At 41.9% G+C, this 288,358-nt stretch overlaps 7 protein-coding genes and 1 long non-coding RNA gene across 40 annotated transcripts in view; 3 read left to right on the top strand and 5 right to left on the bottom strand.

The window, feature by feature from the left end:
* The window catches only part of RCBTB1 (RCC1 and BTB domain containing protein 1), a 26,368-nt gene extending 22,854 nt beyond the window's left edge, over window positions 1–3,514 (top strand). For 10 of the 11 annotated variants that reach the window (XM_087757638.1, XM_087757635.1, XM_087757630.1 and 7 more), the window contains one exon: window positions 2,546–3,514. In XM_087757638.1, the coding sequence (XP_087613764.1) occupies window positions 2,546–2,686 (141 nt within the window). In that variant the 3' untranslated portion in view covers window positions 2,687–3,514. The remainder of the gene's footprint in view (window positions 1–2,545) is intronic. The other variant, XM_087757631.1, reaches the window with a different exon arrangement.
* Window positions 3,515–4,649: 1,135 nt separating this feature from the next.
* PHF11 (PHD finger protein 11) lies at window positions 4,650–26,287 on the bottom strand. 2 transcript variants are annotated; one of them, XM_087756612.1, is made up of 11 exons: window positions 26,194–26,287; window positions 22,390–22,508; window positions 21,383–21,518; window positions 19,659–19,766; window positions 18,779–18,912; window positions 16,784–16,830; window positions 13,550–13,608; window positions 11,983–12,046; window positions 10,837–10,959; window positions 9,402–9,473; window positions 4,650–5,685 (listed from the first exon to the last, which is right to left on the bottom strand). In XM_087756612.1, exons 3-11 carry the CDS (start codon window positions 21,488–21,490, stop codon window positions 5,546–5,548), a joined length of 855 nt encoding a protein of 284 aa, XP_087612738.1. In that variant the 5' UTR covers window positions 21,491–21,518; window positions 22,390–22,508; window positions 26,194–26,287; the 3' UTR covers window positions 4,650–5,545. The 2 variants fall into 2 exon arrangements, with proteins under 2 accessions (XP_087612738.1, XP_087612736.1); XM_087756610.1 differs by lacking the exon at window positions 26,194–26,287 and adding an exon at window positions 23,083–23,221.
* SETDB2 (SET domain bifurcated histone lysine methyltransferase 2) lies at window positions 23,101–53,625 on the bottom strand. Of its 5 annotated transcripts, none has more exons than XR_015704604.1 (15): window positions 52,782–53,033; window positions 49,213–49,272; window positions 47,207–47,329; window positions 45,705–45,770; window positions 44,421–44,523; window positions 43,167–43,733; window positions 41,481–41,600; window positions 40,113–40,282; window positions 39,460–39,685; window positions 37,405–37,489; window positions 36,346–36,454; window positions 35,222–35,553; window positions 33,945–34,033; window positions 31,475–31,697; window positions 23,101–23,226 (listed from the first exon to the last, which is right to left on the bottom strand). XR_015704604.1 is itself a non-coding variant. In XM_087756605.1 (15 exons), the coding sequence occupies exons 2-15, from the start codon at window positions 52,813–52,815 to the stop codon at window positions 31,580–31,582; spliced, it is 2,202 nt and encodes a 733-aa protein (XP_087612731.1). In that variant the 5' UTR covers window positions 52,816–52,929; window positions 53,523–53,625; the 3' UTR covers window positions 31,462–31,579. The 5 variants fall into 5 exon arrangements, 4 of the variants coding, with proteins under 4 accessions (XP_087612731.1, XP_087612730.1, XP_087612732.1 ...); XM_087756605.1 differs by lacking the exon at window positions 23,101–23,226 and adding an exon at window positions 53,523–53,625 and having other exon boundaries at window positions 31,462–31,697; window positions 52,782–52,929; XM_087756604.1 differs by lacking the exon at window positions 23,101–23,226 and adding an exon at window positions 53,060–53,509 and having other exon boundaries at window positions 31,462–31,697; window positions 52,782–52,929.
* Window positions 53,626–53,766: 141 nt separating this feature from the next.
* CAB39L (calcium binding protein 39 like) lies at window positions 53,767–120,921 on the top strand. 3 transcript variants are annotated; one of them, XM_087756608.1, is made up of 10 exons: window positions 71,835–71,979; window positions 72,197–72,422; window positions 81,285–81,433; window positions 94,053–94,217; window positions 98,878–98,996; window positions 104,463–104,631; window positions 108,134–108,193; window positions 110,130–110,195; window positions 110,878–111,021; window positions 119,018–120,921. In XM_087756608.1, exons 3-10 carry the CDS (start codon window positions 81,332–81,334, stop codon window positions 119,195–119,197), a joined length of 1,005 nt encoding a protein of 334 aa, XP_087612734.1. In that variant the 5' UTR covers window positions 71,835–71,979; window positions 72,197–72,422; window positions 81,285–81,331; the 3' UTR covers window positions 119,198–120,921. The 3 variants fall into 3 exon arrangements, with proteins under 3 accessions (XP_087612735.1, XP_087612734.1, XP_009461357.1); XM_087756609.1 differs by lacking the exons at window positions 71,835–71,979; window positions 72,197–72,422 and adding an exon at window positions 53,767–53,785; XM_009463082.2 differs by lacking the exon at window positions 71,835–71,979 and having other exon boundaries at window positions 72,001–72,422.
* A 7,259-nt stretch (window positions 120,922–128,180) lies between these two features.
* On the bottom strand, window positions 128,181–144,169 carry CDADC1 (cytidine and dCMP deaminase domain containing 1). Its single transcript, XM_087758950.1, has 9 exons — window positions 143,973–144,169; window positions 140,696–140,790; window positions 138,956–139,133; window positions 137,546–138,124; window positions 135,415–135,464; window positions 134,165–134,334; window positions 133,441–133,630; window positions 132,726–132,786; window positions 128,181–131,419 (listed from the first exon to the last, which is right to left on the bottom strand). The coding sequence occupies exons 1-9, from the start codon at window positions 144,049–144,051 to the stop codon at window positions 131,346–131,348; spliced, it is 1,476 nt and encodes a 491-aa protein (XP_087615076.1). The 5' UTR covers window positions 144,052–144,169; the 3' UTR covers window positions 128,181–131,345.
* A 454-nt stretch (window positions 144,170–144,623) lies between these two features.
* LOC148055892 (uncharacterized) lies at window positions 144,624–150,790 on the top strand. The gene is made up of 3 exons (XR_015704841.1): window positions 144,624–144,775; window positions 150,087–150,262; window positions 150,719–150,790. It is a non-coding gene; the product is annotated as an uncharacterized LOC148055892 (long non-coding RNA).
* A 5,741-nt stretch (window positions 150,791–156,531) lies between these two features.
* Window positions 156,532–160,286, bottom strand: MLNR (motilin receptor). The gene is given in 7 exon segments (XM_087758757.1): window positions 156,532–156,761; window positions 156,764–156,844; window positions 158,975–159,049; window positions 159,052–159,162; window positions 159,165–159,438; window positions 159,440–159,841; window positions 160,275–160,286. Coding segments are annotated over 7 exon segments (1,185 nt in total).
* FNDC3A (fibronectin type III domain containing 3A) lies at window positions 159,903–285,541 on the bottom strand. Of its 16 annotated transcripts, none has more exons than XM_087756758.1 (28): window positions 285,373–285,532; window positions 284,525–284,632; window positions 283,802–283,865; window positions 266,960–267,088; window positions 244,325–244,400; window positions 217,690–217,766; window positions 212,755–212,992; window positions 209,977–210,249; window positions 207,818–207,876; window positions 195,540–195,697; window positions 194,286–194,345; window positions 191,825–191,963; window positions 191,122–191,175; window positions 190,395–190,519; window positions 186,077–186,251; window positions 185,347–185,433; window positions 179,452–179,590; window positions 177,660–177,728; window positions 176,189–176,307; window positions 174,081–174,186; window positions 173,814–173,989; window positions 172,721–172,834; window positions 170,403–170,552; window positions 170,035–170,318; window positions 167,802–168,011; window positions 166,265–166,431; window positions 165,536–165,663; window positions 159,903–162,413 (listed from the first exon to the last, which is right to left on the bottom strand). In XM_087756758.1, the coding sequence occupies exons 4-28, from the start codon at window positions 267,059–267,061 to the stop codon at window positions 162,099–162,101; spliced, it is 3,600 nt and encodes a 1,199-aa protein (XP_087612884.1). In that variant the 5' UTR covers window positions 267,062–267,088; window positions 283,802–283,865; window positions 284,525–284,632; window positions 285,373–285,532; the 3' UTR covers window positions 159,903–162,098. The 16 variants fall into 16 exon arrangements, with proteins under 16 accessions (XP_087612884.1, XP_087612888.1, XP_087612881.1 ...); XM_087756762.1 differs by having other exon boundaries at window positions 285,423–285,451; XM_087756755.1 differs by lacking the exon at window positions 283,802–283,865 and having other exon boundaries at window positions 284,525–284,692.
* Between the last annotated feature and the right edge of the window lie 2,817 nt (window positions 285,542–288,358).

Here is a 288,358-nt window from a genome sequence, read left to right as displayed (position 1 = left end):
GCTAATGAAATGGCAGGATAAGAACTGCTTTAGGGGCCTAATCAATTTTGAAGACAGAGAAACAGTGTGTAGAAAGGGGGGAGGCTAGCAAACTTCCCTGCTGCATTATGTCTGATTTCTCTACTAGATCATTAACATGCTGCTTCATGAACTAACCAGGAAGTATTCCTGGGCTTGCGTCGGCTAGTAGTGTTCAGCATAGTATCTGTGCATCGATCATGTTTGCAGCTTCGCGATCAGTTAGTTTTTAACTTGCTGCTTATGCTTATAAAGCAGTTTTGGTACTCAGTAAATCAACTCATTGCTTTTACCTGTACTTAATATCCAGCAATTGGCATGCAGATGCCCTCTTATTTCAGAGCTTTGCAGCGTGTTGCTTGTTTGATACACCTTACCCAAAGGGCTGGTTGAGTGTCTGAATTGTGGCTTCAGATCTGTTGTGAATGACGACTTCTTTGGTGGGAGTTCATGGAAAATAGGAAGATTTCCACATTTTAGCCTTAAAAGATTTTTTTGGAGGATGGGCCTTCAGTATATGATTGATTCCGCTTGTAAGGGCTAAAAGAAATCCAGTTACTTTGCCTTGGCTGTACCTCACTAGCTAAATGAGGTTAGAAATGAAGTTAGAAACGTAGGCTTAAGTGCTACATCAGGGAGAGAATGGGTGACACTGAGGGGTTGGTTTTCAGTAAAAAGTGGTTTTTACCACTTTTTTTGCGGTAATACTAGATGGGGGCTTGGAATTGCTTGGGTGACGTAGTTTATTCAAGGGACCGTGCGTCTGGAAGACAACAGTTAAAAGAAGCTGCTTCAGTAATTTAAAATACCTCCATGACATGAAACTCTCCTATACTGTCTTTTTTTTGGCGATTGACTGAATTGAAGTGGCTAGAATTAGGTCAGGTCTGGCTTCTTATTGTAGCTTTTAAAGTAATCATTGGATGTACCTTGTGCCTTTATTCACTTAAGTCTCTCTTAACTACGGTTTGCTGGGAGTGCATCCATCTGTAAATGAAATTCAGCCTTTTTTTATACAGAACTTTAAATTTTCCAAAGTTACTTACTAATACTACAGTATTTCCGTTTATTGTATGCTTCTGTTGCATTGACTTGGAATATGAATTTTTTTAATAAAGTAGTGCAAAATATTGTAATGTGTATGATGTAATTTTGTTTAAAATGTTAGTTCATTCTGTTATTTAAAAAAAAAAAAAAAAAAGAAAACCCTCAGTGTTCAGTTCTAATAAGCTTGTCTTTTTTTGTTGCACAGATGCCACACAAGTCAAGATCTGCAGCTTCAGAATGCTTGGTTTTAGGCCAGGATATATTTTTGTATTATTGTTGTGTCAAGAACTCTCACTGGCACACAGTTGCTCTAGCTTTCAATATTGACTTTAAGTGAAAACATGAATATTAATCAGTCTTTCATACCTCATGTGGCTTAAAGAGCTCTGCGAATATGTTATGCCTTACTGCAGCACGCAGTCCGCTGAGCAGCTAAGGAAGGGTGTGTTCTCACGTACAAAGTAGTAGTTCTCCAAACTTGTAACGTAATAAAGAAAAGAGAACAGGGCGGGGAGTTGCTGTTTTGCAAGGGCTGCAGCATCCTCCTTACAGCAGCTTAGATCTGCGCCACAGAGCTGATTTCCTCCTCCAAAGAGGAGTTGGAAACAAATAATCTGAGTGGGAAGCATTCTGTGGTCAACCTTATATTGACGACTGTCTCTTGGGTTTTTTTTTTAGACATCTTTTCTCTCTGACATCACGTGGGTGCAATGATGGTTGTCTGTGAGGTTTTTCTAATCCTTAAATGGAAGGCACTTCCAAGTAGACTCAACTATCCAGAGCCCACTTTCTGCAAGAATTGCTATGCTGTATTGCTATGCCACAGTGCTTCTTTTGAATCATTTTTGGGACATCTGTGAAATGCTTTGTAACATGAGTCTGTTTCTAACGCCCAGGAGGGCCGCCTGCCTAAACTGTGCCTTAAAACTACTCAGTTAGTATACACTTGCGTTGAGCCTGGTGACATGCACCTTCAAGGCTTTAGTTAAGCCCTTAACTAAGCAGGACGTCAACCAACCTTACGTATAGATTTGAGTTTATGTTAATGGAACAAAAGAGCTGAGTTTTCTTAATCCATGGTTTTGGTTATATCTCATTACCCCAAGATCTCCTGTTTGTATCGGGTTTTAATAGCTGCCAGCGAATGCAGATGAAACTCTTCAAGTGGGGAAACCTTTGAATTATGTATTGCTCAGAATAGCTGATTTTTGTGACTGCAGCTATATAGTGAGAACCAAATTATAGTTACTTTTCCCCTTGTAACCATGTTACATGGGTAGAATTACTATTTTCTGTTGCATTTACGTAGTGGCTGTGTGGGGGAAAAAGATTGAGAGCCACGGGGTTAATGTGTTTGTCTAATTCTCTGCAAAACATAAAGCATATACAGGCATTTGTGCCTGAATGTAATTTTCTGCGATGGAAGCAAAGATAATAACATTTTTTTCTTTTTTTTTTTTTTTTTTTTTTTCCTGTTTAGGACTTAGAGGAATTCTGCTTTAAGTTTTGTGTCAATCATTTGACGGAAGTGACACAAACTACAGCATTTTGGCAAATGGATGGTCCCCTGCTAAAGGAATTCATTGCTAAAGCCAGTAAATGTGGAGCCTTTAAGAACTGAAACGAGGCTGTAAGTTACGGGTGTTTGGAGGGTTTTTTTGCAGTTATAAGAGGATGTCATAACCGTACGGGTAAAAGCGAGTGCTACCTGTTCTCTGGTACCAGAAGATGTGAAAGGGCACAGTGAAAACAAATGTTTTCTGTGCTCAGGAGTGAACTGTTGTAAAAACGTCAAGCAAAATATTCACTTGCATTTAGCAAACCTGGATGGTGGAACCAGCTGGAGATTTCGGACGGAGAGAGCAGACACCGCAGCGTGCAAAGGATACCGGCTGGTGTTGAGGACTTACCGTTTTAGCCTAGGAAACCGCAGTTCTAGCAGCACCTGTTCCTATTTCCAATTTACTTTTTGGGGTTGGAGAACAGTCTGACCTGAGCCACTGAATAGTGCCACTTAAATCATTAATGCCCCGGGATTATGGAGAAGCAAATGGCATGGGTATCTCTTACTGCATCTGCGTGATTGTGAATGAATTTGCCATTTGCTGTGTGTCATTAACCAAGTGTATTCGGCGCTTAGAAAAGCGTGCGAAAATAATATATCCTCAAAGCCTACGCAAGTGACTTGGGAGAAAAGGGTCGCTAGCAAATCTGATTGGAAGTAAATCTCTGTATTTGGGTATACCTTACTATGAGTTGTAACGTGTACTTTGTGTAATCTGTTTAAGCAATATTTATAATGGTTAATGGAAAAAATTCCCTCTGTGATGACTTCAGATTACACTGGTTCCCTTGGAGGGGAAGGGATACGCTGTTCTGAAAGTGGGGGTTTTGCATTTAAGTGCTGTACAAATTTAAACTACGTGTAATAAAACTCACTTTTTTTGTACCTGTTTGCTTGCAGACTTCTTTGGACTTTGAAGAAAATTGCAAGCTTTTTGTGTTACATACAGCATAAAGTTGCTTTATCAAAAAAAAAAAACCAAACCCAACAAAAAACCAGAAAAACCAAACCAACCCAACCCCACAGCCGATGTGTTACTGAATCTTACTGACTTGACTGTGCTTGACAAATACTGGTCATCTCCATTTCAGAAAACAGCAAATTTATCTGTAGGCACTACCGTAGACCCCAGATCTAGCGATCTGATTTTTTTTCACTCATAAGCCCATCTGGGACTGTAACCTTCCAGCAGGTGTGTACGGACACACACACCTACTGCTTTTGTTGTGCGCTTTTCAGGTGTTACATCCCCACCAAATACAGGTAGAGCAGAGAACCTGGAACTCCAGACGTGAAGTTTAGGTGAACTACAGGTCTAATTTGGGGGTTATGACTTTGCTAAGTTTTGCAAAGCCTAGAATTTTGTATTGTTGATAGAGGCAGGGAGCTTCTATAGCACAATGTTGGGAGTTCAGTCTAGGATAGTCTGACACAATGCTTCCAAATGTGTCATAACTGTTCCCGATAACCAACTTGTTTTGGGTGGCAAACGTAGACTAAAGGTTCCGGGGCGGAACAGCAGAGTGTAAGACTCCTCCGCTAAGCTGCTCTGGAGCTTGTCAGGAATTCAGATTGCTGCTGTAAGGAAAAAGAGCTCACATGATCTTTTACGTCTTTCCCATGACGGTGGATTTGCAGCATTCTTTGTCCCCGAGTAACAGCTCAATCCATGCTCCATGTTGATACCCTTTTGGTTTAGGTGGGAGTTTTCTAGGCAGAATAGCGGTGAGTGGAGCTGGAGTCCGTGGCTGAGGCAGCAAAGGGGCTGCGTTTCTAGTCCTGCACAGCCAGCAGGCCGCAACTGTATCAGCCAGTAAAAATAGCGGTATTCTGTTCTATCAGGCACAGGTAATAGCTCTACCCCAGGAGCTTACGTTTTGAAAGCTGGTATTCTGCGCTTACTGCTCTCCACCTTCTACAGAACAAGCTATGAATTCTTACTAGTCATGGAGTGAGGACAGCTGTTTTCACAGGATGGTGCTGTAGCCCACCATGACGTGGGGCGTTTGACGTGATCGTTAGGGCGATGGATCACTCTGGGCCAGAGGCGAGGTGTAGTTAAACGATGGTATGACAGCATAGCGCCTCCTCGGCCGTGTCCTGTGCAACGTGACTAAATACACAGCTTTCTTAAAAACATTTTATTTCGTTAACTCGCCCTTTTGTAGCTAAACAATGCTTTTCTGTATTCAAATATTTTTTTTTAAGACAAAACACATGGAAGTCATATCCTTTCTTAATGGAGAAAGGAAGGTACAGTCCATTGTTTGACCCATTTTACATTGTACATATTATTATTTAGAGGATGATGCATACCTGGTTCTGGTCTGGCTGCAAACACTGTTTCACCACTGCCATTACAGCAGAACTAGTTACACGTTAAGCAGTCAATCAATCAAGAATCCTTTAATTTAAAAACCCAAACGCCCGTTTATAGTTCGGAAGGCTTCTTTGAGTGCAAGTTCTGCTAATTTATCTTCTTTGGAAAGCCAAAGCACCGATGTGATCCTTAAAACATCACCCTCTAGATGCAGACAGTGAAGCAGCTACCACACAGAGTCAGGAGAGGGCTCCCACAGTTAAAGTGACCTTAAAGAGTGCTCTGTGGCAGCTGAGGCTCCTCCCTTGTCTTTGAGAAAAAAAAAAAAAGTCTTCATTGGAGGGTTTGGTTGAGCTTTATCAAAAGCTAAATTTGGTGTATAATGCTCATTGATCCACGGTAAAATTTAAAGAAAGGGACAACTTAAAAATATTGCAACAGTGAGGTATAAAAATGAGTAAAACACCCAGTTCTTGCTCGCGTCCTTATCTTGGGAGGGGAAGGGGGGAATTACGTAGACACTGACCACACGTGCTCTATGGTTTCTATCATTAGAAGATCCTAAGTATTGACACCATTACAGACAGCCTTGGGGGTTATTCGGACACGGTACTAGACGTACTAGCCGTGTTCTCTCGGGTAGGAAGGACGACTTCTTTTAAGTCCTGCAGTAGCTCAATCTTGTCATCCAGTCTTTTCCTGCTTTCCAGAAGTTCCCGGATTTTTTCCTCCGTTCCTATTATGAAAAGGATAAAAGTTTTTATTCATATGTAACTATTATTAATTTAAAATACATGTTATGTACGCATTAACGCTGCAGAGGCTACCAATGCTTAGGTTAGTCTACACTAAAACCTCTGCCTTTCCGAAGCAAAGTCTTTAGCCTAACACCCCGTACACTTGGTCTCTTCCTCGAGAGATGGAGCGTGTGTGGTACGAAAGAGACGAGCTGAAGCGTTCAAGTGCCAAAAGAAAACACAAAGCGGTAGAGTTCCATACTTCGCCATCCATATACTGTCATCTCAAAACTAGCTACATTATAGATTTAATTTAAACCATTGCAGCAAACGTAAAAATTCTTAGTTTAGTTACTAACCCAACATTATTTTGCATATGAGCTTTAACAGTTCCATTTTCAGAATGGGGACTCCTCCAATAAAGATGCATTTTAGATCTTTAAAGATAACATCTCTGAATTACACACTTTTACTTACTTAAGCAAATTTACAAGCCTAATGGATCGTAGCCAACACCACCACAATTAAACCTAAAAAGAGATGGTTTGGACAACTGCATTCAACGGCGAGATTCTCAAAAAGCATGACTCGAGCATTTAGTGTTCCTGCTCCTGGCAAAATAGTTACTGCCGGTATGCTGTGGGATTAACCAAGGTAACAAGCCTGGCTAGCATTCAGAAGCGTTACCGTTACCTTGTACGGTAACTAAGTTTGAAATGAAGCACCCGCTTTGTTCAGTCACAGAACAGACGGAGGGGTCGGTCGCCTCTGAGCAGCAAAGTCAGTCAGGGGACAGCCACCAAGTTTTCCTCGCAGTGTGTGAAGATACCAGAGTTAAGATTTTTGTGAGAAGCAAAATGTATTTTTCTCTTTTTTTGGGGGGAGACATTAAAGGAGGTCTCCGAAGTTGTAACGGGTAGAGTGGGGAAAGCAGCTCCAGACGTTTACCCCTGTTCGGTCTGAATTACAGAGCCTGAACCATCCTTAACTGTGATTTTAAAAAAAAAAAAAAAAAAGAAAAAAGAAAAAGAAAAAGCCTTTGGCCTGCTGCTGTTTGTACGTGCACACGGATGATTATGTACGCACACACACTTTCATAACGCATTTTTAAATACACTACCCCCTGAGGTGGAACGTGGATGTTGGAAACGGGCAGCCAGAACGACGGTGGTGTCCACTGCCTCTTGCAAATTTTGGGTGGCAGCTCATTGCAGAGGGACTTGAGGCTTCACTCGAGGCCAGTTCCGACTGAAAAAAGCCAGGTGACCCCTCTTCTCTCCGCTTTCCCCTGCGGCCAGGTGTCCGGTCCCACCAGTGCCCCACCACAGCCCGTGCCCACTGCTTCACGGCGGCAGCTCAGCAGCTGACGAGGCTGCGATGGCAATCGTCACCCTCGTTGCTTGCCACAGGCAGCCTTTAGGGCCTCGCCTTTCCCTATCAAGTCTCCGTGGCGAAAAGAACGAGTGGGCACGCATTTGAAGAGAAAGCTGGACAAGTGGGAGCTGGAGAAAAAAAACTCTTTGAGAATATTTGGATACGAATTAATAAATTAGCAGAAAAGAACAGAACAGAGCAAACGTGACGATTGTGTCACCGTGTTCAGCATGCGGGTGACCTGCAGATGGAAGACGTACGGCTCCACTGCTCTTCCAAAAGGATGTGGCAGAAATAGAAAGAGCCCAGAGACAGATGTCAGTGATGGGAAGGACTGGCCTATGGGAAGGCAGGTAACAGCTTGGGAACCTTCCCCCTCACGCAGGAGGTGACCTAAAGGGAAGGAGTCTGTATTTCTGTAAAACCGGGAACGGCCTGAGGAATACGGACCTGGAACGACTGCACTCGCTCTTCTCTAAGTGCTAAGGGTGGTGAAGGCACTGCACAACAGTTTTACAACCAAGCGTGGCCGCCTTTGCCGGCACAGCTAAATTGCAGAATTCACTGCTACAGCTCCCCTGAAAACAAACGCTTCCGAGGAGCTCAAAAGCTCCTGGGCAGACCGCTGGCCAGCAAAGAGAGGCTGTTACAGCTGGCGGAGGTATCGCCCCAAGCAGGACACGCGGCAACGGAACAGAAAGCAAAAGGAAGTCACTTTTCCTTGGAGGAGACAAGAAGAATCTCCAACCTAGAATTCTGAAATTAGCAGGTCCCATATGGAAGGTTTTAAACGCAGTCAAGTTTGCAGTAAAGCTGCACGCTGCAAAAGAACCGTTCATCCCTGCATACAAAAGGGACTCGCAAAAGCAGTATCAGCAAGTCCAGTTCAGAGTAACCTTGCTGTGCTGATGTGTAAGGCTTTAGAACAGGTTTTGCACGATGATCCAAGAGGTGAAAAAAAGAGAAAATGTAAAAATGGACTGAAGATAAAGCATGTCAGATGACCCCAAATCATCAGTTCCACGAAACAGATCAAAGAAAACAGTATTTACACCAGTCCTTCATACACGATCAGAGAGACTCAGTAGCTGGAGCTTGGAGGGCAGATCAGGACCAAAAAAAGAAAAAAACGGAAGCCATTTCCTTCCCTCCCTACAGATCCTCTTGTAATTAACACGCTTATCGTTCCTTTCTGACTGATTCATTTTAAGAGCTCCTCTTGGATCAGTTTTGGAACCAACCTTGATGTGTGTTTTCGTTATTGACCTTGAACTTAAAATTAGGCTGATGGTATCGGGAAAGGAGATTGTGTGGTACAGGAAGAACTGAGCTGCTCAAGTCGTGGGGAACTAGAGAGAGGAGAACTTTTACACACGAGAATCACATGGTTGTGTGTACGTAGGTGCCAATATCAAGAATTTCTCCTGTAAGCGGAGAAGAGGATGCAATAATTGATGCAGCTGTGAAAAGAAACGAGTGTGATCCAAGGCTGTGTCACATGAGGAGTTATGAGTGATGTATGAATGCCCTCAGATGAGGCACTGGCGGAACCTCGTGTCGGATAATTCTGCGACACCAGTCACTCCCATTTCCCAAAGAAGAATTTAAGGAGACTAAAGAGAGGGTCTGGCTTTTTCAGTCGAGTGAAGGTGGAACAGGGGAAACAGCAAACATCACCTTCACGCACTGAACCTCAGCGTTAGCTAATTAAAACCCATTTCCCTTTTCACACGGATAAATTAAAGCCGAAGTTCGAACAAGGCTGCTAACTGGTAGCGAGGGAAATGGGAGCAAGAGACTTGCCTAGCTGAAAAACAGCTTTAACATTGTTGCCGAGACTGGAATCCAAGCCCCAGTTTCCTTCCACAGGGGTGGTCCCAAGCGACCGCTCCTGCCCTTGTTTTCATTTCACACTGAGCACTCTCAGCTTGTTTTTCAAAGCATGTTACAACTGCCGTCAGCTCCAGGTAAGTTCTGCTCATGGCATTTAATGCTCTTAACTGAAACACAACGGCCAGTCCGAACAGCGTTCGTCAGACAGGGGACAACCTGCAGAAACAGGACAGGAGTGCGCCCTGCCGGAGAGGGAAGTTCCTCTGGGGCGGAGACCCTTTGGCCTTTTAAAGCCTCCCCCTTCAGGTCAGCCAGCCACATTTGACACACTGTTATTTCTAACGATTCAGACAGCAATGGCTTTTATTCAATTATTTATGTAATGTTGAGGAAAAAGTTCCTTGGAATGTTCATTTTAAATGGTCATTTTATCAAAACGCTCAGAAGAATAACCTCAATGCCAAAAACCATACCGACTGCTACGGCTCTGACAGCTTTTTTCACGTACCTGAATGAATATTTGTCAGTATATTTTCAAACAGTCCACAGTCAAAGAGTGACATCACTGTCTCTTCGTACTCTGGGGGAAAGAGATAATTTGATTTAATATGACAGGGTAAAGCTTTACGAAACCCTCGTGTTAATGCAGAGCCCTACAATAGAAGTACCACAAAACGATAATTACTTATTTTATATCATACTGATTGCTTGAGGTTTTAAGATGTCTTCCTTCTCATATAGTCTATATTGAGAAAGAAGGATCAATTTGTCAATTCTACTTTTTTTTTTTTTTCCTGTTGTTTCATACAGAAAATAGTAAAGGGGACCTACCTGTAATTCCCTTTTTGGGTCTGCACGTGAACAGTCCGTTTAAAAACGAGCAATATACTTAAGTCATATTTCATTCCATCGCGTCAGGACTGTACGTGCAACGGCAGGGCTGACCACACCAATTCCTCTTGACAGCCCGTGTGACAGGCGGGACACTGCTATCACTGTTCGATGTTAAAAACCAGCCCAGAATTACGCCTCAGTTTCATAACTGAGGCTTCTCATGAAACAAAATACAGAACACCTACAGAGTTTGCATGGCCATTAAGAGGTTTGCTCAACGATGAAAACTTTTGAACCCCTAATGTGTCCCGGACTTCATTACTGCTTCTAGCAGCTGCTGTCACGTTACACGCAAGCTGCTCGTGAGGAGGATTTAGCCAGGTGGGACATTTCACTTCCCATGCGTGTGCTTCAGTTACTTTGCATAAATTAGCATTCTTTATCTAAAGATATTATTCATAACTTTGTAAAGCTGGGAGGACAACAGGAGAGGAAGATTTGAAATTTTCTTTTTTAACTCTGTTGCAGACAAAGCAACGGTAGAGCGGAATCCTCCAAGAACAAAGTGCTTCATACAAGCTGACACTTAAACCCATAAAACCCCCAAATACACACTAACAGCTGACATTAAAGTTCTAAGTAATCTTCCAAAGACTTCAAATGTACATAGTCAGGGATGTTTCCCTCAAGAGAGAGTGCTGATATTAACAGATAGCTGGTCCCTCTGTGAAGCTGTAAGAGCAACACAGACTTATGATCCAAATAAAACCTTCCGGTTCTCTTCAGGACCTCTGTCTTCTTCTGTGCCTGGGAGAAGAGGTCGGGCTGAACCTACCTATGCTTATGGCAACGGGTAAAAGGTGGCTTCAAAAATTCAATGTTAGAAGGCCTTACTAGAGCGTGCTGAGTTGGCAGCTCTTCCCCTCTGCTGACACAGGTATACCAAAAACATACTCACTCTCCACCTGCTGTGCAGCCGCAGAAATAAGACAGCACCCAGTTATTTGGCACTGAAGAAGCATCCTCGGGAAGGTGACCCAGGGCCGAGCGCCTGGTATTCGGATCAGCATTTCTGCTGCGAGAGCAGAGTCCCCCGTGGGCCTCCATACCTGTTTCTGAAGTGTTGTCATCCATCAGCTTTTCCTGCGCCAGGTGAAGCGTGTCCAGCATTTCTTCAAATATGTCATCCAGAAGCCCAGCTTGCTTGCATTTCCTAAGAAAGTCTATTCGGACTGTTAAAACACAAAAACATACACTCTTATACAGAAGTGATCCTGACCACAGCTGCATGGGCTTCACTCGCTTGCTTCACAAACAAAAGCTTTGGCTAAGTCCCCCTCCCAGTAACAAATATGTATGTAAATCCCTGGCTCTTCCAGCCACCCACTCGTGGCCAGGCAAATGTAAGCATTGCGCTGGGTATAAAATTACCTAAGCTCTAGATTTGGCTTCATTCATCAAAAGCAAATATCTCCACCATTCCAAAAGCCTCCCGATACCTGCAGGACAGGAAAGCAGGTGATTTGTCTTGCTTTTTTTACCCTTCCAGTCCCCGTGACCACACTGTGGACTGAACAGGCTAAAGGATAGAACACAGTGCGAGAAGCGAAGCGGTATTGGATTTGGTACGAGAATTAAGGCTACTTTTACTCCAAGTGATCCAGGCATTAAACTCATTCATTACAGCCCATGAATATACGCCTACTTTGTCAGATTTGGATTGCTAGGGAAATAACTCCCTATTTCTATTTCCTCCCAGAGCAGCAGGTCAGCGACAGGTTTCAGTAAGATCAATTCAATGGGCTGTTCAAAAGGAAAGGGCTATCAGGCAGCTCGCAGAAGTCTCCCAGTCTCCATTAAGAACAATGTTACTTTTTTCTGGAGACGTTTGTGAGAAAAGAAATGCCATTTCACTTGCACTAGATGTCCTACAAGTATTCCAGGATTCTTTACAGGTTCCCTGTTCTTTATAGTGGTAGTAAAAATTCAGAAAAAACATTAGGGAGCCACTTGCTGATACAATGCCGTGCCCATGTACGAAGCACAGAGATTCATTTGCTGCACAATTATGAAAACCTGCACAGTCGGTCAGCAAATCAGACTCCTGCTCCCTTGCCAGAGCTTGGAGAGTCACTCATCTCGGGAGAATAATAAAGATACAGTTGCAGCATTGCTGCTATCAACCATCTCCAAGCTCTGAACTTCAACATAACAGATCACAGTATCTCCTAGTTGTTCCATAAAGTGAGTCGCACCTTTATGCCTGTTTTTTCTTTCTAGTATTTGTAAACTGTTTTCTTCTGCTGTCTCTTCTGTGCTCTGTAAGAAAATCAAAACATCATACTGACATTTACTGCTTTGTTTTCATTATCTTATCTCTATATTAGCAGAAAGATTAAAAGCAGCCCATATTTCTGTGAATACAGTCAGCTTCTCTGCACAGCTAATGATAGTCCTCTTCCAGACATTCCATTTTTAAAAAGGGAAGCAAAAATTGTTTCAAAGCAAAACCTCTTTTCAATAAAAAGCCAACACCCGGGACACCACCCTCCTTCATTATTGCATTTGCAAATAGCACAGATGTTAACAAATGCCTACTGCTAACTCCCAGTGCAGACGACGTTTAGTCCCCTAGGCCTGATATAATACCAGAAGGGATGTGAGAGGAGAGAGGGAATATTTTCCTTTTCCTTTGGACAGGACACTGTCATTCTCTGCTGTTCCATGTCATACCACAGTACTACAAATAATTCTTAAGCTCTGTCACAAAACTCCACCAGCTTAAAAATGCATTGCTTACACAATGGTAAACAATTTATCTCGCAGTGATAAATCCTGGAGCCCCTTAGCTCCTTATTTGCAGTATTTGTATTGATTTCTGAGGTCACTAGCACTGGAGAGCAGTAGAAACAGCACATTACCATGGGTAACAGGTCAAATGAATCTCAGTTATAACATCAGGAACGTAAGTGGATTTACAGCTGAGAAATTCTTGGAGACAACCAGCCTACCCTTATGAGGGTACTACATAAAAGCGGCAAAGATGGTCCACGTCCCCTCACATGACCTGCCTTTAATAAGACCTGGGAACGGCAGAAGTTTTCCCCAAGGAAAGCTGGATGCTAATTCCTCTACAAAGAAGAAATCCTGATCCCCCCAAGAGTCAATGGGAGTTCCCATGCATACTTCCGTGGAGCCAACAGAATTACCTCAAAATTTAAAATAAGCTGTATTTACAGGTTTTCTAACAGCAGCCTCTAAAACAACTGCCCCTGCAACCAGAGGGATGCTCTGCTTGACAGCTCCTGAACCCTTGGGCAGGCCATCTTCACCGGCAGAGCCCAGAACTGCCTGATCTGCAAGGAAAATCTGCCACATTTACCACGAGCACAGGCTCACAAACGAGTAAGTGCCAGTTTAAAAGGCCAAGTGACTCATCAAAAGCAGTTTTTCATTGAAACTGTGTGAAGCCCTAAGCAAATCTGAGGGACGTAGTACTTCTAAAGAAAAGCAGCCCCCAAAGGGAAGCTCTTCCTGGTCACGTCAAGATCACAGCCACCGAGTCAGCCTGGTTCGGAGGTTCCTATCGCATTCGTGCCGCGTTACCCAAGGGCAGCATTGGCTCTGCCTGAAGCAGCTCCACATGCAAACATTTTTCTTTTGACAGAATGACAAGATCAACACAAGGCAGCTGTAAAGGCAGAATTACTGCTTCTGCAAGGAAATCTCTTTCTGAATACACTGTCAAAATACTTCACTAAAGAAGTCCTTTGCTGTAGCAGATGTGGGTTCCTGTTTTAGAACTACTTAGTTCAGAATTACCATTTGTTCCGTGATGGTTGAAGATTTCAATGCATGTCTTCTCCTCTTATTAGCTGCATCTAGGAATCAAGAAACAACAAAGTAACAAATGCGTCAACCTCAGACTGATGATTTCACATCATTCAAATTCTCTCTTTTCCCAAAAAGCTACAACAGTGAGGCACTTTGGGTGGCAAGGCAAGAATATGTTTCAGCTTCCCCAAATACCTGACGTTTCAGTGGAACTGACATTATTTCCATGCTAGAAAAATTACAAGCCTGACCCATTAGGAAGAAGTGCAAATCACTGTAGTGTTAGGACATCACTTGGTCTTTTACACTCAGTATAAAGCAAACCCCAGTTTTTAACATAAGATTTTTGATTGTGGTAGAGTGAACTCATTCTCCCCGGCAGCAGCACTGCCTCTAGGTGGTAAAAACTTCAGGCAAATTTATGAAAGTTGACTGTTTTTTTTTTTCCAGTCAATTCTTGTTTATGCCTAATACACCATCAAAACTAAGACTACGTAAAGAATTATTTTAGGTGTCCCAAAGATATACAAATGGCATTAGGTTTTTCATCCATATAATGACCCTCCTAGAAAGCCTCCAGAAGCAATTTGACTTGTAAGTTTAACATCATTTACGGTACAAAGCGTTTTTAGTGACGTGGTAGGAGATCTCCGCAAAACCATCTGCTTTCACCCTGTCCTTCCTATCGGCATGCCCCAGCCTCTCCCCAACGTCATAACTGGCAGCTGCTGAAAACAGCTACAGCATCACAAGCGAAGAAGGATAACTCTGGCAAGGAAGACAGGGCAGGAGCAGAGAAAGCTAGAGAAGATTTCAACTACCCACCAAACCTTGAGGGTTTTAAATGCAGTGGGGTTATATACCCCCTTCCTGTTTCACTCTACAGCCTTTGGGCAGCACTTAGTAAGGTTATTCCTGTTAGGAATCATCCTATTAAGAGGAATGAGGAGTTACTGTTGGTTCAGGAAGGCTGCTGAAACAAGTTTGGGTTTTGGGTACTGGTGCTGTACATTTGCATTTTTCATGGCCTGAAAGGAAATCACAGCCTCTTACTTCATCCAAAATAATGCTGGGTGGCCTAATCTGGAGCCATCCAGGAGACGCTGGTGTAGGCACAATGTGTTCCTTGCTGTCTAGCACAACACCTTTGACCTGTGGTAGGATCTTCTCAGCTCTTCCTGATGTTTGCTTTAGGGATGACTTATAAAACCAGAGGAACACAGTCCGAAGAGCAGCCCAGCTCTTCCTGCTCCCCACGCTGTTCTCCACTCTTCTACGCTTGTCAGCCTTTACTCTGGGCACATCCAACATTTCCAGTTAAGCAGAGGTTGGAGCCTGTTTCCAAGTCCAAGCTGCCCTCCGACCCCTGCTGCACAGAGCTGCGAGGAGACCTCCTGGCCCCTAAGGCACCCTATCCCCTTCCAATCACACAGCAGAACCCTGACAATTCCGCACAGGAATGTTGTCTGGACCAATAACAAGGGGATGTTCCTTGACCCCGTTTTCTGCAAGCTACAAGGGAAAAGAAGCCTGGAGAGGCAGCCCTTTTGTACCAGCTCCTGCTCCCACGCAGCCCAGCGCTGGCTCAGCCTGCCCCAGGGGAACGGCTGAGCTACTGCACCCGAGTTGGATCCTGAAAATCAAAACTCTACCGTGGAGCCGTAGCGCTTCTATCCCAGCCTGTCTCACTCCCCGCCCCGTGCAGACCTGCAAGCACACTCAGCACAGGTGTCCCCTGCAAGTGTCATTTACCCAGCTCTCACAGCTGCTCCCCACCTCCTGGGGTACAGCTCCTCTCTCAGACAGAGGTGGGAGAAGCTCATGCAGGAGGCAGGGCAGACACTGCCAGCAGAATCCATTTACCCCTCACAAACAGAGGGTCTCCAAATTAAGCGATCTTAATTTGCAAGATCTCCCTGCAAGATCTCCCCTAGGAGAAAGCTCTCTTCTCAGGGAACAGGCCATACGTTGTATATGCAGCACTTGAAGACACTAAGACCTTCAACCTCATAAGATTTAAGCCTTCTTTATGAAGGAGGTGGTCTACGGGGCTGGACCTAATGCCTTAATCTCATCTCATACTGGAAACGAAGCAATCCTGGCCCTGTCTCGTACTGGGGCAGGAGACTACCTGGGACTCTGGACAGACCCAACAGACCGACAACTATTAGACCACAGAAACCAAATTAATTTTAAAAAGGGAGGGAACGTCAGGCCTCAGAACTATGGACAAGTAAAAAGCAAAACTACTAAGCGAAAGAAGAAGCTGCGTTTGGTTAGTGAACCACAGCAATATCAGGCGTCAAACGGACTGTATGTCTGGCTAACAAGCCCTAGACCCTATGACTAAAAGTTTAAATGATAACCACCTAGCCCACCCCTTGAGTGGCATCAGGGTGGAGCCAGACCTTGTCAAGAAGATTAGCCAAAGTTGACTAGAGTTCAGCGGGAGCACACCGCTCTTAGCATCAGTGCTCACAGTTCAGTTGAGCTTAACTTCAAAGTGAAGGCCAGGCTAGGACCCATTCCATTTTAAGCAGGACTGTACGCATTAGGTTAACAAAGTCACAGCTTTGCTTGGTTAATCCAGAGAGATTCCTGACTACCTCTGAATCAGCAAGGACCAGGACTGCCAAATGAAGCTACATTTCTGTAGCAAAGGAAGCAATCCTTAAACGGGGGTTGTATAACCCTTTTGTTACGCTTAAAAAGCTCTTTGGGATCCTTCAGAATGAAAGGCCTTATTTAAAAAAAACACTGCAGTGAATATGGAAGATGCAAATGTGAACATTTTAATGTATCTACACATAAAAATCCCAAGGTGACCACTCCTGTAACAGCCCTCTCTTTGCTAATCAAGTGCAAGCTTGTGCATCGCTCATTAGCGTGGCTCTCATGTCTCACATGAATTTTACAAGCTGCTTGGGCCTACCTGCCCACCCACAGTCAGAATTAATTCCGTGAAGGATCAGGTCCACAGTGTTTTAAGTCAGTTTTGAGGGAGATTCAGGGAAGATCAAATATAAACATTTCCTATTTCAAAAAACCTTCTCGATTTTTCTGCATACGAATGGATCTCAACCAAACCACTCCTGCAAGATTAGAAATCCACCGCTCAATTATAAAGGTGGAGTAACATTTATTTTGTTCAAATGAGTTATTGACTGTAGGATGCAAACTTTTAAAACAAATTATATCAATGAAGCCATTAAAGAAACTCACCATAGTGATTGGTCCTATTGCCTGGGTCATGTTTTGGGCAGAACACTCTAAAATTTAAGTTCGATTTTAAGAAAAAGAGAAAAAGTATTAATAAATATATAAACAGAGTTATGCTGACTGATTTTAACAGATATTTTCCCCTCTTTTCATTGAACGTAAACTGAGAGACGCTTAAAAAAATTATCAGGATTTTTGTTCAGCATTACCCGCCTAGGAAAGCACCTGCTGTAAAGTCACATACATGCACAAGCTTGTATTTTTACTTTTAAGAGCCTCGGTGGACTCTGAACACTGAAGCTTTGAATTATCAGTTCCATTACCCCACTCTCTTTGGACTTGCTCACTGTTCAAATCCTGAGTCAGACACATTTCATCTGGTGTGGTGATGAAACACTGTGGCAGAGGTACCCTTACCGAAACACCTTATGAAAACGAGATTCACGCTGGCAAGATGAAATACCACAGTACTAATGTCGCTTGATTGTAGCTACTGCTGCTCTGCCCCCTTGCCCTGTACCACTCGGGCCAGGTCCAGAATCCCTTTAGATGTATCCGCTTACCAGTCAGCTTGAACTTACAAGCCCTGCCTGAGATGCCGGCACATGCTTGGACGCCCCTTGGTGCCCCTCCCTCTCCACTGCCCGGTGGATGATGAGGCAGCCCCCAAATCCTGAGGAAGCAGGGCACCCCGTTTGAGTTCCAGTAGCTTAAAGCTGTTCAATCCATTCATGCCTTAAAGACTTTAGTAATATGTGAGATGGGAATATTTTCTCTGGTTCTAGGAGAACAATGTGAATTCCTTGGAAGAGGCAAAATGCAGCAAATACACGTGGAAATATTCCTTATCTTCTGGATACAATAATGTGTAGAGAATGTGAACCAGCTTCTATACTATGCCTTTCTTACAGAAGGATCCCAAATCACTTTTTAAGCAAAATTGCCTCATCAAGCGTGTGGTTTAGCTGATCTCTTCATTACAAATACATTTGCCAAGACTAATGCTGAAGTGTTTGGAAGCAATTTTTAAAGGGAACTGCATTTGCTAGGACATTTTCTAATTATTGTCTTTCTTTTATTTTAACAAAAAAGAAGCACTGACTTTAGAAACACAGTCTGTTTCCTTGATGAGCCAGCTTTTTTGCATTAAATTCATTTTGATGCACAAAAACACAGATTTATGCATGCCTAACAACTCAATCAGAAAGCTAAGTACTGGTGGAACCTTATTAACATCTCTGAATTTCTAATATTGCCCTTCGGAGGTTGTTTTTTTTCCTCCCCTCCCTTTAATTCTATTCTTTCCTAGTTAAAAAAACCCCTTCCTAAGTACAAGAATATCTTATAAAGAACAAACAATACCTTTTACTACTCAGGTCGCTTTATTTGGAAGCACTTCCCTACTATAATTTTTGCAAGATCGCAGTACAAACTACGCTTATTTCCCCACCTCTACTCTTACTAGCCACTTCCATAGCACTGTATGCCTTCTCTCTTTTGTTCTGCTCTATTTGTTTTGATAATCACTGCTCATCATCACAACGATGGCAACTCAGAATTTAAAAACATCAGCACTCTCTCTCTTGAAGGAATTCTCTCTTTTGATCTGCTTTTCGGTATGTTATATTTCACCATGAAAAAGTGCAGGGGGCTGTCAATCCACGTTCACTGTTTTTCAAGGCTTGCTTGTTTTGGTCCTTAAAAGACTAGCTTGATAGCCAGTAAGGACTGATCTCCTCAGTTTTGGCCTAGCGATCTTTCAGGTGTGTTGCAGGCTCAAACACTGAATAGATTCCTTCCCATTGCTGCGATGTTTTCCTGTGAAAGGAAAACATTTCCCCTATTGCTTGTGAACAGAGAATCAAGCATCACTTTAAGAGAGGAGAACATGTTTCCTTTTTAAAAAACTTTAAAAACCACACAATTTTTAAGTCTCTCTTCCCGACACCACCACCAAAACCCTGACAATAATTAGTTAGAAAATACTTGGTTAAGTACCGGTAGACTCCATTTACTTCATCCGTTTCTATTGCTGCATCATCACAGAGTGCACAGAAGTAGTGATAACTTCTGCGACAGGCTCTTTCCTCGCATCCCACAGTGGCTCCTTTCTTGCGACAGAAGTTGCACACCTAGAACAGGACGAGGTTTAGCAGGTAAGCGTTCCAGATGGCTACCGAAGATCTTGTCATACGAAGCAAATCCTATCCTCCGTGGGAAAATCAAATCTTTTGTTGCAAGTCGCCCCTGTATAAATCATCAGCCAAGTTCACTCCTGCAAACTCCAACCCTGGTCATTACTTCAGCCACCTTTTTGCTACCTATTTCATACTGATGAATTTGTAAAATGATGCAAAGAGCCATGTGAGGGCACTGGGCAACTTCCCCCCTTCCCCTAAATCTCACCCAAGTTATTTCAATACCTATTGGTATTAGTGCTTGTATTTATGTTTTCCAGGCTAACTTCGTAACAAAAAGAGTTCCGCCCAGGATGTAAGGGAGGAGGGCAGCTGAGGATAAAGCCAATTAAAAACCCCTCATATAAATAACCTTCCTTCTGCTAAAAGCAGAAGGTGTTTTCCTTTACACTTATGGATTGCATAATTTTGTTTCAGGCACTGGCTTAGTCCTTTACCAAAGTCTCTTAGGGAACTTATCGACTAAGGACTGAAAGGCCAGAAAAAACCAACACATTTTAATACAAAATGAACTGAATATCACCAAATACAATGTCAAATCAATGTTTCTAACTCTAAATCTCTAATTTCCCTAATTTTAGGAGAAAGAGTGCATTTTTTCTTTCAGGCATAAAACAGGCCAGACAGCCTTCAGTACTATGAGACAGGACTAAGTACAGATTCAGAAAGAAACTCCTTACCAGCCGCTTTCCTCTCTTGAGTTCTTTCAACACTGAAGCCACATCGAACCTTATATCCAGATTATCTGGGTTATACTCTTCAGATTCCACAAATCCTGAGGAAAATAACTAAAGACAAAAGAGATGATATTAAGAACTAATAGAGGGACTCAGTCACCAGTGCATTCCAGAGAAAAGAAGGGAAAGGTACATCTTTTCTTCTTGCACTTGCCCTACCTAAAAAAGGCTGATTTTTCTCTGTGTTTTTAAGAGGTTTCACCTACACTGAACAAAGAGCTGTGCTTAAACCTTTTCCCAGTCAAAAGAAGTTCCTCTGTCTATATAGGAGGTTTCACAAGACCTGAAGGTGAACTAAGAGAAGACAGCAAGGTGAGAAAGTGAACTTAGTAAGAAATGTGAATGAAGAAAGTCTGGAAGTCCAGGCTGCCCAGAGTAAGGAGGAGAAGCTCTTCGGCTGACAGACCTCCACACCTTGAACATCTTGTTATCTGCCCAGTTGTTCAGGCTTACAGCTGGATGCAACATTTCTCTAATAAAATTTCCATGCAGTCCAATACTGACAACTGTTGGCTGCAGGAGAAACACAGAAACATTGTACAAAGCCTGGGAGAAACCCGCATAAATTGCATGCATGCACATCCGGGCCACTTTAATTCCCACAGAAGTGCTGAGCCATGGCAATAGGTGAGGAAGGGGAAGTTCTTAGCTATATATAATGATTAGAAAAAGTTGCTAATTCCAAACAAAAGTGAGCTACCCTTACATCAACTGGCAGGCACAGTCTGTCTGCTCAGAAGGTGACAGCTAACTGCAAAAAAGCCAAACAACGCAGAGAAGACTAAGGCAGAGAAATTAGTAAAGGGGGTGGGGAGAGAAAAAGCTTCAAGACTGAAGCAACATTATAGCCCTAACAAACCTTTTCAAACAAAACATCCAAGTAATGCCGTAAAACAGGTATCGGATTTTTCTGACACATTCTGCTAAAAAAAAAAAAAGGTAGTAGAAAAATAAAGATGTAAACATAAAAACCGCAAGAATAAGAAGGCTCCAACAGCGAAAGCCAGAAAGCTGTTCCAGCAGCAGACATCTCCTGCACTAAGAAACCCTCACTGAAGGGAGAATATGGCATCTGTAATTGATTCTGCATACCAAGAACCAGCTCTACTACGATGCCAGAATAAAGGGGAGGCATTTTGACAGCAAGAAGAGTAAATACATTCTAGGATCACAGCACACTTAGGGCTTCCCAGATGTTTTTATATCATCAACTTCTGATATTTTCATTCCTTATTTTATATAAGGCACAGACTGGGAAGTTTTTTACCTCGATATATCAAGTTATGTGAATATTTTCCTGCAAAGGTTTAATTAAATACACAACTTTCTGTGGTCTGAGAGGCCTCCTTCAATTTAGTGTCTCAAGAAGACCCATTCCTACTGAAAGACCGTATGTGTGTCTAGAACTGTTGATCAGGAACAGACACACATGAAAACACCACAAATCCACGTGTCCAGCTGTGCAGCCGTGTCCTCCGACTCTCCAAAATTCTGGCCAAGGCCTGTTGCTTTTCATAGCTTTTCAATCTAATATAAGCTTGCTGGTTTGGGTAACCAGCCTTTTAATTCAGACACCATTGTAGAGTCAAAAATAGACAAGCAGTGGAAACTTCCCCTTTAGCCCTTCTCCATTCCTCTTAGGTACTGACCAACTCAAAGCCACTCACCAGACAATCCTGATGAGCTGCAATATTTCGCTCTTTGGCAATATACATTACAGAACCAGCCTCCCCTTCTGAACAAAATGCACACGTTCTTCTCACCATCTTCGCCATTATCCAGAAAGCACCTAGAGCAGGAAAACTGGGACAAAACACAAAGCAATTGATGCAACAATCATATGCCAAGCAGGACGAACAGAGGAAAGCAGAGTTTGCTAGCACTTGCCCTCTAACTGCTCCTTCACCTACATCTCTTGAACCTTGGGGGCTTTGCTCCTCCAGCAACAACTACTAATGGAATAGACAAAGCCTGCTCTTGGGACAGCAGTGGAATGGAAACCAGCTCCCAGGAGCTCTAGCAGTTAGAGCAGGAGAAAAACTGGTTTATTTCCTCTTGGAAAGTCACTAACCAGTCACAAGAGGTAATACAAGTTTTCAAGCTTGCTCAGCAATATCTGCTCCAACAACAGGCTCAAGAGCGGGCCAGCAAATCATGGCCTAGATGGGAAACCCCTTTTATTTGGAGGGGGTCAATCATTCGTAGCAGTCCTTTCCTTAAGCTAGTTCTGCCACATGTGAGTCTGCAAGTCAACCGAGGAGAGAAAATTAGCTGTCCCCAAACTTCTCCAGTGCCTTCCAGGAGTTCACAGAAAACAGGGAAGAAACGCTAATTCCTTAGTGTAAAAAGGATGTAGCAAAGAAGCATGGAGAGGCTTGCAAGTAAAAGGGGGCAGAAGACAGAGTCAGAAACGAGAGATTTGAACATTTTCTCATAATTTTCTCTGTACCCTGGGATTTGCCCCATGGACATCTGTTCTCTTTTTCTGGCCATATCCACTCAAGTCTTAACTGTTCTTCTTCACACAGTCTCTCTTTTCCCCTAGCAGCCGCAAAATTTTAAGGCCAGCCACTTATTTCGCAAAACAGTCTAAATGCTTCTGGATAAGCCTTTACCCACATACCCCACCAGTAGTTTAGAACATCACACCACACATTAGTAGCAGAAGTTTTACTTTGTCTGTAGTTTCTGTGCAAGTCCACCGCCGAAATCTTCAACAATTTCCCAGTCCTACTAGGTGTGATACTCCAAACTGCCCTTTGCTGGAGATGTCACCTCTGACAGCACAAAATCCTGTAGGATAACGTAAGAAAAGTCGGCTTTTACTTCCAAGGAATAAGAAGATTTGACGTTAAATTATTCTAGTGAGAGAGAGGCAATAAGGTCTAAGTACAAAACAGGCAGGAAATCTCACAGCCCAGCAAATTTCGCAACGTTTCTGTGGCTTTCAACAGCCAACCTCTGTTTTCATTAGTTCCCATCTCCCTTCCATGAAACAGAGGGGGTAGTCTCAAGTGAGAAGAACACCAGAGTAGAAGGAGATTTTTTTTTCCCCTCCAGCTCTGCCGCTGAGAATTTACTTAATCACAGCAAGTCACTTTGCCTCCACACACATCTGGGCTTTTCCCCCCCCGTCCTTCTATTTCTTGTAAGCAAGGCAGGGTAAAGACTGATTTCCAATATCCGTCTATACAGTGACCATCACATCAGTCTCAGAACTTAAGCATTAAATAAATACGACAGAAACAAATAGAAACATATAGAAATAGAATAGAAAACAAAGATGGAAAAAAAAATTAAAAAGCAGAACAAACTAGAGTTTGAGTGGTCTAGAACTGAGGAAAAGTTCTCTGCAGCAAGCTAATACCTGGAATCGATGCAGATACATAGGCCCTGCTCAGGCCCAGTCACAGGATCCAGCTTCAGGGGCTCTGGGAATTTTGTGAGGAAGAGGCTAAAGGTGGAGTCTACAGTCCCTGGTGTTCTTGCAGGCTCAGGAGAAATCCTAGTGCTGCAGGAGAACAGAAGACACTCCGTCAAAGTCAGCCTTTGGGTTACTCCAGCGCCTTTGCAGGAACCCTGAAGCGGCAGAAGGACAGCTCTTGGCCATTCCTCCCTGCAGAAGCGGCCAGCCTGCACCCGCTGCCCCGTTTAGCTCAGTATCCTGTCCCCCACAGGAACACTGCTTCGGCCCCGTGTTCTTCCCTAGCTTTCTGCTACAGATTACCGCCAGGGAGAGGATACTGAGCTCACTGGGGCAATGGATCCGGCTGGCTGCTCTCAAGGGAGAAGGGAGAGGCTAAGGGCACGGTTCCAGTTCCATAGTTTAATTGCACTTTGCCTAAACAACCCCTTCCTTTCGCAGGTCTTAATCCTGCCACTCACAGATTCCATTTGACACCCCAAGGACAGGATCTGCCTGGAAAGGCAAGAAATCCTTGTTCCTTACTCAGCTCCTCCAGTAACACTTGTGACAGCATAGATCTGTTATTATTTCTCCTACTGTCTCTTTTTCAAGTTGAAGAATCTGAAACTATTTAGTTGTTCCTTGTAGAGAAGCTGCTCCACATCTTCGATCATCCCTGTCACTTCTCAGTCTCTTCTCCACTCCTTCTATGTTCCAAGAGGAGAAAATGACCTTCAAAAGGGCGGGCTACCATTTACAATACAAAGTCACAATGGCGCTCTGTATTTTTCTCATCTTTTCTTAGGAATTCTTAATATTTCAATCACATTTTAGACTGCTTCTGAGCATGGAGCCGACACTTTCATAGAACTATGTATTATAGTCCCCCAGATCTCTTTCCTAAGTGGTATCCGATAGTACGGAGGGCATCAGCGTTAAGACTGCTGCTCTGACACGTGCATCATTTTCCACTTATCAATGCTGGATTTTTACCTCCTATTTTATAGTCAAATCACTCACTTCACAAAGTCCTTCTGCAACTCTTCACAGCCAGCTTTCACCTTCACTGCCACAGCAGTGGACTGTGGAAACCTAAGGCGACTAATTCATCCATAAGAGCTGGAGGCCCTTCCACTGCCCTCCGCTAATGACAGAGCAAATGAAGTTGCAAAACAGAGGACAGAAGAGAAGCAGCTGAGGGAAAGCAACAGTCACATGCCTCTGGCGGCTTCTCCGGTATCTCTGTCATTTCCTACAAGCACTTTCTTTTTCTGCAACAGTGACAAAATGGAAGAAAACTGGAAACGAAACAGAAAGTAAAAAGGGACAAGAACATTGTTAGCAAGTGCACAGGGATTGTGCCGCTTCCAAAAATACCTTGCTGAAACATGATCAGTTTGTCTAAGTATTTCCTCTCCAGAACCAATTCTCAAAGCATCCTTGCACATAAATACACACATTTTACACAGGAAGAAACTAAGGCACCAAATGTCACTCAGCACATCTGCAGGGGAGTAAGGAAAAGAACCCAAGTCACCTGACTTCCAGCATGCTACTGAAACCCACTGCCCTAGCTCCTACTCTGCTCTCCTTTTCATCCCAATATAGTGAAGGATTTGATCTACTGAAGTAGGGAGAAAGAAGGAAATTACACATGTGTTACCCCACAATCACCACGTCCTCCATTTGCACGTTGTGGGAGAAGATGCACTGCTGGTCATATAGTAGCTGGGCATGACTTGCGCAAGCCCCCTCCCCATTCTCCCCCAAGTCATTAGCAGCATAAACACACTCAGCCTTTGCAAGGCTTTCAGAACAAAGCCAAAGAAATCTATCTTTCTGATCACCTTTCACTTGCTACAGGGGAAATATTTTTAAGAATATAAAAAAATATTTTATTTAGAAAGGTATATGTTAACATATCTGATCCAAGTGATTGGGGTGACTGGAGGGTTCCTCATTAGATCTAAACTCTCACCTATTCACAAGATTGCGGAATCACAGAATGGTTGGGGTTGGAGAAGATCATCCAGTCCGAGCCCCCTGCCACGGGCAGGGACATCTTCAACTGGATCAGGTTGCTCAAAGCCCCGTCCAACCTGACCTTGAACACTTCCAGGGGTGGGGCATCCACACCTTCTCTGGTCAATCTGTGCCAGGGTCTCATCACCCTCAACGTAAAAAATGTCTTCCTCATGTCCAATCTAAACCTACCCTCTTTCAGTTTAAAGCCGTTGCCCCTTGTCCTGTCACAACAGGGCCCAAGAAAAAGTTTCAGTCTTTCTTATAAGCCCCCTTCATATATTGAAAGGCCACTGTAAGGTCTCCCTGGAGCTTTCTCTTCTCCAGGCTGAACAACCCCAACTCTCTCAGCCTGTCTTCGTAGGAGGTGTTCCAGCCCTCTGACCATTTTCATGGCCCTTCTCTGGACTCGATCCAACAGATCCATGCCTGCCTTGTGCTGAGGACCCCAGAGCTGGACACAGCACTCCAGGTAGGAGATGTTTGGACTTGTATTGTTAGAGGTTCTCAATCGCTGATGCACTTCATAGAGGAACACTTTACCCTCTACTGACAGGCCACTTCCAGCATTGTAAACACAGCAGTGCCATTTTTAAGAGATTAGCAGTTCGTGCCTTGCTACGTCCACTAAGCACCACACTGCAGAACTTGAGGAAGAAGGATGCGGATCGACTCTCCACCCAGCTGGACACCTGGGTGCTGAGGCGGGGCTGGGATGGGGCATGCTGAGGTGATGTCTTCCCTCATACCCCAGTGCTTCGAGGCCTAGCGGGGCGAAGTTGGGCCTGCCTCGGCCCTGAGCCTCCCGGGGCCCCAGGAGGCTCAGGGCCGAGGCAGGCTCGGTCGCGGGGGTCCTCCAGGGCAACGGCCACCGCCGCTGAGGGAAACCCTCTGTCCCCCCCCCAGCCCCTCTCCCTCAGCCTCCAGCCGGGTCCATTCATTGAGACTTCGGGAGGGGGACCAGGCACCGAGGGGGAGGCGCCGAACACCGGCTGGCCCCAGTTCCCGCCGCCCCCCCCCCCCCCCCCAGGTTTCCGCAGGGAGACTTACCGCGGGGCGGCGGGAACCATCCACCCCCGTCCTCACAGCCCGACGCGCACCGGCCGCCACTTCTCCGCTCGCTCGTCTTCCCCCCCACCCCCCGCCTCACAACTCTCCCGCCCGGAAGTGGGCGTGCCCAGCCGCCGCACGGAGCATGCTCAGTGGGCGCTCGCCGATGCCCGTGCGCCTTCCCCGGCGCTGATTGGCTGCGGCTCCGGCGTGGAAGGGAGCGGGGTGGAGGCGCGCCGACGCTCTGCCGGTTACGTCGTGAGGGAGCGGCGCTCGGCCCATCCCCCGCGTCTTTGGGCGCGCCGGGCCGGAGGCTGAGGGTTCGATACCCGCCCCCGCCACTCCCGGTAGCCGCCGTCCGGGAGCTATTTCCCAAGGGATTTCCCCGCGAGGAAGGAGACATCTTGTATCCTCCCATCGCCCCCCGATTCAAGAGACGGGCAGGAAAGGCCGGCACAAGGCGGAGTGCCTCCCACAGCCGTCAGGCCCTTCCTTCAGTCGGTCCCTCCACCGTGGAGGAGGAGGCAGCTGCGGCAAGCTGGCCTCGTACCCGTCCGTCGTGGCGCTCAGCCAGCACACGAAGGACGGGACCGTCCCAGCGCCACTGGTCAGCACTTTCCTTGGTCAGGAGGTCAAGGACAGGCTTATCCTCAGGCGACCAGGGATATGAGGCTTCCTACGGCCCCGGCTCCTCGCTGCGGGGCTTTGCTGGTCCCTCCTCACTCGTACGCCTGAGGGTTCATGCTGATCCCCTCCAGCTGCCCGTGTGAAGAGATGGCGAGCGCGCACCAGCTCACCACAAAGCGTAAGCGGCACCGGGAGAAGCTGGTCGCTCTGCAGGTCTCAACACGACAGCCACCACCGGGAGATCTCCTCGTCCTGCTTCACACGGGTGCGATGTTTCTGCAAGCGCTTTGAACATCAGCGACTCACGGCTTAAGGCAAAACCATGCCGGTGCGGCCAAGGTTTAGGCCTATGTGAAGTTCCTCTGCATTGCGTGGGATAATTAAACAAAACCTACACCTCCACTCCCATACAGCTCACCAGCCACAGCCTAACAACAGGCACATTCTGGCCTGTTGGGAGGCCACGCCAAACACAACCTGGAGCTTTTTAAGATCATTTCCCTTCACCGGCTAGAACAGAGCTTTTCAGCACTGCTGGCGTTACTCCAACTGGTTTCCCAAATCCCTTTGCGCCTGCCCGGATGCAGCATTTCAGAGCTAAGGTCAGCCCCTGTGCCCAGGCTTGCAATTGGATTACATCTATTAGCCAGATGCTGCTACGCAACACCCATTCCCGAATCTACTATCTAGACGGTACTTGAATGAGTCAGCTGGATTCAAGCGCCCTCACACATGCATAAATCATAAACTAGGAAAATTTTCCTAACACAAATCTGTTCTTCAACACAGAAAAAATAATTCTCCGTGGAGGAAAACCAATTGCAAGTCCCTTGTGATCTCTTCTTCCAAACCTCTGCTCTGCAGAGCCGTATAGTTCTGCTGAAATAGGTGAAGCTGGAAATTAGTGCTCAGTAATCTTTTGGAGAAAAAAAAAAAAATCAGTTTAATGTGCTCCAGACCAGTTTCTTTTATACCTATGCCATAGGTGATCTCGAACTGTCTTTGCATTTGTATGCTCACTTTCGGCGCTAATATTTATTTCCCTGTAGGTCACGGAGCCCTTATATGTCCTTACATCCCTACTGTCCCTCCGTTGGGACAGTCCTGCTTACCATCCTGCTTGCCATAAGAGTCAGCAACATCCACACTGCATGGCTGGACCACACCGTTTCACAGGAACAAGGTACCACCCTGAAAAAGCCTGAATTTGTTTCAGAATTCCCCTCTGCTGGTCCTCCATCAGCATTGTAAAACCTATGGTCCCCTGCAGGTCAACAGAAACTGTGATTTCAGGGCATCTCCAAAGCTCTACTTCACGTCTCCATGCGACTAATTCCCGTCAGGCACTCTTCTTCTGTTTTGATACCCCTAACAGGCTGACAAGAAGTCCCAAATGTGTCATTCCACAGGCACTTTTGAGTGTTTCACTTCGAACATTTCCACCTATTCTTCCGTCGGTGCTTGTGCTCGGTGCTTTTGCATGATACTCTGCTAAAGCACGGGTGGCACGAGCGGCTACGTTCAGAAATCCGCCCATCTCTGAGCTGTGTAAGGGCAAGCGGAGGAACTGATAGCTGAGCAGAGAGCAAGCTCAGATGAGCGCTCTCGCAACGCCTATTGAACTGGCACAGCCATTATCTGCAGAGGATACTTGCCAGCCACCTTCAGCAGAACCCATTCTAATAAAATCACAAAAACAGGTGGAAAACATACCTTGTGAGGTAAGTTTTCAAGAGGATAGGTTATGATCTCTGGTCTGGTATGTTGGATTCACAAGCAGTAAAAGCATCAGACTGCGAGGGGACTAGAAGCTGGGTTGCAACCGCTATATCTAGTGTATCCTCACGTAGAGGAGGAGAATGAAGAAGCACCAGCCTGAAGACAGACCTGATAAACACAACTAGCCAAAGAGCCCCATCTCATACACATACCTACTGTAAAATCCATGCTGACAGCAGGCTCTTGGATAGTTGCAGACCACACAGAGCAAGCAAGCGCTTTATCTTTTGAAACATCAGGTCTGTTTTCTGCAGCAAGAAACAGAGCTTTTCCTCACCAGCTCAGTACCGTTACTCCTACCACTAATCTGGGAAATACAATCAACAGCAGTAAAATGTACTTTTTTCCCCCTTGATGCTTTAAGGACATTCTCATCTGCTTTTCCACATTCAAGTTGAGCTTGGAGACAGATATTTTCTGCATCCTCACTTGTTTAAAAGGCTTACCAGTTGGCCTGCCGTGCAGTTTGGCATGTGTCTGCAGGTTTTTACATTGCATGATGTTATCCTAAGGCACGTGCCCTCCGAGTAGAGGCGGATCTTCAATGAAGCAAGAAGCAACTGAGCTGAATGCTGACTTCTGCTAACATGGTGGTGCCCCTCAGTGACAGAGGGGTGAAAGGGGACTGATCAGGACAAGAGTGGGTGGTTCTGACCCTCTGAAGGGGTACGGCACCAACATTGGGGGTAACCCCACTCTTCTGCATTTAGCCCTGAAGATGCATGATGAAACCACACACAAACCTGTACTGCGACGACTGGGACAAAAGCTGAGGAGGGGTTTGCTTGATGGGTATGCCAAGCTGTCAAACAGGGCCATGGGAGAGAAGAGCTGAGGTTTCATTGTAAGCAGAACAGTTCACAGGTCTGATATCTCTGTTAAAGGTCCATTTTTAACAGGCTTAAACTCCTCATGCATGCTGAGACTGCTGAGAAATGTGAGAGCACTGTCTGTTGCAGCACAACCCCATGTTTTTTAAGCTTGAAGCATCCAAAACAAACTCAGCTTAGGGCCACAGGTACCATGTTTGTCCACAGTTACAGAGCTGAGATGCAACCCAATTAAAAGATGACTAACCCTAAGCCATGTGGACGTAAGCCATCTGTTGCCTCTTGGCCTCAGGGCCGAGAACTGGTTCCTGCTTCTCTTTCATTTTGCAGTATAGCTGTAGGCTTGAAATCCCTATTCCATGGCTGTGGCAGTCTCTCACAGGCATATTTCATTCCCATATACAATTGCCTAAGTCATCACTAACTCTTGCCTTCTCTCTGCTCTGCAAAACAGGGAATCCAATGACAAAATGTGCTAATGGCCGAGCAAATACCAACAGACAATTCTGCGTGATCTGCCATGCACGGCCTCCCACAAATTCAGGAAGTGCAGGTAAGGTGAACGGCAGGACCAGCTTTAAATCCACGTGTGACAGATGCACTCAACTCCTTGACCAAACTAGCAGTAGTTGGGTTCAGTCTCCCAAGGAAGCAAAGGCCTAGGCTATAACTGGGCCAAAAACTTCTCTAGTTCCAACCTGTTCTCTGAAAACCCACACAGGAACAGGGCGACACGGTGAGCATTGATGCATATGGGCTTAGAAACTGGAACACCAATCATGCGATTAGCACATGAATAGCCGGTGGTTCTTCCAAGACTCATTTATCAAGGAACAAAGAAAGTCGTGGGTACAAGGAGTCTCACGCTTATCTTTTCCATCGCAGGTAATTTGACTATGAGCCAACCACTTTATTCCATATATATGAAAGCCTGAGTGAGCCTTCTTTGAGCTCTCCCTGCTAAGCAGCTGGCTGCACAGCGGTGACCTCCCCTTGAACTGGGACACCTCTCAAGGTTACTCCTTGAGGCTGAGAGACCCCTTACCAACTGCAGACCTTTGGTGAGTGACCGATATTGCACATGACCTTGAATTATAGTGCACTAAGATTTTGTATTGGTAAGTTTGAATCATTATTATATCCTCTGCAGTAAGTAACAGAGTGAACCTTGCCGTCGAACTTTGTTAAGTCTCACTTTTACAACACCTTACTTCAATAAAACCACTTTTGCTGATACCTTCGGCAGTGGTTCTTCAAGCGGTCTAAATGGCCCGTCCACAACACCACCTTCTTTGCACAAGGCTCCAACACATTCAAAAGCCACACACCTGCACACCCATCCCTTGCTCCATTTCAGAGCCGCCTCCTGCATCTGCATTCAGTGTCACCTAATGTAGCTTGTTTCTCTCCTGCCAACAAACCACATGGCAAGGACTTCTGTGGCCCACTTGTCCCCCACTACACAATACGGCACTGAAATGAGGCACACTGGATTTCTCAAGGATTTCTCTGTGTGTCACAAACATGGGGAGGGATGCAATCCAACAAAACCCAGTCATTCCTCTCCTGCAGCAGCAGGACTTGGCCCTGCTCACTTTGTAGCATGAACACAGCTCTCCACACTGTTCTGATTAATCTCATCACTGTTGAAGACTATCTGTCCCCCTGGATCCACCAGGCTTCGGTGCATTTTAATAATTCTTAGCCCCTAAACAGGCAGACTTGCATTCATACGAGTTTCAGAAAACCGAGTTTTGCTAACTCAGCATTGTGAAAGGGCACAGAAAGCATCAACTAACTGTCGCTCTGCATCAGTCATGTCTCTGCTGCAGATGGCAGAGAAGCATGAGTTCTTCTAGTGCACTGTGAACTTTGCTTGCAAATGAAAAGAGAGGGGGGAAAAAAAAAAAGACTAGGAGCAGAGAAATTAGCTAGGAAAAGTCTGATGCCTGTTCTTATGACAAACAGTTCCAGTCCTGTAAACTACAAAAGTAACATTTAAATGTAAATTTAAAAAATGATCAGGTAAAAGGCATTTTAGTTACATGTAATTAGCACCACAGACTGAAGTATACTATTCGCCGTGCAGTAGTCCCTTCCAGCATATAAATCTCCAGGTACATGATGCATTGACAGTAGGAAAGCTTTGCCTATAAGGTTTTTTTCCTGCACTTCTGAACTCCACACTGGCAGGAAATCTCTGTCTCTGGCATGCTTCCAGCTTCATAACCATAATCCCACGTGAGTTCAGTTCCAGCTTTCACATGCCTAAGAAAGTAAAACACTCAGTCAATTTGTTTGAACTAAGTGAAACAGTACTGTGCTTACAATTTGTCACCAACGACTCACATGCAAACCCCAAAATTGTAGGGGGCAGGCAGCATCACACAGGCAGCTTGCTGGGAGAGAACCAAGAGATATAAGGAGTCTCTGGCACACGCATGCTGCTTTGCCTACCAGAGATAGGGAGAGTGCAAATACCCACACCTAGGAGAAAAGACTTTATCAAGCAGTGCGATAGAGTCACAGTCTAAACAACCTGCTCTAACTTCGAGGCAAATTCTGGGAAACAAAAAAATCAAACAAAAAAAAGGAAAAAACATGTAAGTGAATACATCTAAATGAAAACGCAGACAGTTTTGTTATTTTTACTATGTACAGTGCATCATTGAGGTTTGAACAGATCTCTAGATACACTGGTGATGAAGACTATCATCTTTGGTCTGACAAGCTACGTTTTAATGCAATTGCACTCTCTATATGCAGAAAGCCTAAGACTTAGAATTAAATACATGCTCCTCATGAACCAGCCCCTCTGACAGTACACGAAAGAGAAGACGTTTCTAAGGTAGGAAATTCATTGCCCAAAATGAATGCCAAATTAAATACTTGAGACTAAGATGCTGAGGGACAACTGAGGGAAAATACAATAAAATATAAGTATTACAAAGAGGAGAGTAATTGCCTGATATTTCTCACTGGATATGATGTAAGGAACATCCAGTGAATTACCAGGCAGCAGGCTGAGAATAAACGAGGACTTTTCAAACAGCACGTAATTGCAACCTGGGACTTTCTGCCTTAGGATGTTCTGGAGGCCAGAACTGTAAAACAAATAAAAAGGTGACTGGGCAAGTTCATGGAAGATACACAATTAAGCTCAATGATCCGGATGCAGTCCTTAATGTAGAAAAGTTGTAAAAGGGTGATTGCCAGAAAGCAGGAGGGCCAGCCAGGTGAACATTCCTTCCACAATCTTCTTCCCTAAGTGTCTTCTGCTGACTGCTATTACCTCTCTCCACTGGCCTCAGTCCCCACTAATCACTTCTTTACCTAGTACCTAAGCAAGAAAGACCCTAGCTAAAACAAAATCTTTTTTTCTGACATATTTCAAAACATTGTCTTCACAGTTCTTGGAAGCCCTCCTCACAGGGCAATCCACAGCATCCCTGTCAGTATGGACCAGGGTTGCAAGGCTCCACAGAGGATCAGTGTTCCCTGGGGTCGGTTTGTCTGAAATGAATCCTCTCCTCTCTATTTTAAGTTCTCACCTCGTACTCCCGCTGTCACGTGCACCAGCTAGCTTCATCCATACAATTAATCTTTCCCCTCCTGGGTTTATCTGCCGCTTTCTTGTGTCTCACTGGCACCAGCTCTCTGTACCTCCCTTTCTGTCATCCATTAAGGGAAGACCCACATCTTTTGCTTTCAGAGGAAGTTTTTACCTCTGAGTATCCTAGTGCCACCTCCCCAGGACATGGTGGGCTACACAAAGTACTGCTTCTCTTGGTAGCTGCGAGGAGAAGGCCTGGAGCCAGCTTGTTTGGCCCACAAAGTGTCTCAGCCTTAAGACCCTGCAAGGTCCAATCCTGCCCTGTGGGACCCAGATCTGCTGGCCCTTCCTTGAGACACAACACTGGGATCACTGAATCTTGGCTTTCAAAATGAACAGGCCAAGTTAAACCTATTTTTTCACTGAAGAAGATTATCACTGAAATAGATGCATCAAAATTAAGCTTCCTCACTTTACATTTCCGTGCAAATCTGAAAAAATCCTCATTAGTGATAATCAACAGCTGTATTTCTTCAGTCTTTAGTGCACAATAAGAAGTCACCAATAAGAAGGGAGTTTTATGGTTTCAGTAACAAGTGATAGGACAAGAGGAAATGGCCTCAAGCTGCGCCAGGGGAGGTTTAGGTTGGATATCAGGAAAAACTTCTTCACTGGAAGAGTAGTCAGGGACTGGAACAGGCTGCCCAGAGAAGTGGTTGAGTCTCCATCCCTGGAGGTATTTAAAAGATGTGTAGATGTGGTGCTTAGGGACATGGTTTAGTGGTGGACTTGGCAGTGTTAGGTTAATGGTTGGACTTGATGATCTTAAGGGTCTTTTCCAACCTTAACGATTCTATGATTTAAGCATCTGCCCCTCCTTAGCATAATTATTTCCTAATAACTAAGCACTGCTTTTTCCCCTAGTGCCTTGAATGAACAACATTAAACTTCCAAAAATTCACCTGTTTGTGAAGAAAGCCACCCATGGGAAACTTCTGTTGTGAGTCTCTACAAACACGCTCTGTGCAAAGAGATTTGGGCAGCAGCTGTGCTGTAAAACAGAATATTTGAATTAGAAACAGTGAAACACCTTGTCGTTGGCTGAAAAACCTATTTTGTGTCAGATATCTGTCACTAGTAAAGGTAATTTCTTCCTTCCCTTCTCCAGCCCACACAGAATCTCTACTACTCAATGCCATTGCCACTTATTTTTGCAGTAACTATGTCTCTCTAAAGTATTATTTCCATTATATTATGAAAGTACTTTTGCCTAGGAAAACCCAGTTCTTTTATCAAGCTGTTCTCCAGAAATTTATGGTGAGAATTCATCTTTGATTCAGGATGCACCACAAATAATCAGTATGCGACAGATGTATCTCGCTGTCAGCTAGGGGAGCAGTGCTAGGGAGTAAGCAATAGATTAAATGATTGTGTATGTTGGCAAAGAGATATGAGATGTGAAAGGTTGTTCAGGTGCAGGTATGGACACGTGTATGGTCATGGATGCAGAAGAAAGGTTTCAGCAAGACGCACTACTAATCTTAACACCGTATTACCTCTGCAATGAAGAACAGCTTAAACGTATACATGGATTTTGCTGTAAGAGACATATTCATGCCAATGAAGAGAAGTAAGTTACTCGCAGACTACATGCAGACATGTCTATGAAACATTCATCTTAGTTGGGGGTACTTTGTAATTCATTACTATTTCTTGGCAAGTCAAAATTGAGAGACTTATTTAGCAGATATGTACACAGTAGGTTAGACTTTCTGAACCTATGACTGAATGGTAGAGAAATTTCCTACAATATCACAACACTTATCCTAAATCAGCACAGGCTAGAATTTACAGTGGTTGGGGGACAAAAAACGAGGATGGGAGAAGGCTTGTGGTTCAACAAAATGTGCCATTTGCTCCCTGGACCCCCAAAAAGGCTGTTCAAAAATTCAGGAGAAAGATGTCACTCGTTACTGGGGAATATTTCACTCAGGAACCTAGTGGTGCCAAAAACTACAGCTAGTATGCAGCATGCATCATCTTATGGAGGCACTAGCAGCCGGTGTGACCCAACCTGCTGTTCTGTCACTTCAGAGCGCAGGGAGCACCATGCAGACTGCCTTGTCATGCACCTACCACATATGTGGTTCATGTGCAAAAGCCTTCTAGTTTATGCAAATACGCAATTTATTTATTTAAGCTAAGACAACTAAGAGAACACATGCAACTTTTTACTTACGTTAAGAAAACGACCCACATTTCCTTCTTTTGTGGCATCCAGTACATAAATATTTTCTTCATTAGCATTCTTCAGAAGCATCGTCTCACCATCAGCATCCTCACAAAATGCAGCTTGTTTTGACTGCCTGTGATTTCCTTCTTTGCAGTCAGCTTTTAGCGGTACGTTTTTGGATGGCCTCACAACACACGTGTCATCCAGCACACCTGACTTGCCACAATCAATGCCCTGCAGAGACAGACTCTTTCTTTTGCATTCTGCACTGTCCACGTCAGCAGACTCGGTCTGTCCAATTTCCATCGGATGTTCTTCCTTCTGCTGCTGAGTGGATTCTGTCAACGGACACGTAAGTTATTGTTCAACGCCAGTTTAAAGCCAAAGCCTTTCCTTTGTTTGGCCCTGAACTCTTATCCACCCACCCTTCTTTGTTCTGCAAAATGTATGCAGCTTCCTTGCTATTTACAAGTCCGTAACACAACTACTCTTTTCCATGCCTCTCATCAATCCTCCTGCAAATGACTGTATCCTGCTGCAGTGCCTAAAGCACTTGCTCAAGTCTCCTGCGAGTGACCTAGTCTCTCCCTTCTTCTCAAATCCCACTCCAAATTGATTTCTTCCACATAGCATTTTATCATCATTCTCCACCTTAATTCCCGAGAGAATCACAAACTGTAATTAAGACAGAAACAAGATGACGTGCAAATAGCATCAGTTTCACACTGCCTCTTCAGCTTGAGGCCGCCCCACCCCTGCATTACATCCTGTTCCATTTTTGTTGACCAGAACATGTATTGGGTGTGACACAAGAAGATTTGCAAGACTGACTTTCCCACAATTGCACTGTATTTGAGAAGCTGCTGTCAGGACTGTTCAACATGTCCCAAGATCAACTTTGCAGGCAAAAGATTGCCCGGTACCAGTTAATGCACTGTAATATGCAAGGCAGCAATAATTTCTGTACCGCTCAGCTCTCTTAAGACAGCCTAAGTGTTACGCGGACAACATCATTCTACTCCGAGAACAGGCCGGCCCGCATCTGAAGACCACTTTCTACATTTTAAGTCTATCACCTGATGGGGCACAAGTGTGCTAAGAGCGCAGTATTTATAGCTCTGTAAACCTACTTTCGTTTCGTTTCTTTGTTCCACTGGTTAGTTTTCTTTTGCTTGACTGATGAATCTGAGAACTATTATCTTCATCTGAGCTGGCACTGTGCACCAGTGCATCAATTTCCTTTAAACAGAATAAAAGATAATGAAAAGGCTGTGATATATTGTTGCTGTATGGAACTCTGGGTCAACACAGGATAGCAAGTGGGTTTTAGGACTCTAGGGTTGAAGTTTCAAATCTACTGTAATGCATGGCTATGGCTGAGTTTCAAAAGTCCATACATTTACTGCAATGCAACATTTATCTTAATTTCAAATTATCCTTCAGAATAACCTGGAAGGAGCTCCCCACTCAACAAAACATTTAAGTACGTGCTTAAGTCCCAACAATTTCACCAGAATTTAAACGTTTGTGTAAGTTGTAAAAAACACAGTTTCAATAAAATGAACAGAAGTGGCAAGATTTCTCCTCTCCCACCACAAAAAGACTCCAGAATGGACAGCACTGCCGAATGTCAGCATGAAAATCCCACATGCATTTCTTAAATGCAATGAAGAACCCACAGAGTAAGTTTACCCCAGTTTCCCTCCTTTGCACGTATTTGCAAGCAACACTTCACTCCCAGGTCAGATCAAGTTCTCCCAACTGTGCCACTGCATGAGAGAACTGCGTCCAACTCCTGAGATTTTTTTCTCTCCCTGCTATGTCATTCTTTGGGGACACATCACAAAAATATTATCACTCTAACGCCCCAACTCTGCAGTTAGTTACAACAGAGGGTGGAGGGGAAGAATGATTTCTTAAGACTCTCAAGGCTGGAGTGTAAGTGGAGGGTGGAGAAGGGAAGGCTGTGAGAGCAGTGTGTGCTGGTCTCAGGGAACATGTTGAAGGACTGATAATGGAGAAGGGATGGGGTATAGCTTCCAGCACGCCAGCTTAGTTCACAGTGTGACACAATCTCATGAAGAAAGATCATTAGAACTATTTAAATGTATAAGATGAAAAGGTCAAAATTAACATACATATTCAGCACAGTGAAAAATGAATCTAATAAAGCCACTTATTATTATTACCATTTTTAGCTGGTGATTATGAAAAACAACTGCTCTAGTTCCAGGCCTTCTCGCAGTTGCAATACTTAAATTCCTTGGATGAACCCTGTACGGAAAGGTCAAAAGGAAATTATAAAAGACAAAAAGACCCATAAGTAACTCTCACAACACACATTTCTCTAAGAGTCTCTAGTTCATAAAGAACAGACTACATGAGAGCCTACAGTCTGGCCTCGCCCCAAGTTCTGTGACTATTTTGCCTTTAAGAATGGAGGACCTAGGTTAGGTTCTCAATAGTATTTGTAAAAAAACAGTTGCTCATACTTTTTTGAGAGATCAGCAGCTGCTTTTGCATCCTTTCCCAGTTCTCCTGCCGAGAACCAAATTCTCTGTTGTTTTACTATTATTATATCAGATCATCTCAAAATAGAATGCCTACAGAGTTTTGCCTTTTTCCTGCTACCACTTTCAACAGTTTTGACAGTGCAGCTTTCAAATAGGAAAGCAAAGATGTTGCAGGGACAAAGGATAGAGAGGGAGACAGAGAGAGAGACAGTCACAAAAGAACCTCCTTCACATCAGGAGAAGGTTGAGGAAGGATGGGAAGCAGTATCTGGCATATACATTTAAAACATCTAAAAATCACATTCATTTGGATTATGTTCAGAGTGCAGTAGAAAACACCACTTTCAAAACTAATATTAATATCTGTACAATGTCTAGCAACAAGTAACAGCTCTTATTCAAGAAAACTTTCAACCTAAAACATTTATATATGTGTTTTCTTGCCACAAAAACCATCAAGGTACTTCTTTGGGCTACTAACAACAGCAAAAAATGTTACTCTTTAAGGCTTTCTTAAGATTTAAACCCTTTTGTAAATTCAAAAGGTGCAGTAGCCACAAGAACTCGTGACATTATTATGTAATTACATTTTTTGTCCTTTTAATGGCAATCTGTTCGGGTGAATGACATGTCAAGCTTAGCACACTGATGTCTTCTCGAAGGTTTCTCGGATCAGCTGGATTGTCATTTCTTGAGAGGCAGAATAACACAGTCTTTTTGTCTGTCATATTTTTTACACAGCCTATATGCGAAATATTTTCATTCTCAGGAAAGGAAATTTATGAGATTTGAGGTAGCAGTGCAGTAAACGCAACTTTAAAACTGTGCTTCCCTGCAATTTTTAGTAACACCACTTAGTAGAAGTAAACTCTAGCTGATTGCTGACAATTATGTAATTTACAAAGTTAATAATTCATTAGGTTTCCAAGATACTGAAATGCAAGTGAGAATATACTGGCATGTATTTTAAAAAGTTTCCATTTGCAATTTCATGGTGCTTCTCAAAGATCCACAATAATCTTCTAGTATGAAATGAGCAAGAATTTGCAATCATTTCTGAGTAGTACAAAGAAAGTGTTTACAAAGTAGTGTGGCAGAGCAAGGAATAAAGTTTAAGAAAACAAGCTCCCGACTTCCTTCTGAAAAGACTACAGCATGGTTATTTTGAAGTAATTTTATTTTAGGAATCCTGATAGGCAATGAGACCCTGAGTGCGAAATGAAAACAGGACCAGAACTTTTGCATAATTCACTGCAAAAGCAAGGTGTTGTCAGACTCCTGACGGGAAAGGTTAAGACTCCTAGCAGGAAAGGTTATGTTACAAAGAACAAGAGGTTTAGAGACTGGGAGCAAAGGACAGGACGGTTAGTGGCTAATTTGTTATCAAACCCTTCGGTGTCATCAAGTATCTTTAAATCATTTATCTCAAGCACCTTTTATTAATTCTTTCCAATTAGCATAATGATTAATGCCCTGAACAGATCAAGTACACCCAGGAGATGAACTGGATTTCTAGGAAATGCCAAGTGGTACACACGGTAAGTAAAATTAATATAGAGGAAAAATGGTGTCCCACTAAAAGAAATAATCAGGAATTAACAAAAAAGTTGAGAAAAAAACCCCACCACCCTCAGCTGAGGACAGTCAGTTCTACTCTAAGATTTACAAGGGACTTTCTAGAATAGCAGAATATTAGTTTTGTTGTGCTTAAGTTTGCTTTGGTAAACTTACAGGGTTGATTTATTTTCATTATCCACAGTCTGACACAAAGATTCCTGCTTCTTAAGAAGGTCATTTTTGCCAGTCTGCACTAGTTCAATCACAGAGTCTGAATCAGTGTCAAGTTTTCTTTTTTTGAAAAAAAAGCCAAGGCCTCTGTCATTTACAGCACTCTTCTCTTTCAGCTTTTGACCAGCATCTCCCAATATTTGAACTTCAGCTCTGCTCATTAATCTGCCTGGAAAAAAAAGGAAAGATTTTTTTTTTTTTTTAATTGTTTGCTAAGATGGGTCACACTTACTATCGCAGCTCAAATTTACATTAAAAAAATACAAGGACATTATTTGGGAAAGCAAAATATGAATGCATTTATACTGAAGGAAAACTAGCTCTGGCACAGGATGCACAGACCTGCGAAGGAAAAACCAACAGTCTGAGACAGGCTTTGCTCCAGAATGTTTTGATTGTTTGTCTGGCACCACTGCATTCCAGCGTTCTTCAAGGTTCTTCAGCCCGTTTGATCATCTTACAAATTAAGGTTATATTGACTCACTTCTCTTCCAACCCCTATATTTCCCTGTTTGGTTCTCAAAAAAATTCCAGGGCAAAGGCCACAGGAGAGGGAGAATTATGCTATACATCTTCCACAGGTCACTTTCTGTTACCTGAGTAAGTACACACAAATGTCCCCTTGTCGATATCATCTAGGCAGCGGACGCCCCAGCCTTTCTTCTCTGTGTTGAACACTTGCAACCTGACCTGAATGCCATGCTGTACAACTCTGTTCTGACACATCATCTTGTCACACCTGCACAACACACTACACTCATAAATTCTGTCAAGAGGAAGCAAAACAAAACACAATATAAAATAATGCATTACCAAAACAAAGTTGCTATTAATTTCCCTTCTGAGCATTAATAAGGCAGCTGACTGAAAAGATAAAGACTCTGGCTAAAACTGGTTGTGCATCAGTGCTCTGAAGCTCACGACTTTCTTGATTGCTGATTCATCAATTTTAAAAGTCTGTCAGCCACATTATGGTATAAGTAGACAAGAAAAATAAACGCTACCTTTTTATTTTATAGGAGTAAATCACACAGAAGCAGAAATCCCTATGAAGCACCTCATTTGATGCTGGAACAGATTTTAGCAAAGACAACCTGTCTGCCTGGACCTCACTGTAGCTGTCATGAGTTTTAGGATTTAAGTAAATATTTCTAAAAGAATTCACAATTGTGCTATTTTTGGATTTGTTTCTGGGTTCACTGGCAGCTTTAATTCTGCATGCCAACCATAAACTAACATCACACAGCAACAAAGGACTGAAAGGGGCTCCTTAAGCCTCTGGGTTCAGCCCTTGGCTATTGCAGAAAGCTACCTTGCACAATTCCTCTCCTAAACAACTGACGTTACTGACACCTTCCCCAGGCCACATATTGATCCACGGGACCTGAATAAGAGAAAGAGCGAACACTTGCAGCACTGGGACGGCTTTGGAGACTCTTGGAAGAGTCACACATAACCAAGTCTGGCAACAGCAGCTGGCTGATACTTCTTTAGGACTCTGGTCCTACAGAGCAAATGGATGGAGAAGATGTGGCTACTGCTTCCCACTTCTTTGGCTGATATACGCTGTAATGGTCTTGCGACAGACCTCCTTCCCTTGTGGCAGGTTTCCTTTTCCTCTCCCTTCTCCCCGTGGCATGCCTGAACGTACCAGCACATGGGCCAGATATGGCCTGAGCTCCTGGACCAGCTAATACTATGTTACTCTTCACACTCTTCTTGGACCTGGAACTAAGCTGTGAAAATTGTAATATCCGCAGTACAGAAGTGTTTTTCCCTCTCCTACTACTCAAGTCACATTAATTATTTGTTATCATCCTGATCTGTCACTAAAATTGTGACAAAAATGGAAGGTTTCAGTAATCCAGAAACTGTAATTATTTTAGTCCTGTAGCACTTACACTACAGGAGTCAAATAAGAGCATACAAATAAAATAACAGTTAATAAGTTCTGTCTTTCTTACCCACTAGGAACAGGTCCCTCCAGTCTTTTGTAACTGTATCCACGGGATGTTTTACTACTTGAAGACAGAGAAATTTTACTACAGCCTCTTGCAGTTAGCTGTAGGCATGCACATTTTGACCTAGAAGATAACAGTAAAACATCTCAGAATGTATTTGGGGCAGCGTAAATCAAACATAAACCTAGATAATTTAAAATGTACTTGACTATACACACACATACACACTTTTATGTATACCTATTTCCGCCCCCCCCAACACTTTTACTCCACAAGGCCATTTCAGGTACCCTACCCTTCTCTTTGTCTCTTGCCTGGTTATTTGTGCTTTACAATAATCATGTTCTCTCCACCCCAACCCCATTCTTTTGCCAAGCTCTGTAAAAGGCACATGTCAACAGCTGAAGTACAACAGAAATGTATTATAAACAAGACACTGTCAAATGGATTGAATGAAGGAATAAAAATCACCTATTCTGGCAGAGCATCCCAGCCTGTTAGCCACTACGTCGTTACCTTCCTCCCACCCTAGCCCCCGGGAACTGAAGAGTTTGACACTGCAGATTGGAGACCTCAAGCAATAATGCTGGTCTTCACCATCTTCTGTCATGACAACTCCAAAGACCCACAGCGGCTGTGCAAACTGCAATGGACCAAATCCTGAACCCCAAAACCGCACATCAAAAGCATCTCAACTCTTGGGGAAGTTCACTGCAAAGAGGCAGCATGCTATGTGCTTGCTGTTCCCCACCGCTCAACTGAAACTAAATAACTTTAATTACTGAAGCTTCACTATACCAGGATGTGATTTCAAGCTTTTGTTGGGTCACGGGCAATTACACTGCACACCAGCACATGCAACTGCCCTAGCTATCAATAATACAAAATGGATTCAAAACCAAGTAACACCTACAGGTAGAGATCAGGTCAAAGGCAAACACCCTTCAAGAAAGCAAGACAAAATCATCACCAAACTTGCATACGTTAACAGTGGCAGGTTCCCACAGAGTAATATGTAGCCCAGAGTTACCGGTCTTTAGAAAAAGACAGTGGTGAGCAACACCATTGGAACTGCTCAGAACATAAATGTGTTCTGTGACCACAGAGTTTCATAGTTTCTGTTTAGACAAGGGGAAGGATGGGATGTAGAGGTTGTGAACAGGGAGGTTTCTTCCTCTGCCCTCAGTAACCTCCCAAGTCCCAAATGATCTGATCTCTTCAGGCTGTCCCATCCCATCTCCAGGATACCATCCCACAGCAGGAGCTGCAGCAGAAGTTGTCATGCAGGATCCTTCCCTGCCTGCCAGGAAAATGAGCCTTCCTCTGCTGGCACAAGAGTCTCCCTTCCCCACTCAAAATTTCCCAAAGCTGAGAGATCTGCTTGCCAGCTCCACTTGGAGAAGAAGCACTGCCAGTTTGGGAAGAAAGGGAAAGGAACACAATAATCCACCTGTTGATCGCTTCCTTCCCTACAACAGAGGCTGGATGGGTAGGAACACCCAAGTTCTGGAGAAGACAAAGACACAGTGGTGTCAGAGGAGGACACAAGACAACGACCACAGATATTCCAGCAGTGCTGGTCCTTCGTTATTTGGCACTGTTTGGTGCTGCGCACCTTCACAGTTACACCACCACCCTACTATTGAGGCATTGCGCGTCACTTGTCTGGAATTAGATTTTTCTACCTACCTATCAATGCAGCCATCTGTGCAGTCACATGAATCAACAAATATGCTGGAGAAATTGTTGAGATAATATCCACGCGGCCACGATGCCCTCCGATACTTGAAATAAGGTAATCTTGCGCGGTCAAGATCATTACAGAAGGAGACGGGCACAGACTCGGCTCCATTGCTAATATCAAAATCAAACACGAGGGGTTCGGGATTTACAGTGTTCCTGCCCAACAGTACGTATGTGTTGAAGGAGAAGTGATCAACAAATAAGAAATTGCACTCAGTTTCAAATAGGTAATTTTGCACATCTTGGAAGCTTCTCAGACTTCGGCCACAAGGAGCTTTATAATTCACATCCAGTGTTTTTGAAAGGCAGTCTGCTTTTGCATGGCGTCTTTGAAAGTGAAACAGGATTGGTATCTTAAGAGGATTTTCACCCTTGTAGGAGCCCGCTGCTCTGTTGGCAAGACATGCACTAGAGCACTTGTGGTTCTGATACTGCAGGTTTAAAGGTAAATCTTGAATTTTACTAGATGCTTCTTTACTCCCTGAACCTGTTTTCTCCATCTCCTCCTGTTTGCTATTTGGAATAAAAAAGAAAAAAAAAGAAAAAAGAGCAGCAGCTTAGACAACCAGTAAAACGCTCAGGTTTTTAGTGGTTCAATGTTATTAACATGGGGAAGAAACAGCCCATTGCTAGAAGTTCAAGGGTTTCACTGAATCACTGTTTGCATTGTGTTACTGTCCTAACGTCATATGAAGACATGTTCAGTGGCATTCAAAAAACAAACAAACAAAAAAGGCAACAGCTTCTTCCTAGAAAGAACTTACATACTAAAACACAGAAAGGACATTAAAAAAAAAAAAAAAAGGAAAGAAAGGAATGATATCTTTACCCCCATCTTCCAAATCAGTATCTGAGGGTAAATACAGAGAGACTAAGTCATGTGCCTGACAATCTGCACAGTCTGTGAAAGCCTGAGAACTAACCCTGATAATCCTGGCAATACTTATGGATCTTTATTCACAACCAAATGCCCTGTTTTATTCTGCAATGTTCTCACGTGGTAAATTAGACAAGTCTACTCAAAACCTCAGGTTTTGCATGTAGGGCAAGGTAAAAATATTTTCACTTTGAAAATTGTCAGGATTCAAAACTGGGTTTAAAACTTTGAATTTAGAAATAGAAGAGAGGGTTTAAAATCTCTCAAATGCACTAATGAATATGCCAAATAAGGAACTGGAATAAGCTATTACATGCACTGACCTGTGAGAACCTTCTACAGAGTTTGCAGTGTTCCCATTTGTAAGAAGACGCTGCAGTTTGGGTTTGGTTTCCTGTATGCCATCTCCGTCAAACACATCACTTACTGAAAAAATTTGAACGCAAGCAAAAACTTCAGCAATCCACATTTCAATTTATAATCAAACTTACTTTAGTTACTAAAGAGATAATTGCCAAAATACATTAAAAACAACGCATTGCTATGAACTACAGCTAACAAAGAGTATGCTAGCAAGTGCCCTACTAAAAAACCAAGCTGCTTTTTATAACTGTTAAAAAAGTCATGTGTTTGTGTGTAGGTGTGCAAGTGACTGACTAGCTGACACACAACACACACTGTCACGCTTTCTCTCCTGCTCCTCCTCTCCCTCCCTCTCTCTCTCTCTTTCCCTTTCCCCAAAGGGGAAAAACTTAGGTGTGCATTGACGAACTTGAGGCAGAAATGCCCCTTTTCACAGACCATCAGGTGATTTGCACATTACAATCTTCCATGTAGCTTTCAAAGTGCATTGAGACACGACACATATGAAACACACATACAGATTTCTCTTCGTTATTTGAGGTAAAAGGATGCCAGGGTATGACAGCGAGTGGAGCCATGCTGCGGAGGGTTGACCCTGGCTGGACGCCAGGCGCCCACCAGAGCCGCTCTATCACTCCCCCTCCTCAGCTGGACAGGGGAGAGGAAATATAACGAAAGGCTCGTGAGTCGAGATAAGGACAGTTTCATCAAAGCAGAAGCAAAGGTCATGCGCAGGAAAGCAAAAGGAAAACAAAAAGATTTTATTCTCTACTTCCCATCAGCAGCAATGTTCAGCCACCCCCCAGAAAGGAGGGCCCCAGCATGCCTAGCAGTTGCTCCGGAGGACAAACGCCGTAAAACCATGAATGCCCCCACTCCTCCTGCTTTCTCCCAGCTTTTATTACTGAGCGGACGTCATATGGTATGGAATATCCCTTTGGTCAATCTGGCACAAGATGACTCTGCTTGCAGCCAGCTCGGGTTCATCAGGGCTTACTAGCTCAAACTCTCTTCGCTTGGTACAAGCCATATACACATACACACAAACCACAAAAGTACAGATCCAGGTGAGAGTCCACAGTCCAGTACCTGAGGACACTAATAATTATGTTTTTTCCCTTGTAATGCTAACAGGTTTCTCAGATCCATTTTATTGATTTCAACAAAGGGAAATAAGGTCCTGGTGAGTAAAACAAGACAAATTAAATACATATACCAAATAAATACAATTGACATGCACGTACCATTTGTCAAGGTTAAGAGATCACCTAGATTAGCTTCATTCACCAGTGCCCAAGCCTGCCAGCATTCTATGGCAAAACCCAAAACAAAACAGATATGAAGTGTCATTTAAGTAATGATAATAGGGACAATGATAATAGGGACTACTAAAAGGGGAAACAAAGTGTAAGGCCTCCAGAGACACTTGTTTCCTCAGTATGCTAATCTAGAGCATTGCAAGATTCATACTATTAGAAACCTTTTTCACCAGTCCTTAATAGACACATCTACAAATTACAATAAAATTACAGCTCATGCTAGTAGTTGTGAATCAGCACGAAACATCCTCCAGCTTTTGGAAAGCTGCTGGAATGTTTCCAAACACACACAAACCAGTAACCTCCAGTAGCAGTAATATACACAAACACAATTTAGTGTAAGTTGCTCTCTTTACTTTGTCATCAGACTAGTCATCTTCCAGCTAAGAAGGGCTGGATCTTGGCAGACCAAATTAATGCTACTCCTAAAATGGTGGAAATGGCCTTCAGATAGTAAGAACACAAAGGAGAGACCAGTTCTGTCTCAACCTCTTACCACATGCAATAAATACTACAAGGTGTCAGACAAATGTCAGAAAAATCCATGCTAATACTTTAGTTTGAAATCTTTACAGAACAAAGCACAGAAAAATTCAAATTTAACTACGTCACAGATTCATTGTGTCATCTGGGGATTCAAATTCAACTTTTACCTATGCACTGCTGTAATATTTTGTCATAAAAATCAAGATGTGGGAGCTCAAGTACACAAAAAATTGTGCTACCAATTTAGAGCAAGCAGTACAATGCAGAGTGTGTGGCTATACCAGTTTAAAAGCATCTTACACTGCTGTACATTTTCTTGCACAAAAAAAGCAATAAGATCCATAGACTTCATTTACATGGGTGACTTAATAAAAAAAAGTAATCTTTCTGAATTAAATAAACCAGTAAAAAGAAACCTGTGTACTGCTCCAGGCTTATCAGACTTCTGATTTTGATGTAGATAAAGGGAACTTATTTCCATGAAAATCAGGAACAATCTTAAATGCATTGCTGTCACATTTTTCTACTAATGTTTCAAGTTATAACGGTGTCTCTGACATGAAATAATACTTATATGATTATAATCGCACCCCAAAACCATTCAGTTCTCTGAGATCAGCTTGAAAGGCTAAAACTTCTGACGATGAACAAAACACAAGGCACTGCAGATATTTCATTACTTCTCAAGAATAAACATTTCAGTTCCATGTGCTTAAGAGCCACACAGTGTTTGAAAAAGTATGCAGGCAAAACGAGAAAATGGCAAAATGCACCTTTTTTTTTAAAAAAAGCAGATATATTTTAAAAGTGCTTAAAAATGCCAACTACTAAAGTAATTTAAATTCAGAGGTATCTGAATTGTGGCAGATATCACACAGCCCTACACAAAGCAGGCCACAGCTCCCCTGCAGTCCAGCTTAACCATTACAAGGATTTCAAACCTTGGTTTGTGGCAGTTCCATTCTTGATCTTTTGCTTTAGCAACAGCAGCACATTTTGCACCTGCTCAAATATGACGTCCACTCTTCTACCTCCCAGTTGTGTCCAAAATGTCTTCAAATCACCTGAAATGCAAATTTCCATTTATAAGTCTGTACAGCTCCCAAGAAGTCTAAAAATACAAGTAGCTCCTAGTGGACTTTTCAGAGACTCCCTCTCATTTCATTGGGAGGCACTTCTGAAAAACCAGCAAGGCCAGCTGTCTTCTTTTGCAGGCTTTAACCTTCAGAAGTCTATTCCTAAGTCTAATCATGAAAGTGAAACAGAAGTCAAGTGACGAACTGGAGTGGCTTCTGATGGTCCCTGATGCTCCCTTCAAGTAACTTTTCTAGCATGTCTACAAAGGGTGCTGTGGAAGCCTTCCTCCGAACACTAGCAAATTAGTCCCATTATAAATTTATCACCACTGAAACTCATAGAAGTGACACAGGAGAATATTTTCAACTGAATGAACTGAACATATTGTTAAACAAAAGACATTTGGAAATTTTTTTATAGCTGTAACCTCCCTTAGCTACACAAGCTGACTACCCTGTCCCATCAATATTTTTGGTATGTTTTCTAGGGAAAAAAATGTTCAAAATATTTTCAGATAAAAGCAGTTTGATAAATTTTGTTCACCATGTGGTATCATTTGCAATAATTAATACATCCCTTATATCATGCCTCTTTCCTCCACTAGAAATATTTATAAAGAACATTTTGTTTAAAGAAATGTTTTTTAAGCTACTCTTCTCTTCCAAGTGTATGTACCTTTGAGGTACTAAGCCCATTCATGAAAGCTCTTGTTAAAACATTAGCAGTGCATCTTTGGCAAGGACTCTGGTGAGGGAATATGGTTCAGTGTTGTCAACAGACGATGCCAGAAAAGAGAACAGGCTCTCTCTCATGGTTAATGCTTCTCTTCTTCAATGATCAAGCACAAAAGAATAAGTAAATCTGTTTTCCTAACTCTATTTCTAGAAGCAGAGTCCACTGTCACCATACTAGGTTTACATTCCACTTTCAGACAGTCAATCTTGCTTGGCAAATGTATAATAAGAAATAAGTATATTTAATATCTGTGTTTAAAAATACACATTCAGAAATTCTAGTAAGAAGCTCCACCGCTACAGATTAAAACTGCTGTCGTTATTTCTTATCTGTTCTCAGATATTTCAAGACATTTACTAAGTCTGGATATCACTGGTGGATAAATTACTTCAGAGGATGGGTGACAGAACACAGTTTTTTAATTTCTGGGTCATCAGTTATCATCTTGTGTAGGCCAAAAGGAAATAAAACATATACTACTATGTGTAGTGCTCAAACCACTCACTCATCTTGGAAATGCTTCCCCAGTTCTCATGCTGGAGTGCCCCAAAACTCCAGCAGCAAAAACTTGGTTTTGCACAGAGAAGCAAAGATTGCCTATGAAGTTCATAGTATAATTTTTGTTTCAAAAAAGACAGATGTCCACATCACTAATCTCCTCTCCGATGTTAATGCTGCTATTATCAACCCCAGCCATGAGGACAGGGAATGAACAGACACAGGATGCATCTACCTTGTCAGCATTCAAAATGATCTCACCAGCTGGTGACTCAGGGTGTGGACTGGCATCTAGTGGCAATAGTTCTAAACCTGGCTGAGGCCATGACCTCTGGAGGTATTTTCTTTTCCCTTTATAGGATCCTTGTGGCCATATACCTCTTTTTTCAGCATTGTGCAGGGGAATGATGCTAGAGCAAGAAACAAGCAGCCAAGGCCAGGGCTACTTATACCAGCTACCGGAAAAAATACTTTGGTGCATGTTTCCTATAAAGGACCTGTAGTGCTGCTGACTAACATCTTACACACACACCATAAAAGGCAAAACGATTGTCTTCCAGTTATCATTTTCACACCAGAAGTGGTGCCAAATATATACTACTTTCCCCTTTCCCTCCATAAATCCAAATTATACTACCTTCAATCCTCTCCTCCCTGGAACTGGTAAGGTTCTCCACTTCAAAGCAGTCACACAGCACTGCAAGAGATACAGAATGGACAAGTAAGAAAGAGATCAGGTGAGAAATTAAAATGGTTGTAGCTACTTAGTTTTACAAAATTTATACAAGTAAATACTATAGCAGTTATCAGGTGGAGCACTGTGTGAGAACGTATTGTGGTGAAAGTCATTCCACTTTCGAACAGTCATCCCATGTCTTGTCATGACCTAGCTGAAGAACATTCAAATGAAATAAGCTGTATGAGGAAATTTTTTTTACATGGGTCATTTCTTATCCCTCAAGCATGAGGCTGTTATGAGATGACCCATACTTTCCAGCATATTCAGCTGAGCCTACGTAATTCCTACTTCCTATTAGAATCATAGAATCGTTTAGTTTGGAAAAGACCTTTAAGATCATCGAGTCCAACCGTTAACCTAGCACTGCCAAGTCCACCGCTAAACCATGTCCCTAAGCGCCACACCCACCCATCTTTTAAATACCTCCAGGGATGGGGACTCAGCCACCTCCCTGGGCAGCCTGGTCCAGGGCTTGACAACCCTTTCGGTGAAGAAATTTTTCCTAATATCCAATCTAAACCTCCCCTGGCACAGCTTGAAGCCATTTCCTCTTGTCCTGTCACTTGTTACTTGGGAGAAGAGACTGACCCCCACCTGGCTACAACCTCCTTTCAGGTAGTTGCAGAGAGCAATAAGGTCTCCCCTCAGCCTCCTCTTCTCCAGACTAAACAACCCCAGTTCCTTCAGCCGCTCCTCGTAAGACTTGTGCTCTAGACCCTTCACCAACTTCGCTGCCCTCCTTTGGACACGCTCCAGCACCTCGATGTCCTTCTTGGAGTGAGGGGCCCAAAACTGAACACAGTACTCGAGGTGCGGCCTCACCAATGCTGAGTACAGGGGGATGACCACTTCCCTGGTCCTGCTGGCCACACTAGTTCTGATACAAGCCAGGATGCTATTGGCGCTCTTGGCCACCTGGGCACACTGCTGGCTCATATTCAGCTGGCTGTTGACCAACACCCCCAGGTCCTTTTCTGCCAGGCAGCTCTCCAGCCGCTCCTCCCCCAGCCTGTGGCGTTGCATGGGGTTGTTGTGACCCAAGTGCAGGACCCGGCACTTGGCCTTGTTGAATCTCATACAGTTGGCCCCAGTTCAATGATCCAGCCTGTCCAGGTCCCTCTGCAGGGCCTTCCTACCCTCCAGCAGATCGACACTCCCACCCAACTTGGTGTCGTCTGCAAACTTACTGAGGGTGCACTCAATCCCCTCACCCAGATCATCACTAAAGATATGAAACAGAACTGGCCACAGTACTGTGCCCTGGGGAACACCACTTGTGACCAGCCACCAACTGGATTTAACTCCATTCACCACAACTCTTTGGGCCTGGCCATCCAACCTTTTTTTTCACTCAGCAAAGAGTACACCCATCCAAGCCACGAGCAGCCAGTTTTTACAGAAGAATGCTGTGGGAAATGGTTTCAAAGGCCTTACTAAATTCTAGGTAGACAATATCCACAACCTTTCCCTCATGCACTAAGTGGGCCACCTTGTCACAGAAGGAGATCAGCTTAGTCAAGCAGGACCCGCCTTTCATGAACCCATGCTGACTGGGCCTGATCCCCTGGTTGTCCCGTATGTGCCACACGATGGCACTCGGGATGATCTGCTCCAGGACCCTCCCCAGCACCGAGGTCAGGCTGACAGGCCTGTAGTTCCCCAGATCCTCCATCTGACCCTTCTTGTAGATGGGCGTCACATTTGCTAACCTCCAGTCAACTGGGACCTCCCCGGTTAGCCAGGACTAGGTGAGGGGAGGTACTCACCAGACAGGTGAGCACTTCCACCAGCTCCCTCAGAACCCTTGGGTGGATCCCATCCGGCCCCATAGACTTGTGTGTGTCTACGTGGTGTAGCAGGTCGCTGGCCATTCCCCCTTGGATTATGAGGGCTTCATTCTGTTCCCCATCCCTGTCTTCCAGCTCAGGGGCTGGGTACCCCGAGAACAACTGGTCTGACTGCTAAAGACTGAGGCACAGAAGTCATTAAGTACCTCAGCCTGTTCCTCATCCTTTGTCATTATGTTTCCCCCCACATCCAATAAAGGATGGAGATTCTCCTTAGCCCTCCTTTTGTTGCTAATGTATTTATAGAAACATTTTTTATTGTCTTTTACAGCAGTAGCCAGATTAAGTCCTAGTTGGGCTTTGGCCCTTCTAATTTTCTCCCTACAAAACCTCATGACATTCTTGTAGTCCTCCTGAGTTGCTTGCCCCTTCTTCCAAACTTCATAAACTCTCCTTTTTTTCCTGAGTTCCAGCCAAAGCTCTCCGTTCAGCCAGGGTGGTCTTCTCCCCTGCCACCTTGTCTTTTGGCACATGGCTACAGCCTGCTCCTGTGCCTGTAAGATTCCCTTCTTGGAGAATGTCCAGCCTTCCAGGACTCCTTTGCCCTTCAGGACTACCTCCCAAGGGACTCTGTCAACCATGCTCCTAACCAGGCCAAAGTCTGCTCTCCAAAAATCCAAGGTAGCAGTTCTGCTGACCGCCCTCCTCACTTCTCCAAGAATCAAAAACTCTACCATTTCATGATCGCTATGCCCAAGACGGCCTCCAAGCGTCACATCACCCACCAGGCCTTCTCTGTTTGCAAACAAAAGGTCCAGCAGGGCGCCTTCCCTAGTTGGCTCCCTCACCAGCTCTGTCAGGAAGTTATCTTCCACACACTCCAGGAACCTCCTAGACTGTTTCCTCTCCGCTGTATTGTATTTCCAGTAGATATCTTGTAAGTTGAAGTCCCCCAGGAGAACAGGGGCTAGTCATTGTGAGACTTCTCCCAGCTGCTTATAGAATATTCTGTCAGCCTCTTCATGCTGGTTGGGTGGTCTACAGCAGACTCCCACCATGATAGCTGCCTTGTTGGCCTTCCCCCTGATTCTTACCTGTAAACACTCAACCCTATCGTCACCATCCTCAAGCTCTAGACAGTCAAAACACTCCCTAACATACAGGGCTACCCCACCGCCTCTCCTTCCTTGCCTATTCCTTCTAAAGAGTTTATAGCCGTCCGTTGCAGCACTCATTATATCAGCTCACATTTCTCTCTTTTTTTTTTTAAATTAATGCTGTCAGTACCGCAGTACTGCAACTAAGCTAATTTATTTAGGAAAAATGAAGGCTTTATTAGGTAAAAAATTTACTGAATCTGTTTCTCAACAGATGCAAGGTAACACAAGATATCTCCACTGGAATAACACTAAGGAAAAGTAAGGCAGCATTTTTCAACCGCATTGAAGATACCAAATTTCTGACTATCACCACTAATGACACAGAGAGCATAAAATGTACCTTACTTATAAGTTAGCTACTCAATCGTTTCTATGCTATAACTGATAAAACACTTCCATTCATTCTGGCACAGAAATTTCATTCGGCTGACTGGGAAAAGAGGTTAGGACTGTTGATTCCTGTAAGAGTTTTTCACAAGATCTGCCTAGTGACTGTTCAAAACATTTTTTTAAGGCTTACTTCTTTTCTCATCCATCTTCTGGGGCAGCTGCATGGAGGGCTGTTACTCTCGTTGGGATATCGCCAGCGCCGAGCCCAGCTCAAGGTAGGAGAGGGGTGCGTTGATCTCGCTGTCCTCCGATAGCGCTGCAGGGCCAGGGCCAGGGGCCTGCGGGCAGGAGCCCGGCTGCCTGTCAGGCTGGGAGCGCTGGGCCAGCTCTCGCCAAAGGCTAGCATGGGGTGAAACTGGGGGGGGGGGGGGGGGAGCGGGCCTGGCGCTGGGGGGGCGAGGGGCGAACCTCGGGTGGGGGGAGACTCTGGTCAGGGGCGGCGCTGGGACACGGGCGCACCAGTCGGGGCCTGGCCCCAGCACCTTCCCCCCGCCTGCGGCCAGCGTCCCTCAGCGCATCTGGGGCTGGAGGAGAGAAAGGGATGAGAGCCGTGCGGCGCCGGCAGGACACGCTGAGGGGCGGGGGTTACCCGCACCCCCCGGACTCCTTCAGGCAGGCGTTCCCTGCGGCGTAGGGAGCAACGGGCTGCGGCCCGGGGGAGGCCGGGCCGATCCCCCGCGCCAAGTGACAGGCCCCACGCGGCTCCGCCTGCAGCACCCGGCGTTAGTTACCGCCTCCCCGGGGGCTTTGCCGAGCGACGGGCGCGGCCCCACGGACCGGGCCCCGGCCGCTGCCCTCCTCCTCCTCCTTCTCTTCCTCCTCCTCCTCCTCGCTCGCCCCCGCCCCCAAGCCCGCCCCCGCTTAACGGTACCTGCGGGCAGCGCACGGCCGGGCCGGGCCGGGCCGGGCCGCGCTCCCCCCCCCGCCCCGCCGGGAGCGCGCGGTGCAGCGGCGCCGCCGTCCGCCAGGGGGCGCCACCCCGCCAAGGAGGCTCCGCCGCCCCCGCCCCGCCAGCCAGTCCTTGATGATTGGACGCCGAGACTTCCGGGTGTGGGCGTCGCGCCAGCCTCTCCTCGCTAACTGCGCGTGCGCAAGGCGGGGCCGGGTGGCAGGAGCGAATGGCGGTGCGAGGGGGTGAGCAGGGGGCGGGGCGAGCAGGGGGCGGGGCGGGGCGAGGCCGTAACCCCTCGGCGGCGAAGCGGGCGAGGTTGTGTGGAGGCGCCGCCATCTTAGCAGGGCCCCGCCCAGCTGGGGAGGGCGAGGGGGAAAGGGCGCGGTCCGACAGCTGATGCTCCTGGGTGAGCATTAGGCTGCGGGGATGGCCCCGGCCGCGGTTTTGGGCCTGGGGGTGCCCGCCCGGCCTGAGGTGGTGGGAGGTGTGATGCCTCTCTTAGCGCGTGGGGTGAGGCGGCCTGGGGGGCTTCCCACAGCTGGTGTGGAGTCTGGGCAGTCGCTAGGCCCCTGTGTGGGAAGTCGTCTTGGCCAAAGGGTTGCTGGCAGCTGGCGGAGCTCAGTGGGGCTGCAGGCACACGGGGGGGGAGCAGAGGAGAGTAAAAGCAAGTTACTGAAGGTTCTGTGGGCCTTTGATTCTAGTCCACCAAATTAAAATATTTGGTAAGTGGAGTTACTTAACTCCACTGCTGGCCGCTGCCATTTGCTGTTGCTGGTTGTAGCTGTACCCTGCGAAGTGCTAAACTGCTGCCTTTTTGATTCAAAGTATGAAAATAAAAAAAGTTTACATTGCCCTGAAAATTTTCAGCATCATTATTTTTACAAGTGTTTGTGTTGTGGCTGTGTAAAGGGATTTTTCAGAGAGGCAAAAATTAACCCCCTTTTAAAAGGTAAGGAGGGTGGTTTGTCATCACTTTTTTGTCACTTATTTTTTTACCACCGCTTTAAACTGTAGAGGTAAACATAATATGCTCAAGTAACTGTCCAGGCATTTCCAATCTTGTGGATATTATTAAAAGTATTTTAGTTGAGGGGGGATAGAAATTTAATTTCTCTGTAGGGGAATGCTATGTTTACATGACTTGGAGCTCTGGTCAGATCCAGGATCCTCCAGAAGATTTTGATGTCCAGCATCTGCTTTGTATGTCTATAAAACCTTTTAAATGTTTACATAGGCACGCCTACAGCTGTGCCTGTGTTTGAAGTTCACTGATTAGCCGGTGAGTACTGCTTAACGACAGAGAGAAATGAGACAACTAACGATAACATTGTTGGGCACAGGGTGGCTCAGCATTATGTAAAACCAGTAGTTTATGTTTTAAAAAGAGGGATTTTGCTCCTGTGGAAGTTAAATTAAGTGCAAGCTTTTCGTGCTCTTGGAATACACAGCATTATAAGATGGTGATTGCAGATTAAGTAATTTCATTTTACTGAATTATATATAGGCATGAGCAAGTGAATACTGAGTGTTACGAAACACTTGTGGTGTTCCAAATTGTATGTGAGGAATATGCCACATACAGAGATGGAGCCCAGCATCGTAATGATTGTATTAATTAGAAGTTATTTTAAAAGGTGGTTTCCTCATGAAGTTTTCCTCCTTGAAATAAGTGTCTCCTAAATGGCCTCCTGTGTTTGCCTGCATGCTTTGAAACTACGTGATAAGCATTAATCAGCAATAAGGCGATGGTGTAGTAATCTCATAAACAATGAGTGTTGTTAAATAATCATATTTACGGCTGGATAACAGGATTGTATATGTCTGCTTGCCTGATACGGTTAGGAAATGATTGGGGTTTTGTGATGATAAAGTTGCCGTATGCCAGCAGCTTCTGCAGTCTGGACGTGGACTGACTAACTGTACCTCGAGGTGAGGACAGCCCGTTCCACATTTGCAAGCACCTTGGTTGGGGTGACAATGAAAGGGCTGACTGTCCTGGTGAATGGTGCCGTTCACTGAGCTGCTGAATTACGCTTTTGTGTTACATAGTTCTGGTCGTATTTAGAGACTTCGGATGAACGATTGCATAGGCAGGCAGACCGCAATTGGCTCCTTTGAGTGGGAGGAGATGAAGCTTGTCCAGAAGGAACTATCTCATCCAGTTCTCTTCTCCAGGGTTGTTTTTATCGTCTTGAATGCGATGGGGATTTGGGTGTTTCCTCATACGGCCAGATAGGCTTGGGAGAGGTACAGAGACATCGGCCAGACTCCAGAAAATAGCAAAGCAGTCAAAGCTGTAGACTTTTGGAAAGCCATGGGCATTCAGAAAATGTTTTTCTAATTCTCATTTAGCTTTTTGTCCTTTTCTGATGGGATTGGCTCTTTGTTTTATTGACTCTTTTCTTCTTAAAGTATCTTCATATCAGTGGAGTACTTTTACCAGCTCCTCCTCTGTCACATCCTCCCTATTACCTTTCTTGGTGATTTAACTTGCTGCCTTATAGATAAGTGTCCCCACCTCATTCTTTCAAAATGCAACTTTAACATAATATTCTCTTTTATTACATTGATTAGTTTAAGTATGGTTTATATGTAGTCTCTTGGTTTTCCACACATCTAATCTACCTTGAGTAAGGTAACAGATCAGAGAACAGGCAATTTTATACAGATCATAGATCTTCTTTACAAAGGTGTTCAGTGGGGCATCCTTTGGTTTATCTTAGAGCTTTTGCTGTAACACATCATTATTTATGAAGACAAAGACTAATATTCCCTGTAGGTGTGTTGCATACTAATCGGACTTACCATAGACTATTTACAGGCCGTCAGTACGTTTTGTTACTATGTTTTGTAATTCTGTTGCTATTGTAGATATGTTAGGTTTTAATTAGGTTATTTGGATATTAATTTTTCCAGCTATTAAATCAAAGAAAGGGGAGATATGGGATCTCTGAGAAGCCTGTAAAATGATTTTTTTCTACCTGTGATGTAAGCATGGTTGCATTCCTGGCAACTAAAAGTCAAACAAATTGTCTATTTGAGAAGTGGAGCTTCTAAAATCATAGACTGTTATGGTCCTAAGGGAATCTTAAAACACAGGCCGAGACCAGCTATGAAAAGGAAAGGAAAAATTTGTGTCACTGTTTAAACAATAGGCTTCTTTCATGTGGAGGACCTAGATGTCTGTTAATTACCAACTGGCTTGAGGGGTTTGGAGTCTGGCCCAATATGCTGAAATTCTTAACCATCCCCTAGCTGGCATATCCTTCAAGGTCTGCATTTGGAGACTGGTAATGTAATGGATTGCATCTTTATAGACTGTTTATGTAGTAGAAATGTTTTCACTTTTAGCTGTATTTCTGTCTTGCAGTCTCAGTATTCATTGCCGACGTAGATTCCAGACAGTTGCATGAACACAGAAAGAAAAGACTGGTTTAAATGTTAGATAATGCTGGACTAGGTCCAGCATGCGTTGTCCTTGCTGTGCCACAGCCCCACCACGATACATTGATTAAGACCTAAAAGTGTGTCCTCTAATTTTGGGTGACTCGGATGAATTAACAAGATCTGAAAGCCTGTGATTACAGTTGTACTTGAAAGGGCCTGAGATCTCTGCAAACCAGGCAGTAGATGTGTGTGATGAAAGGAACCCAAAATAAATGGATGCCTAAAACCCTTTTAATCTTCATTTCTCCATGTGAACGTAACTATATATTTATCCGAAATAAATTCTCGCTGGTATTTTCTGAAGTAAAGCTAGTGGTTGTAAAGTATTCTGACCCTTTTGATGGGCTCTGTTTGTGGCTTTGCGTGCAGATTAAAGTATGCGCAAAAGTATTTTCATTAAATGAAGCTGTAGCAGACAAAAATTTCGAAGCGACCTTCAAGATTTAGTGAACTTGCAGTGTTCCCGCTCTTGAGAGATGTTCTGTGGCGTGCTCCACAACTTCTTTTTGATTTGCCTTTTATTTTTTGAATCAAAGCGTAGAGGAAGCTGTCGTCGTGATGCCAGCTGATGTAAGGCTGATCGGGTGGCGCTCTTCTTGGGAGCAGCTGTACAAAGGCAACGGAGTGAGTGCCTGGCACAGAATTGGACCTGACCTAATGAAAGCCATCAAAGGGATGCATATGGCAAAAAGTTGAAGTCGTCGTTGTGTGTAGATAGAAGAACCGCTTTCAAATAAAACTGAAACCTGTAAGGTTTGACGTATACTAAAAGGAATTTGACTACATCCATAGGAAACAGGGTAAATACGTGTCGTGGTATAGAGGCTCAACAATGGGGCTCTTAAAAAGAATATTCTGGACTAAATAGCCCTTAGTCACAGCCTCCTGTGGGAAAACTAATTTAGCTGAAGAAAACCCTGGTTTTTTAGTGGATCGTTTTTCCTGATCCAGTTCACTGTGCTACATCAGCAGTTGGTTTGGCCTGACCTTGTAGAGGTGTGGAAACCTGGAATGCCCCATCCCTGGAAACATTCAAGGTCAGGTTGGACGGGGCTCTGAGCAACCTGATCCAGTTGAAGATGTCCCTGCTCACTGCAGGAGGGTTGGACGAGATGACCTTTAAAGGTCCCTTCCAACCCAAACCACTCTATGATTCTATGAAACTGGCAGTAAGGTGTGGAGAACAGGAGGAGCCAGGACGGGAAGTAGTATTGTCCTATTAATCTTTATTGCATTTGGTTTTGTTAATAAGCATTATGAAGGGTCAGGGAAGCCACAATCCTCTGAACTTTTTAAATTGGCACTGGCAAAGAAAGACTTCTGTTCTCCCCGTGCTTTTCAGCCCTCCCTTGTTCATTTGTGTCATTGCTCAGGGAACTGGTTGGGGTTTTAAAAAAAGAAGTTTCTTATTTGGCTCAGCTAATATTATCTGAATAACTTTCCCCATCTAATTTCCTGTGCATCCACGTGGTATTTCTACTTCTCTCAGGGAATTGGGGGTGGCCTAGGGGCAAAATAAGCATCTGGAGATAGATGGATTGCTTCCTAATTTTATTGTTGGTGTCATTTATCCCAGTTTAAAGTGTTTGTACAACTGCTTCTTTAGTATGAGCAAAGTGCTGGTATGGGCAGAACACTTAGTGTATCTGGGCTATTGTGGACTGTCTTCATGGCACAGCAGAGCTGTCCTAAGCCTGGACCTCTCTGTGTTCTCAGTTGTGCTAGACCAAAAATCCCTCCTGCTTTTTACAGGCAGTGGAGATGAATGGGTTTCTTTTGGGGGCAACTGAATTTAACTTTGTTATTATTTTTTTCTGTAAAATTCTTGAATGACTGGAACCAAAGAAGCTATATTGAAAACGCATGAGACATCCTTTCAGCAGCACTGAATAAGCAAAGTAAAGGGCCCAAACCTTTGCAACCCTTTTTCATAAGAAATGTCCCTTAAGTGACTCTAATGTGTGAATTTGGCACTTCTTTCACAGAAGTGGATACATACACAAGTTAGATTGCATGCAGATTGAGTGCTGCTAGACAAATAGATTTCATGTGTATCTGCCCCCCAAAAAAAAAATGTCCACCAAATACTGCTGGTTAGCTTAGTTTAGTGTGCAGATATGGTTTCTGTCAAGTCTGTGATGAACCAGTTAAGTGAGTTGTAGTTTGGTAGCATAAGTTTTAAGTGAAGGATCATTTTTAAGATGAATTGCTTTTGTTAATGAACTCATAGCAAAGTGTTACAAGCCTCGCAATAGCAGATCAAGACGTGTGGTTGCAGCCTGGGTATAGGAATGAGGAAGAATGGACAAGATTTTTTTTTTTCTTTTTTTTAAACTGTTTTTGCCACCACCTATTGTAGAAATATTTTAAAATTGCATCCCTTCTCCTCCAAAAAAAGTGTTCATGGGTGGATGGATTTTTTCCTTTCCTTTTGTTCTTTTAGTATTGTAGCCTGGATTGTCCATTTTAGAAATGACTGATAAAGGCAGTTCCAAAAATTTTACACAAGTTACATTTAGTAAGCCCCTCCACAGTTCCTCTCGCTTCTCCAAAAGCTGCATTTTTAAGGGAAGTAAGAGGAGTTTGGTTTTTTCCAGCTGTTAAATTTTCAGGGTGTCTGCCACGCTGATCTGTCTCCCTCTTCAGTCATGCCATTCCTAGAACTGGTGCAAGGGAAGTGATGGCAGGCAGGGCACGACTTCCCTTTTTAGCAGCAAAGTAATCTTAGAGCAACTTAATCAATTGTGAAACAATATCTTTAAATTATTTTACCGCATGAGTTTAAAAAAACCTTCTGATATCTCAGCAATGTTTGTGCCTTGTGTTTCCTGTTGCAAGAGACAATAGTTAAAATGGAAGAAAGTGCTGCTGCGTAACTGGACTTTGAAATGTGGGGATCGTTGAGTGACGACTACTGGATTGTTTGATTTTTGTTAAAGACCTCATGCCAATCTAGCACAAAGGCACTCGTACAAATTTATGCGTACAAATTTATCGCAGCAAAGAGTGCAGTTCACTTGCTCTTAAGTGTTGGAAGGAAATTGTGTGGGGCTTTTTAAGTAAGGGCACTGGAGATTACTGGATACGGAGAGATTAAAATAATGTGGAAGGAGAGTTGACTTCCAGCATCTGTGGTGATCCTAGCAACACGTAACATTCAGCTCTTTGTTACGCCTTTTATTCACATGTCAGCAGGGAGGCATGACCGTATCAACTTTCCCTCCTCAGGTGTAACTTTTAATTATATACTCTCTCTTTCTGCAGTTCATTGGCAGTCAAGCAGCTGTCTTTCACGTCTGCAAATAAGCAAAAGACTACCTGTTCATGGTGGTCGTTCACTACCTGTTGGTTTTGGATACAGGAGAAGCTGTCTGCAATATACAATTTATTTGTTGTTATAAATAAGGCACCAAATTGAAATTTATAGGGTGAGGGCAGGGTTGCAGGGTGGTTGTAGTCATCTGTTAAGGTAAATATCATGTATAGCATGTAATCAGTCTCTGGGAAAAGTGTGGGTTTGCTTTTTGTTGTTGATTTTTCATTGAGGGTTTTGTTGTTGGGTTTTTTGACAAATTGGTTAACGTATCTTAGCAAATAAGCTAAGTAAGGCTGAACCTTCTGAACACAAGCTTACTACATAGAAATTGTGTTGACCTTTGGTTCTGCTCCTCCTCATCTGCAGGCCATTAATAGGTCTTGTCTTTTACATTACAATCCGTGTTTAGGTCTGTACCTGCCTGCGACATCTGTGCTCCTCTATTGCAAGCCTCGCACACAGCCTTGGGCAAAATACGAAAGTAAAAGACAAAGTGCTTTTGGTCAAAGGCAGTTTGAATGAAGGCAGGTTTAAATGAACTCTGAGGTCAGATTGGCTTGGTAGTCTTTAGGACGTGCGCTGTTTGGAAAACAAACCCTTCAAAAAAACCAACATTAATGTGAGGACATACATGGTTCTACATTTCATCTGTGTTCCACCCTCTTTTGTCAGGGAAAGGAGGATGTTGCCAGAGGATTACCCGAGATATCCTCATGGTATTCGGGTTTCTTGGGCAGCAGTTAAACGCTAAGAAAACACGCACAGAGATGCTGCCCATTGTTTTTCCTCTCTCTCACTGAACTCTCTCTACCCTGTAAACCGAGAATCTCCTCATCGCAGTTCATAAGGTCATGGGAGAAGATGGCTTGAAAAGTATGTGACATTCCTGTCTTTGAGGATGGAAAACATGGGGGACTAAGCAAATCTTCAGTTCTGCATGATGTGATGTGCTGTTACATCACTAATGTATTTCTAACATCATTTACAAGAGTCTCTCTCAAAGTTGGGGGGGGCGGGAAGTGTGGCTATCTGCAATGTGCAGAGCCAAATACTAAAAGATAGTTTAAGCAAAGGAAGAGTCCCATCTTCATTTAGAAGTGGTTCAAAGGCAGCAGCCAATATACAGGAATAAGTATAAGTCATTTTTTAAAAAGATGATTGAAGAAAACTCTTCAGATTTTCTTTAGGATCTGGGGCTAATGAGAGGTTCTAAAAATACCAGGAACAAAAAGAACAGTGGCATATGTCTGATGGCTGCACTAAAGCTGTCAACAACAATGCCGAAAAGACAGAACTGTTATGTACATCTGTAGTGAGAACGAAGCTGAATATTATGAATAATCATATAACGGTAAACAAATCTATCACATTACAGCAATAAATAAAGACTGAAAGAACACTTCTGAAAATTTGTGTTACAAATTTATGGAGACTGAGGAATATTTTTTTTAAATGGCTAATGTAAAACTGTCCAAAATCTTAAGGATTGACATGTAACAAGTCCTATTCAATATGATTAATAGAAAACAGGTATTATAAAATGTCTAGTATATCAGTTAGATTAAGGGTTTGATCTCGTCTGTCTAAGAAACTAACTCCTGAAAATGTTACACTCGATGAAGAATCATAGAGTTAAGATAAAATTTTCTGATGTTCAGTTGTTGGATGTTTGTAAAAAAAAAAAAAACAAAACCAAAAAAACCCAACAACCCCAAATGAACACATAGTTGCAAAATCCTTCCTGACAGTTTTATCTAGGCCATGTAGAGTAGAAAAATGACAAATGATGGCATGGCCTCATGTATTTGATTGAATTAAAGAGCACATTAACTGCCTCTTTTGAAAGCTGGACTCAGACCTTTGGGAAGCTGATCACCATGAAAGAAGGCTGGATGCACCTTAAGGATGAGGAACACTATCCTAAAGAACAGAACTGCAAGGGAGCCAGGGTCACAGGCAAGTCAGTGGACAGACACTCCCTGTGGATAAGTGGCAGCCAAGAGCTGAAAGTAGTTGAATACACTGAACGCAGAATGGGAGATTTCCTTTCCAATATTATTGACCTCCCTTCTGGAATATAATCAAGTTTGATGGATTCACATCAAGACATATTTTCAAATTGAAGCCAGTACTGGTTGTAGGTGTTGGAAAAATGTATCTATACACTTACTGTAGATAGTGACGAAGAAGTAAATTCTGAGTTTGTTGAAATTATTTGATCATGTAGCATGAGCATCCATGAACAAAATGGAGAGCCTTCAAAGAGCATAAATTTGCAAATACAGGAGTCACAGCAGCAAGAAGCAGTAAGTAAAAAAGAATATGAACTTGCATAAAATGAAAAAATCTTTTAAGCGATAACTAGTTAACTATTGCACTAGCTTATTGATGGACTTCATAGATTCTCCAACACTTGAAATTAATGTCAAGATCCAAGATCTTTTAAAAAACTGCTGTTATTCAAGAAGCTGTTGAGCTATGTCAGACGATAATTCATGCTTGTGAGAACCAGAGTAGATATTTGCAATTTTTAAATTCCTTTGTTGGTCATAACAACATTCATTTCTTGTTTTGAGAAGAGAAAAAAATCTGTTTCAAACTTTTTTTCCAAATAAGGTCTTATTTCGTAAGCCTATAGGAAGCACTGGACCTCTCTGCAATTTAAGTTCTGTGTAAATTGTCACAGATCCTCATTATGTGTTAATTTTAAACTTCCTGAGCATGTCATCTATATTCTTTTTAAATAGAAAAATGTAAAAATAGGTAGTGTGGTTGCTGGGTTAAATGACAAGGTATTAAATAGCTTAGGTTTATGTCTTTAGTTACTTGGCTAACACGCGGCTGGTTGTTTGGATACAGGTCTTTGTGTGCTGAAATCTTTCAATGGAAGTTCTTATGCTTGTGAAAGTCATTTCATCCTGTGATGACAGCTAGTAGAGACTGGCTTGCTGTGGTCATGGAAAGTTAAACTGGTATGATTCTTACTAGGTGACCTCACAGGCTTCTGCCTGCTCTCAGAAAACAAGCCATTTATTTTCCCTGGTACTTGAATGGAAACTCCAAAGTCGGCAATAATGCCAGACATAATTTTATATCCTTATGAGCACTGCTGTTTTGAAAGAAATGTTTTCGTGAGTTTTCTCTCTCAATTCTGCTATCAGGCCTATAGCTCCGACTCCTTGGGTTTGGGAATCTCTGCTCGATTTAGTAGATATGAAATTTTGTCTCCTTGTAATGTTAGGCTTGGACATGACATTGAGGAATGTCATATGAGAGAGAGAATTGAGGTCTTGAATGCATATTTGATACTAGAAAATGTGTTCTGCTGGTGTTCAGACTCAGATAGCTTCTGACTATGATACAAACATTTTTTTTGCAAAGATACTGGATAACTTCTCATGTCTGGGCTGATACAGCTTGAGACTGCTTTTTAATTTGTGAGGGGGTACACCTTACTTTCTGTGCTAATCACGACTTTTTTTTTGTATTGGACAGTAGCAGTCTTTTACCCTTCAGAAGTGTAGATTTTGATGGCAGATAAAGTTGTTTTGTAAATGCACACTGCAAATACACATGCAGAGGAGAAAAATTATCAGTTGCTGCTGTAGGAAGAGAGCAGATATGTAAACTACCATTAGCATGAGAAAACTGTCACTTCTTAAAACTATTTCCAGAGGGTGTGACAATGCTTGTAAGTATAGATCTGTGTGCTGTGTAATAAAGGAGCTGTCAGATTTCATTGAGAGATGTGTAAAGGAGTGATGTTTACCAAGATTTCTGTCAGTATATTTGACCTGATATAACCTATATATCTCGAGCTTGTCACTTATGTCATGTAGTGAGTTATTTTTTTTCAGGTATCCAGAGCCTGTCAGGGATCTTCACTGTTGAGGCTACCCAGGAGCAGAGTTGAATCAAAGCACATCCAGGTGCCTCAGCTGTGCTCCCTCCAAAACAGAGATCATCCTGAAGACGAGCACACTGCTGGGCGTTGGTCCTTGTTCAGGACAGGCTTCCTGTGCTAAAAAATGCCAGCCTGCAGCTGTGCCTGCTGCCATTTAAGGAATTCAAGGAATGACCCTGGTTTATTAATTAAAACAAAAGGAACTCAGCCCTTAATTGGACACTTTGTGGTTGTGTGTGTCTGATGTAATAATTAATTGGTAGCGTCAGTCATTGGGCAACATAGATGGCGAGAACAGCAGATGGCTTTTTAGTAAGGTGGAAAAGTGCATGGTTAGGTTTTCCCCAGTGGGGAGTAACAGTATTTGACTTCATAGAATACCAGACAAGTTAATTGACTCAGTATAGTCAACTTTTGGCCAGGATGGACTACATAGCTCCTTAGAGAAGCACTGGAGTGTCCATCTTGGGACCAGAAGAATATGTGACTAAAATCTGGGATTCGTGACAACGGGGACCATTCATCACGTAACAGGAAGGGTGATCCTATTATAGTCATGTTGTGATCCTTACCATGGGACAGACAACGCAAGCATCCAGTGTTGCATGATGGACCATGTATCTGTCATATAAAGGCAAATACGTTTGCAATCTGACAAGTGATGAATATACTTAACTGTTTGTCAGGGAGAAGAACTTTGGCCTACTTGTGGAGACAACGTCTCCACTTGCAACTTGAGCTCGATGATTTCTCAACGTTCCCTATCCTGATCCAATATTTTAAACTAACGTTGTTGCAGGACAAAAACTGGTAAAGAGCAAAAATGTGAGAAGATCTGGGTTCTCTTTCTCCAGGGGAACAGTGTTGACCGCCGGAGATTTTCTTGTGTGACTTTGGGCAAGTCAGTTTAGAGCAACACTTGCTTAAAAATAACAGCAGTTTTTCATGAATTGTAATAATGCTTAGGTTTCATTATTTGACACTGGAAAAGCCTGTAGTTCTTCATCTAAAAGCAGCAGTTTAGACTCTTTTAGCCTAATACTATTCTATTTTTTGTTCAACCCTTCTGCTTTAGCAGGATTCTTAACTTGCATGAGGAGAGACTCAGAAGTTTGTTCTGTCTATGGGTATGATTTCTGGGGACGTACATCACGCAAGCTGCAAGACTGTTATCCTGATCTGCAAGAAAAGGACACAGCAAGCTGGGTACTACCTAGTAGGTTTGTTTGGGTTCCATCACTATAGTGTCAAAGCACCTTATGGTCTTGAATGCATTTGTTTTCCCATGGGGAGACTAAGTGGCTTTCCCAAGATCCCATAGAAATGTGTGACAGAAATAGGAGCTGACTCTTGGTTTCCTTGGTCTGAACTCATTTCTTCATCTGTACAACAACCTACCTCCATATGGGACTTTCTGGCAGCAGTTGTTCTCTTGTCTGCAGCAATCACTTGAGAAGTACAATGGTTCTGTGGGTAACTCCTGGCCTTTGCTGTCCTGAAAAAGTAACTAACTGGGATGCAGTAAATCATCGACGGTGCTGATTTCTTGTTTGAACTCTCATCTAGAGACAACAGCAGTCTCTGAGCTCTCTTGACTGCTTAGTCTTGAGAATCAGAAGCCATCCAAAGCAATCTATCTGTTGTATCTAAGTACTGCAGATATGATTTCAAAGTCTCCTAAGAAAAGGAATAGTTGCTCTTTTAGGATCTTTCAAGTGAACAAGTGTGGAGCCATTTGTAGCTGTTTAGCGTGGTGATTTTGGATGACACTTCAGCAAACCTCTAAGATGCTAGTTGCCAAAAGCTGGAAGAGTAGAGTGGTCCTTCTTCTGATACATGGTTCTTTTCTACTTTGCACTTGCCGTCAGCTGTGCTTGCAGATGGGATTTGATGGAGCTTTGTCTGATTCGGAATGACGGTTCTTATCTACTGACATTCTTTAATCATACATTTTAGAGTGCACATCTTTGCGTGTTTGCTTGGTGCCACCTCAATTGCCTCATACTAAAGTGGATATTGTGGTGTGTGCCTCACAAGAGTGTTTAACTTGCATTTCAAATTAAGCTTAATTTTGTTTGTTTGCAAGTCATCTTGAGAACATCTCATGAAAAATGCCTTAGACTTCTATAGGAGTGGTCAGTAGAGGAAAAGTCATAGTCCATTGTTTTTTTATTTTCCCAAACTGCCTTCTCCCTTCTCAAAACCAGAGCTACATGTTACGTATAAAGAATTATTGTCATCAAAAGCCAGTTGATCTGCCTAGTATTTTTATTGCACATCACCATTAGTGAGATGAATATGCATTAAAACAGCTTTCAGCTTCAAGCACTATTAGGAAGTTTAGAGTTCTGGTTAGGGATGCTCTGTTGTCTTTCACCACCAGAGAAGTCGTAGGGAACATCATAGATAGGTTTTTTTGCACATGTGAGCATGTTGGAAGGGGATGTCTTAACTTGCAGTACCCCATGCTGTCTTACTAACTCATGCCTAACATTAGGAAAATTGCTTGCCGAACTTATGTGGAAACCAGCAACTAAATTCAATATTTGCAAGAAGACTAAACAGTGTTAATATTGTTTGGATATTTCAGAAATGGGAGATGGCAGATAAATGCTCTTATACATATGAAAGAATTTTGCAATCTAATGAAGAAAAGTGCTATAAGTGATGCAAGGACTATCTTCCACCATACTAGACAGCGAGGGCTTATTTGGCTGTGTATAACTTTTGTTTGTTGCTGCCGTAAATAACTTTTTTTTTTTTTTTTTTTTTTTTTTTACTGTGCTGCAATACAAACTTTAAGATTCGGCCTCTCATGATACACGTGTGATGAGAGGTTAAATTTTAGATCTTTAGCAAAGCTCTTTTGGTTGTTCCTTCTGAAATGAGCTTTCCTTTCCACATTTTTCATGCCGTGAATGGACCTTAAAAAAACATGGCCCCTGAAGTGGTTGACTATACATATAGAGCTGGGGTAGAAGCAGTTTGGAGAGGTGAAGGCTTTAATTATATTAAAAATACCTGCTCAGCTCTTCAAGGAGTTACTGATTTTGGAGGACTACTTTCTGTTTGCATACATCCACAGGTAAAATGCATGATGTTGTCATGAGTTCACTGTTCCTCCACTCATAAAAGTGGGAGTGCAGGTATGGTTCTTACTTGTGCTTTATGTTGGGACACAGTAGATAAGGGTTGTGATTAATATTTTATATGTGACCCTTTAGAGCAGGCATAAAATTTCAATATCTGTTTTATTTTTCAGCTGTTGGGCTGTAGTAACCTCGTGTTTACATGTAATTCCTGTTTGGGGTGGGAACATGCAGGGAAAGGGATTCATTTTAGCTGACTTTCTCTAAGGATGGAGCTGATAGATGCCTTTGAAATGAAGAAAATTTTAAATATGCTGGCCCATACGTCAAGTATTTAATACGTAAAGGTTTCTGGTAGAAAGACTGGTGTCAGCATGTGATTGCTGGAGTGACATACATGTGAATAATATGTTCAGTAAAAACTCCTGAACAGTTCATAAGAGTTAGTGCAGGTCTTAAGAAAAAAAATAATCTTAGCAATTGTTTATATTTGCATTAAATAAAACAGGAAGAAAAAGGCAGTATGTGCTTAAAAGCACTAGAGGGAGCCAGGAGGAAGAAGAGGGGAAAACCATTGAAGACATGTTTGCATTTTTAGGAATAGCTTATACAAAGCATCCATTTAAATCCTCCCGCTTACTTCAGCTAAAATGCAGCTACAGGTTGGCCGCTGCTTCTGGCTGCTCTCTGTTCCCTCACACTTCACTAAAGAATTTTCAATTTCCTAGTCCTGAGAGAGGCCAGGAGCTTTTTAAATGGCTGTAGGGAAAACCAGCTGCCCCTCTGTAGACCGTACTCCTTTTTTTTGCCTTGTTTCATATTTGGATGAGCAGCCAAAGGTTAATTTGCCTTTCAGTGCTGGTGGCTTTTTAGGGAGGATCCAGGTATAGGCTCAGTTCTGAGTTTGTCTCCCTCCGAGATTATATGGGGAGAAAGTAAGTGGGGACGTTTGTATTGGGGATCAGTTAGATTAAGAAGAGTTTTAATGGTATTGATTTGGAGTGGCCACATTGCTCTTGCAGAGGACCTAGGAAAATGAGTATCTGCGAGCTTGTAGAATAACATACAAGCATGACATTACTGTAAAGTCTCTCCTCTTATTTTATAATGATTTAGAAGTGGCGTTGGGCACGCTTTTTATATTGCTTTGTCATAAAGCTAAATGCCTTGAGTTAAAGTGTAACAGCTTTATGATGTAGATAATATAAGTAATTTGGTTTTAGTTTCCCTCCACCCTGATAAACAGCCGTAATGTTGGTATCTTGAGATCTGTAAAAGTAGGATGAAATCCTGTCTGTGTGTGCGGGTTCTTTAGTTTTCAGGTTTTGGAGGGTGGGGGAATCTTCTTAGTATTCTAAAGTTTCTCCTCTTGATATCCAGTATTACACAACTAAACCTGTCGCTGTGGAGAACTGAATTTTGATGGCCTGGGGCCTTGGCACTGAGCAATTTTTTGGGGGGGGAAGGAAGGATGTGTTGTTGTTGTTGTTATTATTATTATTATCTGAGGCTGCTTAGGGCTTTGGAATGCTGGAAGTCATCTCGGAGGAGGCAGACAGACTGGAAGTGGGTGATGAAATGAGCAGAATTAATATATATGTACTGTGTGTTTATCATCTGCTGCTGTAATTTATTGCTACCCTGCTCATTGTTAAAGTTCCCTAATTTCTCTTTTCCACTTTAGAAAATAAATGGAAAGGGCAGGAATAATGCATTGGGGTTTTCTTCCTTTGGTCTTTATTAGATTGAATGATATTAAGTTACAAAAGCAAAGACAAACATTTCTCAAAAGTACTCTAACCATGCTTTAGCCTGAGGACTCTGCTCACTTTAAAGGAAAAAATATAATGGAATTTAAATATGTGGAGGCTGGAGTCCTTTAGCAGTGCGCAGAGATTTTTTTTCAGTGTACTTTGAGACTATAAAGAATTGTTGGCTATTTATGATTACATCATTCCAGATTTGAGATGGCTACAAATTAAGAATTGAAGAAAACATTTCCTTTGAAATATTTAATAACCTCTCGTCAACAAAAAAAAACAAACAGGTAAAAGTACTAAGTAATTATGGCATAATTCCTGTTGGATGGATGGTTCAGGGCCTTTTCCTGTCATCTGAGAATTAATTGCACTGAAGATGTACTCAAACAGAGTATTGGAATAGCAGAGAAATTTTTTTCTCCCTGCCCCTTTAGCTACTCTGCTTTGCACTGTTTCTCCCGCTGCAATGCAGGGATGGCGGCAGACGTGCTTCTTGCTCTCCTGGTGTGTAGAGGGCTCCTATTAAAGCCCAAAAGTGTTTCCTCAGGTAGAAGATGGGCAGAGTTGAACTGTAAATTGAGTGCATATTCAATTTATTCATCAGAACCAGGAAAACAGGCATATTTAGTCCGAAACAGAGGATATCAATTTTCTAGATAAATTTCATATGCTTCCAAAGGGCTCCTTACCCAGAATGGTCTGTGAATACTTGGGAACTCAGTGATACACAGATTTTCCAGTGGGGCCCCGTAGTGTGCAGCTAAAACAGCTTTTTTGTGATTATTCAGTCTTTTTTGTGATTATTCAACTGCAGGGTAGCACCCACCGATGTTGAACTCCATGGGGCAACAGAGGGGTGTCTTTTTACCTGTTGAAGCTGCGGTGGATGCACTATGGAAAGGATATAATTTCCCTCGGGAGAGTTAGAGGGGAAAAAAGTTATTCTTTTAAAAACACACAGTGGAAATCAATGACATGGCGTACTTAGATTTTTGTGTTGCCTTAGGAAAAGCCGGTACCTTCAGTAGCAGCCCAAGGGCAGAGTTTTTATCGTTTGACTTTCGCTGTGACGTTTACCCAAAGGCTGCGGTATCCGATAAAAAAGAAAGGGCCAACCCCAGAGTGGGTGTAAGGTGCCACAGTGCCCCTTCCCTCTCCCCGCCGAGCTGGGGCAGAGCAAGGCGCCCATGAAATGATGCCCGGCGCCAGTTTTCCCCCCCCGAGTCCTTCATGTTGTGAAACGTCAGCCTGTGCTGGTTGTCCATGTGCCCGCTAAGCTTCGTGGAGAAAGATGCCACTTTGGAAGGCGGTTCGTCCTGCTCCAAGCTTGGCATCCACAGTGTCCCTCGCTGAGCTTTCTCTGGAGGTGGCCTGGAGAGGAAACCTGGCTGGGGGTGTCGAACGTGAAGCTTTTAATTATGTGCTGGAGGAATATTTCACTATGGGTTTGGAGCAGAAACTGCTACTTGGTGTCACTTGTTGCAGCACTTTTGGGTGCAGCGGGAGCAGCACTGGTGCCTGTTCCCAGTACTGTTCAGGGCAGCCCAAAAACATGGGGCTGAGGTATCTTGATGATCTGTTAGGTAAAGTGTAAGCACAAATGGTGGCATGCTTTACAGATAAGTCGAGAGCACAAATCTGTTGATCTGAGGTCGGCTTGGCACCTCCTGTGCAAATGCAGGGAGGTTAAGGTAGCAGGGACAACTTCTGCCTCTCCGGGCCTGGGAAGGATGAGCAAGGTGCTGATCCTTGGCTCTTCAAAGTGAGGATTTGGGATACTCCTGTTTGCCCCCGTTAGGAGCTGGGATAGCTAGCAAAGGATGATAGCCCTTTAAAAGGTGGCTGTTTCATCTGTATTCCTCAGAAATGAGGTTTCTCATATTTTTTTGGTTGCCTTTAATGTAGGGCTGTGAACAGCTACTGCAGGTGAGCCCTAAATCAAGATCTGATGCAACTGTAGTGCTGGTATGCGGCGGGGGCTGAGATTAGCTCCCAAGCAAATGTAGCATGCAGAATTATTTTTAATAATGTAGGACTTTGGCTGAGCGTTGCCCTGAGGAAGAGGGGACGGGAGGTGAAATCTCCCCCCGAGCTGGTGAGTCCAGCAGAAATACATGCTGGGCTCTCATCCCTGCTGGGGCTCAGCCAAGATTTAAATCCCATCCTGCTGTGCCCGCGGTGGCTGGTAAAGCATCCTCCTTTCCCCGCTCTCAACGCCTGTTAGACAGCTGGAGGGGGGGAAGGCACTTGCCATTCCCTTTGGGAATGTGTGGCGCTTGCTGAGCAATAGCTGCTGAGAGAGAAAAGTGAAGCATTAACAATTCCTTTAATTGCATTTTGCTGTATTTGTGTGCTTGATAATAGCTGGTAGTACTTGTTTCAGAATACTTTAATTGTATGATTTTTTTCCCCATCACATTAGCCTTTGAAAAAATACTTCAGGCTAATGTTTTTCTTCAGTGGGATTTAAATTTTGCTTAGAGTATATTGCAGGTTTTTTTTTTCTTCCCCTCCAGTATTATTGTGCAAAAGTATTTGGATCTTTATGTTATATATAGTCAGGCAGGAAGCAGCTTAACTTTGGCTTCTCTGGGCAGGACTCCGCTGAAAGATGTGGTGCGTGAGGATGTTGATTTTGTTATTATCTTGTAACAACAACCCGCTGTTGGGCTCCCTTATTTGCATTCTCAGCAGGACAGCAAGGTGAATAATTTAATTCCAGCAGCCTCTGCCACGTGATGGTGCGAGGACCCGTCAGCGATGCCTCCCCTACGCTGACAGACTTCGGAGGGGAATGGAAACTTACAGAAGTGATGCAAAATCGTTGCATCTCCTCCCTTAACCCTGGAGAAATCTCTCGGCGGAGCGATCGCTTCTTCCTCTGCTTTTCCACGCGTTCCTCTGACGTGGTGACTGGGAGGTGTGTGAGCCTGCGAGCAAGACAAGCGAGGGAGTGGGAAGCGGGGAGGGCAGTGAGGAAAAATGCACACCCAGCCACGGAGCTAGTCGGAGCAGGAACTGCGAGGAGCCGGAGCGAGGCCGGGAGTCCGGCCGCAGGCAGCGGGGAGTGGAAATTTACAGCTGCTTGTGAGCGCCTGTGCATGTTCAAGTGATCCTTTCTGCTAACGCTCTTCCAGAGGCTGACGGTCGCTCGGCAGAAGACGAGCAGGAGGCCGACTCGCGGGATCCCTCGTCTCTGCCACGTGTCGATAATCGGCGGGGGGGGAAAAAGCTGAATTAAATGGAAGATAACTGAAGGTGGCTGCTAGCGGCGTGGGTTGCGGGGAGGCGGCAGAGCTGTCTTCAGCACCTGGCCATGGGGCTGCGCCGGGCTGTCTAGGAGCCCCCACCTTTCCACACGCAGTAAGTGTCAGCCGAGATGATGTCCTCCGAGTGACAGAAAGTTAAGTGATTTAATAAAACTTTTCTTTTTCCAGTTAGCACCAGCCTTTTCGTAATAAACTGCTTGCCTGCTTGTTCTCGATGGTTACGCTGTTAGCTTTTTATAGCTTTGTAAACTGTGTTACCAGGAGTGGCTTTTCAAAGCAGGCAACCCTAAACAATACTCCTCCTGTTACATAAGGCGCTGGCTCCGCGACCAAGCGCTCCATGTCCATGGAATATCTCTGGAAATGGCTTTATTTACAGTGCGGTTTCCAAAAATAAAATATCTGCAATATATCATTTCTCTTGCTCTTCTCCGCTGACTGCCTGCAGCTGCGGACTGGCTCTTGAGATGCAGAGGAATGAGAGCGTGGCCACTTGCATAAGACACTGGGAAACTGTTAGAGATGAAGGGAAGATGAGCACGCGTGTGAACTGTCACAAGAAACGGCATATGTAAATTAACCGTCTCGTTATTTACAGTCAAGAGGTCTCACCAACCTGAAATGCTAATTCTGTGGAATGGGCTATTCGTGTAGTCGTTATCAGGCAGAACTTTCATTGAGCTAAAGGGAAGGTTTTTTTCTGAGCAAAGACTCTTTCTTGGACTAATGTTAGTAGTAAAGTGAAATTACTGCTATAGCATATTATTTTAATGTGTTATGAAGCTATTGGAAGTAACACAGCAGGCTTGCTAATGACATGGTCAAGTGAATACTGTGTAGCAAGGTAACTTTCAGTAATATTGAACAAAAAGCAAAAATAGTATTCATGTTCCTCGCTAATGGGCTTAGAGGAAGTCCTGTTCTCGCCTGGTTGCTGCCTATATTATTTAAATTATATTACCGGTTTGCATTATTTCTACAGTTATTATTACTACTAGAAATGGAAATTTAACTTGGTTTCCCTTTTACTTCAGTAAATAAAAAGCTGTTAAGGGCTATTCTGTTAGAATTGTGTGTGCTTCAGAGACATTAGTTGAGACCTCTTTCTGCATAACAGCTTGTGGGAGTTTCACTATGGACTACAGTTAGGAATGGAATTGAATTCTTAATTTTGTAGGTTTGAAAGACCTCCATGGTGACAAATGGAAATAGGGATCCCAAATATTCTTGAGTCATCAATCCTGCAAATTTGGTGGCTGTAAAACCGCTGGTTTCTTCTCTTTCTGGTTTTATTCAACATAAAGTAATAACCTACTACTTCTAGCTAGTTTGTTAGCATGAGTGGGAGAGCCTGTGTAATCCTGTGATATAGAGATGATTGATGTAGGTGTGAGTATGGTGCCACAAGACGCTGCTTCTGCATGGCTTTAGAACCTGAATGTTACCTGGCATTGCAGCGTGCAAATGCTGTTTTGTAATAAATATTTTATGATAATAACAGATGTGGTAGCACAGGACTTGCTGCAATAAAAGGACGCTAGGCAGCAAAGTCAAACACTCAGAAGGTTCCTAACTTGAACTCTGGCATTTATCTGTGCCAATGTAGTCTGTTCTCTGTACCCTACTCAGGATACTTTCATTAAGTTTGTATCATCACACATTTACACCCCCTTTCCCATCATCACTGTCTCATTCTGGGTTTGGCTGGTGAACACCTGAGCTGTCGCATCTGCTCCAGCAGCCCTGTCTCTACCCTCCTTTGATCCCCTTCTTCCCCTCTTGTGCTGGTACAGCTCTTTGTAAGACTGTGGGGAGAACTGGGCTGGGAACCAGTGTGACCTTTTTTTCCCCACAGGCTATTTTTTGTTAACCTGGGTGGGTTCCCAGACCTGGCCCACTTCGTGGCCCTGCAGACAGCTGTACTGCCCCAGCGGAGGCTGTAGGGGTGTGAATAGATGTGGAGCAGGGTGGCACTGTCACGGAACAAAGCGTTTATCAAACTGTGGCCTCGGTGACCAGATAGCTAGCTGTTCAGTGTTTCATTTTATCCCCCATGTTTGCTGAGAGACTATGTAGGCTTTTTGGTTTTAATTGAATGGGCATTCAAGCACTCAATTAAAAATAGAATTATTAATTTCTTTGAGTGCTTCCACAGAGCTACACCTCAGCACTTGAGTGGAGCATCACCATGAATGCCTTCAGTTCCATAACAGTATTGAACAACTATGTGATATTATTCTCATTCTGTAGAGGTGATCAGATTAAGGGCAGAGCTGCCTACTTATTTTCCATGTCTGATCTTCAGGATGCTTGCCATCTGCTAAAAAAAGATGTTTGTGGTGATGGTAGGCGTTACTGCAATGTTTTGTGTGTTCAGGTGAAGTTTCAGCCAATATCCACCTTCATTCCAGGTAATGCAACAAGTAGCCAACAGCAAGGCTTATGATGAGTAAATTCTTGAGTTTTTGGAATAATTTTGTTGCCAAGCAGAGGTGGCATTCATTCACACTAACCATAAAACTGTCCTCTCTTCTGTTAATCTTTTGTCTCATTTTCAATGTACTGCAAGATCTGCAACTCGTTGAGGATTTGCAGAGAAGTTACTTGTTGTGTAGCCCTGATTCCTTCTGCGTATCGAATGAAATGTGGGTCGTGTGAGGGGACTGCATGGGGGAGGATGGATTGGACTTCTCCAGGTGATCATCACACATGGGGACTTCCATCCCCTGGTTTGAGTACGTGACTCTCTAATTGCAACAGCTTTCCCAAATATGGCAGGAGGGAGAAATGACGAGGGAATAAAGTGTCTCTTCCATTATGTAGAGACTGAATTAGGCAAAATTATGAAGAAAGTGCGCTAATGCAGGCCTCAGATATGTGGGTCTTAGGCACACTGGGGTGAATGGAAAAGGAAGGTCTTTTTTCCATTCAAGAAGCTCTCACCCAATATGAGTTACTGAAATGTTTTGAGTCTGATCAGTAAGTTGATGAAGGTTAGCAACTAAGACAAGACGGATGCCTGCTACTTAAAGGGAAGGAAATTGTTGCGCTTGTTCATTTTGGAAGACTGAATGGCTTGTCCAGAGGAACGTCTGGAAAGAGTGCGTGGATGGGCTCACGTGCTCTCTCCCATTCTTGCCTTCGTGGGCAGGAGGAAGCATTTGTTACTGAGCTGCTTAACTGAGTCACTTCATAGTGGGATGGGCCGGTGAGTAGAGTGATGTTGCCATCTGCATTTTGCCTTCATTGTACTTACAAGCTCAGCTGTGCTATAATCTTTCTCAAAAGTATATGATTAAGAGCAAAGAAATTGGGGAGGGTGCCTATAAACAGAGCTAGATCTCTTACTGTACTTTATAGTTGTATTAAAGAGCTTGAGTTGCTCTGATTTTTTTTTACTGCATTCCCTTTATGAGCAGATAAACTGGCAGAAGACATATTTTGAAGACTGATAAAGCATAAACTTTGGTGTCAAATGATCTATGTTTCATTCCTGACATAGCCACTGATTTTTTTTTTTATGTGGCCTTGGGTAAGTCTTCTAATCTCCTGTGCTTCAGCTTCTCCCTTTGCAGAGGGGGCAGAGTAACAGCAGCTATATAGGTTTTTTTGGAAGTGTGTTTTCCATCTTGGTTAAATGTTTGCAGAGTTGGAGGCCTCTGAGGGAAGGCACGCCCTGAGTATGAAGGGATGTTATGTTACCTTTGACAGGCTACTGAATACCCTAATACTCATGGCTTATAAACCTCGTCCACCTCTGGATTCAACTCACTGCTTTAGTCTGTGTGATATATTTTTTTTCTTTTTTTCTGACTTGAAAAGAAACAGACAAACATTTAGAAAACGGTGCTTTAAAATTGCCTTTTGGTGTTTCTGTCACTTACCTAAAATAAAATCAGTGCCATTTTTTTCTTCCAAACAAACATGGAATTATATTCCCTGAAAGTACTTCTGTAAAAGTAGGGCTTGTAAAATGCACTGGAGACTCTAGCTCTGGTGGCTGAAATGTCCTGTTCATACCGATGGCAACAGCAGGCTTTGGAAACCACCGCTGCTGCTACAGCGCTGCTACAGCGTTCCCTGTGCGACCAGGAGAGACAACCTCTGAGGCCAGGAGTCGGTCCAGTGAGATACAGCTGTTTCTTTCCTTGGTCTCATAAGCTCTTCACAAGAGCACCAGTGAAATAACATCATCACAACTAAATGTTTCAGAAGTTGGCTGGTCCCCCGTTACGAATTCAGGAGTGTCCACAATGCATTTCTGATGTTATAAAAACATATGTTGAATAACCATTAGATGGAAAAAGTTTTCCTAGAAAGCAGGAAAGAAAGGGGCTCATTGAGCCCTGTCCCTCGCTGCCAGACAGCAGTGTCAAAAATTTATGAACAGATGCTCTGTAGTGTGCCTGGTAGAGCAGGTCATTTCAAAATTTCAAAGCTCCAATGGTTGGAAACCTTTACTTTTTCGGCTTAAGTTTATCCATCGGCAGTTTATAGCCATTTGCTTCTGCATAAATAAAGTGGTGTTGTTACTTGAGCTGAAATAATTTCTTCATCTTCCCTGTATTTTTATTCTAAGCTTACCAAGGCGAGCCTCCTAGACATGCTGGTCTTCCCATTTTTCTGGTCAGCCTAGCGTCCTTCTCTGCACCCGCTCTAACCTCTGTTGATTTTACTTGGCTGCGCATGTTCAGGATTGTGTACAATGTTCCATATGAAGTTCCATCAAGACTTTGTACAAAGACATGAATACCTTTGTATTTCTACTGGCAATTACTTTCTCAGTTCATCAGAGATTTGTGTCTGTCTTTCTCCTGTCCATAGAATATGGGTGTAGTCACCGGGTGTCTGTCTTTGTAATTTCTCAGGGTAAGTCCTCAGCTTGAAGCAGATATTCCTAGAAAGGTTTGGGTTGGAAGGAACCTTTAAAAGGTCATGTAGTACAACCCCCCTGCAATGAGCAGGGACATCTTCAACTGGATCAGGTTGCTCAGAGCCCTGTCCAACCTGACCTTGAATGTTTCCAGGGATGGGGCATCTACCACCTGTCTGTCTCTTCTGCCGTTCAGCATTATCTGATACTTTCTACTCCTAATTTTTATCCCATTTTCATTATCTCAGTCCTTGAGGCAAGCAAGTTTCTTAGGTAATGGTATTCCAGTTCTCTTATGTGTTGATAATACCTTCCGATTTTGAGTGACCACAATTTTTGGGTAGGCTCTTAATTCCTATGCCTCTCTAAATACGATCCCGTCCCCAAATTGCTCTTACCTTCTCAGACAATCTGTCTCCCTTTACATGATAATTTTCCTTCAACTAGTTTATTTTCTACTCTATTCAATTTAGTGTATTTCCATGTTAGATGCATGGGTTCTACTGTGTTTTCTCTGTCTAAAAATATATTCATAAGGGATTGTAGTATGAGCTACCTTTGGTAAGCCTGTGTTGCATTCTTTTCAGTTGTCATTCATCTTTGTATTTCAGTTATTTTTAGGCTGGTTTCTTGAGAAAATGAAGCTTATGTGGTCACACTGTCCATCTCTCATCCAACTTCTCTTCCCATGGTAACTTTTTAAATTACTGGCCAATTTCAAGCAACCTTGACAGAGGGCTAGATGCCTGGAAAATACGGAGTTCCAAAAAATGGATTTAAAATAAGTGATGAAAGGAATAGGGAATTTAAACCAAATTAGTGCCTCTACCAAAGAGAAGACCTTCCAATTAAAGTTGAAAGAGCAGAGAGCTGATAGAAGGAGGAGGACAAGGCAGAAATGCCCAGCTGTGTCAAGAGCTTTAGCAAGAGCTTTTGCTTTCTTTGGTGCTGGAGAATCCAGTCATGAGCAAAGCTGGAGGGGAGGAGTCCTTGTTTCGCCATGTGCCTTATGGAATAGCCAGCCATAAGACTAAGGAGTGCAACTCCCAAATCTCAGCAAAGTGACTTTACCCCTGTTTGCTTCTACCTGTAATTGTGAATAGCACGTGCTCCCTAGGAGATTCCTGCGTGGAGAAGCAAAAGGGACCATAACCTGCAGATGCCACTATGTATTTTCTGAAGCAATGGATCATCTTTTGCCAGATGCTGATGGGTTAAAAACTGTGTCCTGAAAGGGGGTAAATCCAAAAATGTTTTTTGATGCATGTCTGGGGCTCTTCCCCTTTTTCTCTCTGTCTCCCTCCACTTGCATACGGCAGATGCTTTGCTTTGTATGTAGGACTAATAAATTAAGTGAAGCAGAGACTTGGCTCTGTTCAGTGGAGGGATGAACTAAACAGTCTCTTGAGTGCCTTCCTGCCCTATTATCAGTGATTTTGCTGTTGTGATTAGGACACTGGTAGGGTATGATTGAAGAGAAACGGTATTTTATCACTGAGCAGTGCTGTGGTGACTTGGTGGTGAGACTGGAACTATATACAGTGGAAAAGTGGTAGCCTGACTGTTGGAGTTTTAGGGCAAAATTAGTGATTACTTAAATACAGACACCATACTCTTGACAGCTATATAAGCTATTTTTTGGGAGGAAAATGTGTTTATAATTTATAGTCAACATTTCAGTTAGAAATGTGGACTTCTTTTTTTTTTTTTTTTTTAAATCTCAGAACCTCTAGCTCATGAGTACTTCAATTTAAAAATCAAATTATCTCCCCCTTTGCTTTTCCTTGTGCGGAGACTTCTAAAAGGGGAAGATGAAGGGATGGCTTCAGTAATCTGAGTAAACCTACCCCACCTTGGATGAAAATACTTCTTTTCTGAAATGCAACGTGCCTGTTAAGCTCCTGCTCTCAGACTCTCTCTCTTGCATCCTCACATGCTCATGCCATGTCTTCACGGATAATAAAAACACATGCAGAATCAGGTCCTTCTTGAAGTGAGTTGTGAATTATTAATCTTCTAATTGCAGCAAATGCAGGATTACGGGGTGCTTGGTGCTTGCTAGGAACGTTTAAACAAATTTATTGTATATTACTGGCATCCCAGTCTTTTCCAGTGCTTGTATGTAGCTGAATGTGCTCAAATGAGTTAGTCGTTAGTATACCCAGTCTTCAGTCTTGCACATTGTCAGGTTGAGGTGTGACCTGCTCGGTTGCTAGTTGGATGGTGCTGCCAAAGCTTGCAGTTGTGAGCTCCATGGGAGCAAGGCTCCGCAGTTGAGAGCTCAGCCACGGAGTGAAGGTTATGTAGCCAAAACTGCAGAAATAAAAATGAGTTTAAACTGAACCGTGAAGAGCTTGAAAATGGAAATCTGAAAGTGGTTAGCTTTCAGACGCTGAACATGAAAATACTGCTGTAAAACTGACCTAGCAACAAATGAGAAGCTATATACAAATTCACCTACTCTGGACACTATAAAGGAACTTTTGGTTTAAATAAGACATCTAAAAATATTTCCTGCATGTCATAGAAACTGTTCTTGTAAAGATAATCTGCAAAAATATTTTGAAATGTTTTTAATAAGATGTTAGGACAGAGTCTGTATAGTTTTGTTTGTTTTTTTTAAATTTTTTTAAAGTACTTCTCTGTGGTTTGAATTTTGTACTTGGCTATTTTATATGGCTGCTATTTATAGTTGTAATAGAATGTATATCTAATCCGGGTATTCATTCCATAGGATATTTGGGGATTAGTAACACATGGATGTATGGCACAAATGGGGTCATACTTACTGATGGACTCTGTAGTGTGTCAGTAGTAACAACGAAGCATGAGAGGAGTGGGTTCTTTGGGACCACTGGGTTTTCTTCTTTATACTGTGTGTATTGTGCTTGTTTAATTCTCTCCTTTGAAACCTCTTGTATAATGCTTTTTTTAAATTGTAAAAGTTGAAGAAGAATAAGGAGATTGAAGTGGTTTGTATATATAGTTATGTTTTCACGACTAATCTTGCAAATGTGTGTGGGGAGGTATGGTAATGGTTGTCTTTTATTGTGGAAAGAGATGAACATTTGAGATTATTTTTTGCTTTTGGGTTTGTTTTTTTTTTTTACCTCTTCTTTGTTATTGTACAAACTGGAATGCAGTCCAGAATGGTGCTGTACTCTCCCTGGAAAGTGGTACGGCCTTAACCAGAGCATATTCCCATCTCTAGTCTGTCCATTGACTTCAGTAGATCTTTGTATTGGACCCTCAGCAAAACCCATGGGAATTCACAACTTAATGCTATGTAGGATCAGAAACTAAGCTGCTTGGTTTCTTTCATGTATGAATGCCGTGATGTGGTATTTGCCTTTCTAACCACACAGAGGAAGAATGTTTTAAATTAAACAAACAAAGCCATTTTCATTAAAATGCTCGGTGTTTCATTTAAATGTCATGAAAACATTTGTGTCTGTATTTGGGCCTGATCCTCTGTTCCTTATTTAATTCAGGCGATGTTTTACACAAGTGAGATCTGACCCACAGATCCTTGAAGTCTGTCAGACTTAGGGGGTAGTTTCAACTGCTTCTTCTCAAGAAGCTTTAGGCTGAAAAAGGAAAGCAGCTGCAGAAGAAGGAGCAATGGTGGAGAAGCTGGGACCTTACCTTGTGATGCTCTAAACAAAGAATGCTTTTGGTACGCTGGCATCTACAGTTAGCTATCTGCATCGCGATGAACCCAGTGAAGTTCGGCAGAAACGTCTATCAGCAATCTAGCGGAGCCTGCCAGATATGCAGTGTCCAAAAAATGCTGGACATAGGGATAGAGTCGCTGGAGCGCTGACCTGTAAGTCAGGGACTTTAGGAAGCACCCAGCTCCTGCGGAGGTGCTGAGTAGTTGCTTTCCACGTGCTAATGGTGCCTTGTGATTCCTGGATGAACTTGCAATAACTGTACGTGAGAACTTTTACTGCTTTACTGAGTAGCTGAAGCAAAATATAGTGCCTGAGGCATAACCTTTTATTGTTCATAATGTCTTTGTGTGGTTTGATTGCATTTTTGTATGAGCTTTAAAAGCTATTTTTGTTTCTCATTTGATTTAAGGCAGTCCTCTTCTATCCTGAAGGAAGAAATCCAGGTGAAGAAAAATCATGCCTTTGTTTAGTAAATCGCACAAAAACCCTGCTGAGATTGTGAAAATTCTGAAAGAAAACATGGCCATATTGGAAAAACAAGAAAAAAAGACAGACAAGGTATGAGGTAATGTTGTAGAAGACCAATATGGGTTTTATGCTGGGGAAACAGTAGAATAAAGGGAATAAAATTGTGTCCGCTGACTGCCCTGGCTTTGCAAGCGCTTGCAAATGTAAGTATCTTTGTGTTTGAACAGTCGTGCTGAAATCAGGGGGCTTTTGCATAAGTAAAGTAGAAGAAATCTGGGGGTCAAAAAGAAAATGTTGAGATCCAGGAGCCTCAGCCAAAATGAAGGATGATCTCCTACTACTTCAAATAGTAATGCATCTAACAAAACAGCTTGGAATGCTGTTTGAAAACTATTACACCATTAACTGTTTTAGCAGGATAACAAATGGGACTGCCAATTAATGTGTAGGTACCCACAGAGCAAAACTTACTTCTGATGAACACTGTTCGCATAAACCAGCAAACCTGTATGTATTCAGATGTATATAAAAGAGATCTCACTCTATCAATCCTTTCCAATCTTCTGTGTGCTAGTGTTTCCTAAATGAGCTGCGCTACTCCTAATTATAGAGCTAGGTTTTTGCTAATGCTATTGCTCTCCTCTAACTCTGCGACACAGACCTGAGTTACTTTTGCCACTCTTCCAGTGGCCAGTTGAGAAGATGCACCCCAGCATACAAAATGCTCCCAATTAGGAATTTGTGCTTACATAAAATCAAATAATTTAACTTTTTTTTTTTTGCATCTGAGACTCTGGCCCTCTATATTATTACCATAGTAGAAGTATATGATTTTAATTAACAACAAACTAATTTTAGGTTAAAACTGAATGTCAGTGGAAACAGAAATAGCTGTAAGTGACATTAACACAGTTTTTGTGCAGCTGATGTTTGTGTGTGCATCTTGTGCTTCCCCTACCTTGTGCAGGAGCCCGTATTAGAATGAACCCAGCCCAAAAGGTAAGCACAGAGCCCTTCGTGCCCTTAGCGAAATCCTCTTGAAACTTTTCGGTTCAAAGCAAGTAGCTCAGAGTGTTAATTATGTAAGATCTGTCACACAGATTTCAGGGAGGCCTCTGGTATTTGATGTCTCATGCTGAAATACCTTCGGTTAACTGAAAAGCACTGAAAGAATTTGACTCTGAACTAAAACTTAAAATAAGTAACTAAATAAACCAACAGAGTCTGCCTTCCCCTGCTGAATTAATCCTTCGGAGCCTGATTAAAGAAGACGTTCAAAGCAGAAGCTCTAGACTTGGGTTTCTTTTTGATTTGCTTTGCAGTATGACTCCTCTGGGTTGTGGTTTTGAGGATTTTTGGCTTTGAGCTGGTTTGTTTATTTGGGTGTCAGTGACAAAGGAGGAGAAATTCAGACTTCTTAGAAAATTGAGAACTCGATGTAAATTTTTCATAAAAGTCAGAACAGCTGGTGTGTGTTTTCCTCACAAAGCAGAAGATACGGGAGCATTCCCCTGGTGTATTAGGATAAAAACAGCTAATTTAATGATGACGCTTATTTTATAGGAGGAGGTTGGGTTTCAGTATTTTCTGCTGTACTTTATTGCAATGGGATGGCGGCTGTTCCTAGGGTGAATGTGGGTGATTGGGGAGAGGAGGGAGGGGGGAGAAGGCAGTCGCTTCAGCAGCCAGGCAGAAAGTGAAGAAAGCAGCCTTTTTTTGGACGGTATTTACACATATGCTTTATGTGGCTCGTTGACTTAGGACTTTGTGCTGCGATGTAGACGAAGCACATAGGGCCTTTCTCCCTTCAGAAGGGAAGATGTGAGACTCCTCAGTAACGCAGACTTTCATCTGAAGTGTTGCACTGAGCTGTCCTGAAATAAACACTTATTAAAGAAAATAGCCGAATTAATTCTCCTGAGTTCAGGGAAGTAAATCATAAGGAATATCTTTAGTACTGCGACAACGATAAACTTTAAAAAATGGCAGAAAAAATGACTCTTGCAAAAACAATCACCCCATCACATCTCTTACTATCCATGCAGGTTTGTGGGCTTAGTAAAACCATTTTTAAGTGGTGTTTGCATTTTGAATTGGAGAAGAAAAGATGATGGGGAGACCTTCAATGGCACACAGGTTTTCAAAACTTACTCACCTAGTAATACTAATGAATAACATCTTGTCTTTTCATGAGTATGATCAGAGAAATTTAACTGAAAATGAAAGCAAAGAAAAACAAAGCACAGTGCTGCACTCTGTGCTCTTCAAAATCTGGCAAGGTTTTTAAATTTACCTCCAATTTGATTTCCAAAGGGGGATGAAATGTGTCAAACGTTCATAAAAGGACCCAGAGGTCTGGCTCCTGCAAGAGCCACAGGTATTGGATATCCCAGAGCTGGTTTTGGACCCTGTGGGCCTATGAACGCAGAAGTTTGGGAATCAGGGCTCTCCAGTTTTTCAGATTTCTGGCTCCTTGTCGTCTTCCATGTGAACTGAAGAGGTGCTGTTTTGCCTCACCATAAACCTGAGGTTCCCGGGATTTCTGGGGTATGACTCCACAGCATCCCTGATTTTGCTCGCATGCAGAATAGCTTCCAACTAGGACTTGCCTCAGATGCTTAAACAAGAAGATTTATCCTGTGACAATTGAGCTGTTATTGTAGCACAGCCAGTGTGGTATGTGGGCTGAGACAGCTAAAAGCTGCTAATACAGCCGGAATTGGCAGAGAAGTGTGGCAAAGCCTAAATTAACTGCAGGGCTAGCGGAGAACCTCCTCATTTCTTTTCCCAGCTGAGAAATCGTAAGTACGAGGTGAAGACGCCCTGGGAAGCTGGGGGGGGCGCGAGGTCGGACAGGGAAAGGCTTGACGCTTCTAATACAACTTTGTGCAACTTTCTGCAGGAACCATCTGTGCCTTGGAGGGGCTGTTTTTAGATAATGCAGAAATGATCATTCCTACCAAGCTATGCAGTAGGCACGTAGAGGGAGCTTTACAGCAGATCAGTTAAGACTTTCTGAGTAATGGAAAGAGGCGGGAGGATACAACTTGATAGATAGGATGCAGAGAAGCCACTTGTAAGTATAAAGACAATTATACATCTTTTCTGAGACACGTTTCCATGTACATACATAATATACAGAAGTTTTCACTCTTAATGATGCTTTTTGTTAGTCATAGAATAGGACGTAGTCAGACTCTGACTGTACTCTATTGACTGTGCTAGCATCTGTCGTCTTAGATAAGGATTGAATTTGACCCAGTTCCTTCATTTTTTTTTTTTTAAACACTCTCAACTTAAAAAGAGGCTAAGTTTGAATGTTTGGTTCTTACTTTTATTTTACGGGTGGGTTTGCTTGCTTGCTTGCTTGCATGGATGTATGTGTGCTTAAAGCTTTGGCATTTTCTCAGCTACGTTCTGATGGTTGATAGACGACAGGTTGAGAAGTGCCACCACATGTGGCTCCTTTTACTCTGAAGTGCTCTTTCTAATACTTTCTTTTTAAAAACTTTTAAAAACAACATCTATTTTAAAGAAGGTATTGCAGCACTGGCAAATGAAGTGTAACAATTGGACGATTAAGTAGGGTAAGACAGAGCTGGAAAAGTAGACTAAAGCCTTCTTTATCAAGCATCCTCCTCTCTTCCAACATCTGAAATAAATAACGTGTTCTTGTGGCATGTACAGTTGCTGACATCCTATTCAGGCTTTGATGCAGTGAAGAACAGTTAATTACATTTTATTACAGAATTCTATAAGTGCCATAAAAAGTTAATCTCGGTCATGTAAAGCCAAACTGTGCTTGGATTTAATGAGAAATACCCATTCTGGAATCAACTAGAAAAGCGAGGAATACCTAGGAAATGAAGCCTTCAGAGCTTAGACTCTCTTCCTTCTTTCTGGCATGAACTCCTGTAGAGATTTGTTGAACCTGAGGAACAATGGACAGTATGTGACATGCTGGTCCTACTGCTTCATTTATTACTGATATGCTGCCACGTTTTTTGTTGATGGATGTTGTAGAAGAACATTAATAGATAGGATGCCTGACCCATCTCACAAAAAAAGGGGGGTGACATCCTGACTTCTCAAAGTCTTGTGTTCAGCCGCTGAGTCCAGTCAGCACAAAGCAGTGCAGGTGGCATCCAGTATGTCACTGAAGGATGTCCTTGAACACATCACCCTCTCACTGCTTACCAAACACCTCTGGGTGCGGCACCCATGAGTCAGTGCCATCTGCAGTGCCTACAGGTTTGGTAACATTTTCTGAACCCGCTCTGTGACAAAAGCCTTCGAAGTGTCACAGGCTTTTAATTTAGAATAGCAAATGGATCTGGGGTTGGTTGAAACTTGGGCCTAATCTCTGTGCTTGGCCTAGATGGGCTGAAAGATTTGCATTTTCTGGCATAGCTGGTTCAAGACTTGGGTTTGTCGTGGAAGCTGAACCCAAGTGAGTTAGAGCTGGTTCAGGGCACCATGCTGAATGTTGTCGTGGCAAGCAGAACCGCAGGCTGCAACGCCCTCAGTCAGTGTTCAGAAACATAGTGAAGCTAGTTGTACAATAACCTGAAGTGTCTCGCTTCTTCCCCTTTCATTTAAATATATCTAACGAGACTGCTTGTTTGGGTAGGTCACTGTAATCTGCCCTCTGTTTCGTCTCTGTGTACTGTAACAAATTTGGTACTGTTTAGAAGGGTCAGGAGAGCAGCCTTTAAATAAAGCTACACTTAAAAGACTTAAGATTTCCAGAACAAATATTTATGTCAATAAATCCTGCTTTTTTACATAGCAACAATGAAACCATTATCAGCTCCTGTTCACCTTGCTCAGTCCCGTGCTGATAAAGCAGCTGGGGACGGGTGTGTGAGATGAGGTGTGTGCGGAGGATGTGATGTGCATTTGCATGGAAGAACGGTTGTGTGACTACTGTGAACGCGAATACCCACGGATGCGATTCTGCAGCTGCCAAAGTCAGTTGCAAAATTGCCTTCAACTTCATTGCTGCATTCTGAAACTGAGGGAGTGAGATAAGAAGGGCTTGGCACCCCTTCCTTCTAGCTCTGCATGTCCTGGGGTTTTGTGGAGCGTTTCATGTTTCAGCTTCCCCATTCTGCGAAGGCCTGTTACTGCTCTACAGATGGGAGAAACTCCAGATACTATCAGGTGCTGGTGCCAAGAGTTTAAAACCTGTCTCTTCTGTTTGCCTTTTTTTTTTTATTTTTAAGGGCCTTACAACCTTTAGTTCTGTCTTAAGTGCAGGATTAACAGTGGGAAAGGAATTTATGTCCAGGTGGGGCAAACCTGTCTCTTCCATTTAATCATACATCCTTTTAGAAGGCGTTTCCCTGTTGTGCCTGCTTGGCCAAATTTTCTTTGCCAGCTTCCTTGAGTACTAGGCCATAATATTTTGCTAAATGACAGAGTTCATGCCTCCTAATCCAAAATGTCCACAATTTGTTCCTATATATCCATTTAGCATGAAATTGTACCAAGAATAAATCAGTTGGGATGATCCTGAAGCTACATAGATGTTGGATTCAGATTCTGCTAATGGCTCTTCTTGGGAGTCCTTACAGTTGCATGCAGAGAAAGTTGTGTTGGCACTTTTCTTTTAGGAGGAAAATCGGTTTGAATCACACAGTGCAAATATTTTTAAGCAAGACTGTGAGCTAAAACAAGACAAAGACAAAGCCAAACCAAGGAGCCTTATGGCTTTGGTTGTAATGTATAGCATGGAGTACTGGCAGTTCACTGAGTCACATTGGAGTATTTAACATCATGCTGGCAGGCATCTGTGTGTGATACTGTCTGCTGCTGTGTAAGATAGCAACAGTTTAGAAAGATATTTTTGCCCTGGAAATATGCTAGGTACACAAACAGAAGCTGTACAATCCTCTTCACCATATTCTTATGAATAATTGAGGATTTCTTGATCACTATGCAGATGCCAGATGTCAGGCATCCTGTATTTTTCTTATGTATATTTGGTATCTGAGTTTGGAAAGGTGGAAAAAGTTCATGCAATCTGTTTTTTCTTATATTAAGTTCCCGGATGAATAAAAGTAAGAATAAGCCCTTCTGACCTGTAACATCTGTGTGAAACCTCTAACCTGTTGGTGAAACAGAGGTAAAATAGAGACAACCCACTGAGAGCTTTGAAAAGTTGGAGTTCAGGTGTAGGAGCTCGGACTGTTGATTATTCAAGGCCTGATACTTTTCCCCTTATGGTTTTTGTAATCTTCCTTGGAGAGGAGTAGAAAAGTGCAATGAATCTACATTGCGTAACAGGAGATCCATCTCTCTGTCTCTCTGGCAAGCACCACAGGTCTGGATCATGAGCACTTAATATCGGCGCTTTTAAGATAAATGTGAAATTGCCGTAAGTAGCTAAGGAGAGGGGAAGGGCAAGGATTGTCAGTAGAGGTAACTTTTATTAAGCCAGTTGGAATAGGTAGAAATTTAAGTTGCTGAAGTTGGGGACTCTTTGTGGTGTGCTAATAGGGTTTTTCAAGAACTGCCTTTATGAAATTTTGATTTCTGAAGCAGAAGATCTTTGTTTATTTTGCTATATCATGCACAAGCAGTGTTGGAGATAAAACAGCTTAGCTTTTGAGTACGGTAAGTCCCAACTCATATAATTATGGAAATAAAATTTCAGCTTTCTGCATGAACAACAGATAAGACCTCTGTTGTAGCCTTCCATGCTACTCTTTAAAATCTCTCTGGAAGATTTTAAAAGAAAAGAAAAATTTTTAGACTTGGAGGATTTACTTGTACTCCCTTAATGAAAAAAACAAGAAAATCCTTATGGAACTGTCTTGTATAATTGTGGAATATAGAGAAAAATTTAACTGTTTTGCAGCATTCCTTAATAATGCTAAATTACTGCCTTAAGAACATTGTCATGCTCTTTGGCCCTCCTGTAGAGATCAGACCAAAAAAAAAAAGATAAAAAATTAGATAAAATCAGAAATTGTCTTCTAGACCTGGCAAAGCAAGTTAAACTGAAGAACCCAATATTAGCATTGTCGGCAAGGAAGATCAACACTGGAGTACGGAAATATTTCATATAGGCATAGTAATGTTACTCATTCTTTAATAAAGACTGGACCTTTGCAACAAAATCAGCTGGTCTTCACATGTGCGTTACGCTGTGGAGAGGAGAGTTGTGAGGTCTTTCAGGGAAGATTTCTTTCCATCATTTATCAGCAGTCCTGGTCAGCCGGGGAGGTCCCAGCTGACTGGAAATTAGCTAATGTGACACCCATCTACAAGAAGGGTCGGAAGGAGGATCCGGGGAACTACAGGCCTGTCAGCCTGACCTTGGTGCCAGGGAAGGTCATGGAGCAGATCATCCCGAGTGCCATCATGAGGGGTCAGGCCCAGCCAGCATGGGTTTATGAAAGGGAGATCCTGTTTCACTAACCTGGTCTCCTTCTATGACAAGGTGACCCGCTTGGTGGATGAGGGGAAGGCTGTGGATGTTGTCTGCTTGGACTTCAGTAAGGCCTTTGACACTGTCTCCCACAGCACTCTCCTGGAGAAGCTGGCTGCTCACGGCTTGGATGGGTGCACTCTGTGCCAGGTTAAAAACTGGCTGGATGGCCGAGCCCAGAGAGTGGTGGTGAATGGAGCCAAATCCAGTTGGCAGCCAGTCATGAGTGGTGTTCCCCAGGGCTCAGTACTGGGGCCGGTCCTGTTCAATATCTTCATTGATGATCTGGATGAGGGGAGTGAGTGCACCCTCAGTAAGTTTGCAGACGACACCAAGTTGGGTGGGAGTGTCGATCTGCTGGAGGGTAGGAAGGCCCTGCAGAGGGACCTGGACAGGCTGGATCATTGAACTGGGGCCAACTGCATGAGATTCAACAAGGCTAAGTGCCGGGTCCTGCACTTGGGTCACAACAACCCCATGCAACGCTACAGGCTGGGGGAGGAGTGGCTGGAGAGCTGCCTGGCAGAAAAGGACCTGGGGGTGTTGGTCAACAGCCAGCTGAATATGAGCCAGCAGTGTGCCCAGGTGGCCAAGAGCGCCAATGGCATCCTGGCTTGTATCAAGAATAGTGTGGCCAGCAGGACCAGGGAGGTGATAGTGCCCCTGTACTCAGCATTGGTGAGGCCGCACCTCGAGTACTGTGTTCAGTTTTGGGCCCCTCACTCCAAGAAGGACATCGAGGTGCTGGAGCGTGTCCAGAGGAGGGCAGCGAAGTTGGTGAAGGGTCTAGAGCACAAGTCTTAGGAGGAGCAGCTGAGGGAACTGGGGTTGTTTAGCCTGGAGAAGAGGAGGCTGAGGGGAGACCTTATGGCTCTCTGCAACTACCTGAAAGGAGGTTGTAGCCAGGTGGGGGTCAGTCTCTTCTCCCTAGTAACGAGTGATAGAATGAGAGGAAACGGCCTCAAGCTGCGCCAAGGGAGGTTTAGGTTAGACATTAGGAAAAACTTCTTTGCCGAGAGGGTGGTCAAGCATTGGAACAGGCTGCCCAGGGAAGTGGTACAATCACAGTTCCTGGAAGTACTCAAAAAATGTGTGGATGTGGTGCTTAGGGACATGGTTTAGAAGTGGACCAGGCAGTTAACTTAACAAGTTGGACTCAATGATCTCAGAGGTCCTTTCCAACCTTAACGATTCTATGATTCTATGATTTTTTTTTTTTCCATATAGAATTTCAGGGAATAATGTCTTCATAAGCTCCTTTCTTTGTGTTATGATCCCATTAAGTCAGCGATGACGACTTCGATCTATGAGGAAAACAAGCTTGAGACCAAGTATCTTCAACTCATAAAGTTTCCAGCTCTTGTTGTTGAAGCCGTTGGTAGGTTTGGAGAGACACATTAATGCTGACGAACTCCCAACTTTCTAAGCAGGGGTGACTGAGCGTGTTTATAAGTTAACTTAGAGAAGTTATATAAGCTTATCTATACTGCCACTTCTCAAGCTCCAAGGCTATTGTACATCATCTAGTCCAGTAAGGTTAGCAAAGTAATCCAAGAATTGTTAGATTTCAACGTTTACACAAAATGTTATATTTCAAAATGGACCCAGAAACCTCTTGTGGGTTGCCAGCCACTATAAATTATGTTCTGCGGGTAAAGAGTTATTTCTTGTTGGAAATAACTTGTTAGTCCTGTGTTGGGCCAAAGTAGAGAAGAAATGGTCAGTACAGGTTGTGGTCTCCTTCACTCCCCTTACCCAGCTATTACAAATCAACCTTGTAACTCATTTGTGACTTACGCACGTACCCACCCTGAATTTTAGTGTTCTGCGGTGGAATTGAATCCTCCCAAGTCTGGACGTTGTGAACTGAGATGCCTGTAGACTAGAAACCTGTGAGTTGCTCCAGGAGGTCAACATCCTGACATCTGGGCAGTGACAGCAACGCTAACGTTAAATTGATGTGTGTGCTGGGAATCAGCTTGTATTTCATCTTGTGCTTTGTTGTCCTTGTCTACAACTTTAATTCATATGTAATACATACAAGCCGTTCTGTTTAGGATTCTGTGTTCAGTTATCTCCTCTCCTTCTTTTTTTCCCTCTGCTCACACCGGCTTCTCTAAATATAATGGCATAAATTCAGTCATGATACAGAGGACTCACAGCTAGAGGACAGAAAGACAATCTTCTGGAAAGAAGATTGTGCTTAATTGCAAGAATGAGACAAATGGCTTAAAGTGCTTAGATATTTCATGAAACGTTTTCTTTTGCTCTATAACTTGTGCTGAAGTGAGAATTGCAGCACTTCGCTATTGTTGCTGTTGCCACTGATGGAAAATAAATAGCAGTATGGAAATCATAACAGACTTTGGAGTTTCTTTCAAATCTCTCTTTTTTTGTCACTGAAATTCTGTTTGTGGCATCGTTGGGGGGAAGGGTGTCTTGCTGAGGTTTTTGTTGTTCTTTGCAAATTTTCCTAAAGGGGGTCAGGACCAGTCTGGCTTCTTACGACAAGCTGTTCTGCAGCTACGTTTCTGTCATCTCGTATTTTCCATGTATTCGAGTGAATTTATTTGCTTTGTTGTTTGTTTTGGACGGATCTTGGGTCTTTGGATCTTGGAATGTCTTTTTTTTTTTTTTTTTTTCTCCTGAGTAAGTTTCCATCCCAGAAACAGTGCTTATGTACTTAGGGTATTATTCTAAAACTGCTGTAAGATTAAGTGGAAATGTCAAAGTGGAGGCTAGAAGTGGCTGTTAATTTAAGAATCTGTGTTCGGGATTATGTTTTTCCTCCAGATAGATTATGAGGGATAGGCACAGAAGAGCGGTCCTTAGATTTGACCAGGAATAGCTTTTGGTGGCAGGCTGAATGTCAAGCCACAGACTATCCAGAGGATGTGAAGGGGGAGGAAGTCAAACAAGAAATGTAAATTGCATGTAGAAAAGCTGGGAAGATGAGCGGCTGGGATGGCAGATGATGAGAGAAATACAGCTGTGGTGCCCAGTTCTGCCCATCAACACCGCAGTGTTCTGTAGTTTCTTTTTCTCCTGCAGCGCTTTACTTTTTGGCCTCCTTTTTGAGAATTAAACCTAAAGCTGAGTCTTGAAGACATTTTTCTACATATCAGAAAGGACTACTTATACTTGAAAGGAAAGGTATTAATTATTTTTTTTTAACCACAGAATGCCAGAGATATTCACACCCTGCCCAGCAGAATGGGTGAAAAGCCAAAAATGTATGGGTTTTTCCTTTGATATGAAAATATTTGCACAGTTCTGATAAAGATTTAGAGCCTTAGTTTCCAAGATAGCACCCCTGTTGTTAATCCCATCTGTACTCTGTGGGATATCTCTAGTGACATACCACTAACATTGGAGGTAAAAATAGGCTCTTTTGCTGAGCGATGGTAAGAAACAACAAGCCTTCTGCTGTGGTTAAAGTTATCACATAGTCATATTCATTTACATGCTGCTCATGCTGACCTATCTCAACTCACAGAAAACTGAGAGTAGGTACAAACAGCTTCGGGGAGAACATTTCTTTATGTTGTGCAAAATCAATGCTTGAATCTTCCAGGTAGATGCAATGTGAAAGTGGCTTTTTATTCTTTTTTTTTTTTTTTTTTTTTTTTTTTAGGATTTCTAGGCGTTTTCAAAGATTTTTATTCACTAATGTGAATAAAATTTGTGATTTAAATTAGTATTAAAGTGTTGGGAGATCAGCAGCAGTTGAGAGATGCCTCTCCGGAGCACTGTGGGGTTATTTGATGCAGATTGATGGGGTGGTATTTGAAAGCACGACATTTTTCCTTTCAGTTTATGAGAGATGTATTGAAATTATTGATCTGGCTTTGAACATCCGTTAATGTCCAGTTAGCTTTTGCAAATGACTCTTGGGTTTTCTGTGTGTGTCTTGATTTCAGCCCCACCCCCGCTAAGCTAACGAAACGCTAATTTCAAATAAATGTTTTGCAATATAGATGTGAAATGCTGTCCTACCTTCAGCATCTTTAACCATCTTGCCTGGCACTTTGCTGTCATTCTGAGCTTTGCTTTCAAACCTGTCCTTTCCTTCCTTCCCACTCCCTGCCAAAAAATCCAACCAGCCTTGCTGCAGGTTACACGTGTATTAAATATACCCTGACCCAGAAAGAGCCATTGCTGCCATAGCCCCATGGCTAGAGCAGGTGCGATTTAAAACACACACACACACACACACACACATATGAAAAAATAACTGCTTTGCTTCACGGAGTCTTTATTTATACAAAGCGGAGCAAACCTGGGAGAAGAGCATCAGCTAGAGCTGCTGCACTGTGGCCAGCAGTCGTTTCCCTTGGGAAGTGGGATGTTATCGTTCACATCTGATTTAAACCTGTTGACTGCCACAAACGCTAAGCTGTTACCTGTTTATATGTGTTTGTCTTTCATTTTCCTGTTGTAAGCTCTCTGGTCAAGCTATTCTGCAAGGTAATTCCTGATCTGTTCTCTACATTGGGTACCTGAAACATTGCACAGAATTAGTATACGCTAGGTGGGAGCAAAAGATGAAAGACTTAGTTCACTTGTTGGCAGCTGTGGAGCTTTACTAAAGCAAATTCTTTAATTTAATTAATTTCCCAACCTGAGACTGAAGTGTCTGTGTGCTCAGTAGGCAAATCCCTTGTGGAAGATGCTGGCTCAAACCACACACGATGAGGAGAAAAAGGCGGTGGCAATGCAAAGCTGGCAGGGGTATAAGGATTTATTTGGGTTAACAGTAGAGGAGCGGGGATGGTCCATCAGCAAGCAGGTGATGGGGAAGCAGCACAGCGGCCACCCTGCCGACTGGAGGAGCCGGCCGGTTCGGTACCTCCGTCTGGCGCCTCTCACCCCGTGGGTGTTAATGGAACCACTGGGGAGGACGGGGGGAGCGATGCTGAAAGTCCTGCCACTTCTGCAGGGCAGCGCCTGTCTCCAAACCTGTAAAGGATCTTGCTGATGCTGGTTGGTAATTGCACTCCTGCCCCTATTTCATGCCCGTGGTCTGTAAGTAATGGCATGCTGTGTTTAAATTGAATATATTTGTGTGCTTGTGTAGAACCTGCAGGATCTGGTGTGGATGTTCCAGCCTCAGTGATTACATAAAGTTATTAAAACCATTTTACAACACATAATGATCATCATAGGTACAGTTAGAAGCTTTTGTTTTGAACTGCTTGTCTTTTAAAATAAAACTTTTTTTTTTTCTTTTCTGTTTTCTTTTTTTAAACAAAACCCTTATCTGCTGGTGAACAGGCATCGGAGGAAGTGTCAAAATCTCTGCAAGCAATGAAGGAAATTCTGTGTGGGACCACAGACAAGGAGCCACCTACAGAAATCGTGGCTCAGCTGGCGCAAGAGCTATATAACAGTGGCCTTCTAGTGACGCTTATTGCCAACCTGCAGCTGATAGATTTTGAGGTAGGTCAGCGTCCATAAACCTTTTCATCTCCTTGGTCTCAGCGTTGTCAGTGAGTAGAGCTGTATTTTTCGGAAGTCTAGATAATTCTATTGCATTTGAAACTGTTTTTCACATGCTGAAGAAAGTAGCTGCTGTAGATTGGTCAGAGTCCTGGTAGAAGTGCTTATACGCTGGAAGTAATGATTTGGGTTTTTTTATCAAAACGAAAAACAATAAAGAAATATTGCCACGTGTATCCAAGCAAGATAGGAAATGATGCTGAGAATACTGTCTGTGACCGACCTTATAAGCTACAGTGATGAACCTCTTTGGGACAGTGCAACTAGAGCCAACTGCCATCTCTGAAGTGTGTCCGATTTAGAAGGGGTCCAGGGACATGGAATAAAAATAATTGGAAGCATGGGAAAAATCTCATGTGAAAAAGACTGCAAAACTTTAGGATGGTTTAGTTGAGAGGAAAGGAGTTGAAAAAGGTGTTAAGAACTGACAGCAGGTGGCAAGGTAGATTGGGTTGCCCCCACTTAATTCTTTGGATTAAAAGAAGAAAGGAATAGAATTTTTTTTCCAGCAGAAAGATTAATATGAATATATATGTATATATAAATTATTTAATTTTATATATTTTTATAAAATTATTTTTATTTTTATATATTTATATATTATATTTTCGATGTTATTATATAAAATATTTATATATTTTCTATTATTTATAATATTTATATATTTTATATATTTATATATAAAATTATATATTCTATGGAACTCCTTGCCAGTTTTGTTGTTAAGGCCAAAAGCTTAGTAGACAACTACTAAGACAACTGAACTTGCTTATAAATAATAAGAAGAGTTATGGTAGAAAAGACTGCAGTAGTTCAGGATAAATATAAACCCTTTTAACTGACCTTTGATTAGTATGGACTGGGAAGAAACTTCGTCACTGGCAGGTCATTATAGTATTCCTGTGGTCTACAGTCAGCCGGGATAGCGGTCCCCAGGGACTGCTGTTATGAGTCCTGTGATTTCTATGGCTGCCGGACGCTGGTGAATCATCACAAGTGTCCGAGCATCTCCGAGCAGTGAGAAGTCTCAGCTCCCAGGAACCTCCACCGCTGAGGTCTGTAGCAGGAGCAGTGCCCAATGTATAGGGCAGGGCGGCCACTGAATTTAAAAATCAGCTCCCTGGAGAGATCGTCTGATGCTCTCAGAGCCACCTTTTGTGGGAGTTACTTTCTTGTGGAAGTTTTCTCCCCTTATTGAAGTTATTTGTTGTTACTTTACTTTTCTTTCTATTTTGTAAATGAATGAAAGGGAGGAACGGTGGGAAACTTTTATGTTTTCTTTTTCCCCCTCTTCCCCCCACCCCCAGTAAAGCCAGGATTCAAGGGACTAATTTATTTATTTTGTATTAATTTTTGAAAATGTTGTTAGTGGAGTTCTGTCACTCTTCCTCAGGTCTTAAGTTCAGGAGATTTTTTTTTTTTTTTATGCTAGAATTTATTGAGATCCTTTCATTGTGTCCCTGCCACCCCTGGTTACTGTTAAATGTCTTAATTACAAAAAAAAAAAAAAAATCCCAACAACCCAAAACCCTAAAAATCCAGTAATGTTTGTTTGTTTTTAAGAAAAAAGGAGAGGGGGGAGGAGAAGATACTGTTAGCAAATGCACCACAGAAGGGAAACTACTGCATTTTTTTTAGTTACCTGACAGTCTGTATTGCTTTTGTCAGACAAAAAATTCTGTATGGACAAAATGAACCCACAGGCTTCAAATGCAGGCACTGAATGAAATACCCAATCTGTTGCTGAATTACCGTTGTTGCAAACAATTCTAATAACTCTTATTGCAAAATAGATTTTTCCATGATAAAACCTTTTCAATCACTTAGCAAAGCTGTTATACATACTCTTTTGGCAAAACAGTAGAAACGAAATGTCATTGAACAAGAGGATAGTAAGAGCCTGTGCTGCTTTGTCTTCATATTCCCATTGACTTTTTCAGTTTATCAACTTTTCTGCTTCCATTTTGTTATATTGGTGGCCACAGCTGGCATTTAGGTTTCTTTGTTAAACAAGCAATTTGATCACTTCATAACACGTGAATTAATTTTTTGATCTGTATGGAATAGTAGAAAGCAAAATCATAAATTACTTGAAAATGTGATTTCTGAAGGGAATAGTGTTTATGTAGGTTACTTTGTTTTGTCCTGACTCCCTGTCTCCTCCTCACCAACTCACTGCCCACTTTGATCCCAGTTTTGCACAGCTGCGCTTCTCTTTGAAGATATGTTTTCAAAGACTTCATGAAACTTGATGGCTGTTTAGAGGAGCGAGACCAGAGTTAATGCCCCCACCAAGAAAAAGGCCGAAGCACAGACTCAAGTCCTGTCCCATTTGTGTTTCATCTGCCAGTACACTACCAGCACGTGTGGCTGGGGGCGGGCGGGCGTGCGTGTAGGGGAGACTTGCATATATCCATCACACGTCTGTAGAAAACACAGGTTTATTGCTTCTGCCACTCAAGAAACAAGATATAATTTTGGTGATGGTATTGTTATGAAGCACTAAAGTTAGGTTTGGGCAGGAGCCCAGAATCAAGATCAGACTGGATTGTTTGAAATTTAAAATATGAAGTTTATTGTTGAACTTTAAGAACTGAAGAAAGTGTTCATACAGAAAAAGTCAACTGAAAAAATAGACGTTACTAACTGCGTGTAAGCCTAAAGGTTCACAAGCTGTAAAGCCACTAAAAGAGGCAGTAAATAGCCAGAAGCCCAGGACTGGTGACATTAGCAGCTCTCCCTTACTTTGTCTTGAAATGAGCTAAATTATAGTATAGGTATCATGCAATTTGTTATTTATATAATGGCATCCTTTGCAGTTTTTTTTGTTGTTGTCTAGCCACTTTCTCTTCATGCTGCCTTATCTTGTGCTTCAGTGGCCATATGTATTTCATTATAAGGCAAAACTGAATCACAGATCCAAGTAAGAAGCATTGCAAAAGTATTCCTACAATTTTTATAGATGTCTGGTGGTGAGGGAAGTCTGCCTTGGTTCCCTCCTATCTGCCTCCATTCCCTCCAGGAAAACCCAGAGAGACCAACTTCTCTGGCTTTCACCATCGCTGATCTCTAGAAAATTGGATATAATTGGATATATATATATATATATATATATATATATGTATATCTCCTCTCTGCTATTGGATATAATGCTGCAGTGCACCTAATATTAAGTAACTAATATAAAATCTGGCATAGCAGAGAGGATCACTTAATTTTTGGCCATTTTCACCTGGCCCTTTCAACAGCTCTTCTCTGTCTGGATCGTTTTCGTCTTGGAGTAACTGCTGAAGCCACTGGGGATCACAGGATTCCAGGCATACGTTACGGGTGTTGTAAAGATAGGGAAGAATGGGATGACTTTATAAAGAATTAGCCTAATTAAAAGAATGTCCAAGGGTCAAAAGTGTTGCAGACAAAGGCAGATGGACTGGCCTGCTCTGATTTGATTCTCCTATTTAATTCCCTGAGTCCCCGAGTCTCCAAGCCAGCTGGGTTGGAACGAGTAGGAAAGGAGAATATTTTGTGTTTCTCAGCAGTGATTTATTTGTAGAGGTGAAACCAGGGAATTTCCCTCTGTGTGAAACTGTCTGCTCCTTGGCTTCAAATGTTCAATAAGTTCTCCGCCAAGGAATGTTTGTCCTCTCGAGACAGATCAATGTGCATGTACAGATTATAAGTAACCTTTTGCTTTAGCTTGCCCTGTGCATAGTGACCCGCTGTTGACTCAGTGCCTTGGTTACTGGTCATTAGTGCAGCAGTCTCCCCCCTTCCATTAATTTCACAAATCAATTTGTCTCCTGTGGCCAGGGGAGAAAGCGGTGGGGGAGGAAGAGGACTTCTAATGCAAGATGTATTGGCAAACCCTGTGGCTGAATAGAACATAATTTGGAAGGGCCTTCTGAAAAGCTGTTTGCACGGGGAGGCGTTCGAAGACAAAACGTGATTGTGCAGATGTGTGTATATAGGAGAAAATTAGGATAAAGCGAAGGATCTTAGTTGTGACTGGTGCAGAGACATGTACGTGATGCAGCCTTTCTATCAGTAGTAATTATTTCATTCTTCATGATGAAATAATGGGCGCAGTTTTAAATTTAACCCTGATTTTCAAAAGTGCAATCACACATGGCGTTGATTGCATATGACTAATGAAAAGCTTTAGCTTTGTAAGTCTAGGCTGTGGGGCTATGTACTTGGTACTAGCTTGACAGCTTAAATTTGGAGGCTGTGGGAGCAATAGTACAAACATTGCAAAAACACATTTAGCTCAGGATAGTGGCTTGCTTTTTTGGTACTTAAATGTTGCTATTTAAGATAGCCAGGGACTTGCTTGACAGAATAAGGGGGATGCACATCTTCATTTAGAAAGCGAGAGGTGTAAATGGGAGTGGGGGGATCGGTAGTCTTCAGAGCCACCCAACAGAAGAAGCCTTCGTGTGATGTTGAAGAAACAGCAAGTGTGAGGTGGTGGGACTGTGGAGAGCCCAAAAAGAGACCGACCTTTTCTTGTTTTCAATTTCATTTCTACTTTAGAGATTATAGTAAATGGTCATTTGTTCATGTTTTTTCCAGCTGAAGATATATTTTGCTTCTTTAACAGGGCAAAAAGGACGTTTCCCAGATATTTAACAACATCTTGAGAAGACAAATCGGCACACGCAGCCCTACTGTGGAATACATTAGTGCCCATCCACATATCCTATTCATGCTTCTAAAAGGGTGGGTGCTTTAAGCTGATTTTCATTAAAGAGCATTGCCTGGACCATGCTGGCATTGCAGTTGATCTACTTTCTTACTTTTAGTTTAAAAAAAAAAGGATTTTCAGATTTTGTTCCAGATTCCTTATTTTGTTTCTTTCATATTGACTTTCTTTCTACTTAACTGTATGTTTTTTAATGACTGGATTATTTTATTTGGCTGTTATTTCTTCAGCAAACTTCATGTTGGAATAATTATGTGCTGATTGTTTTTGACTTCTCCCCACGTGACCTGTACTTCGGTTCTTGCCCTAACTCTTGTGTGTCTTTGTTGATGACTGCTGACTTTCATTTAGACTTTTTTGCATTGCAGGAGTGACTTACAGTGGTGTCTATAAATAACTGGAGTCAAATGCTGGACCACCATGTGGTAGAACAGAGAGAAGCAAAAATGCATAAAAAGAATAGTTGTGTCTGTGGGGCAGACTTCTTCAATGCTTGTAGCCACATGTGAACTTCACCTTTAAATTAATTCAGTAATGAACTCCATGACTTTCAGCATTAAATCTTTTTTTTTTTTTTTTGTCTTTTAATCTTTGAGGGAGTCAGTGCTCAACTGTAACCCGGTGGTTCCCAAGGTAAGTTGGCCAAGGAGGGGGAGTAGACTGCTGTGTGGAGAGGACATCAGCTGTAGTTGCATTCAGGGGTGCACAAGTGTTGGCCTAAAACTCTTGAGGTTTCTGTCCCCTTTACTTTTGGCCAAAAGCACCTTCCATTCGGTGAGAAGCTTTGCTTTTCCAGCCCTTGAAGTCTACTGTTTTCTGCTCAGTTTTCTGTGGTTTGCTAAACCACAGATGCCAAAGAAGCCAAAACGTCAGGATTTTTTTTTATTTTTTCCCTAAGGAAAGGAGAATATATGTGATTGGGATTAAAGAACTGATGTAGAAATAAGTGCATTTATTAGCTGATCAGTATGAAGCAACGTGGACTCTCATAGTAGTTATATGGTCACACTAGCAACAGCCATTCAAAAACATGACGTAAAGCCTTTTAAACTAATGGTTCTTAAGAGAATGATTTTTTTTTAAATGTCTTTCTTCCCCTTGAGGCTTAAGATTTGCGTTTTTACCATTTGCTCCACAGCCAGAGTTAGGAAAATACTTAAGTACCATCTAAGGTTTGTGCATGACAAGGCTGCAGCCCCAAGGGTAAAATCCTCTTCAGCCTCCCCCTGCTCCCAGGGGCAGACCAGAGCTAGAAGAGAGACAGGCGCGGGAGTCCTCTAAAATAGTTATTTCCTTCAAAATTGGCCACATTCCAGCACAGCTGAGCAGGGAAAAAAATAACCGAGAGAACTAGTCAGTACCAGGGATTTCAAGAAGAAGCTTGTGGTTGACCGTGGTGGCAAAGCTCTTGGTTGCTGCAGTAGGAAGAGGTGTGGACTCGCTGCCTTCCTCGCAGGCAGGGTGGTGGGGAGCCCGGGCAGGTGGCTGGGCTGCGCTAGGTCTTGCTCTTACAAGTATAGTGATTTGTCGTGATTTAGCTTTAATTTTGAAACTCTTGACTTGTTTTGTGTTACTGAACGCCAGCTTCCTCACAAAGTAAACCAATAAGCTGGTTAAATAGATTTTGGTTTCATTTGTTCATTAAAATTCACTATTTATATGAACCTCAAACTAGTTGTTTCAGGACAGTGATGATGATAATTGTCTCAGTCGTCGTTAAGTTGTACAACTGTTTGCAATTTCATGTATAGATACAATCGTTTTCCTCCCTCTTCTCTGTCTTTGCTTTTGCAATCTCCTCCTCACTTTTTCACTCATTTTGTTTTGCACATTGCGCATGTATCGCTACCATATGTCTGGGCTTTATTTAAAGCTGAAAAATATTTTTGGATCACGGCCCAGATATTCTTTGGCATCTGTAACAACCAAGAATATTAAGATGATAGTAAAGATTTTATGTTATGCATATGTACTGCTGACAGACATTTTACTGTAGGTGACCTGAGCCAGTGGATGTATTTAAATGGCATCACTTAGGTCCTTTTTTGGAGATTGCCGCTGTGTGCAGCAGCGTGTCCATGTTCGTCTGGTCCTCAGGCTCCTTGTTCTTGATTTCTTGGCTATCTCTTTGGAGCACTGCACTGTATCAGAATTGCCATTTCTGGAGTTTCTTGTTAGAAAGTGCTCTTAAATTCAGCAGCAGCAGTCCAGAAGACAGTCCTATCCAAGCCCTGACGGTATCTGAGCAGCTGCTGCAGAACAGCGTAATGGTGTCAAACGCAGTGCTGCCTTACCTGCCTGTGTCCTGCTGCCAGGACTGTCTAAAAATGATACTTAAAATACGCGCCTAAAGCAAGGGTAGGGCCCCAAACACGCAGCTTGCCGTGCGCAGGCAGAGTGCGGGGCTTGTGTGCAATCAGCTGTGAGACTGGGAAACACGCCCTTCATGTTAGACACCACCACTTCAAAACGTGAGTTGCGGATGAAGTTAATTGAAATATATGATACCAAAATCTGATTAAAGGAAAGGAAAGTGGATTTTGCTGGCTTGTACCATTCAGTGTTTTTTATATGGCATTATTTGGAGGGAAAAAAAAAATTCAACCATGACTATAAAAGAAACAGCCTGGGTCTATTGTGAAGGCTTGTCATTGTTTTACTTGTATTGGATGCAAAATTTCCCAACCACATCAACAAAAGGTTGCTTTTTCATTGCATAATGTGAGCTCTGTTGAGTGGGAAGGATCCTGAATCAGAGCTCCCGCCCGGTGTTTCCTGCCTAATACTCCAGCGGCACTGCCAGCTTGAGATAACTGTTCTTACCTTTTAGGCTTCATTTTACTTGTTGGCTACTTCCTTCCAGCTTGTCAGCTTCAGAAAAACATACAGCACATAGTTCACTACTTTTTTTGTTCTTTTTTTTTTTGTAGGTTAATTGACCTTCCTGCTGCATGAGGACTTGCTTTAATAGTGTCTTATTTTCTGTGTGTGCAGGCTTTATGTATGAATACAATTTCAGATGAATACAATGTCTGGTGTACATAGAATACTGGATATATTCGGGCCAAATTTTTCTCCGGTGTCAGCATATTGCATTAGCCCAGAAATAACTTTTGTCCTTTGTAATTTAAAATATTTTTGCTCTAGTACCGTGACTGTAGAGGACTTGAAGTTTGTGGCATTTGCATTGTTTCTCACAAGTGACAAATTTATAAGCTCCTTTGTGAATATATATGATGCCACATGCTATCTAATGTACTCAGTAACTGCCCCAATCTGTTTTGTGATGATCTCTTCATATCACAGTGCAGTTAAAGCTTTAATGTTATATTGGCTAAAGTTGCAGAATTCCCCTTGAGTTTATCCAAGGATAAACTCAAGCTATAGAAGTTAGTGTAAAATCAGATCAGGATATAGCTGTTTGTCAAGACCTCGTGCCTCTCAGGCTCGATGCCTTCCTCATCTGCCTGTGCTCCCTACCTTGTACCATCTTCTGCCCTAGCCGCACAAGTATGATTCCCTTTGCGCTGAGATGTGTCTCTGTTCTCAGTCTTGCCTCTTTCAGCCTCCACACTAAATATTTTGAAATATTTCAAGTCCATTATTTCCTTTTCTGGTTGCCCCTGGTAGTCAGTATGTGGGCGTTTCTTTAGGTTGTAAGCTCATCTGAACACAGGAGAACTCTGTATTTTTTTTCTGCTGCAGGAGTATGTCAGCACAGAGCACTAATTGCTCATTAGAAGTGATTTTGAAGCACATCTCTCTCATTCCTGCCTGGTGGCTTTGCATGTAAGTGTGGGTGCAGAGAACATGCCAGTTATGACCAGGCAGCCCGTAAACTTCTTCCAGGCATATTCCAGGAGCCAAACCCAACTTCCCTCGCCTATGTGAACAGCCAAAGGTCCATAACCCGCTTCCAGATAATGGAGCATTTGACTAAGAATGATTCTGTTGATACTTGTGTTTTAAAAAGTTATTGTGCTGGAAACAATGTAATTTGCTTTTATTCCAACCAAAATATTCCGTAGCCAACTATGAAATATTTTCCTGGCTGCACTCCTAGGAGCAACTCCGCCTCTTTTTTGCTTGAAAATTAGTATTCCTGTTGATGGAGTCGAGGAGAGGTACGCCTCAACAGAAAACATCAGCGAATCTCTGTTGTCTAAAGAGTTATAAATTCACGTTTGCAAATGTTTCCCAAAAGGAAACAAACAGGGGCTTGAGTGCCTGCATTTCCTTGAGGGTGGGAAGTTTCATTTGCCTGTTTGGAATAGCAATTCATTTTTCATTAAACCAACTATTGTCGACATCAGGTTGAAGTATGCAGCTCTGGTATGCTCGCAAAACACTACCGTTCTTTTAAATTGCAAGCTGGTGGTAAATTTGAGGGCCCACTCACTTACAGCACAGATGGCATTTTGTGCTTTTCTTCTTTTTTCTCCTCTTTTGGCCTAGTGATAGGAATTAATTGTGCAAAGGAAAAACGATGCTGATAAGCTCCGGGTGATAATACACAGTTCTGATATAGTATAGCCAGCTCATTGAAACAGAGCGTGCTTTCTGTCCCCTTGGACTTCACCGCTTTCACATGACTGAAGATTGCTGGAAGAAGTTACTTTTAAGTCCTTCCTGACTGTTGGATTTCATCCTTTCTTTTTTTTGTTTTAAATTGTGTTTCTAACAGTTTTGTTTCAGATTAATTTCAGCTTTAAAGAAATCAAGACTTTATAGAAATAGAAAATGATCTGAATTGCCTCCCCCCTCCCTCCTTCTCCAAGATTGAGCAGTGTGCTGACTCCTGCCTATGGCAATGTGTGTGCCACAATCGGATTGTAACTTGAGGAACACATACTTGTCTCCTGAACAAAGTCGTAGCCTCTGCAGAGGAGGAATGGAGCAGAATTCCTCCTAAACTGCAAAAAAGATCTTCAGAGCTACAGAAAGCTTGTGCAGACTGCCTGGACAGGCTCTTCCTACCATCCTCGTTAGACATTAATATTCTAGAGCAATGTTCTCTAGAAGAGGAGTGGGAGGTGGTGGATGGTCATGAGGTGTTCTGTTTTTCTTGGATAAACTGAGGAGCTCAGAAGTAAATCTGAAAAGGGACATTGTTATATTGTATGGGCTTTGCTTTCTCATAAATCTAAAAGGGTGAAGGAGCTCTGTTGAAACGTTATGCACTCCCCACGGTCTTTCCGCAGAGAGGAGGCGTAATGCACATTTACACCGAAATGTGTTTTGCCTTGCGAAGGCAGAGGTTTGCGATGGGAAACACTGGCAGCCTTATCTGTGTGTCTGCTCCTTAGCTTGGGCTGAGGTCCTGAAGCTGGGTACAGTGCTCTGGCTGGGAGCTGCCATCTGTGTGTTGTGTTCCCTCTGGCACACGCGTTTCTTATGCTACAAAGTTCCCCATTGCTAGAAAAGTGCCTGTTTAGCTTTGTTCTTCTGCGTTTTGATCTCTTCTGTTTCTTTCCATTCTTCAGATATGAATCCCCAAATATTGCCTTACGCTGTGGAATTATGCTGAGAGAGTGTATCCGGCATGAACCCTTGGCCAAAATCGTACTTTTTTCAGAACAGTTCAGAGACTTTTTTAAATACGTGGAAATGTCAACATTTGATATAGCTTCTGATGCTTTTGCTACATTCAAGGTAAATTATTCAATACCTGCATCATAGCGTTGCGTCAAGAATGGCACTCCATCAGTAGTCATCACTGAATGTTGTGTTGCCTTTAAACTGGGTGGCTTTTTTATTGTTCTGTAAAGGATATAATTAATCCTCGGTCTGTTTGTAACAGGATTCACAACAGTGATCGAGTCTGCAAAGAATCTTTAATTCAATACAGATTTACATTTCACTAATGTTCTTCATCTTGATAACCCAAGGCCTTTTATGCAACCATTTAAAGCTCAAATTAATCATGTATTATGTACAGTTCTTGTAAAATGCATAACCTTTTTCTCTCCCTACCTTCCCCCGGAGATGAAACCACTACCTATCGTGACCACAACCAGTAAATAGAAGGAATCATTTAAAATTCAGTTTTAAAATCCTCTAGTTTTTGCTGCCCCTTCTGAGTTCGGCAGTCAAGTTTAGACTAATGCCGTGCCTGATGATTATTTTACAACTTATTTGTATGCTTGCTTTTGTGACCCATGGTTCAGTGTAAGGACCGTACTGCTACAAGCTAAGTAGGTGAAAGCACCGTGTAGACTCTGTGTAGAGTCTCTGCGTTGTATTAAAAATGAAGTTGGGTGAAGCTTGCCAAATTTCTTGGAGTTTGTATGTGATCATCACCTTGCCTGCCAGGTGCTAGTATAGTCTTTGAGCAAAAAGGGAAGATTAGTCTATTTCTGAAAAATAATTTAAGAAAGCTGGGGAAAATTCTTTTCAGGTAAAGACTCTTCTAAATATAGACATAACTCCTTCTTTCTTCTATCACTGGGTTCCTTGCTGTCATAGAAACACGTTCATTCTTTCCTCTCAGAGCTAATTAGAAACATGATTAGATAGACCTTAGGAATAACTGTAAGGAATGAGTTCAGCTCAGCGATTCAACGCATCCTGAAACCTGGCCTCAGTTTTTACTAACCTACTGAATGCGGTAAAGATTTGCATAATGGAGATAACCTTGCATTCGTCAGTAATGAGTTGAGCAGGATTACCAATTCAAACACTCGTTAACAAATAGCAGCATCTTTCAAGTATTTTAAGTTGCACTGTCATTGTGTGTGTTAGCTAAATGTTATGAAAGTGGAAGTAGCACAGAAATACAGACAAGCAAAAATATATGTGCAGGACTGTATAAAAATGCAGCTGAGGTCTTTAAATCCTCTGTCTCTGGCATTTTACCCTGTGCTCGGAAGAGTATTGGTTTCTCGTCAGAAAAAGTGCTCCTGGACTCTGTTCCCAGCTTGGCAGAAGAGATCTGCATCTTTTGTCCAGGTCCTGCTTTGAGGACGACAGCAGAGTGTGTGGTTGGTGATGGACAGTCTTCACCCCAGGCAGGATGGGGACAAGGGTCAGTTAAGCTGCGGCAAGGACCACAGACTGCTGCGACCCTCCCCAAAAAAGAGGGATTGATGTCGTTCACAGATCTACAGCTGTGGTACTTACTTCTGTCCCCTGTGATCCGAGTGTATTTTTAGCAGGATTTAAAAATAGGATTCTACGTCCTCACGTGCACTGGAAAGAGAGGAGTATGAGGGCAGATCATCCTCAGACATAGGTCAGAAATCACCTTTTAAAATGCTTGGGGAAAACCTATAAACTGCATTTTTTTTAAATTGCCTCTTATTTTAAATTGCCTGACTTGATACATGGTCAGTTCTGGAAATAAACCGGCTGTTCATCTCATCTCCTATTTGTCTGTTACTCTGAATAGCTGGAACAGCAAGAAGTGATGTGGAAGCAACTGAACCATGAAATGTGGAGCTACCTCATTTCTAATACTGTAAAAATAAGTGCTACGATTGCTCGCTGGCTGGATTACTGAACTCATGTTTTCAGTTCTCTTTCCCCCATGTTGGGTTTGTAGTGTTGCCACCAGGGTGTCTGGTTCAGAGCTGAAAGCCTTGGATAGTCTATGCACCAGAGGAGGGCTTAATTAAATGTGCATTTAAGTCTGAGGATATTTATAGTAGGGAAGTATTGGAATTTTTGATGATCTGGAGATGTACTTCTTAATTAAATTCAGCCAGGTGCACTGCAGAGAGGAAACAGAGCTGCTAAAAATGCAGAGGAAAGCAGCTTGTATTTAGAGATACATTTGGCTGTGGAGGGTACCCGCAGCAGTTGGGAAGAGTGCTGATTGAATACTGCTGCTCCAGGCTCTCTTGTGATTTTGTATGAAAAACTCATTTTGGATTATATTCCATTTGTGCCCCCTATTGAAAAATGTTGTACTTGCCTCTTAAGTGCCCTGCATAAAAGCTTGTGAATCACATTTGTTGCACTCAGCCTTTTAAACTGCTATTATTGCAGTCCTGCTAAATAAAGGAATGTATTAAAAACATGTACTGGATTTTATAGCACTCTGCTTTCCTCTTATAATGGATGGTAAAAATAAATTAAAGGATTAGTATGTAAAGGATTTCTTTCATTTGTGGTGCTGTAGAGGATGTCTCTCTGCATCTGCTTCAGCTACTCATCAGCTTCAGTCTCTGACTGTGGGTAAGGAGACCAGGGAAAAGGTGATTAAAAAGATAGCAACTGATTCACCGAAAAAATTCCGACTTGAATGGACTTCATCAGGCATTTACTGTGATCAGCGTTATGTTTTAAAGGAGGCAATAAGATAACAATTAAACTTAAATGCCTCAAACTGGCCACTTTATTTCATAGCTATTCATCCAATAAACAAACCTGATTTCTGCTGGAGCTGAACATTTGCATCTCCGTTGCTGAGCACCAGCATTCTTGATCTGTGGGAGAGGTTGCTTTAATTTAAATTCGAATTAGTTGGCCTTTTAGGATGGGATGCCTCCCATGAAGCTTTAGCTGTCTTAAAGGTCTGCTCCTGCTTGTGTCAGTAAGCCCACCCTGGGCAGAAAACCACCCACAGAAGAAATTCATCCCACCTACCTGAGACCCCTTTCTGGGGATGGAGTGGCTGTGGAGGGAGCCTGGGTGGCTAGGTTAGATCGGTGCCTAACTTTTAGGTTTGAAATAAATGAATAAATATATCCAGTAGTTGAACTGAGTCTGCATGGTATTCATTGGAGATGAGCAATAGCAACTGATCAAACTTAGCATAATTTTCCAGCTGCGGGGTAGCATGTAGATCACTTGGCTTTGGGACCATAGCTGATCCCTCCATAAAGGGTTAATTTACTGTCTTCCTTTCTGCCACCCCAGTTTATTGTGAGTACTGTGCACGATGACCTTAGGAAAAGGTGGGAGTCAAAAGGAATATAAAGAGTGAGTGTTAGAATAGTTTTATATTGATTCTGTGAGCATTCACTGAATTCTCCTTAAAATCCTAATAAACACACAATGCAGTATTGTTTTTAAATGCTTTCTGTCTATAGAAATCATGTTGTAAATACCTTCTAAACGATGACCTGGTAAAAAATGTTAAAATACATTTGAGAATCAAGGGACAATCAAATGAGCATGCTCTCTCAGGTAACCTTTCTCTGTTCTTCCCCAGGACCTGTTAACGCGACACAAACTGTTGGTAGCAGAATTTCTGGAACAAAATTACGATGCGGTAAGTGTAAATGAAAGAACAATTTTTTTTTTTAAATCTGTTTGTGCTTAGCTGGAAAAAGTTCCATGCTTCACGTAAAGTAGTCACATAGGACTGCAAAACTAAACATTGCTCTTACTAAAGCAGAATCCTCCTGTGGCGTTTGAAATACAGGTACCCCCTCTGCACACACACGGGGGCACGTGCCAAGGTTTCAGTAGCACTCATAGTTTAAAAGCAAGTTTTGCTCCTCTCTGCATGCATCATATCTCCTCATATGTGAATGGAACTGTCAATTTTGTATTTAAATAGATCATGGGGAAAAAAGCATGCACATTTTTAGTTCTGTGATACTCCAGCACCGACAGGACCATACCTATACATCATATATAATACTTTGGCACAGAGGAGAAGAGTTACTGGATGAAGTTTTAGCATTTCTGGAAATTACACGTACCTAACTGGGGGACTGAGGTGTGAGTATTCCTCTTACCATCCTAAGGCAATTAGTCCCTTGGTTTCATGCCATTTTTCACTTTGATTTTTTGGCTCGGTTTTGAACCAAACGTCGGGCAGAAAAATTCCACTGGAATCAACTAAAATTGGACTGATACAGATAATGGAATTATACTATGGGTTATGTTCTCATGTTACCTGAGGTATTCTTTTATTTCATTGCCAAACTGAAAAGGCCAAAGTCTATTTCTTCCATTCTAGAGTTACCAAGAAGGTTAAATAAAGATCAGGCTTATTATTGCTGAGTCAAATGCAGCTTAACTGGAGCAAAATTAGTGTCTCTGCTAATCTTTTCTCTTAGTACTGAAGCACTCCATTGGAACAGTCCCCATTCTACCTTTATTTAACATTTAAAATTTTAAGTATAAATTGTGGAAGTGAGCATTTTTTGATGATTCTTGGACAGCAGTGTTGGGGTTTTTTGCTTGTTTGGTAGATGGTTTGAACGTATTGTAGCATTCTCTCTCAGTCTTCTTGACCACGAGATTCCCTTGGCCCAACCCTGCAAAAGCCAGCACATGCTTGGCTCCTAGCGACCCTCGTTGTGGAAACAGCTTTAATGAACTGCTCAACTAGGAGCGGCTGAGGGAACTGGGGTTGTTCAGCCTGGAGAAGAGGAGGCTGAAGAAAGACCTTATCGCTCTCTACAACTACCTGAAAGGAGGTTGTAGCCAGGTGGGGGTCAGTCTCTTCTCCCTAGTAACAAGTGATAGGACGAGAGGAAATGGCCTCAAGTTGTGCCAGGGGAGCTTTAGACTAGATATTAGGAAAAATTTCTTCATGGAGAGAGTGGTTAGGCATTGGAACAGCCTGCCCAGGGAAGTGGTCCAATCACAGTCCCTGGAAGTATTCAAAAAACGTGTGGATGTGGTGCTTAGGGACATGGTTTAGAGGTAGACCAGGCAGTTAGGTTCATGGTTGGACTCGATGATCTCAGAGGTCTTTTCCAACCTTAATGATTCTATGATTCAAGGCAGGTGGCACCTCACAAGAGGAGTTTTTGGCATACGCCAGTATGGGATGCACCATCACCCGTTTGGGGTATTGCGTTGAATCACAAAGCAAGTCATGACCACGATGTGAGTGAGTGGACATTACACGCTGGACCCATGTGTCCTGGCAGCAGATTCACCGTCTTGTAAGAGAAGGCTGTACAGGCACTGGCTTACTTCTGTCCTAGTTGGCTCGCACTAGCTCCTGTTACACCAGTCCATATGTGGTATCCCTCTCTGCAGTATTTGGAAGAGGAGAGTTCCTGGGCATTAATTCACTGCATGATAACCAGCCAAGAAAAAAGGCCGCGAGAGCTGGGCCTGGCATTGCAGTGAAGCGTTAGAGGGTGGCATTGCTGCAGCCTCTGCTGTTGCTCTGGGGCGGGAAGGACCGGGAAGAGGAAGGATGAATATGAATCAGATGCATTTGTGTTTTCTTGTTACTCTAGATCTTTGAGGATTATGAAAAACTCCTTCATTCTGAGAATTACGTAACAAAGAGACAATCTTTGAAGGTAAAGTAAAGTTTCTCAGCACTTTCCTTCTAAATTTGAACTCCACATTATGCAGAATATCAAGATGCATGTATGGCAATGGAGCAGCCATGTACTTTCTGACAAAACAAAATAAGTGTTTGGGGATGCTGCTCCTACAGTGCACAAGAGCTCGCTGTGACTTTTATGTCCTGGATCTCTTGTGAAGCACTGGGCCGTTTCTATGAACAAGCACTATCATTTTTCTTCTGACCTCAAATCTGTACTTTGGTTGAGAATGTAGCTTAAAATGAACTTGAGAGTAATGTGATAGTCTCTGTTTGTCTGGTGCTGCTTGCTGCTACAGCACCAAGTCTGACATGACCTGCAGATGGGACCAGATAGGCGTGTTAATGTAACATCCGAATGAAATGAAGGTGTCTTTGTGGGACAGCTGCACTGCACTTGCTTCTGCCCTAGCTGGCTCACACCAGCTCCTATTACACCCAGCCCATATGTGGCATTCCTGCCTGTAGTATTTAGAAGATGAGCATTAGTGTGCATTAAGTAACTCACTGCATGATAACAAATCTAGTTACTTTCTTTTAAAGGTAGTGACATTGAAACCTCTTAGGCAAGCATTAAAATAAGTTGCTGCTTTCTTTACATTCAAAAATAGTGTGGTGGACTGAAAAACCTGTGTTTTTCTTAATTGTCTCTATAGCTGCTGGGTGAATTGATTCTGGATCGACACAATTTTGCCATCATGACAAAATACATCAGCAAACCAGAAAATCTGAAGCTGATGATGAACCTGCTGCGAGATAAAAGCCCCAACATTCAGTTTGAAGCATTCCACGTGTTCAAGGTGAGTTAGTATGAGCTGTAGAGGTGGAAGGCTTCCTCTTTTCCCCACAGAAGTGTCTTTTGAGGTGGGCAAGAGAAAGCCCAGAAAATTAAGGCAAAGGTTGGGGTTTACAGTCACTTCCAGTATTTGTGAATGCCTTAATTGAAAACCTTTCTACCACTCAGCCTCTGATTTCTGTTTGCCTTCCTTCAGGTGAGATCTAAAGCAGCATCATTTTGGTTTGGGCTGAGGGTAGTCACTCAAGTAGCGATGAGGTGGATGCTACAGGTAACAAAATGCACAGCTTCTAGGTCGTATCCAGGGTACCTTCCTCCAACTCTTAGGTCATTTTACCATGTGATTCTGGGTAAAGATTAAAAAAAAAAAAGTCTTAAACCTCTACATTAAGACCAAAAGTAGATGGTGCCAGTAGGAACACAATTTGCTTTTAAAAGTATTAAAAATATGTGGTAAATCTGAGCTTGAAATGAGTTTAATCCTTCCGTCCTTTTGCAGTGACCATTAATGCAGTCTTAAACAATTACCAGACCCAACCAGTGTCCCTTTTCTCATTATGATTTATGTTAATAAGTGAAAAGTTTACCGTTTTCCTATCAAAAAAGTTCTCTGCTCTGCGACAGAGGGTGAGTTGGATTGTTATTATGCAAAGCTACCTTTAATTTGGAATGAACACTTAATTTCAAGCTATGTAAATACAGTTGTTAATGATTTTCAGAAGAGGAATATTGAGCCTGTAAGGATATTCTTCCCCAAGATGGTTAAGAAAGATACCGGATCACACCAAAAGGCATGCTATTGCGAAAAGGTTACATCACCCTCCACAAATTCATGGTGACTTGTTGAGTTTTGTACTTCTGCCATTTCTGATTTGGAAAAAAGCTTTCAGATCTCCAGTGTGGAGGCTTAGAGGATGTGTGGCTTCTCGAAAAAGCTTTTTGATTAAAAAAAAAAAAAAAAAGCTTCAAGGAGGATTAAAAAGAAAAATTCCCTCCCTGAAATAAGCAGCTTGGTAAGCTGTTCCCTTGCTGACTTCCTCTATAGTCAGCTGAACCACTGTGAGTAACTTCTCCTCCTTATCAGGAGGTATGTGGCTCCAAGATAAGAGAGCAGTCAGGCTCCAAACACTTCCAGCCTTTGAGATGCTTATGGAGGGAAGAGATGAGAGGATTGGGCTCTCTCAGCCACTCTGTGAATAAATGCCAGATTTTTATGTAGGAAACACATGAGTTGCTGTTCCTGAATTAATGATAGGCATGGCCTAGGCCTTGGGAACAGCTGATTTTGCTTATTTTAAGAGGCATTTGAAAGGATTTGGAATCACTTGAAAGGATTCCAGTGTGCAACCATGTCACGCAGTGCTGTTTCTCCCATTCTGCCTTCCCATTCCTCCCTTCCTTTCCTTTTCCAGTATGTTGCATCCCATTTCCAGTTAGAGTGGATATTATAGGCTCAGCCTTGCTTGACCGCTTGCGATTGCTACCACGTGGAAATAATGCTGAGGCCTTTGGATGCCCAGCAAAACAAACAGTGCACGGTGGTAATGTTGTGACTCTTCAGCTCAAAGGACCAAACTCTGTCCTCAGACAGTAACCTCATGGGATGTTGTTGGTTTTTTCCAGCAGTACCCATCAGCAGCATTTAAGCGGTGCCATGGCGTGCCTCACACTACCTCGCATGCATAGTGCTTGTGGTGGGGAAATTGCAGACTCAGAGCAAAACCTGATCAGCTGGAAATTGCTCATTTATAACCACCAGCAGTGTACTAGAGTAACTCAAAGGTGCAGCAGAGCTCCCCTTTTAGGTCCTCACTAAGGACCTGGATGCAGAAACACTCAGCTTCTCCCTGGTGGGCAGAGTAGTCATAGGGTATGTTATAGAAAATTGCGTTGTGAATTAGCTTTGTAGAGCGGGTCAGAGAAGAGCATTTTCCTCTGATCTCACTTCTTAAATTGAATTCTAACTTCTTGAGAACTACTAAAGGAAATCCTTAAATATTTAACAGAATGGGGAAAAGCACTACTGGCTGGTTGTGCCCTGTTCTGCAGCATCCCTGCCTCCTGTTTCTGGGTTAGTGTCCCTCAGCCCGGTTCTCTTGTCAGCTGTAATAATTTCATGCTAATGTAACTGGGAGAGGAACCTTGTCCTCAGCTTTCAATCTCATAAATGTTAAACTGTGCCTGCATTTTTAAATGGTGCTTGCAAAATACCTGTGCAGTCCTGGTTGAAATTACAGTAGACTAACCACAGTGATTTGAAATCAAAGGTCTGCTGAGAAGTGGATACTTGCTGCTCTGTCTGAGCTGCCAAAAGATTTGGGTTTAAATTACCTGATTTAGATGTTTCACCAGTTAGACACAGTTGAAATGAAAAAGTGCTTGTTTTGTAAGCATCCAGATTCCAACACTCCCATGCCCCAGCTGACCCAAAAAAAACGCATATGACACTTAGGTCCCTGAGGCAATTCTAATTATTGGATTCAAAACTGTAAGACAGAGATGACTGTGATGAGCACCTCTAGTGCAAAAATATTTTGCAGGAACATTTTGTGGCTGAGAATGCCAGTACCCCTTCAAGCTCTGAGAACATTTCACTCATCCAGGATGCTTTGGGTGGGAAATTGAAGACAAACAGAGCACCCACTTGCAGTGCCTCCTTCCATTCTCCATTGAGGAGATGCTTGATCTTCCTCCTAGCTCCAGCTCCTTCTCTTTCTTCTGACTGAGCAAAATGGAGCTTCTGCCTCGCGGCACCATCCTAAAGGCCTGCGGCTGCTTTGTAAAGCTGGATGTCCCAGACAATGCATGCAGGAGTGTTAGCCAGTATTTAATCATCAGGAAAAGCTAATACACCTCACACCTTTCCTCCTCCTCCATAAATAATCCAATGGGGTCGCCTAGAGTTGTAGGCCTTGAGAGTCACCAGTTCTTCTCTGAACTGATTTCAGTGGAGACGTCTCAGTCTTGAGCAAGCACACTTTGAGGATCAGATACTGGGAAGGGCTCTCCAGCTCCTGTGATGGATTTGTGACAGTTATTACTGGAGCCTGCTTTGAGTTTGCCTGTAGGGGAGACCAAATCTTTCAGACACAAGTGAACGTGGTGCAGGTATTCCTTTGACCTTACGCAGGCTTGGGAAAGAGTGGCTGGAAAGCTGCCCAGTGGAAAAGGACCTGGAGGTGTTCGTCGACAGCCGGCCGAATATGAGCCAGCAGTGTGCCCAGGTGGCCAAGAGGGCCAATGGCATCCTGGCTTGTATCAGGAATAGTGTGGCAAGCAGGACTAGGGAACTGATCGTCCCCCTGTACTCAGCACTGGTGAGGCCGCACCTCGAATACTGTGTTCAGTTTTGGGCCCCTCACTCCAAGAAGGACATTGAGGTGCTGGAGCATGTCCAAAGAAGGGCAACGAAGCTGGTGAAGGGTCTAGAGCACAAGTCTTATGAGGAGCGGCTGAGGGAGCTGGGGTTGTTTAGCCTGGAGAAGAGGAGGCTGAGGGGAGACCTTATTGCTCTCTGCAACTACCTGAAAGGAGGTTGTAGCCAGGTGGGGGTCGGTCTCTTCTCCCAAGTAACAAGTTATAGGACAAGAGGAAATGGGCTCAAGCTGTGCCAGGGGAGGTTTAGATTGGATATTAGGAAAAATTTCTTCACTGAAAGGGCAGTCAGGCACTGGAACAGGCTGCCCAGGGAAGTGGTTGAGTCCCCATCCCTGGAGGTATTTAAAAGCCGGGTAGACAGGGTGCTTAGGGACATGGTTTAATGGTGGACTTGGCAGTGCTAGGTTAACGGTTGGCCTTGATGATCTTAAAGGTCTTTTCCAACCTAAACGATTCTATGATTTATAAATAAAGGCTAATAACAAGCTCTCTTGGCTTTCACGTAAACAATTAGATTATTTTGCGGAAAACACCCTGTAGTGGTGAATTGGGATTATGCAACTTTCTTGTTCTTAAGAAGACATTTAGCAAGATATATTTTAATGTTTAAATCTAAAAATAGAATGGGTACACTGTGTTTTGTGACCTTAGTTTCATTTTTCCATTCTCTTCTGTGCACATTACAGAGCTACCTCCTGCAGCTTGCTCTGCAAATGGTCTCACATAATTTGACCATGCTGACAGTTTCCTCTTGGTACGAAGCTGAAACCATGTCTGGGGGGATGTGTCCTCTCTGTTTCTTAGCTGGAGAGTTTATAGGGCAAGAAGTGTTATGCGAAGCATTGCACTATAAGCAACACGAACCGTAAGGCACTTCTGCGTGCAGTTTCCTGACGCAGTAAGATTGTGCGTGATCCCAGAGTAAATCTTAAAATACCTAATCCAGGGTATCCAACCTCTGTAATCGCTTTTGCTCTGCTGCACTCCCAAAGGGTGGTGATGCCTGGTTATTAATCATAAGGAAACAAGGTCAGATTCTCTAATCAAGAGATTTTGGTATTTGTTTGAAGAACTCCAGTGTATGACTTCTAATAGAGAAGAGAGCAACAGTTCCACTTTGGACAACTTTTGAAGCTTCAGAATTTATTTTCATTCCAGGCCTTTTGCAAATATTCACAAAATGGAACTGTGCTGAAACGGCTATTTTTAGAGTTGGAATTTTAATATGAGTATTCTCTTTATTTTGGTCTCTGTCTTATATATCTGAATTAAGTGCTCTAGAACACACAGCCTTTCATAATAAAACCATAGGTTAAACAAAGTTCTCTGTGAAGTGTTTTAGCTTCAGTTATACTTCATTTTAGTACAAATGTGCCAGATAGCGTTAATAATGATTTCTGTTTTCAGGGATTTATCTCCTCCTCTGTGACAATATGGAGTTCTGAATGTGGGGGGCTCTTTTAAAAATAAAGTCTCACGGTGGTCCTAATTCTGGGCTTTGTGAAGCTGGTTAGTTGATATGGGCAGAATTGATTCTGTTTGCTTAGCCGAAGTATTGAATAACATTTCAGGAATTTTCTGGTCCTTTAACACTCTGTCTTTATGAGTCCCTGTTGACACTGAGCAAGACTGGCAGTCAAGATGATCTTTGTTTGAATGTTCAGTTTGACAGTTTTGCAAGGGGAAGGTTATAATCTATAAATAATCGAGCAGGAAGATAAACAGGATGTGATGTCTTCTATTAAACTAAGTTCTTTAATTATTTGCTCTGGTAATACTAGTTCTAGGACCAATATGAAATGGTGGTATTTACTAGGTTTACCACTAAAACCTTCCAGTTCTGTTTGCAGATCAGACAGTTTTTACAAGAAGAATGATTTAGCTTTCTTAATTTTGAGAGTCAGCCTTCAGTTATCTTTATAAGGAGGTCTAATATCCATTGAAGGAAGACGTTCAGCACTTCAAGTTCAGGCTGTAATCAGATTATTTCTGAAAATGTGGGTCCTGTCACTTTGCTTCATTGTTTTCTTCTCCTCGTTACAAAGGGGGAACTGAACTCCAAAATTAAAAACTTTTAATGATGATCTGTAACAGTTACTTTCCTCGTCCCTGCCTGTAGTCTTATGTACTGTTTTTCTCAAAGGAAGCTTGTCCGGACAACTTAGGGCTTAATCACAGTCCAAATCCTGGAAGTATCCAGCCTCCATCAGCACGGTGACCTGCTGTGGGTCAGCACATGGGGAGCTGCATCGTGGGGCTGCTTGAGCTGAGAGCGTGAATGGCCGTAGACTCAGCCAAAGCCAAACATTCGTACCCACGAGACTTCAAGATTTGTATTCCTTAGATAAGGCACAGACTGGAAGCTGTAAAGTACATTCAGTAGTGATTTACATCCCCAAATGCTTTATTTCTCATATGGGGAACCAACGCATCAATAGCAGCGTATCAAAGTTATTTGCAAGGGAAGGGGTGTTGCTTTCAGATGCTACAGGCAGCGACAGAACAATCAGCTATCGACAGTCCATCAAGTGTGGCAAGAGCTGCGAACTGGCTGTCCGACCCACTGATGGATGTGTCCCTGGTAAGGTGCTGCACTTTGAGGGCTTGGAGCATCTCACAGGAAAGCTGTTATTTTAGAGTGGCTGCTCTGAAGGGATCCTTAGGAATTGGGGCTGTTGGTGCTACTCTTGAGAAGTTTTAGGTGGCAAGTAGGCATAAAAAGAAATTATTTGAGCTTATAGCTCAGGGCAATCAGAGAAAGGTTGTGTGGAGGCCTGTGCAAAGATGGTGTGAATAACTGTAGATACTATACTGTCACCAGGACCAAGGCCTGGCCACTAGATCAAGGAAAACTTTGTAAAAGACTTGGGGCCTGGGAGCGTTCACCCAGCACGGCAGAGGTTGCAGCTCTTTCCCCAGACGAGAGGGAAAAGTACCTTGAAGCAGGGACTCCTAGGAGCAACCTGAGGAGGAGGGATCCAGAGGAGACAAAAGCATAGGCAGGGATTAGGGCTCTTACGGCATCAGGACACCAGGATTTAAGAGTGTTACCTCACCTTTATGGAATAAAAAAAATAGTCTTACCTTCCTGTCTGGGCAGAAGTACTTAGTGTGGCACTGCTGATGTGTGCCGAGCCCCATTCCTTCCACACATTCCCCATGCGTGGCATTTTTCACACCACTCGTATAACATCCCCTAATTGGGATGTACAAAGCCTAACGATGGGTCCGGTCTGAATCCTGTCCCAGGCTTTACCAGATATTGTTTCTGGGGGCAAGGGGCTGTAACGCAGCCCCCCGGGACGGAGTGTGTGTGTTCCCCATCACGTAACGCGGCAGCTCCCTGCGCAGCTGGACGTGGCCCAGGTTGTCGTGTGGGCACAATCTCAGCGGAGATAAATGAACCTGCAGAAGAGCCCCAGGTCTGGAGCCAGCAGCCCCGGGGCTGGGCAAGTGGTGGTGCCGCCTGCGCTCGGCAGGACAACATGCCATTCTGTACTGTCAGCAAATGTTTGTTTTCATTCTGGTTTGAACAGGCTTGGAGGGAAACTGGATGTTTTCCAGTCCTGTCCATCCTTAATTTCTTCTCATCGGGTAGAGAATAACTAGAGTTATTTATGTCATTGCACAAGCGCTCCGGCGGTGTTTTGTTGACCAGCCATGGTAACCTCGGCGCGAGCCAGATGTGGGAGCTCCTCCCGGGGTGGCCAGGGGTGTGCTGCACATGTGTTCCCTGACTGATGTCTGCAGAGCCCGCATCTCCGCGGCATCCTGAGGTCCCTGGGAAGAGCTTGTCACCGCTGGCCTTTACAACTGGCCTTAAGTTTCCTGTCGTCAGCCAGCGTGTAAGGCAGAGAAAATGTTAAAGAAACAGTGTCACAGCATAGGGGGTCATGTCTAGAGCTGGAAAACTCTGCGGCTGTAGGCATTAGAGGAGGAGAAATCAGAGCACAGCTAGGTTTATCCTTAAAAACTGCTATTTGAGAAGACCAGTAAGCTCACAGCGCTGGGCTGGCTGCGCCAGGTGACTATCTGTGTCTCCCATCACCTCCCTGCATCGCCACCCTCCCCTGCTCGGCGAGGGCAGGGAAGGCGCCGGGCGCACCATGCCGCTCCTGCTGCTGGAAATTCCACGCTCCCATGAATGGATTAGGCAGAGGGAAGTGGAGCCTCTGACATATTTTTCCAAACCAAAACAAAGCTGGCAAATCTAATTTTAGCCCTAGTTTAGTATGGAAATGATATCAATACTGACACAAAGCTTTTCCATTCTCCTGATAATTAATTTCTGTGTATTTAAGTCTTGCATGTGGAAGAGGCTGAGAATTGATAGCTCACTCTCAGCAGCTGGGTTTACAATCAAATGCTTTTATCAACAAAGAGCAAAATTAAAGGGAAGCAATACCACACACAGGCATAGCTTTGCTTCAATTTGCTGTTGGACCAACATGTTTGTAACTAACTCCTCTCTCTCTGCCTTGGGACAAGGTGTGTAGCAGCTGAGTATCTACCTGCCAGCCTTCACCTGACTTGTTAGAAAATACCTTATGGGGATGATGTGACTGATGTTCCTTTCTCTCTCTCTCTGTGTCTCACTGTGCCTGGTTTTGTTTGCATGTTAGGTTTTTGTGGCCAGTCCAAACAAGACACAGCCTATTGTGGAGATCCTGTTGAAAAACCAACCCAAGCTAATTGAGTTTCTGAGCAATTTCCAGAAAGAGAGGACGGATGACGAACAATTCACTGATGAGAAGAACTACCTGATTAAGCAAATCCGAGACTTGAAAAAGCCGACAGCATGAAGAACTCCTCTCGTTTTCCACTGTAGGCATTAATCTCATTTGTTAAGTTCCTCTGTGTCCCTTAAACACCACAATAATGCTTGAGAAGGCACAGCAAGTGCCTGGTTTTTATTTTGTCTTTGTTCCTAGATGTCAAGAGTATAGGGGTTTTACATGAAAACTAAAAAACCAAAAATCTAGAATAATATATTATTTTTAATCAAGACTATAATTATTTATGTCAGTTTAGAATCTTTCTGTAATAGAAGCTGGTGTGATGGATTTTTCATTTGTGCTCAAGAAGAATGAACCTCTTTGCTTAACTTTATCAGTAAACTCAAGCTGTTGGTGAGTGCACAGAGTAGGTCTTCTGCGGACCGTAACGTTGTTCCTTTGCACCTGTAGTTGTGACTTTGTTCTAGTGCTGCACACACACAAGACTGTGAAAGAGTACGTTTGTCTCTGGAGTTAGCTGCACTTATAGATCGGGTTCTTCAGTCCAAACAGTGGGAGATGAAAGAGCAGTAAAGGTCACATTTTTGCTTTATTTTTGTGTTCTTTGATCTTTAAGTTTTCTTTTTGCCCAGATCAGAGGTTTTCTATTCAGTGCTAGGGAACGTAGGAAGACATCAGCCAGATGAGCTGTTTCTGCCTGCCTCCTGTTTTCCTGTATGTGATCTACCTTGTGCTAGAGCACAGGCTATTCCCACCAGCTCCCAAGCAGACTGATGAGAAGCAGCCCCAGGTACGCGGTGCCCATGTACCCCTCAACGGAAAGAAGGCAAGAGCAACCCCCTTCTGTTGAGGCCCATGCTGTATTGCTAATAAAGTGATCCCACACCTACTAAAATCAGCAAGAAGTCTGTCCTCAGTTTCAGCGGGAATAATATTGGGCGGTGGCCAGAGCTACGTGGCTGAATCATGCCAAGCGCTGAGCCCCAGCACCAGTGTGAGAGGAAGGTGCTCAGCGCCTTCCCATTGGGATTCAAATCCCAGCTGTGCGAGGTGGGGTTGAGCCAAGTTCGGCAAGGGGATGCTGAAGTGGCCTCAGCCTGAACCGCTGAGTGGCCTGGGGTCCCCGAGTCTCCAGCTACTCCCAAAGCTGAGAGCGTTTATTGGATACCTAAATCAAGCGTGGGAGGCCATTTAGCAGCCCCAGGCACCAGAGCCTACTTATAGTCTGGCATTCTCTATCCTTGTTCATCCCGATGTGAATCCAGGTTCTGCGCTGAAGTTGTACAGGGGGAAATGGTTGCACTGTTAATGTTTTAAGTTTAATAAGCTCTGTGGTCCAAACAGTGTTTCCCAGGTGTGTTTGAAGAGGTTTTGGGGTCTTTTGTTTTCTAGCGGGAAATGAAAATGTTACTCTGGTGCTTTATTAGGAAGTGGAGTTGGAGAGCAGGGAGTGGAAATTTCTTGAATTTTTCTGGACAGCCTAAGTTCTGAGTTTTCCTATTTGTTGTAAGAAAGACAGTTATCTAGCTAAAACTCTAGCTAATGCTTCAGATAAAAAGGCGACCCTGAATTGTAAAAACAGAACAAGACTTTTTCCTTCATAAAACTGTTGTATATTGGGGTGACTGATACTTTAATTTATGTGCTTTAGAAAAGGGATGAAATGGAACAGATTGTGGACTTGTGGTTTTTTCAGATGTCAGACATACATACACAAAAAATGTACATCTTAGTTGCCTGGAATTTAAAAAATAATATTTACAAGCTATTAAAGGCATGATTACTGATCACCCTTTATTTCTATCTCTGTTTTTTCCCCTCTTGCTTTTCTGGATAGCCAGATTCCGCGCAGTGCTCAATTCTTTCTCTCCTTTGCCAACCAGTTTCAGCAGATGGAGAGATGAGCACTTTCTTCAGAGCTAATGCACTCTGCAAGCATCACATCTGCCGCCCTGGCTGGCAGGGGGCCTGGCAACCCAGGCTGCAGTCCAGCTTAGCCTGACTGCGATCGTCACCCCCAGCCCCGTGGGCAGCGCTTGCTATCAGTGGTAGCTTGTGTGTCGATAAAAGACCTTCTCCAGAATCACAGTCCTCAGAGCTAGTCATTTAGGTCTGATCTTCTGAGATCTGGAGCCTGAAACCAAAGGGCGCTTGGCTGTGCTCTGAGCTCCCGGGGTGGGGCTGTCTCCAGGGCCGGATTAACACAGAGACACGTGTCCATTGCCTCAGCCTCTGGAGTCATGTGAAAACATCGGGCTTCCAGCCTGCGCTTGGAAAAAGTGTCTAATGGTGTATTGCTGGGGAATGCCTGCCCTTGACAATGTGAGCGTAACCCACGCAGAGGTGCTCTGCGCATCTGTGGAAATAGCGCTGTAAGCTGCTCTCGTCTGCACAGTCTGGACACAGAAGAGTAGTTGAAGACATCAAAACCTGGCTGTAATACGAGGAGTGAGGTTACACCCATACCGCGGTGTTTGCGTAGGCAGAAATGTGGCAGGTCAACAAGGAACAGGGCGATGGGCCGCATCCCTGCAAAGGCAGCCTTTTTCAGTGTGAGCAGCCAGCAGGCCACAGGGCTAAGCGGTGAGGAGGGCTTGTGAAAAAGGTGTGTGCGTGTGCACGTGTGTCTGCCAGAGATGAAAGAAAGGAGTGGTCTTACAGTAAAAAGACATCTGCACTTCGCAGCTTATCATACAAGAAGCTGATCCTGAAGTAAATATTGCCACCGCACCTCAAAGTAATTGTCTTCCCCAAGCTCAGCTTGTTTAGCTTTTTGAAAGAAGAAAAAAGCAAAAAATGGTGAAGGTGAAACTAAGCACCATAATAATATTTCACAGCAGGCGGGGACACATCCCTCATTAAAGGAAAATGAGGTCTTTTCTAGTGCAATTTTGAAATAATGATAGAACTTCCAATCTCTTTTGGTGCATTCAGTCAAGGTGGTTTTTCTGCCTAAGCAACTGCTCCCACAAGAACTCACAATTTCTCTGAAATTAATATCTCGGGGAGCTGTGTGATTGCAGGACACGGTTCATCAGAGTGAGGAGAGGGAAGACGTCTGTAGTCTGGAGAGAGAAAGAAGCTGGAGGATGCTTGGGCTGCAGTCCCTCCATTCCAATCCCCACCCAGCATTCAGGGGGGTTTGGATCGTACGAACGAATCTCTGCCAAGACGCAATGTTTGATCCTGCACGTAAAACCTCATTGGATACAGCAGAGTGCCAGGAATCTTTGAACCATAAGCTTCTGTCCTGGGATTTGGGCAGCTTGTGCCACTAAGAGAAATCTGATGAGAAGCGGGAACAGCCTCCCCTGTCTGTAATGGCATGTATGCCAGCAGGTGTGAACCCGGGGGGCCGATGCAGGACTCTGGCCTTCAAGAAACGTGGGCGTTAAGACCGCTTGAGCCTCTTAATCTGCATGCTCTGGGGACAAGATCAGATGAGAAAGAAAGAATGACTTGGACCTTGGAATCTAATGATAAAAGCACTCACACGAGGGAGAGGAGATCTGGATCCCATTTGTTCTCTAGTGCGTGCTTTGCTCTTGTCGATGAAATTGGAGCAGGGCTGAGAGAACCCAGACCTCCTTCTAAAGGGTGCAGTGATGTTTGATGAGCAGAGAGGCTTTTTCTCTGGGCCAACAAATGCTTCATTCTTCTGTCTGAAGCAGAAGCACTTCAACATTTTGGCTGGAAGCACCTTCCTGCAGAATGTCTTATGCCTGGCGGTAAAGGTGGTTATGAGGCAGAGGGGATATGGGTTTTGGTCTCTGTGACATGAAAGGGAATTGCACCTAGCTCTCCCCTTTCTTGACTAAGCATTCTTGCATAAAAATATAGGTTTCCATGGCCGCCTACCAGTTTTGGACTTGCATTTTGGCACCTGCCACTTTCCCTATGTGGAGCTCACGCTGCATTTGCCTTGAGCATCACCCACTGGACTTGTACACGCTGTCTGCAGCTGAACAGTATCAAGCAGCTGAGGACTATATAGACCATAAGGATTCGTTGCATTTACTGCCAAGCAGTGATCTGAAAGCCTGTTTCATAGCTCTTACGCTGATGAACCTAAAGTGGCCAGTTGCTTTTCTGTCAGAGCAGAGAGCTGGCTCCTAAGGGCCTTCACTGCTGGAGCCTAAGTCCTGGAACTGCTGGTTATGTCAGTTTTTGGCATAAATGCAGGCCCAGTCTCAGGAACTGACATGTTCCCCTTTCCAGCCAGCACCTTAACAGAGAGCTCAGCCAGTCTTCCTACCTGTTCAGAGCAAACCCAGGGCCCTGCTCCCACTGAGCGACAAGCCCAGTGAGCTATGGAGCTCCTGGCTCAGGCCCGCCGCATAGGTATTCCACACCCGCGTGCCAAGCGGAGCAGCACCAGCTGTTAAGACTGGACGTGAGGCGTCCCAGAGCCTCCAGTGAGAGGTCCAGCCCCATAGCGAGAGAAGCAAGCCCTGGGGAAGAGAAGGAGCTGAAGTCACTGCCAGCCCAGCCCGTGCTGAAGGGGAGCCTTGCCTCCAGCAAAGGCTGGAATCCCTCAGCCTGCGGTGCGTGAGGCCACAAGGCAGCAGCAGTCCGAGCCAGCTCCAAGCATGGTTGGTGCTGGGCAGGCAACGCAGGACAAGGCTAAGGGAAAACCCAGGACAAAGTTAGCAGTTTTGGCTGTGTGGTTCAGCTGTAAGCCAAGCATCTCACAGGGCTGTGACTTGGCCCGGCTGCCCCGAGAGCCCCGGGGAGAGGCAGGCGGTGAGCCCAGCCCTCCTGACTCACTGCCCTGCACCACAGCGCGCTGGCCCCTCTTTCCAGGAATGTGAAAGGAGGAAAAACAATCAAACCCCTTCCTATGGCATCGGTTGTGAGTGGCTTTGCAAAGCCACAGTAAAAATAACCTTTTCCACCTCAGGCTGTGTCACAGCACAAGTGGCAGGAGCACGGGGAAAGCCTGTGCCCAGGGTGCAGCGCCAAGCTATGGCCATGCCCAGCTCTGCCACTGCAGGGAGGGGGCTCCCCCCCAACACCCACACCTAGCTGGCTTAGTATTGACTGGGGTTACTGGGCATGGGGACAGCTGAACACTGTAATTCACCATTGCTACAAGAGCCCCATGGCTGTTTTTCATCACGGTATGGCACCAGCAACAGCTGGGAGGGCTTTGCTACTGAGCCTTAGCCCCAGGAAAGCATGGCACTGCCCTGGCCATCTGTGAGACTTCAGATATCCACTGTGGTGTAGCACATGCGTTACGGTTCAGGTGTGTGCTCCATGCCGCCTCAACCTCCTCCCTCCCTTGGTGTGCCGGTTTTCCTTCTTGCTAGTGCTGCTTGTAGGGGCTATGAGCCTCTCCCCCATGTGCAAATTTGGGAATGAAGCCCCATTGTCCCATGGCCAAATGTGTAACCTGCTTGTTTTACCTGTCACGCCATGCCAGCAGGCACCTCCAGCATGTTGAGGTGTTACAAATAGCTGGGCAATAAGCACCTGACCATCAAGGTGACAGGCACGAACAAAGTCCTTTGGCTGCACAACAGGCACCGGCCCAGTCACGGCACCATAGCCCAGCTCCTTGTAGTTAAAGACACAAAAACCACCCAGCTCCCCAGTGCAGCTCTCCTGGGGAGAGCTACCAGTCTGCTAATGAATGGAGTTATTTCTTCTGAGGGCACAGAGAAGACAGGAACACATCTTCGGGGCCATGAAAGTGCCTCGCTCAACTCTTACGAATAGAGACCCTGTATTTCCAAATTGCTGGGTACGTTACCTCGACTAATGCACGGCTTTCGCAATGCCCTTCAGCTCGCTTGTAGAACAGCTGGCTTGACAAGGGTTTGGAGTGGGTTTAAAAATACCCCTGTCGAAGCAGGGCCCATTGCATCTGTTGAGAGCTCTGTGCAAACACGCAGCCAGGGTTAGCTTTTCAGCGTGCGGCACGCCCCAGCGCAGCCCTGCCCCAGCATCCAGCAGGGCGCAAACGCACGCCACGTTTGCTCCGGCAGGTGGTCAGATGCCCGAGGGGCTCTGCGCGCGCAGGACGAGCGGGAGCCTGCAGGGCGCAGGCCTCACGAACTCCCGTGCGGGGAAGTGGAGAAAAGCACCTCCTCCCCATTTTAAAGCTGGGTGTGGGGGAAAAATAATATTCACGGATGGACTCGCCTTGTGCCCCAAGGGCAGAGCCACAGTTAGCTCATGGGATAGAGCAGGTCCTCGCTATGGGCTGACGGCAATGGCTCATGCTTCCTATCAGCGGCTCAAAGGAAGGAGATGCTGGGGACAAGAAAGCGGCATCTCCCAGGGGATGGCAGGCGTTGCTGAGGGAGGAGAGGCATACGTTCATTCCAACCAACGACCCAGCTCTCCTGCGAATACCACCCTAGCTCTTCTCCTTCTGCCATTTTTTGCTTTTGCTAGATAAATCTGTCTTGCTCCATGATGGGAGTGAAAGACCAGGTGAATGTACTGGCATTTGTACTATTTGAGATATATCTTTCAGGTATTTCTGAAAGGACATGGCGGGGTGTGTGTGTGTGTGTGTGTGTGTGTGTGTGTGTCTATGCTGGCATTTGTATGACATGTCCCTAAGGCCTGGCTTCGGCTAAAGTTACTGTTCAAATGCTTCATGGTTTCCCCAGGCTTCTTCAACCCCTTATTTTTCCTCCAAGTTAGAAATTTAGCTGCCCTGGGGGAAGATTTACTGGTAAAGCAGTGAGGTGACCTCACCAGAGCCACAGTAAAGCGGGCTGAGCGATGACGGCGAAGAAGGAGAAAAACGCAGGCAGACTGCAAAGGCTTCGGTTTTGTTAATACACCTCTATAGTTCCAGTGAGGAACATGTTGCAGTACCATCTCCATGCAAGCTGGAACAGATGCAATCCCTTTGGCAGTGGTGGGAATGCACCGTGGTCCTGTAGCTTCAGGACGACCACCCGGTGCTGAGGCAGAGCCTGGCTCCTCAGAAAAACGAAGTGGAAAATTTCAGGTACAAAGAGCTGGTACTTGGAGCGCAGGAGATAAATGTCACGCTGCAGAATACCCCAGGGAAAAGCCGTGCTCAGCGCTCTCCTCTGCGTGTCTGTTCCTAGCCCAAACACGGTTAAGCCTGTGCTGTTGCGAGTCGACACGACGGTCACGCCAGCCTCGTTTTTTGCTCTTCCTACGTCGGAGTTTCGCGCCGCCTCAAGTGTCCTGGCATTTACAGCGGGCATCGGCACACCTTTGTCTGTTGCTGTCTGCAGCAGGAGGGTTTTTTCTGGGTGCCTGTCGCAACGTTTATGGTAAGACCCATCCCTGCCTGGCAGGCAGACAGACAGACAGACACCGGCCCCCGGGGCCCCCGGGGCCCCCGGCGGCCATTTTCCCGCTCGCCGCGCCCCCTCACGGCTGCGCTCAGCCCTGCACCCCGCCGCCCGCCGGTGGCTGCTGGTAAGGAGCAGGCGCTCTTTTTTTTTTGCAGCAGCTAAGGCAAAATAGCCCCAATTTAGAGCTCGGGGAGCAAACTGAGGGGACTTCTCTGACCCGGGCCCCTTAAGGCAGCTGCAGAATCAGCACAGCAGCTCTTTGCCTCTTCTCTCCCTGCAGCGAAGGCTTTGCAGTGCTGCCCTTCACCTCCTCACCCGGGGGCTGCAGGATCAGGCCATGGCTGCGACCAGCAGCGCACATCGCGCAGGCACATCAGTATGCTGGATTTCCAGGGAGTGTTTTGGCATGTCATGAAGGTAACGACCGCTATCTTGGCCCCACTTGTGTCCATCACATATCACATCACAGAAGGAGGTGGCTTCCAGTGGAAGATGGCTTGTGCTACCAATCCCTTTCCCCTTCAGAGAGGGAACAAAACTGCAAAACTCTGCACACCACGTTCTGCCCGATATCTGGAAATGCTTAAGACTAGATGTTGCCTGCGTATATGTATGCAGCATGCAAAACTGGCGCCTTAGCAGATAGCTATGCAGGCCGGGGAAAACAGAAGGATCCCAAGGAAGATCAAAAGCGTCACACAGATCACACACCATCTTTTGCTAGAAAAGCCTTTGCTTTTCTAGCCTCTAAACAATGTTGCTTACTGGCTCTAACAAATTAAAGCCAAACAGATATTTGAAGTCTGGTTTGCAGGCAGAATGGCTGAAACAAAAAAATCTATTCAGAGGATTGCAAAGCTTTTCAGAGTAGTACTGGCATCAAACATGGCTCTGGGAAGCCTGTCCCACTGCCAGCCCAGCTGACCATGTCCCACTGACTGCTCACTGTGCATCTACAATGACATTTCAGTTCAAGAGCACTTCTGAAATGCATCTCCCATCTGTCCCTGCTTACTGCGTGTGGCTCTGTGACATGAGCCAGTCTTGAAGTGCATTGAGTGGATTCCTTTCAGATGAAGTTAAACAGGAAAATGAACTGTAGGAATAGCCCTGTTGCACTCCGCTGGCTAACAGGCCTTCAGCCCACATGCCCGGGCTGGAGCTGGTGGATGTAAAACCCCCGATGGGTCAGGCCTTCAGCATCGCCTGCTTCGTGCTACGGACTGGCTCGCCTTCAGCCACACCGCTGACCAGCCTAGCCCCGATGGCCACAGCAATCCCCCTCTGCGGCGACGACGAATCAAGACGCCTGCGTCTGTACAGGCGTACAAGCAATCCAGGGCAGCAAGGCAGGAAGCACGGCAGGGACCAATTTTACTGCTGGGCAGTCAAAGCTTCGCCCGCTTCCATCCTTTCCAACCAAGAAACAGGCTGTGGAGGTGGCAGCTGATGCAATGCTCCCTGAGGCAGTTCTTACTCTCCTGAGGAAGAGGGAATTAACACTCATTAACGCTCACAGGGCTGAGGGAGGGGATCCCAGCCCTTCCCCTGGGCTGGCAGGAGGCACAGTCTCATGTTGAGGCAAATTCTTCAGGCAGAGCAGAGGGAGGTGATGCCGCTCAGCAAGCCAGCTGGGACTGCACGAACAAGGACAGCACTGGGCTGGTAAAGGGTGTGAGCATTTCAAAACACTCTGTAATGTTTCTAATAACCCAAAGCACTTAAAAATACATTTCAGTACTTAGTGTCGGATTAATTTATTAGCAGAAAACATGTTTTGCTGTAAGGCAGACAACTAACAGAGAATTTATGTAATTCTCAGTCAAGAGGCCAAATTATTACTGATAGTTAATACCTGCAATTAAAATGACTGCTTTGAAATGAATGGAAGAGACCCAAAATGCATATGGAAATTTCATACAATATATAAAATATATAACTTTTACATTTCTTGATTTTAAATACATTGTTCTTTTTTATGTAAGAAACAAACATTCTAGAGTTCATTTGCAAAATAAGCACTGCAGATGTCCAGTCTTCCATGGCTCTCCCCAGTAAGCAGATGACATACGCAGCAGCGCTTGCAGAGTCCATGGGTTGAGAGAGAAACCCCATTCACATTGTTTCTCTTGTCCAGGATAAAGACCCTACTTTGTAATCCCAGCAAGAATTAAAAGGAGTTGAGTTACACTGATAATCAGAGCGTACAGAAACTTGTGAGCCTCTGGAGGAATCTGTAGAAATACGGCAAGACAGAAATAAAGCCAGACTTCCGAGCCTTCAGCCCTACAAGCAATTCCAAGTTTCATGGAAAGTTTTGTACAAAAATCCTCTTTTTAAAAACTGATAAAAAGTAAAGGTAAAATCTCAACTCCTCATGAAGTACAGGTTACCAGCAGCATTCGCTGCAGCGTGGTTATTATTTAATGTGTGCGATATTTGACTTGTATCTTGATTTACCTCTCCATGTACCCAGGCCACCTATGATGTTTCAGAGACTTCTCAATGTCAGTTGTTCCTATAAAGACACAGACTTCTTTACCGATTTTGATACCAGCTGACTGATCGGCATAAAACCTGAAGGGGCCTTCAATTCATCCCCCTTTTTTTCCCTGCTTCTACCTCAAGTAGAAGAGCATTGCCAATGCATTATGGAAACAAGGTTTCAGTGGGTGGGGTGGACTTTTTACTGTAATCTGGACAGTGTTCTTCTGATCTGTAGAAAAAGCCAGAAGTAATTATTCTAACAGAAGAAGTGGGAGGGGGGAAATATGCCAAAGTAAAATATTTATGATTTAAAAACAGATTATAATCTTGTTTATGAAACATCAACATTTGACTTTAACCTTATATGGAAGTTACAAACAATGAAAGTATATAATCCTTGATGAGAGGAAAAAACTGTCTTTCTGAGGTTTGCACCGCATCCAGACCAGTAACTTAATCCCCAGGCCCTGGACTCTGAATCTTGACGGGTGAGGCATAGAACTCTTGCAGCTGGATCTAGTGGTCTTAAATTCAGGACCCGGGTTCCTCCGCACTAGGTTACAAGACCTGGTGAAGAGGCAGTTCGGCTGTCTCCTCCTGAGCTATTGTGAAAAAGCACTCTTTTTGGGTGTGATGCAAAAATAGATTTCACCGTCCTTCTCTTAGTTGACAAACAGTGTCAGATTCTTCTCCTTCATTCACTACCTGGTCCTGGGAAATGAAGCTGTATGCACCCTGCTTAGCAAGACAGCAGTGGTGCAGGAGGTCAGCCAGCTGCCTGATGAGACTGCTGCTGCTAACGCTGCATGCACGGCACTCAACCAGCAGCCCTAGAGTAGCCTGCAGTCTAACCAGGCTCAGAGAAACAGCAGCTTCTCCAGCTCCAGTGAGAGTGAACTCTCACGGTGGTAAGAGGAGATGAGCATTCCCCAGTTCTGAAGCCCAGGTACTCAAGAATGAAGTTATGCTGTGAGTCATGGGGAATCACAGCTCCTTGCTGCAGCTCCAAGCATCAAGAACTGTACCTTAAGTTACAGGACCAGTAGCCAAACTGGGTGAGAACAGACTCCATATAATTAATGCCACGTTAAGGATGCTTTGCACACTATCCAGTAACAGCTTTGCCATCTAGTTCCAAAATTTTCCAAAGCCAAAAAGAAACAAACAGAACCTACAGCAGCATCTTAAGACATGATTCCCCTTCCAGGACTTTAAGGAGGGCAGCAAAGACAAGATGCACGGAAGAACAAGGAAAAGGCCATTTATATATCCTACCAGCAGCAGCAGAAAAAGGTTTAAGGTGTTCGCACTTGAGAGCTGAGCAGAGGAGTGAACAGAAAGTCTTGGAACGCCTGCTCAAACAAACAGCTAGAGGTCGTATTCAAAGCAGCAAACAGATGGGAGTAAGGAGAGTGACCTCTCAAAAACTGCTGGGTACAACTCGCTGTTCTGGTTACCCATTACCTACCCAGCAGCCCCTCAAAACTAGCAACAACATCAGACTGCGGTTTCACTGGCTGTTTTAAAGTCACCCTTGCTCCATGCGTAGTCATCCAAGAGACTGGCACCTGAAAAGATTTGGACTATTCCACTGGTTCCATCCTATCTAAGAAACAACAGGACATCTGGCACTTTATTAGCTTCTGTAGTCCTAGAAGCCTGTTAGTGAAGATTAACAAAACCTAAACACTAGCAATCTTCACATAGTATGTTGGGGCCAGTGAGATGCATACAGCCAAATTCTTTCAGGCCTGCATCCAGAAGCTGAGAAAAAGCAAAGCTACTCTTTGTCTACATTAATTCAGATGGGACACATTTGAGAGCGCACAGAGCAGCAATGCCAGTCCCACAAACAAAATAGCTCTGCTGCTGTGGTAGTTGGAAGAGGGTATGTATGAGACACAAGCTTATCTCGATCGCTTACCTAGCAACAATTGCCATCCCACTGGCTTTGTCTTCTTTATACAAGCAGGCTGAGAAGCAAGAGCCACTTGCAGGAATAATTGCTAGCGATTATTTATCTGCCATTTCCTAGAAGGTTCCCTTGACGATTGTACTGGAAGAACTAGGGCTTATTTCTGCATTCTGCTAGCCCGGAACTTAGAAATCCATTCCCTCAATCCATACACCAAGCAAAAAAGATACCATTTTATTATTATTATGATCTACCAGCAATAAACTTTCAGTATTTTTTTTAATATGTTAACAATGATTAGCCACCCAGTTACTTTCACAGAAAATATAAGCAGCATTTTTTCCCCAGAAACTTCTAAATTAAAAAGACCTTCAGGTAATTCTGTAAAACATTTAAGACATCATAAATAAACTTATTCTAAAAGTCACTTTCCAAACAATAAATAAAACTCTTCCTTATTTGAAAGTGCAAACAGGCTGCATTATAAAAAGTACAGAGCAAGACTGCAGAAGTGCTTAATGATTCAGTAGTGACCAAGACACAGTTTCTTGTTTTGGTGCTGTTGGTCATCTAGTGATTTTGTTTTCTGGACCCCATCTAAAGAAAAAAAAATACGTGTGAAACATTAATACAATAGGTAAGCATAGTCTGAATACTCAACACATATAGTCACACTGGAATAACACTGGGTGGGGGAGCTTATCTTCTTCCCCATATAGAGGAACATGCAGTGATCATCGCAAAAGAAACATAACTAAGGAAAAATAGCAACTTAAAATGGTTCAGTGTTGAAAATGCAAGCATACCATCTTGAAGAAAACACCGTTAGAAAAATGAGCCCTGTTAAGTGTTGTCAAACAAAGTACCCCAGGATGAATCTTTCTCCAGCTGGGTCTAAAAACCAGTAGCAGAGAGAGGGACAAACAAGCCCTAACATTTTGCAGTGATTACTAATGCAGTAAACACTACTCTGAGCCCTTCCCTCCCCGCTTTCCCCACAACTCATAAGGAAATCGCTAAAGGAGACTTCCCCACTAATCTACCTCGCTACATGTTAGGAATTAGCTTGTAGTACGCGGCTATTCATGTGCTACAAAAACCACCTTCAGTCTTTTTTATGCTCTTAGCATGGTGCTCAATGCTTTCAATAACTGCCAACTCCCTGTCTTTACGCTCCATATCTTCATGCTTAAGGCAAAAAAAATATTTAGCTTCTTTTTCCACATTGTTTTCCCCGCTGGATGAGAAACATTTTAAGGACTGGTAGCTGATAGTAGATGCCAATGGTGGGTCCCTTTTGTAGCACAAAACAGTTTCAACATAAGACTCATCTAAACTCTGCTTCCAGAAGATGACAGCTCCCTTCCTACAGGGGTGCCAGTCGACAAGGATTTTGTGGCCTTTGTATTATATATGTGTATATATACACACAAAAGTAAATGTTGATTGAAAAGTAGTGGCATAGATTCTACTTCATAGAAGAAGCACTGAAATGTTCCACAGAACATGTTTAAATGACTTTGAGGAGTCCAATTTCTCTTGAAAAAGAATGGCACTCTTTATAGAACACAATATAAAAAGTCTTTATAGAACAGAATTTAAAACATTATAAAGTAGTCTGAAATGACTATGTGCAAAACAGCATATTGTCGACTTTGATAATAGCATTACTAGATTTTGTAATGTGTGCGCCAATGCCAAGCATCTGTTAAAACAAGCTTGGTTTTGACTTACCATTAGTTCATCTATTCAAAAAAGCTCAGAGAAGTTTTCATAGCAAAATTTAACTAATCAAAATCAGTTTAATTAAGACTAATCAATCCCAGACGGATTCAGGTTTGTTTAAAACTTGATCTCACTTACTGACTTCAGTCATAAAATGAATTAATGAAAAAATACTTACTTTCCCTGGCTGTGGGGTCATGGAATTCAGGGGCATTACTGTGCAATGGATTTAGTTGCCACTGGTAAAAGAAGAAAAAGTTTACTTATTCCAGAAGACAGAAGAAACAGCAAAGGGAGAAAGAAAAGTACCCTACAGTCCTTCATTGTAAGGCATGACTAGGGGTGAAGCGGGAAATCAAGGGCTCCCCCTCCAGCACACACTTGCTTTGAGGATAAAAAGCTATTAAGGGATGCGTGGCCATTTACTCCCCTGAGAAGGGGAAACGAGCCTGCTCAAACCGACAGTGCTGCAGTTTGTCATGGTGAGCACCCTGAGTGCAGGTGCACTTGGCCACCTTCAAAACCCACCACAGCTCTTTCAGGAGCTCTGGAAGGGCCTACAAAATCACAGTGATCTCCCACATCAGCTGCCGTGCCACGACAGGGAGGCTTGGAGAGAACTTGAGAGTGTGAAGAGACCACCTCCAACAACAGCAATGAGTTGGAGGGAAATCTGCAGGGCAATTACAGAAAACAGGCACGCTTGGCCCCACCGTCTGGCATATGGCACAGCACTTCTCCCCAGAGTCGTGACACAGCGCCTCTCGGTTCCACTCGCTTGACTAAACAGCACAAAAAAACACTCCTCTATGCTGGCTGCAGATGACTCCTCACTCCACCCTCTCCCCAACGCTGCCCAGAGTTTTTAGAATATAGTACATTTAGACACTTACTGTAAATTTGCTTACACCCTCAAGTTCACCAAACTTCATATAGGATATGTCTGCTTTCTTTTTTCCAGCATCAACATCTCCTGCATAGATCTGCTTGATACCGGCCCCTTTGATTAAAGGGACGCATTCGTCACATGGACATTTCGTCACAAATATCATGCTTCTCTCATCTGGCTTTATTTCTCGACACCTACAAGCAGTGAGAAAACAGGATTTCAGAGTTTACATCTTGATAGTTTTGAATGGTGACAAACTTGATACCTCACAAGAGCAAGCAAAGAAGTGTTGTGTTATCTACTTTCAGAAGCAACTTACTCCTAATCAAGTGCACAAGTACATAACAGTATCTGGTTTGGTTTTACTATCTGTGAACAAAACACCCATCCCACCTCTCCACACATATCATTGTCAGAAGCCTCAACAATTGCCATGCTTCCATACTTCAGGTTATAGCGTGGTCCTAGCGGGAAGCAGAGGCAGCAGCTTGTACCTGAAGGATAGCTGCCATGCATTGGAGTGAATATCCTTTAAAAAACAAGTTTGGTTAAGAAGTCTCAAGAAACCCCAGGAGCTGACTGGGACCATGCACATCCAAATTTTGCATCATAGGCATAAACAAGACCGTGATTGCAATCCACACTTCATCAGAGTGACATCACACATTTGTCATGGAATTGTTTCTGAACCATCTCATTCTTTTCTGTGGTAAAAATAAACCCATTACCTGAATGTCAAGGCGTTCTGCTCCGCATGTATAATGTATCTGAACTTTCTGATTTCACGATCTTTTTGTTTATCATCCATGTTTGGAAAATCGGCATATTCAGACCCAACAGGAAAGGCATTGTAACCACAGCCCACAAAATACATTGCTCCTGTTCCATCACAGCTTCTCTGCAACAGTAAGCAAAGCATCAAATTTGGAGACATTTAAACCAAGTACTAAGTCAAAGTGGTGTGCAACGTATACCTTCACATGATCGGTTCATGCCAAGTTACAGCAGTTAAAAGAGAACTCAGCTCTTGCTCCATGTCTGTATGGAGCTTTTCCACTAAGCTCCAGTGGAGCCGCACGGGCAAACTGTAGCACTGCAGACAACACACTGCACCAGGCTTTAGAGGCTTTCCTTTTAGCAAGTAATACTGATAGCAGGAACAAAAATTCTGAAGGATTTAGTCCTTAAGCCTTTCTGCAACGTACAGAATTAAAGACAGCTGGAGTTAGTGTCTGCTGTGCCAGAGACCGTGTCTCACCTTTTTCTCAACAGACCCAGTGACCAGTGGGCTGACCAAGTAGCAATTGGCGATTGAAATCAGAACAAGAAGCAAAACAGCAGTAAGCAGCTGATGACTGAAGCGCTAAAAACAAATGAAGAGTATGTTGCAGCTGCATGAAGAATGGGGCTTCCTGGGATTGGTAACATGCACAATCAGAGACATAAAGAACTAAAAATTTTATGTTTGGGTGGGAAAAAGCACAGTAAAAATATTTTTAGAAAAATATCACTTTGATGCAAAAAGAAATGCGCTAAGCCAGTACAGCATTTCAACTGAAACAAAAATCCTCAAGAGATTGTCAGGCTGTGATTGCACTGAGACCTCTCCAAAATAGAGCCACAGAGAGGAACCATGCAGAGTAGGCACATGCTGCCTGGTCAGCAGCTGCGGCAAAACTTTGCAGCCAGGACACCTGGAATAACTGACAACGACTGGGGAAGCAAGCACACGGAAAAGCTAGGCAGAGACACTGTGGTAGTTACTAAACTCATTTATACTTCCCCTTCATCTTGACAGCATAACAATGAACCAGTCATTAACTTAGCTACTAAAAAATGACAGGTGCAAGCTTTCTATAGCACTGTGTGTGTGCATGAAAAACACACGTGTATAAACTTCAAGCAAAGTAACAAGCTCAAAGCAGATACAAGCGTATGAATTGTGAGTGCAAGAAAAAGTAACTTTGTCAGTACTTACTGATTTTTCTTCTGCCCAAATAATAGCTCCAACTCCCGTTTTATGATCCTCTAAAATACACAACATTTTAGCAGTGAATAACAAATAAAGCACTTCTGAGTTACCTATACATTAACATATGACATCCTAGGGTAAGGAATAACATTCGTTGTTGCTTCGTGGACAGAAGATAAGAAATGCAGAAAGATGAAGAGCTTCAAAGTCATATGAGTCTAGTCCAAAAGCTGGGTGTGCTTTTAACTGCAAGGCCAGCCATTCTAATGCTACATACATTTGTTCACAAATGCTAAGAAGCCATCAATACATATATCAGATAAGAAAATGTGTGCCAAGAATATACGTGGACAGGTTCGCTGATGTGAGATGGCAAACTGGTAAAAACCTTCTCATTGTTTACTACTTAATTTAGTGATTTAATTTCTGCCATTCCTTAAGTTTGTGGTTCTGTGGTCTGAATTCCTATCAAAATCAGCTGTATTTTATACCTAATTCAGAGACACAATGTTAAAAAGTGGATTTTGGGGGGTATTTCCTATCACCACCACAGGAAAACTGGAACAGAACTTTCATTATGTGACTTGGAAGATTTTTATGGAACTTGGAAATCTTCCCCAGTAGCTATTGATGAGAGTCTTGACCAGTTAAAACAGAGCATATCAATGAGAAAAAAATGTTTCAGGCTTCCAGTGAGTAATATCGTAGAAGAGGCTGTTTCAATTAACCATTTCCATCATCCTTAGTATCACAACCATATATAATCACTCAAAGAGGGTCTTTGCTGCCAAAGATAGGTTTTATGAGGGCTGACTTTATTTATTTTCTGCATATTTATCAGTCACTGATGTATATTAAGCCAGCATAGAAGACATCCTATGATCTTGCTTCCCTTATATCCATCTATATAATAATGTAAAGCTGCTAAATATCTGTGTGTGTGCTGTTATTTATTTTAATTTCATTACAGCACAAGAGTGGAACGAGTTTGCTCAAAAACTAGACCTGAGTCCAGGCTGAACAGTGCAGATGATAAAACTGAATTTTGCTACCCCAAGAATGAGTACTCAGGCTTGGTCATTCTATCTTGCTCTGTACAACAGTAATTGTACAAAAAACTCACAACTGGTTCCATGAAATTTCTGAATTACTTCTAAAAACGCAATCCCCTCTGCAACTTGTGGTGACCAAATTTGCAGAGGGTACCCGGAAAAAAAAACCCAACTAAACCCACAAAACCAACCCAAAAAGGGAAAGGTTCTAAACTATGAAGATTCACCTTTACAAATAACGAAGTCTGAATAAGTCAAAAGGCACATTCAGCACCTGACTTGATAGGTTGGTTTTCTCATTGCGTGTTGGGGGATTAGTTTTGTTTTAAGCTTTTAATAAGTACTATTTATTTGTTTACAAGGGTTTTAAAAAAAGCAAATATCCTATCTAGATCAAAAAACCATCACTAAGGAGTAACACCAAGTTTTAAGTCTTCATATTGTGTTCTCTGGAAGAACTTACCAGTTTACTGCATTGCTACCCAGACAGAACAAAGTAGCTGTGTCAAAAGATAGTCAATAACTACCCTTCCCCCCTGAAAGCCTGTACATCAAAACTCTTAGCATCCTTGCAAAGAAAACCCCCATCAGATATATAATCACTTTCACTAATAAGACTGGAACTAGGAAACTTAATATAACTGTACTTAATGCCCTACTGGAAGGATATTATTTCACTGCTCTTTTCTGAAGAAGCGTACAGAATATGCTTAAAATATTGGCACTTATTTGATAACAGATACATCTTGTGAAACCTCCGTAAAAAAGAGCCTCAGAGCAGCTTGAAGAATTTAAATGTCACTGTATTCTATTTTCAGATAGTGTTGGACATGTTGTCAGGGCAGGCTTTGCTAGCACTGTATGTGAAATACCCACCCTGATATTCTCTTGGAAAGCTCAGTGCTTTCACGCACAATACTATGTACCCCTGTGGAGCTTTTACTGCTACTGCTGCTCCTGTTTCACAGATGTAGGAACAGAATTCAGCAGCTTGCTCAAGGAAGTAGTTGGAAGAAGTAAGACTGAAACCAGGAACTCGCTCTACTCATGAGATCCATTCTTCCTCCACTACTGTAACAACTCACCTGTCCGGTATGCAAGCAGCCTGGCTTGTATCATGCAGTGCCTTGCAATTTCTTGGGGCAAACCCTGATGGTCTGTTTCATTTGTTCGCCGGGATTCAATGTTGTAAAATCCAAAGCATTCAAAGACAGGGACACTGGCAGCCACTGTTGCCAAGACCAAGACAAGATCTTTCATATTTTGCCTAAGGTTGCTGAAGTATGGATTTTCACAGAGGTTCTCCAGTCCCATTGTCATCAGTATTTGCTTGTGCGTTTCCTCATTTGCAATTAGGAATAAACTTTCATACTCTTTTATTCTCTCTTGTCTACATGCAGTATAAAAGTCAGTATTCGAGTTAGGCTGAGATTTTGCTATTTTTTGAATAAAATCAAACTTGGTGGAAGTTTCTTCAACAAATTGCACCATATAGCACACCAAGGGCTGAAGCAACACACACACACGAGCACGACTATTTGACTTCAGTCTTTCTACTGCTTTGGCATCTAGCTTTGCATCATCAGTAGTCATGGGATTGGAAGCCTCGGTCTGCAAGCTGATTTCAGGATCTGCAGGCCAGTAAGAAATCCTGTTCACCCCAGCTGGAAGAGAAGATAATGCAGTAAGAGGAACCATGCAAGCACAGTGGAACATAAACCTCATTTTCAACACATTATTGCCTAACCCTGTTTTTACTCAGGCCGTGAGTGCTGTTTCAGTGGCATCTGGACAACGAAATGCTAGCATATATGAGTATCAAGAGCTTATCAGACTTGATAATCAGACTATAAACAAAAATTGGAATTTCCTAAGTTTTAAGATCTTTGTGGCAGCCTAATTTTGAATCTTACCTACAACAGATACAGTAAGACCACACAAAAAAGTTAGCACTAACAGAAGTTGCTGTTGAGATTAAAAACCAATATTTGCAGAAGGGCTGTACCGGCAGATCCCATTTCAGGAAGTAAATAATCTGACTTGTCTTCATCTCACTTGGGAAGAGGAAAGCCGAAAGTACTCTCTGTGATTTCTGCATAAAAACCACCCTTCCTCTGGTGCCACTGACAAGAAATGAGAGGGCAAGGAAAAATGTAGCAATCTAGGCCTAGTCATCAGGCTCAGGGTTGCTCTGGCAAAGTGCAACAGGTATGTCAGAATCTCAGCAGTGCATCCCAACCAAGAGACAAGCACCACCAATAATAATAATTACACAGAGAAATAGGGTCTCAGTAGCAAACCCTGGTTTCTTGATCATCAGCTCCAGGAAATGCACATTCAATACTGTTTTCAGCCTTGTGGAAAATATCAGTGCAGGCTACGAAAGTTAGGGATTGGCGTTCACAACTGGGACAGTCCAAAGAGAAAACAGGCTTTCTGATGCCACCAATCACAAGCATAACATTTACTCCTGCTCTACTACAGTCATTACTTACCATTTACAATCATTTTTAAACAAGTCGAACATGGTTTTCTGGAAAAATAAAGATCACAGTTTTTAAGTCTTGATCCATGTTTAATGAGTGCAATCTGGCCAGCATGCAAGTCTGTACTGGAACAATGAAGACCAATAATCTTCATGTTTTTCACCACAACTAGACCACTCTTCTTTACCTACAGAAAAATGCATTACTATTATTATTATTATTTTACTTTTTTTCAACACCAAGTCCATAGAGATGTTACAGCTCTTCCTTGGGTAACAGTAATCAGCCAGGATCAGAGCATATAGCTCTTCAGTACAAATTGTGATATGAATCATTAAACAATCTCTGTTACACTTCCTCTAAGCAGTACTTTTTTTTTTTTTGTTGGTTTCTACATGTGCCTGTTAATATCAGAGTACCATGCCCCTATCAAACTTCAAACAGGGACTTGTCACAAATTCCTGATTTTTCTGGTCATTGCTTTGCCTGTAACAAAACCCAGAAGCAGCATAGAAAATTCTGTCAATTATAGCTGAAAACCCATCTGAATCATCCAGCATCTGGAAAAACTCATGAATTTAATTTCTGTCTTAAGCTTGACCATCCTGGGAGCCAAGAGCTTCTCTAGCTTTATTTCTGTCTCTTCATTTATAGAAATGAATCCTGGTTCTAAAGAATCTTCCATGGAAAAAGCCTGCATACTACAGATGAGCTCTTACATACGGATTCCCACATATTGTGAGGAAACTGGATACAGGCTAGTTTGATGGAGCTGGTGAAACAGATCTCATTATGCAATCCAGCTGCTACCAAAACATTGTTGCCTTAGATCTGTAAATTATTCAGTTTCTTTGCGGTTACAGAAATGAGGCTGTACTAAAGCCCTACATATAAGCCAAGTGCCATTCCTAACTAAATTACTAAATTTGAAACTGTTTTTGAAGTCTGTATGGTGCTGCTCATCTATCCCTCTTTCTAATCTAGTCTGGGACATACCAAGCTCTGAAAATTAGGCCTAATTGTCACTCAAATTATTTTCCTATCTTTTCTTGTCCCGGCTGATACATGTGCTATGGATCTTAGCACGAGTATGCTCTGCACAAGGTAGTAATCATTATAAAGAGTAGAATAAGAACTCTGATCGCAAAAGGAAATGCCCTGTTCCAGGACACTCTGAAAATGCTCCTCTACTTTGAAGTGTAACTGGCAGCTATTTAGAAGACCCATTCTCAAGGACGGTTTCTTTTCATTGTCACTAAGGTAGTTATCTACAAGTTCTCTATCAGCAAACGTTTCAAGTAGTTCTGTGCACCTCCACTGTATAAGAGAACTCTTCTACAATCATGAACATTGACATTTTAAAGAATATCTCTACATCATCAACCACACTGATTTTAAAGTTATAATTAGTATATACTAAGAAGTGCACACTGTACACCGTGCCTCCTTTGTTATGCTCTTCAAAATACCCACCAGCATTTTTTACTGTCGCGGATATACCTTGCCTTTTTAAGTTTTTCAGAAATAGCGTGCTATTTAACCATTTTGCTATTTTTCTCCCACCAGTGGATTTTTTCCTACTTCTAAGAAATATCTGAAAAACGTTTATCAGACTTTTCTGCACCCCCCTCACCCCCCCTCCCCTGGCCTCGGACTATCTGTCAGGTAGAGCAGTTAGGTTAAATTCACTGCAGGACCTATTAGCATCTGTTCAGAAAGACCAATTAATGGTAAACGTAGACATTTTACCTGTGATTTTTTCTGTTGCTCAGCCGAGGGAAAGAGCTCCATCCAGAGACTGAACAAAGTAAAAAGATTGACCTTAGAAAGTCTTGGCATTTGACCTGTCATTAGAAGAGAAAAAAAGAAATATTTATTCCTTAGTATTTATAAAGAAACACCACATTGTCAAACAATATTTTCCAAGTCTTCTACACCACAGCTGCTACAGAAGCTGGTTCATCGACCACTTCTGCTATTAGAGCAGCTAAATCCACACTGTCCCCTTCAGGGCAGTAGTTGTCAACTCAGAACTCTCACATCTGGAAGCAGAGAGAAAGTGGTGAAACTTTCACTGAAATTCAGTGAGTTAATTTTACTCAGAGGCGAAGAGCAGAAATCACAGATCAGATCCCACATCACGTGCTCAAGTGATTCACAGATGCTTACAGAAATTTGAGACACAGCTTGTGATTCCGCTTCAGGCTCACCACAGAAGAGAGTAAAAGTATCTAGGCACACATCATGATCTTACACTGACACCTGCAGCAAGAGTGGATAAGCCATTGTGAAACCTTCTAGTGACATCAGTTCTGGAGAAACCTGCTTCTGGATTTTTACAGTTTGCTTAAATTTTGGTTAGCTTTTCACAAAAATTTAAACCTATTGTTCAGGCTGTCACTTCTGACTAAATAACCGAAGAGAGAGCGAAGAATCCCTTCTCAGACCACCACCTTGTGCTGTGTTGTGCTTCTACTCAAAATCTGGACGTTGTCCTGTGAGGGCCAGCGCTCAGCATTACTGAGTGTCCCACAGATGAAAAAGGAGGAAGTACTGCATTGCTCACTAATGCTTGCACAATTCCAGATGTAAAGCTGTCTTGCCTCACACTTGGCAAGGCGTTAATTAAGTCTTCGAAAAAGCTCCAGTCCCTATTCCAGGGGTGTTTACAGAGAGCTGTAATGAACACATATTCCTCTGAAGGTCTCACGTGTGCTGTCTGACAATAGTATTATTTCTGTTTTTTATCCCTTCCCGCAAATGTTAAAGTTTTTGCAAAGGAGGAAAAGGCAGAAGCAAGAATAGAATAGAGAAAAACATTTCTTTAAGTAGTTCCAGGAGTTTGGAAGAGATATAATCGGATACTAAGATTGCTTCGGTGGGGGAGAGGGTTAGTTTAATGACACGTCTGTGAATCCAAACAGTTAGGACAGCACATAAACATAGGCAATCCATGACTGGAATACCATTTTCAGACAGTATTTTAGCATCTTTTTTCACACAGAAGTGAGAGCATAATTCCTAGGGATTTTGGAAAGCAACTATAGACCTCTCAGCGGCACCATCTGATGCCACACTGTCCACTACTCCTTAGGCTGCCCAGCTATGCTACCTTACTGTGCCCGATCAGACACATGTGCTAGAAATGTACATGGCAAGTAGCACACGTGACGATTTGTTATCACTTGTACTAAAAACAAACTGTAAAAGTAAGTCTACAAGCCACATCTAAACAAGTAGAATTTGGTTTTTTTAAATGGGCATTTGAATTTGTTCTCATTGCAGCCCCTGTTCACTCCTGTTGTAGCACACACATGTACAGTTCCCAAATGGCAAGCTAAAATAAACAGTGCAATTGATACCAACTCACGTGTATACCATCTTGTTTTCTAAAATGGATTACTATTTGGCATATAGAGTAGATCTAAAACACAATACACCAGAAACAAGTGTGAATTACCGTCTGTTTTCTTGGACCTAGTCTGAGTGTGACCTGTCGAACACAGGGGAAACAAACTGAAAAAATTTACCGGTTCACAACGCTGTTGTGAATTGACATGAATGCATAATGAGAAGCAGGAGAATATTATGATGAGAAAGGAGAGACCTGTGGTCACAGTTATTGTATCTATGCATCCGCATCTTTACTCACTTACGTAGTTAAACGTTCCCTTAAGTTCAACAGAGTGAAGAGATTAAAGTGGCCTGGAAAAAAGGTAGAAGACGTCTTACAGAATTTAAAGCAACTACAGAAGATTGAGGAAGAAAAGGAATCAGGCTCTTTGCTACCGAGAGCAAAACCGTATACGAAAGGAGTGCTCTTTTCAGGTGCATCAAGTCCTCACAGCTTCCCTACTTCACACAAAGGTACAATTTTATTCCTCCTGGTCAGGGATCTTGCTCCAGTGAGGCAAAGCATGCTCCAGGGAAAGCACGCTGTGAAGGCCAGTGTTGAAAACCCTGATGCTCCTGCACCTGGAAAGAAAAAGGAGCAGGGCACTGCCCATCCGGACATGGCTCAGATACAGGATTATGGCACGGTTGCAACATAGGAGTCCCTAGTTCAAAGTCTGAAAGGCTTGTAAAAAGTCATCTTCCAAGTATGAAACCAAGACTGGGCTCTGACAGCACCAAGGAGGAGGAAATCCGTGACGTCACTCTCCTGCCTGGGAAAAGGAAACTAGAAACTATTTTCAGAGTTCATCTTCTCGGAAGCAGGATTTTCATAAAACTAGGATGAAACAAAACCCATTTACCCATCAAGGAGATCTGACAGCCCTGTCATGGTCCTCGGTCTGAGAGCTACATATACAGCCCACGGGGGATCTGTATGGACACACCACTCCCCTGGGACTGCAGCAACGGGATAGATAAAACCTATCAAAATCCGCTTCGTCTGGGCATCCCCAGCCTTATGAGAAAGTTGCTCTCTACTAAATTCGTACGTGGGCCCTGCTATGGGGGTTAGTAAGGACACCCCTCAGAAGGCAAGCATTTTTATGCACATTGCATTTTATACACGTTAAATACGCATGGTATGGAACTGGAAAAAGAACTCATTTTGACGGGGGGGGGGGGGAATGCAAAATGCAAGCATCTGTTATCAAAAGGCCTTACGAATAAGAGCGCAGGCAAGCAGGGGGCGGGGGGGTGGATACTTTATTGCATTATCGGTAACGGGCAGGAGCGCTCTGGGAAGTAGCGGCTGGGGAGGAGGAAGGCAGGAGCTCGCTGAGCAGCCCCGGGGAGGGGAAAGCCTTGCGAGCGCCCCGAGGAGAGGACAAACCGGGCGATTCCGGGCATTTCGTTAAATACCTCAAAGCACCCGGTGGGCGAGCAGAGACCCGCGAAAGGCCGGTCACCGCACACCCCCTCCCCTCCCCTCCCGCCTCCCTCCCCTCCCTGCCAGCCGTTACCGCCCGCTCCCCAGCGCGGCGGGGCCGCGGCTCCCTCCCAGCCGGGGCAGGCCCCGGCCCAGCGCCCCCGCCACCAGGCCCCCCCACGGCGGGCACGGGGCGGTGCTCACCGGCCATGCTGTCGGTCTGCGTGCTCGCCGCCCTCATCCGCGGCCCCCCCGCCGCCGCCGCTTCCTCTGAGCCGTGCATCGGTGCGGGTGCGGGTCCCGGTACGGGTGCGGTGCCGGTGCGGGTACCGGTACCGCCCGGTGTCACCCGCCCTCATGGCCGCCCCGCCCTCATGGCCGCCCCGCTCCTCCCTCAGGGCGTCGCCGCGGCGGGGGCGCTCGCATGGCAACCGCCGCTGACGGGCGGGCGCCTCGGCCAATAGGAAGCGGGAGTGGAGGAGGAGGGTGGGGCTTGTCGTGACCGGGCGGGCCGGCGGCTGAGGCGGGCCGGCGGCTGAGGCGGGCCGGCGGCTGGGGCGGGGCGGCGGCTGCCGGCGAGAGGCGGGCCCCGTCCTCCGTAGCGGGATTTTAACGCTGAAATGCACCCCGCCGCCTCGCTCTCCTTAGCGGCGTTTCACCCTTCTGGCAGCTGGGGGGCCTCGGCGGTGGCTGTCGCGCTGAACCCTGGAGCGTTGGCCCCCAGCACCGCGGGCCCTCAGCCCCGGCCTGGCCCTTGGTGGCCTGCCGGGTAAAATCCAAGCCCGCGGGCAAAAAAAGGATCCGAGGGACACCCTGGCCGCTCCCCAGCACAGAAGGTGCTTCTGCAGCCGGCTTGCCAAACAGGTGGCTTGTAGCATGAGGTTTTCTGTTTGTCGGGATCATCTCTGTTGCGCCCTGCTAAATGTCTTGCTAACTTAACTGCCTTGGTTAAGTGTGTGAAGAATCGTGTTCCTTTCTGTCACTGCTGCAGCACTGCTGTTCTTCAGGTGAGATGTTACACCTGCAAAACCCATCCTTTCACCCACGCCGCTTGCTTCCTCTGGGGAGCAAGAGCAGAGCTTCCCCAGGCATCGTTTTGTTGGTAGAAACCAAGTCTTTCCAGTGCGGATTTATTATATGGTGATTACACCTGTGTAGGAAAATGAGCAAGGCCTTGTTTGTATAGAGCAAGTTATGGAAGCAGATATTTTTCCTTCTTTAAAGATATGTTGTGGCTGCTGTAACTAGTTGATGACAGCCAGCAGAGATACCAAAACTTTCCGTCACGTATGAATCAACAGTCAGACTTGGGAAGACTGGCTCTGGGGTTGCTACTTTGGCTATCTAAGGCCATGGTGAGAGAAAGGTTGGAAGAGAGCAGAAAAGGGTTGGGTTTTTTTTTTTCTTTCTTTCTTTGTTTCTGTGTTTTTTATTGTTTTGAGTGGGGTTTTTTTAAACAATCTTTATCTTGATTTGAGTCAGTAATGAAGGGTATATTTGCCTCTTGGATATCAAGGCACTGGGCTCCTGAAAGATGAGCTAGTTTGATGGGATTTGACTACCTCTGTTCCTGGGCTAACAGGTTAATGGATGTTAAATTAGAATATACTTAGACTTCATATTTCATATCTTTTCTTTTATGAAGATCATTACTTGTAATTAACTGGATAATTCTTACTGATTATAAAAGGGCTGTAGTATGCAATAGCTTCAAGATTTTGAAACTTAATACAAGGGAGTTACTTCATCCCAAAACCGTGTACATTTATAAAGAAACAATGGTTTGTGGAAGGAATGTGATACATCCCTGAAAATGGTTGAGGTATCCGTTGAAAGTACATGAAGTCTTATGGTCCCAGGAGGGCTGTGGGCAGAGTCTGGAGTAAAGAAAAAGAGGAGGAGAATCAGCTGTATGTTGCAGTCATTAAAAATAAATGCCCAAATCCTTTTCCAGGAAATAATTCTCAAAGAGCAGGCTTTCAGAAAGAACCCGGTGCCCACAGAAGGCCACTCTGGCTTTTTGCCTGTTTTTGTGGGTCAAATCTCCTGACAATGCTGTGGAGAGATGAAGAACAGACAACGGTGCTAGCAGGCAAAACTGCTGCACAGTTGAGGTGATGTTCGCATCCCTCAATTAGTTTGCTACTTGGGTTTCCCCTTCTTTTTCTCTGGCAAGAGACTCTTTTCCTGAAGTAATGCATGTGGGATTCAAGACGAGTAGGGTTTTTTCCTCCTTGGGAACTCTATTAAAAATAATTACTATTCAGAGAAAGATCTGAAAATGCAGCTGAAGTTGCCCTTGTGATGTTTCCAGGAACATTAAATCAGGATGCATTTGATGGAGTTCCTGAAGTAGCTGGGCCTGACCGCAGAGGCAGTATCACCCTGTCTCAGAAGTGCTTGCCCCAAAGTGTGGACTTCTTGCTGGGGAAACAGTGCGGCAAAAGTATGCTTGTGAAAGTCATCTCCCTCTGAAAGTTACGGTTGTGGGTGTTTGTGCAAGTGCCGTGTTTAATATACTTTAAGTTCTTTGTGCTTAATTCGGATGTAGTTTAATTGTACTGGTATTTTACCCTCTGAAGAGAATTCAATGTTTGTGTACTGCTGTGAAAGTGTGAGAGAAGCAGGAAGATGCCCAAGACTGACATACCACTTCATGCCTAAGCAAAATTAACTGTTTGTCTGCTGCCTCATCTCCCTGCTCATGCTGTAAAGCTGTGATGTTTGGGTTGTGTTGGCTCTCTGAACAACTGTGGTTAACTGGGAAACAATTTTGGCTGTTTTTTATGTAGTGGCTAAGAATATAGTTTGAGACTTCAGTGCTGTTTACCCTTGCAGGAGATGGCAGCTGCCTGCCTGGACATGTCAGCCAGACTGGAAGGGGGTCCCAGAAAGTTATTTTCTGCAACAGGTGGCTCAGCTGCAAATGGTGCAGCTGGAGCAAGAACCAGAGCCTCGGCTACTATGCTCTACTTTCTGGTGTTATGACAGATTTGGGGTTTGTGCTCTGGCAGTTTATTCAGCTTTCACCATATGCATCTGGAGGGATCAGCCTTCATTAATAAGCTTAGCTGGGCTTCATGGTCTGTATAAACCAAGGCACCTACCAATGACCTATGGGTGTTTTGACCAGAGCCTCTGTGGTGGTGTGTTTAATGTCTCTGCCACTTTTTCCAAATATCAGGATATGTAAAAGCTGTTCTGTGGCTAAATTTTCAGAGATAAATCCGTAAACTGCTGTCATGTATGAAAAACCAAAATAATTATTCAGAGCCAATGACTATAAAATCCCATCTTGAAGAGTTTCAGAAGTGAGTCCTAGACCATCTGGAATTAAAGGGCTAAAAAGGACTGAAATCCTGAGGACATGACCTAAAGCAATACAGAATCTTTTGTGAGTCACGAATAAAGTCAATATAAGTCTAAAAACTAGATGAGAGCATGAATTAAGTTACGAATTGTTTCTTTTTGAGGATCCTTTTGTTTCTTCTATGGTGTAAAATGGATTCCAGTGTTGTGCAAGTTACTGCTTGTTGCCTGACTATCTAAGATGAACTTTTTTCCCATTCGGAAAATTTCCTTTCTAGACCCAGTCTTTATGAAAGACTACAAAAAGATGTGTGTATTTCACTTACCAATCTCCCAAATGCATCTGGACCATTGCTGAAAGCAGAGGAGAGAGATTTTTGTGTTAAAATAGACCTGCAGCAAGCTAAAGGGTGACACCTTTCAGTACGATCATCCCCTGGTATCCCAAAATCAAACCAACGCTTGCAAGAAGTCTCACTGCTCTGTTAGATTTTGTAGTGTTTTTTCCACTGTGTTGGAGAATTGGCTTCTCTCACCAGTAGCTTGTTGATTCAGACCACAGTATTTGACTGAAGTGCTTCCACTCACAGCTGGGCATGGAGGTGGGGTTTTCAGGGGTCAGCAAGCCCAAAATAAGTGGAAATCAACTTTACAGCAACAGTCACCTGTAAGTTGAAGTTACCTCATTGTTCGGGAGTCTTCCTCATAAGAGGGGAGGCCGCGCGATCTGTAGATATGTCCCATCCTATGCTGGTTTTTCATCTGATTCTGATCTTGAATTTGAAAGCTCTCAGTGTACTGGGACTAAGGGGTTTGCTGCTCCTGTGTGCTTCCCACCAAAAGCTGCAGCTAAAAGCTAGAGGGCAGCTGACAACAGCATCTGTGTGGAGTGTGAGGAGGGTGCTCATTTACTGCAGGACCGGGAGGGACCATGTCAGTCCTGAAAATCTGTCAAAAGGAGAACGGCACCGACCCTAATGCAGAAAGCATCCCTGCCCAGGGACTAAGTGTGCTTCTTTTGGTGAGGTGTCAGTGGAGAAGAAGATGGTAGAGGAACATAATGAGGAAAAGGGGTTCTTAGCCTCGCTGTCCCTTTTATATACAATTCAAGGCAATTCAGCCTTTCCAGTCAACCAGCACGTTAGCCTCCGAGCTGCCATTTTGAGTATGTGACTTTACAGATCGGCAAGAATTTCTGGATGAGCCTTTTCTGCTTGAATCAGACCTGCTGGAAAAACTTACTGCGTCTCTCAACTGCTGCAGCTTGTTTCTGCATCTCTGTCTTAAAAACCCAATTCATTCAAGTGATTGATTGCTTAACACCCCTCTCCCCCTGCCTTTTTCTTTACTTGGCAGACCCATTTGCTAAGATTTCTCATTCTAACTGCCCCAGAAGGCTCTCATCTCTGATGTATTATGTTTTGATCTGGTAGATGAGAGAAAGCCCGTTCCTAAAGCTGACTCTGCCAAAATGTGCTTTGGAAGTTGTCATGTCAAATTGTCACATCACTTGCGTTCTCAGACCTCTGACATGTCTCCATCTGTGAAGGTACCCTGTGATACCTTCAGCGCCACAAAGCTGTGATTGTCTTGGCTCATGCACTTAAGGATTTTACCCTTTTGAATAATTTAATAGCCATTCAACATAGCAGCGTTTGCAGTGTTAACTCAGATTTTACTGAGCTGTCTTGCTGGGCTTTTCTGGTGCTTCTTGCATCACCTTTATCTTGATGATATCCATGGACTGAGAATCTCATTTCTCATCACTACCTGTTTGCATATCTTTTTGGGGTTGATTTGCTGAGCAAACTTATTCCCGCATTGCAGTTACCTGCTTTGTGGTGTCTTTCTGCATCTGTGCACTTCAGGTTTTAGATCCTGAAATATGGTTTCCTGCACTACCATTCACCCTCTTAATGCGGGTGACTTTACACTTATCCTAAGGTCTTAGCTGGGGTATAATGATCTGCAGTGAAGCTGATTATCTGTTTCAAAACTAGTAAGAAGGGAGCCCCTGAGAAGAACTTACTGTGCTTAATTCCTGGAGTTTTGAATCTTTAGTCATCTCTAGTAGTTCTACGCTGACCTTTGGTTTGGCTTCTGGATTTAAAAAATAAAAAAGAACCCTCCTCTGAGAAAGCTTTATCAGTGAGCTGTTAAACATCACTAACAGCTAGGCCCATCAGTTCATACAGGAGATATCTGCTATTTGTTTATACCATGCAAATGCAACAGGCTTTTTTTTTTTTTTTTTTAATTTCTGCAAGCCATGCTTAAGGCGTTTCTGCTGGTGATGTGTTTTTTGACAACTCATTAGAAGAAAGTTTTTTGTGCTGCTGTCAAGCAAAACCGGGTACATCTTTCAGCCTCATCAGTCTGTTAAGTATGAAAAAATATCTGTTAATCTAATAATTGAAATGACATCAAGCAAACAACCAGGAATTAATTACATTAATGAAAACAATTATGAGAGGAAAATAAATCAATTTATAAGCAAGATGGGAATTTCTTCCTTCCGGTGCATTGCATTAAGAAGGGGTTGCATGTACCCCTGTTGGAGGACAGGCCCTCACCTAGGGACGGAGGCATCTGCTGCACATCAGCTCGGCTACAGCTCAGTGCTCCAATGGGATATAAATGTGGGAGCTCTGATGCTCTGGACTTAGAGTTGAGTTTGCTGGTGCTCTGTTTTCCACAGCTGCCGTGTTTCATCGCTGTGACAGATGCGCTCGACTCCTTGACCAAACTATTGGCAGGTTGGTTCAGGCTCCAAAGGAGGTAAAGGCCTCAGCCGTAACCAGGTCAAGAACTTCTCTAGTTCCAAGCTGTTCTCTGAAAACCCACACAGGAACAGGGCGACACGGTGAGCATCGATGCACGTGGGCTTGGAAACTGGAACACCGATCATGCAGTTAGCACATGAATAGCAGGGGGTTCTTTCAAGACTCATTTATCAAGGAACAAAAAGTTGTGGGTACAAGGAGTCTCATGCTTATCTTTCCATTGCAGGTAATTTGACCATGAGCCAACCACTTTATTCCATAACTAGGACAGCCTGAGTGAGCCACCTTTGAGCTCTCCCTGCTAAGGAGCTGGCTGTACAGCGGTGATCTCCCCTTGAACTGGGACACCTCTTAAGGTTACTCCTTGAGGCTGAGAGACCCCTTACCAACTGCAGACCTTTGGTGAGTGACCAATATTGCACATGACCTTGAATTATAGCGCACTAAGATTTTGTATTGGTAACTTTGAATCATTATTATATTGCAGTAAGTAACAGAGCGAACCTTGCCATTGAACTTTAAGTCTCACTTTTACAACACCTTACTGCAATAAAACCCCTTTTGCTGCAGGAGAGAGGGAAACTCAGCCTCTTTCCAGATTCCTCTTCTGTGGCTGTGGACAGCCTCTGCTTTCACAGGGTTAAAACACAGCTTGCAATACAGCACAGACAAAGAGCAGACAGAAATTCAAATTGGGGAACAGATTTCCTTGTTAAGATGGGCAAAATTTGTTGCACAGGAGCTACACACTTGTTGGGCCTTATGCTTCCCTTCGTAATCAGTTTAGCTGCAGGCCAGTCCGTGCTGGTATCCTTGATTTATAGCAGAAGCCAGGCTGTTTTTTTGTTGCTTTTACAGGCTTCCTGGAATTGCTTTGCAACCTCTGCAGAGCTTCAGAGTGCAGAAATGCTGCAGAGTCCTGCAGTGCACAGGTACCCCCGATGTAACAGCAGGCAGGTACTGAGTCTTGTGGGGCTGTCATGGGCTTCATGACGCTCAGCAGGAGTCTGACATCATAGCTGAGTTTCTGAGAGCACTGACATAGAGGTGACTCACTTCCACTGTGGCAACTATAAGACCCATTAGTGGCTGCTGCCTGGGAGGGCAGGGTATGAGGGCACCTGGGATCCCACCTTGTCATGTAGGATATCTTAAGTAAGTTCTGAGGGGGGGGGGGAAGTTACTTTTATCCTTTTGCTGCCTTTTATCTCCTAGTCTGGCCAGGGTGGCTGTCGTCTCTGATACAGCGACTGCACCACCCTCCAGAGGGATCTGAGTGCCTTGTGTAGCATCCATGCACTGGTGGCGGTTCTCCTTCCATTCCAGGTAAATACACCCTCTCATCTTGTTTGCATTTCTGCCTCTCCATACTGGTTTCAGTGATTTCTGGGTGATGCGTCTCAGGCTGGTTTACTGTGCTGAGTTTGGGCTCTTTGTTGCTAATGACTGGTATTTGGTGAAGTCCCAGGTTTAGGGCACTGTATGTTATACCTGACTTGGAACTCAGCTCCGGCTTTGGTTTGGAGACTTGACAAAAAGCATCACAAGAAAGGTGAGTTCTTAAGGAGAGATCTGAAGGGTGATGATGATTAGCTTTGAGGGCATTTAGGGGGGACCTCTTCCCAACCATGCAAGTGGCCTGGGGCACCAACACTATTGTCTGGGAACTCCTTCCACCCACCCGCAGCAAATGTGGATATGGAGATGGGCATCACGGGGCGCTTGGCAGCAGCGTCAGCTCTCTGAATAGCAGAGAGAGAGATGACTGACAAGGAGAGGGCAAAGCCATGAAGTGCCTGAAAGGTGAAGAACAACTTGTTTTAAAGCTGACATATTTATGTCATGTCTTGTGCTTTTGTTTATTTTTTATTTTTATTTGTGTTTATTTTTATTTAGTGTTTCTGTTTGAAGCCCTCAGGCCCCACCAACTTTGCTGGGGATTGAGCATTTCCCCTGCTTCCATGTCTGCCAGGGTCACCTGATTTCTTGGTTTTAAACTATGTTCTTCACTGCACTTCAGGGGGCTCAGTTCTTGCCCGCTTAATTGAAGTGTATCTATTACTTTTTGACTTCCTGACAATGGTATTATAAATGATCTATTGCATTTAAACATGTCCGAGAAATTGGTTGAGGCCTCCTTGCATTTTTGCTGTGCTCGGGGGATGTTTCATTGTTCTCAGAAGATTCCCCGGAAGGCTCATGGAGTCTCAGAGCATCTTCCCTAAAACTACACTCTGCCCTGTTATTTCTCAATGTATCTCAACGTATGGCATTGAAGAAGTGGTAACCCAGAGTTATGTGGTGTCATGTAGTTAGGACAGCTCTCCCTGTGAGGTCAGACAGCCCTTCTCCGAGGCACCAAGGGAAGCCATGAGCCCCCTGCCTGCCATGGGGGCTGGTGAGCTCAGCTGTGCCTGCCAGGGAGGGAAGGAGAGCAAGGGCCTCTGAGTGAGCCTCGGGCACCTCAGGAGGCTCCAGCTGGCCGGTCATAGCACGAGGGCGTGAGGCGAGACCTCCCCACGCAGCAGCTGGGGTGGAAAGTAGAGCCTCTGCTGAACGTTGACCTTGTGGGTACGTCCTTGGCTGCACCCAGGGGACGTGCTGGGGCTCGAGGGTGGCTGTGGGGTGGGACGAGGAGACGGGCAGCTGGTTGCCCACTGGGGAGCTCCAAGAATGACGTCTGCTTATTTTCCTTCATATTCCTCTCGGAAAGAAAAATGAGTCCAAGGAATCTAAATGTGTGACACTGAGTTACACCTGACAGGCTAGATTGAGGGAGGCAAATCTGCTCCCAGCAAGAGTCCTGAGTCTTTCTATGCTCAGTACTCTGCGCTGAGACCTTCTGGTGACAGCAAAAGTGGAAACCCTGGCCTGAGATGAGCTGAGTAGAAGGGACTTTGCATATTGGCTCACAGTTTGCCTTGAAGTGTCATGGGAAAAGGGAAGACACTTGGAAATTAATCTCGTGCCCTGCCTTTTTGCCTGAGCCATGCTCAGTTCTGGGGGCCCCAGGACCGGTGGCTGTGTGGGGGGGATGGGATCCATGCTACCACAACAGCTGCTCTTCCAAGGTGAACTTTCCCACCTTTAACTGCTAACCCAGACTGAACTGAGATTTGTTGTGGCCACTGGGAGTTTGAGGTTGGGTTTAGTGCCTCAAACCTGAAGGCACATAAAGCAAGGGCTTCCTCCCTCTGTGTCTTGGGGGAAGAAAAGCACCCAGCTCTCACCACCAGCTCAACAGCAGCCACTGGCAGCCTGGACGTGACCCTTGGCAGAAATATTTGTCGCAGAGAACTTCTGAAAGGGAGATAAATGAATCTGTCAGATGAGTCGTGGCTGGGAGGAGGAAAGGGAAAAGAAAGAAAGGCAGGCAGGCAGACAGGGTTATCCATGCTCCACAGCAAGGGAGGAAGATGCCAAATCGAGTCCAAAGGGGGAGACAGAAGCAGGGGGGCTCACCTTGGAAAAAGGGTGGCATGCAGACAGGGTGACCTGGGGGAAAGACGAAGCAAGGACAGAACTGTCAGCCCCGCTGCTCTCTGTCTTCCCCCTGGGTATGTGCCACCCCCACACCGGGTGTGTACCACTGGACTTCTGCTTTCCAAGGGGACCTAGCTGGGTGCCCCCCGGGTGACACGTGGAGGCTGGGGGAGGAGGTCACAGTCCTCGCACCCAGCCCTGATGCCAGAATCCCCCAGACAGTGGCATGCGGGGAATGAGTTGTCCGTGGGATGCCCCAGGGCTGCTCTGTGCATCCCCAGGTGGGTCTTTGCTGATGCCCCAGGCTCGTCACAGCATTGTGCTTTTTCCCTGGAAGGATCCCACAAAGCTGGTGCCGCTATCCAGTTTCTGGCAATTACTTCTTGGAATGGCGGCATTTGGAAACTGATGTTTAAAGGTTTCAGTTCCTTGCAGGAGATCCCCTTGGAAGAAATCTTGTTTGCTTGGTTCACAGAACTTCCGAAGAGACAGAGGAAAGGAAAATAGGATTTGTTTGTCCTTTTGTAATAAAGCACTGTGAAATTCTTTGTAAATTATAAAACATCTGGTAAAAAAACAAATGCAGAGGCTCCACAAGGACCAGAAGAACTATTTGTTTCCAATCCAGAAAAAGTTTTAGTTTAAACTGAGTACATTACACCTCTGTATGTATTTTGCTGCATGGGAAATAAGCAATAAACCCTGAAGCATCAGCTTAATTAGGAGTGAAAGATGCTTTGACTCCCTTATGAGCATCAACACATGCAGATCGGGCTATCTGATTAAAGAGAGAGGAGAAATATTGGTTCTTACAGTAAGCAGCAACTAGTTTTCCATGTTTATTTTTAAAATACAAATTCCATTTTTAGAATAGATATCTAACAGCAATTGTCTAATTTAAATAGTCTAATACATATTTAATTTAGAGTCATATTAAGTGAAATGGTGACATGGTGTTATCACGTTGCAAGTGAGGTTATGTTAGAGCCAGGGAATATCATACCCCTAATTTATTGTGGAGTTGTATATACCATGTATTGCTGTTTAATGAATATGGAAATTAGAAAATAGGAAGAGTGGCAGGGAGTGACTTTCTGGCGCTTTCCCCAGCAGTACCCATTGCAGTGGCTGCTGCTTTCCCTGTTTCTGATACACCGGGATCGTAAGTATGAGAAAACTTGACTATAGTTAGAATGAACCTGGGTCTTATCAGCGGGAATAGTTAACTGAAGTTAACAGAATATGCAAACATTTTCCCAATAACTTCAGCAGCTTTGTTTATGCCTGCCTAAAGGGACAGCCTACCTGCTGTGACAAACTACAGACTTAAAAGCAGGTATCAATAAATTTATTAAGCAGTCCCAGCTGCCTTCAGAGCGGGCTTGCGGGAGGCTGGATGCACAACCAACCACAGGTAGATCTCGTACTAACAAGCTGCTCATTAGAGACCATCACTCTTCTTTCTCTGTCACAGCTGTTTAGACTGTAAAGCTTTCACAAGCTTTATGTGCCTGCATCAAGCTAGTAAGATTTCGCAGATGTAGCCTCCCTCCCAGAGAAGGGTTTCCATGGATTTTCTGGGTGTCTTTTCTCAACTTGCCCTTGAGCTACCAGATATTTTTCTTTCCTTTTCTTTTTTTTTTTTTTTTTTTATATTGTGATGTTTGGCAGTCAGCGGTGGGCGCCTGGCAGCTCCTCAAGTGTGGGGCAGGTGGTCTGAGCATTGCCCGAGGCTGCAGGTCCCTGAGTGGGAGAGGCCGAGCTGTGGCTTTAGGCTACGGTCCGTGGGAGGACTTTCTTTCCACTCTGTTCAGAAAGACCTGTTCACATGTTTAAGAATGAACGGGTTTAGATCCCTTTCAAACTTCAGGTGTTTAATTTTGGTTCAATGTACAGTCACGCTCTAACAAGTGTCCAGGGTCAGTCGTGGGCTGTGCCAAACCACCGATTTTCCTTCCTGTGCATTTCACCGTAACTCAGTTTTCTCTTAAGACACAGAGTACCTCGACATGCTTTTTTTTTTTTTTACCATCCCTTCTTTGTGCTTTTCTTTTACATCCCATCATTTTCTCTCTCTTTTAAAAATTATCAATATCACCATCATTTCCTTCTCTCTGCCTGGCAAAGTTGCCCTGCACCTCTAGTCCATTTTCCCTTCTATTTTATAGCCTGTACAGAAACTACTTCTGAAATACTTCTTTTAAAGATAGTCTGGCTGCACCTGAACATGGAGTTCGTACTAAATCGTATAGTTTAAGTTTGTATTTAAAATCTTTGGAGCAAAATTCGTGAGTTCGTTTTTGACTTGCAGTGCAGCGTTGCGTAGCAGTAAGTCCTGGGCGCAGTCCAGCATGTTGGGTGATGGGTCTCGTCTGTGGCGAGACGGGTTAATTCGGTGTGTTATTTGCACACGTAGTACATAATGTGACGCAGTGGACACATACTGCTAATGTTACCCAAACGCTATGGGTCTATCGTGAGGAAGCGATCAGGGATATCTGAGCTCTTACAGACACAGGGGATTGGTTACTGGTATATAAATAAGAGACCTTATTTGATCGCATGGGTCAGACCAAAAGGGTTAAGCCCAGAGGCTGCTGAGCAGAGGAGACTCTTTCCCAAGGGAAGAGTCAGTGAAACCGTCTGGGGAAACTCCCTTCATGATTACAAGACCAGGTACTTTGTCCCCTTCTTCCAAGGATGTTTAGGGTGGGGGGTGATTTCTTTTGCGTCCATCTCCTTGCAAGACTGTTTCGTAAAATCTCATTTATAAGAAAACCATTTTAAAATGGCAAAGGCTGTCTGGGACTTATACCCATTACTGCACCCAAGCGGAGCTGCTACCTCAAACTCCCTCCTCCTTTGTGGTCTTTGATGTTATGATTTTTAGAAAATACTAGAAACTGCACAAAACACATGCAATGAACAACATGTAATAAAACGAAATCACAGTTTCACTGGCAATTTACTCCATCTTTTCCTGTTGAGTTAACTTTCACGAGTTGCACATCATGCTCACTACTTTATGGTCCCTGCTTGCTCTGTTAACAAACACACAAGTATTTCAAAATACGAACGGTTACAAAACACCATGCAGCCTGACAAATGCCCATCCTTTTGCCACTCTCCCATGAAACGGGAGTTCCCTTCCTTTGCAGAGAACGCCTGGAAAAGTGCAGGCTGCAGCCTCAGAAGCTGGTGGCGTACTCGTTTCTTGTCCTAGCACTGGTCTCTGCGTAGCCGCCAGCGTCTTTCGTTACGGTGAAAGCCCTTTCCGCAGCTCGGTGTGGCAACAGCAGCTTGTAGGCTGCCGCCCTGTTCTTCTTCGAAATGAGGTTGTAGAGGATAGGGTTGAGGGATGCGCTCAGGTAGAAAAGACACAGAGCGAATATATTAAAGTACTGGGAGAACAGCGTCATCGGGTGTCCTGGGTGTTTATAAATGTGATCCTGCCAATGTGGAAAGGCAACCAGCAAATTACAAAGGCCAGAACCACCACAGCTCTAAGACAAAATAACACATGCGGTAGTTAAGGAGCAAGTTAACTTCTCAACCATCCAGTAAACTAAATTTTACATGGCTGATTTTGCAGGTTCTTCTAACCACTGCAAGTGATATATAGAAATGATGGCATTAAATTTTTGGAAAACCATGAAAATGGGAATAGCATCAAGTCTGACTGTTAGTCTTTGGATTAAAAGGTAACTGGTAAAATCTTCAGCTAAACCATGAGATGAGTTTGCTGAGAAAAAATGTAAACAACTAACCGTGATGTATCATCCGTATAATAACATCAAGCACAAAAAAGATTCTCCTTGGCAACGTCTGTGATGCCACGCGTGTGATATGAAAACGAAATTCAGAATCAGAAGAGGTGGTTTTGCAGAAGCGCACAGCAGCTCCGTTCGCTACAGAGCTGTCCTTCAGTATGTCTACAGTACTGGAAAAGCCCGTAGCGTAAGGGCTGAACCTCGGCCGCCCAAGCTCCCACTGAATTTGCGCTGTTGTAATGGGATGGTTGCTAACTTAAAGGCTTACAGTGTAGTTGGTCTATTGATTTTTTTTTTCCACTGAAGCTCCTACAGGTATCCCAACACAACTACTGCTGGAAACAGATATTTGACTAGATGGATCTCTAGCCTGAGTCACTCCAGCTCTTCTCCTGGTCTGGTGTGGTGTTTTAGCACACTACAAACAAATACAAACACTCTTGCAATAGCAACATAGGAGGAGCAGATGAGGAACAATTACATAAACGTATTACTGTATTCATATTTTTAATTATTTTTGTTTATAAGTGCACATAAGTAAAACAAACAATCATTTATGGAGCATCCTTGGTGCTTCTCAGAGCTTTAAAAAAAAAAAAAAGGGATATAGCCAAAGCAAGTTTACGCCTGAAATACATCACACGCGTAGTGCTGCTGGCTCTTGGAGATGAGGGGGGAATTGGTCTGGTCCCGTGGATTCTGAGGAGATCACGGACATAGGTGTTTCTGTTGGTAAACCTTGTGCCTACGCCAATGTAAATACCTTCCTCAAAGAAGTTAGTGAAAGGTACTCTCTTGGGCTTATTAGTTTCTTTTGTTTGTGCTATGCTATTTCCATCCTGCTGATTACATCCCTGGTAAAAGAAGTCTCTCATGTAGCATGTAAAACCTTCACTAAAGGCAGAAAAAAAAAAAATAACCAGGACATTTTGTTTTATGCTCATTAATCAATAGTTGGATTTCTTTTTTCTTTCCTTTTTTTTTTTTTTTTTTTTTTTTCCCCTTCAGATCAGTCACTGTTTACAAACTGTAAAGCCCCAGGGCGGACTGCGGTCTGGGTAACGAACGTATGACTGAGAAAAATGAACTAAAAATTAACAGCATCCTACATCAGCAGGAAGCGCTTTGGTATTATGTGCTGTGCCAGGGGAAGTTTAGGTTGGCTATTAGGAAAAACTCCTTCACTGAAAGGGCAGTCAGGCACTGGAACAGGCTGCCCAGGGAAGTGGTTGAGTCTCCATCCCTGGAGGTATTTAAAAGACGGGTGGACGTGGTGCTTAGGGACATGGTTTAGTGGTGGACTTGGCAGTGCTGGGTTAACGGTTGGACTCGATGAGCTTAAGGGTCTTTTCCAACCTTAATGATTCTATGATTTGTCTGCAAGCGGCTCGTAAGGGTTAAGCTGCTGTTTTTCAGCCTGCTTGGGGTTGCCCTTGGGTTTACTCCTAGGAGAACTATGAAAGACCACTAAGAAAATCAAACTTATCTTTCAGAAGCAGAATTTTACTACCCAGAGGTGTTGCTGCCCACTGGAAGAGACTACTGACGTTACCACAGTTATTCTGAGGTCGCAGACTACCTTGTACTTGGTTCTCCCTGGTAAAATTCAGAAAAAGGGTATATCTACAGAAGGCAGTCAGGCTGCTGGATGGGCAGCGCTACACCATGGTAGGTGAAGCCTCAGCTGCGAGGGAGAGAAATCCCCACCGCAGCAGTCCCCAGGAGTGCCGCAGGGCTCGGCGGTGTGGCTGGGGTGTTCCCCTGCGCCATCCCTACCCTGCGCCGGAGCTGCGGAGGCTGCAGCCCCGCTCCTCGCCCCAGCCATGGCCCACAGCCCTGGGGGGATGGAGGAGGGACTCACCCGAGATCTTGACGGTCTGGCGGTGCCCCTTCTCCTGGAGGACCACATCGGGGGCCCGCGGGCAGGCGTTGCTCCCCACGGCTCCTGGCTGATGGAGCCACAGAGGACGTTGAGGCAGATGACAGGCAGGACGAAGTAGGAGGTGCTGACCCAGAACATGGTGGCCAGCAGGCCGGACTCCATGGCCGCGGGGCAGGCTTGCACTCGCGGCTGAAGTCGGTGTGGTTGTCAGGCTGCTCCGCACCGACCAGGAAGAAGAACGGGCTGGCGGAGAGGAAGGCGAAGGCCCAGAGGACGCTGATGACAGCCCTCACCCGGCACTTGGTGACAACCACCGTGGCCTTGAGGGGGAAGTAGATGGCGAGGCAGCGCTCCACGGTGGGGGCGGTGACGTGGAGGATGGCGCAGTAGGCGCAGCCCTCGCTGAGGCGGTGGCAGAGGCAGCACAGCAGCTGCCTGAAGGGAAATCCAGGGCCAGGAGCGCCAGAGGCGGTAGAGGTCAAAGGGCAGCCCCAGGAGGATGAGCAGGTCCGAGGCAGCCACACGGCCCAGGCAGAGGGTGGTGGCGGTCTTCACGTCGCGGTAGCCGCAGATGACCAGCTCTGTCAGGATGCAGCCGACCACGAGGAGCCCCAGGCAGACGGCCATGACAGGGCCGAGTGCCCGCACCAGCAGTGCCAACCACAGCCGCTCGTTGCACGGCGGCCACGGCCAGGGCTCGCCCTCGCTGCCCTTCCCGCCGCCGCCCCAGATGCCGCTGGGGGATGCGGCCGCCTCAGCCCCCTCCGCCGCTGCCACCCTGCCGGGGGCAGCGTCGCTCCTCCAGGGGTGCTGCCCAGCTCCCGGCCACCCCTCAGGTGCCACCGCCTGCGGGAAGGGCCCGCGGCTCGGGAGCAGTGTTACATGCAAACGGGACGGACCAACGACAACAAAAAAGAATGATACTTTTATTTTTTCCACAGATTTTTAAAGATACTTTGCTACATAGTTTATGTAATTTTCTATCAGACTATACAGGTTCGTCTTCATGGAGCCCGACGTTGTACAATTGTAAAGTGATATGTTTGGTAGTGTATCTATAACGTTTTAAAAAGTTTAGAGTTTTTTTTATCTATTTTTGGAATGTACAGTATATGAGGTAAAATTAAGATTACATTAAAAACTGTCTTCAATGCAGTAATATGCACTGAGGCTCAAATGGCAAATACACTATTAAATGACTATCAAAAATAGGAGCTCATTTGATTTTTACTATGAAAAACATAAGTCACTGCAGATTAACTGTAGTAACAAATCTCACCGCTTTAGACATTCAACCCTAAGAAATCTCTGGGCTGTTACACGCAACCTCATTTGCACTGCCAAACACGGCACTTTTAAGAAGGTTCTAGAAAACATCAGTTATCGTGGTATCCTGCGGGAAGGTATCAGCCTATACGTACAAATGACAAATTGGAAATAAAATGTAAACATACAGTACGTTTTTAAAGACAGATCATTCTCGCCACGTGGAGGCCAAGTTCTTCGCCATTTCTTTTTTTTTTTTTTTTTAAAAAGAAAACGAAACTCAGCAACGTTATTCTACAGCACAGATCATTGGACGTATAAACAATTACAATACATGCCCGTTCTAATATAAGAGAAATTCTTCAGAGATCTTCAAAGCACAAGACAGAGGTTCCTTTTTTTATTATTATTAAGACCGACAGAAGTGTTTAATACCATTAAAAATGCTAAACTGAACACAACTAGAAGTCGTTAATGATCCACTATCTTGTAACGCAAATAAATTAAAAATAGCTAATTACAAAGTGTATAACAAATAACGTTAAGTGTGATGAGACAAGGATTTTTTTCTTTTTTTTTTTTTTTTTTTTAAAGATAGTTTCACTACAAGCTGTGTGTCACCGGCAATCATTGACATCTAGCAAGATGTTCAATGGGATACTTGATAAAATTCAGTCTGGTCATTCAAGAACTCACAAATGCAAGCTCACAAAACATTGATGAGTTATGCAATCGCAAAGTGCTCTAATGCAACATTAACTACATGCAATCAACAATTTGGTACAGTATCCAAAGAGACATTACATTAAACATTAGGATCTCAAGAAAAAAGCAGCTTTAAGTTTTCTGGTGCAAATTACTACACTTCGTCTTCGATTTGGTGCCCCAAAGAAAGAAAGAAAAGACAGGAAGAAAACAAACAAACAAAAAAAAAGGCAGTGCTTGATTCGGGTGGATATGGCAAGTGAATGTTGGGGAAACAGCAAAAATTCATGAATTGTTATCTCAAAAATCTATTAACTAGCCAAAATCAGAGGGCAGAGACATCTGTATAAACTGCATCCAATCAAAGGTCGACTTGGGAAATGTGTTTTTCAATTTGAATAATGAGTCTAAGAAGTTCTCTCCCACTCTCCCTTCTATATTCGTAAGAAGTAAAAGAGGCGTTTTTGTAAGTAAACGTCAAATCCTGGGGGTAAGATAAACCACTTGTGCCATCCCCTTGTGGCCTTTCGAAAACATCTACTTGCAGTGAAGAACTCCACATTTATCAGGTAAGAAGCTTCCTTCATGCATACTCTTCCATCCAGTTTATTATTTGCTGCCTGAGAAAAGCCCCTTCTGTTTTTCAGCATAAATCCTGCTTCCCAAATAATTAAGACAAATGAGGAGGTAGAAATACAGCGCTAAATTGCTTTCACAGCATCAGATTAATATTGTATACAGCACAAGTTTGTTAGTGTAAGTTTTAAATGCGATCTACACATTCTTCCCTGTTACGGTAGCAACCCTTAAAAGCGTGGGCCAGGAAACCATTTTTACACTCGTCTGTACTGGTCAAACCCTTTTCCTTAAACACTGCTTGCCTGCCCCATACAGAGTTTGTACTGCAAGAAGGCATATTAAAGAAAAGATTGTATTTCTGTGGCTTGCGTTCTAATGACGTGTGTCAGCCTACACCTACCAGTAAGCATTTTAAAGTGGCTGAAAAGGTTTGCATCAGTCCCAACGCCTGGTGCTAAATGCCTGTTTTTGTAAAAGCAAGAGAACAGAATTACTTTTAGATTATGAGAAAGTAAAATGTAATGGGCAGCGTTCTAAAATAACTCTCTTTTCTTCACTTTATTACGAAGTACTGAATGATAACAGCAATCAGAATGGAAAAGATAGCAAAAAGTGCAAGGATGACAGCAGCACACACTTGGTCGCTCTGGGACCATTGTGTCCTTGCGGTTTGCACAGTGTCCTTGGCGGCGCCGGCCGGCGGTTCAGTCCTCTGAGAGATGAATAGCACTGGGGCGCTGTAGGGGCCGATCAGGTCCTGGTGACCTGCTGTCTCTTGGCACTGGCGAATGGCACACGCGCGGAAACGGTACTCACAGTTCAGCTGGAGGCCTGTGTATCGGAATGACCAGTCCGGACCCTTATAAATCTGGCAATAAAGAAAAAAAACAACACGTCAAACAAAAACGTGTGTCTCTAGAATTCTGTTCATGGTGAAGGTACCTGTAAAAAGGACGACCCCTCGCTAGTGTTTTCACCCCATGCAGAGAAAAATGGACGCAAAGCTCACAAAGGCAATTTAAACGGCATGTAATGTCTTCAGTCCTTTTGGTGAAACACAGGGAAAGAACTCCAAGCGCTTTTACGGCATGATGAGCACGCGCCAAATAAGCTCTGTCAGAAGCCCCAGTGTTAAGGTGTTTTAGTGACCACTTACAACGTAACTACTACACCAGGGGGTGTAATATACAATATCGTATCACAGGATTTTCGGTAATTAACTCTGTATCAAGCTACTTCATTAAGTCTAATCCAATCCAACATACTTTGTTGTAGTTAAGATAGCAGGTGTTTAAAATATTATAATTTATCCCAATAAACGTTGTATCAGGAAAGCCGCAAGGAGTCCTCTCCGTGATTCTGAATTTCACGAGACCCCAGGGCACAGATGACTTATCCAGGGGTCTCTCAGGTGGCTGCTTAACGTGAGTTCGCAACCCTCCAGCATGGAGCACCTAATTCAGTGAAATCTAAATGCTGCTTTCTCAAATTAATTAATTTGGAGCTACGTAAAGGTCCTGTAAAAGTCAACGAAATCCCATGTGGGCTCAATTTTCTGTTCACAGGTGTAGCAATGGGTACTGAGCTATTGGGGGGGCAGCATAGTACAATTTGACTTCTCTCTTTAAACCCCTTCACTCAGCCCCCCCCCCCCCCCCCGTTACCTGGATTTGCTTTATTGAATTGGTAGCAGGATACAGAAATATCACATCATGCGGAAGTTTTCTCTGCAGTTATCACACTGTTAGACAGTATTTCACAAAGGCAAACTACCAACCTTCCAATGAAAGAAGCAAGACATCTCTTCCCATTTTGTTGTCTGAAGAGCTGTTGCTGTGCCTGTGGCTACTCACAGACTTAGAAAGTCCTCTGACAGTTAAAGCAGCTGAGCTCTACTGGAGTCTACAACCTAGAGACTGTTCTTTCTCCCAAGGAATTGTTCCCACAACCAGCTGACACGGGTTACTGTCCCCAGCAGCAGCTGAGGACAGGGTCCCCGGTGCCCTGCCAGAAGTTGCCTTCCCCTCGAATGGTGGAGGTATTTCTACGGTTGCTTCCTAAGCCCTTTAAGAGCTTCACTGATGTACGCAGCTCGAACAGCAGGCTACTAACTTATTTTGTCTGAAGCATGTAGGGAGCAACGACATGAGCAACTCGGCCAACGGATCGGGGAGAAGGAGGAGAGGAGAGTGAAGTTTTGGCAGGGAAATGGTAGCGAACAGCTTGGAGCTGACTCCCGGGCAGTTTATTTTTTGTCCATGTCAAAGAAAATTGTCACCATCACGTGTAAGTATTTTAAAGGCCGTTTCCACCGTGTTTACTTCTTGACTGTTCCAATTTTAATTTTTGCAAACTAGTCTTCTCATTTTATTTTAATTTACTGCGCTAAACTGTTCTGGAGAGGCAAAAGGAATCATGCCCCTCAGTCTACTTTGTTATTTCCAGGCTTAAAGCATAACCTTTATTTTCTTGTCCAGCTCATTTGGCAATGCACATTGCTAATCAAAGCGTGACTTGACTTCTTTGACAAGCAACACTGACCACACCTTACTTACAGACTTAAGGTTGCATTTACAATTTTAAAGCTACAGTAAAGAATATTCACATGGCAAGATAACAAACACCTTGGATTATGGTTCATAACATAACAAACATAGCACTACACTAAAAGTTATGAATTATGAAAATCTTAAGGCCTATAATCTACCAAAGCACAGGCAAAGCTTACTTAATATTGACCTATAATAAAATTATAATATACCAGAATTAATTGTGTTTCTGGAAGGAAACCTGCTTGCTTAATAGTGTGAAACAGTTTCCAAGCCTAATTTCATGTCAATTATCAGGCAGTTTATAGGGAAGCGAAATTCGCACTGCGCATCCTCTTTTAAATGCAGACTAATTTGTAGCTTAGCGTTTCGAACTGCGTCTTTGGATCATCAAACCTGAAATTAAAACGCACTCTCAACTGCTTGACCCTTGTAGTTACAGCATGCCCTACTACTGAAATGGCCCTATGGTAGAAAACTCATCACTGAATTATGTTAGAAAAGTTTCACTGCACCTGAATGTCTACATTGCACAAGCTGGGGGTCTTTCCCATCTGCAGTTCCCTGTACAGAAGTATGACTTTGACAACATCAAAGCTCTTCATAGAATCATAGAATCGTTAAGGTTGGAAAAGACCCTTAAGATCATCGAGTCCAACCGTTAACCTAGCACTGCCAAGTCCACCACTAAACCATGTCCTCGAGCACCACGTCTACCCGCCTTTTAAATACCTCCAGGGTTGAGGACTCAACCACTTCCCTGGGCAGCCTGTTCCAGTGCCTGGCCACCCTTTCGGTGAAGAAGTTTTTCCTAACATCCAAGCTAAACTTCCCCTGGCACAGCTTGAGGCCATTTCCTCTCGTCCTATCGCTTGTTACTTGGGAGAAGAGACCGACCCCCACCTCGCTACAACCTCCTTTCAGGTAGTTGTAGAGAGCATTAAGGTCTCCCCTCAGCCTCCTCTTCTCCAGACTAAACAACCCCAGCTCCCTCAGCCGCTCCTCAGAAGACTTGTGCTCCAGACCCTTCACCAGCTTTGTTGGCCTTCTTTGGACAGGCTCCAGCACCTTCAAACTGCTCTTAGAGCAAAGAGAACCCTTTGTTCTTTTTCTCATAAGTCTCAATTCTGTAGCCTTGCGTGGGTATTTTCTTTTTGTCAGTTCTTCCCATTAGTGGACAATTTCCTCACGACTTGAGGTGTCAAGTTGTATTTAGTAAATATCAGTGTAACCCAGAGAGGCTGCGACTTACTGCAGTATTTATATTACTTAAATCTCTTTTCTCTATGACAATGCTTTTAGGAGATATTACCTTATATTATTTAGTAACAAAAAGTTAACATGGTGACTAAAAACATACTGGAACACAAGAGTCTTTAATCTAAACTAGTTATCACAGATACTAATAGAAGAAAAATACAATAACTTAAACACATCATACCTGTTTGAATTCCGAGTCTTTTCCCACCATGACCTGAAGACAGTAGATAACGGGATCGCCCTTCATGGGCGGCAGGACCTCCCACGCGATCTCACAGGTGTGATCGTTGATTCTCTCTATCCTCGGTGCTGCAGGAAGAACACCCAAAAATGACAGCTAGCTCTGCTTTCCCCAGCACTTCACGTTACATTCCAACGACTTGTAAAATCCTGTATTCTATCTGCTATTGCGTCTCAGAGAAACAAAAGATTCAGATTCAAATGTATTCTTCCTGCAATGTTTTCTGGAACAACAACTAACAATTCGCATAGGTCTCTACTGCTAGTTTAGGTATCGTCCGAGAGCAAGCAAGTAAAATTTGGTGACTGCAAGCGTGCATCGTATTAAAAAAAAAAAAAAAAAAAAAAAGCTGCTATGCTTATAATTATTCTAAACATGCTAGGTAGAATTTTCACCTTGAGTTACTGTAACAGTCTGGTCACTCTCTCCTGGTAAGCAAGGATTCTAAGTATAAACCTTCTTATGTCAAAGAATGCATGAGCCCCAAGTCTCTCATTTTTGGAGCGAGTATTTTAGGCCTTAGGCAATTACATGAAAGGAGCATTCCCTTGCTATCCCTACCTGCACCTGGAAAAGGGCTTAGCATTCTAAATACCCCAAATACGACACAACACCCAAACCAACTTGCCATCCCCCAACCCCCCCAGATGAAAAAAGAAGCACCTTTACCTTTCAAGGCAGCTGGAACAGATTTGGGCGTAGTGAAAACATATTCTTGAGAAAGGGGACCTTCGCCAGCTTCGTTACATGCCTGAATACAAAATTTGTATGATGTTGACTCACTGAGTCTCTGTACTTTGTATGTATGACATGGTCCTCTGTATAAGGATACAAACCTGAAAATGGAAAGAGTAGCTTATTTTAAACACAGAAAAGGACTTCCAAAGTAGCTACAGTACCGTCTTGAAATCTATTCCCATAATTTCCCAGAATCTAGTGAGAAGCCCAGAAATATTTATTTCAGTTAAACTGTGTTCTGCAGCTGAGTTTTTATTTCTCATGTCTTTGAAATAAAAATCTCTTTTACACAAAGAATACTACAGATTGCCTCTTGGCAAAAATGATCCTAAGTGTTTGCAGAAACCCTTCTGCACTTTAAAGAGTGGGACAGGATAGCAGTTCTCTCTCTCAGTGAACTGCATACACTGCCTTTTTTTGGTTTTTTTGGCCATCTACTCCCCCCAACATCTTTAGCTTTTCAAAATTAGGTAACTAGACTTTAGCTTTTTGCTCCTTTGCACCTCTCCCTTACTACACCTACGAAAGGATCACGGATCCAACTGCTCTTGTACCTCATGGTCAGAGATGGGTGACTGATGAAGCTCACTCAGATCTGCACAGGAGGCCAGAGTCGCACTTGTGGTGCACACCAAGTCCCATCCTGAGAGCTCTGTAGACTGGCCACTCTCCTCCGTGTTATAATTCTTACATAGACTGATCTGGCAGCTCTCATTTGATTTTCAGTTTTGGTATCACCAGGACACAGCACGAATTTACCTCTTTCTGCAGGGGTTATCATCTACTTCGACTTTTTCTTTTAAATTTAAAACAGATGGTACCTGCACATGACCTAGTCTTTGGTAATGGCAATGAATATTTCCAGTTAAGAGTCTAATTTCTTTTCCTCCTTCCAGCAGAGCAATTTCACCTAGCAGATCTATTTTGTCCCACTGTCAAGCTAAAGCTACTCAGAGATTGAGACACGGTACCTAGTGTAGTATTTACCATTTAGGCAAGGGTACTTGCTGCACCATCTCAGCTTACATTCCTATTTAACATGAGAGAAGGGATCCCTTGAAACAATAATTTGTACTATATGAGTTTATTTTCCACTAAAAATAGTTGCATATAAAGACAACAAAGAGTAAAGAATGCACCCCTTCCAATATCAAGTATATAAAATCCACAAGACTGATTAAACTTGATACTTTGACAAAATACTTAACCAAATGTGAGAGAGAGAAGTGGGCTGGTACGAAACATTTCATTAAACTCTTCATATTGAACTGTAAATAAAAAACTGCGAGGTTTTTAATCTTGTACTTCCAGCACGGAACACTAGAGCCCTTCTTGCCTTGCCCGATGAGACGACCTCCTACGTCTGTTGTAAATTCAGCAAAGCATACGGAATTTTGCCCTTTGCTGCCATCTCCCAAGCATCAGACCACAGCGATACAGGGCAGATTAAAGCAATTCCAAAACCAACCTTCCGCTCTTATCCTCCATTTGAAGGTGGTACTGAATGGAGTCAGTTAATGCTTTTGCAGTTCCCTCTCCCCACTTCAGCTTGAGAGTCTGAGAACTGTACGCAGCACATTCCAGGCGAGGGGGATCCGGGGGGAGAGGCTTTGTTTTCAGTTTTATGGTGTGGCTGAAAGGACCCGCTCCGAGACTGTTTAGGGCTTGAATTCGTACTCTAGTATTTGAAAAAAAGAGAGGATAAATTAACTTGAAATTAGATTAGAAAAAATAACTGGTCATTTCCACCATTCACATTCAAGAGAGAATAATGGTACCAAACAGATGGTACTTTCTACAGCGAAGACTTTATCAATATTACGCTGTGATAGACTGTCATGAATATGCAGGACTGTCACTTTCCTTGCCACATTTTAAGGAGCTGGATTGATTCAAAATAAAAATATGTTAGCATATTTGCATCATTCACGTTAGTGAAAAGATGCAAAAGCTCTATCAGCTACTTCAAGAGCGGCCCATCTTCCTGGCCCCGCAGGCCTTGCACCAAAATTTTTGATAGCCACACTGAAGAGGGGAGAGAAGGTAAAAAAAACCCCACCCCCAAAAGAGGTGAATCCATATCTTTGGCTATTATAGCAGGTGAGTTCAAGGATGACTACAGGAAAGTCTTACAGGCTTTTTGGAACAGATCTGATTCACGTGAATTAATAAAGTGATGGTGCCCAGGCACCTCTCTTGCTGTTTTCACTGGTAACACATCTCTGGGTGCCTGCAAACACAAGCCATCTCGGGTCTGCTTGGAAAGGGAGAGAGGGAAACTAGAAGAAGTCAAAGGACACATGGCTGAGGGGTTTTTGTAGAACTCGAAATTCAGGAAAAAATTATTTTTTTTTGGATACTCCATGGAAAACAATGCTGGCATTAGGTTTACAAGTAAGAATTAAAAGAAGTAGCCAAGAAATTTGTGTCTAAAAAGGAAAAAGCAGAAAACAGAAATCTGAGGCTCTTTATATATCTCACAGGTAGCCATGGAGAGCAAAGTGTGTCTAATCTCATTTTGCAGACTAGCATTTGCTTGTGTAAAATAGTATCCAGGTAACTGGAGAAAAGTAATCACAATAATTAAATCCCGAAACAATCAACCACACAATTTCAAAATATTGAAACACAAATGTGTGTGCAGGCTGATGAATAAATATTTCTCCTTCACTACAGTAATATTTAACATTATGCTAATGTGTTATAGCACAGAAATAAGGTTAATATATGCAATTTTTTATTTGCACAAAGAGTTGACAGTGTATCCTATAAAAGCACTTTTGTGGGTAGAAGTACAGAAGTATCTCTGCAATAGAAGCACCTCTTTTTTCAGTTTGTTGACACAGAGAGCAATGGCTCTTCAAATGCCAGCATTATCGTTAAATACTTACAAGACACACCGAAACACTGTAGTCTTACATACAGCATTAAAAAAAGTAAGAAGAAATCTTTAAGGATTCAGAAAACTGCATAGCCAGATGATATCCTAACTATACTGAAATCGGTGTGGGCTTAAATTCTAACTTCAACGGGACGGACATTCTCCTTTAACACCGAGGACATGTTTTTGTGACAGGAATGTAGAGTGCCTTCAGGCAGAATTATTGATTTTTACATTTATATTTTTCAGTAACCTTTAGGCCACACGTAAGGGATTATTTTAGCAACTAAAATTCTTCAAAAGAGATTTAAAATTGATCCGTAGATTTTCAAACCGACATTCTTCATGCTGACTGCCACTCAAATACTTGCTATTTCTGCAGAAAAGGCACTGCAAGTTGTGATGAGCTGTCATTAGATCAGACAATCCAGTCAAAAAAGACTGGACATGGTCCCTTCTTGGATGGATTTTATCTTGTCAAACGGATTTGAGGCCATCTATCTATGAAGCAACCAGTCCAAAAAACAGTTATGAATCTGCATCTGTAATCTGAATTGAGTTAAACTGACACATTAACCAGACAGATACAACAATACCACAATAAACAAACTAATACAAATTGTTCTTGAAAGAAAACAAAAGCAGCACAGCTCATCTATTTATGATGATCATCATTACAGAGCTTCCTTTTGCTCCATGGTTATGTACTAATGCTTCTCTGAGAGTAATGCAGAATAAAAAAATACAAGGAAACAAACAAGCAAAGAATCTGCTCTTGTGGAAGAAAGAGTAGGCTGTCAAGCAGCTGTGCATGCCATACCTGTAGGTAGTATCTGGCTGTAAGCCATCTATAAAATAGGTCAGAACCTTCCCAACGGTTATTGGCTGCTTATCTCCAAAGTCTATGCTGTAGCCAAGGATTTCAGATCCATGGTCGCAAGGTTTTTCCCAGCTAATAGCAAGGCATGTGGAAGGAGAATAGTGTGGATTTTCAACTTCATCTTCACTTAGTCCCCGAAGACAAGTCACAACTGCAGGTACAGAGGCTGGAGTCATACATGCCACTACTTCACTGAAAGGGCCTGCACCTGCAACGTTCACTGCCTGCAAATGCAAAGTAGACCATGTTTTTACGGCAGGGTCAATTCCGGTTTCCAGATTTCACTAACAGCAGCTTTACGTCTTTACCTGAACCCTGCAATAGTATATAGTGGCAGGCAAAAGCCCTTTCATTTCACAGTTGAGCCCAGGCCCACAATAGGAGATCTGCATGCATCCTTCCACACCGCCCCACTCCAGTCGATACTCCGTGATGTCAGCTCCATTACTCACTGGAACCTTTGAAATGGATATAAATAGTTAGAAACGAAAAAAAAAAATTAATCAGCCAAACTCACCACATCTATATTGTTTTGTTTTTTTTTCACAGAAATGTTACCTTCCTGTTTCTTTGCTGATTTTTAATTTAGTACAATACAAATAAATCAGAATGCATTACCTGCCTTGAGTCACCTATACTTTAAAAACACTATTTACTGTTGCAGAGACTACTCTATACAAAGTAATTGTGATTTCAGAAAAACGCTGCTGCTGTTTGGATTAAATATTCCAAGAGAGCAATCACACCAAGGTGCAGATAATTGCTCCAAAGCATGTTTTTTTCTTTACCCTTCTCTTGAAAGAAAAGTATTTGCTACTTTCAGCATTAGGCTATGTGAAGGTAAGTGACTGAATACAAACAGCATTTCAAAGGATAACATTTGATACTCCTGAGCTGTGAGTGATAAGGATTCCCTTTCCCTTCTCTCATTTACAATGAGATGTTTTTGGTGAGAGAACTAATGCAGCTGTGGATAGCTGTGCAACTGTCAGTGAAGGCGAAGTCACTTCTCAATGTTGTTGCTGGAGATCTAATGGAGTTCACCCTAACAGAAGTAGGAGAATCCAAGCCAAAAAGTGCAGGGATGATGGGGGAAGCATTTGACATGCTGAAGGGTATGGCCACCAGAGGGATTTCAGCAAGCAGGATCTGATACAAACTTCAGGAGGTTCAACTAAGACAAAGGCAAACACGAAGTTCTGGACCTGGGATAGAACAGTACAGGCTGAGGAGCAACTTCACCAAAAAAGAACCTGTGTGTCCTGGTGAGAAAGTTGAATGTGAGTCAGCAATGTGTGTCTGCTGAAGGCGAACTACATACTGGCTGTATTAGCAAAAGAGCAGCAAGAATGCTACACGGAGTAACGATTCCCCTCAGCACTTGGGAGGCTGCATCTCCAGTATTGTGCCCCATCTTGGGCTCCCCAATACAAGACAGACATTGACATAATGGAGTAAGTCCAGTGAAGGGCCATGAAGGGGGACTGCAACACACAACAAAAAGGTAAGGCTTATTTGATATTAAGATGATAAGGCTAAGGGAAGATCTTACTGCTGCCTTAAATTACTTACTGGGAGGGTACAAAGAACATGATGTCAAATTCTTCTTGGAGGTGGCACAGTGGCAAGACAAGAGGCAAGAGTAATGACTTGCACTAAAGGATATTTTGACTAGACATAAAGGAAAAAAAAATATTCTACAGCATGAGAGAGTTTGCCCAGAGACAGCTTTACCCAGGCTGCAGAACCTTCATCCTTGGAGATAACCAAAACTTGACTGGACAAGGCCCTGAGAAACCTGACCTAAATTTGAAGCTAGCTCTGCTTTGAACAGAACGTTGAACTAAATGATATCTAGAGGTCCAATTGTACCTTAATTACTCTGTGAGTCGATAAAGCAGACATCTAACATTGCTCAAATTAATCCTACCTGAACATTGTAAGAGATCTTCAAAAGGCTTTGCCTTGTAGACATTTAAGGAGAGCTCCTCTGACATACCCAGTAGGAAGCATGAACTCTAACTTCCAAGTAAAATTGTTTAATCTGTTTTTTCTGTACAGTTCTGTAACTCAGATACTCCATCTCAAGCCACTGAAAAGCTGCGTTTAAACAGTATTCCCAGACAGAATCTTCCTTTTTACAAGCTTAATTTTTATCTATTGCATTTTTTAAATCAGATATCTAAATACTATGGGTTTATAGGAGGCATGTGAGGCTTTTGCTACATTTTTACTGATGTAATTATATAAAATTAAATCAGCTTATAAAAACAGCAAATGCACAGTAATCTATTGTATTATGTGGATATATTCTCTCTGAGGAAAGATAACTACATTAAAGAAAATTTTAAGAAGAGCCTGCATCACTCAGAAATGCAGTGCAGCAGTTATGGCAAAACTCTTAAACAAAAGAACAAAGTAAGATCTCGAGTACCTGCAGGCTGCCAACTTACAGCTGTCATATAATGGTATGATGAATGACTTTATGGTTTTACCTACCAAGTATTGGATAATCAGATAAGTATGTTTAAAAATGTGATTAAAAATACAGTCTTAAGCTTTTAAAGTTGAACTTAAAAATGTAGAAGACAATCGTATTAAGATCAGTGCAACATGGCATTCTTACCTCCCACGACACCTGAGCACACGCAGCGGATCTGCATGCCACTTGAGGGGGCTTGCACTGATCTGGTGGTCCAGGTGCTGTAGTTATTTCACATTTTTCCGAGTAAGGTCCAAACTATTAAAAAGGGAGTTGATACAACCACGTTGTAAAAATAAAATTACTGCTTTTTAAATAACAGTTTACCATAGTAGGGACATATAATAGCAGCCTGAAACTTTGTATTACTTGCTTATAAAATAAATCTTTGTGGACTGTGGATTCGGGATTTATTTCAGTATCTGATTATTCTCCAGAATAGCTGCAAGACTCCTCTATAGCCAATGCAATCAGAATACATTTGACACTTCAAACTCTCAAGCAAAACAGCAAAGTGCTATCCAAATCCTTATTTTGAAGTTACATGGTGGTTGCACTGTAAAATAACACAATTTGCAACTGCCTCTTTGTATCTATCTAAAAGAAATGAAGGATTCAAAAAATGCTTGAGCTATAAACCACACTTTGTGGGGGGCGGATAAAAAGTTAGGTCAGTGCTTTAAAGCCTTAAGCTGCAGGCCTCTCCACAAACAGCGTCAACAATTGATTTAAACACATTTAATACTCCAAATAGAGAAAATAATTCTTGTATCTGATAGCACATGTACTCAGAAGTTAAACTAAATATAAAAAGAAAAAGAGAGTCAGGAAACACTAATTATTATGTTATAGAACACCAACAGCTGTAAAAATGAAGGTCAATCAATTTACAAAGCTGTATACAGAAAATCATTTACTACCTTACTTTACATGAGAATATTAAAGTTGCAACAATGCTTTAATAAAGTACTAAGCATTTCCTAACCATTTCCCAATGCTATTATTCAGATATAAGACATAATTAGCTATTTTCCTTTCCCTTCATCTAAAACCCCCTTTATTGTAAACTGATGTTTAACTGCCTGTTCCCACACAACAATAAGCTATGTGAATCAAATGACTTTGCATTAGGAAATCCTCATTTTAAAATTACTGTTAAATGCTTCTTTTAAAAGAGAAGATCCTTAACAGTGATTGCAGTCTCTGGAGCTAATTTCGTTTCAGACTGCCTCCTTACCCCAGCCTTGTTAGCTGCTCGCAGTCTGAAGTTGTACATCCTCCCTGGAAGAAGGCTGCCTACTGTGCATTCAACATCAGAGCCTTGGTAAACCTCTCTGTGTTCATCAGTTTCTGTCTGAAACATTTCCAGACCATAACAGGTAATGGGTGAACCACCGTCTACCTGAGGTGGTCCTAAAAATAAGAAAGAAAGAAAAGCTCATTTAATTTTAACACATAACACATTTGGATCCCTTACGCTCACTAATAGTTGTAATAGAATTACCCCAGCGCAGCTGAATTTCTCTTGCTCTCGGTCTACCCTGTAGCCTTGGAGGCTGGCATGGACCAGGAACCACTGCTGGTGTCTGCACCAGTAAAGCATCAGATGCCTACAAAGGAAAGATAGATTAATTAAGTCATCTACGCCAAAACAAGCCCTATCAGTTATGCCACAAGTAAAGGCAAATACTTGAGTCAGAAACAGGATCTTCCATTTTTTGAACTACATCCTCAAATACATGAATATGTTTAAGTGATCTGGTATGCATTTCTCAAAATACCTATGTAAAACACACTACAGTAATCACACAATATGCAAAATTAACTTTTGCTTTCGTGCTTTGGTACACATGCAAGGGGTAGAATTAAAAACAATGGTTAATTATCAGTACAAACCTAGTATAGATGCTTGAAATATGACTTGTTCAATGTAAACTCATTCTCTTATCCCTCAAACTGCAGTTTAATGATGTCTAAAACCTTACTCTAAGGGTTGGATACTTTCTGTGCAACAATCTCTCAGAAAGCAAAGTGGGCAGAAATGTCAATCAGAAGAGACTAAAAAAATTGAGATTTCAACGTTTTCATTGCTTAGTAATACTTAATGTGCAACAAACTTCTACCTCTGATTTAAAGTGCGTGCAAAAATACACAGTATAACAACATGCAGCAGATGGCATTGACTATTCTGGATGCAGACAGAAATGAGTCAGAGACAATGCGGGGTTATTAGCTTCAGTGTGATACAGAACAACTACGAAGTTGGCAAGCCTTTTAGTTTACAAGAGAGATGCATCTTAACGTCTCACTTCACAACTGCTTTCTACATATGTTCCAGAAAGAGTGGATTGGAAGCTCTGCTGCTTTTCAGTTCCTTTGAAATATATTGTTGCACCGAACAGCTGATGTTACTTAAAAAGCAGAATGTTTCTCAGGAGGCATATGTCCACGATGAGCTACAGAAAAGTTTAATTACATCTTTCTTTACTATTCTTCTGTTGATTTCTGACACCTTCAGAAAGTATCAAGACTCTCTGAAAGTTACTTTCTCTTTGGCACTCAAATAATGTTTATTCTAAACTAATGGGGTTGGGCTGTGGGGAAAGGAGGTTGGCAGAGCAAAAGTTTCCAAAGACATACAAGCACTTGTGGTTAGGTGACTGGGAAGTATACTGCCTTCCCCCCTTCCCTGTACAACAGCAAGCTGAACTATGGCGAGAGGAAAAGCATTGCAGCTGAGCCAGCACTGAAGGAGTCCAGATTTATTTTTAAGACGAGGTGGCTGTGGACAAGGCTATCTTTGCAGGAGACTTCTATGTGGAGGAAGAACAGATGAATTTCATATAGTAAAGGGGGGCTGGGGAAGAAATGGCGAACATCAGAAAGGCAAGGCTTTAAGATTTTCAGGAGATCAGCTTGACAGCGAAGCCCTGCTGGAAGTCTGTAGAGAGCCAGGGCTGGCTTTGTTACACTTGCTGCTGGGAAGAAGGGAGAAGAATACAGCATGACATTTTGGCACTGGAGGCTGAACTACACCACAGAAGTGACAGTGTGAGTCTGTGTGTATGCGATGTGGATGTATGAGGGAGCATAGTAGGGCACACCAAATTGTTTGGGAATACTGAAAAGTAGGGCAATGTAAACATTTCGGCTGTGGCTGCGACACCACAGGAAGGGACTCCGGAGCACAACCCTGTAAAGCCTGAAGAAACACTCTGTCCTCCCCTGCCTGCTGGGCTGACTTGGCTGCTCAGACAGGGTAACTCCACTGACCACACCGAAAACATTAAATTTACACTGCTGTCTTGGGTTGGGCCTTAAGAAATGACATTCTATCAATGTATCACACAGGAAAAGACGTAGTATCTGTTTCTGTAAATACGAAAAATCACTTCAAAAAAAATACAGTATCAGAAAAGAATATTCACATTCATTTATTTGAGAAATGGGCGGAAACTTGCAACACTTGTTCCACTGTGTGGAACTTCTTTGAGGTACTAATTATTGCTATTTTGTTAGGCACTTCTGTACAATATTTGCTTATTAACTACTGGACCAGATTTTCTTAAAGAGAGAGACACTTTATTTAATAAAAATATTAGCTCATATTACCATGCTTTGTCCTCCTTCCCCAACGCAATATACACGTAAGCGATAGGAACAGCCAGGATTTAGTCGGTCACACACATGTTCCCTAGCAGCTCCGCTGTATATCGTGTCCCATTTGTTTCCTGAAAGGTTAGGAATAAGTGTGCAATGAACCAAGGTGTAATTTGCCACACTTCAGTACCAGCCACAGCAGGTATCCTAGCTTCCCTAAATAAGTGTGTGCCTGACATTTATAAAAAAAAAATTTAAGGCTTGCTTTGAACTTCCTGGAAAAAGATCCAATAATTTCATAAAGATAGTTTCCTAGGTAAATTTGTGTAGATCTGCTGAAATATCTTCCTTATTTGGTATTCATATTAACTAGGAAAGAATTTACTTTTAATGAAGTAGTTATTACTGCGCCAGCAAGCACATTCAAGCATCATAACCAAATAAACAGGAAAGATACAAAAGCAAAATTTTCCATGGAAAAGAAACTTTTAATTACAGCACTCATTTTGCAGACTGCAACTCCAGTTTACAGTTGATAAAGCTTGTTCCTGTATTCCTGAATGGCCCAGCACCATCTGAAATACTGATTTCATTCTTTGCTATTCAGCCAGATTCTTAAATCAGAAACTCTTTAGCATTCTCTTTCTCTTTTTAAGAGATTAAGCAGGGAACCTGGGGACTTTTAATTAAATCTCCAACAACTCAATACATCATAGAATTTAGAGGACTGGGAATGAAATGTAATGCACAGCTCACTAAATCTGCATGAAAGGCTCGGGTAAATGATTCCAAAAGTGACTTAGTGTGGACACGTGATGGAGTAAGGAAAGCAACAGACTAAGTATCAAAAGAACCGCAGCTGAGACCCCTGAGAGGGCTGCCTTTACAACCTGGGGACAGCGCACTGTCTTAATCTGACACAGCACTGGAGAACCATAAACTTCCATTCTCAGCGTGACTGTGTTTCTGAATTTAATAAGGCTACTTAAGAGGTCTAGATTTTTAAATAATTTAGCTGGATAGCTTTACATCCAGTTTAGAAATATTGTTATTTCCCTTCTGTATGAAAGGACAGAAAAGCAAATAGCAGAAAGAGTTATCCCAACTGCATCACTGTTCCCCTTTAATAGTGACAAACGGAGCACTAGTTTTTCTTTCATCTGTCACGCATCCAACAAAGATATGCGGGCCCTTCTTCTTGCCCTAAAATGTCTGAAAAGCGTCATTTCATTTCCAAAACAGAATACGCCTAATTAATAATTTAAATATGGGGCATCTCTTCCGACACACAGTTTTGTGGCATCTTCTTTCTAAGCCAGAGGAAAACAACTTCTTGTATACAAGCATCAACATCCCTATTTTTTTACTGGCAGTCCCTTGCAATAACTTTCCCTGTCATAATACACATTTTACTCTTCCCACAGGCACACACATGCAGAAAAAAGAACACAACTGAATGCCAACATACGCTTCTAATACTTACCATTTAAGCCTTCAGACATTTCCACAACATACGTATTTATTGCTGCTCCTCCATTGTCTTTTGGTGGATCTATAAAAAACAGCAATACTCCAACTAAGCGAGGCAAATTAAATGGTTTGGTAGCTTTTGGGAAGAATTTACAAAAGGCACAATCAACAGCTGATTGGAGATGGGTGCTTATGTAGACAGACAGCATCCTAGCTAGCCCTAGCATCCTAGTTCAGGACAGCTGCAAATCACTCAAATTCCCCACTACGTGAAACTGCCAGCTGACAACCCTAGTGTATACTTTATAGATGAAGACTGACAAGTGAATCAGGCACCTGGGAGATGCCACAGCAAACATTTCAGTTCGTCTGAAGTGCTGTGGAAGGCTGCCTGATTATGGTTTCAGGGACATAGATCTTAATGGTCCTGTAATTTGGACTTCAGACAGGAAAAGATTATCATACTGATTTGCATGTAAGAATATTTCAAATTATTTAAGGACAGGATTTCAAAAACGTAAATATTTGGGGAGAGAATAGAAGTCAGGAGTTCTAAACCAAAAATTTCATCTCTTAAATTCGTAATACATCACTAGAAATGGAATGCACTATCCTCCCTGGTACAATATTCATGTACAAGATATGAACCTACAGACCTTTCTTTGACATATAATCCTACTAGTCTTTCTCAGAGCTGACACAGAGAACAGCAGAATTAAAATGATATGGAAAAACAACATTTTGGACAAATACTAAGACAGCATGACACTTCAACACAGAAGTGTACTGCTGTCATAATATTACATTATGTATGCGCTGGATGAAATGGTGTTGGCTCTTAGGCAAGGGTTACATATCTTATCACACCTGCTAAATAAACTGAGACTTATTATATGGCACATAGCACTTTTTTGGGTGCAAGGTAACAAATTACTCCAAATGAAAAATAAAATTATCACATTAATTATCACTTATTAAAAAAAAGAGTTAAAAAAATAATGACTATTAAAGGTTTTCTATATAAATAGATATATTAGATAGTTTTCAATTTACAAATTATGTATTTCTAATAACTTCATACATTATCTATCATCCATAAAAGATCAAGTATTAGGCCCTGATGTAGCAAAGGACTCTGGAAAGATGCAAGACTGGACCTGCTGAGTACTACTTATACTCTACAAGTAACTTTATTATTATTAATGCAAAAAAATTAAATACACTGTTAAACAGAAATAGGTAAGACGTTTAATTACCTGTGGCAATAAATAAAACCTTTAATTGTTTGATTTTCTGCTAAAGTACTGCATCACATAGTACTGTTACACCTTCTATTTCACAGCATAAAGCTAAAAACCCGAGCCTAAGGAAAAGTTTCTCAAGATCCTTAATGAATAAAAACATCTATCAAAACCACTTTGAAGAGATAGGTTGAACTTGGATCTCCTCTTCTGATAAAAACCCAGAATTCTGTGGCATTTACATTTTGTGCCAGAAACAGAACTTCTTAGTACACAAATTAACATTACTGTTTTAATTGTTGTAGCCCCCTGCAGTAAGTCCCTCGTACAATTTGTATATTATTCTTCCCACATAATTACACTATTATGCTGCCACCCTAAGTATTTTGAATCAATATTTTTCTCTTAGTTCCATGAAAATGGATCATAATGGCTCTGTTGACTGAAGTGTTACTCAAGTAAAACCTGGCCTTCTATATACAGCTATATATATATATAGAAATATTTTTTATATATATAAAATACAAAGGACATACTCTAAACAGAACTGGACAACAATCTTACCCCAGATTATTTTAAAACTCTGTGCATGAATTTTTCCTTTCACTGTGGGTTTTGAAGGTACTCCAGGCTTGTCTGGACAAGTAATGTATTCTACTGTCTCACTTGGACTGCTTTTCCCTTCTGAGTTATAGGCAATGACCTGCAAATATAGAAAAAATATTATAAACAGAACAAACGCAACAGCTAGTGGTATGCTATTCACTGTTAAGGGTAAGGTCAAATTAATTTATATGTATGCTTAGACAGCTACATAATAAATTATCACAAGAACTAAAGCTATTATATACCTTCATTTTACATTTTCATTAGTCCCATAGTTAGACAATCACTATACTGAAATTAAAAATTCCTGCAAATTGCCAGCAGAAAAAAAAATCCTTAAAAAAATCCCCTAGTAATTGTGAAGCTGAAAAAAAAAAATTTCACAAATCAAATAACCTTCCATATCCCCCAAATTTCAAATGTTGGTGCATAAAGTTAGGCTTCTACTTAGGACACTTAAGAGTTGCCTGACTGTAAAAGATAATCAGGACATGCAAATCTCGGTGTCATTAATGGAATCTGTGGGTGCTCAATATAGCACAAGCCACTTTATTACATATCAAGGATCTGAAAACTTATTTTTTAAACCATTTAAGATACTCAGAAATTAGACAGGTCTAAGAACAACTCTCTTTTATTGGAGCTGTGCAATTTATTGATAAAAAAATATATTCATGAGAAAAAAACTTTATAAAAGCATGGAAACAAAAGATGATGAAAAAGACATACTGCAGAGAGGCCACTTTTAAAATTTCACTGAAGGAACCTGGAAGTATTAAAATTTTAATTGCAATTCCCTTCCCATTGAGGTAAAAATATTTTCATGTAATTAAGTAAAGAGCAAAAAGTGATGCTTTACTAAATGCTAAAGAAACCTGAATATTTGGGATTAATTAAGTGGAGCTCTTATGCTACTATAGTACCTTCTTTTAAGGAAATACATCCAGAGATAAAAAACTGTTTATATGGGTAAGTTGTATTAACAACAGCAGAGGTGCTATAAACTCTTCAGTACCAGGGAAAATTATGGCAAAAGGTTGTCATGGAAGTCATTTACAGTCACATGAAGGACAAGAAGGTAATTAGATTTATCAAGGGTAAATCATGTTCGACCACCCTGAGTGCCTTCTATGATGAAACAACTTGCTCAGTAGATGAGGGGAGAGCTGTGGACATCGTCTACCCTGATTTTAGTTTGACATCATCTCCCACAACATCCATGTAGACAAGCTGGTAAGATATAGACAGAACAGATGGACCACAAGATGGGTTTGCAAAACCTGATCCAATGCCAGGCTCAAAGGGTGGTACTTAACAGTTAGAAGGCAAATTAGCAGCTGCTCATGAGTGGATTTCCTCAGCAGTCAATACAATGTCAGATACTATTCACTATCTTTAGAAGTCATCTGGATGACAGCAGTGAATGCACCCTCCCCAGGTTTGCATATGACACCAAACAAGGAGCAGAGAGAGATATGCTGGAAGAAAGAGGCAACATACAGACTTTGATAGGCTGGAAGACTGCATCACCAAGAACTGCATGAGCTTTGACAAAGATAAATATAAAGTCTTGCACCTGGGATGGAATAACCCAGCAGCAGTGCAGTCTGGGGTCTGGCTGGCTAGTCAGCTTTTCTTTTTTCAGCTCTGCTGAGAAAGACCTTGAGATTCTGGTGGAGAGCAAGCCAACTGAATCAGCAAAGCATCCTGGCAGCAGCAAAGGCAAATTGTTTCATGGGCTGCATCAGCAAGAATTTAGCCAGCAGAACAAGGGATGTGATTACACCACTTTACTCAGCACTTTTTAGGCCACGCCTGGAATATTGTGTCCAGTTTTGGTCCTCCCAGTTCAAGAGACACTGGGAAACTGAAGAGAGTCCAGAAGAGGGTCAGCATGATCACGAGAGGGTTGGAGAACCTGACACAGGAAGAAAGGTGGAAGAATTTGGGTTTATTCTGCCTAAAAAAAAAAAAGTTTCGGGGGGGGGACCTAATCACAGCCTTCCAATACCTAAAAGGTAATCACAGAAGAGATGAAGATACTGTCTTCAGAAGGATCTGTGATGACAGGAGAAGAGACAGTGGGCACAAAGTGTGTTAGGGAAAATTCTAGCTGGATATAAGAAAATAAATTCATCACCATGAGAACAGGCTGCCCAGAGAAGTGGTCGAATCTCTCTTGCTGGGAATACTGAAGTCTCAGCTCAACAGGGCTAGGACAGGGTTGAATAGCTTAACCTAAGGCCCTACTTTCTACATAAGTTTGACCCAGATGATCCCCAGAAGTCCCTTCCAATCTAGAGTTTTCTGTGATTCTAGGAAAACAAACTGCTGCTACTCTTTACTTTCTAGCTGTGTCTGCAGTTAGTTTACTACATATTCCCATTTGTTCCTAGCAAAAAACTAAACAACCTAAAAAAAGTTTTTTTGGCTTTTATATTTGTTTTAAAAACAAGCAGAATCAAAATGACAGCAGTTATGTTAATACAGATTGAGAAAAGGAAATGTGAGCTAACATGTCTCTCAGACACTAAATCTCCCGATACAGTTTACAAGATTAACAATCCTCTGGTTGTCTTTGTGCCCTTACAAATGAAGTTGAACGGCCACAATTAGCATTCACGTATTTCCAATGGTTATAAAGCTTCTTTCAAAAGCCTTAAGGAATATTACTACTAATTAAGTCTTTCCCTGGTATAATAAAAATTAAAGACCTGATTAACACAACATTTATTTCTCCTTTATGCCCTGTGAATGAGCGAACAGATTTCTATTTACTGTTTTGTTAAGAAAAACAGGGTATAAACATTGATTTTTTTTTTATTTTAATGACAAACTTAGGATATTTAAGTTAACTATATATTTACTAGTAATGTGTATGATTACCATGTAGGATTACTTTCAAAGGAAAACTCCAGTCAAGTCCTGCAAAACCTAGTTCCAAGGTAATTAGCTGTTCTTTAGTTTAAGTTCATGTGTGGCCATAACACCCCTAACTTGGTACAGTCCTTGGAATACACTGTGTATTTTAAGTTATTTAAATATTAAGTTATGTAAAAAAATTGAAATACTGTAAGAGTAATCCCTATCATAACTTTTTCTGCTTAAGAAAGTAATCATACTCAAAAGTGCAAAATATCTGCTATCATTTGAAAGGGACTACTGATACGTTCTAGTGTTAACTCAAAACAAACCAACCGACCCCTAAACTGCTACCTTTCATATTGCACAGAGATGCTGTTCTTCAGCTGTTCCCAGTTCTTCCTTATGAAATAGTATTTTAGGCGTATGCAAGACAACAGCTGTCAACATTTTTCCCTCGTAGACAGGGATGAGATCATTCTGACTCTGCCTCATACTGTGGGATATGCCTTTACCTTTGTTCCAAAAACCATGCAACTTAGAACATAGAACAGCCCAGGTTGGAAGGGACCTGAAAGATCATCTGGTCCAACCTTTCAGGGAAAAGGGAGCCTAGATGTGCTCATCTAGCACCCTGTCCAGTCGTGTCTTGAAAGCATCCAGTGACAGGGACTCCACCATGTCCCTGGGGAGGTTGTTCCAATGATGGATTGTTCTCACTGTAAAGAATTTATTTCTTATAGCAAGATGAGACCTGTCCTGGTACAACTTGTACCCATTGCCCCTTGTCCTCTCCATGTGAAAGAGGAGCCTCATTCCTCTTTGTAGCCACCCTTTAAGTACTGGAAAACTGGCCTCCCTTAAGCCTTCTCTTCTCCAAGGAGAAAAGATCTAACTCCTTCAGTCTTTCCTTAGAGGGCAGGTTCTCCAGCCCTTTGATCATCCTTATGGCTGTCTTTTGGACCCTCTGCAGTCTATCTGGGTCATTTTTTGAATTGTGGGGACCAGAACTGGACACAGTATTCCAGGTGTGGCCTGACAAGCACTTGGCACAGTGGGATGACCACATCTCTTATCTCTACTAGTAATACCCCTGCAGATGCAGCCCAGGATCAGATTTGCCTTGGTTGCTGCAGTGGTGCACTGCTGACTCATGTTCAACTTGTTGTCCACCAGGAACCCCAGGTCCCTTTCAGCAAGGCTGCTCCCCAGCCACACAGATCCTAGCCTGTACTGGGCTCCTTGGTTATTCCAACCCAGGTGCAGGACTTCACACTTGTGCTTGTTGAACTTCATACTGTTCTTGCCAGCCCATCCTTCTAGCCTGTCCAGGTCTCTGTGTAAGATGACTCTCCCTTCTGATGTGTCCACCTCACCACTCAGTTTGGTATCACCAGCCAACTTGGCAAGGATGCTTTCAATCCCATCGTCTAGATCATTTGTGAAGATGAACAGTGTGGGGCCCCATATCGATCCCTAGGGAATCCTACTTGTGACAGGCTGCCAGCCTGAGTAAAAACCATTGATCACCACCCCTCTGAGTGTGGCCTGTTGGCCAGTTTTCTGCTCATCTTTTGGACCACCCATCCAGTCTGTATCTTGCCGTTTTGTCCAGGAGAAGGCTGTAGGAAACAGTGTCGAATGCCTTGCTGAAGTCCAGGTGAACAACATCCACTGCTCTGCCCAGGCCAACTGAAAGTGTTACTTTGTTGTAGAAGGTGATCAGGTTAGTCAGGCATGCTTTGCCTGTGGTAAACCCATGTTGGCTTTTCCCAATCACCTGCTTCATTTGGCTTGTAATAGTTTCTAGGAAGACTTGTTCCATTACGTGCCTGAGGACTGAAGTAAGACTAATGGGCCTGTAGTTTCCTGAGTCCTCTTTTGGGCCCTTCTTGTAGATGGGCATGACATTTGCCCTCTTCTAATTGTCAGGGATATCCCTGATCTCCATCACTTTGCAAATATTATAGATAGTGGCCTTGCAACAATGTCAGCCATTTCTCTTAACATCCTGGAGTGGATTCTGTCCTGACCCATAGATTGATGTGGGTTGAGCCCCTGCAAGAGGCCACAGCCCAGCCCTTCCTGCACCACTGGTGGGTCGACACATGCCTTCTCATAGCTACTTGATCCTGTGACCTGGGGTCCAGCTATGCCATTAAAGACAGAGGCAAAGGAGGTATTGAGAATGCCTTATTAGCATTATTAGTAACTTGCTTCCCTGCCCTGTTGAGCAGTGGGCCTATGTATGTCTTCCCTGTGCTTCTGCAGTAAGCTCATGTATTTGAAGAACCCTTTCTTGTTGTTCTTGACATCTCTGGCAAATTTCAGTTCTAGCTGATCCTCAGCCTTCCTGACTGCATCTCTGCATGTCCTAGCAAGGTTCTTGTAGTCCTCAATGGCTATTTGGCCACCTTTCCATAGCCGGTATGCTTCTTTTTTGCTTTTAACCACACCCAAAAGCTCATTGTTAAGCCATTGCTAAGCCAGACTTCATTCGGAGCTAACAAGTTCAGCCCTCAAGACTTATTAGAATGGGCTCAGCACCATGGTAATATGAATGATTTACTAACTTGGGCTCAGTGCTATGCTAGCACTGACAAATGTTTTTTTGATCAAAGTCGCTCCTTACCCCAACACTTTCAGACGCGTTTAGAGTCTATCAAAGAATGCCATAGCTACACTAAGTAATATTACCTGTGTATATGCAACACAGGAACCAAATAAAAAACACCAGCTGTTAAGAATATTGACCTATGACCTGGAATTTCAAGATACCTGCAACTGTGTTATACCCTTGCAGAGGTTCTTATTCTTTCTGCAGAGGTGATTAATGAAGCAGGTGTTCAGCTGATAGTTTTAGGAGATTGAAATTGTAAGAAACTGGCATTAAATTTGATTTTCCTTAAAAAAATGCCCTCCCCACTTCTGAGTCAATCTCAATCTACTCTGGTACAACAAAACCCCCCAAATATACGAAAACAATCTTACCCTAAATTTATATTTTGTACTACGCCTCAAATTCTTCACCGTGTAGGTAAGATCGTCACCATCATATTTTGGCTTGAAACCATATCCCTGCAGAATTAAACAGGATTACTTGAAACATTGTATTTGCAGATCAGACCATGTAACATACTTCATACAAATAAATTACTGTTTCAGACCATAATTTTTACGCTCCTGTGACAAAGTAAAAAGTGCACCTTCATTGTGTAAACACAAGATATTTTTTTGGAGAGGGGGAAATTAATTAACTGTTGTCCAATCAGAAGAGGAGAAAAGAACAGTAAGAAAAACATATACAGTGTCAACAGAAATCATACCTAACACTTTCAAAGGGTAGAACAGGACTCATTTTAAAACAAAGGTGGTTAGGCTGAAATGACATCTAGAGGGACCACACTTCATGATACAATTACTTTGATCCAGCTCTTGTGAAGCTTAACTTTCACATGCAAATTCACAAAGTTAAAAGTAATTTAACAGTCTTTGCAGGATTGGGGCTTCATAACACTAATAATGATTACTGTCACAATAAAAAGGAGAAAGCTATGTGGCTGGGTCACAGCAATGACAAGTCATTAGCTTTATTTCAGAAGATACAGTTCCTTGTAGAATATTCTAGCAAAAGCAATAATTGTTGCACTTAATACAATAATGTATCAAACACACACATTATAGTCTCTTTTCTTATTGAGAATAAGTATTCTAAACTTACTGAGTTCTCATCCTCCATCTCTAATATATACGAGATTCCTTCATCTGATGGTGTTCCTGAGGGTTTTGTCCACTGAAGGGATAACCAAGTAACTCCAGCATTAATCAGCAAAGGACTTGCTGGTGTGGTTGGGGCAGTGCCTGAGGTATGATACAGGACTTCTTCACTAAAACCACTGTTTAAAACAGACAGTATGTAAACTAACTAGCCACAATAATTAATATATAGAAAAACATAATTCTTACTAAACACAGCTATGACAGTTTCTTGGACATGTGCACAACTGGAAATCGCAAGCTGGTACATGCAGATGACTTAACTTGCCCATGAGTGTCAGTAACAAAACATCTGAACAAGGTTAACACGTTCATAATTGAAAGATTCCCTTGCATGATATAATTACAATATTTTGCTAACCAAAACTTCTTGCTTTTTTGTATTAAGTCATTATTCTAAAACAGTAGAGCTCTATATGCAATAATGTACTAATACCACAGTGTCCTTCCTATTCAAAATGAAAACATCAAGACACAAAAGTATATGTGGGAAGACCTCAAAAAAATTTTTGCTTCCCAGGCAGCAATTACGTGCTTCAAGTATATTGTGAAGTACTAGTTTCTCTAGTGATTCAGAAAATAATAGAATAATAGCCTCATTCAATGTTAAGTTACTTTAAGAGTTACCAATATGAAAGTCTTATTGTGGCACAAATAAAGTAAGAGATTCACTGGTGTAGACTCTAAGACAACTGTTAACCTCATCTGATGACAGATATGCCTTGAAGTGAAAATACAAGTTACATAAAAGACCTACTGTGAAACAGAGGGATGCAAAAGTCAGTAACCAGGTACTATGCTTGCACAGATGGTCTGACATGTATGTAGCTAGACTAAAAACACCCTGCCTGTTCTCAGCTGGCATTTGCTGCTTCTGCATCAGATCTGAAGAAACATTTACAGGCTTAAGAGATAGTCTAGTTTTTCTAACCATATGAAACTAATGTCAAAGATGTAATTTTAATCTAAAAGCTAGACATTACCTAAGTGAGCATCACGAAGACCTGAAAACAAAATTTTCCGTATGGCTTGAACAACAGTACCAGTCAAACATCTCGTGTACTGGAACCTGACTTCCCTGAAAAATCTCATTATAAAGATACCTCAACTTCACTTTCTCTCTTACCCAGCCTACATTATAATAATGCACAAGTTGTAAATTTTGGTCTGCTCAAAAGTCTTTTTGGCATTAAAAAAAAAATCTTACAGAAAGCAAATTATCAAGAGCGTGGATAGTACCCAAAGCAGACGTACAGCCTGTGCGGACATGCAGACTGTGAAATAGATCATGAAGCCAGAATTGAAAAAGTGCCAAACAAGAGAAAATTTTTTAAATTTGGGGGGGAAGAGTAATTTTTTTCTTGCAAAAAGTCACAAGCAAGAAAACCTCTGAAATGAAGATGATGTGATACATACAATATATCTGCTGAAAAAAATTTCAGCATTATATAGGTAGGCTACAGAAAGCATGAAGAAAGGCTAGGCAAATACTAAGCCTGTCTCTATTCACAACAAACTATTGAAGGAGTCACCTTACAAGCAGATATAAGGTAAAAAAACCCACACCTTAAGAAGTTTTAAATCTCTTTACTTGATTGAACCACTCCAAAATACACTGAAATCAACTAAAAGAGTTCCAGTGATACCCATATTTGAATGACTCTTAAACAATTCACTGAGAAGTACACTAATGCTATCTATCTTTTAAATACATTTTATTTTTCCAGTTGTCTTTAGCTACTGTTTCATGTGTGGTTAGAATTAAATTTAAAAATATGAGTAACCCAAAGATAAAATATCTGTTCTTGCTGGTAAAATCACTTAGACAAAATTCTGTCTCCAGATGCCTAAGGTTCTCAACATTCTTCATAAGGAATAATCAGGCACTCTACCCTAATAAATATTATTTCAAGAGACGACTTAATTAAATAATACCATAAAGACAATAAAGGGCATCTTTACAAGGCTATGAAATATTGATTTAAAAATCTATTTGGTGTGATTAGTTTAAGAAGGGTACTTAACTGATCAGTGTCTTCCGCCAGCTTACGCTGCAGGAATCTGTAATATGTGCAGGTATTCCTAGAGGGTACATTTACACTCAGACGTAAAAGGGGAACAGGAAGACAGCCCGAGCACTGGACCCTGCTTAACTGCCAGCTCACTCCCCATCTTTATTTTTTTGAGCAGTTCCAACTAAATCTCATCAAGACAAAGTCCAGGAGCAACTCAGAGAAAAATTCATTCCAGGAACATCATCCAGAAGGCAGTAACATAATAAAGGCTGTGTCGAAGCACACCAAAAGTCATTCTAGCCCACTATAGTGTCCTCTGACAGTGGCCCAAAGCAGGTGCCTAAGGAAAGACACAGAAACGGGCACTATATGCAATGCATTCCCTGAGTACTCTCCAAAGCCTCCCAACACACGCCTCAGATCTCCTGAGCCAGCTGTATTTTTCACATACTTAATATAGTCTGCCCAGCATGAATTACAAAGCCAGGCCTGGCTCCCTATCCTTTACGCTGTCCTTCAACGCTGCCCAAGCAGGCGTTGTTCCCTCAAGCACCTCCTTGTGCCAGCTGAAGGGCACACAACACACATTCTCTATTTCATGCCATAAAAACACCACTCTGGTGAGCTGCAGCACAACGCTCATGATGTTTCAAACACTGAATTAAAAAAAACAAATGCGAAATAGCAATTTTAGGCTGATGGCTAGAGAAGCCCTGCTTTTATGCCACATAGGACCTCAAGGCCCAAGTGCTACTAGGTAGTGTGGACACTGGCAGTCTGCCCTAGAGATGATGAGCCCTGGTAGTGTGACTATTATCCAGGTTTATTTGCTTTGCCTGAAGACCAAGAAGCAGTCCCAAGAACTAATGCACTCAGTAGTGCAAGCGTAACTTGAGAAACCAGTAATTTTCGGGGTTTTTTTCAAGTTCTTACTTATATTCTCTACTGAAGTCAGATGTCATTTGTTCAAAAATTCAAAATAAAGTTTGGTGCTCTATAACTTCTGAAAAGTAGCAATTAAAAGTAAGAACCACATATCCTAAGCATTCATAATAAGCTCTAGAACTTAAAAAGAATTCTGTGATACGGTACTGTCATATTCTGTCCATTTCCCAGGGTAACAGGAGACAGACAGACACCTTAGATAAAGGGACATATCCGAGTAACAGGACATGGCAAAGAGCACAATACAGATACATCTACAGGTGGCAGCGGAGGTTCTGCCAGACTTCCTTCCTGCTCCAGCAGAGTTCCTAACATCTCTTTATACTGTCATCACTAAAACTCTAAATTTAAGGAGGGCTGATAAGCCCTGGAAAATTGCTACACCAGCTTCAGGAACTTCCTTAGATCTAGCACCACGTCAAACCTCCCTGGAACCAAGAGCAGCAGAAAGCATGGTAGGAGGTACCCTCTGGTCAGCACAGCAGCAGCACAAGCACTGCAGCATTTAAACTATTCAATTCTGGCCCTTTGGCTGAGTTGCTTATCTTTTAGCATGATCCCCAGAATTTTAGTAGAAGTGTTTATTACGTCAGACACAAAAGCCACAATTGCACTGAACGTGTGAGTCTCTACAACGCAGTGCCTAGCCAAAAACTCTACTACAAGTACGTACAGTAGGAAACAGGTCCAAAGTACCAACTTCAGTGGTCAGCGTAGGTCTACAAAGACTGAAGCTAAAAACCAGCACAGCCTGAGCTGATTTCACGTGAGAGCAGCTGGGCTGTCTGTGCCATGCTGTGCTCCCCATTCTAGGGGAAGTCTGAGCAGGCTGTTCAGTAAATGAGGCTAAGTCTGGCAGAAGTAGCTGTACTATCTGCTTCTAAGAGGGGCCAAGATTTGAAGCATTCATATGGTAAGTATGCACATAACACAGTGGTTGTAGTATGCAGCCATACCATGCTGGGACAAAATGCATTATGCTGGGAATCACAGAATAGCTGAGGTTGGAAGGGATCTCTGGAGGTCATCTTGTCCAACCTCCCCTGCTCAAGCAGGGTCAAGTCGTTCATAGCACACAGGTAATCCGCAAATGAAATAATCCAATCACATACTGTGAATTAACTATGCAGTTGGACTAGATGATCATTGTAGGTCCCTTCCAGCTGAACTATTCTATATTCTATTTCATCCCAGTTGGACAAAAGACTTGTTTCTTTAAATGCCATCATATGCTTTACCTAAACAAGCACACACATGCATGCATATGCATTCCATATTTATGTCTATAATAGTAATATTTACCTCATTCCCATGTCATTTTTGGCTGCTAGCCTAAAGGTGTACCCCATTGCTGGTGATAGTTTAGTAATCCTATACTGCTTCTGTTGGCCATAATAACACTGGCAGAACTCTCCATTTCCTTTTCCCTAAAAGGAAAAAATTAATCACATTATTCATCCTATTATATATGCATCCATCAATTAAAGTAACACACAAACGTGAAGCAAACTCATTTTTTGAAATGAAACATAACTCAAGAATCTCCCATATAGTGGAACTTTGTATATATATTGAACTAGAGGCTTTTTTCCTTCCTTTCCATTTTCCAGCTCCACATGGTTGGAAGGAAAAAGCCATGAAGCTTTTGCAGCTCTGTCATCTCAGGATAGCTGTCCAGGTAGGGATTAGAAGAGGCTTGTGGGGGCACAGTAGATCCACCCCCTTTGTACAAAAAGAAAGACTGTTACAGGGAAACAATCCTTCAGTGTCAGCTCTTGAAAGCAGTAGTGGACTACAAGTGAAAAAGCCACTACTAAGAGTAGCAGAATCATGTAGTTAAGACCCTATTATTTTATATTCCCCAAGAAAAAATTCGGGCAATAATCACGTTTTCATAATTGCTTCAGGAATTACATATTTGTCACATGCCTCTAGACAGAAGTCAACTTTCACACAACTTGATGTGCACAGTCACATAGAACCACTTTTTAAAAAACTACAAAATCAAAAATAAAATAGAATAACTTACTTCATCCCATTCTAAAAGGTAACTGTGGATTTTAGAACCATTATCACAAGATGCCTGCAACAGGAAAAGAAGAAAATTAGAGCTCTAACTGGATACAAGACCGCTTAAGGAAAAAATGCTTGTATAGGTCAAATCATGACACGACCAGTGGAGGGCAAATGATGCTCCCCTTATATGATTGTTTCACTTGCCAAGACAGTCCTAGTTCAGTCTCCATCCAATGAATGCTTGTATCATGTTTATGGTTTCGTTTTTTAATTTAGACCTTGAAAAGTATTCTGGCAGCAGTGTAAAATGCTATAGTATTTTTCTGAGCAGCTAGATTGCAGGCCTGTTCAAATCTCAGTCTTTCCAGACCACTTCATTTGCTTTGCACAAACAAGCCTATGTTCAATAACAGAGAAAGGAATTGGTCCCACAGTACAGTAGGGGACTGGAACTTGAACCACTGTCTCTCATTTGAACTTAGTAACTTCATCTACAAAGGCTCCTTGCTTTTCTGGGAATCCTTCTCTTTTTACTGAAGTCCACATTTAACCCAGTACATGTATTTCCAGTCCACAGTTCCACACAGAACTGTGACTGAAATTAGTATGTTTGATAAAAGTTTTCCATTTCAATGAACTGGCATTTTATTGACAAATCCAAAACAATTCTGAAGAGTTTAAAATATTTATTTTAAAGGTTTTTAAACAATTCTTACCTTCCACTGCAGAGTAAGAGAATTTTTGGTCCGATTAGTTATCTTGGGCAGATTTGGAGTATCAGGTTCACAACTCGTTGTGGTAAAACTCTCTGCTTCTGAAGGGCTCCCCTTTACACAGTTGCATTCTACTTGGACTCTGAAGTGGAAAAGAGCCAATAACATTTTGCTTCAAAATCTGTATATACAGTTTCCAAAGAAACTATTCAGAATTAAGTTACTACCTTGCTACTTCATTATTAAAATATCACTGTTATAAATAACTAACTGGTGGAAGCACCTTGGTCAACAGAAGTAATGCAAAAGAAAAGAGTCCTGTACTTTGGATGTACATTATTACCATCAGTCAGCTTTAGTCTCACAATCACATTTGAAATCTGTTATTTGCTGTACTTTGGTTGGTAAATAATGGTAACATATTGCAGGCTCATTATCTGTTGTAGATGTATGAATTGATATTATGAATAATTCTTCTTCTGCAAGCGCTTTCGTCAGATGAGCACAATGAAGCTGTTGATATATTTTCAGAGTACCTTCTGCACTCCTTCAAGACCTTGCTGAGTCTGTTCACCCTTTCCTTTCCTTTAGGAAGGCTATGAATTGACTCTCCATGTACTTCAGAAGAGTGACTTCTTGCTTCTGTCTCACAGTGAAATGGTTTGTTTTTCTAATATCTTTTCTCCAAAATTAAATACAGGATTATTATCTGGCCTCCCCCTACACTCTCACCCTTTACCCCCCTCTGCTGTGTAGCTATGCCTTGTCTCCTCCTTGGGTGAACCTGCACATTACTTTCTTCTCATTCACCTGCTCCTTTGAAAGAAAAAACAAAACCCCCAAAAAACTTTTCCTCTGATCACTAGTGTAAGACCTGTTTTGCCTGCTTATGAAGATGCAGAAGTCCTTGTATGTTCCTGTTGCATGAACAGCAAGTCACAGGAAATTTGGCTTTGTAGATTTCATGAACAGGGAGACATTTGAACAGTGACTAATGTTGCACACAGTTGTTTGTGCTTGCATACAGTTGCAAAAATGTAATTTGTCAGTGATCTTCATAATTCAGTCTTTCCGGTCTTCACTGACTTTGGGCAGTGTTCGCACTGGCAGAATTCTATTTAACTCCTAGCTCAGGAAGAGCTTAGATGGCTGAGTCATCTACTCCCATGCATTCTCTACAGCAGCCAGAATTAAGCAAGAAAGAATCTGAATGTAGCCTGATAAAAAAGGACTTACATGGGAAAAAAATTCCTGGGCTCTGACCCTTATGCTCCATGCATTTTCAATTTAAACATCATTGGGTAAAGTGCATAAACACTACTAAAACCAGGAACAAAATCACAGAGAAAACACTTGCGTATGAAGAGCTTTGAGTCAATTAATCATTCATCCTTCTCCTGAACCTGTGCTGCAGGCCATATAGTGGCACAAATTAAATGAGGTGTGTGATGAAGAACAGACCAACCCTCTTTTGCTTCCGGTCTGGCAACCAGGACAATACCCTGGAAAACAGTACTAGGAGGTACAGACTGCACCCCCACCCCCCCCAAGGACCAGGAATGTAGCTCTCCCATTTGAGCAAATGCTAATCAAAAGACTTACGCAACAGAAATCCTCCTCCTCCCTACTGCTGATGTTCTAAAGCTCATATGGAAAGAGGCACAACATTTCTGACTTGGATCCTTACTCAGACACACTTCTATTCCCTGTGCTTCCTACCAGGTGCCTCCAAATTGGTTCCCTGGTCAGTACACAGGAGTCTTGGAGTTCTCCACACAGTCAATAGAAGCAAATCCCTCACATGCTGCACATTCGGTCATTTCTAAAGTTGCGCTCTCCACCTGCAATTACTTCTTGAAAAGGCAGTACTTTTAAGGTGGCCTTCACAATGTTACGTATTTATAAACTGCTGTATTCATACTGGTTTTTTTTAAACCAAGAAATAAGACAAACTTCCAATAGGTAAAAAAGGAGGGAGTAACACCACCGAACTACATCTTTCCAATCCTGTGCTATTTCTTCAGCAGGACATAGTGAAGCAGTAAATTCTGCTAAAAGGGTAGAATTACATTGAGCTAGGGGCATATTTAGTAACGCATACAGGGTCAGATTCACTGACAAAAAGCAAAAGCAGCATAACCTGACCTTCAGGTGGCCAGCAGTGAGCATGTTTCTGGGAAACAGAGAAAGCAAGCAGCATCTGTGCCTGGCTCAAAGGACTGAAAAACATCACTGTTCCAGCATGACGTGAGAAGTAAAGAGCATGGATGTTGGATGAGGGTGCAATCATTTTCTGTTTTCCAAAATGGACTGAGTGGTCAGCTAAGCCAAAAATGTTGATCTGTGACTCAAAAGCGGATGAGATGTGGCAAAGAATCTCTGAGGACTTATGCAAATATACAGACGCAATGAAACTTTTAAAACATTTCCACTGAATTTATTGAATAGAGAAGGAAATACTCACTTTGCATGGTAATCAGTTGCTGGCCTGAGATCATTTACAGTAACTTTATTTTCTTCTCCACTGGAAAGAGATATGATTTGGTTTAAGAGACACTTTCAGAATCCCATACATTTATACAAAGACACACATCATCTAACCCATCCAGCTGACGCTCCTTCTAAGAAATATATTTGCTAACAGTTTTTTTCTATTGGTAAATACAGTAAAATGAAAATGCATTTATCTTTCAATTTTAGGGGCTTCTCACATTTGATTCCTGTTGTTTTGCCCTGGTGGTTTTGGTTTTTTTTGTTGTTATTCTGTTTGTTTGGGGTTTTTTTAAGAATAATTAATTTTATCTTTACTGAATAAGATCAGCTGCATGTGTATGTATATGTTTTATTACACAGAAAACACTGGGGCCTTTAGAAGCTCAGTTCAGCATTGCAAAAACGATTATCTAAAACTGTAAATGACTGCATATACCTACTTGTTAGAGCACAGTAAACGGAAAAGACACCTCAGTGACATCTACTAGTCTGCTTTTACTGACATCAGCTTACGTTAGCAAAGCTCATTTCTTTTCCTCTAAGCTTCCAGGACAGGGATATTGAACTTGCGATTGGATCTTACTGCTTTTAAGAAGTCCATGGAAGGTGACTAAGATAAACTAGTTAAACACAAAGATTTATAATTATTAGGGAGCTCTACACCCTTAATGGTAAATTTTCTGTTATATTTCTCCAAGTTGCAAAAGTATGATTGAAAACTATTGTATTAGGAATGAAACAGTTGAACAGTTTTGTTTGTTTTGCTGCTGCTAGAGTTGTGTTCTGTATGAATCTACTTACTTTATTTCATATCTTAAGACTGTCTCTTACGAAGAGGATTTTCAGGGAAGGGAGATATAACCTTACTTGGAGCAGAAGCACGTGCTGAAGTAAAGAACTACAAATACAGTTTGTATTTCTCACTACTTGTATATCTCACTAATTGAGAACCTATAGTTTCTAGTGCAGATGGCTGAAATATAGCTAAGTGATATTAAAACATTCTTCCAACATCTAGGAGCAAAGTCTTTAAATTCTAACCGATGGTAGTGACTTCAATAATAAAACAGAACCAATTATACTGAAAAAAGTAGTTTGTTTCAAAAGAGAAGTTGCACAAAACTGCTTATCACTTAAATCTCTGGAAAACAGGCAGATTTTTAATGAGGTTTTAAGCCACATAATTCAACGCAACAGCAATTAAATAAAAATAATGAACACCTACATGTATACAGTTTTGTACTTTCCATCTTTTCCGGTATTTGAAATCATTACTTCATAAGTATAAGCATCTGGTATGTCATTCTTGTCAGCGTCTTCTCTGGTATCACTGGATGGAGGGGACCACATAAGCAGTGCTGTTCTTGCCTGAATGTCTGATACCTGTAGAAATACAACTTTGAGACCTCTGCCATTTAAATGCCACTGTATATAAATGCTGCTTTGCGACATAGGACCAAATAAAAGAGAAGAAAATCATATAGTGTTATCATATCAGAGTATTTATACTGATCTAATAGTACTAATTAGTTTTTACAGATGAAGTCAAGCCAGAAATCTAAGAAATATCATGACAAAACTGCAATCCTAGGGCCCAGGGCTGAGTGCAAACAAAATTCTAAGTAAGAAATGCCACCTAGTGGGCTACATGAAAATGACTGTATCATTTATGGAGCACAAGAGATGGCAAGCATATATTGTGAATCAGTCATTTTATTAAATGGCAATGTTTCAGACTTTTTTTTACATTACCAGTACCATGATTTCTTTTAATACCTTCTTGCTGACTTGGTTTTCATATGAAATATATAGAAGCTCAGGAATTTCTCCGAAATGATTGGCATTACTGTAGCAGGTACATAAAGAAACTCTGCTTTAGGCATTTAATTATGACTGTGACAAGTAGACTCTCCCATTAGATTAGAACCTATTTGGTTAAGTACCCCAGAAAATTGGTTTTGATCAGGATATTAATAGGGATACAACTACCTGAGGCTCTAATCTAGTACTCTGTTAGCGAACAGAATATTACAACACATAACATACTTTGAGCTCAGGCACTTGCGATGGAAGGCATGCTTACAAGGTCCACATATATGTATATGTGTACACGTATATATATATAGGCAACATCCTAAAGAATTCCTGTGGTGGTGCTTGCCTGCATAGCCCACCCCTTGCAGAAAGGCCTGGATAACAACAGTTGGTGTCATAGAAATATGAGCATAAACAGTGTGTGTGAATGCAACACCTCCAACTGTCTGAGAAGCCTTTGCCCCAACAGACTCATCGTGCTAAAGGCGGTGATCCTCAGGTGGATTACATGGTAACCGGGGAATCACAAAGAGACTTCTGAAACGAAGAAGGAATCAGCTTCAGAAGTATAAAAGCAGCATGAAAATTTGTACCAGGAATAAAAGATGCTGGAGTGGAACAGAGCAATGATCAAAACCCGGCCTGACAGTGTAAGGAATTGCCCTGCCACCACTGCCGCCTCCATCCAGGCCTAATGGAGGCCATGAGTAGATGCAACCCAGCTGGTGCGACAGCAGTTTGGGGTGCAGCAGGCAGGGACCCACAGATCGGGCAGGCGCATGTGACCTGGCAGAGAGCATTCTCAATGGCCTGTGGGTTAGCAGATGGTAGGGAACAACAGATTTTTAGGGAATAACAGAGTTACACGCAAAGCTAAAGCACCCACATGTCCCAAAGGAGACACGCAGTTAGGGGCACCCACACTCCCAGAAGACTGGGTGCTGCTTGAAGCCCACATGTGCTGCAAGGGGCTGAGGATGCTCCTATTTCTGTAGGGGAGAGCATGGGTGCGTGCACGTGATTACGAATTTTTAGGATCCGTTATAGAAGAAGTCTAGAAATTTGTGGGTGTTTATTAATACTGCACGTGTCTGCTACTGTGGTTTATATGTTGCACCCACCTGCTATTTCCAATCATTTCGTAACAGAATTGAAAACACATTTCATTATATGAAATGACTAGTTTCACAATATGACTGTAATATACATCTATTTTGGGAATAATTGCTTTTGGAAATCTGTTACCAGAGTATCAGAATCAAAATGGTATCTTCACAACTGGTGCTCTTAAATTGCTATAATCTACTGAACTAAAAACCTGAACAGGCCAACTTCAAGAATGAAGCCGAGAGGAGATGACTTAGTGATAACAGACAAACAGAAAGGAGGAAAAATCAAACAAGATGAGCCTCAATGTCTTCAAAATAATGTCACTAAGCCCATATATGCTAACATGACTATACATCATATACTGAAAGGGATCAAATGCTAGTAAGATTACCCACTGAAGTTCTTGGAAACACAATTCAAAGTTTGGTAAGAGAAATTCCACTATAATCTTGATGCAGTCACAAACTACACTAACTACAACTACCTCAGTACAATTCTGGCATTTCTGGAAGTCTTCGGAGTTGTGGGAAGCATTTAGGGTGGTAAAAGCTCCCTGTCAGACAATCTTAATCCCTCCCTCCAGGGCTGCAGAAAGCAGCAGGGTGTACTGAAGGAAAGTGTAGTTTCCTGGAGGACCTACTATGCTCCAGGACTAGTAGGTCCACTGTTACGATGAACTATTCCTACTTAGGTTTAGCTAAGGATATTTAGCTACGAGGTTTAGCTACCTCGTCCTTAGTGGACAAGGGAAGAGCTATGGATGTCATCTATCTGGACTTCTGTAAGGCCTTTGACACGGTGCCCCACAGCATCCTTCTCTCTAAATTGGAGAGATGTGGATTTGATACCCGGACTGTTCGGTGGATGAGGAATTGGTTGACATCAACTCATGAGGTTCAACAAGGCCAAGTGCAAGGTCCTGCACCTGGGTCGGGGCAACCCCCAATATCAATACAGGCTGGAGGATGAAGGGATTGAGAGCAGCCCTGAGGAGAACAACGTGGGGGTACTGGTGGATGGAAAGCTGGACATGAGCTGACAATGCGCTCTCACAGCCCAGAAAGCCAACCATATCCTGGGCTGCATCAAAAGAAGTGTGGCCAGCAGGTCGAGGGAGGTGATTCTGCCCCTCTACTCTGCTCTGGGGAGACCCCACCTGGAGTGCTGCATCCACATCTGGAACCCTCAGCACAGGAAAGACATGGACCTGCTGGAGCGGGTCCAGAGGAGGGCCACAAAAATGGTCAGAGGGCTGGAACACCTTTCCTATGAAGAACGGCTGAGAGAGTTGGTGTTGTTCAGCCTGGAGAAGAGAAGGCTCCAAGGAGACCTTACTGCAGCCTTTCAATACTTAAAGAGGGCTTTATAAGAAAGATGGGGACAGACCTTTCAGCAAGGCCTGCTGCGACAGGACAAGGGGTAATGGTTTTAAACTAAAAGAGGGTAGACTCAGACTAGATATAAGGAAGAAATATTTTTACAAGGAGGGTGATGAAACACCGGCACAGGTTGCCCAGAGAGGTGGTAGATGCCCCATCCCTGGAAACATTCAAGGTCAGGTTGGACGGGGCTCTGAGCAACCTGATCCAGTTGAAGACATCCCTGCTCATTGCAGGGCGGTTGGACTAGATGACCTTCAAAGGTTCCTTCCAACCCAAACTATTTTATGATTCTTAACAGTTGAAATTTTTTTCCTAATGACCAGGCAGTACCTCTCTTACTACCAGCTAAGCCTACTTGTCCTAACCACCATGGAGTTGAACATCAGATCTTCCCTTCCTTTCTGCAGTTGTTTCTTATGCATCTGTTAGCATTTGTGTCCCACCTCACTTATCCAAATCTCTGATCATTCTGACTGTTCTTATCTCCTACTGTTTCACTGTCTTCAGTGCTTTGCCCAGAACTGCACGTAACATCCCATCTAACACTTTACTAATGCCAAACTGCCTTATACACTTGACAGATTACACTTCTCTTCATACATCTTAGTCTATCTCCTTTTACACCGGAGAAGTAATGCAGTTGGTATGAGTGAAAGGTGGCATTACATCTTATTGGAACATTAAAAGATTAGAGGTTTCAACTGTTCACTACAGAGAGAGCAGGAAGAGTGGGAGGGAGATCAAAGACAACATTACAGATGACAGAGTAACAGACAACTCACAGGACTTTGACTAGTAAAATTAAACCCAGAGTATTAGTGGAAATCATATACCGCCAAGCATACACAGAGAACAGGATGAAATGTTCCTTAAGTCTCTGACTGGACAAAAAATTGTTATCCCGAGTTACTCCCCCAGGGCTATGTTTGTTGGTTGACTCACGCAAACCTCCCATAAGACTTCTAAAATAATAGATGACAACCGCTAACACAGTAACTATAAACACAATGAAGCAGTATTATGTACCGAGCTAAAAATCAGTGACTATGTAGGTTGTTCTGGTTGTTTTACTTTGTGTAAACAGAGTATGTGACTAAAGAATATTATGAAGAGCTGAAGCTTTGCTGTGGCCAGTTTGCCAAAGCTTAAAAGTAACAGTCAGTGGAACTGAATGTGATCAGAAATGCAAAGTGAAAAGTATTCACAGAAGCTGGGAATTAAGGACATCCTTACGGTGCATAAAAGCTGTAATATATAAAAAGTATATAAATTCTGTATACATACACATGCACACATATACATATGGGGAAAAGGAAGAAATATGTTAGCCAATAAGCTAGGATTTAACAGAATTTACAGAAGTTAAAAGAGTCAATGAAACAAGAACAGGCAACAGGATTAAAGACAAAAAGATATTAAAAAAAATAAATCAGGAAATCTCCAAGTCAGGCACTGCTCTATTGTTGGTAGATATAGAAGTTAAAACTGTAAAATGTAACATGGGAAAGAAAGAAGCATTTAACAGTCATTTCCATCCTGCATCTGAAATGAGGCAGAAATCTGTATCCATGTTATGTAGTTGCTGGACTAGAAAATTTACAACCCACACCAAAGTCACTGGGCCCAGTAGATGGTGCCCAGTGAAACTTAGCGGTCTGCAATAAACCAGGTGGTCAGGTTAAACCACTGGTTCCCCATCAGTGATGTACACTCACATTAAACCAGGAAGCTGCAAGAAGCCAAGCCTAAACTACTAAGCCCTGCTGAGGAGCACTGGGGAGTGAACTACTTGGAGTTCACTCCAAGTGGAGCAAGCGTTAAGAGGCAGGTACCTGAGGGCCTACAAGAAGGTGCTCATAGGCAGAAGAACAGAACAAGAGTTGCAACACTTAACTCTCTGGCAGGTGTAAATACTGGGAATAATTTCCAACCCTGTCCCTCATACACCTGAATCCCCCTGAAGCTGCAACTTTCCTTGTTTCTACAACCCCAGAGAATGGGGGATGGGGACTGTGGGGTTCCCAGATATACAGCTTGTGTGTCAGGGGTCAGTAATCAGACAAAAAGAAGAGAGGCAATAGGAGTGGGACTGAGTAACACCAAGGTTTTTCTTCTGGACCTACACTCTATATGACATTACATATTTTGTAAGTTCTGGAGCTTTTCAGTTGTCATGGTTTAAGCCCAGCTGGCAACTAAGCACGACACAGCTGCTCACTCACCTTCCCCCGCACCCCCCAGTGGGATGGGGGAGAGAATCGGAAAAATAAAAAAAAAAAAACATGGGTTGAGATAAAGACAGTTTAATAGGACAGCAGAGGAAGATAAAATAATTATTATTATTATTACTACTACTACTAATAATAATAATAGCAGCATATACAAAACAAGTGATGCACAATGCAATTGCTCACCACCCACTGACCAATGCCCATCCTGTCCCTGAGCTGCGATCGCTGCCCCCCGGCCAACTCCCCCAGTTTATATACTGAGCATGACTGATCATACGGTATGGAACGGCCCTTTGGCCAGTCTGGGTCAGCTGTCCTGGCTGTGCCCCCTCCCAGCTTCTTGTGCACCTGGCAGAGCATGGGAAGCTGAAAAGTCCTTGACCAGTGTGAGCACTACTTAACAACAACTCAAACATCAGCGTGTTATCGACATGATTCTCATACTAAATTCAAAACACAGTGCTAAACCAGCTACTAGAAAGAAAATAGACTCTATCTCAGCCGAAACCAGGACCATCAGTAAATTCACATATAGGTGTATGAGTATTTTGAACCACTCTCAGTTGCTAAAAAAAATAAAAATAAAAATAATCACAGCCACAAGCATCCACCAGAGAGAATCAGAGAATGTAATTTAAGTCTTTTTCAACTCGTTTATAAAACATTTGGTACTGCTTTTCAGATTCAACTTCCACCTAAGAGAATGATTCTTAAAGACAAGTCTAAGTCCAGCTATATTCTTCCTCACAAGACTATTAATAAGGGACAAAAGCAAAGTATGAAAAGATTAAGAATTGCTAAAATGAAGATTTCCTGTAAAAAACTTTTATCTATTGTGCATATGCACTATGGCAGTCTTAAATTACATCAGCATATACTATTTTAACACAAAACTCCAGCTTCTCATGATGCAAGCATATGAGAGTAATTACTCATTGCTTAAGAAGCAATTATTCAATCACAGAATGTCCTGAGTTGGAAGGGACCCACAAGGATCATTGAGTCCAACTCCTGTCCCTGCATAGGACAAAAAAAATCACACCCTATGTCTGAGGGTGTTGTCCAAATGCTTCTTGCATGTTGTCAGGCTTGGCGCCATGACCACCTCTCGGAGGAGCTTGTTCCAGTGCTCCACTACCCTTTGGGTGAAGAACCTTTTCCTAATGTCCAACCTAAACTTCCCCTGGCATATCTTCCTGACTTTCCCTCAGGTCCTACCATTGGTTGTCAGGGAGAAGAGATCAGCACCTGCTCCTCTCCTTCCCCTTGTGAGGAAGCTGTAGACCGCGATGAGGTCTCCCCTCAGTCTCCTTGTCTCCAGGCTGAACAGACCAAGTGACTTCAGCCACTCCTCGTATGGCTTCCCCTCTAAACCCTTCACCATCTTCATGGCTCTCCTCTGGACTCTCTCTAGTAGCTTCGTATCCTTTTTGTACTGTGGCGCCCAAAACTGCACACAGTACTCAAGATGAGGCCGCACCAGTGCAGAGTAGAGCAGGACAATCAATATTGTCCTTTATCCTTGATGTTCAATAATATCCCAATACTTGACTTTTTGAACACTAGGCAGAGCTCTATTATGAAAAGGAATTACTAAAGTTTCAGAAGTTCTTGTCAGTTCTCAAGCACAAAACACTAGCATATATCAAAAAAAACTCTGCGATATAAAGGAGGAAAAAAGTGTTTTTGAAGAACAAAGATTAAGATCAGAAGAATCCACTATTATTAGGTGCTCTGAGACACTCAGGAGTGGCTTTTTCAGAAAACGTGGCATTACTTATTACTTTGTATACTTATTCAAGCAGCTGCAATTGATTTTGGTTGCAGCTCTGAGCACTGTGTGCTTCTGCAGAGTACAATACTTGAATCAGGCCCTAGCACTAGAGAAACTAAGAGATGGGCATGTCTTCATTAGCAGTCTAGCTTGCAAAAGTGAATCTCCTCACTAACTATATTACACATGCCATTTGAGTCAAACAAAAAAGCAGTATTAGCATGTGAAAACTGGATTGCATTCAGACAGTGACACAAGGTACTTGACTGGTGAGTGAGGTGCATCACATTACAAAAGCCCGCAAGCATACACAGAACACGCATGAACCACCAAACATGATGCTCTCCCAAGGGATTTATATGCTATATAACTAACTCTCAAATTCCGAGTTCCTATTGCCTCTCTTTATTAAACACTCAGCCTTCTGCTCCATTTTTCATTTTGCTTTTGCCTTAGGTCCCCTTGTCTTCTCTTCTGCTTGCTTTGCTATCTGGTTAATGGACATGACAGCTGGTGAAGACTCTGCTCAAATGCTGAGGACTCAGCATGGTGCAATGTGCAGAACCACTCCAACTTACATCTGGGTACAGAAAGTTCAAGCCCTCCCTAAGTAGAAGGGTAATCTGGTGGCAGTACCACGTTACCAACTTGACTTAACACTGCCACGTATGAAAGGATGGAGGATCCATACAGGAAAAAGTTTAAGAAAATGAGAACGTGTTCATAAAAACACCTAATGTAAGTCTGGAGGCAGCAAAGCTGATGTGCCCCATACTGCACAGAACTGAGAGAGATGTGCGAATGAAAGCACAGCATGGAGCCCACCACCTGATTTAGATGTTCACGCCCTGGACCTGGGCATTAAGACATGGGACAGCCCAGGACAGGTCACAGCCTTCGGCACTACTCTGGGCTTTCCGTAGCAGGATATGGTGCAACGGACACTGTACTGGACAGCACCTGTACGAGCATCTGATCAGATGACCCCCACTGCAGCCAGTATCCAGTATTGCCTGTGCCAGCACTGCAGTTCAACCAGGGAACAGGGTATTGATGATCAAGAGCAGCATCATGGCACGATCCCCACAGTCAGTGCTTCAAGCAAAACATTAATCAAAAACCTGGAGAAATATTTCTGATGAGAACTACAAACAGAAGGTGTGAAAAAACACAATCTCCTGGTTCACTTGTGGGAGGGTGAAGAAAATGTTTCCTTGGAGAAACCGTGGGAGGGTTGCTTCTGATCCCGCAAGGCCTAAGTAGGTAACACAGCCTCCCTTTCTCTTATCACATCACACTCCCCCAAGCTGCAACATCACCTAGTCTGCCACCCACCCACAACCCTGACAGTCCCTTGCCTTCACAAAGCATAAGCTTCTCCAATTGCTGGAAGTTTGGCTTTTTGCCTTGTGTAGCAGACTGCTACTGCCTAAGCCTGCGATGTCTTCTGAAGTCTGCAAAGAGATCACTTGTAGGCACACAGCTACATGCAATGATGTTCAAAGTAAGGACATGGCTGGGAGGGGAAATAGCATGCTTGCCTAAAAGGCATGGACGGTTGAGTGTTGAGGATGGAAGGAAGTGAAAGAAAACAAGACAGTACTGGCATTCCATTGCTTTTTCGTATGTCATTAGCAACACAGCAGAAGACACCGCCTGTTTGTCACACTTCTCACAGTCTCAGTCTAACCACCCCAGGAAGCTCAGAGTTGTCATTCCCCTTGGCAATGCAGCCACTGATGACACCCCAGATGCGGATGGCATCCTGTATGCCCTGACCACTGGCAGAGGACTGCGAATACATCTAAGAGAACTGGTCCCCTTACTTCTAGTCAGGATAGAAAGGATCATCCACATTCTCACAAAATTAAGAAAGGCATAGCAGGCACTCAGGATCTGAGGGCAGCTGAGAACGCTGTTGTCCAGCATGCCCCAGCAACAGCACTATCTTGCAGTAAGCTAACTTTGCAGCAAATTTTGTTTCTATAACCATTCTGATGCAGTATGTGGCTAAACTAGGCACATGTTCCCTTGTTGAGACAGACTCTCCTGACTCAGAGCCAAAAGGGGTCAAAGACACCAGTCCCTTTAGCTGCACAGCCCTGATCCATTCCCCAAGCAGGTATGTTTTGTACAGTGAATGGCAAGGACCATACAGAAAGAACAGCGTGTTGCTGTGTTAAACACAAACAAACAACAAAAACAAAAGGCGACTGTAATCTTGAATACAATGGATGAGCCTTAGTAGGAAATCTTTCTTGCTTCACTTTGAGAAAGGAATAGAATTCTTCTAACAGTATTTTGATGCATATTTTCCTAGAATATGTGTGTGTATATGTATGATTTCTATTTTTTATATATATATATTTGAATAGCAAATGACTCCCTTAAATTCTTTCTAGCATCATCCTACAGCAAACCTGCAGCCTTTAGATCCACTGCACAAGCCTCTACTGCTTGATCAAACAGAGTGATAGCAATAGGTGTTTGCTAACATCCGTGGAGGTGAGATGCATAGCTGGGCAGTGAAACAACAGGCAGCAACGCAAAACCTCTGCTGGTAAGACCTTGCAGGTACTTGCTGTCAGAAGAAAGATGAGATGCGGGAAAGCTGGATTACATTCCAGGTCCTGGATAAAAATCAGTGCTATCAGATGTGGACTTATATTCATTTCTTACAGCCATAATCCCTTCTGACTCTTTTTCTCCAGCTTCTCAAGGTCTGGTCCTAATCAACTCTTCTTCATTCCAGTCTGTACTCCTTGGTTACTCCACCCCAGACTTCAGCCCTTTAGTCTCTCAATAAAGTTCTGGTATCCTTGTCTCATGAATCTTCATCTTTCTCAGGCAGTTTCAGTCTCTTGCTACTACTGTCCACTATACCCACCACTCTCAGTCTTACTAACAAGACATTCAGGCTCCCATCACCCTTTCATTATCAGTCTGCTTGTAAAAATAACAAACAGAAAAGCTACTTGCTCTCCATCTTGTTCTTCCAATAGTTCACACGTACTTTCTGTTTGTTCCTGGTCTCATTTTCTCATCTTCGACTCCTCATCTATTTTAGGATCCCTCAAGTCTGCATTGTCCTTCAGACCTGTGCTCCTTGTCAGAGCTGTTTCTTCTCCTCTCACTTCCTTTCTCCCCCACACCTTATCTCCCTAAGCTTTCTTTTCAGTCCCAGTTTCTTATCCAAAAATTCTTTTTATTGCCCCTCCACTAGCTCCAATCACCAAGGTCATCCTGTTAAGAGCTACTGAACTTGACTGTCCCAGCTACTATCTACACCACAGCAACAGCCAGGATCAGCTAACTCCTCTCCATTTCTTCATCTCAGCTCTCTCAACCCTTTCTTACAGGATTTGATTCAGACAGCTTCCACCTCCATGCTGCTTAGCCACCAAAGACACAGGGGTACCACAGACATGTTAACCCGTTCTGATGCTTGGACACAGCAGGATGCTAAGCATTCAGGACTTCCTCTGTAATTACAATCCCTGCTCAGCCCTTGGAGCACCACTGAATCACAGGATGGTTGAGGTGGAAAGGGACCCCTGGAAGTCATCTGGTCCACCCCCCTTGCTCAAGCAGGGTCACCTAAAGCCAGCTGCCCAGAATCACGTCCAGACAGCTTTTCGATATCTCCAAAGAGGGAGTCTTCACAAACTCTCTGGGCAACCTGTGCCAGTGCTCATTAGTCCTCAGAGTAAAAAAGTGTTCAGAGGGAACGTCCTGCGTTTCAGCTTTGCCTCTGGTCCTGACGCTGGGCACGCTGAAAAGAGCCTGGCTCCACGCTCTTTGCACTCCCCTGCAGGTATCTATATACATTGATAAGACCCACCCTGAGTCTTCTCTTCTCCAGGCTAAATAGTCCCAACTCTCTCAGACTCTCCTCACCATCTGTTACTGGCAATGTTACAAGCTCTTTCTCTATATATTTTTTATAATTCTGTTAATACTGAGATTTCACAGAGTGGCCAAGAAGAAGAATTCCACATGAAAGAAGAATCAAGACTGGGGCACTAAAACTGGAGCCAGGTTGCCTGGGATGTAAAGGGGAGAAGGTATGTAGCTGATGAATGGCAACACTGGAAGTCCCATGATTATTCCATCTGACCCTTTTTCCTTCTTCATCTTCTTTTCTCTGTATGTCCTTCCTTCCATAGCTTTCTTTATTAGTTATGTGAAGCGCGCGTGTGTGTGTGCGCACGTACACATGTGTGGTGTGGTAAGCTGAGGACTGACAAAGTATGAAAAGCAGGGTGCCTGATTATGGAGGAAATAGCTGACTGGACAAATTCACGGCAAGCTCCTCCTGGAGTTTCAGTTGCATGGACTTTTTGTAGTTTACAATAGGGAACACAGGCTGTTTTTACTCAAGCAAGCTGGCGGACTGAGGATTGGGGTGCAGATTTCTGGAAAAGCTGTGTCAATCCTCACAGAAAGGTTAGGAGCAGGGAAGGTCCAGATGATGAAAGAAAAGAACACAGGCCTGTTCTAAAATTCAAGGAACTGCTAAATTTGGCAACAGTGCTTTGAAGAGTCTCTACGCAGAAGTTATGAGGTTTTACAAACTGAAAAAAAATTGGTAGATTTTCAAGCAGAAAAGTCAGAAGCCCACTGCTGACAGTCACCTTCCTTGGTGAATTTTATGTCTCTTCCCTGGAGGTGCCAGAGATTCTTAAAGAGAAATCCGCCGTAGTTTTTCTTTACTTTTCAAACAAGATTTTCCAAAACCTCACCAGGTATCTTTCATGCCTACAGATACCCAATGTGTAAAATTGTTTCCTGAACAGTTAAAACTAAACAATGTTACAGGAAATTGAGAACAGATTTTACAGTAAGAGATGATGTTAAGCATCATCTTACGTTAAGCATCATCATTCTGTTACTGGCAATGTTACAAGCTCTTTCTCTATATATTTTTTATAATTCTGTTAATACTGAGATTTCACAGAGTGGCCAAGAAGAAGAATTCCACATAATAAGTATCAAGACAATTTTAGCTTCATAAATGTTAATATACTAAAAGTTACTTTGGTCATTTACATTTCAGTGATTGGAAGTTAAGCGAGTTTTCTTTAGTGCAGGAAGTTAAAGATCCTTTAAATTTGGAGAGAGAAAAAGAGGTGTAACTGTATAAACTAGCAACAGATACATTCTGATTTTGTGGAAAGCTTCATTTACTTACCACTGGCTTGGCTATATTAGAAAGAAGTGCTTCAAGTGCTTTTGTTTCTTCATCCTTTTCTTAAAAAACAAAATCAAAGCAAACAAAAAGTAGCCATGAATATTGTTCAGTGACTTTACAGTGAAACAGCTCTTCAAATTCAACAACTGCGCGTACACTGAAGTACGTATAAAACAGAACACCTTACCAACTTGCATTCATCTAGAGCAACATAAACCCAAAAAAGCTCCAAAGAAGTTGTTCATATAACACTATTTCTAAATCTGTTATTTAATGGAATACAAAAAGCCTGGTTATCTTTTATTAATGTATAACTTTAAACAAACTACTGCTCTGGAAAACTTAAGCTGTTGGCTGAGATATCTCCTATAGATTTCTCTTTGGATATAGATGCAGTCAAGTTACAGTACTTTAGATATGTTATGGCACACCAGGCGGAGGACTACTGGTAACACCGTCGGCCTCCCTCAAATGCAAGGGCAAACCTTAGCTTAAGCCTTCAGTTACATCTCAGGGAAAGAATCTAAGGTGTTTTGTTTCAGCTGAAGGTATAGCTGAGCTTAACAGAGGACTCGGTAAGTCTCATAGGAAGTGTTTTATGTGCTTTCTCTCACCCAATATTAAAATTTTATTATCTCAATAACGTAAGTGAACAGGCTACTCAGTTTTGAAGGTGTGGCCAGGCATTTTTAATTCACTTAACCCGCCTTAAACTAAAATTAAAAGAAAAACAAAACCTGATAAAATTCTTTAAAAAACATGTCAAATCTATTTACAACTTTATATTTCTAAGTTTATAGCTAATTAAATGCATTTCTGACTTCTGCTTGTTATCACAAGTCTAAGTCACAGTATATAATTCTCCAAAATGTCTCCTGAAATAAATAATTCTGAAAAGCGGACTTTTCCATTTTTCATACAAAATACTTCTAAGGAACCATTAACATAATTTTCATAACATATGTAAGCAACAGTGCATTTTATCACCTGTGCCTTGGTAAAGTCAGCTCACAGATAAATACCAACTAACAGAAAGTAAACTGAAGCCAAGACAAATGCCACTCTGGAACTACAGTGACAAGTATTCATTCCAAGTTTGAAGCAACAGTTCCCAACTTCTGAATTCAGGTTTTATCTCAAAGGTGTCCCTTGGTACTAAGCTTTCACAGGGTATCATGTACACATGTTTTTAAACAGCTCTTTTAGGTTGAGATTTCCTGGTCTTAGTTAGACATATTGTCTTCACATTCCTTTTGGTCTACAGCTATCTAATATACATTGGCACAAAATCATCACCTCAAAGCAAACTGCAATGAGTTGAGAAAATCATGGTTTATTTCCCTCAGCATCACTAGTTTAAACTGCCTATTCTGAGAAAATTGTACTTGGCTGATGACGAGTCTTTGATGTTGTGTTCTGAATCTGAAGTGCTATGCCAGTGACCTAAAAGTTGCATAGTGACACATCATCAGATTCAACGACAACTGTATGACCAAGACTGAATGAATTCAGTCCATTTATGAGATCACAAGCTTTCTGGTGAAATAAAGGTATTAATAATAAACACACTCCCTACGGTAGTGTCTTAGAAAATGTGAACTCACATGGACTAGTGTGAAGACCAGTCTTTTTCTACAAAGGCCTTTCAATAATGAGTTGGTAGGGACAGGCGTTATGGGAATTTCATATAACAACAGTATCTCTTTTAAAAAATATTCCTCTCTAACAAGTTGAATGTAGGTTTCCTGTATCAGACACCTAGTTCCTTCCACGTTTTCTGCAATATCAAGCAGGCCATCAATATTCAGTGATTCCTCAAAATGTAAGCACCAATAACTCTGGACAAAGCACAGATTTTTCTTTAAACAGTGTTAGGAAGTATGACTAATAAGATTTGCTCAAATCTACATGGAGACTTGCATGTCAGTAGTTTTGTTCTCTTAGGCCCATCATTGCAATATGAGGAGCGGGTCAATTGCCCTTAACTCCATTCTATGTAAGTCAGGGCAGTTATGGGCTACTACTCAACTTCAAGATTGTCAAAGTGTGGTGTTCTATCTACAAATGCTATACTCAGCCAGACACTGGACTTGCATATATATATATATATATATATATATATATATATATATATATATATAATTTTTGTTAACACTTACCTTCTACTTCTGTGTCTGTCTGAGAATTGCTTTTTCCTTTACCCAAAGACTTGCTTTTGGTAGAAGCTGTGCTTATACCAGCTGCATCCTGTCCTTTTGTAAGTCCATTATGTTCACTTGTTGGAGAAGGACATTTCTGAGGAGACGATGGAGGACTGTTTAACTTATCCTTCTGAGTTCCATGTCGATCTTTTAATTTTTTTTGTAACCTTTCATATGTTTTACTAGACCTTTCGTCTCTAAAGTTGGATCTTCCATGAGCAGGCAGAGTATCTAAATGAAAGTAAAGAAGAAAAAAATTAAAAATAATCACTAAGAACAGAATGTGATTAAAAATCTATTAAAAATGTTATGTGCTAAGTGTGTAAAACTGCATCTCTACTCCTATTGGAAAACTGAAGTGTCCAGCAGGTAAACTAACATACACCAACTGGACATGAACAACATGTCAGAGAAGAAAGTGTAATCTTTCCTTCCCACATCTTTTTTCTACCAAAAAATTATTCGTAAAATGTTTCTATAATCTTCCTTGAGCTGTAAGGTACAGGATAAAGTCAACACAGAAAAAACGTGCTACTTCATTACATAGGAATAGGTTTGCACTAATGCTCAATAAAAAATACATAAGTTTTAAGTTTTGGAATGCAACTACAGCTCTATTACTTCAACGGTGCTTCAGCAGAAATCAACAGAGAAAAATCCCACAAAAGCATAGGGCAACTGAATAACTCTTGTTAAGTACACTATACCTGTACACAGTAACCTGAGGCATTGCTGCAGGATTACCGAAGTCCCATCTCTAAGTCAGAACATGGCTTTGGAAAAGTCAGCACCAGACTAATGAAAAAAATTAAACTGCAGATTGGTGAACTTTTCTCTCCAATTCTAACATTTTTATCCATTTCACCTTTACGCTTAGAAACAGCTTACTGACTCAAGACTTTAAAACAGTGTACCACAGGACACCAACTCTTTCCTTAGTGTAACCCTATCTATGATAAATGATGAAAGCTTTCAAAAAAATGCATCCTTCAAAACCAGCATAGAATTTTTCCATTTTCAGGTAAGTTGGATCACTCAGTCTGAAGAATAAAGTTCATTATTTGTCATTCCTTATGTGCTAGGAAGTATAGAAAACAAGATCAAATAAAAACTTCCTTGCAAGAAAGATAAAATCACAAAACTAGAGAACTTTTCAGGTTCTGTTTTTTTTAGGTCAGCTTAATTCCCAGAAAATTTGACAGAGTACTACTAGATCAGCTGTGACTATTTAGAAATTTGATTTTTTCTACCATTAGAGATTTAGGTGCTCTTGTTAGAGAACTACCATGCTCTAAGTGCTTCTGGGTTTTTTCTCCCCTTAAATTCAGATTACACATATAGGAGCCTAACTGTGGGCTTTGACTTCTGAAAGCCATAGCCAAAGTCAGTGATCCAGAATTAAATATGAAACCTGTAGCAAATATTTAACAAATTAAAGCATCCTTAGTCCTCTAATTCTCTAAATCCAAAGGCATCTTACATATGTATTTAAAACAAAGTGAAACCAAAGAATCCCACTTCATCAATTTTTTTTACATTAGCAGTTTAGCAAATCATCACTGATCAACCTAGCAGCAGAAATCTAAAAAAATATTATTCCATCAAGAAGTATTCTTTTATGCATTTAATTATCATACTCCAATCTCTTAATTTAGCAAACTAAAAGCAAACAACTGCCATCTACAGGAAACCAAGAAATTAATAAAACTATAAACAAGCACCCAAAGAGTAACAAATAGTGTACTGTTATCAAAGTAGTGCAAGGAAGAAATAAAGTACAGCTTAAGAATACAGAAACACTAAGAAGTCCAGCAAGATCAAGACATCAGAATATTCTTATCTGATGGCTTTGTACGTCATGACTATTTAAGCACAGTGACTATATGGAGAACATTTTTAGATTATTTTAGTAGTATTACAGAACACTGAGAATCTATGCATCTACAGCGACATGACAAAGCCATGTTTAGTCTCCCTCTCCATAACTTCTAGCTTCTTTATCTAAATACAGCAACCTGGCACTGCTCTCTGGAAGTCTTTCAAGGTTGGCACCTGCTTTATAGCAGAAGTTTATCTAAAGAAAAACAAGTCTACCAGAAATGTAAATATTAATCTAAGAATCCAACGCCTCAGTTAGTACAAACATACACTTTGCACTAAACAGCATTAAAGGCAGATGTCAATAGCACTACCAAAACCAACTTCCACTACAGTATTAAGTTTAGGTTGGCAGCACCTGATTACTCAAGTTGGACTTCAATATGGACACTGGACTAAACGCATACAGTTTTATGAAAAATAGCAATTTTTGTCATAATCAATACTAAGAACTCCTGTGTTATGCTTCAAACAGGACACCTGCAAGACATGAAATCTCAGAACAGTGCTCAGGTATGGATTTAAACGTTTCATCTTAGGGGAAGGCACCAACTGAATCACTACAAGCACTTTCTGCATTGCTCTCCTGGGCAAATCTGTAACTGATACACATAAGAGGTAATCTGTATGTTTAATGGATCACTGAATAGACAAGTCAAATTAATGAAAAGGATTTCTTCTGGAATGATAAGCTTCAGTAAAAACAAGACTAGTATCCTCGTAAAACTTTTGTGTATAGCTCCCACTCAAGCTGTAAGTCTTCCTTGATAAAGCCCGTACACCAGCATAACAGATGCTGGAAATAAGTGCAGCACTATTTCCTTTGGTAGAACTTGTAATATTCGGTAAGCTACTTACCCAGATCTCCATATACTTGTGAGGTGTGATACTGTGGAATGTACTGCGTTGCCATGTCACCAGCTCCGGTCACGGGTGAGTATATATGACGTGGTGGAGGGGGTATCATGGCTGGAAGAGGAAGGAAGCCAGGCAGTGGGGGATGTGGAGGCCTGTGTATCACTGTATGACCACCAGGATGAAATTCTGGAGCCTGGGGAACCACCATAACCCTTCGAACACCGTTATCCTCAATAACCTGTACAGAGAGAGAGAGACCATGCACCAAAAGAGAAATGACAGTCTGAAAAGTATGTTTCTGTAGATACTTAAACAAAACTAGGAACAGTAGAACCCTTAAATTTGAGAAAAGGAGAACAGGAGACCACAAGAAAAAAAATACAAGACAATTAAAGGGCTATCTACATTAAGCATATGAACTGCAATAATGCCATTAAGTTTGCAACGTGATAGGTAAAAATACTGTTAAAAAAATTTGACTGTAACAACATCTTATAAACAACCGGGTATATTTATGACACGAGCCTAGCTTTTCCCCAGGGTCCTGTTTCCACCCTCGTTCACGTTGCTTGCACTGCTCCTAGGATCTGCTTGACAGTATAACAACGAGATTGTTCCATAGAAGTGATTTGGTGAGAGAAAACGCACAACAGCGTCTGATCTTTGCTTGGTGCTCAACTCAGTCCACCAGCACTAACTGTACCTGTTGGCGTACAGCAGCCATCCTCTGCATCAACCTGTTAAAGCAAAAAAACTAGCAGGATGGCAGTCAGCCCTCTCAAGACTCCTTCACAACTCAAAGTATTTTTTTAAAAAAAATTCTCCCCGCCGCTAAAATGTCTTGCACCCTGGAGGAAGCCACACGCTACTCAGAAAACAGAGGTCTTTGTGGCAGCCTCTGCCAGACTCTGGTGTGCTAAGAGGCTTGTTGTGCAAAAATGGCAAATAGGAGATGTGACAGGACAGCCTTCTGCTGAGGGACACGAGTGCAGCCCTTAGCAATGTTGCTAGAGGTTCAAAGAAACAAAAGCAGCATATGCAATCCCACGATGAGAGTAAGTGTGGTCACATAAGATGCAGGGAGCTGAAGTGTGCTGTTCATGGTACACGTAGCATGTCTGGGGCCTATAGCAGGTAGGGGTCTGGTGGAGAGCAGGCACAAAGGCACACAGTACCGAAGCAGAAAATGCTCTTCACTAAATGAGGGCTGGTCATCAACCAGACCAGAAACAGGGGTCCCCCCCTTGAAGCACATCACAGACAGGGAAGACTGCCATCATGATCCTCTCTAGATGTTTGTACCACTAGCAGTAAATTCACAAAAATACATGACTGTCGGTAATATCTAGAGATTATCTTGACATAATTTGACTTGTATGTATCGTGGTGTCAATAATTTAGTGTCTGGGATGCCAATGAATAAATTGTTCTCCACTTCCTAGTAAAATGCTGTAAAATAATGCCACAGCAAGGACTGCAATGTAAGTTTTCAGATGAAACATTTATCCAGAAAACGGGGAGAAGAAGAAAGGAATCTGGAATATCATGACTACATTCAAAAGCAGTGTACAAGGCAACCCTATGACATAAGTTTTCACTGGCATTTGAAATGAGGTGGGGACACGGACACCAATGAGGAACCTGGTGCAACAGGAGCAGATCAACAGATCAAAGCACTTAGTGCCAAGCTGCTTTCAACTCCACTATTTAAGCTTAAGGGTATTAGACTTGGCTAGATTTAGTCCCATGCCCTGGTGTGAACACTTCCACCAAGTCCATGGCAGAAAGCTGCTTGAAGAATCAATTATTGGTTTTACCATGTCTTCACTAGGGGTTGGTGTGCATCTGGTATACCTGGAACAGAGCTTCTGCTGTTGTTTTCTCTGACAGCAATCTAATTTACACACCCCAAAATCATCCTGCTAGCTGAACCAACGCAAGGTAAGTGAGGTTGGTCTAGGAAATTGTTTCAAAACTTCGCTACTGTACTGAGACAGTTAGGTAGACACAGCTGTATGCTTCTAGTGTAACGGTAGAATGAAGACCTCTATGCATATGCAATAACATTCGGAAGACACAAAAGTATGTACACAGTGGAGCTGTTCCCACCTTACTTACATAGAGAGCGGGAAATTAATATAAACGGCCTAAGTGAACACAGCTTTAAAATACATACATACTGTGTGACTTTAAAAAAAGGGCTGACTATTTTCAGTATACATAAATTGTCCCTTATTAGGAAAGAGTAATTTCACTAAAGACAACATTCTTCATATCAGTGCAACCATAGCTGTGTGGTATTTAAGGCAGGATATTTTAACAGCAGTAAATGCGACCAGAACTTCTGCTGTCCAATGAAATTCTCTAAACACTGAAACATAGTTTTAATTATTTAAGTCCTCTTTGCTTACACAAACAAAATTGCAATTTATCATGAATTTATGAGCAGATTCAGATTACGTAGGAAGTAGCTTCCATAAGAAAAACAGGCTACTTAGTTTATAATTTATGTGTTTTCTTGGGTCTGCTAATAGCCTAAGTAACTCAGAAATAGATACCTAATTCATAGCAGCAGGGACCTTAAGTTTAACAGTGTTAAAATGAAGAGTTTGACAAGTCTGTAACTGTGCCTCTAAATCAAACATCAACTCAACGGTAGGCCTCTACCAGGCAACTACACAGATAAAAATCCTTCAAAAAGCAGTAAGAGCATCATGTCAAGTATATAATTTTAAATTTAAAGAAGTAAACAAGCTATCTATTATCCTAATTGTGCTAGCAAAACACTTAGTTCTGGCATAGGCCTGTTTGGTTGAGTGAACCAAGCAAACATCACTGGAAAACTCACTACAGACAGTGAATATAGACAGCTTAGAGAGGATGAATAAAGGCGTGCTTTCTTTCAGAGTTTTACAACTATAGTTCCAAAAGAAGAGGAAGGGGAAAAGTAAATCAACTTATGAATTGCTTTTTATTTATGTGATATAAGAAAAATAAATATGCTTTATTCTGTAGTTATCCCCAACTTCTAACAGAGGACAGTACACTGTATCACTGCCAAACACGAACTGAGGGAAGCAGAGACATAATAGAACTAAATGGAAATGGATAGACAAAAGATGGTTATGCTGAAGTTGTTTTTCCAGGCTGATGGCTTTAGACATTTAGCTGGTTTCCAGTTGCTCTCAAAATATATCTGCAGCTGCTAACATTTAAAAATATACAATGTCTGAAGAAACCATTAAGTTACTTTGCTGGGACTGCAGTAAGCCTGGGATAACTCTTAGCTCAATAGTGTTAGACTTTTGTGTTTGCAAGACTACTATCAAATCTTCTGGCTTCTAACAGGAACTTCCATCATAAACCACAACGGCTGGTATGTTTTGCCAGCAGTAAATACTTCAGAAGCCTTATGAACTACAGGTTTTCCTGGACTATGATACTTCCACTCAGATGAAAAACAGCAGACATGAGCTCATTCCACCTGTACTCTGAGCTGGATAGATACGACGCACCTTCAGTTCAAAAGTCAGAGCGCTGTGTAAGCACACCACCTGCCTGCACTAACAAGCTCCCATGAAAGGCTAATGAGCATGCCCCAGCAAGGCCCAGTCCTTCAGCCTGTCTGCTGCAAGCTGTCCTCAAAAGAAGGATAAATTCATTTTACAAATATTATCCAGATTAGCACAGGTTACGCAATTTTTTAAACATTAAGTACTTCATCAACTGAAATTAAGTACTCAAGAAATACGGTAAAATTTAGAGTTTTACTTACCTCAAAAATTCTTTCAGTTCTTTAAAAATTAATTCTAATAGGAATCAAGACTTTTTACTATGACCTAAAGATAAACGGATTTTCATGATTATTTTTAATTCGTTTTTCTTCTGCCTGTTTGGAAACTCAACTATGAAGGATGCAAGAATCAACTATCAGCCAACTTTCAACAGATGACAGGTAAAACCATGGAGCATTAGCCTGCCTAACCTAACAGCCTTTTTCTTTTGCTAGATGACTATTTTTTATGCAGTTCAGATAATTTGTGTAACAGCTGCTGGACACTGTGGGGTTTTTTGTTGCATTTTACGTGCTGTAGTCTCTTCTCTGTGTACACCATGAGGTGCACGCCGAGTCAGAGGCAGACTGGTCACACCAAAAGAACGTCATGAGAAAGACATACGTTACGGAGAGTGGTATTCATCTGCTCTAACTTCCAGGTCTGACCTACTAACCCCCAAGCTCGTTCTATAGTTGAGGGAAAGAAAGAGACACCATCTAGAAGGCTACACATCTCATTATAATACAGGTGTCAAAAATAGCCAAGAGGAATCATGCTTTTAATCTACTTTAAAGGATGTCCAGGTTATCTAGCTCACACTTAATTTTCAGGCATCTAAATTAGGAATCGCACAGCACAGAAAATCAGAGCCCCATTTTAAGATAAATTGTGGAAACACTTATCCCCAAAGGACAGCTGACATTTTTTGCATGTTGTTTGCTACACTTTTTCTAACTGATCTGTTTTACTCCTTATCTGCAGGGAACTTTCCAGACATGAACTATGTACGTATATAAAATTATATTGGTGCCAAAAGAAAACGTCCACTAACCCAGAATTCAGTACAGGCCCTACATAATGAACTATCTGGGTCGTGATTGTATTTTTTGTTCAGAGGCCATCCAGTACATTAAGATCCTGAACTCAACAAGGAACTGTGCTTGTTATTGTTATGTAAGTAGTTAATATATAACTAAACAGGCACATATATAGCATCAGAAGTCTCCCATCACAGAGATACTACGGTACATCTCCCCTTCCTTACTTGCTCAACCACAGTGACTCTGAAACTTGACACATTAATTTACTGAATTAGCTATTTTGGTTCTACTCCTATAATTTGCATTAAAAGAAATAAGAATCAAATGAAGGGACATACCTGTGGGGCATATCCAGGAGGCACATAAATAGTAGGCACTGAACCATTTGGGGACATCATTGGAACCTGAGCAGGACCTAAATGGGTTACAGAAATATTCAGTACAGCACCAATTAACAATTTGAGAAAGTTCAAAGAACATACTGAACTGCAAAGTTCCTGTGAAGTATATACAAGATAATATGGATAAACAAAAGCAATGAACTGTACAAATAAAATTATAGCAAAGGGCACTCTGAGAAACCCAAGAAACAGTTAGGAAAAAAACAAACTAAATTAAAAAAAATTCACCAGCAGATCCTTCTCCCTTCTCTGTCAGTAAGGTCACAGAAGAGCTTATGTCAAAACATCTTAAGAGGTGACAAATCAAAAGAAGTGTCTCAAGATGAAATGACAATAGAAGAGACTTTAAAACAGAAACAAAACCCCCCATATTTCAAACAAATTGCTGAAATTAGATAGTATTCAGTTATGAGTTGCAAAGAAAATTACTTACAAAATTGCTGCTCTGTTACTATGGTCTTATCACCTAAAGTGGTCTCAGTACCAGAGGAGTGGGAGGTGGCAAATGGGACACTAACTTAAGGCCCCAGGGGAAAGCCAGTGTAGCACAAGCCAGTAAGTCTACTCCTACTAACGGGAAAAGTTGTGATACCATGATGATCCTTGTACCATGCAAACCAGGAAGAACAGAGTTCGCAGACGCTTAGATAAATACGACACAACGGGGATGTGTTAAGGTGGCATCTGTAGATAAAATACTGCCTGAAAAATTTGGTACCTTCAAAGAGCATAGGGACGCTGTGACATACTTGGATTTTCAAAAAGCTTTTGACAATCTTTCTCAAAGACTCTTTAAAGAAGTAATGCTACATTTGGTTAAAATGGGAAGAGGGCTTCTCATGAATAACTAACCGGCCTGAGAACAGGAAATAAGTAAATGATCAGCTTTCAAAGTGCCTGGAGTGACCAAAGGAGTCCCAGAGACATGTAAAGATCAATCTGTTCAATGCATTAACAAAATTTCTGGAAGAGGAAATGAACAGCGAGGTGACAAATCTTAGCTGCAAAGGATCTCGCAGTACTCCATGACCAGATGATTAAAAAGCAGAAGAAATAGTGCTGCTAAGTACAGAGTAATGCACCTGGACAAAACCAACAGAAGTATTTATTTACAGTGATAAGCCATAAGTTAGCTGCAAATAAGCACCTATGGAGTTTCTACATATATTTCTAAGGAAATACCAGCCGCGCGCTGTTCAGTGGTATTTGCAGAAAGAAAGAGAACATTAAAAATCATTACTAACAGAACAGAGAACAAGCAGAAAACGTTATTACTCTACACTATAAATCCACACTGTACCTCAGTACCGTGCGTGCTATGCGCAGTGCTTGTCTCCGCCTTTCACAAAGAACACACAGAACTAGAGAAGGACAAAAAACAGAGGAGACGTTTACAGTGGCTTTCCACCTGTTTATCAGGAAAGATTAAAGAGACCAGGATTCTTCCACCTGAAGATGGTTAAAATGTAAAAGGACTGGCAGCAGAGAAATAGGAAAAAGACCTATTAGAAAAAAGCACCCACAAACTGCCTAAAAATGGGAAGACAAATCATTTACAGTTTCTCATGTGCAAGAGCCAGAGATATTAAACTAAATCACCAGGTAAAACGTTTAAAACAGATAAAGGAATTTCTCGTGAAATGTACAATTAAATGGTCTAACTCCTTGCTTTAAGAACATTGTGGAAACTAAAGGTTTGGTTCAGAAGTTGTTAAGCAAATTGAGAGAAGTAGTCCATTAAGAGCTGTAAAAAATACAAGTATTTTTAGTTTAGGAAGCTAGAAACAAGAAAGTTATTTCTGTGTGCCTGCCCTATCCTTATGCTCCCCCCCTTTAGTATTTGATACTGACCTCTATGAGAGCAAGCACATTGGCATAGGCTTCAAGAGGGACTGCCGACAGACGTCCTTACGTCCTTGTGTTTAATATACACACGGCAACAATTGCTGAAGTTTAATAATTAAAGAAAAATTGAAACACGATATAATCTGACTAGGTTTTGCAGCAAGTGCATAAGGTTGGGATTCAGACACTCCAGGCTGCATTCTCCAAATTTCCAATTCAGTGTAGTGAAGCTACGAAAAGCATCAATCCAACTCTTTAACCAAGTTTCAATAATACTTCTGAAAGGACAGTCATTGTTCCACATTAATGTTTTATAAACTCAGTTAAGATCTGTAAATGGAAAGTACTAAGTAAATGCAAAGTACGGTATGTAAGATTAGCATACCTCATTCTGATAAGTATGAACTTGACAGAAAAATAAAGATAACTATGTCCAAATGCCAAGAGCAGGGAAAAAGGAACAAAAAGCATTCTTTTAAAAAGTAGCATGTAATCCAACTCGATTACACATACTATAGGGACTTCTTTAGAATAAGACAGACTGAAATGTATTATCGAAAAAGAATCACAGCTTTATTCTCGATAAAGCGTTAACCCACAACTGGGGGAGGGAAGAGACTTTTTAAGAACAAGGTCTTAATTGAAAGATTAACTGAACTATCTGAACTGTGTAACAGCAAAGAATATAAGGGCTACAGTAAGCTATAAATTGAGAACTGAACCTCCTTCGGGTCTTTTTGCTCAGCTGAAACTTCAAAAATGCGTCAGTGAAAGTTTCTCCTGAGTATGAGGTGCTAAAAAGAAACGAAAGTGAAGTAAAAAGCAGAGAAAGAGAAGCTGAACAAGTGCTTTAGAGTATTAGCTTACAATAAATTCAAAAAGGTCAACAGTAATGGAAGCATATTTATTGTAAGTTGTCATTAAATCAAATAACCATTTATATTCTTACATAGGAAGATGGATTTTACACAGCCTGTATCTTGTATTGCTTACTTGTAGTTTTTCCATAATGAATACAAACCACCGACACTTTTATTACACTCACGATTTTAAACCATGTAGGTTTCAGGTAAATTGATAATTAAGACCATAGTTACTTGAACTTTTTACGGCAAACTCAACATCCTCGGGGGATGAAGGATCTCTAACATGAACAGCCCTTCTCTTTGTGAACAGGCGGGTATCTCTGTGTTTGGCTTTTTGTTTTGTTTTGCTTTAAATGTCTAAAGAATATTGTTTAGCAATCTTTTTAAAGCTTACTTATTTAGTGCTTTAATCTCTCTAACAATCAAAAAAAGGCAGTTATCTCAAATCCAGTACAAAGGTTGATCCACAAAGCCATTTTCCGTATACCCATAATCTAGCAGTCACAAAAATAGACATAAAGGCAACATAAGAACCTGAAAAATTATGGCAGTATTAGAATAGAGTCAAATTAGTAGTTGGAAAACTTGCACCTCACCTTTAGCACTTTAAAGTTCCAGAATTAATGAAAATATAGATTTTAATATTCAAGATGTAAGGGTGAACTCTTAATTTACTTCTAGGTTTCCAAGTGGCTGTGGAACGAAGTTAGATTGCAGAACAACATTCAAGAAAATGGAAAGCATGAAAGAAAAGTTGGCAGACTTTATATATTTTAATGACCATAGGGTCTTTCCAGTGAAACGACTGATTTCTTGACAAAGTACATTACTACCTGCAAAAATTTAAAAAAAGCTTTCCTGTATCTAAAGATAAAATGCTAATATGCTATAAAACCAGATTTTTTCCTTCCTTTTAAAAAACAGCTTATGTGAAGATCTTGGCTCTACTTCGGTGAAATACACTGCAAGAGGAGTTTTCATGCTTTTAGGCATTGGCTAGACCAGCGGATGACGAAGCCGGTGTGTTTTACCATGAGGTGAGACTGATTATAAAGTACCAGCAAACAAGAGCATCAGGAATTCGTGTTAAGCAAACACCTAATTCTCTATATTGCACATAAATGGAATTGACTTCATCCAAATTGCTATATTATCAACATTGATGACTTGACGGCTGTAAAAGAAGGTCTGGAATCTTCTATATACTTTCAGGTATACAAGTTCTCTTATATAAGAAGTGGAAAAGAAGTATTGTGGGAGACAAAACAAACACATAGTCGTGTTTTATATTTTATTCTTGAAAAATGACTCATCAAACACAGTAAAGGTTTATTTAACTCAACGGAACCCGAGGCAGATGTTTCACCACACTTTCAGTTTATTATTGTCCTGAAATTTGCTGTTTCACTATTATGAAAGGGAAAACTTGTAAAGTCTCTATGTAAGCATTTTGTTCTAAGTTAAAAAAATAAAAAAATCAAGGTGCCTATCAAAGATCACATAAAACTTGGAATATGTGTCCTGAAACAGGAAATACATAAAAAAAATATCCCAACAACGGGAGGAATATCTCCCCCCGCAGCAATAGCGGGTGAAGTTCTCCAACATGTCTATTTGAGCAGACTGTAAAAACCATGCTCATCATGCTCATTACAGCTACCATAAACGTGTAGCAAAACCAACAGCGCTCCATAATTGCCAGGATCGTGACAAACGGATCTAAACATAGTCACTCCTGAAAATGTGAGGATACCGCCACCGCTTGCCTAACAGACAGACGATTCCTTTTTATTTTAACCATTAAGCATCGCTCCATTTTAAGTCGCTCATAAAAGCGCCCGGCAGAGGTGAGCACCGCGGATTTCCAGCGCAAGAGCGGCACTTGCGGGCGGGCGGGCGAATGCTCTTCCGGGGCAGTAACCGCCCATCGCCCTGCTCTTACAAAACCCGGGCTCGTCATGGCCTCCCAGCGCTGAGGCTTCCTCCTCCCTTCGCGGTTTCGGGGCCACCGCAGCCCCCCTCGGCCCGGCCAACCCCCCCCCCCCCCCCGGGAGCCCCCGCATCCCCCAGAGCGGGATTTAGCAGCGCTCGGGTTCCCCGCATCTTTTTTTTTTTCCAGCCACCACAGCTTTCCCCCATCCGCCACTGCCGCGCCAGCGCCGGGGCTGCCTGCGGCGCCGCGCCGCGCCCTGCCTGCCGTTGTGTTTCAACGCACCGGCGGGCGAGGCGGGCAGCCGGGAGACCTTACCGCTCATTTCGGCTTGGGCAGCGGCCGGGCCGGGGCCGGGGCCGGGGCCGGGCGGGCGGGCGGCTGCTCCCCGGCGCGCCGCGGCAGGCGGGGCGGGGCGGGGCGGGGCGGGGCGGCTCGCTCAGGTGCGCGCTGCCCGCCCCGCCCCGCCCCGCCCGGCTCCGCGCCGCCCCGCGGCCCGCTCCGCGCCTCCCCGCGGCGGGGGGCCAGGCCAGCTGCCGCTCGGCACAAGCGGCGGCGCGGCCCTGGGCTTCAAGGAGGGGCTTCTCGGGGGGCACCGTCCCCGCCGAGGAAGGCTGCCCTGGCCATGCCCCAGGGCTGCTGCTCTGGTTTGTACGGTAGGCTACCGACTGTCATCGGCCGCTGCGACCCAGGTTCTTTAGCTGAAAGCTTTTACGTTAATTAGCATGATTAACTTACACAGGATTACTTCAGGCCGACCCTTCCATAGGATTTACCTTCGGCTGAACTGCTAATCAGTTTACACCTAAGAAAGGAGGTGCGCAAACAGATCTGGTTGCAAACACACACTTTCTGGCGTCGCGTTCAGAAAGCTGCAATGACTTTGATACTAATCTGTGTGGATACTGCGGCTTGTGAACGCTGCTATACTTAGCATTAGTCTAATGTGAACGGCGATGAATCACTGTTATCCCCAGGAGGAAATAGCATTCAGGATTTACTGCAGCACATTAGGTTAACTATGGCTCTATAACCGAACACCCACACTTTGACATCACACAGGGCGATGATATGCATCACTGACGCAAGCACTGACAGGATCAAACACAAAGGCCGCAGCAGTTGAAACAATGGAGCGCACAGCTGACGTAGCAGCACGCCCCTCCAACACGGATGGGCTGCAGTAAATCAATAGTCCCAGATGCCACAAATAGTTGCACCACTCTGCCTTTTACATAATGGCTAAGACTTCAAAGTTTTATTTTGGGCTCCCAACAGCTACAATTAATTGCAAAAAAAAAACCCCACAGTAACAACAATCACCACCAGTTGGTCTAAGTTTGTAAGCTATGCCTGGAAAATACTTCCAAATTACTACTTCAGGTTAACAGGCACCAAAAAATTGTCAAAAAGAATCATCAGCTTTACATTTACTAGGAGCAATGTAACCAAAGCCAGTAATAACAGAAAAGAGAAGTAAACGCAGAACTTACTGTTCGGCCTGAGCTGGGGAAGAGGCACAAGGAACTGTCAACACTGCAAGGACACAGTTGGTCAGAAGACTTCAGTTCGCAGTGCTGTCAATTTAACATATTCCTCATGCTCTAAATTAATCCTGACAAAACAATCCCTTCCCCCATCCATCTGTCCACTTTTGCCATCAAGGCTGGGGAACGGCAGCTGACAAAGCAGCAACATCAATTTAAATATATTAATTGGCTACAAAAATCTATCAGTAGACTGCAGGCTGGCAAATGCAAGGAAAAACTGAAGGTAAAACATTCACAGAGTTCCTTTCAAAAGCAGGGGAAAAAAGCATCAGTTTCATCCACAGAGACCTGGGAATAAGGGATAAAAGAGCAGAAAGCTATGAAGCCTAACTACTAAATCTAAAGATTACATCCTAATGAGATCCTGATCTTTCCCATGAAACCATACATACGTATTCAGAAAAAAAAAAACCGACGTGAAATTCCTTCTCATAGGCAAACTGCAGAGATGACAGGTTCCTATAGCACTTTATCATTAATACAGCTATCGGATTTCTTTTATAATGGCCTCACGTATGTTCAAAGGAAAAAGGTGACAATGGTTTCTATGTGCAAATGTTAAATGTACTTTCATTTCACCTGTTTCTAAACAATGACCACTGGGCAATTTTGTGATTAAAAAAGACTGCAAACCTTTTGAATGGTGCGAGTTCATAACATCAAGTTAAACTTGGGAGCTTGCCGGATGATCTTAGTCTTTTGAGATACTCCAACAATAAAAAGTTTTTATACATTCTTTCTGAAGCAATTGTGTGACACGGTGATCAACTCTATCCTACTTTGTTAACAAAAAAGTACCAATGAATCAAAGAGGTTAGTGTGGAAATACAACACAGACTTTGTACTGTGCACATTGTTAAATTGCTCCGTTTCGTTTGCTGTTTTAGGTTTAGACTTTGGGTAATTATTTAGTAACTATGCAGAAGAGTTATGTCAAAAAATTGTTTTCTCTCCCTCTTAGTCTTCCAATTTAAGGATCAGGTGAACCATAAATCATTGCATTTCAAAGGGAGTCAAATGTGATATACCTTTCTTAACACAGAGCAGCTTTGATGAAAATGTTTTTATTCTTAGCAGGAAAAACAATCTGCACTCGTTCTAATCTAACTGCATAGCATATTTGCTTAGCTTTTTCCTCAAGGAGAGCCTAATTTCCTAGCACTTATGCTGAGCAGTACTGATCCACAACTTGTTCAGACTAATATTTAATGTTTGTGCCTACTGCTTAATCATGTTCCATTTGATTCACATCATTCAGGATGAACTACAATTTAATCACCTAACAGTTGTTACTACTAGAATTTGTGTTTTTCTAATCAGATTTTTTTTTTTTTGGCCACATAGCACTGCAGACGAGAAAGTTAAAAAGTTAGGCACTACTACTGATAGTTGGTTGTGGTTAAGGGGCGAACAGCACAAGTGAGTCTCAACAGTTGGCATTTCTTGGCGTGTAGACAGTGGCTTCTACAAAAGAGCATGTTGATTCAGAGAAGTGAGATCTTGGAAGTTCCTTCTTGGAAGGAACTTCAACTTCTCCCCCGCCCCCCCACCTGGTTGTGCCAAAAAATGACATTATGTAGTACAATTACTTGCAAAGGCCTTTTAGGCATCATTATGTTCAACTTATTACACTAATGAGTTATTTTTTCTGTGCATACTCTGGCTACATTGATTTGAAACTAGAGTGCAAAATTATCTGGCATGTTCTGCTGTCTCAGAGCTGGCATTCAGAGAAGTCCCCCCCTCCTTTGTGCAAATTTCTTAATATTTCCCCCCTCAAATTATTATACACACACGTGCGTGTGGGTGTATATATATCTATTTACACACAGATTACAACTTGAATATGACTTATTGAATATTACTTACATGAATATGATGTATTGATTAAGAAAAATCAATAGCATACATAAAAATGCTGAAACAATGTTACCAAATTCTAGGGTAGGGCATTTTAACACTATGGATGACAACACACAGACGACTCTGTGGATATAATAAAATTCAGTTTGTGCAAACTGTGATTGAGTATTACAACACATACAATGTCAGAAACTCGAGCAAGAAATTAATATCAGAAAAGGCTGCCAAGAGAAAATTCGGCGCCCAACTCAAATTTTTATTGCTATCCAAGGCAGACACCTCTAAAGATGTACTACTTTGAGTTCCTGGAATCTACTAATAACATGTATTTTCATTTGAAAAACTCTAAGTTCTTTAGGCTTCAAGCTAATTATATAAACAGATACAGTGCAGGTTCAGATGGTCCATTTAAAAGAAAAACAAAGCAGAACAAAAATTATTATGACTATAAGCAGCTGAAGTCCTTCTAATATCTAAAATAAATACCACATGCATCTTTCTTTAAAGGGACCAATTTGGGAGTGGTCATTCCTAACTGGAAGGCATAAAACTAAGCAGGACATGAGGTGTCTCGCCTTTCCAAGAATCCCATAATCCAGGATTCTACATGATTTAGCAAAAAGAGGGAAAACTAGGTAAATCTAGAATGACATTGGCTCCACAACTAGAGTTCTAGGGTGCAAAAATAGGGCCAAATCTTGTTCTTAGTAACGGTAAAAGGTTAATGATAACTGCTGATTTAAAAAAAAACCCTCACATCCAACAGCTCTGTCCACTGAAATTTTACTCTCTTAGACGTAATTCTCTCATTAGGTGAGTGAGTTTGCTGTTCTGGTCGGATGAAAAGGTCTTCTGTAACAATACAAAGAAATGGAAAGAGAGGTCAGTCCTACAGGACTTCCTCTCTTCACACTCGCCACATACAATTATTTTTCTGCCTACATTAGAGGCGTTCACTTGAGTCTACCAACAAGGATTCTACCAAAACTGCAGTTCCACAAATGTTCAGATGTAGGTTTCTAAACTCTGAAGTAAATTTTGAAGTAACACTTTATTACACAGTTTTGTTTCAAATCATGAGTGAAGAAAACAGTCCCTGAAGCTGACAATTCAAAAGGCGACATTTGGTAATGCAAAATCCTTCTGTCATGACACAAACTGTAGGGAACAAGCCCCAAGCAAATGACACAATCATCATCTGATAAAAATGAGACAGAAGATCAAATTGAAAGCATCTGATGTTACTTTGCAGCATCTAAAGCAAACACTTGGCTTCAGCAGGGTGATTCACCGGCTGCCTCTGGAGGACAACTCTGTGCTTCTGCACATTTATCAGGGAGCCACCTCATACCAGATGACACAAATCATTAAGCACAGACAGTGTGTCCTCAAGTAGATATCTGGTTCAGGCCTGCTCTAGTCACTCTTCTGTCCAATTTCAGTAGAGTGTATCAATTTTTCTGCCAGTAGATTCCTACTGTCAGGAAAAGAAGGTCTTCCTGTTCAGTTAGTAGGTAGGCTAAATTCCGTGCTATGCACAAGGAGATGAACCCTGCAGCTCACTCCCGTCCAGGAGAGTGCTATGAGCACCAGACTATGGAGTAACCTGGGCCACCACTGCTGAAGATGGGCCACTAGAAACTGGAATGCAACACACTAAGCTCCTGTCCATGCTAGATGCTTAACTCCTTTAATCCAAGAGCTTCTAAATGGAACATACAGAGCCAGCCTTTAAAACGGGAACCAGCACCCAGGACTTCACCTGAATCATACAGGAATCTCCATTACATCAATAGAAAAAGGCAGATTGCCTTCTCATGTAGTTTTCCTCTAGAAGCTTATCTTTTTTTGAGGTGAAGATGCCCATCTCCAAAAGATGGCATGGAGAAAAGCCTAAACTCGGAATACCCCAGAGCCTCATGGCCAGGGACTCTGCTAGAATCCGGAGCTACAGGTTCAGATTCTGTGGTACTTCATAGAGCTAAAAACCTCAGATCTCAATTCTGGGCAAGTGCTTTAACCAATTTCCTGCTGCTGATACTGTTTGCATTTGGGGATAAAGTTAATGTAGTCCGAGTAAACAAACAGCCTATCTACATTTTTGGAAAGAGAGAAAGCCGACATTTGTATACTGTCTCTATATTGTCTCTACTCCAGCATGTCTTTGATGTCTGGCTTCTGGCTGTCCCCCTGCAACCTCATGTTTTGTAGAATTACAGGCATCTAGGGAATGCCATGGTCAAAACAGGAGAAGCAATGGATTCAATGTGCTTGCTAGGATTAGGTCATGATTCAGTGGGTGACCTGGGCTGCGTCTGAGACTTCGTCTGAGACTTCTGCAGCTAAAAGCTTCTGAAGTTAGAGCTAAGGTGGAATCCAAACACTCTGAACATGACCCCTTGTGATTACAGCCCGTCACAGAGACATACTTTTCTGTCTTTTCACCAATAACAAGACAAGCCTATGAATGCAGCTACAATAGGGGATGCTCTGAAGATGGTGGAAATACAAGTTTGATTGAAAAACTACTGATCTTGAAAATTCTTAATAGCATTGCACCTGACATGATAAATACTTTAACATTTAGATTAAGGCTTCTGATTCTGCTAATGGCTTAAAGGTCAACACACAAGAATTTTCATGTTCAAAAAGCTTTGCAGAAATTTGGTCCCGAATTAATTAACCTAAAATCAGGGTACATATAAAAAAAGAACTGATGTTCTCAGTCAGACTTAGCAACATCGAAAGGCACCATGCTTTACTACCAACACCTGCAGCCTCTTTTGTAGTGAAAGGTACTATCATACAGAACACTAAACACCTTCAACCAATTCCCACTGCAAACCTCACATTTAACTGTTGAAAGTGATTCAAAAGTTTTTTTCAGGGTCTGGGTTAGCTAAAGAAAAAAAAAATCACCACAGGCTAACTAATAAAGGCCTTTAAAATTTTATTTAAATCTTTTAAACTTGTTTTAGCGTTTGAAATTTAAATTTTGGTAATCTTGGTGTTTTACGTGACAAAGGCTCCTTGATTCTTCACAATGAGCCCTTTACAGATCCCTCGATCAAGGAATTATTTTCTCCATATCTCAAGCAAGTTACTACACAGAGAAAGTATGTAAGCTCAAACCTTAAGAGCATCTATGACAAAGGTTGTTGTTGATAAAAAGCTTTCAACAACGTTAATAAATATGTATCATCAGAAAGAAAGTATCTGGTAAAGCAGCAAACAGGGCCCAGACACAAAGATGCCGTTGCAGTGTTCTCTTCAAATTCAATTTGCTCTGTAACCAAATACATTTTAAAAAGTAACATACCCACTGCTTTGGCAGCCAAAATGAACTCAGAGCCAGAAAGAACTATGTAAGGAATCTACTTACCTGTGCCAAACAAGAGGCCGGCGATGAAGCAACTACCTTGGCTCAGACATATAAAAGCTGTCATTCCAAACCAGAAGAAAGGGAAAAAGACATATGCGTATGGTGGAGCTCCTTACCATACATTATGTATGGATCAATATATCCCTCTACCAAGGAGCTAAGACAAGAAAATTGCTTAATAGCTGGAAACTAAATGTGGCCTTTGTGCAGAAACTTTTTATTGCTTCACTACTGTCTGGATGCAGGAGATCTAAATTTTCTGTTGCTGGACCGTCAGGGCTCAAGGACTGAAAGAGACCTCAGGAATCAAGTCTATTCACCTGCAACTGCGGCTTCATTCCTCTCCCCCATTATCATACATCAAGATCCATCATAAATGGATTCTACGCAAAAGCATCAAGACCAATCTTAAGACAGTCAGTTCTTTTACCCGTACATCTCCCACTGGAGAGCTGTTCTAGAGCACCGCTCTCCTATGTAGCCAGGAGGGTTCTTGTAATTAGATAAAAGTTATTCACAGCCATTTGACATCCAGCTGGGCTCTAAACCAGCTCTGACATTAACTATTAACTTTTTTTCTTTTTAAATCCCTGGTGTTTACTTACCTGTTCCTAACAAAACTCATTTTTAGCCAAACAAACCAAGCCCTTCTACTCTCCTTTTATAAAATAAGCTCCTTATTCTCCTGAATATCCTAATAGGTCTTTTCTACAACACCTGGAATCAGCTTCATTTCATCTTTTGTAAATATGAATTATCAAATTACAGTTGAGGTCTGAGCAGAATCCTGTAAAATGCTACTGAACATCCCAAGCTGTACTAGCAACAACTGCCCTGATGCATTTTATGCTCACAGTAACCTTTACAGATATATTACACTGGAGATAATACTTACCTTGTGAGTCAAATAGCTTGACTGCTTTCTCCTCCTCAAGTTTCAAGTGAGGAGATCCCCATTTATAATTTATTAATCTCATGCATGACCTTGCATTGTATATAACTGCATTCCACCCAGTTCAGGGGTACCATTCAAACAACACTCCTTTAGGCAGTTAATACATGTTCTTGTTGATCTTTTACCACTTCTGGAATACAGATTTCCTATGCCATTGGAGTTGTTTGGATGATCAGCTTCGCTGAAATGCGAAGTACTTCTAGAGTATCTTGCTAGCTGAAAGACACCCGAGTGCGTCGGTTACTAAGTGATTAAGAAGGGATATATTTACATTCTAGGCTAGCTGTGCATCATGCTTTAGCATTCAATCCTTTCCTATTTCATCCACAATTTAGAACCTTAAAAAAAAAAATGAGTAAGGTTATACTGACTCTGCTGAAGCTCTTTAGAGATAGAGATCAAAATGATTCTGTAGTATGCTTTGAATTTTGCAGCATGGAGACAGGCAACGTGCAAGTATCTGGCCTCAAGACTCCACTGCATACCTGCAATTCTTTACACCTGCTTTCTCTGGTCCTTCTATTTACTTCCCACTGGCCTTCATATCCCCCAAAGCTATATCCTATATAGATATAGCCTTACCTGACATTCAGCCTCTTTTTCTATGTGGCATGTTCCCAGACACTTCAGACCACCCGTTCAGCTCTCTGAAGCTGCACAGAAATGTTTACCTGCCAACGTACTACTTGTCCAGACACAGCAGCACACCACCACCATACAACAAGATGATCCAGCAACATACATGTATGTGCTTCTGAAAAGAACTGCAAACCCAACACCCTTCTATTTAACTACTGTCACCAAGATGAGACTAGATTCTTTCCCATCAAAAATAATGGATCTATTTTTCAGGTGAGGGGATGAGGCTCAGTAACTGCAAAAAAAATGACAACAGATGGAAATTCTATGAACATAATGGACACTTGGAAGGCTATTATGGGCAAATCAGTGCTCTGGATGGTATTTTAAAGACCTGTCTTTAGGAGGACGAACTGGGGAAACAACCTACAGATAAAGCTGTGTGGGCATATGAATGAAAAATTCCTAGTCTATTATGTGTCATATCTTTGCTGGAAAGCAACGCAAGGAAACTTGAGAGTGTATATAGCTGCAATTAAGAGAAAAGATAGGGTATTTCCAAGGTACATTTTCCTCCTTTTTATGCAATCTCTCTTTGCGTAAGAATTAGAAGGGTGTAGTAAGCATAAACCCACACCTTTTACAAATATTTTACTGAAAAGGCTATATACACATCATGTCAGATTGACAACCTGTGTACAATAAGCACTGTTCTAACACGCATGGGCCAGAAGTCCACAGTAAAAAGTGATCAAACCGTCAACAATCAATCTCAAAATCTCATGCTTGCAGTCCTCTTGTACCCATCTGCAGTACAAGTCAGGGAAATGAGTGGAAGTTAGGCTCACACTAGCCAGTCCTCTGCATCTCTGTTCAACATTTGCTGATATTCACTTTTTTTTTCCCCAGCTCTCTTAGCAGGTGATTTTTAAAACTCATTCATGCTGGAAGAACTTTAACTGGTTCCAGTTGCTCAGACCCCCCTTGTAACTTACTAAATATTTTCACTCATTGATGCATTGCTTAGTCACCAGATGCTCCCGAAAATTGCACTGCCAGTAGTGTCACACCAAATCAGAGGTAGTCACTCTGCTTTTGACCCCTTACTATTCAATTCAGGGGAAAAAAAAAAAATCTCTTTAAGAAAAAAATATAGTTTAGCTTCTCAAATTCCCGAACTCATCTTGGGCTTTAGGCACTCCAAGGATCTGCGTGCAAGACAGCTTTATTTGTATGTACTATCTTTTGAAAAATAAGAGTAAAAAGTCAGATGAGATTTCAGATTTAACTTAATTTAAAAGCTAGGTAAGATTAAACAGATTAAACTTTTTTTTTTTTTAAATCAAACAAAACAATTCTGTGCCTGATCACAAAACAAGAAAAAAATATATGGAAAGCATAACAAAAAGTAAGAATAAATGCAAACTTAAGTATGTTTCATATAATTTTCTAAATCTACCTGCTACTTTAGAGTTTTATTAAGATGTCTCTTGGCTGCATAAAGCATAAGAGCCAACTCTGTCAAGAGAGTGGTGCCTTTCAGAGCACAACCTCTTCAAGGCTAAAGCAGCTGAGGATGTAACACAGTAGTACTTCATTTAAATGCTGTCTTTCAAGAGACTACCTTAAACGCAACTTGTGAGAAAAACAGAGAAAAAGAGAAAGGTTGACAACTCTCTGTAGACACATTCTTCTCTTTCTCTGTCATCTTCAACTTTAATTCTGATTCTTAGAAGAGAAAGCTGCAGTACCATTAATACACAGCTCCTGGACCTAACAGTTCTTTCCCTGCCCTCTTCCTGGGAATTTGATCGTTTCCATCTGCTTTAGTAGTTTGGTTTGGTTTTTTGGTTAGTTTTTGAAAGTGGCTTGCTAAAGCTGTGTTTTACGAGTAGGGCTTTCCCTACTTTGGGACGTTCACTCAGCCCATGGTCCTGTTGTGGTCTTTGTTCAGCACAGTCCTACTTTAAATGACCTGTCCATGTTTCATAAGGTTTTTCTAGGGTTGTTGCAATACTTCATTACAAAGAGGTCATCATGAAGAATACTCACTATCCTACTCACAGTAACTTATTCACATCTTATTGAAACTACAATTCCATACTAACTCCTTTTAAGAATTATTAATGAAGCAGTAATATAGACTATTGGTTTGGCATTCAGTTCTTATTGCAGCTCTTTCTTCAGTTGCCTTGGAAGGCACATCCATTCTACCTACACAATATACATGGCCCATATGTAGAGCACCAAAGGCAAAGGATAAGTGAAACTGCTGGAGAATGGGTTACTGGAAAAACAAATTGAGAAGAGGCACAGGAGATAAAACATATGCTAAAAGAATAGCTGTTTAATCAAAAGGGAAGGAAGGTGTAGTCAGCTTCTCTAGCAGCTCTAATGCCATTGAGACCCATCTACAAGTTATTGGGTGCTGTACAGTCGCTTGAAAAAAATCTGAGGCTCTTTGGATGGTGTCCAAGGGCACCTGCTCCAGACAACTGCATTTTCTGGGAAGCTCTTTGCAGTGTGAAAAAGAGCTTCTCTTTGGCAAAAAGAAAACAAGAACAGCACTGTGGATAGCTGTATTTACTACCAATGAATTTGGCCCTTCCAACTTTGTTTGAAACCCCATGTGATTACACTGTTTCTTAATGGCTTTGACTGGCTGAACTCACATGCTTGTAATTGGTCCTTAACTCACATTATACAGTAGCTGTTTATATTTGTATACAGCTAGGCTATATGTTTGTAATGACCTTTTTATCTTTCTCCTCTTCTTCCTTTCCCTCATTTGGATAATAAACTGCTTTAGATGTAAAACAGATTGCTGCACGTCTGCAAAAGGAAGAAGAGGAAGGGAAGTTATATTACCATTATTTTAATGAAGTTGAAAAGTGTCATGATCTTGTAAGTCATGCAAGCTGACAAAACCTCAGTCGTTTAACAGACAGTCAAAAAAGACAACTATAATCATTTACTATTAATAACACATGCACAGCCATATCTATCAAGCCATGCGCTGCTGAGTCATCCATTAGAAAAAAGCAAAACTAAGAACAGAATAAAAAAAATGCCTGGATTCGAAGTTGCAACGTTCGGCTAGATATTACATTCTGGCAAGAAAAGTGTACCTGGACGCACACAGACAACACAGTAGGCTTGCACAGGTGAAAACTGGCCCTCTGTCTATGCAACAATTTTTAGCATTGAAGGAGAAAGCATGGAGGCAGAGCAATGGCAGGCCCTGTAAGCTGCTGGCGTGGCTGTGCCAGCCTGTGCATGCGTGGGGAACTTGGTCTGTCTTGAGAAATTCTGGAAAAATAATGGCATGAGAGCTGCTCCACAGCCATGAAGGATTTGGTTTCCTTCCCACTCTGTCTGCCACCCTTCACAACTACCACGTGCCTGACAGTGGTCCGCAAGATAAGGCAGCCACAACTACTTTTTGGAGTACAAACAGAACAAGAGTAAATCAAAATTAATTCAAAGCTATTTCTTCATTAACAGTAATTCTTTGATAGAAGCCTGAATACTTTCACTGCTACAGCTAAACATCAAAAGATATAGCAATACAACTTGAATGTCACAGGGTGGAACTATAAAGAAATTTCCTAGGGTCTCATCTAACAATCTGTAGCATTTTCCAACAGATGACACACCAGCCTGTATTCATATCGTACATGTGGTGAAAGAGGATTTAACAAAAGGACGCCTTGATGCACAAAGTTCTAGCCTTTCCATTTCTATGAAACCCAATGCAAACTCAACTTAAAAACATTAAGTTTGAGTTTCTATAAAAGTACCATTTGTTTTTAAAGAATTAATCAGATAATGAAATTGAGAAACTTCTTTCTCTGTTTAATAAAACAAGTTAGCAACTTTCATGAAACTTTGTTATTTCAATCAACCAGATTACATCCCATTAAGATACAGAAAATGCTATCAGCATAAGTTATTCTAAATGTTAGGATATTAAGTGAAAATACTAAGTAAAATCTTTCTCAGACTGCTCTGTCCACATATCTGGCCTTTGATTTAGTTCAAACTGCTAACTACTTGGATAAGACAAACTTTCTACTTACATTAGAAACCAAGAAGAGTTCCTACATAAATATTCCCTTCTTTCCCCCACAGAGCAAGTAGTACAGGGCTATTTCCCATCAGCAGCATAGTCAGGGAAGAAAACAGATGACCTGACTGCAGTGCCAGGGGAATAGTATAATATTGCCCAGTGCAGACCTGTCAAGCTTAACATGCTTCATACAAGACTCATCCAACTGATTCCAGACTCAGCCCACAGCAGCACCTGAATCTCAGCGGTTTGAGTTAATACTTCACAGCCTTGTGGGCTAGACATGGCTGACTACAGTCATGGAAACCAAGTTTTAGGGGCATTCTTTAGCTGCAAATCAGGGCTGTATCTCCATTCCCAGCATGCACCTCCAAGTACTGGTACCTTCCTTGTAAAATGTGAGATGTTAGATGCTCACAGAAATGGATGAGTTCAAAGAGTTCACACGCTTGAGGACAAAGACATTCACTGTGGGTACAACTGTGAAACAACACACTCAAATGAGATGTTTTCAGGATGTAGCCTTACTTATTTCAGCTTATAATAGCCAGGCTTTAGCTCCAGAATGGAGACATCTCATTTAGGTACCTAAAATTATGTGTCTGCATGCAAGTTAGGACTTTAAACTCCCATTATAGCAAGTGGAGATCTAGTCAGTACAGACAGTGGAGCCTGGAGAGCTATTCAGTGCAAACTGATGTCAGCTGAAAAGCACTGACTGTACTATAGCTAGTGACTAAATCTTCACTAGTTATAATGGGAGCTTACATCCAAGGCCACACATAGAAACACACATTTAGACACCTAAAATTAGATATCTTCAGTATGCAGCTGAAGCACTGATATTTCAAACAAATGCCTCCAGAACCTTCCTACAGTCGGGCTCGGTTTGCAGTGTGGAGCTTGCAGTGTAATGAAAAAAGGGAATAAAGGAGGGGATTAGAGAAGATACAAGGGAAGATTAGCTGATCAGAATATACAGGAAAATGAGACAGGAAAAGGAGAACCTGACTGAACACCTTATAATGAATATAGTAAGTTATGAACTCATTCACGTCTCAAAATGTGTGAAATAAGTCAAGACAGAATAAAAGTTAGAAAAATATCTAATAGAAGAATGAGAAAATAACCAAGGCAAAAATGTTATAGACATGTTTTGTCCATATAAAGACACTAGATCTATTTAAACACATTTTAAACAGAAATCAATGACAGAAAAACTAAGTTTTCCCTAAAACACACTACAACCAACATTGTGAGAGAGATCTGAATTAATGCATTTCCCTTTTAATCTGGTGGGGTTTTGGGGTTTTTTTTGTTTGTTTGGTTGGGTTTTTTTTGTTTGTTTGGTTTTTTTCCAATTTGCTGCTGCAGGAGGTGATAAAACAGGTCTAGTTTGCTTTTTAATAAAACTTTTGTCAAGTTCAGCTTATTCTGGGAATAGCATGTTTTAGAAATCTAGTGTTTATAATCCTAACAAAATGGGCACAACAGTAACGTGAGCTGCTCTGGCAGAAAAGCAGCATGATAAAGTAAGCTCTTCCAGCAACAGCCTCTTGTAGCCTCCCTGACTGCCTCTTTAAGGGCTGGAAGAGACTGGGACCATCAAGACATGGTCAGTTATCAGACTTAACAGAGGGGAAGGTTAGGCAGTTCCCAGAGAAGGCTGAGGGAGCTCCGTTACAAGGCTGATTCTCACGGCCACTCTCAGAGCAGAAAGAGCCGGATCTAAACAGCAGACCTCTGGATTGCTACGGTTTATTCTGGTCAGGGGAATGACCTCATTTTGCACTACTTTGCAAGTTTTGTTGAGTTAATAAAACGAATTTGAGAGATGGTCCTGAAAAGACTGAAGACTGCCTCTGCCCTACTGCAAAAGGGACTACAGAATCAAGTAGACGTAAGCTGAGCTACCTTTAATTCAGCACAGTCCTAATAGTAGTACTAGAAAAACTGCAGCAGCAGGGCTTATGGGCAAATTTTCCCTGCCAACAGGACTTGAATTATGGACTAAACTTCTCCTGTGTGTGAAAGCCAATATATGAGCATTCTACATACACTACAGTGAGGGCTTAAACACACCATTATTTCTTTACCTTATCAGAAGGGTATTTGCCGTATCTCTACCCAACTTTCATGCTAACCTGCCTGCAAAAGGCAGGAGGGTAAGCCTGTTCTACAAAATTTGCAAGGGCATTCATGCACTCTATTTATCACTCTAAGCTATAAAAAGAGTAGCTGCTACTTAGAATTATTTTGGAATGAGATAGCTCCAAATCAAACTGCTACAACCACACTTCACGGTCACTTTCTCTTATCGTCTTGTTGCAACACAGAAGAGAATCAAGTCCCCTCTGCAATCATACTCCTCCAAGGCTGACCAATACCAATGTTCCTATTATTTTTAGTTTGACTGTAAGTACCTGAAAATACAAACACCTATGAAACAATTTCTAAAATGTGTAGATTGAATGTCATTTCCAAACAGAGATGCTTTAAGGTTAAGCTACTCCTAGAATCAGCTCTGAAACTCTACATGAACATCCTCAACCAAGACTTAAGTGGCTTTAAGTCACTGCAGCTTGCTGTGACCTCATACTTTCAGTTGACTTGTCTTAGCTTTCCTCAATACCTTTAATGAAGGCCCTCTAAATACTTCTGACGGAAATCCTAAAATTAATGTGTAGAAGAGGATGTTAATCTAAGTATCCATATCCAGTTTCAGCCTTGCATATCATGTTTAGTCTTCTACAGCGCTCACACAGAAGGAATGGATAAGACAACTGAAATGATTTACAATTTTTTTTAAAATGAACTGATGTATAAAACCTTACATCTGTGTCTTCAGAAGGCTACAGTGGAGAAAAGCTGTAAAGCATCTTTGAAGACAAAAAGGGAAAGCAAATAAACTTACCCATGCCATCACATAACACTTCAGTATTTAGAAATGCGAAACAGGTAAATGGAAACAAGGATGAAGAATTATTTTCTTCTTGGGCTACAGAAAGAAAAGATCACCCAGAGCAGCTTCCCTGAGTGGCTCCAGTAAGCTGTTCTTAATGGGAGCAGGAAAACTAGAGCACTAAAAGCTTTGTAGTACACATCTGGGTTGACTTGTAAGGGTTCATTAACCAGGCTCTTAAGTCATCTAGAAAACTAGAGATGCCCAAGAAGAGAATTCTTGTTAACGGTGTCTTACTGGTTTTGCTAGTTTGTCCCATTACTACAGATATACGTATTTAAATAAATATTCTTTTATTCCTGAACTTTGCCCAGTGCTAAAGTGGATACAAAGTAATTTAACAAACAAGATACGGTATTTCTACAGGTGATGTCACCCTTAAAGCCAATATATGGGATCATTACTGCAGTGCCAGGTATTCTAGTACATTCTAAAATCACCACAGAATGACACTGCCTCCACTTAACACAGTGGGTTTAGGATTCAATAATAAGCTGTGGTCTTCTTGTGAAAGAAGCATCTTCCAATGACCATTAGCAACTAGCAGAGTCCCTTCTGAGGGGTTTGTGGCAACTTGTACAGAATTTATGACTGGTCTTTAACGACCTCCAAAACTAATAAATTCGTTTTAAATACAACTCAACACCAAAGCACCAGAAGATACTGAGAACAAAATAAATCTAGGGTTTTTTTTTGTTCAAATATACTGAAATAGCAGTTACATTTGGATTTTAAAATGTTCAGCTTGGTTGCTCTAACAATATCTGAAAACAACCACAACCACATGAGACCTGGCAGCAGGTAACAGCAGATAATAGATTGAGAGCAGCTCTGAAGAGGACCTGGGGATACTGGTGAATGAAAAACTAGACACAAGCTGGCAATGCACGCTCGCAGCCCAGAAAGCCAACCGTATCCTGGGCTGCATCAAGAGAAGCGTGGCCAGCAGATCGAGGAAGGCGATTCTGCCCCTCTACTCTGCTCTGGTGAGACCCCACCTGGAGTGCTGCATCCACATCTGGAACCCACAGCACAGGAAAGACACGGACCTGTTGGAGCGGGTCCAGAGGAGGGCCACAAAAAATGGTCAGAGGGCTGGAGCACCTCTCCTATGAGGAAAGGCTGAGAGAGTTGGTGTTGTTCAGCCTGAAGAATAGAAGGCTCTGGGGAGACCTTATTGTGGCTTTTCAATACATAAAGGAGGCTTATAAAACAGAGATGGAGAAAGACTTTTTACCAGGGCCTATTGTGACAGGACAAGGGGCAACAGTTTTAAACTGAAGGAGGGTAGGTTTAGATTGGACATAAGAAAGAAACATTTTATGAGGGTGGTGAGACACTGGCACAGGTTGCCCAGAGAGGTGGTAGATACCCCATCCCTGTAAGTGTTCAAGGTCAGGCTGGATGGAGCTTTGAGCAACTTGATCTAGTACAAGATGTCCCTGCCCATGGCAGGGCATTGGACTAGATGATCATTGAAGGTTCCCCTCCACCCCATACCATTCTATGATTCTATAACAGTTTTATTCACACAATGTTCTGCGTAATGGGCAGGTTTGGTGTTGCAAAGCTGAAGCTAATCTTAGAATGAACTAAAGTTCGTGTTTCACTACTGTAGTTTCAGAATTGATGTGATCTTCTTTTCCTCTTGACTTCCTTGAAAACACTTTTCAGAAGTATTTTATTCCTTATTTTAAAGAGAAAAAATTAGGTTAAAATTGCTTAACTTTTATCCTAGAGACTAACCTTAATACTGATACTTCATTTCATTTCAAAGCATGAAGTATTTATGACTCATTCCAATTTACATAATTTTTCTTATTTTATTATGAAAATGGCAATTTTCCTTTGCAGAGACATATAGAACATGGTCTCTCTTATTATGTCAAGTAACATTTAATAGCCCTTAGCTGTAACTTGGGACTGTTACAAAATGTGCTCAAGATGAGTCATCTTCATTCATTTATTCTGCAATAGGAAGAATTCATGAATGAGTGATCTGCAGTAATTCACTTCTACAAAGAGAGCCCATTCATACATTTCAAACCTGGTTTTCTGAATCACTGTAATGTAGCTGATTATTTCACTTCAACAGAAGAAAATTTTGGCTTAAGGAAAGTTTCCACAGAAGTCTGAGTATTTCTAGTATGTGAGAACAGTTTCATAGATTTAAGAGAGCTCTTCTGAAAATAAACATTTTGGTCTAACACACGGATACACAGGCAGATATCTTCCTATCTATCTAGCAAGAAAAGCACCGTGTCTTTGGAAAGTAAGAGACTGAGAAACAGTTTAAATTGAAGTTGCGTCAAGGAAGAGCAGAAGTTATCACTATCAGACAAACCACTAGGCAGACAAAGAAAACATTTTATAAAGTCAGAAAAATGGCCATTGGCACACAAGTGCTCATTTGAAGCTGTATTTAAGTCAAAATACATACAACAGAAAAGAAACTAAGATCCAAGACTGCTAACTATAGAAACATAAAGCAACCATGCTTCTTATTTTAAATAAATATAAATGTAAGACACCAAGAATAAAATACACAGATTATTTTAAGTCATCAAAACTCCACAAAAATAAAGGAATGGGATTCACCAAGGAGAAAAGGTTCCTTAACCACCACTGCTCTTTTGCCAACCTCAAGAGATTTCAAACCAGGAAACAATCTTAAGAGCCTTTTCACCCAATCTTAACTGCCATGAAGAGGCCCACATTAAAAAGCCACTTCTCACTTATCATAGTACCAAAACAGTCAAAGCTTTACAGATCATCTGTGAGAGTTATACCAGCAAATAGATGGTAAGTCAGTGCAGAGACCTGGGTATAAATGCAGCATTTTCTTCAGAAGCTTAGCTCACAGAAAAAGCATGTATGCTTCTCCATTAATTGGTGCTTTAAGTTTTCATTACTTCATTGACTCAAGAAGAGCTCTAAAATAGTCACTTTATTCACACCTCTCCTTTCTCCTAGAAAGACAATGACTCTCCTTGTTTTCAGGCTGAGAAGTTTTACCCTATGTATAGAGTATCCAAAGTAAGGATAGTTCTCTTTACAAATAAAATAACTGACAAGAGCAGCACAAAGACTGACAGAATGTCTCAATGTTTCCAACAGACGGGGATACGACGCAAGAAAATACAATTAACATTATGGTTAGCGTAATGTGGATTGTTTCTAAATCTATCTGCTGAAGTCAGTCTCAAGTCTCAAGCACAAGAGAGATCTAGAATTACCCGAGGAACAGTGACTTACCAAATCACCCAGACCACTGTACCTGGGGATCTGCACTTCTACTGGGGATCCATCCAGAAGCAGCTTGCTACCTCTCAACTTCCATTCTTTCATTTTAGTACTATATTCACATAATTTCAATTTAAACTTATGCGCATGCAAATTGTCTTGCAAGAACCTGAATTTACATTTTATTGTTTTCACCTGTGGTCAATGTGCAACATTCTAAATTCTTACTATCTTTTGTAACCTCATATTATTTTTCTTTTTCCTTGGATATCTTTTAGTAAGACTGTAATTCAAAGAGACGACATATTTGTTAGCCACCATTTTGCTAAGTATAAATTAGAATACAGACTTCGAAAAATAGTACTTGCAAATTTTCTGTTCCTTAAAAAAAAAAATTGTACTATGTTCAATATTGAACTGAAGCCCTTGTTATTTGTAGAATATTGAACGTCCCACAAAATATGAAGTAAATTAAGTTCTCAGAACCAGTTCAGTCTAGAAAGCAAACATCAGACACTAAGAGATATTTGTTTGGTGGTCACTTACCATTCTACCACAAATAAGTAAGAATTGTGAATTATACATGTAAGCTTTACAAACCTCATTTTGAACGGGATAAGAGAACACTTGTAACAAAGTATTAAGTGCATTTCATGAAAAAGCTTTGCTTGTACTAATGCTTTTCCTCCAAGTGGATTCTGAATGTGATACAAGACAAAACCATATTAATTGCAATATGCAATATACTTGTATGTAATTATAATTTTTCTGTGGGCAATACATACTGTGGTTTTGCATAGTATACAGATACACATTTTCAACGTATGTAATACTACCTCTTTTTACATAGTACATCACAGAAAAAGCTGAATAATGCATTCTTTGCAGAAACTTTTAAGTCAATACAGTCAGAAAAGAGTATAAAGATGGGTAAATACTTATAGGAAAAACTGAGGTTGGAAAAAAGCATTAAGAAACTAATGACTAAATTATGACTAAGTTATAATGACTAAATTAACTTCCCACTGATTGCATCTCCACTAAATTTCAGCCATCTTTGCTTTCTTCATGCCTTTTTTAAAATAAACATCTCTGCATGTTTATAAGGTTTCCTCCAAACCATACTCATTATGTATTTCCACATCTTTAACTTTGATTTGACCTAAAAAGTGAGTGCATACAGCAGAAAAGAACAGGGAACTGATGGGAGCTTTCTTTCTTTAGACGCAATGCAATACTCTCCTCTGGCTGTAACCCATTTTGCAGACTTGTCATCCATTTTGTAGCCAAGTCAAGGGCAAACTATGTTTCACAAGTTGTGGCAGAGCAAAAAGGACCACCGATACCAAACTGCTTTCCACAGTGTACACCATCTGAAATGGTTCACTTTATACAAATCTATACACAGAAAACAGGAAAGCAGACATTCCTCATTAGTTGCAATACATACAATGAAAAAGGTACAGCATCAATTACTAAAGGAATTTCTTCTTTAAGCCAGACATACCCAACAAGCCAAAAGGTAGAAAGATCCATCAACATAGCACTCATAACACACATAAATGTCTCAGGAGTGGCAAGAATAGACCAGAAAAGCAACATTCATAAGACCACATGCAACTCAGATTCTGTTCTAAGATTAGAGAATGTACAGATATGAGAAGCCTCTGTGCCCTCTGTTTTACTACCAACTCTAAGCCCTATTTTCATGTCCTGGAAGGGGGAAGGACAAGGAGAATGTCTATATGACAGGAGCTGTGGAACTGATTTGGAATGTAGGTTCCTAGATTGCCAGTGCCACTTTTCAGGAAAGTTGTAAAGACTGTACCTGAGCTTACACTTCGTGAGACCCAGGAACAATTGTCGAATTACTGCTCCCGCTCACTTTCATATGTAAAGTGTGAAGAAATCAGCAGCTGAATCAAATCACAATAGCGAGCTGACTATTCAGAAAGCAAGAGGGACCAAGCAAGGATAAAAGCTGTACCATGAAAGGTTAGAACTGTATCTATAGAGATATGATCTCAATATTTTTGCAGTTCATCACACACTTCCTGCTTTCAAGATGGTCATGCAAGGAAAGTGTCGATTCATTCCCTGCCCCCCTCTCCCCAAGCTCATCTGATAAATCAAAATTAAAACCCAAAACGCACTGCATGCCACTCTCCTCAGTGTTTTGTGCAACAGAAGTAAAATACATCTTACCTGTTCTTTAACTTAAATTGCAAGACAAAAATCACTACATTCCCCTCAGGTATTGCCAAGTAATTATTACACAGCTACGTTTCAAATAAGCCCTATAGAACTGCGAGCTGCAACACAGATCCATTTGTGGCTCAAAGGAAGCAACAGTACTATGCAACCAGCACAATGTTTTGAAAAATGGTGCTAATGGACATGCAAACTTTAAGAATTGTCGATATAAACTTCATTACAATCCAAGGCCTCCTTTTAATCAGTTATTTTGCAGCCAAAGGACCTGCCTATGTCACTGGAAACCAGACCTTTCATCTCTTCTCAGACTGGAGAGGGGGGAAACGAGCTGGAAAATACTTGCTTCAACTTCCCAGAACAGTATCTGTTGAGGCTGGGCCAACATCCAGAAAAAAAGAAGGTAGGATTCATTGGCCCAGAAGATAACAAGTAAAAAAGTGACCCCATAGCTGAATCTGTGGATATTCTCTTATAACACAGTAAAGTGGTATTCTAAACAGCAGCAATATCTCACTGCTTATTTCCTGCAGCTCTAGATAGGCTTAACTGGTGGCTATTTTCATTCAGAATAAAAAACAACATCCAAACTGACCACTGCGTACGGGGATGCTACACTTAGAAGAAGCATTTGTATTTTGAAGCTGCACTTGCTAGAACTCAGAAAGGACCCAATTTGGCCCCTAGAGATAACGAAAACCTACTAGTGGGATAACAGACAGCTACTGTTGGTATGGGCAAACAATGTACACATGACAGCAAAGAATAAAAAAAATAAACCAAATTAACAACTGTAGCTTTTAATTTGAGGTCTGTGTAATAAATGAGGTTAGTCAAAAGTTGCTACCACAGCACTTCCCTGTTTGCTTTGCAAACTGAAAATGTTCCCCCCTTTCTCTCCCAAGAAATTTAATTTCATCTAATATAAGAAAAAGTGTTTTGTTTATGGCAGTGAAATCTAAATCCAATGATCTTTAGCATCTAATCTTTTAGGTCTTTAAATGGCTCTTGTATTTAAAATCATTTCTGTCAGTCTTTTACTTTCAACACGACAACTTGCTTTTTATTTATCCTGATGCAGACGCAGGAAATATTAAAATAAATTTATCAGCTTTACCTGTAAAGCACTGAAACTGTCCATCTTCTCTTCTTATTGTAAATGCTTCCCCTGGATTAACTTGCACAATAATAACCTTAAAAATAAAAGAGTGTTTACAACCATTACACAGGAATATGTTACAGAAGTCTGATATGTGAAAAAAAAAAAAGTAAGTTTTACTGGGGAAAAACAACTTTTTTTTTCTGGTTAGTAAATACATTATTTTTCACTTCACACTGCTTGCTGCCTTCATCCCACGGAGAAAAAAAAAAAGAGATAAGAGCAAGAACAAGTACAGATATTTTTAAACAAACATTTTTCAAAGAACCAAGGAGAGAATAACAACTGAGTAGAACAGTACCTGTACAAATTTTATTTTCCCAACTGCTTAGCATAATTAAAAAGCTATTTGTACAGCTTAAATTATTTCAACAAATTACATTAACTTCAGCATTAATCAAACCATTACATAAAGTTTCAGAAGGAAGCCTAGAATTCCCAGTGTTTGAATTTTCATCATAACCACTTGGCAAACAGTTTTCAACATAAGGGAAATATTGTGTCATTTCCTTCTTTACATGATCCAAGCATGTTTGTACATTCATTGATGATAAAACATTATCAGAAGTCATGACAAAGTAAGTGCACTAGATGCACAGCATGAAACAATATGTATAGTTTTATTTGTGGAAAGCTGTTTGTTCAAATTTTGTAAACCCATGCAATCCAGAATTGATAGCAAAGCACACTTATCAGCCAAAATAAACAGAGGAAGTCTGACATGTACCAAAGTAGAAGCCTGTTACCATTTTAGACTTCTGTATTCTCATTTGAAACCTGCCTTTCTGTGAGAGAAAAAGTTTGTAACCATGAAGAATCTAGCTAAAATTATGAACAAAGAAAAAAAACAGAAGAGCAGGTGCATTTCGTAATTTCCTTTCTGGACACATCTTTCTTCAGTCTCGCTTGCACGTGTCTAAATAGAGTGTATGTCCTCCTCCTGGTGTGAGCTGGGGAGAGACAAATCTTTATATACACAACTCTTCAACATTATGGCCAAAAATTTCCCCTGTTAAATTGCTAAAAGAAAATAAAATTGGTCTTGTTTACAAAAAAAGAAAACAGGAAACTTGAGCGTTACTCATTTTAGGAATACCAGAGAGAAAGGAAAGGGTGAGGAAAAGGCAGAAATCATAACAATTCCTCTCCCTCTGGTAGAGAAACATTATGAATTAATGAAAAGATGGCAAGTTCTGCCCTAACATATCTGCAACTTTGATGAGGTATGATGGATACTCACATTTTCAAACTTGTGCCATGTGATTCAATACTGATTTAGCTCAGTTTTGAGCATGCACTCTAAAAATACTACTTTGTTTCATGTGGTACAGTACTGTTACTGGAGAAAGGTGTCTCCAGAAGCTTCAGGCTCTTTGAGAAAAAACAATGAACTATATCACTATTTACATTTTATCATGCTACTAAATTTTCCAGATCTTCTAAAGTGTCTGAATATAAGATTCAGTAAGTTAGCATTCATAATACAATCTAAACTTAGAAACAAGAAGATTTTAGACATGAACTTCAAATAAGACTTACAGGTCTTCAGAAAATATTGTATTGTCAGAGTTTATTGTAAGTGTTTGAAGGTAGCATTTTAACAACTGGCAATCACCTTCAGAATGTGATGAAGGAGAGAAATACGAGTGGATGAGTTCTCACAATTTTTTTTTTCATACTCCCCAAGCAGGCATAACTTTTTGAAGACATATTTCATTGATTTACTTTCCCCTCTCTGCTACAATTGAAAGTTTTAGCTGGAAATTTAGACTGGAATAAAAGTACCTAAAAGCTTTGCAGGAGAGCACGAGAATGTCTTTCCATCTCTTACGTGTGGATTAGATAACCACATTTGCCCAAGTCTTTTGGCTGATTTAATATGCTCTAACTCCTGGGAGGTGCCATTCTGCCTGCAGCTGACATGGCAATCTGTACAATTTTCAGCTTAATATTCTTGGTCTCCACTGTATGAACTATGAAAAGTAGAATAGCTGCAAAGCCCTCAAGTTTTAGGGCAATGGCTGGCATAATTCCCTTGATTCCTGCTTTTAAAGTAACAGGGAATGGGGGATGACTGGTGTCCCATTTCTTCTGTGTCAGTGCCTGAGGTTGGCAACCTGGGTAATGATGTTGCTTTGGAAACCTGCTGGCTTTCCTCCTCCAAACCTCTGCTGCAGGACATCTGAACTGGAGGCTCCAGCCAGTAGAGTGGATCTGAGCATGGGAATACACATACTGGCCCAACTGCAGCAAGTGGGCCCTATGTCTCCTGATTTTCTTTTATAGTGGCTTCTGTGTGAGAAACTTTGTTGTTCACTTCACAGCTACTCTGAGAAAGCAAAGGCTCAGCACGCCAACCATAGTGTAACACGGTGAGAGGGGGCACTGTTCAGCAGCAGCTGTGCCATGAGGCAACAGGTCTGATGGAGTCCAGCATCACTCTGACGCTCAGGATGTCATCAGATTTTCATCTCTCTGAGGACATCTGACTTCCACTCAAAAGGGTGGAGAGACTCACCAGCTTAATGCAGTTTAATTAGATACTCTGTTCCCAGGAACAGGAAACAGAGCCTTTTAGTCTACTTGATGCCTGACTGTGTATTTATTTCACTGGCTCCCACTTTCAGCCTTCCTTTTATGTTGTGCATTCACATTTGTATTTTACCACCGTTCCAAGATAGGCTGTATTTGTTGCCAAGCGTGCCAAAAGAGAATCTGAATGAGGGTTGAAGTAATTTCAGAAGTTTCAAGAGCTGCTGGCTTCAAAGGTCTTTGTGTTGGGGTAACGTGTCAGCGTGACCAGCACTGGTTGCTGGAGCAGCCAGCAACCTGAACTGAGGGTTCAGGAACCTGAGCAACCTGAACCTGCGCTTCACTGCTGAACCCAGTAATCGCTGCTTTGAGAAGGACATTTTTGACACTCACTCACCACCTCAGTAGATGCAATTTCAAATAAGAAAAATTAAAGCTATGTACAAAGAGAGAGAGACTGATACCGTTCTGGTCAGAAGAGATATTACCAAAAGATAGACAATCACTCACAAGGATTCCTTCTTATCTAACAAAACTCTGCTGCACATAATCAAAGATGCAAGAAAATTTCTCTAAAGGAAAAGGAAACATGGATCTTTCACAGCATCACATGTTAGGCAAATAAAATCTACAGGTTGCTTAGTATTTAATAGCTATTTCATCTCATTCTAGGTGGCTTTGTGCAGGCCTGCACATCTCATTGTCCAACATGCTACTTCATGAACCCTGACATCAGTACTTACGAAAACCAAGGCCCACATCTTTCACACTGAATATTCTAGACCTCAATCTCCTTCCTCTTCTGGACAAAAGGTTCATGTTGGCTGGAAAGCTTTGGAAAAATCTGATGGTTCGGCCTCTCTTCCCACACATCAATCTTTTCATGATAAAGCCTGTTGTTTTACTCACAGTGTCTAAAGCTCTGCTATCCAAAGGCTAACATGCATTATTCTATGCAGATTTACATTGCCTGCTCCTCTACGATAATTATGATAATCTGAAAAAACTCATTTGTGATGTGTCAGTCACAGTGGGAGGCACATTTAACACAGCCACTTTTCAAATGCCATTTCTCTTTCTAAATCAACAACACACTAATTACGGACTTCACAACCTTAAGAAAATAATGCAAACCTAAGCCTTGATACAGGCTCTAGAATCCTACAAGCACTTCTAAAGCATAACGAACTATAACAGAACCTAATAAAATTTAAAAGGGTAATTTCTAAATGCTAACACAACTTTGACTCAACATATTTTTGTCTCACGTTCAAAATATGTTAAGGCAGTGCTATTAAGAAATGGGAGTATTAGGTCAACAACTAGTTTTGTGTAATTTCCACTGGGACTATAAATTGTTTCCTTTAAACAGTTATTTAATGATGATCCACATGACCTCAATACAGTTCCTGATGAAAAACAGTACAGAATCTCTTTCCAGAGAATAGCATATGAGTTGACAATACAAGACTGCAGCTATACAATTATCCTAAGAACAGTTCTTGCATAAATAAAACAAAATTACCAGCCCATATGACTAAAGCTTGGCAACTGTGTTTTGGGTATTGCAAAGACTGTCAGAGTTTTAACAGTGAAATTTCATACTTTTCAATGGCAATTTATTCTACAAAAGATATTTTAGAAGGTAAACCCAGATCAAATGAACAACATACTAAGCTTTGTAGTAGTTTAAATAGGTATGGATTACAGAGGTTTCTTCTTAGCACAATATTAAAAGCAAAATCCATCCTAGAAACATAGAAAGGCATTCCAAAAAGGAACAGTATTCATTAATCCCCCTTCTTAGCATGGAATACTCGACTTTTTTTCCTGATTTTAAAACATTTACTTCACTGCCCATCCACTGTCAGTTCAAGATGCATAGCCTGGATTGGCAAAGACCAGCTTCCTAACAAAACTGAATCATGCCACATATTAGAAAGCTTAATAGGTTTTGCTTGAAATTGCTGTTTAAACTCAGGCAGCTGCTCAAGCCAAATAAGAACATAAGAAATATCCTCATGGTCTGGGTCAGCAGTCCAGGTCAGCAGTCCATCTAGCCCAGTACTTTGTCTCCAGTATATCAACTGGAGATGCTATTTAGGGAGAGCAGGTGAGCCAGGCCACTTTCTGCAGTCCATCTCTGTCATCGTCCATGAGTTTGCCTAAACTCTGAGTTCACTTACACTTTGAATTGCCTCCACAACCTCCTATCGCAGCAAGTTCCTGAAGTTCACCTTTTAGCCATGTTAAAACAATCTCCTACTAGTTAAATGTCCCTAGTTCCTGTGCTATGGGATTTGCCGAACAACTGTTCTGAGTAAATTTCATCTACCTCCTTCCATTTTTAAGCCTTAGCAATTTCCCCCTCCTTGTCCCCTGTCTCTGCAAACTGAGGAGTCCTAATGTTTCTAATGTCTCCTAGGAGAACTGCTGCATCCCCTTGACCACGTCAGTGGTACCTAAAACCACATCTGTATTAGCAAAGCAAGCAGTGCTCAGGAACATCACCTGGGATGCCAAACAATGTTATAGTAGTCCCAAGCACAACACAGGCCAATGCCAACGAGCAGTCTTCTCCCAGACAATACTGGAAACTATTCCAGAGACCGCTCTTAACGGGCAGTCTGCACACAGACACTCCTTCTGAAGGAAAAGATAGTTTACTAGAACAGACTTGCTCTAGGACACTTAGCCCCAGTCTCTGGGAACATTCTTGAGCACACTTAAATTACTAATACATAAACACTGCCCAACAGCAGCCTGAAGAAGCATTACAACGTTTTGCCTTTTTGAAGAACTAGTTAAGGGATACCCTCTTAATTAGCTTTGAAGATCTGTTCTTCACCTTAATCAAATCTGAGCTGGTCTTATATGATAAATACACTCTTAGAATACAACAATTCCATATAAGACTATTTTATACTATTTCTCTCCTCAAAGAATTTCAAATTAAAATACAATTTTATTGTAGCTCAAGTAGTATGATCGTGTCCTACAGAGATACACAACATTGACTTGGACATACTACCATCAACAGATGCAATGATAATTTAACAATAATTTCATCTTAAGATCTCATATATGATTTAGCTTTACTACATCAGTGTGAGTAGGATGAGAAAGTATTCTGATTTTGCATCTAAAGAATCAAAGGCAGTACAAATGTTCAGAGGAGAGTACTCAATGTTTCTTATTTCTATTCAGTAAGCTCTTCACTGTCTGCAAGAGAAACTACAGAATGCTTCCGCAGACTGAACCAGGAAAGGAGTTGGATGTTTTTTTTCAAGTCTTTAGCTTATTTCTAACGCTGAAGAAATGAATTTGATAAAAATAGCTGGAGTCAGAAAAAAAATTATATGACCAAAAACACAAAAAACAAAAAGGTGGAAGGGAGTACGTGCAAGACAGAGCTGCAGCCACTTTGACTCAGAAGACTGCTCCAAAAAAGGGAAAACTTAAGGCCAAATGTTAATACTCATCTCCAGAAAGGTCTAGAAGTAACTTTTATTAGCATGAAGCAGAGGCTGCAGAAGCCAAGAGAAGATTCTTAGAGGTATTTCGCTCCACCAATATGGTCACAGCAATGCCTTTTAAAGGCAGAATGGCAACGATACAAAACGTGGCTGATTTATATCTTATTAATCCTTGTCTTTATGGATACAGAATACTTTCTTAAGCAGCCTAACAATTTGCTTGTGCCAGACAAATATGCAGGTTAAGATATTTAAGCTCTTAGTTGGAGCACAGTGAGGGACAGACCGGAATTTAAAATACAGAGCTAGCTAATCCTGCCTTCAATATGTTCGTTTGCACACTAATTAAGGCCAAAAAGCCCATTAACTCCACTGAAATAACAATTACAACCGACCCCTCGTTCTGTCATAAGATCCATGCAAGCATCTCTACCTCCATTCTATTAACAGAAGTAGTAATGTACTAGCAGATTGCCAGGTTTCAAGATAATTTTAGCTAGCTGATGGGAAAGAAAGACAGCATCAGACTTGTGGCATCACAAATGCGTATTTAAATTACAATATGCACGGAAAAGTTTTCCCAATGCTCTCAGTCACAACAACAAAAAAATAAACTATAAATAGGCTTGCACAATTAATGAGTGTTCTCCATCAGGTGGTTAGTAAGCAAGACCGAAATAAAACCTATGGGCAGTATTGTGAAGTACCAATACCAAAACTGGATTCATCCTGATAAGGGTCCTAGATGAGGTGAAAGACTGGCAGAGCAGGAAAACAAAAAAGCTCCGGACTAATCCACAAGCATGTTACTTCACTGTTTTAAGGCAACATTGTTCCACAGCAGAAATTGTAAATACAATTAGAAGTCCAAACTATTTCTGTCCCTACAGAGGAAAAAAAAAAGCCAATAAAACCTGAAATAAGTCAATGAGCTCTAAAAACTAACAATAAAAGATGTCTTATAGCAAGTTTGACACTTTTTTCTTCTTTTGCTCACCATTATACATGTGCAAAAGCAGCTCTCTATAAAACTCAAAAGCTAAAGAACAAGGCTCCCTCCCCAAATACACACATGATATAGCCAGCCAAAAACCAGTGCCTCAAAAATATTTTGCCACTTAAAATACATATATGCAGTGGATTTGTAAGGCAAAAGAGATCTTATCTGAAAAAACTACATATGCAAAGTATTATTGCTAATATATTATATATACAGAGATAATATTTTTAATTGTTTAGGTTCTAAAAGTTTAAATTTAATCTGGACTAAAAAAAGCCCACCCAAACAACAAATGATTGTATCTAGACATATACTAGATGATCTTTCACACAGGCACAAAACAAAACAAATCCAGAATTAAGACAGTTACTAATCTTTTCCTCCACCCTGCTCCATAAAGGTATGAAGACCTACCTAATTTGGGGAAATTTTTGCAGATCAGATTTGAATAAGGTTTATAGAAGAGAGTTTAGCTTATCACATAAGAATGATCCAATTATTATACATTTTAAAGCCACAGTTCAAATAATACCTGTATTTTTAAAAGGACCGAACTGACTGAAATACAGTTTCTAACTCTTCTAAGCCAGCATAAATATCAAGAGATTCAATTCAGATACAGCAAAATTTTGTTTACAGGTTTGGTATTCACAGCCACGTTTTCAAATCTTTTGTAGCAGGTAACAAATTGCATTGCCCAAATACATGCTTTTATACCTAAAGGCTTCTCTGTCTGTAGAAAAAGTTATTAGCTACTGAATATACAACATCATTTACAAATATTTTGTTTTTCTAATACCTATGGGTGTATTTCTAAGCAGCAAAGTCCTAGCTGAAAGACTGAAACTATCATGTTAGAGTTACTGGGATATGAGAGAAATATTTTTGTATTTGCATTAAAGAAAAATCAATAGAAGTCAAGCTCGCTCTGTCTCTCCAAAATATCTTAGCTCTCAAATACATCCTTCATTATCAAGGACTATCAGCTTTCTGAAGGGGAAAAGAAAAAGGTTAAGTTTTTTAATCCTGACTGAGGCTAAAGAAACCAAAAAACATTATATACTTTGTGTCATGTGTGAAGTTGTGGGATAAGCCCATGTGAGAACTGACGCTCTGTTCTCTCCACAGGCTAGCACTGTCTACTGCCACAAAGGCAAGAAAACCAAAGGAACTGGATTGAATTGCAGTGTAAAGGGATATTTGGAATCCTACCCTCTCCCCAGCCGCCCCCCACCTCCCACTGAAGGGGAGGGGAACTGAATGAGTTACTTGATATCTTTCTCTAAAAGAAGTTAGTTACGCTTCGTGAATTTACATATTTTTCCAGATTGAGTGAAATCTGGGACAAATTTTCCAACTGAGTTAAAAGCCTCTAAATATATGTAACAAGAATGCTAATAGATCTACCACTAAATATATCATAACAAAAAAAAAATGCAATCCTTTAGCAGCAAAGCCAATTCATAGTCTAGCATACGTATTAAAATACTGGAAAATGTGAGGACATAAGAAGGCAAGGAAAAAGTGGGGGGAAAAAAGCTAGGATATGTTACATTAATTTTATCCATTGCTAAAATCATATATACTATGAAGAAATAAGAGTACGTTATATTACAACTGTGGTTAAAGCATACTTAAATGAAATAATGTAGTAAGAGACTGTTCTGTACAACAAGACTGATTACAAATTGGAGCAAAACAGTACCACTGAAAAGCAGAGTTCTGTTTTTCTCTCATTCTGGAGTGATTTGGGGGATGTGCGTGTTTTTTGGGGTTGTAGGGTGTTTTCTTTTTTTCCTCCAAACTTCCTAGAAACCAAGAGGGTAAAGTGTTCCAAAACATTTCCCTGGACCTCTGAAACTGTAATTTAAAGAGAATCAAATCACAATCCATTTCTACGCTAGCAGAAACAATGTTCTTTTCTGAGACGTTTTACTAAGAAAGAAATAAGAGTTTCAGGGTTGGGGCTGGTTTTTTTGGTTTTGTTTCTTATTAATCTGAAAACATCTATATTTAGAATTATATGGTTATAGGTGCTGAGTCAGTAGCAAATGATTGTCAGCAAAAATCACAAATAATGGGAAGACTTTACCAAAATCATATTTCTAAATGCACTAGTAATATACATCAACATAAAAATAGATATCAGTGGTTTGTCTAAAAATACTGCAACTGAAATTAGCTCAGCAGTACTGATAAGAAGTATTTTTAGACAAAAGGACAAAGGTAAATTCATTTTTGAACATTTTACATATTTAGGAAAACACCATAGCTAATGCTTTTGGTCATTCTGACTTCAAAAATTTTTAAAGCACTCAACTAAACCTGTTAAGAACGGGGTACAGCCAAGCCCTTTTTAAGATGTACACTGTGTCTTTAACAGTCTGTCTGCAACAAGATTAAAAAAGGGTGTATTTCTGGAAAAGGGTGAATATAATACAGCACAACTTCCAGGCAGAGCTACGTTTATGCTCTGTCATTAGGGTACATATTCAGAACAATTACATTTTTCTCCACTAATAGCTCCAATCAAGATGTTAATTAGTGACATGCTTTATCTCGTAACCCATTTCAAAAGCCTTAGCACTTTCACTTACTGTTGCTCGCATCCTTTTATTTCTCTCATTCAACTGGTGCTACCACAGTGACAGAGGATGAAGGAAGATTCAACAGTCACCACTCCCGCTGCTCCAATCTGTTCCATTCACTTAATACTGAGGTAATCTTCAGTGATGTGTTGAGCACCGCTTCCCCCTTCTTTTAACTGGGCACCTTAACCTAAACGCCAAGCCGGAGTATCTCCCTTTACCTTCCTCTATAGCTGTGCATCCACAAAGCATGTGGAGGCAGGATGTGAAAGGTAGGATCAATTAACAATATAGTCAGCAATACCTACCTCAAGCCTTCCTTCCTATCAAATTAGCCAACGTACAGTGAGCTTCCTGCTGTACACGAATGTATCATGTCACCATAGCAACTAAATCAACAAATAGCTGCTGCAGCATCTGCTTCTGGATCATCTAACGTCAGTCAACAGAAGGTTCGGGTTTAAGAAAACAAAGCTTCCAAATATATGCCATTTTATAACTGCATTTTTAATTTAGCCTCCCGATTCCCAGATAGGATATACTAGCTCAGAATGAACCAAGTTCTGACTTCATGCTTCAATCTATGATGCTGCTCATGACTTCAGCTTGCAAATAAGCCAGAAAGGAGGGAGGGGGAAAAAAAGAAAAAAACAAACCACTTTATATAAAGAGAATGAAAAGATACAGCAAAGAAATAATCAACTGGGTTCTACTGCACTTTCTCTTAAATACTATTACTCTATACTGTGCATTTATTAGATATGTTAAGAGGCATGAAAAGAAAGAAGTGTGTTTCCCAATTTTGCTTTATAATTTACATACATGTCTACCCTAAATAAGACTATGACCAGCAATATCTTTTTTTAGATATTAATATTTAAGACATTTCAGATGGCTGACAAAGATGGTTTCCCTCTATTAGTTTCTGCTAAAAAGCTGAACTGAAAACATCCAATATTAGGTTCTGGCAATCTCACATCTGCGGCCTTTAATCCCAACAACAGCAGGGGCCCACTGGCATACCGTCACCTGCGGAAAGACAGCTGTGTAGGGCAAAAGGTGCATCCCTCCCTTCTTCTGAGAAATGACTTCAAATACCACATATGCATCACTCTGGTTTAAGTCCTAACCCATAAACAGACAAGATACATGAAACTGCTTTGTAACAACTTGATATCTGGAATGCAACAACATGAGATTATGGATTAAATGTTGCCTGAGGCATAAAAAAAAAAAATTAAAAAATTAGTTGGACAGTCGTGTCTTCAAAGGTAATAAGCAAGTGTACAGACACACACACTTTTATGTAAAAGGACTCAAAGCTACAGCCTACTTATAGCAAAAAAAGTAACTTTCTGCTATTTTAACTTCAAGTCATATTCCTAATGTTTGATCAGCATGAAATTCTTTACCAACTAAAAGCTTTTTAGGCTCAAGGTATCAGTTATTCAAAACCAGTATCATTTTATTATTGAAAACATGTGCTTTTTAGTTTTCAAAGCAGCTGCTTTTCCATCTGTGTACGGCCTTTTGTTACAAGGAAAACCATTACATCTAGGTTCGCTCCATAAAGTGTGGTCCAGTGAAAAGAGAAAACTGGACACAGACTCAAGATGCTAACTCTGTTGTGGCTCCAACACGGACTTAGTGTGATTTGTGGGTTTGTCACCTCACATATGCCAGTTTCCTTTTTTGTAGGACTAATACAACGCTGTTTGTATGTCCCTAAAAGCTACTGATCAAAGAACACTGCAAGACTTGAGTGTTGTTACTCGTTAGCAGCAGGAATTGCCAGATGGAATCACATCTGTGGTCCAGCTAAGGTGGTCAGTTACAAACATGGCACAAGTCGTTTTTCCATTGACTGTGTGTTCAAAATCTCCTGTTCGTATCATAACAATGCTAACGAGGCTACGAACTACTCTTTTCCACAATCAAAACCACTAACATTCAGAAAACAGATTAAATGGAAAAATGTAAGAGATCTGTGTAACAGGTATTACAGACAGCATAAGATTATTAAATAGGAACAGCTGACACATCAGTAATAAAAGCTGAATTAAAACAGTGTCTTAAGCCTTTGGCAATTTAAAACAATTTAAGAATTTCATGCTTGTGAAGAATGTCACTTCCAATTAATTCTTTCGTAAAGTCATCTTTCATAAGATTTTTCTATCTCCATCTTCTTTTAGACTTCCTAAAGACCTCCTTCGTCCCCACTTATGTTGGCTAGCAACCAAGAAAGGGTTCTGAAAGCTTTAGGTTGAACTCTCTAGTATATCACACCAGTCTGTTGTGACAAACTAAGGACACAACATTTCTGTGGTATCTGTAAGGAAAAGTAATGTTAGAATTTTCTTTCTTATCTTAAATTCTCTTCTGCTTTTAGTACGAATGACAGAAGAAAACAGGCTTCTTATCCTTATAAATAAGTGTCCTATAGACATTGAACGTTGTCCGAGTAATGTGACACAATGCTCTTAACACTAAAGTTCTAAAATATTATATTTTTCCAACAAATTTGAGCAAATTCCAATTTATAGGTTTCCCACAACTACACAGGTCTCTACCATAGCATCTGCTAATACTGAATGATAATCTAGAGGGATCTATCTGCTCCAAATATGGAGATTAACACTTTCCTAACGAAGAACAAGAAAAGATCTGGGTAGTAAAGGCAATCTTGGTTTTCAGGACTAGAATCATAGAATAGAATCAAAGAATCCCTTAAGTTGGAAAAGACCTTTAAGATCATCAAGTCCAACCGTTAACCTATCACTGCCAAGTCCACCACTAAACCATGTCCTCGAGCACCACGTCTACCCGCCTTTTAAATACCTCCAGGGATGGATACTCAACCACTTCTCTGGGCAGCCTCTTCCAATGCTTGACCACCCTCTCGGCAAAGAAGTTTTTCCTAATATCCAATCTAAACCTCCCCTGGGGCAGCTTGAGGCCGTTTCCTCTCGACCTATCACTTGTTACTAGAGAGAAGAGACCGACCCCCACCTCACTACAACCTCCTTTCAGGCAGTTGTACAGAGTGATAAGGTCTCCCCTCAGCCTCCTCTTCTCCAGGCTAAACAACCCCAGCTCCCTCAGCTGCTCCTCATAAGACTTGTGCTCTAGACCCTTCACCAGCTTTGTTGCCCTTCTTTGGACATGCTCCAGCACCTCGATGTCCTTCTTGGAGTGAGGGGCCCAAAACCGAACACAGCATTCGAGGTGCAGCCTCTCCAGTGCCAAGTCCAGGTGCACTATCACCTCCCTGGTCCTGCTGGCCACACTATTCCTGATACAAACCAGGATACCATTGGCCCTCTTGGCCACCTGGGCACACTGCTGGCTCATATTCAGCTGGCTGTTGACCAACACCCCCAGGTCCTTTTCTGCTGGGCAGCTCTCCAGCCACTCTTCCCCCAGCCTGTAGCATTGCATGGGGTTGTTGTGACTCAAGTGCAGGACCCGGCACCGAGCCTTGTTGAATCTCATACAGTTGGCCTCAGTCCATCGATCCAGCCTGTCCAGATCCCTCTGTAGAGCTTTCCTACCCTCCAGCAGACCAACACTCCCACCCAACTTGGTGTCAACTAAGGAGGAAATCCATACAGAATTAAGTAAATATCACATAATACGTTGCAGTAACAATTTATATGTTTGGGATTTTAAAACAAACACACACACAATCTAAACTATTTCAGCTTGGACAGGTAGTAGCAGCACCTCCCAAACAAAGTGAGAGTAAGCAACCATCTTTTCAGTGACATGCTCCTAAGGCCTATGTATATTTTCAGGGGAGAGAGCAAGCAACTCCATGTCATTTTTCTAAAAGGCAGCTGACAGAGTAAGATCAGCAAACATTTCATCTTTAACCACTGCTACAAGATATTGTCAGCACCACTGTATGCACTAAGATAACAGAATATCCCTAGAAGCAACTGGAAACAGGAAGGTTGGAAAGATGACTAGACTGTTCAGTGGCACTGACATTCAAGAACTATAGATTTCAATGAGCTTTCACTGCTTTTTGTAGAAAGGCAGGTTGGAAGGATCTGAGAATTGGTGTTTTTTTTACTCTAGCAGATAAATTGATTTTATTTACGAAAAGGTTTTTTGAAGTCTTACTGTACTCATGTGCTTCTCCCGCTTCTCTTCACATGAAAGATGATCAGCAGAAAGCTGATCACCAGGGGGTGGTGGACCAAAAAAAAAAAAAAAAAAAAAAAAAAAAGAGAGGTGGTTTCGAGCCTTGTTTGGTAAAGTTTTCTGAGAAGAACTAGTAAAAGATACACATTGAAATCTGCATCTAATATCACTGATAAATGTTGAAGACTTGTTAGTGTCCACATGTAACAGTGTTAATCAGTATGTTCTGTAAGTGTGTCTGTCTCTTTCTTTATTACTGAGAAATTCCCACATTTTCAATCTACTTGTTTCTGCTTTGTCTCTTCTCTTTTGCATTCTCAGTTCTTACAGCTTGGCTAAGCAAAGTTTTCTTTGTCTCATTTACAGCAAACCCGATCTGTTTCATTACCGTTGACACAGTCCGTGGTTAGCAGATAGTAAGTAGCAAATTTTCTGTGCACTATCACATCTTCAAATCAATAAAAGCATAAAAATAAGGGTAACAGAAGTGTTTCAAATAGTTTGCATAATGCAACATTTGTGCTTCTAAGTTTTAAGCTAATCCTTGTTTACAGGGAATTAGAAGGAAGCAGTGTTAGGGGCAGTCACTGAACTCTGGAACTTTCTGAGGCATCTGGTCCTGGCCAGTGGTCAGACACATCAGCCTCTATAAATAAAAACTGGAAGTCTTCAACCAGATTATTCTCACTTCATGACGACTTGTTGTTTGACGTCCACAGGACTTGAGCTTTACAATGCTAAGCAAAACTGGATGAGAGACTAGCTCATACTGCACAGCAGTGCAGTGGTAGCAAGGGCTAAGCTTTCAGCTCATACTTTGAAGGGGCTAGTCCCCTCAGTAGGCGCTTTCCCCGATCAGTTTGCATATTTGCAACAGTCCAAAACAGAGTAGGGAGTAAACTTTCATTTAAATTGTATCTAGATGCACTGAAAGGTAGAAGACTGCCAATTTAATTTTGGAAAACTAAGTTATTTAACAAAGTTAAAGTCTGAAGTGAAAACTACAATTAAAAAACCCCAAACCTCAAGTTGTTTAAGATGTTACTTATGCTATTGTTAGAGTGTTGCTAGTATTTTCCTTCCATATAATACCTAGTGATAAATAAAAAGGGTCTTTTCCAACCTTAACGATTCTATCATTCTATGATTATGAAAGCTAGCCAAGATGAACAAAGTGAGGTAGACAGTTAACAGATTTGCTAATGACAACACAAGTCAATGGCACTTTACTTAAAATAATTTCTTTGTCAGTAATATCTGACATGTCTGAAAGTGTGTGCAACCAGTTAGGCATTCACCAAGAAACAATATCCAACATTATAAAGCAGTCGTGATCAACCTTTGGCCTAACAGCTGAATACATTGCTTCAGAAAGGTCATAAAGCTACAGCTGATTCTCCCTCTGTAGGCTGAGGCAGAGCCCTTTCGGCCCTTGTCCTGTCTTCCTTCACTCTTCTCAAGTACAAGAGGACCCAGCAAGCAGGACAGACATTCTGTTTCTCTGCCCTACAACCAGTAAGTGCCATGAACAGCAGGTTACTGATGGAGATCTCCACTGAGCATGCAGCAGCTGAGCTCACTCTGGCTGTGCAGTATTCCATAACTTATAGATTTGATTCAAGGGCTGAAGTGATAGGTGGGAGAAAAAGGTACCACCTTCTCATTTTTAAAAAAAAAACCTCTGCTGAACAACAACTCAAATCAAAATTTTTAATAAATATCCTTTAAAAACAATCCCCTTCCAGCAATGCAATTGTAGCAATTAAGAGAAAAATATAAATAAGCGAGCTGAAACTGAACTTGGACATCCAGTTTCGGAAGAATTTAGAAGATTTAGAAAGTATATGGACTAGAAGACAATTTTATATTTCCCACCATTGCTTCTGACAGCTCAGATTCCTGTTTGGTGATACAGCAAGTTAAAAGCCCATAATATTTAAGACTGATGGATGTGTCTTTAACATTTCTGCCTTAAATAGAACACAAAAAGGAGGTGCCAAAGGAAGAACTGTATTCTCTAGTTATTCAAAATAGCATTTCATTAAAAAAAATTAGAATGCTAGGAGTTTCAATAGCACTTCTAAAGTAGTCTTTCTCCCCCCCCCCCCAATAACAGTTCCCTATACACCCAGATCTGTGCAAATCTGGGTATCACTGTATATCAAAACACTGTGTGACAACACGAACCTGAGCAGGAAGAGAAATTAAAGGCTACGTCCTCAATTTGATCAGGCTGGGAAGGATCAGTCAGTACTGGACCAAGGGATTGGTGGGAAAAATTTCTACAACTCCAATCCTGTCTCATATTCCAAAAAGAATGGGAGAAAAATTAGAGCGAAGGGCCATTTTTGCTAGGGTGTTTAAAGCTGAGTCTCTCTCTTCCTGTAGAACGTCATTCTGGTCACTCTATAAAGTATATAATCCTGTAATATGCAGAGGGTTAGGTGGACTTTGCCCGGTTATAAACAGAGAAACCTCCCAGTCACTAGGGGACAAAAAACAGGCTTCAGCTAGCAGGGGATGTACTTCAGATGATTACTTGTTTGCCATGTGTAATTCTCACATATTTTAAAGAGTGGAGTTTCTGTAGTTAAAAATACGACTTTGCAAAGCAGTTACAGAGAGATTACAATAGCTGTCTTCTGAGGAAATGTATGTAAGGAATAAGGGTGATTTCACAGGTCTTGGACTCTGGCATTCAGGTCCTGGCTTACTCAGCATTAAGTGTCCCATGGCACCAAGAAGGGGAGAGAAGGGGACCACAGAACATACTTCAGTCCAGGACACCGCTTGGATATAACTGTACCCTTCCAAACCTTACTGATAGAGGAGCATGCGGACTCAGAAACTGCGTCCACTTGCAACAAACTGCAGAGAGGAACTAGGTTACCTCAGTGCTTACAGTTCCAGGCAACTAGCACCTCCTCACCTCATTTTAAAAAAAAAAAAAAAAAAAACAACAAACCACACACCACTACCACAAAAAAAGCACAGATCTTTAGTCATCTTCCTAAAACATGAAAGATACCATCTTCCGGACAGGCTTATTTCTCCCAATTGACTACGTTAGCAACTTACAGTGACTAGCTGACTTTAAATCTGATTTTTACATGTCATCCAGTTCTCCCAAATGTCACTTTCTGAAGAGATTCATTCGACAGGGGAAATCTTGCCTCAAGTATCTTGGGAGGAATCTACTGTATCAGAGGCCAAAATTAATCTAAGATTCACATAATGCAAATGAAAATAGACATTTTAGAGAGAAAGAGGAGGATTACTCAGCGAAGGTTTATGAGGATACTTCATTCCATGAATTTTCATACTGAATACAAGTAGCAAAGAACTACACAGCCTTCACTCTTGTTTCTACATCTATTTTCAGACAGCTAATATTAAAATAAATATATTTGGATGCTAGTATAAATTGTGCAATAAATCTGATGCTGCTTTCTGCTAACCAAAAGCAGCATAGTATTCATACGTAACTATACACCAAAGAATTCTGAATCCTCACTTTCTGCTGAGGATGATGGCTGCTTCTAGAAAATTTAAAGCAAGTTTTCAATGAGTCTTCAATCAAGGATACAGTTTAAATACATAAGAGAAAATTCTGATCTCAAAGGCAAAAAAAAAATTTACACTTAACTAAGACAAAACTTCACTCTTCCTGATGAAAAAATATGATTAACTCAGATACAGAAAGGATCTAATACCCTTGAGACATTAAAACTCACATCCTCATAGCTTTTTTTTTTTGGTGGTATAACTTTTTAAAAATCATACCCATCAACCATGTAAAAACTTTTCCATAAAAGATTTTTTTTATATACAGAATGTCCCATATAAGTTTGATTTTGTATTTTCCAGTGATGGTTGCTACACAAACGTACTAATCAACCCTGGAAAAATACAGCTTGATAATCAGCTTCTGTAAGCTGGCGCAGCAGCATTACACACAGAAGAGCTCCAATGGTTCCTGTGAACATAGTTTTGGTGCGCTTCAGTGCTATGAAGTCACTGAAGGATGGAAGAATAATTGTCAACTAACCCAAAGTCTAATGAATCTCCAAAAGGAAAAATTAGATATATCTGCTAATTCAATAGAGCCAAAGTAAAAAAAAAAACAAAACAACCAAACAAAAACAAAACACCCAACAAAAACACAATCAGCCAAAAAAAAAAAAAAAGACAGAAGCAGCCATGCATGTACTCTGTACTCTACAAAAATCAAAACACAGATAAAGGAAAGGAAAACAGCACAATATGGAAAGCAGTGAGAACAGTTATAACAGTATATATGTTGTTAAACAACTTTTAACACTTTTTTTTTCTTGTAGAGGAAAAGATCATGAAACATACACAGTTCTAGGCTTGATTTTCAGCAGCAAGGCAAAAACAAAGCAAGCTGCACTTGATAATGTACCATATGCTTTTCAGAAACAGAAGCATCAGAACTAAAACTGAGGAAAAGCATTTAGTAATCCAGTTTACATCTTCACCATTATATTTCTGCTGTGACTCCACATATGTAAAAAATCTGAAAGCCAAAAAAGGGGATTCTCAGAGTTATTTCATTTGTTTTTATAGCCATCGATTACTCTGCTGACTGAAGACTTCCTCCTATGATAACAGGTTAATAATAACTTTAAGATTAGGAGTTTTAATATTTTAAGAACAAATTGCTTTTACAAATACTAACTTGTAGATTTGATGCCAAATATCTATTTCAACTCAAAGAATTTGCACTTAAACTCACACAGTTTCTGTGTATATATATGTGTGTGTGTGTGTGTGTGTGTGTATACACACACACACACACACACACACACAGAGACACATACTACATATATATACATACACAGTGGGATTTTTGGAAATCCCACTAAGCATCTAGACTTCTGAATAAAATCTGGAGAATGAGCAACCAGCTTCCAAAGCTAAAATTATTACTTTATCACTGTACCTCGCTGAGAAATAAAGCTGACTAAAGGTCAAACACTATGTGTCCCATTCCCCAAAAGGGAACTACTAACAAGTATTGCGCTACTTTGAGAGTGCTATCTGCCTTTTTGGTAATAAAGGACACCAAGGTTATATAGGGATGCCTCACTCTGCAACTGTTAGTTTTAGTGGGAAGGTACAGAGAGGGTCCAGAACTCTAGGGTTGCTGCAAACTTGTGTCAGCGATTTACTGATTTGTCTTGGAATAGCACTGGGTGCTGTAGCAACTTTCCAAAACAATTTAACATCAGTCTAATATCAGGAAAACAAAGTGTCTGTTAAAGAAAGCAGTTTGAACTCTTGCCTCCTCATTTTCCTCTCAATCACGAATTTACCTCCCCTCACCAAATCAGGACTCGCATAATCAAACACATCCTTCCTGTCCAGCCTCAGCAATAATCAGTAAAGCCTCACTGGAGTAGTTACCCTTACATGAAAAACCCTCAAGCACTTTTGTTCTCATACCATATTTTCTCAGTGTCGCTTGGTTTCTATCAACTCCTCTGGATCTTCTCCATACTTCATCCACAACCTTACTCACCATCAAGATGTAAGCAGTACATTACCCACTCACGTTGAACACAATGATGAGAAGGTGCAAAAGCAGTACTTCTGTGCTTTATAGAGAGGGAGGAGCTAATAGGTTTGGTCTCTGCTTTTCCTTTTCCCCGGTTTTGTCCAACAAAACTAACAGTAGACCCCTGTTCTGTGGGACACAGAACGAGGCAGTCTCCCACAGCAGCACTGAGTAGCGTATGAACATCCACGCAGTTTAAGCTCCCCATGTTTTCTGCCTGAACATGCGCATTCCTCTTTGTGGATTGTTTTGTTTTAAAACATGGTGGAAAGTTACAGCTTTAACCTGATCAGACACTTCCACTACTTGAAGCATATGACCTTTCATCTTAACATGTTCAAATATTTGTACTGCTATTTCACATTTAAACTCCTAGCAGAACTTCAAGTATTTGAAATAGGTTATCTTGAAGATAGGAACTGTTCTAGAAAAGTACTGAATGATCTATATCCATTTGGTAACTCAGTTATGCAGTATAGACAACTTAAATCACAGTAATTATAGTTAATTCTGGTAAGATGCAAGGAGTGGGGAACTGAATAAAAAAAATCCTCAGATGTTTCACAACTGAACAAAAAGTGGCAAGTTCTAGGGTACAGTTAACTAGGCTAACATAGGAAATACCAAAACATAAACAAAATATTTAAATACAGAGTCTTCTACTAGATTTTCAATACCTTTTTCAGTCAGGACTGGCTAAAACTAATTAGAATAGCTACAGTCCAACCTACACACTATGAATACAGACAAACATATAGATTTATTTACACTGACAAAACAGCTCTGAATTTTGATTGTGGGAACACAATTAAGTTCTGTCAGCACTACAGATTATGTTATAGATTGCAATCCAAACACCACGATGCTGTTATGAAAGAAACTGGAAAAGTAGCTTTCATATTTCAAGGAAGTAACCCCTACAGAATGTGTGTACTGTAGCTAAGCAAATAGGAGACTTTCAGAAAAACAAGCAACTCCACATTTCTTGTAGCTTCAAAGTTACAAGAAAAAAAAAGAATACAATGAACTAATATTCTTGTTGAAATATTTTTCAAAAAACATGAAAAAGGCTCAGAATTAAAGTGTTGTACTTCAACACATCACACTTCATTTGAAAGTATACACCCCTTTTGTTAGTGTACCATATAAAACAAACACAACAAATAATTTTAAGGCCCTTATAAATAAGGGCCTGCCTGACCTTTCTGTGGCCTAAGTCTTAATTGGGCAACCTTGACAGAGTAAGCAGTACCTGCAATTCCGGATTTCCTATATTGCAGATATACAAAGTATTTTCTACTTAGTGATGGCTTTTAAATTATCAAATGCAAAAAGGGTTTCCAGTAAAATTTCCTGCCACTGAACAAATGCATTTGCAGATTCTTCATGAGTCATGTATCAGATGCGAAGGAAAGACAGAAAACATAAGTTGCAACTTTCACTAGACATTGTGGAACACGGAACAGTAGACAACATTGTGGTATAACTGCTAGTTACCATGAAACGAAGAAAGAAACTGACTGTATTGATGACCGAGAATCTGCCCAATGCTTTCTGAAGATTCTTTTTTTTCTTTTTTAAAATAAGCACTATCAGTTCCACTTTAGACAGTATTCTTAATGAGCAGCTTTTTTTTTTTTTTTTTAAATAAAAAAGGACACTGACAGCATATATGATGCTCTTCCCTTAAGAAGATTAACAGAAACACCCACAAATTCATTTCTTTGAAGAAATTCTTTGCTTGTTTTCCAGTTTTAATCTTGCTTGGCAGGAGAAAAAGAGACAAGATTTTTATGAAAAAGTATCCCCAAAAGAACATTTAAGCTCCTATCTGACTCAAAATTTTGCACCATTACGGAGTAAGCTTGACAGCACAGCTTGATAGTCTTATTTTGGCAGAAGGCAGAAGAAGTAACTCAGCCTCAACTATCTTTGAAAGGTCATGGTGATTAGGGGAGGTTCCCAAGGACTGGAAGAAAGCAAATGTCACTGCAATCTTCAAAAAAGGGCAAGAAGGAAGATTCAGGGAGCTACAGGCCAGTCAACATCACCTTCAGTTCTGGGAAGACAGGCGAGCAAATCTTCCTAGAAGCCATTTCCAAACACATTAAAGATAAAAAGGTGATTGGGAGCAGTCAGTATGGATTCACAAAGGGGAAATCATGCCTGACAAACCTGGATGGCCTTCTACAATGAAATTACTGGCTTGATGAATGAGGGGAGAGCAGTAGATACTGTTTATCATGACTATAGCAAGGCTTTTGACACTGTCTTACATAACATCCTCACACAAAAACTGATAAGGCACAGACTGAACACAGACACTGAGGTGGACTGAAAACCAGCTCAAAGGGTTGTGATCAGCAGTGCAAAGTCCAGCAGGAGTCCATTCTCTAGTCATCTACCTCAGTGGTTGATACTGGGACAGATAACGTTTACTATCTTCTTTAAAGACCTGGATGACGGGAAAGAGTGCACCCTCAACAAGTTTGCAAGTGATACAAAGTTGGGAGGAGTGGCTGATGCACTAGGCAGCTGCACTGCCATCCAGAGGGACCTTGACAAGCCGTAGAAGTGGGCCAGCAGGAATCTGATGAAGTTCAACACAGGGCAATACAAAGTCCTGTACTTGACGAAGAATAATCCCATGCAACAGTACACACGAGGGACTGACTGGCTGGAAAGCAGCTTTTCAGAAAAGGAATGGTAGACAACAAGTTGAATGTGACCTTTCTCAAGTGTTCTGAAACCATAATCACAAGGTTTTCTATCACCTTGACTGGTTTTGTCTAAAAAAAAAAAAAATTTTGAAGAAGTGTCCGGGCAGACATCAACATACAAAAGCAACTCCCACCATTCAAGATACCCAGTTGTAAGCAAGCGTCAGTCTAGAGGCCATAGAGCTGTAAGCATGTTGTGCCTGAGCTAGTAAGCTCTACCATAGGGGAAGGTTTATTAACCTTAACAAGGTGACGTGGTACTGTAAATATATAGCTTCCAAATTAGACTCAAGCATGGCTAGACAGCTTGGCAGCTGTTCCATCCTCCTATGAAGATGTTCTTTCACAAGACACATTTTCTGCTTCACACTCCTTACAAATCCCTTCTCTGCACCAGTTCTACCTTCACCTCAATCTCCAAAACAGATGCATGACCAAAGCTGCACAAAAATATTCCAGATGAAGGTTTACTATCTTTTACAGTGTCAATGTCAATGATGCTGTTGGAAGAAGAAAAAAAAAAAAAAAAGAAAAGGTATTGAAGTTTCCTTACCTGTTGTGCTCCATCCCCACTAACAATAGGGGAAGTTAGAAGAGGGATTTCACTACTTATAATCGAAGTGGTATCCAGTAACGGTGGATGTTCTGCCATCATTGATGGAACACTAATTCACAAGATCACCTGCAAAGAAAAGTTACTCACATCGTTAAACTATACAAATATTTCTGAATAATTACGCTTAAAAAACAGCCTCACTTTAAAAAAAAAATTATTAAATTAGACACCTTTAGAAAGCATGTTTCCACAGCATTCCAGCAATCATGTAAACGTGGAGGTGTGTTGTGCCAGCTAATATAAGCCTTATTTATACAGAGGGTAGGTTTAGACCCCCTCTAGCGGCTGAACCTTAGAAGAAGATAGCTCCAAGGCTGTGATGTAACAAACCTGAATCTTTAGCTTGAATTATAAACCAAGATTTTGTCTAAGTTTGACTGGCACTGCTGACAAAATGCCTACTGGAAAAAATGGAAAAACAGGAAAAAAAGCGCAGTTTCCTTAGAACTTACATATATAGTGTTCCTGTTTATATGAAACTGGTAAAAACTTAAGATCTACAAACACAGACACTGGGGGTTTTGTTTGTTTTTGTTTTTAAATCATCAACCCACTTTTTCTACCATTATAACAAACGAGACACTTATTTTAGGAACGAGTTGCTAGGAAATGTTCAAGTGAGACACAAATGAATTTAAAAAAATCTTCTGCGCAATCTGACATTTTACTTTTAAAATGTATTAGACCCAGAATTAAAGCTGTGTCATTTTGATAACCAGTGGCCCTTTAATACCCAGCAGCTAAAACTTGGGGGGAGGAGGGGAAGAAAAAAAAAACCCAAACACAAAAGAGGTAATACCTGCACACAAAATTATAATCCTCATAACTATTACGAAAACGCCCTCACTAGCACACACTGTAAAGTTACATGAAATCTGATGACAAGGAAAAAAGCCACCGAGGCAAGAGGCCCATGAAAGCAGCGATCCACTTCAACTCTGATGAGTGTCAAGTAACAGCATAACAGAAAGCAAGATTTAGCTGAGCATTCCTTTCGATTACATTAACAAGTCATAAGTAATGTGTTTCATGATATTTTGCATGTTAGTGCTATACGAAGACTGGATGGAAGAATTAAGACCAGAAAAGCTGAAGATTACCATTTTTCCATGCTGGAAATACATATTGCAAGTCTAATAAGCTGCTTTTGAAACTGTATTTAAATTTGTTAAAAAAAAAAAAAACCTAAGTTATACTAGTTTAGTGTACTGGTCTTAACTCCATCCCAGTCAGGCTCAGTACACTTAGCTTTTGGAGGAAAAAAAAAAATTAGATCAACAAGAACTGAGAAATTGATATTTCTTAACAAAACAAAGAGACAGATGGAAAGAATTCACTAGAGGTGAACGATACATTCAGAATTCCCACAAGTTAATCACATTTTGCATCTGAAAACAGTGCGTAACAAACACGGACATACAGATTAAGCTGAGAATAAGCTTATACAGTATTTCTAAAGCAGAACTGCCTCTCTTAGCCAGTACTTAGAGTAGCTTGGTAAAAATAAGTAGGTACAATTTTAAAGTTACACAGCCTGACAGTCAGTAACGTTACAGGTTTTTTAAGTTCTGCCTTGATATCTGACTAATGAAACTCTCTACAAACACTTCTAAACTTCTAACACAGATACACTGTCTGCTCATAAACAGAGATGCTTACTAGTTATGGCATATAAAACTTACTTTAAATGAAGAGATACCCAATAAAATTCAAGGAGTGATAAAGTCAGCTTAATGACGCTGACTTCAGTACCAAGTTTAGAGATGATATTTGGTTAATTTAAAGAGCTGCTGTTACAGTTTACTACTCAGAAGCGTTCCCTAAAACTATCTCCATGCCACCCAGTTGACTGCTTTTACTTATTTGCCCTTCTAAGGCAGATGTTTTTGTATACCTGCTGCGGGTTGAAATCTGTAATACAGCGCTGCTAGTACAAGATGACTCACACAGAACACAGACTTCACCTTTTCTAGAAAATGCATTAACAAAGCACTAGAAGCCTCTTGTACAGCTATACATATACATGATTTAGCTATTCTCATGCTGAAGGTTGTCCTACTATAAAACTATGAACTTGGAAAAAAAAGCATTCTGAAATTATTTTAGAGGTTTCATTTACTTCCCTGGTATACTCTGCAAAGATTAAAGTTGGGCAAAAAAAAATCCCTCTAGGTCAAAAGACTTTGAAACCTAACTGTGATTACTTAAAAATTCATCATCTCTTACGCCAAGTCATTTAAACCTGCTTTGCCAGACTAATTAGTCTCCCAAGCAATGAGGACAGAGTTTTATATTCCTACCTCACTTTAAAAGCTTTCCCACTCATCAAAAAATCCTCCAGGCTACAGTCAGTCCCCACCACTTCTGCAGGTAGCAGAGGGCTGATGAAAGTTACTCGGATCATCTTTCAAGCTGGCAAGTTTGATGGTAAGCTTCCCAGGATACTGTCCAATGACTCTTTAATGCAAAATGAATGTACAGCCTGGAAGCAGGCATTAGAATCAAGGCATCCTTCCTCCCATGATAGCTACAACCAGGCCTGCTCTCATGCCATCTCTTGATCTTAGAGCTCCAAACATTTTGCGCTATCTACAGTGTCACAGACAGAAAAGTAATTCCAATACTCCAAGCTATAACACTACATGCTCCCAGACTAAGCTGGCTTGAATTTCCCCAGGTTTAAGTTGAATCCAGCTCATTATTCCCAAGCCACCATGCTAATGACTAGTCTCTTACATGAGAAAGCACTAATCTCCTTTATCACACACAATGACTTTTGACTGAATCCATAACTTATGATGCACTCAGTGCTATCATCACCACTTCTTAGGCATAAATCAAAATATGTCTATCAAATTGGACACCAGTGAGAATTAACCATAACCCAAACTGACTCAAATATGACTGTCATGACAACTTGTTAAAGTCTTTCCAAGACAGGAACAGCTCCGGACATACGTAACATTTGGTCCCAGATTCATTCATTCTCTCACATAGGTGTTTAATGATTTGATTTCTACGAAAATTAGGTTCCCACTGGCACCTGTGTGCTTAGGTGGGTAGTCCACCTTTGGCACACAGCCTTCAGTGCCTTAACTGGGACACAGCTAAACTCCGTGTCTGGATCCAAGTGTTTGATTTATTCTGGATACGAAGCATGCTGCTCATCGATAAACCCTGACAGGAGGTACTAGGTATAGTGTTATTCCTGACACCCTCTACAACAATAATAAAAGTGCTACCTGTCAGACTGTGTAATCAATCTAGGGAGAAAATAAATCAATGCTTTCTTGACAATACAGTATTAGATTTCTCTGTGATGCCACTGAACTAGTCTTGAAAACTAAAGGCTTAAACTTCACACCAATGGGGGTCTATGCTACACGTATCATCAAAAGCCTTTTCCTTATCAGTAGTCAAGAGGCAGCAATCTGTACAAGTCAGTGCACATAATCTGGTCAGACAGTAAGACGTGGTATGTCCACCAGTTGCAGGTGCCTTTTCTTTTTAGCTATGAGGACAAGTAAAGACAGATAGGAATTTGAAAAGGGAGAAGTACTGTGTGGCAGAAGGAGAAGTCAGACAAAATGGACAAAAGGTTGGCATCAAAATAAGCAGAAGTGCTCAATAAACATATCTTGGAAATAAATGCCATTATATCACATTTGATGCAAGGATATAAAATGGACACAAACAGAGCTTTTAAATCAGCAGACCCAGATAGCTTGCATTCAAGACTTCTGGAAGATGAAATCTACCTAGACCTTTGAAGAAGACTTGCAAATAACTTGAGTCCTGGAAGTCTCAGAGGTCTGGAACAAAAATAGAAGTCTTGCATTAAATACTCTGTTCTGAAAGGGCAAATGGGACAATCGAGGCCTGTTAGCCAACAGTGATCTGAGACCAAATAAAAGTTAATAGTTGGCACTGGCTGTTATTTGTAAAGAATTAAAAGACAAGTGTGATTGATGGAAAAAAGCTTATCCAATTAACTTGATGAGAATCTTCTGGTGATGGGTACTGCTGATAAAGGTACTAATAAGAGAACTGGAAAAACAATCTTAAACCTTATTTGGCATTACACAACATGTTTCTTCAACAAAAACAAAGAACAGATACTACATGCATTAAAACTGGACAGACTGCCCTTAAATATTAACAGTAAATACAGAGTTGTTGAGCATGTGAGTTTCCAGTAGGAAGGGAAGGTATCAGTTCTTGGCTTCTCATTACAGAACATGTTTTTAACTCAGCTCTCAGGAAAAAAAAAAAAAAAAAAAGAGGAAGTTAGAGTAAGTCTGGAAATGACAAACCATGACAGTGATAAGAGATCAAGTCATTTTACTCTACTAAAATGGCATGAATAGCTTAAAAAGCTAGGCATAACAAAAGGTTTTAATACATAAAGGTAAAACTGTTCTTTCTAAAATAAAAAAGAATGAACTCAATCCTGTGAAGGGTTGATTCTGAAAAGGACAGGATAATACAATTGGACAGCCAAACACAAGCTCTGCAAAAGGCTGTATCAGTTATATCAACAGGTGTACCTCACTTAGCAACAAGGAGGATATTTTCCCTGCCGCTGGCTGCAAATAACTACAATCTCTACTGGAATAACAAAACAAGCTTTGTCTCCAATTTGCTGACTTAAAATTGTTGATACCTGTTCAAAAGAGTAGTCTGAGTGACTACAACTTCTTGAAAATATTGTTCCATATTGAAAATACTGAAAGCAAAATATGTGCATACCATAATTTCAGCCTTACTCCACATAGAACTGTTCTGGATGATGTAACTGTGTTCCAACTCCAGCTAGTCTTCCAATATACTCAGGATTTAGTGATGTCTTGAAAAGGGCACAAGAAAAGCAGCTTGCATTTGGACAACAGGTAAGGCTCAGCCTGCAGAACCACTACAAACAATTCACTAGCCTATTGTCATATTTCCTGCACCACTAAAAACTAATGGATGCAGCAGCCTTCAGAAGGGGTAAAATAACACATGGGATAAATCTAAGGATTTATTGAAGGCCAACTCACTACACCATTCTTGTGGGCATATTAAAAGGGACCAGACAAAGAAGACAACACATTAGATGAATAGATAGGTAATACACTGTTGCTAAGCACAGAAGCAGCTGAGAAGTAATTTTCTACTGGTGGCGCATTAAAGGCATGGTTATTTAGAAATCTACACTGACTCATGCACAGCAAAAACTGCTGCATGAACAGCTATCTCATTTCTTGTCTTCCTACTGAATATACTGAACTAGTAGTAGACATTCAAAGTGTAATTCAGGATTGCTAACTCGGCTGACACCGTTCTTTCAGAATCTGCACTGAGTCTGTCCTAGGATGCACGGGAAGTACAAGGTCTCCTGAGATATCAACCAAGTTGGGTAGGTTAATGCTTTGTACGAGCCTTAGGTAGCAAACTACCTATTCCCCATTACCCCCAACTGAACTGCGATTCATTTTCCTTATCATATACATTTGAAAAGACTTTGAAAGATTTTTCTGAAGGCTATCAAAGCTGAAACAATGGGAAGGCATCTAAATTTACTGGACATGATTTGTTTAGAGACTCCAGACTTACGCCTGAGGAACCATTAAGGAATGGATTACACTAACAAGACAAAAGGCTAAATGATGTTAAGGCTCAAAGACTGAGTTCCACTCAATAGTTCAGTAAGCAAGTTTGCCTTCCTGAACTGTAATGACAATTTAACTCCATCCTTAAATGCCTTCAGATTTGGTCCTTTAATGTTTCTGTGACATTACTCTCATGTTCTAAAGACATATACAACTCTGCTTTTTACTCAGACAATTGTTCACTAAGGGTTAAGGAATATCATAAGGCTGAGATCATTGGGCAGCGCCTTTCCTCTGCACATGCAAAGGATCAGCATTTCCATCTCCAAGAGACTAGCAGCTGATCTTAACGGTAGTCTCTGACAAACACATCAGCATTACATCAGCTGGATCACCAGGGTAAAACAACATGAGTCAGCAGCACAGCACGCACCCTCGTAGCAACGAAGGCTAACAGCATACTGGGCTGTATTAGCAGAGAAGCACAGCTGATGGGCTGAGGAAGGCGATTATTCCCCACTACTCAGCATTTATAAAGTGGCATCTGGAATACCATGTCCAGTTTTGCTCTTCCCAGCCACTTCCTCCTCCCCAGTATAGGAGAGTTGCCACAAAGACCGTTACTGGGCTTAGGCCCATGAAAGACAAGGTGAAGCTAAGAGCACTAGAGTAGCCAGGGGGTCATCTACTGGCTGGCTCCCACTACCTGAAGGATGCTTGTCAAGAGCCTTAAATCAAACTCTTCTTGGAGGCATGCAGCAGAAGTACAAGAAGTGATGGACACATGCTGCACCACTGGAAATTCTGTCTCACTATAAGGGGAAAAAAAAAGACATCTTCACAATGGGAGTGGTGTAGCACCGGCATAGGCTACCCTGAGAGGCTGCAAAAATCCCAATCCTGTAGATCAGTGGTCTCCAAAGTGGGGTGCACGCACCCCAGGGGGTGCACAAGACAATCCCTTGGGGTGTGGGAAGAAAACATTTTTTGTCATTGATGAATAAAAACTATTTTTAAATAGTGTTTTTCACCTTTATCTCATCCCTTCTTTTTTGTGTATACTTTATAGTGTACATACTATATTAGTAGAGTAGCATATGCATATAACTTAAAAATGTACACATATAGGAGGTGCACACTCAAAACATCTTTACTGATGGGGTGCATGATCAAAAAAGTTCGGAGACCACTGCTGTAGAAAGTCAAAACCTAACCACGCAAGGTCCTGACAAAGGGCTGAAGAAGGCAGTCTCCAAAGGCCCCTTCTCAGCAGAATTCTGAATTCCAGAGTATTAGTCAATCAAAATATGACATGTAATGCCAAATTAAATGGTTTTCAGTAGATCTGAACCCAGAGAGGGGACAGTAGTTTGTCTCCCGAGCTCTTAAAAGCTGTCAGATTCTCAATTCAGAATTTCAAAGTAATAATGACAGTGCTAATCAAAACTCAAACTTGCAGACTTAAGGTTCAAACTTTGGAAGACATAACCATAGCACTGTCCACAACAGAATTACTTTCTTCGCTGGCCTTTCTCCTAAGAAAAGGAAGAAAGCTGCATTAGAGGATAATTACAAATTAAAAAGTTACTGTTGTATGAAGCACACAACACAAGCAGGCTTTCCATTTTGGTTGGGCTATAGGCACTGCTATGATAAATGTAGTGACAGCTAATAACAATGCTGTGTGCAAAAAAAAAACTAAGGACGACTCCTTTCCTAGAGATTCACTGCTTCTGGTTATTGAGTTTGATACAAAATACAATTAATTGTTTTTCCCACAACTGGAGGACTTATGAGGCCACACTGCACAGTGGTATCTCTGGTATTGCTGCTTTTTCCTCAGTTTTTGTGATTTACAGAGTGCTTCTTCTCTACCTACCTACTTATCATCGCGATACTTACAGCAACTTAATACTCCTTCACATGCTAATTCTGCCAAATCTGGTGACCAACAGATACAAACGGATCTATTATTACAGAGGGCTGTTCACAAGAGCCTTGATTCTATACAACACGAGGACAGAGGCTTAAGAGGGGCCAGAACCGCTTTCTCACATAGAAAGGCACAGCATAAGGAACAGGCTCAATGAAATCAATACTACATGTTTCCAAACTGCATGTTGCTACTACATGAGAAGTGACAAAAACAGAGCTATTCCACGATTTGTCAGTAGTGCAGTTTCATACATGCTTCAGCCTGTATCACATTACAGCTGCCAATTCGAGGTTGCCATAAGGTGCGTTTCCCTTCCCAGTGGGCCCGGTACAGCAGAGCAGGCGTGCGTTTCTCCTTCACCCAGGTCCTCCTGCAGCTGTGCTCCCCCAGGAACCACGGGCAAGTCTCATCCTCCAATCCAGACAACTTCCAGTAAGAAGGAAAAGCTTCTCTGAACAGGAGACAACACTTTCAAGGTTTTACCAAAGACCAAGGAATGATCTTACAGAACCAAAAAGACCATAAAACCGTCACCCAATCCTAATGCATGAAATGCTTTGCTTTTGCCTTCTCCAACAAGAAGACAGCAGGTGCCCTTTAAAAATAAATATCTTTCAAAGAGCTGAATTAATACAGCCCTATTTTACTTAGATTAGAGCCTCACATCTGAGTGACTCTTCTTTTCAAGAAGATGCGAGCTACTATTTAAACTTTTCCTGTGATTGAGGCACTTACAAGTACTCACCATGTCCATTCTTTAGAGCCTACTGTGAGATAAACTTATACTTTACTATTTCCTACAGTCCTTAAAAGACATCACCTGCTTGCCAACTTGAGACTTGCAAAAATTACTATTGCGACTCCTTCCAATCTGTCAAATCGGCCATCCAGTTCAGAAGTCATCAGATAAGAGTGGACAAACACAAGTGCCCAAGACGTACAAATATGCTAAAATGAGGAAAATTCTAGAAACAAATGCATCCCCAGGGTGAAGAGGAAAGAACAAAGCATATGCAACCCATGTTAGTCATGTCACTTAATGCACTACTGGAAAAAGCTTGGATACAGTGATGTAGCTGGTGTAGAAACGTATTAGAATATAATTACCCAGAGATCCATAAGGTTGTAGCTGAGCTATTAAAGTTATGAAGCATGCTGAAGGGTTTTGTGTTTCTTTTGTAAGAATCAGAATTGAGCAGAATAATTTTAATTTTTTTCCTCATACATTTACCATATTTTCTAGTCACGCAGTTTCAGATGTGGCAATTACAGTATACTGGCTTTTCTTTTTCAGTTCTGAACTAATTATTTCAATTAATATGCCATTTATTTAAAAGGCGTGCTTTGTTATTCATAAAGAAAGAAAAGTGTTTCCTGGACAACTTGATAAAACATTTTCCAATAGAACAGAAGTGTTATTTTTTGTTAGAAGAAAGGTATCCTGTGGAACATTTCTATTTCACTAATTTGACAATCTCCTTTTAAGTAAAGTGAAACTGAAACAGCTATTCCCTTCAGTCCCGCTGTTTATAATACTAAAGTTGCAGATAGGCAACACAGGAAAATTATAAAAAAGTATAGTTTTGTAAAGTTAATCAACAAAGTCAAAGTCTGACATTCACTAGAAACTGTAAATCAAAATAGTCAAAAATGAAGATACGCAAAATGTTTTAATAAGCACTGGAACTCCCTATAGGAAAAAGGAATCTACAACCTCTGCCATAAACATGGAAATACTTCAACTGTAGCTCTCAAGCGGTGTCGCAGACACTCACTAAACACAATTCTCAAAAACAGTCTGAGGAACACGATACACATCTCTGTTCATGCTATGTTACCACTGGAAGGCAAACACTAAAAATTGTAAAACGAATGCAATATCATTATGAAGGAAATACTGATTGATGAGCAAATGCAAGTTGTACTTGAACAGCCGAAACGGTTACTGGATCTAACTCACTCCCAATAGTTACTGCCTGTTCTTCTCAAAGCAAGAATGGCCAAACCACACAACGGTAAACCCTGGCACTGCAGGAGTAAATCGTATTATAGTAAATCAAAACTTACTTCAGGTTACCTTCATACTCCAGGTGTGAACCACAATGACGCAGGAGCAGTTTCAAATGCAGGTCATGCATTCATGTCATGGGTACTATAACCTATACGAGAATGCATTGTAGATAATTGGAAATACTCCAGCTGTTCAAGTTTAATGTATTTATGAGCCAGCAGTTTTTGAATCTGAGCCAAACAGGCTAAGGTCTTACTAGTAGCTGATGTAGAAAACTAAACTTTTGAAGGTGAAGACGACATAGAGAAGAACTAGACACTGATAAACCAGTCATTTGGAAAGGCACAATAAGTTCCTGGACACCACCTCATCTTGTCCAGCACAACTGTTAAATGCTTGACTGTACGTAACAAGACCAGTGCAATGGAGACTACATGAAAACACCACATTCTGTTTTTAAATGTTATTATGATTAGATTCTTAAAAAAACATCCATAGTCCTTATCTGGATGAAGTACATATAACTTGAAGTTGTTGCATAAGAAGACTTCAGTACTTTCCAACTATTTGCCCCTCCCCTTTATACCTTCAAAGAAAAGAAGCCTAAACTGGTTCTGTAACTTTTAGGAAGTGGTAAGTACAACCATATCATGAATCGGAATTAATCTGTTCATTTTACTCAGACCTAATTTGATAGCTTGCATTTTAAATCGATGAGTAAATGTCAGCACCAGAGCACAAACTTATGCCTAGTCTTTAGCAGGTACATCAACGTGATCCACCGTCACACATTGTTTGGGAGCTACACTGTGGCCTCCTTTGTCTTACAGGAACAACTTCCTTTTAGATACTCTTGGGAAGCATCCTCAAAAAGAAGCGAGGAGAGTGAACTGCATAGTGTATTTTTTGCACCACTTATAAAAATCTCCAATGCAATTCCACTTTATTTATGCTACCTTGATCTAAACTATGGGGCTGTTTTGGTTTACACTCTTGTTATTCTCAAGAACTTCCTTAAACCCTCCTAGTTTCACTTTTACACCAGCTAAATTAGATTCTTCTAAGATTCTGCCAGGACTGGATTTCCTTCAGTTTATTTTCTGAAAATCACATGGGTTCAAAAACAACTTGGCCTTTCCCAGTTAACCATTACTCTTGCCTTCATTTCTGTTTAAGAACATGCTTATTTTTTGAGAAAACAAGCAAATTCAATGCCAAGAATTGAGCTACTTCCTCATTTGTTAGCAACTCCCTCTTTTCGGTAGCTATGAGTAGCGAGGACAAGTTTTCAAAATAATTTTTCACATGATTCCTTTAAGGCAAACTAAAAACATGGATTTATTTTTATTAATGTGATGCAACTGGTCAGTGAGATAAATTTATGGCAGAGACAGCTGCTGGTGTTGGAGCTACAAAGAGTGCATGATTCAAGCAGCACGAGCAGCTTTTAAAGAACTCTTATGAAACAGCTTTTTCCTGCTCATTCTGAAAAAAGAAAACTGTGCTATCTAAATGCATGATGACATAGGAACGATGAGGCTACAAGTCTAACAGATTTTTAAATTTCTCTCCACTGATTCTTTTTGGAAAACCTGTACGTCTCTGCTTCCATAAGGAACAGGATAACAGCACAGAACATGACATGACATGACAGGCATATGGGAACTACTTCCCAAGAGTAAAAATCCACCAAAAAAAGGTGTTTTGAGGCCTAATAAACACATTTGAAAGATGTTCTTTTATCAAGACTTTAAACTACTGTAAGTCGGTTCTGGTAAATCGTACTAGCAGCTCCCACTTGCACCACTGCAAGTAATTGGTCAACAACACAGATTTAAACTGGAGGACAGATGTAGTTTAAAGTTAATCTTACAAAAATTGTTTCATGTTAAAACTGACCAATTGCCTGATCCATTTCACTTATGCAAATACACAAATGAATGCCAAGTATAGGAATAAGCAGAGAGGAACTGCTTCTTCCAGTGTCAATGCATAGCATTCACGAAGCTACAGACCACGGTAGTAAAAAAGGTCAAGAGGCAGTCACCCTGGCAGGTGCTTCACTTCCCTAATATTAAACTCAGTCATAATGGTACTGAAGCAGTTACTTGCATGCCATATAAAAAAAAATTAAAGCAGGGTAAGTGAAACAGCATCTCAAGCTGAATGCAACTCTTGAAAACTAAATATACTACTCATGCAAGAGTTCTCCAGTGGAGGAGTCTCTGCAACTACAGAAGGGGAAGACAGCAAACTAAGAGCAGGTTTCTTAGATACTAGCACTCCTTTCTCCCAAGTGCCACTCCGTCCTCCAAGAAAAGTTTTAGTCAGTTAAAACACCATGAGACCCACTAGTCCGATTGCCCGATCAAGTCAAGAGGACAAAGCTGCTCTCAGCTTCCTATTTTACATATGAAGTTGCAACACTGAATAGTTGTCAAGTCATTAAGAAAAACAAAGCCACAAAATCAGAAATTAATCTGTTTGGAGCTGTATTGCCATGATGTACATAATTAAAAGTACTGGAGTATTTTTAAGATATATTACTTGAATTATGGTAATTTATCCTCACCATTGAAAAGCCATCATTGAGTGGAATGTGCATATATACTAATATTGTTATATGTGGGCAGTCAAGTTATTAGCAAGCCTGAAGAAATTAAAACAAATTACATTTCAGCTGCATCTAAGACTGATCATTGTCAACAGTCACTACTCACTTCTGCAGCTTCTTTTAGTCCTCGTTTCTTAGTACTTTGTTTCAACACCTTCAATCTGCCTTCATACTAGACCAAATCGGTAAAGAAATACTTTTCTTAAAGTATGGTCTTCACCATTTACATTTTTAATAGGTTGTATCGGATTTGCAGAGGCATGGTAACTCTTGTGGCTTATGGTATTTACTCTTACTGTAGAAAGTCCCCTAACAGCCTGTCAATAGATATATTGAAATATTAGTGAATAGTTACAGTCATGGTTCTCTCTCATTGCCAAGACATTGCAAGTCAAAGTTTTTGCATTGGACCTTCTTACCCATTCAATTTTTGCTTACAGATTAGTTTTCAGCTACATGGACAGTTTTTGCAGATCATTACTACTCGATTTGCTACCACCATCTAAGATGTGTTCCTCTGCCCCAAAGTAAAACTAATCCACTTAATATTCCGTTGCTTATGTCTCAGTTTGCTTCTGTCAAGTCATCTAGTAGATACAGTTCTTCCAGTTAAAAGAACAAACTCCAAACAACAAAACCCTGCAGGCTGAAAACTGGAAGATAAGAAGGATTTATTTTGTAATCAACGGTGTAAGATATGGTATTGAGTATACTACATTAGTGAGGGGAAATGAGACAACAGCTTGGCAGTAGCCCATGCTTGTAGGATCTTGTATAAGTAGAGCTTGGGCTTTGTTTTCCACAGACACTGGATTTGTACATTGGGGAAACTGAATAGGATTTACAAGGAAGTATTTACACTTGTGAACTACGGGGCTTTTTTACTTTACACTGCAGGTAGCAGTGAAGTTTTAGGTTTGTTGGGTTCATTTTCACCTCAAGTTATTCAAGATCAAAAGACATTAAGAACTGAGCTTCACAGATGTAAATGCAACCAACGTACAAAAAACCTGAAGGAAATTCAAAAAGAATTGTCACGCAGAAGGTGAAGTTAACATTCATGCGCCACATATTCCTTTTCACTGCCAGTTACTGAATGAAGTTACTATCTATCCACACCTGTCACAGTATAAATCCTTTTGGACCTTGTCGCTTTCCCTGCGGACAAATTCCCAGACTTCGATAAATAGTTTTTTCAAATCATGGAGTGCATTCTTTCAATTTTGTAAATTTTCATAGCTGTGAAACAGTTTTTTTGACACTATATTATAGAAGCCCGTATGCTGCCAGGAAGCAGAAGGACTTGTTTTAGTGCTTCTGGAAAGCAGAAGACATTCATCACATCTTAAGAAAGTGCTGTGCTTCTCTCTTACTAATGGATTATAAAAATAAGGTCTACTGGTTAAACTGGGATTGAAAACTTGTAGATATTTTCATTTTTGACAACCCTTTATGCCCAAAGTAATTAAATATATACTAAGGTACAACATTTTCCATTGCCTATAAATTAAGAGGTTTTGCAGCACATCTTTTCCACTGTCCTAAATGCTTCTGAACAGTTCTGGAAGCAAAGCCAGGGGAGAGGTACACTATAGGCATATTCAGGACTCCTATTTAACTTCTGCAAACTGCTGTTGGGACAGTGTTCCGCACCCAAGATACTAAACTGAAAGAGAGCGTACCAACTTTAGCCTTGGTGTTGTTTCGACTGTGGAACAGTATGACCAGAAGAGGGTCCAGGCATCCTAAAAAAGCAAAAACTTACAGGAAGACAAAAATATAAATTCAGTTAAGCAAATACACAGGTAGGTCTGGTGAGACTGACACCAACAAATGTGCTTGCCTAGACATTAATGGTGAAAGTTTATTTGGAGCCATGAACACAAAGAGGGCAAAGTATGTCCAGTCTAACTCAATTTGAGAGGTGCCATGAAGGCCACCAATGAACACAGTGTTAAACTTTTAATAAAGGGTTTTCCATTCCTTAGGTACTACAACTGTAAACAGAAAAGCATTCTAAACCAATATATCCAAGAAGAGTAGTAACACAGTCGTCTACACAGCTGTGCCATCAAAATGAAGACCAACAGTTTCTGCAGCACGTATTCTAACCAAAACAGATTATTAATACACTCAAGAAAGGGTGCATGACCTAGCAGGTAAGTATAAGAAGACCTCTTATTATACAGGGGAGTCCAGCATGAAAACAGCTAAAAATTCTATTAATTATTGACAAAAGGGCATAGCAAATCCTATTTCCATTTACATTTTGTTAAAGTCATCTATGACGGCTTATGAAAAAAGTCTTAAGAATTTCACTTGTTACAGGCTCAAGAGTATGTGAGCAGCTGGAACAGGACCAGATCTCTGGGGGCTGACGGAACAGCAGCAATGACTTCAAAAATATTTGTTCCACCTGAAACTAAATGTAAATTAATTGGAACAATTAAAGATTGCAACCTACAAGAAACATGTAATACTATTAAGTGTTACAGACACTTTCTAAACATCATTCTACTCCATCAGCCCTACAAAATACAGACCCCAGGATGACAATCCAAAATATTACCGGATATAAACAAAACCACTAAACTTTATGGATAGACAAGTTTAAGAAAAAGGCTAATAGTGTTTTTCTACTGGTATCAAGTGAACATCAGCATTAAGGAAGCTCAAAGTTTACTGTATATGGCAAAGAACGAGCAAAAAAATGGTCATTTCTGTAGCTCAGGAAACATTGGCCCCATGAGCAAAATAAACATTGTTTGTGTTTGCTGAACAGAAAAAGCAGCAATGTACTCATTCCGAACTATTATCGCTTTCCTGAGATACAGACAGTATCTTTTAGTTAAGCTAAAGAGTTGACACTCCAAGTCAAATCTATTTTTACTAGATCTGGTCCTACAGGAAAAGCAATAGCTCACAATTCAACTCGTGCACTATAAGCTGCAGCCAAGTTGAATTTTGCTACAAATTGCCTGGGAATTTCCCCAAGCCAACAGTCTTAAAGAAATGGATGATAAAATATAGAAGTGTTATTGACAGATATAACAGAGAGAATCCAATTCATATTTTAGATCACAGAAATGCACCGATAAAACACGACATGTTACCTGTAGGCATTTTAGCAGAGATTGAACTAGAAATCCCATAACAATTAGAAGCCAGAGGTCAAAAAAAGGTACAGAGCTGCTGGATGCTGGAGGAATATAAGAATTCCTCAGGCTCCAGGAGGCACCGACAACGAACATCAATGGCTGCAGACAACAACGCTGTCTGGGAAGTGGGCCTGCAGCCTCACAAAAACTTTCATCTCTAGATCTGCCTGTCTGGGAATGAACAAGACTGTATCTTTGCCAGTTCCCCCACCTACCCAAAAAGGGGGACCAGGCTAGGTTATAGGATTTGCCACTTTGACAGGAGGTATCAACAGCAGAACACCAGCACTTAACACCTTCCAAGCATTCAATATTTCTAAAGACCAACACATTCACAATAGCACACACTATTTCAGAAGTGACCTGCCAGCCAGGTAAATTAGTGAGATGCCTAAAAGCATTTAGAAATTAAAATTATTTAAGAGAAAGTATTGACCAAGATGAAAAAATGTACCTCTCCTGAAGTCAGGCTTTAAGGGTTTTGCTTCCCAGTAAGTCCCAAGACAGAACACTGCAGAAGCATGTTCAGTTAAGTAGTTAAAGTTGCAATAACAATTATGAAGGATCTCTTTGAGATATCTTGAGCCAAGATGATCATCAGCATAACACTGAGTTAGCTGATGTAGCTCCAAACTCAAGTTAAATTAAATGGCCACAAGGCAAAGAATAACAAACAAAAGCATCTCAAGATCTACAGGACTCACAGCCCAAAGCAAATGAGTTATTAGTCTGAATCATAAGTCAAGTTTCTGCAATTCCATTACATTATTGCCTATAAAAATCAAAAACTTTTGAGTTTTAAGTTCACAAACTAGTGGAGCCTCCAACTTGAAAAGGGTAGAAATGCCACTAATGGATTGAAATCAGGGAACTTAAGTGTTGCGTGTAATGACCTGAGCCTCAAGTAACTCATACACCTAGAGCTTGTCATACAGCAAAAAGCCTCAGGTCTCCATCTTCCCTGAAAAAACTGAGACAGTCATCTAATTCTGTTTTAATATTATCATCTATAGTAGTCAGCCTGTGACTCTGCTCAAAGCAGATTGCTCTCATCCGGACCAAGTGACCTCAGCAACTGATCACCGAGTCCTGGTCTTTCTGAGGACAAGGATTTGCATCTCTCTTAACCAAGGCTTCATCTGCCAAAATCAGTGCCCAATGCCCCAATGTAACTGATTCAGCACGTCAACTTTCCCCCCAAAGTCACCAGAAAAACCATTCTGGTGTAGTTTGCCAAAACAAGTCCCAGATTCAAGCCATATGCGCCAAGATGACTTGTGTACACTCTGTATAGACAGAGTGAATCTAGAACAAGATGCTGTGTTTGCAAATTTGATCAGCACCCTTCCTGCTCCCCCAAGCTTAGTAGGAACACCAGCTATTAAGAACTCTATCCAACTTGCAACATTAGGTACTATAGATACTCAGCTATTTCCAGCTTTCACATACATGCACGGCCTTCTCCCTACCTGAAAGCTTGCTACTTCTCCATTCATCATGTGATTAAATTTCATAATTATTGGAGACCATTTCCTTAAAAAAAAAAAAGTAGAAAAATATAACTGATTGTACTTTCTGAATTTTAAGGACTGCTGAGTTGCTGTGATTCATACTATTTCATGACATAGAATATAAACACATCTAGGGATGCAGATTCACATCATGGCTACAGTTAAATTTCTGTGCTGCATAAAGCAGAAAGTTACCCATTGCCATAACAACAAAATAGCTTCTTTTAAGCTCAAAGCTTAGCAGGCCTGGGACCTATAGCTTCTAAGAGAAAAGCAACCACGTACTTAGTAGTAAAAAATTAAGAGATCTGAAGTCTTTATGATAATTTAAGACATCTATATCCAGATATGTATTTGATCAAACACAGTCTTAAATTCTAAAAACAAAGAACGTTTCACAGAAATTACTTTATGACGTGAGATGTTCTGGAATAACACTTAACATCCAAGGTAGCTAATAAATTGCCTTTGACAAGGTTAAACAAATTACTAACACGTCCTGAGATGCTACTCGTAAAGCACGATTTGCTCCTACCCAACATATTTTCCCTTGTTTCCACCGCTTATTTTCTTCACTCCACACAATAAAAATCAGCTGAAGTTTCATTTTTGCTTTTAGTTGGTTTCACTTTCTAGTTGCCTGGACGCAACAAAAAAGTTTCTGTTTAGGTTAAAACCAACCTTAGGTAATAGTCAGGAAAGGAGGAATCGGGCACGAATCGAGCTGAAAGAATGCCTCTGCTGGCACTCAGCAGGATGATTACAGTCTTTTCGGGCAGATTTTGTTACCTACAGACAGAAACGCACGCTCAGTCCCTTCAGCTGGGAGTTCCGAGGGAACCTTCACGGCTTAGCAGGAGAACGACAACAACAACAAAAAGAAAGAGGTGTTGAAAACCGCCACTTCCTTCTCCTCCCCGCCTGTCAGAGCCGGCTCAGCTGTTCGGGTCGCGCTCCGCATCTCCTTCTCCTCCCCGAACAACCGCCCTCCTTCGGCGGCAGCCGCTCGGCAGCCCTGCCCCGGGCGCCCCGCTGCCCGCCGCTGACAGGCGGAGGAGGATCCCCCCGCCCCGGCCGGGAGAGGCATCTCCGAGCGGCGGAGCAGGAACCCCGGGAAGGAAGACAGAAAGTTTCTTCAGCGGGGCTCCGGCCGGAGGCGCCGGCTCCCCGGCCCTCCCCGGGCAGGCGTCGGGGGAGAGGCGCAGGCAACGCCGTCTCCTCAGGGGCCGGGCTGCCCCCGCCGCGCCCGGCACCGGGGGCAGGTGGAGGCGCTGCCCCCGTCCCCTCGCACCCCTCTCCCCGCCCCGCCGAGGGGAAGGGGGCGGTTTGCCGGCCGCCTCGGGGCGGCGAGCGCGCCTACTCACCGCCATGGCCCCGCCGGCTCTCCCGGCTAACGGTTCGGTCTCCGCCACCGGCGGGCAGCGGCGCCAGGGCGGGGAGCGGAGGGGAGTTCCCGATGGCGCAGCTCGGGCAGGGGCGGTGCCGCGCCGGCCGCTTCCCCCACCCCTTTACCCGCCCACCCGAGGTACCTGCGCTTCGGCCGCCGCCGCTCCGCCGCCTTTTCCTCCCCTCCCCGCACCTGTCACTGTCTCCCGCGGCCGCCACCTTCGCCCCGCCGCCTCAGCGCTCCCCTCCGCCTCGCCCGCCGACCCGCGGCCGCCATCTTTGTGGAGGGCTGGGAGGGGCCGCGAGGGGGCAGTTGACTCCGGCGCCCAGCGCGCCTGCGCGGAAAGCTCCGGGCGGGGGGGGCGGGGTCAGAGCCATGGGCGGGGCTGACGGCGCACTGAGAGGCGGAGCCTGCGGGGAGGGCGGGGCCTGCGGGGAGGGCGGGACGGCGTCTGTGGGGCTGGGGCCTGGGCCTGGCCTGGGGATGGACCTTGGCCTTGGCTCTCGCCCTGGGGCCTGGGCTTGGCCCTGGGCTGGGGCCTGGCCCAGGCTGGGCCCTCGCTGGGCAGAGTGAAGGGTAGGAAGGGCTGCCCTTTCCCTATACGCTGAGGCAGCCGTTAACACAGCAAGAGCCTTTACAGCTTTTACCCCACCTGCCCTGAGGCCGAGCAGAGCCTCAGTGCCGGTGAGCACCAGAGGCGTTCCCCACCCGGTGCCCAGGCACATTGCATCCGACATCTGAAGGGAAAGGGGAAGAAATGTGCTTTTCCAGGCGCTTACGCAGGGAGAAACTATCTTCCCTCAACACCTGCAATGTTCAGCTGATGTCCGGAATGCTAATTTGTGGTTATCCTTTGCTTAATGTTTGTCCTTTCAGCCGTTATGGATCGAAATGATTTTACTACAGTGTATGGCTTAATGACCTTCTGCAGCAGCGGACTGAACAGAATGAGATGTTTTATGAAGTGGTTTTGTTAATTTGCCTTAAAGTTTTCTGTTATTAAGTTAATAAGTTGCTATTTCTCTTGCATTTCAGCAGCGTTCATATCATTTTTATAGCATAATGGCAGGCAGGAGGTAGCTCCTATCAACAAAGGAGGCACCAACCGACGTTTTGCCATCCTGGTTGCTCACTATAGGCCCCCTTTCCAAAACTTACAATTTCACCAGTGAAATAGCATCCTAGGCTATGGTATATCAGATCTCAAAAACTAGAGAGACTCGGGCCTGATCAATATTTGGATGAGCTACCTCGTTAGGTACTGCGGAAAGTGCTGCTGGTGATTCATTCAGTGACATTCGTCTGTCTATGAGTCAGGGCTGAACAAATGCCACTGCACAGCATTTGTGGGTTGTACCATCCAGGGGCATAAAGCTGGAGATCTTTGCCAATCGCAGCTGTTAGGAGATCGCTCGTTTTCCTACCTCACTCCAGTTTCAATACGGATTTCTGGAATTAGCCAGCAGTTTCAGTCGAATATAGCAAAGGGTTTCTGCAGTTGCTTTTGTCAGGCACCACTCAGCGATGGTGGTGGGGCCAGGAAGAGCAGCGGCGGCTGTGGTCATTGGCATCATTGTAGGCAGCCACAGATCCTGGCTTTGTGTCAGGCCGTATGGTTTGGATTTGGTGCGTGCAGCACCGCTTGTACGTGCCCTGCTGCCTGAGAGCCCTGGGAGAGAGCATCCCTCATGCCTTCTCCTGGCTTCCCAGGGGTGCTGCTCCCTCACATCCCTTGCAGGTGAAATTAAGAAATCTGTGCAATGTTTTGGGTGTATGGGTGCAGATATACAGCTGGGATAGCGAAAAACTGGGAGTGTTTTGGGCTCTTATCCCCATCCAAACACCGGTCCTGCTGGTGTTTAAGTTTACATTGCATAACACAGTCATTTGTCTGCTTCCTTCTTTTTTAGTTCATAGATATACAAATATGTATAAATACAATTCCATTTTCTGCTAGAAGACCAATTAAAGTCACCTGAAAATCATTCCAAATAATATTAAAAATGTGTGGAAGGCATGGGGAAACTAATGTAGTGATCTCCTTCTCTCTGTTTAGGGACTCATGTAAATAAATGGATTTTTCTAAAACAAAACTAAATTAGATTGGGATTATTTACCAGTCTAAATTGTCTATACAGATCTCAGCTACTTCTAGATGATTGACCAAATGCTCCTGCTTTCATCCATTTCAGAACTTCCCAGGAGGACCCATGGAGACAGAATTTCTTTACAGTATCATAACAGATATACATCCAAGGGCTAATGATGAACATTTATGAAATTGATGTTGTAGCTAAAGCCAATAGAGGAGAGGAGATAAATCTATCAGGGGAACATTTTCAAGAGTACCCTTTTAAGATACAGTCTTGACTGTAGAGTAATGCCCCCCTTCTGTGGCTCTCATTTCTTCAGTCAAACAAAGGTACTGTCTCCAGAGAACTGTGAATAATAACAGTCATAATTTCATGTTTGCGTTAAGTTGTGTTTACTCAGCAAAATATGTAGCAATGTTGTGCCTGGGATCAGAATTGGGCGACTCGTGCTAATTTTAAAATCTATGTCACTTGATCCAGTTCTCCAATTCTCTCCACCCTTGCGGGGAATGGGGAAAACCTCCAGTTCTAAAGTTAAAATAACGTGACTTAAGTCAGAGGGTTCAGGAAGTCTCCTAGACACAGCACCCCACTCCATAGCGAGTGACCTGTCTTTAGACCTCAGCCGAATTTGCAGGTCACCTGTAGTACCTATGCCAGAAGATAAAACGTTGACCACTCTTGGTAGTGGCAGCTCTGCTGTTGTTACACAGAGCTCCCCGAGCCTGTAAAGGCAGCGGTTGCCAAATGCAGATCAGCAGACTCACAGTCAAACTTCATGGCGTGTTGTGTACCACGCACAAACAGGTTTATCATCCAAACTTCAGCTGAAAACGCTACTGGGAACATTTACCGTTGTCTGACGGATGATAAGGACGGTGGTCTGGACTATGGACTGAGAGCCATGAGGTCAGTAGCGCTGCTGCCTTCTACCAGACAAGTGGCATGCGTGCAATACAAAACAACTAAAGAAGTACAGCCAGTGTTCATTTTCTAAAACAGGTAACTAATTAAAGAATATAGCTTCCTTAAAAT

This window comes from Nipponia nippon, unplaced genomic scaffold (assembly GCF_047370975.1).
Source record: "Nipponia nippon isolate SJK-2023a ecotype South Korea unplaced genomic scaffold, ASM4737097v1 scaffold_2, whole genome shotgun sequence".
Taxonomy (NCBI): Eukaryota; Metazoa; Chordata; class Aves; order Pelecaniformes; family Threskiornithidae; genus Nipponia; species Nipponia nippon.
The sequence above is the reverse complement of the archived record's forward strand: the minus strand, read 5'-3'. Positions and strand labels throughout refer to the sequence as shown.

Coding starts and splice junctions, on each gene's coding strand:
- PHF11 (XM_087756612.1), bottom strand. CDS start 21,490: ATGGCGAAGATGGTGAGAAGAACGTGTGCATTTTGTTCAGAAGGGGAG. Junction 10,960..11,982: donor AAGAAAAAACAGGCATAAAG/GTGCGACTCACT, acceptor GTGTTTTAACAG/TCCGAATAGACTTTCTTAGG. Junction 5,686..9,401: donor ACTGACAAATATTCATTCAG/GTACGTGAAAAA, acceptor TTTTCATAATAG/GAACGGAGGAAAAAATCCGG.
- CAB39L (XM_087756609.1), top strand. CDS start 81,332: ATGCCTTTGTTTAGTAAATCGCACAAAAACCCTGCTGAGATTGTGAAA. Junction 94,218..98,877: donor TGCAGCTGATAGATTTTGAG/GTAGGTCAGCGT, acceptor CTTCTTTAACAG/GGCAAAAAGGACGTTTCCCA. Junction 110,196..110,877: donor CAAAGAGACAATCTTTGAAG/GTAAAGTAAAGT, acceptor TTGTCTCTATAG/CTGCTGGGTGAATTGATTCT.
- SETDB2 (XM_087756605.1), bottom strand. CDS start 52,815: ATGCAGCTGCCCCAGAAGATGGATGAGAAAAGAA. Junction 45,771..47,206: donor TGGAACTGCCACAAACCAAG/GTTTGAAATCCT, acceptor GTTTTGCCATAG/AATGCTGGCAGGCTTGGGCA. Junction 44,524..45,704: donor TCTCTTAACCTTGACAAATG/GTACGTGCATGT, acceptor AAATTTTTTCAG/TAAGTGATGTGTTTGACGGA.
- CDADC1 (XM_087758950.1), bottom strand. CDS start 144,051: ATGCACGGCTCAGAGGAAGCGGCGGCGGCGGGGGGGCCGCGGATGAGG. Junction 140,791..143,972: donor GCAGACCGACAGCATGGCCG/GTGAGCACCGCC, acceptor TTCTAATGACAG/GTCAAATGCCAAGACTTTCT. Junction 135,465..137,545: donor GCTGCTTGCATACCGGACAG/GTGAGTTGTTAC, acceptor TGTGTATTTTAG/AGGATCATAAAACGGGAGTT.
- FNDC3A (XM_087756761.1), bottom strand. CDS start 267,061: ATGATGGCAGAACATCCACCGTTACTGGATACCACTTCGATTATAAGT. Junction 194,346..195,539: donor AAGTACAAAACTGTATACAT/GTAGGTGTTCAT, acceptor ATCTCTTTCCAG/TGGAGAAGAAAATAAAGTTA. Junction 173,990..174,080: donor AGAAATTCAGCTGCGCTGGG/GTAATTCTATTA, acceptor TCTTATTTTTAG/GACCACCTCAGGTAGACGGT.